The sequence below is a fragment of the Trachypithecus francoisi genome, unplaced genomic scaffold (genome assembly GCF_009764315.1).
Source record: "Trachypithecus francoisi isolate TF-2019V2 unplaced genomic scaffold, Tfra_2.0 Lachesis_group19, whole genome shotgun sequence".
NCBI lineage: Eukaryota > Metazoa > Chordata > Mammalia > Primates > Cercopithecidae > Trachypithecus > Trachypithecus francoisi.
Window position 1 is genome coordinate 13,667,950 of NW_022681464.1, and position 288,358 is coordinate 13,956,307.

Consider the following 288,358-nt stretch of genomic DNA (forward strand, 5'->3'; position numbering starts at 1 on the left):
GGAGTTTTGTTCTTTGTTTTTTTTAGACATAGTTTTGCTCTTGTCACCCAGGCTGGAATGCAGTGGCGTGATTTTGGCTCACTGCAACCTCTGCCTCCTAGGTTCAAGTGATTCTCCTGCCTCAGCCTCCTGAGTAGCCGGGATTACAACAACATGCTTCCACACCCATTTTTTTGTATTTTTATTAGAGACGGGGTTTCACCTTGTTAGCCAGGCTGGTTTCCAACCCCTGACCTCAGGTGATTCACCCATCTCAGCCTCCCAAAGTGCTGGGATTACAGGCATGAGATACCATGCCCAGCTGGTTGAGACTTTTGCCAGGCCTGAGGAACTTTGTAGGCAGAGTTCTATAAGTCTGTAAGAGCTACTGAAAAAGCCCTAAGAAAAGGGTGAGCTTGATTGTGGACAAGAACCTCGTACAGGGAGGAATATGTGGGAAAAGATTTCAAAGAAACAGGCAAGGACAGAAAAAATAGATTAGGATTTCAGGGAAATCATAACTATTTTTACAGAGATGGTATTAGGAAGGTTTGGTGGAGGAGATGGCACTGGGATCAGGTGATGATACAGGATTGGGGATGGGATACTTTCAGGCAAAGGGAAAAACGGGAAGCAAGCTCCAAAGTCAAGCTAACTCCAAACCCTAGAGGATACTCAAAGCCAACTAAAATTAAGAAAAAGCACTTTGAGGCTGGGCATGGTGGCTCACGCCTGTAATCCCAGCACTTTGGGAGGCTGAGGTGGGCGAATCACGACGTCAGGAGTTTGAGACCAGCCTGGTCAATATGGTGAAACCCCATCTCTATTAAAAATACAAAAAATCAGCCGGGTGTGGTGGCAGGTGCCAGTAATCCCAGCTCCTCAGGAGGCTGGGACAGGAGAATCTCTTGAGGTTCTCAATCACAGGAGGCAGAGGTTGCAGTGAGCTAAGATCGTGCCACTGCACTCCAGCCCAGACGACAGTGTGAGACGTCTCAAAAAAAAAAGTAATAATAATAATAATAATAATAATAATACTCTGAATACACTGATGGATCGTTCTTCTCTCCATGACTTGGTCTCTCATTTTCGGATTTCCAAGTCCAAAGTCTCTGTTTATTCCATGTGTACTTGTAAGTGTTAGCCTAACCCCAAATATCTTGATGTGAAGGGCAGAAAACATGCCTCATTTTTTTCCTTCCAAAACTAAATGTTAAGTATCATCTTCAAGGCTGACTTCCGCCACACTTCCTAGAACAGACTTCTTGAATACTCCAGAGTTTCTAATTGCCCTTAACTCTGCTTTCTCCAGCCTAACCAAGTCAGGTTCTATTTCATTGTTGGTGTGTCCGTAAATTTTGCTTTGTAGGACAGCAGAAGTCCTTTACACAAAATTATAAACATTTTAACATAGGATTAAATAGCGTCCAGTCCAAGGAAGAATGAAATCTCCGTTTCTGACATCAATATAAGTGGAGAATTAGAAAGATCCCCAATAATAACGTTCTTGTAGAGAATATCAGCTGTAAAAAAATCCTTGTCTGCTCATAATCTGTAGTCATCAAATAGAATCATACAATATTCAAGCTACAAGCAATCTTAGAAATAACCCAACTCAAGTTATTGTATTTACATATAAAATTGATGCTGAGAAAGGAAACTGTCTTCCTTTATCTTGAAGCAGAGCCTGACTTGAAATCCAGAGGTTTCTTACAAATGAAGAGGTCATAGGAAAAGATCTCTTCCTATGTCAAATGAGTCAAATGTTCCCATTAGCTTTAAAATAGGTCTTAAGAAACAAGTCCTTTAAAGATAATTAAAACACAAGCCATAGACTGGGAGAAAATATTTGCAAAGATGTATCTATTAAAGGACATGTACCCCAAATATACGAAGAACTCTTAAAACTCAACAATAAGAAAACAAATAACCCAGTTTAAAAATGGGCAGGGCCAGGTGCAGTGGCTCAAGCCTGTAATCCCAGCTCTTTGGGAGGCCAAGGTGGGCAGATCATGAGGTCAGGATATCGAGACCATCCTGGCTAACTGGGTGAAACCCCGTCTCTACTAAAAATACAAAAAAATGAGCCGGGTGTGGTGGCAGGTGCCTGTAGTCCCAGCTACTCGGGAAGCTGAGGCAAGAGAATGGCATGAACCCAGGAGGCGGAGCTTGCAGTGAGCTGAGATCAGGCCACTGCACTCCAACCTGGGAGACAGAGCTAGACTCTGTTTCAAAAAAAAAAAAAGGCAGAAGATCTGTACAGACACCTACCAAAGAAGACATGCAGATAGCAAATGAGCATTTGCAAAGATATTCAACATCTTATGTCATTAGGGAATTACAAATTAAAACTATGAGATACCTCTATGTACCTATTAGAATGACTAAAATCCAGAACACTCTCAATACCAAATGCTAGTAAGGATATAGAACAACAGGAACTCTCATTCATTGCTGTTAGGAATGCAAAAATTGTAGTCAGTTTGACAGTTTGGCTGTTTCTTATAAAGCTAAACATTCTCTGACCATACTATCCAGCAATCATGCTCCTAAATATTTATCAAAGTGAGTTGAAAACTTAGGTCCATATAATTGTTAGGGCAGCTTTTTTCATAGGTGCCAAAAAAGAGAAGCAACCTTTATAGCAATTCACTAAATGAATTGCTAAATTATAGTACATTCATGTAATGGAGCATTTTCCAGCAATTTTTAAATAAGAGCTAGCTGACATGAAAAGACATGAAGGAATCTTACACATATTCTGAATGAAAGAAACCAGTCTGACACATGCACATGTATGTTCATTGCGGCACTATTCACAATAGCTAAGACTTGGAATCAACCCAAATGTCCATCAGTGACAGACTGGATTAAGAAAATGTGGCACATATACACCATGGAATACTATGCAGTCATAAAAAAGGATGAGTTCATGTCCTTTGTAGGGACATGGATGCAGCTGGAAACCATCATTCTCAGCAAACTATCGCAAGAACAGAAAACCAAATACCGCATGTTCTCATAGGTGGGAATTGAGATCACTTGGACACAGGAAGGGGAGTATCACACACCGGGTCCTATTGTGGGGAGGGGGTAGGGGGGAGGGATAGCATTAGGAGAGATACCTAATATAAATGACGAGTTAATGGGTGCACCACACCAACATGGCACATGTATACATATGTAACAAACCTGCACGTTGTGCACATGTACCCTGGAACTTAAAGTATAATAAAAAAAAAAAAAAGAAAAAGAAAGAAACCTGTCTGAAAAGGATAGCTACTCTGTGATCACAATTATACAACATTCAGAAAAAGGTAAAACTATAGCGTGAGTGAAAAGGTCAGTGATTTCCAAGGGCTGGGGGCTGTGAGAAGGTGAAACGTGTTCCATTGATAGAGCACAGGGAACCTCTAGGACAGTGAAACTATTCTGTATGATGCTATAATGGTGGATATATGACACTACACATTTTCAAAAATATAGAACTGTATAACACAAAGAGTAAACCCTAATTAAACTATCAATTTTAGCTAACAACAATGTGCATCAATATGACTTCATCAGTTTTAACAAATATTGATATGGTTTGGCCGTGTCCCCACCCAAATCTCATCTTGAATTGTAGCTCCCATAATCCCCACATGTTGTGGGAGGGAACCAGTGGGATGTAACTGAATCCTGGGGGCAGTTTTTTCTGTGCTGTTCTTGTGAATAAGTCTCACAAGACCTGATGGTTTTATAAAGGTCAGTTCCCCTGCACACATTCTCTTGCTGCCGCCATGTAAGATGTGTCTTTGCTTCTCTTTTGCCTTCTGCGATGATTATGAGGTCTCCCCAGTCATGTGGAACTGTGAGTCCATTAAACCCCTTTTTCTTTATAAATTACCCAGTCTAGGGTATGTCTTTATTAGCAACGTGAGAACTGACTAATAAAAATGTACAACACAAATGTAAGATGGTAACAATGAAGAAACGTGGGGGAAAAGGATAAAAAGCTCTCTTTCTGTGTAATTTTTTTTTTTTTTTTGTAAACCTAAAACTACTCTAAAAAATAAGTCTATTAAATAGAAAACACAAGGTTATTTTGAAAAGCAAGTCTCAACAGTACCAGGACAGAAATACTTATTATGCACACTGTCAACAAAGAGGTAGCAGCAAAGTAACACATATTAAACCCAGCACATGGTTGATATTTTTTATATTATGAACTTAACAGGGTTGCTTTTAAAGAATATTTAGAATAGAATGAGCGTATTAACTGAACACAGAGAAACTAGAATTTTACATATTATTACATTGTTCCTTGTACAACTGCAAATCAGGGGGAATGAAGTTTCAAGACAATATTTTTCCTTGGAATTTATTCTGAGTGATTCTTGTTATCTAGACTGTATCCAAATGGCATGATTTTCTTTCAACAGTATTATTTTAAGTTCTTATCTTTGTTTCTGTAAGTCCATATTTTGTATGAGACGTAGGATTTCTTTTCTTGATGCCCATATCCATTTTAATCATGTAAATTAAAGTATAAAATACAATCCAATCTTCAGAAATTTACTTTATAAATACTGACTCCAAAACACCATCCTCTATAAAAAGAGCAGCTTATTCCAGAAACACCCTGTTCAGATATGCACTATGATACTAACCACATTAAATTATAGTGGAATGGAGAGAAGTTATAGAAAATCTTAGAACACATAATGTAGCTTTCTTCTTTTAGTTATTTAAGGGGGAAAAAAAATAAAAAACGTTTCAGGCTTCTGTGCTGAGAATCAAGCCCTAGACAGTTGGCCGGACCACCCAAGCCTCTAGCTTAGTGAGCACCACCATCTAGTGGAAGGACTTTGTTTCTAGTTTCAGTTTTACTGACAATTAGCCGAATGGCTTCCGGGAAGTCACTTAAACCGCCATCAGCGGCCTTGTGCATAAAATTGGAGATAATAGTGCCTATTCTGTCTACTTTCTTAGCTACAGGGGTGAAAAATATGAAGTACTGAAAACCCTCAGGGTCTTTATTATTAGTTCATAGCTGCACTTGAAAGATGAAAGCTAATTTTTACTCTAACAAAGCAGAATTCTCTAGGCCCTGAGAATTTAGATAAGTTTGGCTGAAAGTTATTGGTTTTCTCTCCTTCTAGGATTGTGGCACATATAAACCTAATTAGTACATCTGAAAGTTTATGAAGTGACTGGTTACAGTCCAATAACCTTTATTGCATGTGGCCCACACAAGCCAATTATAAAGGAAAATTATAGGAACCGTTCTGTGCAATCATGGGTAAATCACAGAAGAGGCCACAAACAGAACTTCATTTCTCAGTGAGAAAACACAGATAACCAAACTTGGACTTCCAGGCTTGGCAGCAAGGTCAGATCTGGGATTCTATGGCGATTGATGTGCCCTGTCTGAGGCTTTCTCTAGCCTCTGGGGCTCCTTTGTCTCCTCCTCCTTCATTCATATTCAAGGCCACGATTGGAAGCCTTGAACAGATATACAAAGTGTTTCTTAAATGTAGACAATTGAAATACAAATGTTCCTCCTATGCACTATTAATTATTTTACAGCTTTCCCCAAGCATACTCTGTATGTATAGCAGCTTAAATGGTGACTATAAAATGTGAAGAGAATTTTTTTTCTCAGTTTTTCTGTTCCTGCTTCTCACTTTCTCATTCCACTTGTACTCATTCCTCCCCTCTCCAAGTATTTCAAGAAGGCAAATATATTTCAAGAAGGTAAAATTGCATCAAAGACACACTTTGTTGTTTTTTTTTTTTTGTAGTTGAGACTGAAAACAGTCTACACCCAGGTAACCCTGGTTAAGCTGCCTTAACACTTGAGCAGAATTTTCTTTATCTGTAAAACAGAGATAGGCAGGCACTAAGTCATGAAAAGCTTCAGCTGTGCCTAGCACATAGTAAGTGCTCAATGGCAAATATTTTTAAAAGTTGGGGAGGGAGAAACCTTAAAAACATTAAGTCTGGCAAGTTTCCCAGGAAAAGAAAGTGAGCTCAATCTAGAAAAGTTAATCAGTATTCTCAAAGGAGAGAACTTCTAGAGGATGTTACCAAATAACTTTTGATTCTAGGCAATTGATGTGGTTTGGCTGTGTCCCCACCTAAATCTCATCTTGAACCATAGCTCTCATAACCCCACATGTCGTAGGAGGAAGCCGGTGGGAGGTAACTGAATCATGGGGGTGGGTTTCTCCCATGCTGTTCTCGTGATAGTGAATAAGTCTCATGAAATCCGATGGTTTCATAAAGGGCAGCTCCCCTGCACACGTGCTCTTGCCTGCCACTATATAAGACATGCCTTTGCTTCTTCTTGGCCTTCTGCCATGATTGTGAGGCCTCCCCAGCCATGTGGAACTGTGAGCCCATTAAATACCTTTTTCTTTATAAATTGCCCAGTCTCGGGTATTTCTTCATGGCAATATGACAATGGACTAATACAGCAATGTATTGACTTTTGTCACTGAGCCGTTGTAAAACGAACAGTGCTTAATATACAGTAGGCTTTTAGTGGATATTATTTCATCAGCAAAGAATGTGTATGACATTTGCAGTGAGACAATTCTCTATGGGTCTTTCTTGCTTCTGCATATCTTAGAAATAGAGGCCCAACTCCCTTTGTTCTTGACTATCTTCCTAAATATGTCTGTATAGTCAACAGCATTAGAAGATCACTCCCTCCAGAGCCAAAGGCAGGTTTGTTTGTAGTTTGGTAAAATAGATAATGATTCTCCCTGCAAAAAGGAAGAGCAAGTTTGCTTGCAGTCTATTAATAAACTATTGGGGTTTCCTAAATTCAAGGTTTCTCATCTGTGACACTCACTATGTGTGCAGAATCTACCTAGGCTACTCCATGTTGCCTCTGAACTTGAGGGCCAAGAGAAACTGACATGAACATGAAGCTCATGCTGCTAGCTTTGCTGTGAGCAATAAAATCCTTTGTCTCTGACTCAGGAGACTCATGTGTTCTGCTAGTGCCCATGAAATTGTGGTAGAACAATTTGCCACCTTGCAATTAGGGTAAAACTCTGATGGGACCTTTCACACTTCTTGACATCACACTTCTTGCTTCGTTTGTTTTCTAGTCCCCCAGATGAACCTTCCAGATGAGTGTATTAGACAGTCAGGTGTGAGAACTCAATGAAATGAGACTTTATCTTCATATAAACCCCTGTTTGGAAAACCCAAATTTGACTGAATCAATAAGCTGTTAACAGAAAAATTATTGCTTATCAGAATTATACCAGTTTTATTTTCTTAACCCCAAGCCAAACTGTGTGTAAACACTTATATGTATAGCCTGAATTATCTTATTTGAGCTTTCCTTGTCCCCAAAATGGAGACAGTGAGTGTGAGGTGTTAATAATCAGAATTACCATGTCTTGGTTATCCACCATAAACCAAGAAAATTATATGCTCATCTCAATTTGTCACAATTATTCAAAATTTTTCCATTTTATAGAAGGTGAAACTAGGAATCAGAGGCATTAAGTAACTTGCAAAGATCACACAACTAGCAAGTTGCAGAGCTGGATTAAGAACCAAATTCTGTCTGACTCCAAGTAGGTTCTAGTCTACCATGTTCATCTTTAAGACAGGTAGCGCAAAAGCCCATTCTCAAGACTAAGGCTAAACTTTTCTAGCCAAAAGTCTCACTTCCTTTTCCATTCTATTGCCTGACACTCCATCACAGTAGAAGACAGACACTGCAATATCACAGGGGGAGAAAGCACTTCGAGGGAGTTAAAATAAACCTTCATATGTTAGAGCTGGAGCTCACGGTGGCTTTAAATAATTTCTCTGAATATCAGCTTTATGATCTTTAAAATATGCACAATAAAATCTACCCTTCCTGTTGAATGGGACTTCTGTAATTTAGAGAGAAAAATCAGAATGAGATAATTTATGCAAAAGCACTTTGTTAGGGTATTGAGAAGAGGGAACAGAACACTCATACACTGTTGGAAGAAGTGTAAATTAGTACAGCCATCATAAAACAGTATGGAGTTTCCTCAAAAAACTAAACATAGAACTACCATATGATCTAGAAATTCCATTGCTGGGTATATATTCAAAAGAAAGGAAATCCACATATCAAAGAAATATCTGCATGCCCATGTTTATTGCAGCACTATTCATGGTAGCGAAGATGTGGAATCAACCTAAGTTTTCATACACTTAAGTATATACAAAATGTGGAATATATGCACAATGGAATACTATCCAGCCATAAAAAGAATGAAATTCTGTCATTTACAGCAACATAGATGAAACTAGAGGTCACTATGTTAAGTGAAGTAAGTGAAGCACAAAAAGACCCAAACTGCATGGTTTCACTCATATGTGGGAGCTAAGCAAGTGGAACTCCTGGAGGTAGGAGAGCTGATTCACGGTTACCAAAGGCTAGGAAGGATGAGGGGGATAAAGAGATGTTGGTTAATCTGCACAAAATTACAGTCAGGGCCGAGCGCGGTGGCTCACGCCTGTAATCCCAGCACTTTGGGAGGCCGATGCAGGAGTATCACAAGATCAGGAGTTCGAGACAAGCCAGGCCAACATAGTGAAACCTCATCTCTACTGAAAATACAAAAAATTATCTGGGCGTGGTGGCAGGTGCCTGTAATCCTAGCTACTCAGGAGGCTGAGGGAGGAGAATGACTTGAACTCAGGAGGCGGAGGTTGTAGTGAGCCAAGATCATGCCACTGCACTCCAGCCTGGGCGACAGAGTGAGACCCTGTCTCAAAAAAAAAAAAAAAAAAAGTAAATTCAGATAGTTTTCAATAGTATAGTAGAGTGACTATAATTAATAATAATGCAAAGCATAGCTCAAAAGACCTAGAAGAGAAAAACTGGAATGTTCTCAACATAAAGAAAAGACATGTGTTTGAAATGATAGCCATCCCAATTACCCTGATCTGATCATTAAGCATGGTATGCATGTATCAAAATATCACATGTACCCCCAAAATATGTAGAATTAATATGTATCGATTTTTGAAAAGCACTTTGTCAACCAGTTTTGCTTTTTTTTGTGGAAATTCTTAAAGCCACTACTCTTTTTAATTTTGTATACTTTAGGTCTTCAAGAATGTCTGTTTAAAACATAAGAGAAGGAAGGTTTCATCTTAAATGATGATTGGCAGACAGTAGAGACCAGAACAAACCTTTGAGGATTTGGATACAGGATAAGCCTGAAGGTGGGTGGTACAAAAGAGAAAAAGAATGGAGAAGGCGCCTATTTCACTAATTTGACTACATCCAGCATTAACTCCAGAAGGTCACACATGCCAGTGCAAGAGGACCCCTGGCACTGGCAGTGAGTCAAATTCCCTGAGCTTTTCATGTTCATTTTCCATATTAATTTATCTTCCAAATAGAAGCTGGAATACTAAATCAACTAAGAGCATCCATCTGATAAAAGATATGCAAATATCTTTATAAATATACAGCATCATCTATAATGTTGACAGGTTAGATAAAGAGACCAACTTTCCCTTAAAACTCTAAATTCCAAATAGAGGATGTAAACATAGAGTTTCTCTTTTTCCCCGACATACTCTCTCTCTCTCTCATACACACACCCACCCACACACACACACACACAGAGACATGCACATACAATGAATTTTATTTTCAGTTTCACAGATAGTTGTAAATTGCATATATTATTCACAGACTCCCCAACCCCAACCCACCTTCGCATACAAACCAGACTCAAATATTGTAGGAACCTCTAATACCAAGGCTTGAATGTAAAAAACTAATAGATTCTTAGAATTGTCAAAGGTGCTAGGAAATGCAATTAGGGCACATATCATCTTTGGATGTGTGAAATAACAACAGTCAAAAGCATCTAAACAAAATAAAAACAGCAGCAAGACAAACCTGGTCTAACATTTGCTAAGCAGGAGCCCAACCCTGCAGCAGCCCATGGTTACTTCCTGCTGTCCAGCCACGGCCTTTATCAACAATTCTTTTCTGTCTCCTTAATAAATAATTGGGGAGTGAAGGCCCCAAAGGCAGTGGAATGTCCCAACTGGGGAAGGCAGGATGAACGCACAGAGGCAGCCCTAGGAGAGACTGATGAGTGACTGGCTAGGCAGCTCTCACTTGGTACAAGCCAGCCTACAGCTGGAGTCCCTAAGAGATGACAGATGGTTCAGCATCGACTTTTCAAAGGGAAGAAGGGAAGGTGGCTGTGGAGATATCCCAATTTGCAGTCCTTTTGTTCTTGTGTATGTGTGAGCTCTGACCTCCTACTCCCTCCTTCTTGTTCCCTTCCTTTCCCCTTCCCCAGATCTCCTTTTCCATATCATTCTGTAAAGCCAAGAGAAAACCAGAATAAAAAGAAAGAATAATCAGGGTCAAAAAGTCAAAGGGCCCATCTCTGATCTGTCCTGTGTGGCTGATGAGGCCCCAGGCTTCAGGGTATCTGACAAGACATCAATGGAATCAATGTGGCTAAATTAAAGCGTGCAGAACATACCATGTTTTACACGTAGCTCTTGGGAGAGAGGAGACACGGCCAGCAGGATCTGAGAGAGCATGACAGGCTAAGCTGGTCAGCAAGCCTCCTGGAACTGGCAGACAAGGAGGCCAGCAGGAGCTCATAAGAACCCAGGCACACAAACATGTAGAAGGAAAAACCAACGCAGGTGAACGCTGATTACAGTGCTCACTCGTCCAAGTTCCAGGGGACTTATTTTCTGATTGTAAACAATGTACTAATTTTATAAAATTTGGAGAACATAGGACTCCTAAAACACGGTGGGACTTTTGTGGAATGGGCGAATGCAGTCAGGGAGGTGAATGTTCTATATCCAATGCATGCTTACTGAGCACTCACTACCAGGCACTACCTGTGTTGGGTATGCATACTCTGCGCCTTTTGTTAGCCTAAGAACACAGAACACAATAGCAACTCAATGCCTAAAATGAACAAGAACGCAATTGCTGACAGAGGTATTGACTGCTCCTGCGCTAATGATTTGGCATCTTACTTCCTACTGAGCTTCAGTGTCCCTTTGAAATATCAGCTAAATCATTTAGACACTGTCTGAAATATAAATAGGGATTTTTAATGTTTATCTAGTTTACTGAGTAAAGAATTAATTGCTGCATTTACTTAATGAGGTAGTATGTCCCATCAATTTTTTTTTCCTTTCAGCCAAATGCATAATTTTAATATTTCACTGTCAGTCTGCTCAACATTTCTTTTTCATGAAGCATAGCTCAAAGAAATTTCAATAATACTGTTTTAAATTAGCTACTTCCTGTCAAGTTAATAAACCTCAAATACTTAAGTTCCCCACTTATAGTCCCAAGTCTCCTGTTCAAGGCTAATTCTCTTTGCTTCTCCCATCTCCACGGCCACCTCTCTGCCTAAAGTCCATATAACTATAAGGATGAACTAGAGGGTTCATCTGCATGGCACTGCAATTATGATAATAGCTGATACTTACATGACAGTTACTGTGTGCCAAGATCTGTTGTAAGTGCTTTACTCACATTAACTCATTTAACCTTCACACAACCTTATAAGGTAGGAACTATTATTATCCTCTTTTTACATGTCTAGAAGGTCTCCAGAGTGGCCTCCTTAGGGAACTATATAAGGAAAAGAGGAAGAGAAGAGACACTTAGTTCAAAGATATTTTCTCAAGATTGAAAGGAAGAAGAGATTCTGACCCCAGCTTCTGCTTCTCATTTAGCTTCTCTTATGGTCCAGCTTCTTCTAGGTCCAACCCTGTAACCAAGTGTTAAAAAGAAGAAGCTTCATCATCTTGCATACTTTAAGTACACACAGTAAAATTTATTTTTTCAAAAGAGAAGAGCCCACAAGTAAAAAACTCTATGCAGTAAGGAGAGTGCTTGAGGAGAGACTCAAATCCAGGAAACCCAGAGAACAAAAGAGAACGCTCGTGTGTGGCTTTGGAAAGACAGTGAAGAAGAATCACTGCTCTGTTAGAGCAGAGAATACATACAAGTTTCTAATGTAGGACCAGACGCAGGCCACATGGGAGAGAGCTGTCCTGGGGCCATGTTAAATCCCATGCAAGAAAACTGCCAAAAAGAGAGGGCCTGTGAAGTAAATTGCCAAGAAGCAGGCCTAAGGGCAAGGCAGCAAATCAGAGGAGGTCATTGATAGCGCAGTCCCTCATGGAAGCCTCTGAAAGACCACTGAGGCATGGACAAGAGAAAGAGACCATCTTAAATGCCTATTGGACCCCCAATTCGCAAAGCGATCTCAGAACAGTACCATTTAAGTAATGAATTTCCAGATCCCGTTTCTCTCCTCTACCTTCTTACCTTTGAAGGGTCAAAAACCTACCTTAGCAAGATGGGATAGGAGAGGTGGGGAGAGAAGACGGATAATGACCTCTCCTCCCATCCCCTTCTCTGGCTATAAGGTTGTTGCCTACATGAGACCCCACCGAAGGAAGGGGAACAGCTATAACTCTGAGTAAAGTTGGAAGCTTTGGCTGTTACCTGGGACTAAGTATTAAACTGCAATCACGTTCTGTGATTTAAAGGGATTGTAGGAAATTTTATTACCTAAACATGAAAGCCCAAAGGATCTGTTAAATTTTCATCAAGGACAGCAGAGGAGTTTCCTAACAGAGCAAGTGTAAAGGGATTGAGGGAGGCAAATAAAGTTGCTTTTACGATTTCACCCCATGTGTGCAGCTTATTCAATGCCTGTCACTTAGACAATGAGCTGACAGGCTCCTAATTACACAGCAAAGAAGCAGAATTAAGACTAAAACTCTTCTCTAGTTCCATGTTTTTCGTTTTTGTGGTTTGGAGCAAGCAAAGCAGGGGACCAGACAGCTAACCACCTGGAGGTGCCTATGAAATATTCAGACCAACTTCATGTGCTGAACTAAAGAAAGCACGAAAAATAGATTCCATTTTTCTGCAAAAAACTAGATGAAGTTTATAGAATATAATCATCGCTTAGAGAAGGAATTAAATCAACTCAGCATTTACTGAAAGCTGTAATTCCTAGAATTCGTGCTAATACTATTTCATATGTGTATCTTAACTGGTAATATGTGTTTATCCTCTATTTTTAGAGTTGAATTTCTAATTTTCTGCAGTAGCACTGCAAGGTAATTGAATGCAAGAGAAGGCACAACAATACAAACAAGTAAAACTGACAGACACACATGTATGTACTGAACTGACAAGTGCTGTGAGACAAGACAAAGGAGTGCTGAGGTCGAGAATAATAAAGAAGACCTATTATTACAGGTTTGCCAGAAGAGGTGTCTCTGAGGGGGTGACATTGAACCAGATACATGAAAGATGAGAATACAGTTATGCAAAAAGCCAGGGAAGGGCACTCCAGACAGAAGATGCAGTATGTAGAAATGACACTGAGGCCAGGTGTGCGGCTCGTGCCTGTATTCCAGCTACTTAGGAGTCTGAGGTGGGCGGATTGCTTGGGCCCAGAGTTTGAGCCCAGCCTGGGCAACAGAGTGAGACCCTGTCTCTAAAGAAAGACAAGAAAAGAAACAGCACTGAGACGGATCAAGACTCAGAGAACAAACGGCCTGACAAGAAGCACTGTGCTCCGTGTGTGTGTGTGAGAGCAGGAAATGCTTCCAAGCACAGTGATCAATATGATGTACATCTTTTAAAACCACTAAAAGTGTTCTCTGGAGAATGAATTGGAGGAAGACAAGAAGTAAAGAAGGCAGATGAGGTAGAAGGCAATTGTAATTGTTCTGACAAGAAGTGAGAAAGTTTTGCTAGAGTGGCAGGAACAATTGTGTGGAGACAGCAGGCGGATGTGAAAAATGGGACTGTGGCTTGGTTTAGATGTAATGAATGAAGGAAAAGGAGAAATCAAATCTAGAATGATGATTTCTGACCTGAAAAATGATGGGTGATGGTGCCATTGACCATGATGGGAAAGACAATGCAGGAGTAGGTCTGGAATGTTTTAACTCTGAGATTCGTGGGAGTGGTGATAAGGAACATAAGCAGTTGGTTATGCATTTGAAGTTCAAAGGGAAGTTCTGAGCTGGAGATGCAATTGGGAAAGTCACCAGCAAAGAATGGCATTCAATAGCAGCAGAAGAGATAAAGTTATGCAAAGATGGAATGTACAGAAGGAAATAAAGGCTAAGTGGAGGAGGAGGATCTGAGAAGCTGTTAGAGATGTAAGAGGAAAACTAGGCAGGAGCAATGCCAAGGAAATCAAAATAGGAGACTGGGTGGGAAAAACAGACATCAGCCAACAGTCTTGAATGCTGCTGTGAAGCTCACTAAGGTGAGGACAAAAGGAGCCACACTCAATACCAGGGAAATTCTGCCCTCAGAAATAAATGTCCCATGGGGAATGTTACTGTGATGCATACTGTGAGGTCAACCTTATGTGAGCCTGTCTAGGCTCTAGTCCCCAGTTATTCCATCAAATACTCTCTAGGCATTGCCAAGAAGGCATTTTGTAGGTGTGATTAATGTTCATAATAAGTTTACTTTAAGTAAAGGAGTTTATCCTAGATAATCAGACAGTCCAAATGCATCCAGTTGAAAAGATTTAAGAGCAGAACTGAGATTTCCAGAAGAAATTCTGCCTATAGACTACAGAATCAACCCATGTCCAAGAGTTCCAGTCCGCCTTTCTTTTTTTTTTTTTGAGATGGAGTCTTGCTCTGTTGCCCAGGCTGGAGTGCAATGGCACGATCTTGGCTCAGTGCAACCTCTGCCTCCTGGGTACAAGTGATTCTCCTGCCTCAGCCTCCTGAGTAACTGGGATTACAGGCACCCACCACCATGCCCAGATAATTTTTTGTATTTTTAGTAGAGACAGGGTTTCACTATGTTGATCTGGCTGGTCTCGAACTCCTGATCTTGTGATCCTCCTGCCTCGGCCTCCCAAAGTGTTGGGATTACAGGTGTAAACCACTGTGCCTGGCTTCCAGTCTGCCCTTCTTGATGGCCTCTCTTACAGATTTTGTTCTTGCCTCGCCAGATTCCACAATGGTATAAGCCAATTTCCTGCAATAAATTGAATATATTTCCTACCTGTTCTGTTTTTCTGGTTATATCTTTACTAACACAAGAACAACTTCACTTTTTCTGGTATTAAAACAAGTGCTGAACCTTGATTCATTTAAGAAAATGAAAAGTTGGGAGAGTCTGTTTTTGTTGATTCAATGACGTTTAGAACAAGACGGACAACTGTACACCATTCATACTACTCCCTCATTTCAAAGATGAAGAAACTGAAGCCCCAAAAAGAAGAGCCCCTAGTTAAATGCAATGAGGTGGCAGAGCCAGTCCAGAGGCCACTCGTGGTGGTCTTCTAGGCTGATTCTGAGTCACCTTCCTTTCACTGGCCCTAGCAGGATGATGTCCAACTGTGCTTAGGAAACTGGAAACATGTCACCAACCATGGATTACTCAAAAAACTCTCACAGGATCTTATTTACTGCATGTGATATGAATGCCATCTACCTTTTTAAGCAACGTGACAATGCACACTTGAGCAAGAGCTTTCTTGCCAGAAACATGGAGGTCTTTGGCATAGGATGGAATAAAATTCGGAAGCCCAAGTTCCTGGGAAGACAGTCGAGAGTTTTACCTCCTGGACTGTTTTGAATGGGGCTGGACTACAGGCATTTTTTGATGAAAACAACTGAAAAGGGCACATGAATTGGGTGTACACTGGCTCCCAACCATGCACACAAGTGCAAGGGCCTGAACTTATTACTATGTCATGGAAAATGAGGGGCTGGAGCAGCAGCTGAAGGAAGGGAGGTCTGGGGTCTGTCCCATCAGAGTTACGTAGACCCCAGCTCTATTCATTCACTAACTTATCAAGGCTTCATCCTGACTATATTATGTACTGCTAACAAACATTACAATTTTTTCCAATTAGTATTATGATATCATAGACTCTTACCTTAAACATTTTTTTTGAGACAGAGTCTTGCTCTGTTGCCTAGGCTGGAGTGCAGTGGCACGATCTCAGCTCACTGCAACCTCTTCCTCTTGGGTTCAAGTGATTCTCCTGCCTCAGCCTCCCAAATAGCTGGGATTACAGGCGCCCGCCACCATGCCCAGCTAACTTCTGTATTTTTAGTAGAGATGGGGTTTCACCATGTTAGCTAGGTAGGTCTCGAACTTCTGACCTCGTGATCTGCCTGCTTCAGCCTCCCAAAGTGCTGGGATAACAGGTATCTGCCACTGAGCTCAGCCCTCACATTGTTTTCCCTACAACTAAGCTCTCCTGTGTTCTTCTTAAGATATGATCAGCAACCCAAAAGTACACTCTTTATGAGACTTTGCCATGGATTGATAATTATGGATTTTTACAAGGTTTACATACTTACCAGTTCCAAAGGACATTAATTGAAAGGCAGATCCAATATTTAAGCTTTTAGTTTTCATTTTTAAAAAACGTTTCATAGAAAACTTTATTGCTAGGACTTCAATTCTTCTGATGAGTTGCCTTGTTTGGATTCAGTCCACAGAAAGTTGTCACTACTCATTTGTCTTTTTTTTGTATTTGAACCTTCTAAGAAGCAAGCTTAAAACATTTATCTAGATTCTTTTTCTATTCAGCAACATTAAGCAGCTTATTTAGATTCACAAACCTCTGCTAACTCTTGCTTTTTGATCCTTTTCATCAGTCATATTCAAAAAGAAACGCTCCCTCACCAGCAGTTCAACTAATTTTTCAAGTACCTGGAGACGTGGCAATTGGTATCTGTTGTCCTAATGAGTCCTTGGCAGTTCCTTCTCCCCTTTCAATGTTGCTTCTGTTTTTCACACTCTCTCATTCTAGATGATTTGTTTCAGACTGTCAGTGTGTTTTGTGTTTTTCTCAAAGTCAAGAACAAGACGACAAAGTCAGTGGTCTCCACCCAAGAGATAACATCCATCTCAGCTTATGACCTTTTCCTGTGGACTAGACAGAGTCATTCTATCTTTCCCCATCACAGCATGCTAACCCCTCATCAACATATTCAAAGTCCAAGTCCAAGGAGTCTACGTGAGCAAGTGAAGACACAGTGAACGACACTATCTATGAGCCGGAGAATTCTCACCAGATACTGAATCTGCTAGTGCCTTCATCTTGGATTCCCAGTCACCAGAAGTGTTAGAAATAAATTTCTGTTGTTTATAAGTCACTCCAGTCTATATGGTATTTTGCTGTAGAAGCCAGAATGGATTAAGATAGGGTACATTGCATATGTAAAGTGCTCAGTAAATGAATGAATAAATGAAAATAACTCAGGATCATGTCTAATAATTGGGGGAATATTACCTACTATCCTTGGGATTGATTTTGAGGCCTTTTATTTTGAAAACTGCTTTCAATTTCCCTGTTGAGTAAAAGGTAATTGCGTTAGTCAAGAGTCTTGCAGATAAAGGTGATAGAAAACCAATTCAAATTAGCTTAAGCAGAAAAGGAGTAATTTATTGCCTCACATAATTGGAAGTCCAGGAAGACACTTCAGACATAGATAAATCAAGAATCTGGTGATTCTCCGTCTTTCTCTTTCTCATTTTCCTGTCTTCTCAGCCCCACACCACCCACCCACTGCACCTCCTCCTCTGCTCATTTTCCTCCTTGTTGAGGAGGTTAGAGGCTGCGGTGCAGGCATGGAGAGATGAGACTATAAATAGATACTTCCAGGCTTATGTCATCCCAGCTAGTAACCTCAAAGCAAAGAATTTTTAAGTTTCTCTCCCAGTGACTGCACACAAAATTCCATATGTATATAACGTGCCTGGGTACCATGATTAGGGCAAGTGTGAGTTATATAATTGCTATATATATATATATACTGTTGCTGAGGATGCTATGGACCAGAACTGCAAGGACCCCTAGAACTGTACGGAATGATACAAAAGTGCAAGGAATTTTTGTATTGTTATTTTGAAGAAAAAAAAGATGACTACAATTTGAGATCGTGATGAGTATCTGCATTTAGCACATTCTTTTCCAGCAACTTGCATTTCTTTTTGTCCAAATTCAGACACTACAATGATTTTGTTTTCTAGCCAGGCAGAACCTTAGACTTATGATTCAACCATTTTATTTTATAGATGAGAAAGTGGAATCACATCCTTCTTCAGTGAACCAACTAGCATAATAAGGAAGGTCTTGCTGTTTCCTGTCACGAGGAGGCATTGTAGGAGCTAAGAAGTCAGCACACGGTCTCAGCCCCACAAAAATCCCCTGTGACACAGAGCATTCATGCGACCTTTCTGGGTTTCAGTTTCTTCCATAAAATAAAGTGTTTAGAGTCCATAATTTCTAATCATTTCATGATTTCAAGTATTGCAATTATGGATCATAAAGATTCGTTTGTTCAAACCACTGCCCTTTTATAAAATCTTATGAAAAGAAAATAGTATCTTTAAAATATTTTCCCTAACAACAGACATGCCACCTGTATTCCATGGAAAATGATAGGAACTTCATTTTGAAACATTATTTTCAAGATCCCAGCTGTTTGTAATTTTAAAAATATTTTAAATCCTACTGATGAAGTGAAAATAAGTTTTATGTAATTTGTAAGAAACACTTTAGTAACATGATACATTTCAATGGCAACACTCATTTTTAATCATGAGTATTTTCAACTAAGCAGAAATACGTAGTAGTGTGAAATCAGTGATGTTAACTTTAGGAAAATAATGAGAGAAAGAGGAGGGTGTAGACGGTTGTCCTTTCCATCATAAAAGCTCTCATAAAGCATAATATGAACATATCTTTTTGAAGTACAAAGGAAAATTGGTATATAGGAACAAGAATAATGTGTGTGTGAATCCATTTACAACTTCTTTCCTCTTTATCAGAATGGGCACGAGTAGGGTTGCAAAATGAGGCCATTAGAGAAGTGGAATGAAGAACATGTCATTTCATTGCTGAGCTCAATTACATATGGGCCAAGAAACTGGATTGGCTGGGACCTTGAGCAGAGCTGCTATCTGATTGGCTGAAATACTAAAGAGGGCCAGCCACTCTGGTTGAACATTTGAACCTGGGAGATCTGAAGTAAGATTTAAAACTGTTGCCAAAAAAGGAAAGAAAATTCTTTTTTTTTTTTTTGAGACGGAGTCTCGCTCTGTCACCCGGGCTGGAGTGCAGTGGCCGGATCTCAGCTCACTGCAAGCTCCGCCTCCTGGGTTTACGCCATTCTCCTGCCTCAGCCTCCCGAGTAGCTGGGACTACAAGCGCCCGCCACCTCGCCCAGCTAGTTTTTTGTATTTTTTAGTAGAGACCGGGTTTCGCCGTGTTAGCCAGGATGGTCTCGATCTCTTGACCTCATGATCCGCCCATCTCGGCCTCCCAAAGTGCTGGGATTACAGGCTTGAGCCACCACGCCAAGAAAATTCTTTTTTTTTTTTTTTTTTTTTTGAGACGGAGTCTCGCTCTGTCGCCCAGGCTGGAGTGCAGTGTCCGGATCTCAGCTCACTGCAAGCTCCGCCTCCTGGGTTTACGCCATTCTCTCGCCTCAGCCTCCCGAGTAGCTGGGACTACAGGCGCCCGCCATCTCGCCCGGCTAATTTTTTTTTTGTATTTTTTTAGTAGAGACAGGGTTTCACCCTGTTAGCCAGGATGGTCTCGATCTCCTGACCTCGTGATCCGCCGTCTCGGCCTCCCAAAGTGCTGGGTAACAGGCTTGAGCCACCGCGCCCGGCCGAAAATTCTTTTTCTCATTAAAGGCAGCTTTCAGATGGTCCTGCATAACAAGCTGAAAAAACCTGTTATCTCCTTTTTCTAAGCCACTTGTACATCCCAGGAGGAGAGTTTGGAATCTTGCTCCATGCCCCTCCTATTACAATGGAAGATACACTCTCTTCCTATCTAAAGTACATTTCTCCACTAGTCTTTGGGATGACATGCCTTTTCACTTTCTTGGGGATTTCACTTCTTTACGTACAGCCCCCTTTGCATTTATTGAATCATATCATCATCTATGGTTCTAGTATCTTCTATGCATAACAAAGCTGCTCCCTTTATCCAGTGTCCTCTAGTAGCTATCCCATCACTTAACTGCTTCTTCAACAGGCAGAAAACTGTGGTCCACAATTATTATTGTCTCCAGTCCTTCAGGATGATTGATGAGTGCCCCCCACCCACTCTGCTCTGTCTCTGCTCCATTCCACATAAATTAATGCTCTTATCAACCTGCCTTCAAGGAACTTACAGTTTAATATATTGGAGATAAAGATAATGCTATGTCACCAAATCTAATGGTTTGTCTGTTACCTTTTTAAACTTTCTCTCTAGAGGACCTTACAAATTTTTATAACAATTTATTGAAATATTATTTACATATAATACAAAGTTGTGAAACTATCACTACTTACACTACTACTTAATTCCAAAATATTTTCATCACCCTCCCCCAAAAATCTCATACACACTAGCACCCATTCTCCATTCCCTATTGCCCCATCCCTTATCTATTCTCTTTATCTATAGATTTGGTTATCTTGGACATCTCATATAAATGGTATCATAGAACATATGGCCTTTTGTGGGTAGCTTCTTTCACTTAGCATGTTTTCAAGGTTCCCATTTCTAGCATGTATTAAAACTTCATTCATTTTTATTAACAAATAATTTTCATTGTATTATATATGACAATTCTTTAGCCATTCATCAGTTGGTAAACATTTGGGTTGTTTCTACTTTTTGGTTATCATGAATAATGCTGCTACAAATATTTGGGTTCACGTGTTTGTGTGGACATGTTTTCATTTCTCTTGGATATATCTAGGAGTAGAATTGCTAGACCACGTGATAACTCCAGGTTTAACATTTTGAGAAACTGTTAACCTGTTTTCCAAAGAAGCAGAACCATTTTTCAATCCCAGAAGCAGTGTATAAGGGTTCTGATTTTTCTACATCCTTACCAAAATGCTGTTTTTTTGATGGCCGCTATCCTAATGTGTATGAAGTGGTATCTCATAGTAGCCTTAATTTGCATCTTTTTAATGATTACTGACATTGAACAACCTTTATGTACTTATTGGGTATTTGTATATCCTCTTAGATAAATGTCTATTTAGATTTTCTACCTACCCATTTTTTCAATCGGATTTTTTAAATCGTTGAGTGGTAAGCTTTCTAGTATGTATTCTAGGAACAAGTCCATCACCAACATCAAATGTATTACTTGCAAATATTTTCTCCTATTCTGTGGGTTGTATGTCACCTCCTTGATGGTGTCTTTTCAAGCATAAATGTTTTTAACTTTGACAGAGTTGAACTTGTGTATTTTTGCTGCTGCTGCTGTTACTTGCACATTTGTTGTTATATATAAAAAACGTACCTAAAAATCCAAGGTCACAAAGATTTTGCCTATATTTTTCTCTAAATGTTTTAAGTAGGTTTACACCTCACAATAATTTCTATGATGCATTTTGCATCAATTTTTAAACCCATTTTAATTTTTTCTTGAAGTACAATTCCAACTTCATTGGTTTACATGTGACTATCCAGTTGTTCCAGTACCATTTGTTGAAAAGACTATTGTTTCCTTCTTTAAATTGTTTTAGCACCCTTGTCAAAAGTGTCAAAAGTCAATTGACCATAAGTTAATGGTTTATTTGTAGATTCTCAAATTTATTCTATTAATCTGTGTGTCTATCCTTAAGCCAGTGCCACACTGTCTTGTCTACTGTAGCTTTGTACTAAGTTTATCAGGGAGTTTGAATTCTCTAATTTTTTCTTTCAGTATTCTTTTGGGTATTCTTCATCACTTGCATCTGTCAATTTTTGTGTTCTGAATACCACCTACTAACAGATAACTCTCAAAATTATATCTCTCAAATTTCCTTTCTGAAATTGTGACTCTTATTGAAGGTATGTTTTTAATTGGAAGCCCAGGCTAAATATCTCAGAGCTATCTCAAATTGTATAAGCTAACTGAAAATTCATCTCTCTATCTCCCCCTATAATATTCCATCTTTCCTCTATCTTCTTAATCACTGCAAGTGCCCCCACAATTGACTCTATTGCTCACGCCGGGACCCTGGAAGTCAATCTTCATTCCTCCCTTTTCTTCACTCCCACAGTCAATCCATCAGTGAGTCCTATCCAGTTTTTCTCCAAATCATGCTTCAAATTCATTTTCTTTCTCCCTATATCTACTTTTACCACCCTAATCCAAACCACCAGAATTTTCTCCTAGATTACTAATTAGTCTTCCTGATATTTCCCTAAAGGTCCATTTTCTATAAAATAAACAAAGTGATAATTTAATAAGTTAAAGCTAATCATTTGGTTCACTGATTTCCTTTGCACTTAAAATAAAATGTCAACGTTTCCCATGGTTTATAAGCCCATGTATGATTTGATTCCACCTACCTCTTGACACTACTTTTCTAATCTTTCACCTTGATTACCAGGTTCCAGACATATTAGCTTTCTTTGAGGTTGTTGCACAAAGCAAGTTTTTTCATGGCTTAAGGCCTTTGTACATGCTGTTCCCTCTAATTAAAATGCCCCTCCTGCTGCCTTTACCCCTCAGCCTTTCATGCATGGTTCCTCTCATCATCAGCTCTTGGCTTAAAGTATTATCCCTTCAGATTACTTTTTTTGGTGATTATATCTAAGCTAGATTTTCCTCTTGTAACTTCTTTAACCACACACAGTTTTGCTTCTTTCAAAACACCTACTACATTTTATAACTGTTACTTAAATTGCTTGTATGATTGCTTCCTGTCTGTCTCTCCAACTGTTGCCTTACTAGGTTATAAAATCCATGCAGGTGGGAACCATGTCTGTTCCTTTCACTACCGTACCCCCAACACTAAGCATACAATGAAGATTCAATAAATTATTACTTGAATAAATAACTCTTTTTTACCCATCTTCAAAAAATTAATAACGCCGGGGGGCGTGCCCAAGATGGCCGAATAGGAACAGCTCCAGCCACCAGCTCCCAGTGTGAGCAACACAGAAGACGGGTGACTTCTGCATTTTCAACTGAGGTACTGGGTTCATCTCACTGGGGCGTGTCGGACAGTTGGCGCTGGTCCGTGGGTGCAGCCTGACCAGCAAGAGCTGAAGCAGGGCGAGGCATCGCCTCACCTGGGAAGCGCAAGAGGGAAGGGAATTCCTTTTCCTAGCCAAAGGAAATTGAGACACACAACATCTGGAAAATCGGGTCACTCCCACCCTAATACTGTGCTTTACCATGGCCCTAGCAAATGGCACACCAGGAGATTATATCCCACACTTGGCCCAGAGGGTCCCACGCCCACAGAGCCTCCCTCATTGCTAGCACAGCAGTCTGAGATCTAACTGCAAGGCGGCAGCGAGGCTGGGGGAGGGGCGCCCGTCATTGCTGAGGCTTAAGTAGGTAAACAAAGCTGCCAGGAAGTTCAAATTGGGTGGAGCTCACCACAGCTCAAGGAGGCCGGCCTGCCTCTGTAGACTCCTCCTCTGGGAACAGGGCATAGCTAAACAAAAAGGAGCAGAAACCTCAGCAGAGGTAAATGCCCCTGTCTGACAGCTTTGAAGAGACTACTGGATCTCCCAGCATGGAGGCTGAGATCTGAGAACGGACAGAATGCCTGCTCAAGTGGGTCCCTAATCCCTGAGTAGCCTAACTGGGTGACATCCCCTACTAGGGGCAGACCGACACCTCACACCTCACATGGCAGGGTACACCCCTGAGACGAAGCTTCCAGAGCAAGAATCAGCAACACTCACTGTGTAGCAATATTCTATCTTCTGCAGCCTCCACTGCTGATACCCAGGCAAACAGAGTCTGGAGTGGACCTCAAGCAAACTCCAACAGACTTACAACTGAGGGTCCTGACAGAAGGAAAACTAACAAATAGAAAGGACACCCACATCAAAACCCCATCAGTACGTCACCATCATCAAGGACCAAAGGCAGATAAAACCACAAAGATGGGGAAAAAGCAGTGCAGAAAAGCTGGAAATTCAAAAAATCAGAGTGCATCTCCCCCTCCAAAGGAACGCAGCTCATCGCCAGCAACGGAACAAAGCTGGAAGGAGAATGACTTTAACGAGTCGAGAGAAGAAGGCTTCAGTCAATCAAACTTCTCAGAGCTAAAGGAGGAACTACATAACCAGTGCAAAGAAACTAAAAACCTTGAAAAAAGATTTGACGAATGGCTAACTAGAATAACCAATGTAGAGAAGTCCTTAAAAGAACCGATAGAGAAGAAAACCATAACACGAGAACTACGCGACAAATGCACAAGCTTCAGTAACCGACTCGATCAACTGGAAGAAAGAGTATCAGCGATTGAAGATCAAATGAATGAAAGGAAGTGAGAAGAGAAGTCTAGAGAAAAAAAGAGTAAAAAGAAATGAACAAAACCTCCAAGAAATATGGGATTATGTGAAAAGACCAAATCTACATCTGATTGGTGTGCCTGAAAGTGACGGGGAAAATGGAACCGAGCTGGAAAACACTCTGCAAGATATCATCCAGGAGAACTTCCCCAACCTAGTAAGGCAGGCCAACATTCAAATTCAGGAAATACAGAGAATTCCACAAAGACATTCCTCGAGAAGAGCAACTCCAGACACATAATTGTCAGATTCACCAAAGTTGAAATGAAGGAAAAAATGTTAAGGGCAGCCAGAGAGAAAGGTCGGGTTACACACAAAGGGAAGCCCATCAGACTAACAGCAGATCTCTCGGCAGAAACTCTCCAAGCCAGAAGAGAGTGGGGGCCAATATTCAACATTCTTAAAGAAAATAATTTTAAACCCAGAATTTCATATTCAGCCAAATTAAGTTTCATTAGTGAAGGATAAATAAAATCCTTCACAGACAAGCAAATGCTGAGAGATTTTGTCACCACCAGGCCTGCCCTACAAGAGATCTTGAAGGAAGCACTAAACATGGAAAGGAACAACAGGTACCAGCCATTGCAAAAACATGCCAAAATGTAAAGTTCATTGATGCTAGGAAGAAACTGCATCAACTAGCGAGCAAAATAACCAGCTAATGTCATAATATCATAATGGCAATGATGATGAAGTTCACACATAACAATATTAACTTTAAATGTAAATGGACTAAATGGTCCAATTAAAAGACACAGACGGTTAAATTGGATAAAGAGTCAAGACCCAACAGTTTGCTGTATTCAGGAGACTCATCTCACATGCAGAGACACATATAGACTCAAAATAAAGGGATGGAGGAAGATCTACCAAGCAAATGGAAAACAAAAAAAGCAGGGGTTGCAATCCTAGTCTCTGATAAAACAGACTTTAAACCATCAAAGATCAAAAGAGACAAAAAAAGGCCATTACATAATGGTAAAGGGATCAATTCACCAGGAAGAGCTAACTATCCTAAATATATATGCACCCAATACAGGAGCACCCAGATTCATAAAGCAAGTCCTTAGAGACTTACAAAGAGACTTAGACTCCCATACAATAATAACGGGAGACTTTAACACCCCACTGTCAACATTAGACAGATCAACGAGACAGAAAGTTAACAAGGACATCCAGGAATTGAACTCAAGTCTGCACCAAGCAGACCTAATAGACATCTACAGAACTCTCCACCCCAAATCAACAGAATATACATTCTTCTCAGCACCACATCGCACTTATTCCAAAATTGACCACATAGTTGGAAGTAAAGCACTCCTCAGCAAATGTCAAAGAACAGAAATTATAACAAACTGTCTCTCAGACCACAGTGCAATTGAACTAGAACTCAGGACTAAGAAACTCAATCAAAACTGCTCAACTACATGGAAACTGAACAACCTGCTCCTGAATGACTACTGGGTACATAAGGAAATGAAGGCAGAAATAAAGATGTTCTTTGAAACCAATGAGAACAAAGATACAACATACTAGAATCTCTGGGACACATTTAAAGTAGTGTGTAAAGGGAAATTTATAGCACGAAATGCCCACAAGAAAAAGCAGGAAAGATCTAAAACTGACACCCTAACATCACAATTAAAAGAACTAGAGAAGCAAGAGCAAACACATTCAAAAGCTAGCAGAAGGCAAGAAATAACTAAGATCACAGCAGAACTAAAGGAGATAGAGACACAAAAAACTCTCCAAAAAATCAATGAATCCAGGAGCTGGTTTTTTTGAAAAGAATAACAAAATTGATCGACCACTAGCAAGACTAATGAAGAAGAAAAGAAGAATCAAATAGACATAATAAAAAAGATAAAGGGGATATAACAACTGACCGCACAGAAATACAAACTACCATCAGAGAATACTATAAACACCTCTATGCAAATAAACTAGAAAACCTAGAAGAAATGGATAATTTCCTGGACACTTACACTCTCCCAAGACTAAACCAGGAAGAAGTTGAATCCCTGAATAGACCAATAGCAGGCTCTGAAATTGAGGCAATAATTAATAGCCTACGAATCAAAAAAAGTCCAGGACCAGACGGATTCACAGCCGAATTCTACCAGAGGTACAAGGAGGAGTTGGTACCATTCCTTCTGAGACTATTCCAATCAATAGAAAAAGAGGGAATCCTCCCTAACGCATTTTACAAGGCTAACATCATCCCGATACCAAAGCCTGGCAGAGACACAACAAAAAAAGAGAATTTTAGACCAATATCCCTGATGAACATCGATGCAAAAATCCTCAATAAAATACCGGCAAACCGAAATCAGCAGCACATCAAAAAGCTTATCCACTATGATCAAGTGGGCTTCATGCCTGGGATGCAAGGCTGGTTCAACATACGCAAATCAATAAACGTAATCCAGCATATAAACAGAACCAAAGACAAAAATCACATGATTATCTCAATAGATGCAGAAAAGGCCTTTGACAAAATCAAACAGCCCTTCATGCTAAAAACTCTCAATAAATTTGGTACTGATGGAACCTATCTCAAAATAATAAGAGCTATTTATGACAAACCCACAGCCAATATCATACTGAATAGGCAAAAACTATAAGCATTCCCTTTGGAAACTGGCACAAGAGAGGGATGCCCTCTCTCACCACTCCTATTCAACGTACTGTTGAAAGTTCTGGCTAGGGCAATCAGGCAAGAGAAAGAAATCAAGGGTATTCAGTTAGGAAAAGAAGAAGTCAAACTGTCCCTGTTTGCAGACAACATGATTGTATATTTAGAAAACCCCATCGTCTCAGCCCAAAATCTCCTTAAGCTGATAAGAAACTTCAGCAAAGTCTCAGGATACAAAATCAATGTGCAAAAATCACAAGCCTTCTTATACACCAGTAACAAACAAACAGAGAGCCAAATCACGAATGAACTCCTATTCACAACAGCTTCAAAGAGAATAAAATACCTAGGAACCCAACTTACAAGGGATGTAAAGGACCTCTTCAAGGAGAACTACAAACCACTGCTCAGTGAAATAAAAGAGGACACAAACAAATGGAAGAACATACCATGCTCACGGATAGGAAGAATCAATATTGTGAAAATGGCCATACTGCCCAAGTTAATTTACAGATTCAATGCCATCCCCATTAAGCTACCAATGACTTTCTTCACAGAATTGGAAAAAACTGCTTTAAAGTTCATATGGAACCAAAAAAGACCCCGCATTGCCAAGACACTAAGCCAAAAGAACAAAGCTGGAGGCATCACGCTACCTGACTTCAAACTATACTACAAGGCTACAGTAACCAAAACAGCCTGGTACTAGTACCAAAACAGAGATATAGACCAATGGAACAGAACAGAGCCCTCAGAAATAATATCACACATCTACAATCATCTGATCTTTGACAAACCTGACAAAAACAAGAAATGGAGAAAGGATTCTCTATTTAATAAATGGTTCTGGGAAAATTGGCTAGCCATAAGTAGAAAGCTGAAACTGGATCCTTTCCTTACTCCTTATACAAAAATTAATTCAAGATGGATTAGAGACTTAAATGTTAGACCTAAAACCATAAAAACCATAGAAGAAAACCTAGGTAATACCATTCAGGACATAGGCATGCGCAAGGACTTCATGTCTAAAACACCAAAAGCAATGGCAACAAAAGCTAAAATTGACAAATGGGATCTAATCAAACTAAAGAGCTTCTGCACAGCAAAAGAAACTACCATCAGAGTGAACAGGCAACCTAGAGAATGGGAGAAAATTTTTGCAATCTACTCATCTGACAAAGGGCTAATATCCAGAACCTATAAAGAACTCAATCAAATTTACAAGAAAAAAACAAACCACCCCATCAAAAAGTGGGCAAAGGATATGAACAGACACTTCTCAAAAGAAGACATTCATATAGCCAACAGACACATGAAAAAATGCTCATCATCACTGGTCATCAGAGAAATGCAAATCAAAACCACAATGAGATATCATCTCACACCAGTTAGAATGGCAATCATTAAAAAATCAGGAAATAACAGGTGCTGGAGAAGATGTGGAGAAATAGGAACACTTTTACACTGTTGGTGGGATTGTAAACTAGTTCAACCATTGTGGAAAACAGTGTGGTGATTCCTCAAGGATCTAAAACTAGAAATACCATTTGACCCAGCCATCCTATCACTGGGGATACACCCAAAGGAGTATAAGTCATGCTGCTATAAAGACACATGCACATGTATGTTTATTGCAGCACTATTCACAATAGCAAAGACTTGGAATCAACCCAAATGTCCATCAGTGACAGACTGGATTAAGAAAATGTGGCATATATACACCATGGAATACTATGCAGCCACAGAAAGGATGAGTTTGTGTCCTTTGTAGGGACATGGATGCAGCTGGAAACCATCATTCTCAGCAAACTATCACAAGAACAGAAAACCAAATACCACATGTTCTCACTCATAGGTAGGAACTGAACGATGAGATCACTTGGACACAGGAAAGGGAACATCACACACTGGGTCTTATTGTGGGGAGGGGGAAAGGGGGAGGGATAGCATTAGGTGATATACCTAATGTAAATGACAAGTTAATGGGTGCAGCACACCAACATGGCACATGTATACATATGTAACAAACCTGCACGTTGTGCACATGTACCCTAGAACTTAAAAGTATTTAAAAAAATTAAAAATGCAGAACAGTTACATAATGCTGTGTAGGCCAGACACTGTTACAAGCCCTGTAAACTGAGTTTATTTAAAAGATATGACAACTTCATAAGGTAAATTCTATTATTATATGCTTTTTTGTGTATGAAGAAATTGAGGTATGGGGAAGATAAGCAACTTCCTCAGTATTACCCAGGTAAGATATGAGAAAACATAGATTTAGAACTGAGGTGCTCTGGGTTTGATGCCTATGTGCACAACCACTAGGCTACATCGATATATACCAGAAAGTCATGATTCCCATAGAAAAGGAGGGTGGGGACTTTTGATCTGACTTAGGGAAGCTGGCATTCTCTTCTAGGCCCTGTATCTGCATGCAGATCTTGGGAGGGAGGATGAAGCAAGTTGCATGAGGATACCAGAGAACTTTTTGTTATTTTATAAAGCCATTTATTGCAACTCTTCCTAAGATTCAGAGATAAAGGAGTCTTATGGTATAGCAGTAGGTGCCTCTCAAAAGCCCAGTGATGTGGAAGACATCAAGGATCCCCAAATAAAATATTGTTGAGTGAATCAGAAGTCTAGGCTGGTAATCTAGGGTCAGTATCAGGTAGGCAGTTGAAGTTGTCACCTCTTTCAGGTGTAGGTGCTGGTCTTAGGAGAAAATGACTAAGCCCAGGGGTATGTGAAATTAAAAGTGTGGCCAGATGGTAGCCTCATCGTGGGCATTGCTATGCACTGGATGGACCTTAACCTTCATACTATCACCTCTGCCCCCACAGCTCACACATAAGCACACTGAGCTCAGGGTGTGGATAGGGTTTCACACTGAGCTCAGGGTATGAATAGGGTTTCTTGGCTTTTTGGGTTCTATGTCCAAACACGTTCTTGTTCAAATGGAAAATGTGGCCTCTTGAGAACGTCAGCATCCCCACTTATTCCACTGTAGATGTAAACAGTACCTTTTCCTCTGAGTCTCACTGAACCACATGTATTGTAGGCCCACCAGAATTCCGTGTTCATGGGGCAAATGGATTGTCAAAGAGTGGTGGTAGACACATACATGGTGGCATATCCTCTGCTGTGCACGTGCTCCATTTCCCATCAGTCTTCACTTACACAATATAGATTCAAAGATCAAATGAATTATTAAAGCTTTTAAAAAAGATAGCAACATCATTGCATTAAACTAAACTCAGGGCCCTTCAGAATGTGAGGTCTTGTGCAACTTCACAGGCAGCATGCCCATGAAGCTACTCCTGGTCATTAGTGTGTGAATGGCATCTAATGCCAGAGGATTGGATGAGATCACTGTGAGAGTACAGATAGAGAAAACAAAGAGTCCCAGCAACAAGAACTCTGGTGGTCTAAAACTTAGAGGCTGAACAGTAGAAAGAGTTCAAGAAGGAGACTGAGAAAGAGCAGCCATGGAGGTAAGAGGGCATGATATGAAGAAATTCAGGTTGAATATCCTTATCTGAAATGGTTGGGACCAGAAATGTTTTAGAGTTCTGATTTTTTCTTTTCTTCTTTGGATTTTGAAATATTTGCATTATAATTACTGGTTGAGAATCCCAAATCCCAAAATCCGAAGTGCAAAATACTCCAGTAAGTTTTTCCTGTGAACATCACGTCGGCATTCAAAACATTTCGAATTCTGAGCATTTCAGATTTTGGATTTTCAGATTTGGGATGTTCAATGGGCATCTGGCCATGATGTTATTAATTGCATTTTCTGGGGCTCTCATTTTGTGACAGACTACGTAGGATGGCACCGGTTCGTGGAAGAGGCTCACTATTGAAATAGATTCTGGCCTAACTGCCACGACTATGGGTAGGTATGATAGAGGTAGGTCATTTAGTTGTAGTGGAATAGAATATTAATGCTCTCATAGGAAAGCGTGACAACAGTTAAAAACAAGTTCCGGGTCGATTTTGGATTCAGAGGGATGTTCATGGGAGCTGAGATTTGAGTTGTATATCTGTACACATGCCAACCAGATGTCTGAGGGCTGGGAAATGATGCTGGTTCTGTGGTAGCACACGTATGTGATTTTTTTCCTAAGGAAAGATAAGCAAAAACCTCCACCTGCCTGCTGATGGTAGCTGCTACAACAGTTCTATGAAATGGACTAGAACTCCTGCACATTCCTAGAGTATATTTTAAGATAACAGACTGATTCCTCATATAGAACCAAGAAATAGAGTTACAGTATCTCAGAATACCAATTTGGATTTTTCTCCTCATAATTTAAGAAGCAAAAAGTTATCAGAACTGGCACTATTACTACCCGCACCTAGCATATGAAAGCACTGAAAGAGAGAAGGTCACCTTTTTGAGGAGAGTGCAAGGTTCACAGAGAGGACCTTCTTTCCCTCCTCATGGTCAACAAGGTGGAACTTTCCCAAGCCAAGAGAGAAAGGCCCCAGGAGAACTACTTAAAAGTTTGGAGGTGTCTGCTTATATATTCGGTATGATGACAGGAAAAGAAAAGAGCATTTGGGAATGATGACCTGGAAGGATGAGCAGAGGAAAAAGGAATCATCTACTGGAGGTATCTTACACATACATCTTTTGCTTCAAGATGAGGTTGCATTTAGGGTTGAGAAAAGACTTTAAGTTAAACAGGAGATCAATAAAACAAACAAACAGACAAAAAAGCAAGTTTTGGTCTTTAAAGCCAAAATCAGACTAGAAAGTTCCAAAAAGTTATGAAATGAAACTGTCTGCTACCCAGTGAGGATGGAATATTTCCACACAGTTGAAGCAGCTATTTGGAAAACAGACATGTTACATTTTAATGATAACAGCTCTCACTTACCTAATACATTTGGCTTTCTATTATGTTGTCATGTGCTTATTGCACAGTTCTGAGGATTTTTTTCTGGATAAGGTACTTGGAGTACTGATAGATGAAAAATATGAGGGGCATGAATATGTGGGCTAAAATATTACACTCTTGAAGTTTATTTTAAAGTATACTATTTAGGCCCTTTTCAGAGTCCATGGGTTAAAATAGAGAACATAAGTAAGTATTTAAGGGCAAACACATTTCTGTTCTCTCCCAGTGCCAGAAAGCTGGTACCTCTTTCCATGGCCTTCCTAGTTTCCAACCCTAGGTAGAAGTTGCAACTCTGTTCAGTCAGCTTATTTGGTAGAATCACTTATTTGGTAGAAAGAGTCTTACACTGTATGAAGGGAGAATGGCGCTCCCCGCCCACACTAACCAACAAGATGTCCACATCCTTGTCCCTTGAACTTGCTAGGTTACAAGCCAAGAGGTAGTTAAGGTTGCTAATCAGCTAATCTTAAATAGATTACCTGTATTATCCAGGTAGTCACAATGTAAACACAAGGGTCCTTCAAGGGGAAAGAGAGAGGCAGAAGAATCAGGACATGACTAGCCAATGCTGGCTTTGAAGATGGCAGTATCTGCAGCCTCTAAAAGCTGAAAAAAAAAGCAAAAAAAAAAAAAACCAGATTTTTCCCTACAGCCTCAAATCTTATACTTGACCACTCTACAATTTATCCACGTAACCAAAAAAACACTTGTGCCCCAAGAGCTATTGGAAAAAAAAGAAAAAGAAGCCTGGTCTCCACACTTAACTGAGACACTCCTTTCTATCGATTCCAGGTCTTAAGATAATAACTCTTTCAACTGATTTCCAATCAGAAACTCTTTGAGTCCACCCATGGTCTGGAAGCATCTTGCCTTCGAGTTGTCCCACCTTTCTGGACTAAACCAATATACACCTAACATTTTTGATTAATGTCTGCCTGTAACTTCTGTCCCCCTAAAATGTATATCAAACTGTAACCCAACCACTTTGAGAACATGTTCTCAGGGCCTCTTGTGACTGTACCTCAGGCCTTGATCACTCATATTTGGCTCAGAATAAACCTCTAAATATTTTACAAAAAAAGAAAAGAAAGGAAAGGGCTGCAGCCTTGTTGACCTCTTGATTTTAGTCTAGTGAGATCCATTTTGCACTTCTGACCTCCAAACTGTAAGATAAGTTGGTGGTAAATTTACCACTAAATTGGGGGTACATTTTTACAGCAGTCATAGGAACCTAATGTACAGACAACACTCTTTCCCACTCCATCATCTCCAAGGATGAAATGGGTGGACAAACTAATCAAGGGCTGATACAGATTCTGCCTTCGTGTTTCTTTCCCCACCCACTCCAAGCAAACTCCCTTCTGGTTCTTATCTCCATATATCTAGCAAGAGGGGCAAGATGTAGTAGTTTAGAACTAAGAGGAACATGCTTTTAGTCCTCAAACCAGTGTTTTCAATTTAGCTTTTTCACCCTTTTTAAAACAGAGCTAAACACTGGCATATAGGGCACTACTGATATTTTCATTTCCATTATGCTAATGTCCCCTTTGTATATTGTACCTGAAAACAATGTAGGATTCAAATATTATTGGATCTCAGGCCTTTATGCAAATTTCTCTATCCATTCTGAATTCAATCATATAGTTTTCTGGCTTTAATAGTTCCCTACCCTCATTCATAGCAAAATTGGTTACTAATAAATTACTCATTTATTATTCACATATTACTAATTCATCTTTGAATTGTCTTTATGAAAACAATAATCTCTAATATTGTCCTAGCAGCAACTTCCTGTCAGAAAGTATAGTCTCTAAATGATGATAAAGAGACAGACTATGTTAACTTTCTCTTATTTCATATTAATTCCTTTCTGAAGTCAACAAACACATTTTCTCTTATTAGTATGTTCAGCTGTTTATTCAGTTTGTGTGTTCTTACCACTTTCTTATTTTTTTTTTTAATCATATCCCTCTTAGTTGGGTTTCTAAAAGAAAGCAAAATGTTATATCTACTCAAGCAAAATGTTTGTAGAACAGCAGTATAAAAAAAAAACTCTCAAATTTTAATTATACATGCTATTAAAAAATCCCTAGTTTGCCAAGCTAAAAGTTCTCTATTTACCTATTATAATGTATCTTCTCTCACAGAAATATTATTTCTTCTGTTCGCTTCTTATTTTTGACACTTCCAAGTAACAAAAGAACGTGAACAAAGCTTGCTGAATAGTACTTTTGAACATTTCAATGAAATATAACACGGACTCTGCCCCAAAGAAAATGTGCTTATTCATCTTACATACCATTATGCAAACATTTAAGAACATTATATTAATACTATAATGGTAAATACCTCACTATGACAGCTTAATTATAGATTACTGTCATTAAGAAAACCATAATAAAGCAGTAATTAACATTAATTGTCACTATAATATAAATTCTTAAATGTGGACTAGTAATTGATTTAAAACATTTAAAAAGCAAACTACTTTATAGTTTAATAAGTCACTGCATTGCTTCAGTAGAATAAAGAAAATACCTCTAGCTCTAGCAGAATAAACTTTCAACTGAGCCAAAACAAAATATATCTGTAAATATATATCTGCTAATAGTTCAAATAACGTTTGGAGTTGCAGTTCGAGAAGTACTTGTCAAAAGGAGTTCACACAAAGTAAATATGTCAGAACAAATTAATCTGCTTTATGGAATTTACTTCATTCTCCACATCTTGCAGAAACTGATACTAATACAAGCTAAGGATAATTAATACTTCAAAACTTCCTTGGCATATTCTCTAAAACTATCTCCACCAAGAAAATTATGTACAGTAAGACTGTAAATGCTGTTGGCTCTAAGTTGTTATAATAACCAAGGTTACACATTATAGCTTGCAGTTCACACAATTCTAGTCAGATATTCTTCATATTTTTAGTAATTTTTGCAAGTGTATCCTCCTCATCCTCATCAAGTGTCCTATCATATTTATTATCAGGATCCTCTTCAGAAACATGAGAAACACTTCCTGTAAGGTAAGATACTGATTTGGCGATTTCATCATCATGTATAATCTTATTTATTTTAAAGTCCTAAGCAAGCATAACTGCTTCTTTTTCATCCAGGTATTCTTGTTCAGAAACTATAGGAAGACTAAAAAAGAATGAATCACTGAAACTACTTAAGTAACTTGGTTTTTTCCCATTCACACTGCTTTTCTTCTTCTAAATGGTTTTATTTATTTATTTATTTATTTATTATTTTTTTTGAGATGGAGTCTTGCTCTGTCGCCCAGGCTGGAGTGCAGTGGCGCGATCTCTACTCACTGCAAGCTCCGCCTCCCAGGTTCATGTCATTCTCCTGCCTCAGCCTCCTGAGCTGGGACTAAAGGAGCCTGCCACCATGTCTGGCTAACTTTTTTTGTATTTTTAGTAGAGATGGGGTTTCACTGTATTAGCCAGGATGGTCTTGATCTCCTGACCTCGTGATCTGCCCGCCTCAGCGTCCCAAAGTGCTGGGATTACAGGTGTGAGCCACCACGCCCAGCCATCTAAATGGTTTTCATGGTGACAGATTTTTCCTTTCTTCCAATCTACTTGACATCTTATGCAGCTTTGAATTTCAACTCCACGACAAAGGTAAGGATTTGATATAAATTCTGGTCAAGACTTTATATGTCTTTGTTAGCGCTTTGTTTTTAAAATATTCACCGGGCTCAAAGTGAAATTCAAATGTGTAACTTTAGGGGCTTGCCAGGAACTAAGTTTTAGTTCAACATCTTTCAAATTTTTTACAACAAATTCATCAATGCTTCTTAATCACAGAATCAAAACAATATTCCTTAAAACAGTGAACTAAAATCCAGAAATTTTCTTTAGCCTCATCAGAAATTCCTTTAAACTCTTTTTCTTCAGCTTTGCCCCAGTTATTTCTTTGGAATCTTCCTTTACTCCAGCCTTTTTCTTCTTTAAGCTTTGCTTGTTTGATGTTTGCCTCATGCTTTATTTGAAAATTGAAACAATACCACAAAGAGTTAAAGAGACCAATGACTAACAGAAATTTTCGAGTTTGTAGAATGCCAGATAGAAAAAGAAACCACTTGCTGAAACACAGAAACCTCCTTGCTTAGGCGATGAAAAAACTGGTTGCAATCAGTTGGAACCAGGATGGCCAACTAAAGTTTGTACAGAACAAGCTTGCTAATGTCACAGCCTAAATTTCCACCACACGGTTTATACTCTTCCCAAATTTGCACATGGGACCCATGAGGAGACATGAAGAGACAACTGCATATGCCCTGGGACTTTGCAGGCCTCCTCTTTCCTACCACCAATCACCTGCTAATGTCAGTATTCATCCTCTAAACCTTTTGTAATACAATTACAACCTTAAAGCCAGCACAGGGAGACAGATTTGAGCTTGATTCCTGTCTCCTTGGGTGCTGACTTTCAAATAAAGTTTTCCTTTTTTCAAAAACCTGATGTCACAGTATAGGCTTTTAATGCATCAGGCAGCAAGCCCCCTTTGCTCGATAAGACTATCACAACAGTTTTCTGAATAGGTCATTTTCATCTCAAATCATTGCAGAGGCTTAAATAAGCCATCCTAGTTTCTTTCAAGATCACGAGTCTTTTTAGCAAACTTGATTTGTTCTGGTGCAGTCAGGCCAATTGTTGATGAACTCAGTGTCTATGGGTGTCTGCAGCCCAGCAAGCACGCAGGGCCTCAGGCTAGTCCACTGTTTCTTGGGCTACTTGTGTTCCCAGGCAGCAGCCTGGGCTCTACTGCTCCTTATGGTTATCATGGGCCATGCCTTAAAGCCTGGAGGTATGCACGGTGTAAGTGCAGACATCTATAGAGGAAGCTGTTTCTCTTTCCCGTCTCTTCTACCTATTAAACCTCCGCTTCCTAAACTCCTCGTGTGTCTGTCCTAAATTCTCCTGTGACAATGAACTCCAGGGTATGTACCCCAGACAATGTAGCCACTTCAAAAGGGCAGAAAGTTCTCTTAAAAACAGAGAAAAGGGGGGAAAAAGTGTACTTAGCACTTAGTCTTGCCCCACAGAAGGAAACTGGCACTCACAGATCCTGCTGAAGTTACTGGAAAGGTGTCCCGATTAAGACTCCAAGAGAGGGTTCTTGGATCTCCTGCAGAAGAATTCGGGGGAGTCCATAAAGTGAAAGCAGGTTTATGAAGAAAGAATGGCTACTCCATAGGCACAGCAGCAGCATGAGCTGCTGGTTGGCTAGTTTTATGGTTATTTCTTGATCATACGCTAAACAAGGGGTGGATTATTCATGAGTTTTCGAGGAAAAGGGTGGTTCTCAGAACTGAGGGTTCCTCCCCTTTTTAGACCATATAGGATAACTTCCTGATGTTGCCATGGCATGTGAAAACTGTCATGGTGCTGGTGGGAGTGTCTGTTAGCATGCCAATGCATTATAGCTAGCGTATAATGAGCAGTGAGGACGACCAGAGGTACTTTCATTCCCATCTTTGTTTTGGTGGGTTTGGGCTGGCTTCTTTACCACATGCTGTTTTACCAGCAAGGTCTTTGTGACCTTACCTTGAGCCAATCTCCTATCTCATCCTGTGACTAAGAATGCCTAACTTCCTGTCTCATCCTGTGACTAAGAATGCCTAACTTCCTGGGAATGCAGCACAGTGGCTCTCAGCTTCATTATACTCAGCCCCTATTCAAGATGGAGTTGCTCTGGTTCAAATGTCTCTGACAATGATGGCCCAAGGAGTTCTGAAGTTTGGGAAGATGCAGTTGTACTGAGACATATGTGGGTAAGACCAGGGCATAAGGTATGATTAGGGAGGTCTGGGTTTCCTGTGCTGATGGACATAAACTGAGGTAAAGGACATAAGATAAACGATGTAAGGATTAGTCCTGACAGTCACAAGGCAGATAGTGCTGGTGATGATCTAATGCAAACATTGAAGATATAAATTCTAGTGAAATTCTTTTTTTTGAGATAGAGTTGTCTCGCTCTGTTACCCGGGCTGGGGTGCAATGGTGCGATCTCAGCTCACTGCAACCTCCGCCTCCCAGGTAGCTGTGATTACAGGCATGCACCACCATGCTCAGGTAATTTTTGTGCGTGCGTGTGCGCGCGCGCACACACACACACACCCAAATATATGTATTTTTGAAGAGATGGGGTTTCACCATGTTGTCCAGGCTGGTCTTGAACTCCTGGGCTCAAGTGATTTGGCTGCCTTGGCCTCCCAAAATGCTGGGATTATAGGCATGAGCTGGCCAAATTCTAGTTAAATGCTATGGTTCATGAAGAAATGGGTTACTCTACCGAGTTTGAGCTTATTTCCATTTCTCCAACTTACATGCCAGAGTTTTAGAATGGCAATACTGGGATGCTACGTTAACTTCTATTTTAGATAAATCAGACTCCTTATTTAGGGGGCTATTTGGTAAAATCAGACCAACAGAAAATTGACTGTGACTTAAATATTCTTTTAAATTCATCCTAAAGTTACACTATGCAGTGGGTCTACTAGATTCATTTTCTTATGTTCTATTTTGACATTCCTAGTGTTTTATATGCAATTAGCATGTGATATCAGTATTAGCTTTTTCTGTATGAAATACTAGTCTCAAAATTAAGTGGTTTAAAATAACCATTGACTTAGCTCATGATTTCATGGCAATTTTTCCTTAAAAAAACAGTTTTTTCTAGACTATTCATATGAAAGTTGTTCATATTCCATATAAAGTATATGAAGTTCTTAAAATGTTACTAACAGCAAATGAAAATAATACTGCATTTTGGAATATGGGTTATCTACCCTCAGGGTAGACAAAAGTAAAAAGCTAGTGTTGAAATGCAACACACCAGCCCATAGCACTGAACAAAATGAACTTTTACTTACCAGTATTTACATAGTGCCCATTCTTAATATAAACTACTCATTATACAGAAAAGTGCTTTTTGTTAGGTTTTTTGACTACATAAAATTTATTTTTTGCCAATATAGACAATAAAGAGAAAATGAAGTTAGCATATAACAAGAGATACCTGGTTGGGTTGGATGACTAGCGTAACAGAGCCTCAAATGTATGTATCTTCTGTTCTAATGCCTTCCCAGCCCTGACCCCTGTTCCCTGACACTGGCCTATGGAATCTCTGGACTACAGGAAAACTTAACATCTAATCTACTGTTTAAATCTAGCAGGCATCGGAATCCCCTGGGAAAACTCACAAGGCCCACCTGCAGATTGATTTAGCTGCTCAGGAGTGGGGATTGGGAATGTGCACATTTAACAGAGATCCCAGGAGGTTTTGACATGTCCAGTCCCACCCTAGTTCTTATAGTGGAATGTGGTTCCTGTGGTCTAGTGCAAACTCTTATCAGATGCAGGGGTCCCACCTCAGCTTCTGTAAGTGGTCACCCAAGTGGGATGCTCACTATCTTCTAAGGCTTATTCTGTTTTTTTCTTTTTTGGGGGTTTGTTTTTAGCTACTCTATACTATATTCAGATTTCTTTCATTTTTACCTAATGCTCTTTTTCTGTTCCTTGCTCCCATCCTGGATCAGGTGGTATGCATTCTTATAAGTGAAATATTAATATATCAAAATTATTCATTTGGTAAATCAGTATATTTTCTGTATATAATTATAGAAAGTCCACATTGTTCCTCAAATTTACTTGTAAAAAATTATTTTCCATTTGGCACTAAGGTTTATTCTCAGGGTGTTCAATCTATATCAGTTTTTATTTGAAGTTGTGTGATCTATCTAAAATAAAGCAAACATTAGTAATTACTTACAACATGGTCCTAAGAATCTCAATTTGGTTTATTGTTTTAAATCGTAATGCTATATTTATGTGCAAGGATAAACTTAAGGTATATTAGGATTGTAGGTTAACAATTGCATTGGCAAGATTTATTTTACCTGTATGTTTTTACTGAATGATATATTTTCCAATCCAAGGCAAGTATGAATATGTGGCATGATGACACAACACCTTTCTTACAAATGTGTATACTAACTACTGAGTGTGCCTTTGGTAATCCTGTTAAAAGCAATGGAAAAATAAAACATGACCAAAAATAAGAAAAGGAATAAGTCATGTCTTCTGGGGATTAAAGCTGAATGGACCACACACCCACAAACGCACACATTAGAGGTCAGTACTATCATTACCATTATCTCAGTGAAAAATGAAGGCTGGAAGAATTTAACAGTCAAGACTGTGATCACTGGGGCCTAACTCGACTTAAATCCCAACTGTGCTCTCACCAGCAGCTTATTCTTGGGCAGATGATTCAATTGCTTTAAACTTCAGTTACTTCAACTAAAAAATGAGGAGAGAATTCTATCTCATAGAATAATGAGATAAGGCATATGAAGCAATTAATATAGTCCTGACATGTAATACCGAGTCCCTACATCATGTTGACTGCTATTATAACAATATATATACCCAGTTGAAAACTCAATAATACAAATGAACTGGGTAACATCTAAAACTAGCATATGGAGAATGATTTTTGCTAACCCCAGCAAAAAGCGAGGCTGTATCACCCTTTATTTGGGAATGTTAACCATACTTTTCTTCTTTTTTACCTATAGCCCCACTCTCAATAACTGCCATCTACATTCTCTCTCCCCGACTCAGAAATCTCACTCTGAATAACTTAATGACCATAGTATTCACACTTTTTAATTAAAGTGATGTGTCCTCACAAATACATTTCTCAAACTCAAAACAAACATCATGCTTGAAATATTACTGAACTTGTCACCAAAGAAGTCACGTGGCAATGACAATAAAGAAACATACAGACTACACTCAGGATAGAGCTCTAAAGAGTAAAAACAATGGAATTTGGAAAAAATAGGAGTGAAGAATTGCTTTGAGCAATAAAAACTGAGACTGATAAGTCACTTTTCTTTTTGATATAGGCTTGTCACTCACAGCCAAAATCTCTCAGCAAATCCACAGCTACTGTTTACACTCCTGAGAGATGCTCCTTCCTCACCCAGCACGCGTCTCCCTTCCTAGAAAGGTTTATCCTCTTTACAATTCTTGCTAAGGTGGCACTGAATACAAAGTTACTCATGATCAACCTTCCTTACTAGTTGTCAGTGTCTGCTCTTAGAGAATTTCATGTCTGTGTCAGAATTATTTATTGAGTTCCTTATAAATATGCTCCTATCTATGCAGAGTGCTGTGGAGTTTATGGATGAGTAAGATGATACACTTTTGCCTTCCAGTTAGCAGAGTTAAGTTGATGCTATTGAGACAATATGCCCTCCAAGGCTGAACATATTTACTTTCTTAGCCCATTAAAGAAAAAGTATGTCAAACCCTGAAATAGGAGATGCAAGTGTAGGAGTTCACAAGGAAGAAAGGTCACTTTCAACAAAGGGTAATTCAGAGAAAAATTTTGGAGGAAGTGCCAATAGAAAGAGAACTACAAGAATGAGCATGCAGAGGGCTAAAAATGTCTGAGCAACAACAACAAAAGACATAAACATGTGAAGAAAAGAAAAACAAAGGTAGAGGATGAAGCCTGCCCATTTAGTTTAGATATACGCTCTCTTAAGATGATGTATAAAGGTATTTTCATTCTTACCATTTTTCTAATCAGCAGGTATGTTTTATACAAATCACATTCCATATGCCTCTAGAGTGTCTCTTAATTACATGCTTGCCCTCTCGCTGGTAACACCACTCTAAAGAGGCAAGTTCAGGGCTAAGAATTTGAGACAAATACACATTATCATTAATGGCATTCTCTGAAACTGTGCCACAATTTTACCTTCATTTTCTCTGTCACTTGATTTTTAATATTTATTCAGCACCAAAACAATTCTTTGTTTTCCAAGACCAAGTCATATGACTATATAACATATTAAGTTGCAAAAGATTATTACTGTATTGTTCATATCATTTGTATATTTGTATTTGTTCTTTTCCCCCAAAGTTCCAGCAAAAAAGCTAGAGGGATTAGATCTAGTCTTAAAAAACAAAAAATTATTTTGCTTAACTCAGAAAGAATATATTACATTAACAGGTCTAGGTGAGCTATTTCAAAAAGCCTTTTGTTCCTCAATTCCTTTATACCATCAAAAAGTTTCTTAAATCTAAATTTGCATCAAACAATTTTATTGTAGAAAGACAATTTACATTGCCTTACATGAATCTATAAAAATATCTTATGCTCAATACTAAAATTGGTGGTCAGACGACCTTTTGGCTAGTTATCTAAATAGCCACATTTTCATATTCTACTATACATACTTACAAGCTAAAAGAACTATGAACTGTAGTTCACAAAAAATCAGTTATGTATAAGAGAAAATGAGTATCTTTTAAAAATAGAAGCAATTCTTGAACTGCAAAAGAATGAGCCATAACATGTAAAACTTGAAGAAAACTTTTAAGTAGAACTTTAGACATGTAAATTAGGAAAAAACAACAAACAAAAGTGAGTGGGAGAAGAGAGAGTAAGGAAGGAACCAACAAAAACCTGTAAACTTGTGACAATCTAAATTCAGGTTACTGCTGTCCTGATATGAAGATATAAGAGAAAAAAATAACATTTTAAACTCAAAAACTAAACTGTTTTGCTATTTCAACATATTACTTCCTCCAGAACTCTCATAACATGTAAATAAATAAGAATGTTTCTCATTTCTTAATTTATTAACAATGTATACATTTGAAAAAATATATACAATATTTCAAAACAAACCCTTCAGGACTATATCTAAGCAATGACATCCAAGGAAGTAGAATTCAGGTACCATGTAATATCTGGAAAATATGATAACTTGACGATTAAGTTTTCTCTTCCTTGCTGGTTACTCTGAAGTCTCCGATATACATAGGTTGCTCCTAACGTGGTTTTCTTATTGAGCCAAGCATCTTGATGCGTCAATCCCAGTTTCATTTTCTCCAGTACTATGAAAATTAAAAAGAAATAAACAAACAGAAAATAATTTACAAAGATAAACAATAGTCTAGTTTTAAAAAAGCCTACTAATCAAATAAAAAGTGTGTAAATTAGTTTGTTAAATGCTACCAAGAGGACTGCAATTAACTATACCGTATAGGATTCCTGAGGCTTCACTTAAAAAGCAGTTTATATGAGAAAATAATTCAGGTAGAGGGTGTTTGCTGACTGTAAGCTCAAGATGAGTGCAATTAACATGAGACAAGCAAAAGTCATCTCACCCAGCACTAGGAAGGCAAAAATTCCACTGAATTCTAAAGAGATTTAGATGAGTAATATTGTGAATAGTGTGCTCGGTTCTTGGTGCCACATTTTGAGAGAGGCTGTGAAAACCTGTAGCTTATTCCACAGAGTGCAACTACTTCATTTCAGAAATGGTCTGGAAATCAAATCAAAGGAAGTAGTCCTGAAAGAAGGAGAGAGGCCTAGTGAAGAGCTGTTTTGAGGCCAACACTATTAATGGTGTTCAATACTGAGATATCTCCAGTAGGAATAAAATCAATGAAGATTTCTTTGTTTGGCTGAATATACACTGAGTCATCCATAACTCCTGCCTTTTTGTTTGATACTAATATACTGGCATTCTCTTGGAGGAATTATGAATGCTGTTTACATGTAATAAAATTCTGTTTCTACGACCTTCACTTCATTATTACTCAGAGAAAAAGTGAAGGCAAACAATCTTGCTGATAAGTGTGTCTGTGTGTGTCTGCACATGCATGTATACATGTACAAATGTGAAAAACGCTGAGATGCTGATGGTTTTTAATCTGATACATTTTAAAGTGGCACTCTAGAAAAAATACGGCAAGATTTATTTTTCGTGTGAATAAAAACAATGTAATTTAGAATTTAAGAAGCAATTTAAATATTTTTACTAAAGGCAATTATCAGAGAAAATCAGCTTCCTAAAGAAATGGTACTTGGCACTCACATAAAACCACATTTATTTGGTGCCTACTATGTGCCAGGAAGTGTCTCAGATACTGTGGGAGATCTCAAATTAAGACAAAACGCCCCGAGGACCAAATTAATATAGACAGAATCATACACACACACACACACACACACACACACACACACACACACACTTACACTCAAAAGCTGGGCAAATAGGAGGGAACTCATTCTATGCAAAGAGAAGAGGTGTATTGCCTGGAGGTAGCGGGGGTGAATCATCAGAGCTACAAAGAAGGTTATTTTTGAAGGTTTTTGAAGATGATAAGGGTTGAAAGTGCAGGTAAAAGCCAAACTGCATAGGGTCTACACTGACATACGAGGGAGTCTAAATAACTTGGAAGTAATTTGGAAGCAATGAAAAACCGCATATGTACACATGCATGCGTCTATGTATGACAAAAATGTTACTATAGAACCAAAGGTTTCTAATATACCAGCATACTTTGTTTTACCGTGCTTAGCTTTACCGCACTTCACAGATCCTTTTTTTTTTTTAACAAATTGAAAGCCTGTGGCAACTCTGTTTGGACAAGTCTATCAGAGCCATTTTTTCCAACAGCTTGTGTTCACTTTGTGTCTCTGTGTCATAGTTTGGTAATTCTCATAATATTTCAAAAATTTTTGTTCCTATTCCACCTGCTATGGTGCTCTGTGATCAGCAATCTTCATTATCACTCTTGTAAATGTTTTGGAGCACCACGAACAGTGTCTGCATAAGACGGCGAACTTCATTGATAAATATTACATGTGTTCTGACTACTCCACCAACTGACCGTTCCCCCATCTCTCTTCCTCTCTTTAACCCTCCCTAATCCCTAAGACACAACAGTATGGAAATTATACCAATTAAGAACCCTAAAATGGCCTCTAGGTGATCAAGGGAAAGGGAAGAGTTGCATTATCTCTGGCTTTATATTAAAAGCTAGAAATGAGTAAGCCTAGTGAGAAAAGATTATCAAAAGCTCGGATAGGCCAAAAGTTAAGACTCTTGCATCAAAAAGCCAAGTTTTAAATGCAAAGCAATGTTCTTAAAGGAAATTAAAACGCTACTCCAGTGAATATACGAATAAGAGAGCAAAACAGCTTTATTGTGGATATGGAGAAAGATTTTGTGGTCTGGATAGAAGCCCAAACCAGCTACAACATCCCCATAAGCCAAAGCCTAATGCAGAGCAAGGCCTTAACTGTCTTCAATTCTATAAAGGCTGAGAAAGATGGAGGAACCTGCAGAAGAGAAGTCTGAAGCTAGCAGAGGTTGGTTGATGAGGTTTAAAGAAAGAAGCTATCTCCATAACATAGAAGTGCAAGGTAAAGCAGCCAGTGCTGATAAAGAAACTGCACACAAGTTATCTACCATTTAGCTAAGATCATTGATGAAGGTGACTAACAGGCTTTCAATGCAGACGAAACAGCCTTCTAATGAATAAGATGCCACATAGGACTTTCACGCTAAAGGAAGTCAGTGTCTGGGTTCAAAGCTTCAAAGGACAGGTTGACTTTCTCGGTATGGGCTAATGCAGCTGGTGACTTAGTTGATGTCAATGTTCATTTACCACTCTGAAAATCCTAGTGCCCCTAAGAATTATGCTAAATCTACTCTGCCTGTGATCTACAAATGAAACAGAAGCTTGATGACATCATATTTGTTCATAAAACGGTTTCCTGAAAATTTTAAGCCCACTGTTGAAGCCTACTGCTCAGAAAAAAAAGATTCCTTTCAAAATATTGTTCATTGACAATGTACCCAGTCATCCAAGAGCTCTGATGGAATATACAAAAAGATTAATGTTGCTTTAATGCCTGCTAATTCAACATCCATTCTACAGTCCATGGATCATGGAGTCACTCTACTTGCAAGTCCTATTATTTAAGAAATAGGTTTTGTAAGGCTATAGTTGCCAGAGATAGTAATTCCTCTGATGGATCTCAGCAAAACAAATTGAAAACCTACTGGAAAGGATTCACCATTCTAGATGCCACTGACAACATTTGAGATTCATAGGAGCAGGTGAAAATATCAACATCAATAGGAGTTTGGAAGAAGTTGATTCCAGTCTTCATGGATGACTTTGAGGGGTTCAAGAGTTCAGTAGAGGAAGTAATTGCAGATGTGGTGGAAACTACAAGAGAACAAGAATCAGAAGTGGAGCCTGAATATGTGACTGAATTGCTGCAGTCTCATGATAAAACTTGAGCAGATGAGGAGTTGCTTCTTCTGGATAAGCAAAGTGGTTTCTTGAGATGGAAACAGTTCGTGGTGAAGATGCTTTGAACATTGTTGAAATGACAGCAAAGGATTTAGAATATTCCATATATTTAGTTGATAAAGCAACAGCAAGTTTTGAAAGGGTTGACTCAAATTCTGAAAAAAGTTCTACTCTGGGCAAAATGCTTTCAAACAGCATCACATGCTACAGAGAGATCTTTTGTGAAAGGAAGAATCAAGTGATGTGGCAAACTTCACAGATTTACAACTACTCAACCTTTAGCAACCACCACCCTGATCAGTCAACAGCTAGCAACATCAAGGCAAGACCCTCTACCAGCAAAAAGATTACAACTCACTGAAAGCTCAGATGACTGTTAAGCATTTTTTAGCAATATTTTTAAGATAGGCACATAGTTTTTACGGACATAATGCTACTGCATAGTATCATGTAAACATAACTTTTATATGCACTGGGAAAACAAAGAAGTCATTCATTGCAGTGGTCTGGACTTGAGCTCAAAAAATCTTTAGGGTATGCCTTTTTTTCCCCAAATACTTTGAAATGTCTGTGTCTTTAGGGAAAAAAAATGAAAATAAAAAACATATAGCAGAGACAGTCCCAAAATATTCAACTACTGTACATTTGAAGAATTTTTATAAAAGGGTTTGACAGAACACAGAGGGAAAGAAAACAACAGTATAAAACTAACCTTACTAAAAGCAGTTAATGAAGCAAACATCAAGGTGAATCAAGGATTCACGCTATCAAGGATGACATTCAAGTGTTTAAAAATCTTCTTTGGAGAAGATAAGAAAATTAAATTTGTCTGAATGAGAAATAAACTGAAGGCATTTGGGCTGAAAATTATGGGGCATTCTGCTGACTCCTGCTATTACAATAATTAATCTTACAACTTGCAAACATTTGTCATATAGCAAGTGCCTGTATTCTTTGTTTTTTAAATATCATGGGTTTTAATGGGTAGTCATGCAGCAACGCTGACTGCAGTGAAACAAGAGAGCACAGGTGGGTCAATGAAATTCAAGACTAGTTTTGGCCAATGTGCAAAATAAATGTTATCCCACATTTATCCTATTTATCTTGGATTAACAGCTCCTGGCGACTCCTTTATATATCACACGTACTTGTCTGTTTGCACAGCTGACTTTTTCTTTCTTTGACGGGTAGGTGAAAGATTAAGAAAAGTTAAAAGATTAAAAATTTAACAACTCACTACTCATAACAAAAGCTACTCATGTCTATAAATTAAGGCTTTGATATATGTATGTGTGTGTGTGTGTGTGTCTATATATATATATATATGCAAGATAAAGCAGCCAGTGGTGATGGAGAAACCACATAGGTTATCTACAATCTAGCTAAGATCATTGATGAAGGTGACTACACTAGAGAACAGATTTTCAATGCAGATGAAACAGACTTCTGATGGAAAAAGATGCCACAGAGGACAGAGAAGTCAAAGTCTGGCTTCAAAGGACAGGCTGACTTTCTTGGTAAGGGCTAATGCAGCTGGTGACTGGAAATAGACACTAGTTACTAAATATTTTATATATAAACATTTATATAAAAATACATATATATAAATGCATGTTATGTATTTATATGTAATTACTTATAAATATAGGACTAGATCTGGGACTCAAAATATTTTGAGTTTGAATCTGGGTTTTGTCATCTATTAACCTTAGTTTTCTCATCTGTAAAACATACCTTGTGGTACACTTACTTCACAGGTGTGAGAATTAAGAGTTGATGCAGAGAAAGAACTTTACATAATTCCTGGCACATTTAAATGTTCTATACTTTGCTATTAATGATTTATTTTCCTGTTGTTATTTCTGCCAAGAAAAATTCAAATAAATTAGATCTGGGACACAAAATAAAAAGAAGCTGTGTGTGATATATTGGTGTTACATTATTTATTTAAGCCACTGGTAAGGGAATCATCTCATTCTTTAGAAAATTAATTACTAAATTAAAAATAATCTGTTTTAGATTAAAAGAATTTCTATTTGACCCCAAAATCAATACTTTTTGTTTTGTTCACTGAAATACATAACACTGCTATTCTTCATTCCTAATTATAAAATGAGGTCCCTATAAATGGAAACTCAGAAATGATGATTTTTCTTTTCTTTTTAGGATATAATTTTGCATCTATAAACTAGGATAAAACCTGGTGTTTCAAACAAATTTTAGTTATTATAAAATGAGTCACACTTGTTTAAAGCAGTAAAATAAGAAGAAGTAAATATAAAGGGAGACTATATGAATTACATATACTGCGTGACATGAACTTTTTACCTTGGCACATGGTTATTTGAGTACTCAAGGCTACGTGGCTTTCGCCCTCATGGGAAGTATGGGTAGGTACTTAAGTAAAACACAGTTTAAAACTAGAGAGCATTCATGTTCTCTAATCTGGCACGTAAAAGGGAACATGAAAGGGGAAAGAGCTTCCATTTGCAAAAAGGAATTCAGTGTTAGTGGTCAATTTACATAAAAAGGGAAGTTCAAAAAGTACAAAGAGAGAATATGAGGCAAAAGTGGGTCACCAAAAGAAAAAAAAAAATGGAAAGTTAGTATGAATAAAGTAACGCTATAAAAACAAAACACACATATAAAAAGATCTGTACTTATATTTATAACATACGAGTGCTAGTAATGCTTTAAACCTGCAGCAGTTTAGTCCTATTTTGTATCTACATACTTATGTATCGATGTCACAGCTAAATACTAAATGCCACTTAACACTTACAGCAGGAATAAATTCATGAATTAGGGTTTTATCAATATTTTTATTATTAAAGGCAACTATATGTTTGTTAAAGGACAGTATATTCTCATTAAATAATTAAGGTATAGTTTATTTTCTACTTATCTGTTCACCTGAAATCAAGACCCCAAATTATACTACAAGTCTGCGAGTCAGGACTTTAAATAAATTAAAGAAAAAAACATAAACAAAAATTCCTGTGTGTGATAGTTCTCCTTTTCCAAGAAGAGTATTAGCTATGTATGATCCTAAAACAGAACTAGCTTTGCTAATGTATCATGTAAGATCAAATTTCAAACAAAGTTCATCAAATGAAAATACATTATGGTATATTTAAGACTAACAGACTAGAATTGTAAGTATATCTAAACATTTACTATTGTTCCATTTACTATTCAAAGGCTTAAAAATGAAAACAAAAACAAAATTCCACTGACCTACGAAACAGCGACCTTCAAGTAACTAAAAAATGGAAGAGTTAACACCAGTTTCTTAACTGTCACAGGTGCTGTGAATATACACAAAAACCTAAGGTAAATGTTTTTATACATACACTGAACACAGAAAATGCTTGTACTTTACCTAGAGAAATACAAGGAGAAATGATCTTGAATGGTCTTAGTTCCCAATTCTGAAAACCAAGAGAGTCACTCACTGACCTAGAAAGTTGCCTTATTAAAGATGAAAGAGGACAGCAGATAAAGTGAAATCACTCTACACTGGGTTTAGGTGCTAAAGCCAACACAGAAAGGAAAAACAGGAATACAAGTTAAAAAAAAAAAAAATTACTCAAGAAAAGCCCTCCAGGAGGCAGCACATTAGAGACCTGTATCTCTTAAAAGTCCAAAATCGGAAGATTTTCCCTCATCAATGACACAAGAAAACCCTATTTCGTTGGTTAAGCAGCAAATGGTTTGCACTTAGAAACTATGATACAGATATCAAGCACTCAGAATTTTCAATTTTGGGATCACATTCAGCATAGTAAGATGCTATGCTATGCATGAGAGGCACTTGATATCTAAAACACTTTTGCGACAGCCACTGTCACATTCCTTAGAGGACATGTATTCTTTAGGGGAAATTCAAGCAGAATAACCAAACCATTTTCCTCCTTCCATTTTATTTTTTGTTTTGTTTTGTTTTGAAATCCCCCCTAATATATATAGTTGAATTCCCTTGAGCTAAAGGCAACTAGTGTCTAACTTAAGAATAAGTGACTATAGAATCAGGTGTCTCTCTGCCTAGATCTGTGCTTTTCCTCCTTGAACACCACAGATGCTAAGTAAGGATTCCCTTTAAATGGACAGCAGTGCTATGTTCCTAGTATCTTGAGCAGGAACTTTTGAACCTTCTGAACCCAATCTATTTGTTATTATTTTTTTTTTTTCCGTCATTCTGAAAAACAAAAACAAAAACCTCTGTCTCTAGTTAATCTGCCAAGATCTAATTAATTAATTCCAGTATTAACATTACTGGAAACCACACCCCTTCCTCAAGATTTTTACTATCAATAAATGAAAAGGAAGGATGACAGGGAAAAGCAGAAACAGGAAATGGACTGCAGTGTCAGAGATAACCACTGAAAGGCCTACTGGTGCAACTGTACATGACCCAAACTATATGACCTCTATCTTTCCCATGTATAAGAAGACTCGAAAGCACTGTAAAGATCAAGGCCAGATGTGCTCGCTCGCATCTGTAATCCCAGCACTCAAAAGGCCAAGACAGGAGGATTGGATTGCTTGAGGCCAGGAGTTCGAGACCAGCTTGGGCAACATAGTGGAACCTCATCTCCACAAAAAATACATTAAAAATTAGCTGGGTATGGTGGAGCATGCCTGTACTCCTAGCTACTAGGGAGGCCGACGCAGGAGGATCACTCAAGACCAGGAGGTCAAGGCTGCAGTGAACCATGACTGCACCACGGCACTCCAACGGGGGTAGGGCAACAGAGCAAGATGCCAAAAAAGATCATTTTGGCACAGAGATGGGTTACAATGATGCAATTTCAAAGACAATGACCAAAATAAAAGTGATTTCCAGTGGAAAAATTTTATCACTAATGTGTGGGTGTTGCTAGGCAACAAATATTGCAGTGTTTAATCCCCACCCTTCCTAAGGAATTGCATGATGAAAGAAAACAAGCTTTTGTAGCATTTAGATATAACAGTTGTGTCTAGTAATTCTTAAGTCTTCTTTTTGAATGTTGTTTCTTTTATGCTGAAATACCTGTAATTCTTGTAAGTATGTATCAATCTACTCCCATTTTTTAAAAAGTTGGTTCTACTATCCATAATGATTGTACTAAATTACCATAAATCGATTAACAACATTGCATCATTATAATAGATGGCTACGAGTGACAAAAAATTAGATGCTGGTCATCTGAATTTGAATGCCTATATGATTTATTAGTATCAATACTTAGACAATATATGTAGACACGTGAGTTTCAAAGAGAAAATAAACTCCAGAGATTAAGAAACAACTATGCTTTTATAATTGTTATTTGAAAAGATTTGTATGAAGCTAAGACCTTATTTAGTATCCCATGTATGCTTCAGTGCCTAAACAAGTTCCAGTAAAATTAAACATCCATAGGTAACTCTTATTTTGGAGCACACATTATATATTTAAGGAAATCTAAGAAATACCACGAACATTTTCAAGTTCTGGTAAAAAAGAACTGAATCTGATAAGTCAGAACAACTAACAACTTTTTTAAAAATTTCTTTTAATTTTTATTTATTTATTTATGTTTTTGAGACGGAATCTCACTCTGTTGTCTAGGCTGGAGGGCAGTGGAGTGATCTTGGCTCACCGCAACCTCTCCCTCCCGGATTCAAGTGATTCTCTTGCCTCAGCCTTCTGAGTAGCTGGGATTACAGGTGCCCACCACCACGTCTGGCTAATTTTTGTATTTTTAGTAGAGACAGGGTTTCCCCATGTTGGTCAGGCTGCTGTCAAACTCCTGACCTCATGTGATTCGCCTGCCTCGGCCTTGCAAAGTGCTGGGATTACAGGCATGAGCCACTGAGCCCGGCTGAAAACAACTTTTTATGTAGTTCAGTTTTCTCATCTATAAAATAGGGATAACGCTAAAACATACTTGTATTATCACAGTAACGGTTATTTAATTAAAAATGGGGAAGCACTGGATAAAATACATTCCAATAAACGGTGAAGCTGTTATTGTCCCAAACACTATGTCAATCATTACGAAGTGGAGAGCTAAGAAATGATCTTTAAAAAGTTCATCTACATAGATATTCATGCTGCAATAAACCTCCACTTTTACAAATCTAGGAAGATGGTAATCCTTAGACTGTTGGAATAATTCAAATATTTGTTCTTAACTCTTATTTTCATGTGGCAATAACCTTGATTATCAAGGTTATCCACAATCTATCCTAGTCCAAAAGAGCCTGTAACAACCAAGGCTAACGTGATGTTAATCACAGGATTTCTATATCATATCTATTATTTTAATGAAGAACTAGAAAACAGGAACCTAGGAAACAGACTTAATGTTTCTTCTCAAGAATTATAATAATCTGTTAATGTGTATAAAATGATCCCTCCAATGTCTAATGTAAGAGCATGCCCACTGCAATTTTACCAATTCGTTTTGCCATTCATATTACATTTTCTCTACAAATAGAAGAATAGGTACATGCCAATAACTCAGAGTTCTCAGCATCTTTCACAATGTAACCATCCCTAAGATGAGGAGAGGGGAGAGGCAGATTTCATTTACTAAACCTTGCAGTAGTCAACATTAGCTTTGTAAAGCAATTAACCTTTGACATTATATTAAATTTATATCAAAAATGGATGTTTTAACCTCAATGTCAATCATTTTATAGGTGTGAAAACTGAGGCCCAGAGCCTTTGGTACATCAAAGTCCTTCTATTAGCAGCTCCCCTAAATAATACTATGGTCCCCTAAAAACTACTACTTTATTATCAACCTCTTTTTCTCCTCCATCTTTAATAAAGATAATTAAGAAAAACAGTCCTTCTATTTTTGGATCCAGTTAGCAAAATGGGCATCTTATGCAAATTAACATTAGAATTTCAAAACTAGACCACTAAAATAAAGCATGCCACTAATTCATTTTACAGAACTTGAAGGCTCAACTTTAAGCTGGAGCACATTAGCAGAGTGGCAGTTAAATCTTCGAAGATGCTACACTTAATTCCTCTCTTTTCTGCATATGCAACCCTTTGCTCCCGTTAAGAGGCAGACTGTATCTTTTCCCTGTGTGAATCTGGGCTGCCCTTGGGACTTATTTTAAGAGGCCTGCCACTTCTGCCTTCATATCCTCTTGGGGAAATCAGTCACGCTGTAGAGCAGCAGTTTGGGCTGGAGTCTGAAATGATGAGAGAGGAAGTGGAGAGAGACAGTCCATGTAGAGAACACCTAATGTCCAGACTCGTTGAGTGAAGTGAGTGGACCTCCAAGGCAAACCCAACTACCAGTCGAATACAGCTGAAGGAGTGAAGCCAGTTAACGTTACAGGAAGCAAAAAAAACCTCATAGCTGGGCTCTAGCTAAGTTCCTGACTGAAGCATCCTAAGTAAGAAATAACAAACCATTATTGCTTTTTCAGCTGCTAAGTCTGGAGTTGCTTGTGTAGCTATAGATTACTGAAATGAGTGTTAGCCAGCAGCACTAATTTAAAGTTTGGAGTTTTAGCTCCATTATATAATCCCCCAGGAAAATAAAGGAGAAAAACCAGAATCTGTAAGTATGGAATAAGGAAAACCCATGAAGGAGAGATATTTCTACACTTGTAGATAGAGACAGAGTAAGATAAGATATAAATGACCAACTATGATGGGTAAATCCCCTGCTATAGAAATGCAAAGACACAGGAGTTAAGAGTTTCTGCAAGCATGTTGTAACCAGTTGAGCTTAAAAAAAGAAAAAAAATAAGGTGTACACACAGAGAGATGGGCCGTGGCCAGGAAAAGTTTCATTGACACTAACATAGTATAGTGATGAGCAAGACATTGAAAAGATCTGGTTTAAAAAATACTAAATATGGGAGTCAAAAGATTTGGGTTTAAGTCTTGGTTTTCTCCCTTGTCAAGTAGTCATGATATCTCTCTGGCCTTTTTTCCCCTATAGCTCTAAAATATTCTGTTCTGCTATATGTAGAGTAAGATCCACCGTCAGCTAAGCTGGTTGACTTTGACAAGTCACATACTATTTGAATCACAATTTATTCTCAACAAATGATTGGTTACAATTAATGACCCATGAAGCAGATCCTGAGGTGGCCCTTGTAATAGAAATATGATCAAGACTGGTGTTCAGGGAAAAACATCTTTTTATTGAGCTAGAAAAAGAGTACAAGTTAACATCTAGAGGCAATAATTCCTTTATGATCATTAAATATTTTTTAAGTATATAAGGCATTGTACTACAAGGTGACAGACAAAGCCCAGCCTTCAGGAAGTCTCTATCTGAGGAGTTATAAGGGAATCTAAATATCTATTTCTTTCTTTTTTTTTTTTTGAGATGAAGTCTCGCTCTGTTGCCCAGGCTGGGGTGCAGTGGCACAATCTCGGCTCACTGCAACCTCCGCCTCCTGGGTTCACACCATTCTCCTGCCTCAGCCTCCCAAGCAGCTGGGACTACAGGCGCCCACCACCACATCTGGCTAATTTTTTGTTTTTAGTAGAGATGGGGTTTCACCGTGTTAGCCAGGATGGTCTTGATCTCCTGATCTCATGAACCGCCCTCCTCGGCCTCCCAAAGTGCTGGTATTAAAGGTGTGAGCCACCGTGCCCAGCCCTAGGAATCTAAATACCTATAATAAAAAGCAAAACATCAGCTAACTTAGGAAAAGCGGGGGGTGGCAGGAAGGAAAAAAAGAAAGCAAAACATAAATGCAAGTCATAATAAAGGTAGAAAATATATGGAAATTTAGAGAAAGATGAATCAAACAGCATTAAGAGCTCTTGGAGGACAGATTGGATTTTGGCATGTAGAAGTTTACAGAAGATACATTATTAAGAAGGGTGATTTCTGGGCTGAAGAAATGACAGCAGCAAAGTTGTCACTATGATGAAACAGAAGAAAATATTTAGAGAAAGAGAGTATTAGGCAACAGCTTGGAAAGCAGAACAGAACACAATATTCTGGAAAGCCTCAAGTTGCCAGATATTGGACTTTGTTGTTAGGCAGTGAGGAAACTGCAAATACCTAGGTATCACAAAGTTTAAAAAAAAATGGGTTAAAAAGGTTAAAGACACAAACACGGCTTAGTGAGATACTGGTCAATGGCTGAGGAAAAATTCAAAGCAGATAAGCTCTGAGCTTGGATGATTAGGCAAATCATTAAGTGAAAGTGTAACACCAGGAAGGAGTTCACAGGAGAGAAGGTGAGGGCACAGAAGAAAAAAGCAGCCTCATTTTTCCATTTGCTAACCATTTTCATAGTCATCCTTATTATGCAATTCATAATTAAAATGGGTTTTAAATCTGAAGTTTACCATGAAGGGGTAATCCCTCACTTATCTGTGGATACTGCTAATAGTAAGTCTACGGATAGACCTTTCTGGTGTGTGATGTGGATTGCTTTTCTTAGCTTCTAAACTTTCCCAGCACTTCATCATTCACCAAAACCCAACAAGTGTCCAAGTTTCAATTGCCAAGGCCTCTCTGCTGGATCCAAAATCATTCTCAAGAGAACGTATAATCACCACTGACTACAAAGAAAAAAACACCTATGCTGGTGCTCCAAAAGTTAGTCATTACTAAGAAAAGCAGACGTTTTGGAATTAGTAACATGTGAAACACGATTCATTTCAGCTGGCTGGTGAAATGTCAAAAAGGCTTGACAGAAAAACAGAAAAGATGTCAACTGGCAGGAGAAATGTATGGTTCTCCAAGGACTCTGGGGCAGTACATGGAAGGTGACAAAAATGCACTGCACTCAGAGAACTTACCTGGGCAAACTTGTGAATCTGTTCCACCACTGCAGCAAAAAGAGCATGGACACTCTCATCGATCAGACTCTGCATGTAATGCACAGCCTCTTCATCCGACAGGTCTAAACGGAATTTATCCTGAACCTATAAGATAACACTCTTAGTCTTTACAATGCAGAAAAATAGGGCACATTTTGAACAGACAGAATCAAACCGATACAGACATTACAAAGTAACATGAGCTATTCCTATGGCAAATAAATGACCTGTAACTTATCAGAATGCTGAATGCAATTCTTTGGAGTGTGCAAGTTTGCTGTTTTTGTTATATGCTCTGCATATCACCCCGTTCTTGTTGGCTATAAACAGTTTTTAAGAAAAGAAAAAAGAAAAGAAGAAATTTTTCTTACGGTCCTACATTTTAAAAACAGATAAACTGCTCTTTTAACTAAAGGTGTGCCTTTTCTTTTTAAATCTAAAATCTAGAGTGACTATATATGATTTAACTTGTGGTATATTTATTAATAATCCACTTTATCCCTGTTATTCCTTGTGAAATAGATGAAGCAAGGTGAGATTATATTAATATTCTCCCATACCTTCAGTGTCTACATAAGAACAGGAACAATGTCAATCACTGACAAAATAAACTAAATGTGATTTTCTAAGGTTTCCTTTCCTATTGAATTTCCCTATATCCCAGCACAAAACTGTGTCAATAGGTCTATAATTTCCAAAGATAAAAGAAATTTTTTTAGTCCTATTTAAAGCACAGTTGATTTTCAGTAGCATTAAGTATTAGAAAAACTAGTATCTATATTTATGTGTGTATATTTTATATATACATAAAAGTCAATGTTACTGAAGAACTACTTTGTGCAAAACGCCATGCCAAGTATCATACATGCAACATTTCATCTGACTGATGACAAACATACAGTAGATAGTATCTCATCAATAAGATGCAGAAATTGAGGCACAGAGAATTCATGAAGCCAGCTCAGGGACCCTTAACTGGCACATGCTTCCAGACAATCCCACGCCACCATACAACCATTACACACTACTCCTTTCTCTTGTAAATAACCCACATATACTTCTCAAAGACAGGCTAGGAGAAAGTGGGGTTTCCAAGTGGATAAAGTGTGTAGGGTTTCAAGTATAAGGTCTCACTACTAGAAAGCTACAAAGAAGAAAGGACAGTATAAAAACCCATAGCCCCAGGTCAGTGCCCTTGTCTCTTCATGGTACTGGAGGTATACCAGGTGATCTGAGGGTGCTTGAGCCTCAAGATAGGGGGAGGTAAGAGAGAGGTAAATGTAAAAAGTGAAGACAAGAACAATTTGGTAGAGGAACATCTAAGGCTGTATCTTCAATGAACTAGCTCTCTCATTTCCTGGATCCCAGATAACAACAAACATAGTCCTTGAGTTTGATCTTTTGATTTCCTTAACTTCTACTTACAGAGAGAATATCTGACAATTTTGGAACTATTTTTAAGGACATAAAAAATCTACAGAGTAGGAGAATCAAAATAAATTTTAGCCCAATTTATCAAAGTTTACATACTTACATAAGTGCCTGAATTACAAAGAGAAGGTATACACTTGGCATAAAAATATGATGTTATTTACCAAATATGAAAATATTCTCTTTTATACCAAAAGGTTAACTGTATATAAATAGTTATTTGCTATCAGATTTACTGACTTATGTTAGGCTGTCCTCTAGGTTCTTAAGATTCTTAACACATACACTAATTAATTGTAATACTTAAGGCTATTGTAAATCAACCACAACTTTATAAACTAAAAAAAACATTCCCCATCTTTGGAAACTACAGACATATTCAGGTAGTCCTTTGCAAGGATACAGGGAAATTCTATAGGAATGGAGATATATGAGAAGATCTAGTTTAGTTTATTTTGCCAGTGATTGACATCATTCCTGCTCCACACATCATTACTTTAAAGGTGTGGAATTAAATAATTTCTATTGATTTATCTTTAAGTTCACTGACTTCTAATGCCATAATCCAATTTGCTGTTAAGCCTACCCAATTAATATTTCATTTTAGCTAGTGTACTTTCAGTTCCATAATTTTCATTTTGTTCTTTCTTCCTAGTTTTAATGTCTCTATTGATAGTCCTATCTGTTCCGTAATTATGCATTTATTTTCCCTTAGGTGCATGGATATTTATAACAGCTGCTTTAAAGTCCTTTTCTGTGGTCATGGGTCATCTCAGGGTGTTTCTACGGATTGTTTTATTTTTTCATTGGCTTAGTGTCACATTTTCTGTTAATTCGCACATCTAGCTATATATATATAAAAAAAGAGATAATAGACATTCCAAATGATATATTAGAGAGACTATGAATTCCGCTGTGTTCTTGTGAAGATTCATTGTGGCTGGGAATTAACTTGGCTAAATTCAGTTTTAAAATAAATCCTCCCTATGATGGACAATAGCTGAAAACTCTGCTCAGTTCTTTAAGCTTTGGGCTGCTGCTTCCCCCTCCGTGTGACTGCAGAGCTGGAGTAGCAAGCGGTCTCTCCAGATATGGGAACCTATTCATGTAACTGTGGGCATGAACAAATAAGGGGATAAAACTGGCTGCAGAGACTTGAGAATTTGTTGTATTCTGGAATATGGAAAAATTATACAGAAGAGCTCTTCATTTATGTTACTTAAAAATTACCTTTTTCACAGTTTTATCTGGTTCAAGTGCAATATCTGGAATGTTTGCATCAACCATCAAGGAAAACAAGTTCAAAATCAGATTAGAATACCTAAAGAAGAGCAGAAAAGGAAAAAAAGTAGCAACAACTAAGAATTCTGCATTTCTTTCTCATATTAAGAAATTTCTAGAAGTAGTGGTACTTGGATTTTTACAGTGATTACTATTATTCCAGCAGGAAATTCATCAGTTGGTATCAATGAAATGCAAGCCTTGACAAATATTTTATTTTGGGGTCTTCATATAACACCATTTCTAAATCCTATACCATGGGGCAGACCTTTGGAGTAATCATCCAATAATGACATTCTTTTCATTTTTTAGTAAGTATATATATTTTTAGAAGGGATCTGAGGAAGATCTACTTTATGTCTAATTCGTATTTTGTAACAATTAAGATCTATCTGCTTTTGCTAGATAAAGGTAACAATCTGCTACTTTAAGATGACCTCAGTGTGTCATGGCTAAATGAATGAAAGGGAAATAATATCATCCCATGAATCACTTGTATCTTCCAGATATACCAATCATCATTTCAGGAACTACAGTGACTGACCTGGATAAAAATAATTCTAGAATAAAAAATTGCTAGTACTCTACTGCATTAAAAATGGGCAAGATAGCTAAATAAATGATATCATCAGAGCATGCTGGCCTCCAACAGCAACTAACAGTTTCTCTTCACCAATCCTCAAACTCTTCCTCTGCCTCCAAAGAGAACAATGTTACTATTCTGAGTGGTCATTTCCAGAGGTGGGGCCTTGTGGGGAAAGGTTTAAATAGATCTCCACTGGGACCTCTCCACTTTGGCTCTTGGTGGCCCCTCTTTAGCACTGATAAAAAGAGATTCAGGTTTGATCTTCAGGATGGATGTAAGGAAAGCGTTGGTTTTCAGCAATGAAGGTTTTTAGCTGTTTCAGTAAAAACGTCAACCAAGTGTCTTGCATTGTCTTCTCTAGGGGATGGGGGCAGAATTTGGATCATGCAGGATCTTTATCCCAGCTACGTACCTATCTATAATGATAATAATAATAATAAAATACAAACTGTTAAAAACTGCTTAATATACTGTAATGTTAATGGAACTTGTATAGAAAAATGACTATCCATATGAGTTTCAAGTTATCTATTTTATCTTCATTTCTGAATTTTATATTCCTCATAAAAATCAAGTGGAACTATAATGAAAAACTTCTACCTTGATGTAGTCTAATCAAATCAGGCCCTAACCCACTTAAACTCTTAGGAAAAAAAAGTTATGACAATAGCTAAACAGCTTTAACCTAGCTTTAAGTTACTAATTTATTTGTGGGACTTGATAAATGCATACCACAGATGTTATTCCATTCCTACTCATATAATCATTTTATTCACTCAACCAAGAAAAATTTACTTAGTACTCACTATATCCACTGTTGGGGGCACTAGGGATACAGACAGTGGTGAACTGAACAAACAAGGTCCCCACACTCATGAAGTTTACATTCTGGAGGAGGGTGGAAACTAATATAATAAACTGATAAACATGATAATGTTATGTCTGCTTGATTAAAAGATTTAAAAGAGAAAAAACAACAACAGGAAAATGGGTCAGGGAGAAAGAGGCATCTTAGGGCGGTATGGTTTTATTTGAAATGCACTGAGAAGCAACTGAGTTTAAGGAGTGGAGTGACACATGTTGATACGCATTTTTAACAGTTCACACTGGCCATCTTGAAGGGAAAAATAATCGAAGTACAGAAACTATATCGCAGACTTCCAGGTGGACAAGAAACTACATGGGGGCTATCAGGCTATATTTTGGAGATGAAATAGATAATCCTTGCTGATGGTTTCAATGGAGGTCAGGGTGAGAGGATAGAGAAACTGAAAGACACAAAGGGTTTAGCCTAATGGGACACTAGTGTTATTCACCAAGACAGGAAAGGCTACATGGAAGAGGAACAGGATTTTAGACAGGGACTCAAGAATTTCATTTTACACATGTAGAGTTTGAGGTGCCTACTAGATTTTTAGTAGAGATGTCAGATATATCCCAGAGGAGATATGAAGGCTAGTGATATGAAAGTCATCAGTAATGGGATCATATGGAAAGTCACAGGATTGGATGAAAATGGTAAGGGGGGGCCAAAAATAAAGGTCCAGAATGAAACCCTTTATAATGATAATGAAGCTTCTACATAAGAGGTGTCCCATCTTTTGGTTTCCCTGGGCCACAATGAGAGAAGAATTGTCTTGGGCTATATAGATGAAATACACTAACACTAACGATAGCTGATGAGCTTAAAAAAAATCTCATAATGATTTAAGAAAGTTTATGAATTTGTGTTGGGCTATATTCGAAGCTTTCCTGGGCCGCATGTGGCCTGGGGGCCACGGGTTAGATAAGCCCTTCTCTATGGAAATACAGATGATCCACTTGAGAGGGCTGCAAGGCATGCGATGCTAGCAGCATGCAATCAGCTGTTACATATTATATATATATATATATAAAAAGATGCTCTTTCAACTAACTCTCCATCATTTATACTCCGCTTTGTTGATTATATAGGTACATGATTTTTTCCCATCTTGACATGGGGAAATCTACCAGAAGGTAACATAAGGAGAAGAATACAAAGTCAATTTTGATTGGCTGCCCATTGGATTCAGTTGGGTAGCTTTTCAAATGTATCAATGCCTGAGCCCAATCTCAGACCAGTTAAATATGAGGGAGCCCAGACCTTCCCCCTTGCCACCTCATCTACAAGCTCCCCAGGTGATTCTAATGGGCAGCCAGGATCAATGTTAAAAATCTGCCTTTAAGGATGTCGAATGTGATGTTCCTTTTAAAAAAGGTAAATACTAATGCTTTCTGGATTATCTCCTGATTTAAATTTAACCATCCATGCTTCTACTGTTATAGGAAAGGGAAACAGAAATAAACATAAAGGTTAGACATCCACATACTTCGTGTGAATCTGTCACTACCTTTGATAGTAATCTTTTACATCTGTTGTCATTAACCTGCATTTTCCATTTAAGACACAAGTGAACCAAAATAGCAAGTGTTTACTTAACAGAGCAGTCATTTAATGTCCTATTCAGAAACACAAATTTAAAGGCCACTTGACGTTTTTTTTTGAGATGGAGTCTTGTTCTGTCACCCAGACTAGAGTACGGTGGCACGATCTCGGGTCACTGCAACCTCTGCCTCCCAGGTTTAAGCGAGTCTTTTGCCTCAGCCTCCCAAGTAACTGGGACTACAGACACATTCCACTATGCCAGGCTAAGTTTTGTATTTTTAGTAGAGACAGGGTTTCACCATGTTGGCCAGGCTGGTCTCAAACTCCTGACCTCAAGTGATCTGCCTGCTTCGGCCTCACAAAGTGCTGGGATTACAGGCATGAGCCACCCCGCCTGGCCAACAAACCAGTATTAGACCACCTAAGATTAAAAAATAATAATAACAGGGTGGGAAAGTGTGCAAAATCTATTCTAGCAAAGATTGCAAGATGGAATGTGATATAATTAGGGTTTTTAGAAAGAAGCAAGTTGCATGTAACGTTCAAGGAAACTGAACTCTTTCTCTTACCCACGTTCATGTCAACTATCATGCTATACTCTAGTCATACAAAGATAATTTAAATTTTTCAGGAAAAACCTTCATTACTGAAAACAGAAATCCATTAACTATACTGAGGTTCTTATAGTATTTCAAAGGTCAATTTCCTCTACATTCTATTTTCCATGACACAAAAATCAGAGTTCCTGTGAAAATGTTATTTAATAAGTGTACTACTTCAAAGAGGGGAAGCAATGTCGTCAATGATGTACGTGACCAATAAAGTCACTGATACTTCGTGACTAGGCAAACATCTCTGAGACAATATGAGAACCTTACTTGATACAGTTAAATGCATTTCTTTTTTTTTTTTTTCCCCGAGACACAGTCTTGTTCTATCGTCCAGGCTGGAGTTCAGTGGTGTGATTTTGGCTCACTGCAACCTCTGTCTCTCGGGTTTAAGCAACTCTCATACCTCAGCCTCCCTACTAGCTGGGATTACAGGCGTGCACCACTACACCTGGTGGATTTCTGTATTTTCTTTTTTAGTAGAGACACAGTTTCACCATGTTGGCCAGGCTGGTCTCGAACTCCTGGCCTCAAGTGATCCACCCACCTCAGCCTCCCCAAGTGCTTGGATTACAGGAGTGAGTCACCATGCCCAGTGGGTTAAATGCATTCCTTATTTCACTATTGACAATCTTTACCAAAAAATGTAGAAAGAACATCTTTGTAACATCAGGGTCTAAAAATGGTGTTTGGCATAAGTGTGGGTTGGGAGAAAGACAATATGTACTGATTAATAAGAGTTGATAATATATTTTGTAACCATTTATAACTAAGTTCTAAATGGCCTACTCTGCTTATGTGGTACGATGTTATTCAGTGGTTTCTTTGTGAAGAAACTGATCCATTATCAAGAAAAACTATAAAATAACAGGGCTGGTCATACCTATAAAGCCTAATAAAAGTACTGATAACCTTAGCTCCAAACAACTATCAGGTTAATTCTTACATCCTTGAAGGCATTTTTTAAAACCAACTAAAACGTACTCTAAAATACAATATTAAAAAATAAATGTTGGCCAGGTGCGGTGGGTTTATTCCTATAATCCCAGCACTTTGAGAGGCCAAGTTGGGCAGATAGCTTGAATCCAGGAGTTTAAGACCAGCCTGGGCAACATAGCAAGACCCCACCCCGTCTCTACAAAAAAACACAAAAAATTAGCTGGGCATGGTGGCATACACCTGTAGTTCCAGCTACCTGCAAGGCTGAGGTGGAAGGATCTCCTGAACCCAGAAGTCAAGACTGCAGTGAACCATGGTCATGCCACTGCGCTCCAACCTGGGTGAGAGAGTGACAACCTGTCTCAAAAAAACAAAAAAAAAGTTGATCAAACAATTTGGGTCCAGATAATATAAAGTGAAGTACAGGGAAATTGTTAAAAGTTAAATAGTTTTCATTAAAACTTTGCATAAAATTATTTAATCTCTCTGTGGCTTTTCTTTGTAGCGAGGAAGTCAACCTTGGCTCTCCACTAATAACCTGCCTGTATTCTCATTCTATTGAATTGCTACTAATCCTCTACCAATGACAGTTTATAAAGCACATTGTTTTCCGTCTGCTTTCAATAAGAGCACCTTTAACATTTCTCTAGTTATCATTCCTTACCATCTTGTCTGCCACCTCCCTGAGATGTCCATGGTTCGACTTAAGTTTTCTACGGGCTTTGGCTATTTTAAATTAAAAATCCCAGATATTAAATGGCACTCTCATCTCTCTGAAAGTGCTTCTGCATCACCAAACAAATCTAAAGAGCACTGATTTTCTCATTATTCTTTTAGCATTTCTGGAGGGTAAAACTGAGCCATTCTGCCACCCAAAGGATAAATAACATGGCCATTTGTAAAACGCCTGTTACAGGGTTTGTGATACGTGGAAAAGACTGAGTTTACAACGAAGACCTAGTCATTGCATAAATGAAACCCGATTACTATAAGAAAACCAGTCTTTTAGGACCAGCACATCAACATCAACTGGGAACATGGCCTCACACTAGATCAGAAGCAGGACTTCTGAGGGTTCTCATACAAATACGAAGAGTTCTCAATGAATAAACATACAACGAGTGCCTACGTACTAAACACTGTATGAGTAATCAAGGTTACAAAGGTTATGAAGACAAAGGAGACAGAACCCACATGCACTGGCAACTTGCTATCTATTGGTTATATTTTCACCTGGAAGAGCATATATATATGTTTCCTGGACTGGGATTTTCTGCTGGACTAAGAAAAAGTCATTTTGCATAGTTGGGCTGAAAACAACATTAGAGTCAAATGATCCTGTCATTTTTGACTAATAATCATCAGAGCCATATCCTGAATTTATCAAACATGACTTTATTTTCCTCCCTGATGACATATGATAGTCAGTCCTAAGTAAATTAGGAAGAAGGAAGCACAGATTTAGTGGCGTTGACGAAAAAAGGATGGAGAAAAAACATTTTTTTTGTAGCAGAATGACTGATGATGTGTTAAAAAGAGATAAAAATCATATTTAACATTTACTTCAATCATTGAGCAAACTTTTCAATATTCCTAAAAAGTACCCAAAACTAAGGTTGTTAAAGAATAAAAATGATTGAACTAACATCACTCTAAAGAAGTTATATCCTACATTCTTTGATAAAGAAATAGGAAGTCAGCTAGGGAGAAGGAAGAGAACCCAGTAGGTGACTGTAATACTGCGGGACTGTCTTCAGGCAGATCTGAATGGTATGAAGTTTCTTAACCTTTTCTCTATCTCAGTACTGTCAAAGTACACTTTATTAAAGTGACATCAACCCACTGAGTTGGAAGTCTCCATGTTTGCTTCATCTTATGTGATGCCAGCTTCCTGCCTGGTGGGATATAGTGATGAGATAGTGGGAAAGCGAGAAAGTTTATGTCTTTTTCCTTTGATATTTGACAGTCTGTCAAAATTGGTATTAAATATAAGACAGGAAATACTGTTGCCTTTGTCATTTTGATAAAGTGATCAATGCTAAAGAATGCATACATTTAAACAACTCCTTCTCTTATTATATAAAATAAAATAAATGTACCCAAATTCTCTGTGCCAAGCATCAACTTACCTTCGCAGGTGGAGGAAAGCCGTGTAACACTGTTTACGGAACTCTTGGTACTGCTCACTCTGTGTGCCCCCCATTCCTTCTACCATTTCTTTATTCAGCTTCATTGGTGGAGGAAGAGGCTTCGGATCCCGACCCAAAATATATCCAAAGTCTATGTGGAAGAGTTTGCCTGGATGTTGACAAGAAACTCATTTGTTACCAGAATTATCTTAAAGAAATTGGTAGAGGGCCGGGCGCGGTGGCTCAAGCCTGTAATCCCAGCACTTTGGGAGGCCGAGATGGGCGGATCACGAGGTCAGGAGTTCGAGACCATCCTGGCTAACACGGTGAAACCCCGTCTCTACTAAAAAATACAAAAAGCTAGCCGGGCGAGGTGGCTGGCGCCTGTAGTCCCAGCTACTCGGGAGGCTGAGGCAGGAGAATGGCGTGAACCCAGGAGGCGGAGCTTGCAGTGAGCTGAGATCCGGCCACTGCACTCCAGTCCCGGTGACAGAGCGAGACTCCGTCTCAAAAAAAAAAAAAAAAAGAAATTGGTAGAGGATATGTCACACAGTTATCTCTTCATAAAGAATATTAGTTCAAGATGTCTCTTCACAAAGAATATTAGTTCAAGATGAAGCCTATTAAATTCTTCGATATTTCTAACTGCAGGTTTGAGAGTGGCCTTCGAAACATAATTAACTCATTTTAACTCATTCATTCAGACAAAATTATGCCTAAAATCGTGTCAAAGTAATGGTAACCTATGTTAAATTCTATTTATAAGTCTTCAGAATCAAAGACAGTTAGAGCCTGGATAACATTTTAAGGTATCAGCAGAAATTAGAAACTTGTAGCAAATTTTTTGTGCTAAAGTTTAAGCACAGTGCCCTTCATATAACGGAAAATCATTTCTTTATTCCTGAGATGAATCCTTCAGCTAATTTATCATTACTCAAAAAAAAAAAAATTTAGAAAGGAAAAATGTAAAAAACCATATTCTTAGCATAAATAGCAATTCAGTTGTAATAATATATCACCTATCATTTTAATGTTGTTAAATTTTACTAATCTGTAACACAGATTTATAAATCTGTTTTCATTGTACAGTATGTAAGAGTAAGCACAATTATGAGGTTCCATGTTGTACATATTTAAGATCATAAAGTGTCAACACGGGGGGGTTTCATTTCCATTAAAAGAAATCACTGAATGATTTATGACGGAAAAACTAGTCTTTCGGAATCCCAAAATGGGCTTTGATGGTCTCTAAGTACAATGAAACTGATTTTGCGGGGAGATCAATACACTTCACCAGATTCCCAAGTAAAGTCCATAATTCAACAAATATGAGGAACCAGTTCTACAAAAGTGAATTTGATAACTTCAGTACCCACTGGAAAAGCAACATCCCTATAGTCTCTTAAGGTTCAAGGGGAGTATCTTATGATTTCAGTTTTCCATAGCTGATGAAAAGTTCAGGATCAATTTCTGTTAACCATGTTACCACCTTCAACTAAGTATGTGTCCTCTGCTCAACTAAGCTAAGCAATTCTTTTGGTACTTTATTCTCATTTTGAAGTTTTCATTTATCTTTTACCTTGTTGGATACACACTATTCTGCCCCATAAGAGGTAAAGAAATAAGAAGTTCATAACATTACAGATGTAGACAAATTTTCCTTAGTTTTAATTATTTAAATAATACTTTGTTACCAATACACTTGAACAGATGACCAAGTTTGTATCAATGTTTGATACAAAACTGCCATCACACATGGTTTATTTAAAGGGCTCCATCCTTTTAATAGGAAACCTATCCCAGTTTTCTTCATTTCATTACAGGAAGTACTGGAATTCCAATATTGGCTATATATCACTGTTTAGAAATGAAGAGTGTATTTCTATCCTTCTTGTCAGAAGACTCTCAAAGAACAGGATTATTACTTAATTAAAAGATGTAGAAGATTCAGTATCTAACAATGAAACCATTATTATGCTTTGCAAGTTAAATAGCCATGTATTTTCAAAAAAAGCCTATTAATGTAATGTTTTAAGAAAACTCATCTTCATAAATACTGAAGGGAATGTTTTTTTTTTTAAAGTTAATATCTGAAAATGAAATTTGTAAAGGTTCAAAAAACACACATAATGAAATTTAAAAAAATGTTTAAGAAGTTCAGAGAGTATGATCTTATTCAAATCTACCACCTTAAACAGTCAAGAAATAAAGTATACATAAAACAAACTGGTTGTTAACCTCCTTTTGTCTCCAACTTGCAAAATACAGGGAGTAAGAGGTGCTAATTAAAATTTCCTGTTATTTGCATAAATAACGTGAACTTATTTCTAAAATCGTAGTTCAAGGCATTTGTAATTCTTGGATTAAAGAGAATATAAACTATTCTCTTTGACAGTATTTAATGGTAAAGTTTATTTTAAATTTCTATTTTGTTTAATAATTAAACGTGTCCAATGTCAAAATTGTATTCATTCTGTTTTTCATACCTCTTCTTACTCTTCCCCCTTATACTTGACTCTCTTCTGCTGTTCCTTATAATCCAAACTCTATTTTTTAAAGATTCCACATAATTCTCAACTTCAAAAAATCTTCCCTGACACCCTACTCCAGTGAGTTTCCTACTCTTCAATTTTTTATATATAACCTGACATTTATTTACCATTTTTTTCCATAAAATGCCTTTTGTCTTATGTGAATGTTGTATCTTTCCTACTGCCCTACTGCTACACCTAGAAATAAAGAAGGTAACAAACAGCAATTTATTCTTATAGCAAAACCTGTATTTTCAGAATTGAAAAGGTTTCCGATATCTATACTCCCACTCACTGTTCCCAATACTTATTACTTAAACCCTTACAATATACTAGGTTAGCAGTTTTCACTCAGTTAAAAACACAATGATGCAATATTTTTCAATAATAGTTTTCAGTATCAAAGATCAATAATCTATAAACGCAAAGAGGAGCTGGCATGTGCTGAGATCACATAGTAGCATGAGAGGGGAGGTGCCAAGCTCTTTTTTAACAACCAGCTCTCAACGGAACTAACAGAAGAGCTCACTCATTACCTCCAGCACAGTACCAGGTCATTCATGAAGAATCCACCGCCATGACCCAAACACTTCCCATTTGATCCCATCTCCAACACTGGGGATGAAGTTTGAACATGAGATTTGGAGAAGTCAAATACTCAAATTATAGAAAGTGGGAAAAAGAAATTTTTGAAATATATTAACTATTTTCTTCTAACAGCATGAGTCCAAATAACAACTACATAAGTTAAAAAAAAAAAAAAAAAGGCATTATTCATCTCACGGTTGTAAAAGAAACAAGCAAACAAAACCTAATAGCCCTTAAGGAATGTGTACTATGTGCTCAGTACCAAGCAAAAATCTACTTATCTCATTCAAACCTCACAGCACCACCAGGAGAGCGGTTCTGTTATTATTTACAGATTCAGAAGAAGAGAGTGAGTTACTGGTATATTATGTAACTTACCCAAAGTCACCCAATGTGTGAGGGGTGAAATAAATGCAAAATTTGTCTTTAGAGCTGAACAAATTACCCACTATGAAACACTGTTTCTTGGTCTAAAAAATAGTCAATTTCACATAAAATTAAAGAATAATACAGAAAATCAGGATAGAAGCTGTGATGTTAATACTGACTTGTCAACTTGACTGGATTGAAGGATACAAAGGATTGATCCTGGGTGTCTCTGTGAGGGTGTTACCAAAGGAGAGTAACATCTGAGTCAGTGGGCTGGGGAAAGGCAGACCTTTACTCTAGACGGGCACAAACTAATCAGCTGCCAGCACAGCTAGGATATAAGCGGACAGAAAAATGTGAAAAGAGAGACCGGCCTAGCCTCCCAGCCTACATCTTTCTCTCACGCTGTGTGCTTCCTGCCCTCGAACACCAGGCTCCAAGTTCTTCAGTTTTGGGACTCAGACTGGCTCTCCTTGCTCCTCAGCCTGCAGATGGCCTATAGTGAGACCTTGTGAATGTGTGAGTTAATATTTAATAAATTCCTCTGTGTGTATACACACACACAAACACACACACACACACATATTCCGTTAGTTCTGTCCCCCTAGAGAACGCTGTATTACAGGAGCTATACTGAAAGAAAATGTCCAATTAAGATAACAATAAGAATAACCATTTTTCTTTACTTTGAGCTTTCTGACAAAAAGTTCAAAGCGTATTACTTTAAAGTGGCAAGGCAGACAAAAAAGCTACTACCTCTCTCACAAATGGCAACTCAAGATCAGGAGAGCCATCCTTAGGACTCACAATGATCTTTCCATTAGCTTTCCAGATAGCAGTTCCCTGTTTACGTTTGTGAAGGTTTTTCAGTCATTTACAAATGAATTTCAAATACTGATTGTATTAAAAAGTATACCATAAGCAATGAACATATTTTTCAGTTGTACTGCGTCTCCCTCTTTCCTCAAACTCTCAAAAACAAAAACAATTAACCTTTCTCCAAAGAGCTGGGATAAACTCAAACTACATTTCATTTGAATCCTGCCACAACTGATTGCTCTAAGTAAGGTTTTTAAAGCTTCTCCTAAGGACAATAACTCTGGGGGGGAAAAATCTATTATTTTTCAACCCCACATCACAGTCTAGCTTTGTAATTTCCTGTCCAAAGAATTCTATAGTAATAAGAATTCGATAGTAATGCACTAATAAAATATCATTCACCCCATATTTGTTTCAAGAAAACAGCGTTATTATTAATCACATGACAATACACTGACGCTAAACTTTTACATTTATGGTGGATACACAGCGCCCTCTGCTGCACAAGCTGAGTAAACATCAACCAAGTTCAAAGTACTCAAAAACAAAGCATGGGCCAAAAAAAAAAAAAAGGCTGGGAAATCCATAATTGCGATGAATATTTTGCATTTCGGAACATTACTCTTGTATGGATTTTGACATTCTCTATATGCAGTGAATCATTTTCTTTCACACGCCCAGAGTTCTTAGCTGGATCATTTTCTATTTAATCTATATTTACAGGGTAGAATAGTTTGCCTGGGGTAAGTCCCCCAAAAATATCAGCAAAATGAAATCTGCATGTCTCCTTCTTCTGCTCCATCCCCCATATCAAAAAGCTAGACACAGATGATACAGTGGAAGTCTGATTACAATTCAAAACCACTTTAAAGCAGAACCTTAGACTCTAAACCTGCTTGTGCTGGCAAATGAGAACAGAAAACAAAGGTATTATGTCTTGCAGAAAGAGAAATGTGACTTGATTATCAAAAAATGCTCCATCAGCCATTGAAAGATTGGACAGTTACATAAGAGAACCCAAAGTTTTTTTTTTTTTTTTTTTTTTTTTTGAGACGGAGTCTCGCTCTGTCGCCCAGGCTGGAGTGCAGTGGCCGGATCTCAGCTCACCGCAAGCTTCGCCTCCCGGGTTCACTCCATTCTCCTGCCTCAGCCTCCCGAGTAGCTGGGACTACAGGCGCCCGCCACCTCGCCCGGCTAGTTTTTTGTATTTTTTAGTAGAGACGAGGTTTCACCGTGCTAGCCAGGATGGTCTCGATCTCCTGACCTCGTGATCCGCCCGTCTTGGCCTCCCAAAGTGCTGGGATTACAGGCTTGAGCCACCGCGCCCGGCCCAAAGTTTTCAATTTGAAGGCATAATAAAATATATAATGGACAAATCTTCATGATAGTTGAGGCATTTTTAAACTAACAACATTGGAAAATATTTCCTGCAATGAGACACATTCAAAATTAACTTTGAACTATACAAGGTCTATTTATAACATATATGAAATGTAACTTAAAACCGCTTTGAAATACAGACTCTCAGTAAAAATGACTAGAGACACAAAATTTTTAAAAAATATTTTAAATTGTTAGAAGTTGAGAAATGCATTATACTTCTATTTGTCTTGACATACTCAGTCTCTCCTTATAGAATCTAATTTCATCCAAACCAAAACTAAAAATTTGAAAACATGTATCCTAGTAAGAAAGATTTAAAATGCTAACTGCATAACGTGACTGGATGAAAGAATTACAGAGCAGTTAAGAAAAAATGAACTGCTGTTTTAACCGGAAAAAAAAGGTGCATCTTACTTATGCACATTTTAGGCTAAAGTTTTGGTTTCTAAAAAGCAAATTTGGAGCACCCTCTAGTGGAAAACTGTTAACAAAAGCTTAAAGCTTCTGTTTCTAAGATTTAATTCAATTTCCATTAAACAAGTAACTGAGACCTGGGCCAAAAAAGTATATTACGTAGACTCTTCCTTCTGGTTTTACTCTTAAATACCCCCATTAAAACACACACACGCACACACACAAATACACATACACGAGGGTACTTTTCAAAGTCCAACAGAGAAAGTTTTACACTGTTTATCAATTTCCAAAAAAAAATCAAGTAGAATTTTTGAATATAATATTACAGATGTAATACTACTTTTTATATTAAAGAATTCCATTGTAGTTGTAAATGATTACAATCTAGAAACAAATGGAATCATTTTTGTTGCTTAATTCTTGTGGTTAAAAGATTCCACCAATAAAAAGAGCTAGTGAAAATAACACATGAAACTTTCAAATTACAGCTCTCTCCAAACACACCATAATGTTTTTTTATAAATATCCTCTGCTAAATTAGCAAATCAGCCAAGAATATCCACGAAAATCGGATTATATTCTTTTGGTCTTGGTGATTAAGGAGACTGACTGGCTTTGACACAGACATGACATCACACATGCAAGTTCTATCAGATGATCTTCCGTATGTAATAATTAAAAACTGAATATATGACATTCTAAATTACATAATAGGGTCATTATATTAATAATTAGACTGTTCTTGATGTATTATGTTAAATTATTATCACAATTTGGAGAAATACAAACAAAACAGAAAATGTTTTGAGAGACCAATTTAAAGAGTAATGTAAACATCTGTTTTCTGCAGAAGGCTGAAGAAACTTGAATTATTTAGGCCAGAAAAGAAAAAGGATCATGGAAGAACAGAAGCATTTATTCATCATTAATTCAACACTGACTTATTGAACACCTTAGCTAGATGTTATTCAAGGTCTGGAGGCATGGGGTAACCCCAACCGACAACAGTTCCTGTTCTCATGGAACTTGCATCCTGAATGGGAGAAGACAATGATAAGAACTCAACAAGCTCTAGGAGAGCAAGGATTTCTGTCTGTTCTGTTAACACCCAGCATCTACTAGGTGTTCAATAAATAGTTGTTGAATTAAACAAAAAAGGTAACTTCAGCTAGTGATAAGTGCTATAAACAAAACAGTAATAAGTAGAGAGCACTGGAGGAAGAGGCAGATATGTTATTACAGATCAAAGAGTTAGAAAGGGCTTCTCTAAAGTTATGCCATTAGAATTTCAACTTAAGTCAGCCCTGCAAAGATCTGAATAAAGAACTTTCCAGAAAGAGAAAATAACAAAGGCTGTTGTCTGAGGCAGGAGTGGTTTGACATTCAGACAAAAGGCCTGCCTGGACAAGCCACAAGGCCCCAGTAAAGAGTTCAGATTTCATTCAAATTGTTTAGGCAACATGTATTGGTTGCTTCAAGTGGGGTGAAAGTAGTAAATATGAAGAGACAGTAGGTAACTTCATGATCTATTTTGGAGTTGAGGAGTAGACAAGATTTGCTAACAGGTTCAGTATATGAGATGAGGCCAAGAGACATATTAAGAATGACTTTGAGGTCTAGAGCTTGAACAACTGGGTAGGTGATCTTGCTATCTATTGAAATGGGAAAATGAGGTGAGAAGCAGGTTTTAGGTAGGTAGTAGAGGAAAGGATAAACTTTTACAACTGGCCATATATAATGAGAATTTCAAGTAAGCAGTTCAATATTTCAATTTGAAGTTAACGAAACAGACTGAGGTAAAAAGCTGTAAGTTTGGAAGCTGTCTGCATAAAGATAAATACATAGGGCTAAAGAGTTGTCAGGACAAAGGGTGCTGAGAATGATTACCCCACAGAACTCCAAGGGGAAAAGGAAATAATTAAAAGTAGATATTAAAGTGAATTAAGCACACTTTGTAAGAGAAAGGACATTTTAACAATCTAATTAGAGCTATACAGTAAGAGACTAAGCTGCTTGTATCCATTATGGGCTTTCCATAAAAAGAGGCATTTCTAGTACAGCAGTTGTGTGCAAAATGATCATCTGCAGGATTACTACTAAAGCAATTCTTACAAGGGAAAGGACTATCCCTAAATGTTCTTCCAAGGTAACATTTAAAGGAATTTTTAAGACTCTCTGGTTTATCTTCACTTATGGAACTCATCTTTTTTTTTTTTTTTTCCCAGACGGAGTTTTGCTCTTGTTGCCCAGGCTGGAGTGCAATGGTACGACCTCAGCTCACTGCAACCTCTGCCTTCCAGGTTCAAGCAATTCTCCTGTCTTAGCCTCCAGAGTAGCTGGGATTACAGGCATGTGCAGCACGCCCAGATAATTGTGTATGTTTAGTAGAGACGGGGTTTCTCAATGTTGGTCAGGCTGGTCTCGAACTCCCCACCTCAGGTGATCTGCCCACCTTGGCCTCCCAAAGTGCTGGGATTACAGGCGTGAGCCACCGTGCCCGGCCACAATTTATCTTACTAGTAAATAGATTCAGGGGTAAAAACCATGGGTAAATACAATGTATGTCTACAATGTAAATACATGTATGTATGCCATTAATTGTTACCTGTTTTTGTTAGCAAAAGGTTATCCAGGTGCCTGTCTCCAACTCCAAGTATATACGTGATCACGCAATATCCTGCTGCAATAACAGTTAAAAAAATGTGAAAACAAATGCAAACCAGGTTATACATTCTACTGAATATAAAAGCAGTTTGTGCAACTTTATTATCAATTGTTTTCTAATGTCTCTGGTTTCTCATCTAAATTCTCAAATATGCAATCTTTAACTCTATGTCTGTCACTTGAAACTCAAAGTACTATTTAAAACAGAAAATCTTGCAGAATTCTGTGAAATTACAAAAGTCACTTGCATCAAAACTTAAGTTAAGGAGACCTTAATTATAACACGGGCCTAGCAATTCTAATATCAAATTGGACACAGTTAAAGATGACATCAAAAAAGAAGTATCTACAGAAATACACATAATAAAGTCAACTGTCAATTATCTCATAACTCATAACCACGTTATCTATAAGATAACATAAGTAAATGCAGGGTTAAATTTTTTTTCAGTCTGTGGAAAAATAATCTTGACATGGAAGCAGATAGAAAACCAAATGCATTCATTTGAGTGGTAAAGACATTTATGAAGTTCACGCAATAATCTTCTAAAGCATTAAGAAAAATTATATGATCAAGACTAAAGCAGAGGCATTGGCTCTAGCTGTATTCTGTTTCCTTTTTCTTCTAAAAAAAAGTCTGAAAATTTAGCATTTATTGAAACTACTTACACAGAATGTAGCAAATAGCACCTTTTTGGAGGTTTTTTTTTTTTACTATGTTTATTTCTACCATTAATAACCTGACAATAAATACAACTTGCACACATATAAAACTATAGCAATATTTACCAAAACCTGTTTATTTCAGCCCATGTGTAAAAACAAGATGGGACGACCTGTTAATGAACTTATAACCTTGCTCAAATTCAATAAATAATATAGTTCATTTGACTCAGGTTCTGAAGGCCATTTCAGAAGTCCAAAAGCAACTTAAGCAATGTATCATTATTGGAAAAATAGTATTAATAATAATCACAGTTATACAATGCACTGAAGACTAGGCTCTTAGCTAGGCATATCATATTCATCATTTCTAACCCTTTTAATGATGCCAGTTAAGTATGATAACCATCCTTCAAATGAAAAACTTCAGGCTCCAAGAATTAATGGTATTGTCCAAAGTCACTGGGCTGGAATTTGTGTCCAATGAAATGTAAGCAAATGTAGATGCATGGAGAGCAGTTTTAAGCAAAGGGCTGACTCAGCTGGAGGTTAGCCCTTCAGGTCTTTTCTCCTTCCTGTCTAGATTGAGACATGATGACTGTAGTTGCAGCAGTTATTTGAGACCATAAGGAAAAGGGCAAGAGAATCACAGAGCCTTCACCTGGCCCTAACCACCTTAAATAGTTGGAACAACAGCAATCTCTTACAACTAGTTTTGTCACAAGAGAAATAAACTCTTATGATTAAGTCACTATAGGTACATTATGTTAACTGCAGCGGAATGCAATGATAACATTTAGTGGTCCACTGAGGAGGACTTAAAGGGTATCTAGATGAAGGGAGAAAAAACTACAGCTTGATGGCCAAATCTGGCTCCCTTCAGTTTTTGTAAAGTTTATTTGAACACAGTCATACCCATTCATTTACATACTGGCTTGAGCACTACAATGGCAGGGTTGAACGGTCATACAGATCATCTGACTTGAAAAGCCTAAAATACTACCTGCAAAGCTTTAGGGAAAAGTCTTACTGACCCTTGATCTAGAGCATTGTTACACAAAATGTGATCCCACAGACTGGCAGTATCACTATCACCTGAAAGCTTATTAAATATGTAAACTCTTCAACCTTACCTCAGTCCTACTGAATCAGAACTTCTAGTGGCAGCAGCCACAATTCCACTGTAACAAGCTTTCAAAAATTACTATGCACACCAAAGGCTGAGAAGTCTTCTCTAAACTCTAGTGTATTATGAACCTAAGAATCACCTGAAAATCCTGTTAGAATGCAGATTCTGATCACAGAATCGGGGCAAGGCCCAAGATTCTGTAATACAAACAAGTTCCCAGGTAAACCCAATACTGTGGGTCCACATATCACACTTTAAGTAGCACTGCTCTAAAACTGCCACAATACATGCAACTTCAAAACTGACTAAAGACTCCCCATTGAAAAATAACTAAGTGACTTACTGAGGGATATTAAATTTGATATCCCTAAAGAGAAACTCAGTAGAGTACCCTGAGAACACATGAGAACTTAGTACACTTAGGTTCTCTAATATGTGATTCTTAGAAATCTAGCTGCTACTCAAGGGTACTAAACTACTGATAACGTGCATATGAAGACAAGAGAAACTTCTGCAATTTTCAAAAATAACATCACTGTACATCAGTGCAGCTGAGTTGTTCAATTCAGACCTATTCACTATTCCCATTTTTTTAAAATTATAAAATACAATTGGTTTTTGTCACTATTTAAGTTGTTTAGCTATCTCTACAGAATACAGAATACTGATTCACCCGTGTTGCAACAGTTAATTCTGACCTAAAATTTTCATGTAACTAGATATACATGAATTATGCTTAATCCTAATTATAAAGCAAAATATTTATATAAACGACTCATCATCAAATTTGTTTGAGAGTGATTATTTCATTGTGACATGGAAATGGAAAATGAATAAGGGTCTTTTGCCCTGCCTCATTGGGTTATGGTCATAAATATGTTGGATGGTCATTCTGATAAATATATTTAGTCAAGTGAAATATATGTATTGACATATGGTCATATTTAATAGTAAAGATGAAAATTTAGAGTGCTTCAATAGTTTAAAGTGTCAATACTCAGCAGGGCACTTCAAACAAGGCTACATCCTGAAAAACAACAACAAAACATGTGAGGTAAGAATGGGATAATCCTCAGAAACGTTGAGGAGACAATTAACACTCAGAATGATTTGGGCTGGGCGTGGTGGCTCACGCCTGTAATCCCAGCACTTTGGGAGGCCGAGGAGGGCGGATCACGAAGTCAGATCGAGACCATCCTGGCTAACAGGGTGAAACACCGTCTCTACTAAAAAAAAATACAAAAAGTTAGCCAGGCGTGGTGGTGGGCGCCTGTAGTCCCAGCTCCTCGGGAGGCTGAGGCAGGAGAATGGCGTGAACTCAGGAGGTGGAGTGAGCCGAGATCGCGCCACTGCACTCCAGCCTGGGCGACAGAGACTCCATCTCAAAAAAAAAAGAAAATACTCAGAATGATTTAAGATGACCTGAAATAAATTTGCTAGAAAATTTTTAGCAAAAATTATTCTTCATACAATAATGGAAACACTATTTCTGTCCAAGAAAATCTTGTTAAAACAATGTTGTTAGTTTTTTTACTCCATGTGAGATGCAAAACATCTTGAAATTGTTTTTATAAAAAAAACTTTGACTTAAAGAAAATTATAAAGACAAATAAACCACTGATCCTATTTCCCTTTACTTAGTAAAGATATGTGTGTATGTGAGAATAAACAGTATTCCCACATTTAGCTGCATGATACAGACTTGAGACTTTAATCTGGAAAAGATGTCACCAAAACTATTATCAATTGTTTTTTCTTACACCCTGCAAAAACCTTAAAACATTATTTTCTAAACTGGAAGTTACACACAGATTATTTTGTCATACAGGAAGCCATATAGGAAACAGAAGGCTATTCTAGATGAAGAGAAAAGCTGCCATTAAATCAGTTATTGAAGGATGAACACATGTGAAATGTTGGGAAAAAAGGGAGAAACAAGAGGTAATGTGAATTTAACTGTCCAATAGGTAAGAAAATTTAAATTGCTATTCTTTCCCCATGAAAAAGTCAGTCATATTTTCATTAGCTCTTGGGGAAAAAAATGGACCATTATACAAAAGACACAATGGTATGACATTAAGCACGTATCTGTAACATACCATTCTAATAATTTTACTAAATGAGCAGAATTTTCAAATTTTAGTCAATACTGACAGGGCAAGTGTATGTGCATGTATTTTGTGTGGAAAAAGTATTTCTTTATTAAACAGATTTATGACTTTAAAAGGTTTACAGTAACTATGCTACAAGTAAAAATATAAAAGATAATTATTTGGGGGTATGTAAAACACCTCATGCAATAAGGTACTAAGGGAAATGGCCACAAATTCTGTGACATCCTTTTCATCCAGAGCTTGGATCTATATATATTCTGTCCCCTCACATCCAGGAAGGCTCTAGGACTGCTCTGAACAACAGAATATAACACAAGTGATACAGTACCAACTTCCCAGCCCTAGCCTTCAGAAACCAGTATTTTCCATTTCCTGTCTGTCTGAATATTTGCTCTTGGAACCCAGTTCTGAGAAGCCCAAGCCAGGGACAGGTCATGTGTAGGTGATTCACTATAAGCCTAGCTAAGACAGTATAATCTGCCAATCCTGTGAGTGATCCATCTTGGATGTTCAGCCTAGTTGAGCCTTTAGATGATATGTAATTTTTTAGATCACAGAAAACATAGACTTGAAGGTCTGAGAAAAACAGAACAGAAAAGGGGCATTCAAAAGAAAGAAGGAAAACAAGAAAGGAGGGAGGGAAGAGAGAGAGAAATACAGAGTAAGAGGACAAGGGGAAACATTTTCTCTCAAAACCTTCAGTGATTTTAAGTCTTTAAATACTGCATGCAATCATGTTTCTGAGCAAATTCAGTTACATGTAATATACATTTATATTCCTATAGTAAATACAAGAATTAAAACTATAAAGGATTGTAATATATACAAACACAATTTTATTTCCATATTCTCAAACTTCATTTTCTGTTTTTCAGACAAAAATGTATCATCAAGAATAAATTTGAGAATAAGGTACAAAATAATTTGGAAGGTGACTTCACAGGGGTGTTGTGAAAAGTACAAAAATAGAAAGCAACTTTTAAACTAGAAAACAATATGCAAGTTTAAATATAGTCTTAACAATTAACTAGAAAGCCCTCTTCTTGCTCTCCCAGCTTAAGCATAGGCAAAAATATGGACATAAGCATAAATATAGCACTTATATAAGTTATAACATATCATATACCCTATGCCATTCAGGGCTCAACTCTAGTGCCAATTCCTTTATCAATCCTCCCTTAAACAATCTAGTTATAAAAAAAAACTAAATAAAAAAATAAACACACTGGGGATGGTGGCTCATGCCTGCAATCTTTGCACTCTGGGAGGCCAAAACAGGTGATCGTTGAAGCCCAGGAGTTTGAGACCAGTCTGGGCAACATGCCAAAACCCCGTCTCTACAAAAATGCAAAAAAAAATCAGCCAGGTGTGGTGCTGCACACCTCCTACAGTCCCAGGTACTCGGCAGGCTGAGGTGGAAGAATCACCTGAGCCTGGGAGGTCCAGTCTGCTGTGAGCTGTGATTGCGCCACTGCACTTTAGTCAGCCTGGGTGACAGATTGTGACCCTGTATCCAGGAAAAAAAAACAAAAGAAAGAAAGAAAAAGAAAAGAAAAAACAAAAGAAAATGAAAAAAAAAAACTCCTCTAGAATATAAGCTTCATGAAGTCAGGCATAAACGCCTGGAGAATAAAAATTAATCCCTATGTCACGTACTATATATATCTAGGAAATACTACTACTGCTTACTTATTTCTAGGAATGGACCATAAGAACTGACTCTAAAATACCATGAGGGCACCCTCTTAATGAAGCACCATTATCTTAGCTCTTAAACTTTATCTAAAGCACAATTATTTCTGATTGAGACTTTTCCCATGGTCTACTTAGTTTCTGTTATTCAAAAATGGAGAAATCTAATGGAAAATTAACAGCTTCCAGGAAGAGATAAATTGCAATTATAAAACAGTTCAGTGATTGCAAAGATATATCCCTGAAGACTAAATCTAATTTACATCTTGTTACTACTCTTATGTCAAAGCATTAATGACTACTTTAATCAACATTTATCTTTTACTCTTCCTACAGAGCATTTTAATATTAACATGTTCTCAATGTTTATGATTATGGCAGTATCAGCATGGCCTGCTCTTCTTTATTTGATCAATGGAAAGGAACAGCCTGAAACACCTACCACAGCTTTTAACGTAAGTGTCCATGACCTCAGCACTAATCCCATTTGGCCCATTCTCACTTGGTGCATATTTTCTAAAAAAGTTCTGAAAAGACAAACAAACAAATTAGGTGTTTTGAAACTATAAATAATGAACAACAAGTGTCTAGTATAAAACTTAATCAAAATACAGTATGAGAAACGCTGACTGAACAAAAGAATTGTAAGAGCACAATAAATACACTAGAGTTTCCACTAGGGGAAACTGTGTATAATGCACCCCTCCGCCACTCAACCCCAGATTACCAATTGCACCTATTCTTTTACATTTAGAGGCAAAAAACCAACCAACCAACAAACAAAAAAACACCACAGAGCATATTATCTGAAAATACAATTAACATACTACTAGAAAATGAGTTTATCCTGGCCAGAGGCGGTGGCTCACGCCTATAATCCCAGCACTTTGGGAGGCCAAGGCGGGCAGATCATAAGGTCGAGAGATTGAGATCATCCTGGCCAACATGGTGAAACCCAGTCTCTACTAAAAATAAAAAAATCAGCCTGGTGGCGGGCACCTGTAGTCCCAGCTACTCGAGAGGCTGAGGCAGGAGAACTGCTTGAACCCAGGAGGTACAGGTTGCAGTGAGCCGAGATCACACCACTGCACTAAAGCAAGGCAACAGAGCGAGACTCAAAAAAAAAAAAAAAAAAAAAAAAGTTTATCCTATGTTTTCACCTATTTTGAATACCCTGTATTCTGACAAAGGATTTGCATCTGGAATATATTTTAAAAACTCCTATAAATCTATACAAAAAGTATAAACAACACAACAGGAACATGGGCCATAGGAAGATGCGAACATGCACTTCACAGAAGAAACAAATGGCCTATACATAAATTTTCATATGTTCAACCTTACACATAATCAGGAAAATGCAAACAAATCAAAATGAGATACAAAGAATTTGCAGTTTGGCAACACTATGATTTTGGTGAAGATGTGTAGCAAGGAGAAACACAAGAAGTGTGACAGTTTTGGAAAACAACTTCTAATTATTGAAAAACAACTTCTAATTATCAAGTAAAGCCGAATGTGATCTATTATCCAGGTACATGACTTACACAGATCAGATGTGCAGCCAAGAGTCAGTATACAAACTGTCACTGTTTTCATTTTATAAAATCATAATTACACAAAACAACATAAGTAATCAAAAACTTTATGAAACAATGATGACAATCAGGACCCATGCTAAAAACTTTAAGTACACTTCATGTCCTCTTCAGAACAATCCTAGAGTAATATGGGTTATTACGGAAATTTTACAGATGCAAAAACTGTGTCTTGAAGGGTATGTTAAAGGGGTCCCCAGGACCACTGATAGGTTTGACTTGCTAGAAGGTCTTACAGACTAAACACGTAGTTGTATCATGACTAAGATTTGTTACAGAGAAAGGATACACAGTAGAATCAACATGGAAAACACACACAGAAAAAATCTGGAGAAATTCATACACAGGCATCCTAGCCCTCTCTGTCCTGTGAAGAGACACAGTGAGCTTCTTTTCCAATAGCCAAAAATAAAAAATAAAAAGCAGTAACATGAGTGCAATGTTTCTGATAAGGGAAGCCCATTAGACTTAGAACCCAAGGTTTTAATGGGAACTGGTCTCCCAGGCAACCTCTGTCAAGCAACTATGAAGTTCCAGACTCCCAGAAGGAAAGCAGATTGTTTAGTATAAAGCATATTATTTGAACAATCTAGGCACAGTGAACCACCCTTATCGATTAGGAAGCAAAGGGAACATGCTGAAAGCCAGTGACCAATCTCCTGGCAAGCAGGCCTTTCCAAAGACAGCAACTTTAGGGCTACTATGTTAACTCTTCTCTGCAGAAAGAGTTAACCAGTTCACTCAAGGTTACAGAGCTGGAAAGTAACATGGGTGGAATTCAATCCCAGGCAGTTTGACGTCATAAGCCTGAGCTTTTAACCACTGCACATGACTGTACCCCAAATCAAAGAACAGAATAAGCACTTGCTTTGCAAAAGAATCAGAGCCATACTTTTCTACAAATCTGACTCCCATACTGAATAAATGGAACAATTAAATAGGGAAAGGCAAAAACACACTGTATCAAATATCTTCTACCAAGCTCTTCTATGTTGTTTCTTTCACCTTGGGTGTATCAATTTCTGTTTTAATTACATGCCTTTTTTTTACATAGGGAAGCAGGAAAATTATATTAAAAAACAAAATAAATAAAACATTAAGATGTTACAAGAACTAATCCATGTATTTAAAGGGTAAAAAAAAAAAAAAAAATCCAAACATATTCATTACTTTGTCACAGGAACCACTGACCTTTTCTCATATTTAAAGGGGAGCAACAGGTTGCAGGGAGAGGACGGGGGTCTTAAATAATTGTACAAAAGACAGATGAGCAACAATATCATTGTGGTAGTGTTCTGAGTAACAAAAACTGGAAATAAAGTGCTCATCAATTAATATCAAATAAATTATAACATTTCCATTCTTTGGAATATAATGCAAGTACAAACATTAACAAATTTTAATTTGTTAACCAATTAACTCTGGTGGTTTTTTTTTTTTTTTTTTTCTTGACACAGAGTCTCACTCTATCACCTAAGCTGGAGTGCAATGATGTGATCTCAGCTCACTGCAGCCTCCACCTCCCAGGTTCAAGCAATTCTCCTGGCTCAGCCTCCCAAGTAGCTGGGACTACAGGTGTGTGCCACCGTGCCCAGCTGATTTTTGTGAGTTTAGTAGAGATGGGGTTTCACCATGTTGGCCAGGCTGTGTTCACCAATTAATGCCTGATCCCTTGACACACAACGCATTGTTCAAGGAACTAAGTATCTGTAGGTAACAAATGGAAGAATCTTCAACTGCAAACATGCTTACTTCTGAATAAAGGAAGAAAAAAACTTGAAGAAAGAAAAATGATAAAAGGAGACTTTCATTTTTAACTCTATGTTATAAAGACTGAATTTTTTATGACAAGAATATATTCATGAATTGCATAATCTTTATTGATACCATACCTGAATGCTTCCCTCTGTATCAAGCACTTCAGCCACAGGAACTGACTGGATAAACTGCATGAATCCTACACAGAAATGTATGCACTGCATTAAGCATAGCTACTGGTTAAGAAAGAAAAATAAAGGTTCTGCTAAGAACAATCTTCATCTGTGAATAAATGCATTCCATATCTGAACAACGTAAAAATATCTATGTACACTATATTAAGTTTGTACTGGCATTTATGTCATACGACCTATAAGAAAACATTTTAAAAAATTAAGCTGATTTAGTCTGTATGTTTCTCTAGGCTGATTTCTATTATACAACATGAGGAACAAAAACTAATAGTAAGCTTCTTAAATCTAGCATCAAAAATGTCTTCTTTCTATAGATTTACAACATATACCAATTAAAATATTCCAAATTTAAAATCACCATAAGAAATCTAGAGTTGTGGATTACAATCACCTAACCCTAAAAGCTGCATGTAAAACTGTATGTAATGGTTCCTTTTGTCTAATATTCCATCTTCTGTCATTTCCTGGTAATGACAGATGTGTAAATCCCTTAAACTACCAAAAAAAACCAAAAGGGAAAGGGTACAGACAGTATGTGGGAGAAGGAGAAAAAGTCAGTCTGATAAATCTGAAGACAAAAGAAACATAAAACAATGGATATATTTAAAAAATAAAAGTTGGATAAAGAAAACAATATTTCAGGATCATAAACTATCATGATCTGGTTCTGGTAAGCCTACAGGACAATTTGCATGCAAATTAGGAGATTATATACCCCTGTAGAGTAAGAAATATCTCATTTATTCTTGCATCATAAATACAGAAGAGTTGGCACTAATTCACTTAACAGGTATTTCTTGTTTCTTGACCATGTCGGAAGAAATTTGCCAAGTAAGTAAAAATAGATGCTTGACGCTGCCTACATGGATCTTAAAGCTTACAAGCTTCACTGGGGTAAATACTATGAATAAAGGGTACTATGAAAGGGAGTAGTGTAAGGAGACCTAACTTACAGTAGGGATCGAAGGACATCTGACATTTGAGTCATGTTTTCAAGGATAATAAAGTTAGTAGGCCATGGAGACAAGAATGTTTGAGACAATGATCACAGTGTATGTGAAGGCCTTAGAGCACAATGCATTAGATAAAACAGAAGGTAGCCAGTATGGCTAAAGCCCAGGATGCAGGGGAAGAGTGGCAAAAAGAAGAGGCTTGAAAGATAGATATAGGGTGTGTCACACTATGCAAGCACTTAGAAGCTAGGTAAAGGTTTTTGGGGTCTTTGTCCCAAGAGAAAATGAAAGCTAACAAGTGATTTTTTGCAGGATCGTAAAGATGCACATTTGCACTTTTTAAAAGATCATTCTGAGAAGAAACTGAGAAGAGTAATTAAGGCATCAAAAAGATATGGGAGTGGCCAGTGGGAGGATAGGAAACCTAAAGCATATATTTTGTTTCTCAGTAACTACTAGTATAAAGTAGGAAGGGTAGCAAGACTATGGAATTTACAGTAAGCATTAGGCAAGCATTCCTAGGGAATCTTCAACCAAACTTCCCGAGATTATTCATCTCAAAAAGACTCAGATGGTTTGTGCGTGTGTGTGTGTGTGTGTGTGTGTGTGTGTGTGTGTCTACAGGATTGTTAGGAATGTCTGAAATTTCCTGTTTCCCAGTAACTACATTAACCAGTAGTTAAATTAACCAGTAGTTACTGAGAAACAGGAAAGAAGGAAAGACAGAAGGGAGGCAGGCAGGAAGGTCCAACTTGTCTTCAGTGCTACAAGTGGAAATTATTTGTATCTCTAACATACTTAAAAATTTTCAATTTGAAAAAGTACACACAATGTACACTAAAGTAAAATAATGATGTAAAATACACTTACCATGTTTTGTACTAGTGGCTAACACCTTATAAGGTGTCAATTTCAAGTCCAGATTTTCTTTCCGTAACAGCTTTTAATCAAAAGGTAAAATATATTAACCAAATGTACAGACTGTTAAAAGACAGTTTTGTGGGCAAATAGTATAGCAGTTTAATATAATACAGATTTAGGAAATTAACCTAAATTAAGTTTAAATTAGTTAATTTAGGCCCGGCACAGTAGCTCACGCCTGTAATCCCAGCACTTTGGGAGGCCAAAGCAGGTGGATCACCTGAGGTCAGGAGTTCAAGACCAGCCTGGTCAACATGGTAAAACTCCGTCTCTACTAAAAAATACAAAAAAAATAGCTGGGCGTGGTAGCGCATGCCTGTAGTCCCAGCTACTGGGGAGGCTGAGGCAGGAGAATTGCTTGAACCCAGGGGGCGGAGGTTGCAGTGAGCCAAGATCACACCACTTCATTCTAGCCTGGGCAAAAAGCGAAACTCCATCTCAAAAAAAAAATTAGTTAATTTAACTTTGATCATCAAAATTAAATTTATTACGGACTCAGATGATGGTATGCCAAATTTTTCATCTACTCTAAATCTCTGTTAGCAGTTTTCAATGAACAATAGGGTTGTTCCTATCACTTCATGCAGTCCTTTCTGGCCACAGAGTACTTCAGAGCTCAGTAAAAGGGAAATAGGGCAACCACGTACTTTTTAATGCCAGGGATTAAAAAGATTAAAAAAAAAAAAAAAAGATTTAATAGACTAAGAGGAAGGAAACTACTAAATCCCATATTTAGAGAACTTAATTTGGAAAAAAAAATAATGGAACACATGCGGTTCCACTTTACACTCAACACAAAAGCCATTCTGAAGTGTATAAAAGCAACTAAATTTTTTCAAGGTCGGGGGAGACTGTTGAGCTTTCTAGGATCGTACCTGAACGTTACAAATACTTCTGTTTCATGAACAGCAAACGTACTAAGCCACAGTCTTCCAAAATGAAAAAAATGTTCCCCACCAACATAAGGTCATGTTCACCTTGTCCATGAGTGAAATGATTTGAAGAATCAGTTGATCTTGACGTAAATCATCTCCATGCTTAAATATAACTGGATATTTGCCTCCATCTTCTGTCTTAAAAAACAACTGTGCAGGCATAAGGGCACTCTGGAAAATAAAAATATTGATTTCAAATTTGGCCATGAATTAATGCATATAGGTGTATTATACATACAAGAAAATGTTGATATATAAGATAAATACACAGGTAAACAGGACCTAAAAAACAAGTTGGGTTTTCAATGAGATACATTAGGGTATCTTGGAAAGAACAGTGAACTAGCTAATTGTCAGAAGACTACATGATAGAAGGCGCACAAGCTCTGCAATCAGTCATGTGGTTAGAACATTGCAAGCTCTGCCACGTACTCACTGGACAGTCCTGTGCATATTTTTTGTTTCCTCATTTGTAAAATAAAGATACCATCTCGTCTGCAGAGTTGCTAAGGCAATCAGAAACTGTACAGGTCTGGCATCATGCCTAATACAGAGATGACATTCTATATATACCTATCATCATTTTCTCTTTTTAGAGGTATACTGAAATAAATAAGGTGAAACAGTATAGCATAACAAAGTACCAGATGTAAAGTCAAGAGCCCTGGTTTTTAATGGCAAGTATACCACAGGTTGAGTATCCCATAACAGAAATGCTTGCAAAAGTTTGGGATTTTGGACTTCCCTGGATTTTGGAATATTTGCATATACATAAATAAAATATTTTACAGATATGACCCAAGTTTAAACTTGAAATTCAATTACATTTCACATATACCCTATACACATAGACTGAAAGTAATTTTACACAATACTTTTAGTAATTTTGTGCTTGAAACAAAGTTCTGACCGTGTTTTGACTGTAATGCATGACATAAAGTCAGCTGCAGGATTCTCCACTTGTGGCATCATGTCAGCACTCAAAAAGTTTCAGATTTTGGAGAATTTTAGATTTTGGATTTTCGGATTAGAGATGCTCAATCTGTCCTAGTTGTGCAGCTTTAAGACTCCAATTCTTCATTTATAAAATGAGAAGAGGTCTCAAATAGCTGTATCTTTTATTTTGGGATAATTGTATGTTTTCCCCAGAGTCCTTCCCTTAATTATATGTAGGTCTAAATTAGTGTAGGTATATGTTTACATCAACAACAACAACAACAAAAATAAAGAAATTAAATTCTCTTTAGAAAGGGAGACTCATACAAAACCTCACATAAAATGGCATGCTAAGATGGATAGTCTGGACATAAATGGTTAGAAAATTGTTCTGAGAGAGACAGACCCTATTGAGTTTGGTCATCGAGAAGAAATTATATAAGACAAAAATTTGGAGAAACATATTAATCCAGAGGGAAAAAAAATGAGTCAAACAAATTTAAAAACAACAACAAAAAAATGGTAATAACCAAGAGAAATAATGGCACAAAAAACATGCAGAAGGATGAACAGATGTGAAAAAACAAACGGCAAAATGTTAACGACAGAATTAAAGTGGTGGACACACAGTTGTCTATTGTAAAATTCCTTCAACTTTGCTGTATGCTTGAAAACTTTCTATAAAATGCTGGGGGAAAAAACACATGGAAAATAGTTCAGAGAATGTATGTTTAAAACTTACAAACTCTAGTTGGAATAAAATTCTGAACTTTAAATTACTTTAAATTTGGAATATCCTTTTATCACTCCTGGTGAAAATGTTATTTTATAAATTACCTTGAGCCCTAGTAATTGGAATTCCTAAAGATAAATGACAGGTAGGAGAATCTTTGTTGTGATTTCTTTTTTCAGATTCAATTAGATTTCATCTAATTTAGATTTTGTCTGAAATTTAAAGCAAGAAGACAACCACAGAATAACTAGCACTTATCCCAGTGCCGTAAGGGGTTCACTCCTCAGGAATATCCAGCTTTGGCTGTTACATTAAGGTGTACAAAATTACTTTTAAAACTACTAGAAATAAGGCTCCTTAGCCTTTTCAGCTCTAAGGAGCTCACACAAGGACGACAGGAGTCCACAGATCCTCTGCAAGTGTATGCAGACATTTCAGTGTATTTGTAAGCATATGGGCAATTTTCTAAAGTGCATAATCCATCACTTTCATCAGATTCTCAAAGGCATCCATGAGCCAAAGTAGCAACTCTCTCTACATAACTAATATTATATAGTAACTGCCTCAGAACCATTATTTCTAAACTCCAACTCAAAATTTTTAAGAATGCCCATATACTTAAGAGTTGAAAGAAAAATAATCAAGACTGAATATTCAGGTCAAAAAGATTTCCCACATTTTATGTCGTAAGACATAATTATAATATGTTATAATTAAAAAGAGTATGAGTCTAGAATCTACCTACCAATAGAGGGAGATACATCTTCTTCTACTCCACTCTTAAAACCCCTGCTATATGTCTTAGATACTCTTTTCTACCATGGTTGGAAAAAAATGGTAAAATTACTTTTTTGATTCACTGCTCTTGATGAGTCCTTAGTGTTCAAGAATATCAGAAGCTGGTCTTCTTTGGGAGTTCTAGCTCAAAGGAATGCCAGTTGTTATATGTATATTACCTTGTGTATAGCTTTTTACATTTCAGTCTCCAGTAGATTGCAAGCACAGACTAAAAAAATTTGCACTGTATCTCCTATATCAGTATTTTCAAATTGCATACAGTAATACCAGTATTTTTAACTTGCAGGTTGTAATCTGTTAGAGAGTTTTAAAACCAATAGGTTATAAGCAACATTTAAAATTAAAGCAACAGAATAATGTTCAAAATAATAGAAACTATCCGTCCATAACACCCAGTTATGGTTAGGTATTGTTTTATGAAACTTATGTTTTGGTTGTTATGAGCTGGGCTGCAACCCATGACCAAATACGAGGCTGCCTTGAAACATACCTTTTTTAAAAATATGAACTATTTCCTACTATAATTACACCCCTGTGTATATACATTAGTTGTTGTTCTATGAGTCCTTTCTTAACTCATGCGAAGTTAATATTCAATGCTACTACGCCTTTCTACCACTAGAACCACAAAACATAAAACAGCATGTCTCACAAAGATCTTTCAGTATGATGTTGACAGATAATGATACTCTGGCCTTTGGCCCTTTGAGCCTGATTAGAGAAGGCAGCTGCATCAGCTGTTTCTACCTGAACTGGTGGCCAGTCAATAGAAAAAACACCAAGCCTGGTATGCTATTAAGGACTAAAGAGAATTGCCACGTGAAAATATAAGGAAAAACTTAAGGTTCAATAGGAACAGATGTCAGACTGAGAAATGTTAAAAAGGTCAACTGGGACTCATATCTAACCATCTGAACTCATGAACTGAATGAATGCATGATATGTCTGCAATTTGCCCTGTAAAAAAAAAAAAAAGTGTTTACATAAAGAAAAGTAGTTATGGATCTGATTAACAATTAGCTCAAAAAATTAAATATTATGTTGGGTATGGTGGCATATGCCTATAAACCCAACACTTTGGGAGGCTGAGGTAGGAAGACTGTTTGAAGTCAGGAGTATGAGACCAGCCTGGATAACAAAGTGAGGACCCATCTCTACAAAAATAAAACAATAAAAAAATTAAATATTAAAAAACAACCCAGAGATATAAAAGTATTTCACATATCATATAAAAATGCCCATGTAGGCCGGGCGCGGTGGCTCAAGCCTGTAATCCCAGCACTTTGGGAGGACGAGACGGGCGGATCACGAGGTCAGGAGATCGAGACCATCCTGGCTAACACAGTGAAACCCCGTCTCTACTAAAAAATACAAAAAACTAGCTGGGCATGGTGGCGGGCGCCTGTAGTCCCAGCTACTCGGGAGGCTGAGGCAGGAGAATGGCGTAAACCCGGGAGCTTGCAGTGAGCTGAGGTCCGGCCACTGCACTCCAGCCTGAGCGACACAGCGAGACTCCGTCTCAAAAAAAAAAAAAAAAAAAAAAAAAATGCCCATGTACTGTAACAAAAGAAGATCTTAAATCAAAACACACTGATAAATAAAAGGTACCCTTTGGTCTAGCATTTACTAAATCAACTAGAATTATAGAGGTGATCTCTGCAATGTAGTAATTTTCCAAGGCAGTATCTCTGATCTAGTTTAAGATTTAGGTTCCAATCATACACATTAAATATCCACCACAATTACTTTAAACAGTGTAGCTGTTTCCGGAATTATTCCTCTAATTTTCACTTGGGGTTCTAAAGGCAACGGGATAAGTTCCACATCTGACAAATTCATCTTTTCATTATCTCCAAGCAACGCCTGTAGTCTCTCATTCTAGAACAAATCAGAAAGGATTAATTAGGTTAAAATAGAAGAGTAGTTTATAAAACATACAGTAAAGACATAAAAATTGATTCTATTAACTTAAAAATATTTGCAGAGCACCAAAGTAATATAAAGGACATAGTGTTGTATGTGAGAGAAAAGCACGTATAAATCATCCCTAACAACAGCAGCAGCGTGCTTTAAACCAAACAATCCCTAACTGTGAAAGGCTGGACTTGCACAAGAAGGACAGAGAATACATTTCACTTGCTAAAGCTGACAAAGAATCAGGAATTTATTCAAGTTGGACCTAAAGATTCAATTTCTGTCTCCAAGGACTTGTGAAGCCACAGAGAGAAACTGAAATTTTATTTGAAGTTTAATCTTGCATGACCAAATATTAAGCAAAAATGTCATTAGGCTGCCCCAGTGCATTTTTTGAGTTTAAAAAGGAAACTTAATTCACTTGGAGGAACTATAACCCTACTTTCTAACTTTCACTGAGTCTGTATGGTCAAACTTTTCCTAGGATATCATCATTCATTTTCTTCAGCTCATATACATAATGCATTAAGCTAATATTTCAGAAACTAAGAAATCCAAGTCATGATGAAACAGCTTCATCATTAAGCAACATCTATACTATGTAGAAGAACCCCTTCTATTCAATTTCAAAAGAACAATCGATTTCCTTTAAAAGCGGGGAAAGTCTTGCCATCTTGAGGAGCAGGGCTTGCTCACCTAAATAGGTGAGTTTGTTCTTCAAGAGGGAAAACTCGACATGACAATCCCAGCAGCACAAAACACTTCAACTATGATGCTACTGGGAAGCTGAAGTGCTTTGTGCTGCTGGGTATGCCTCAAAGGAGAGAACTCCGGAATCAGTGAAAGAAGTTCAGAAAAAATAATAGGTTTCAAGGACAAAGAAGATGTAAAATGAAATCATTTCCCTTCAGTAATAATCCCATCTCCTCCTGAATGATGAAAAGTTCAAGTTAAAATCAACTGAAAATCAACTGGTATGAATTTCTACATAAGTGTTACAAAAATCACTAAATCTACTCCTTAACTAAATGGATGGTCAGATCTACTAATGTGAAGTAATATCAACTAATTTGAGAGTAAAGTTATCCTAGCTTAGCAAATTTCTAGTTGATGTGCTGATTAAAATAAATAATCAGAAAGTAAAATAAGAATAGGGTGAGAAATCTAGCCACTTCTTACCACCTCTACCACTATAAGCCCTAAGAACCCAGCCACCATGATTTCTCATCTTGATTACTGCAATAGCCTCCTTTCTGATTGCTCCTCTTCTTCAAACTTTTCACCCTCCCAGTTTCTTATCAAAAGTAACCAGAGTGCAGCTGCTAAAATGAAAGCCAGTTCACGTTACCCATCTATTCAAAATCTCCAACAGCTTCTACTCTTACTCAGTGTTCCAGTCAAAATAATATTGACTATAATGATTTACAAGGATAAATTTCATCCATTTCCCAATTATCTCTAACCTCATCTCCTATTACTGTACCTATTCCCTCTGCTCCAAATACACTGAGTTTCTTCCTATTTCTCACAACTGCCACACACACATGCTCCCACCTCTGGGGCTGTGCACTGCTATTCCTCTGGCTGGAACAATTTTCTCCAGAAGACCAGCTTGCTTTCTCACATGTTTCAGGTCTTTGTTCAAATGTCAATTTCTCAGGGAGGCCTTAACCTGGCCACTCTGTTACGAAGTGAAACACTGCCTTACTACTGGACACAAGGACCGCCTATTCCCCCTTTCTGTTTTATTTTTCTCCATAACACAGAACACGATCTAGCACACTACACACATTTTACTTATTTATTGCATTTACTCTCTTCAGTGAGAATATGATCCCCATAGGCGAAGAGATTTTTATATTCACTGCTGTATCCCAAGAACCCAGAAAAGTGCTCTGCTCAGAGTAGGCATGCAATACATATTTCATATTGGTAGAACACATAAATGAGTAATATCCCTTAAAAAATCATAAAGTGAAGAGAGACTACTTATAATATTAACAGTGAAAGTGTTAATATATTTTAAACGTAGATAGAAAAGATGGCCAGGCGCAGTGACTCATGCCTGTAACCTCAGCACTTTGGAAGGCCGAGGCTGGCAGATCACTTGAGGTCAGTTCGAGATCAGCCTGGCCAACATGGTGAAACCCCGTCTTTCCTAAAACTTAGCCAGGCGTGGTGGTGCACACCCGTAGTCCCAGCTACCTGGGAGGCTGAGGCAGGTGAATTGCTTGAAAATGGGAGGCAGAGGCTGCAGTGAGCCGAGATCATGCCACGGTACCACGGTACTGCAGTCTGGGCAACAGAGCAAGACTCCGTCTCAAAAAAAAAAAGTAGATGAAAAAGGCATTTTATTAGAATTCAAATATGTAGACTTAGACCTCTTCTAACATAATTTTTTCTAAACTAGAGATCAATGAAGGAAAGAAGACAAACAACAATATTATCATTTTCTTCACTCATCTGACACTTAACTCAGGGATTACTCTGCCACAGATCTAACACTGCTATACCCACTGTGCTACAGCGCTCACAAATAAATTACGAGGGATGAAAAAGTGCTACATATGATTTTAGATGATTAGTGGCTATTTCAACATTACTAGTATTAATGCCAATAATGGTAGTAGAGAGCTCTCTCTGCATTTCTTCATGGTGCCAGGGCTTGTTTCTAATAAATGTATGTAAATAAAATTAAGTTTGTTTTTTACCATATCATGATAAAATGCCTATAAAGATTTTCAGCCAATACGGAAACTATATTTGGGATGGTCTGGCTTAAAATATAGGCTATGTGAGAAACACAAAATTTATTTGGGGAGACTCTGGGTGATGTCTCAAATAGGCAATCAGCCTCCAGAAGAGCAGAAACTGAGGTGTTGCCAAGGTTCCTGTATCTGCTCAATTGAAGAGCTCCTGGCACTAAAACAAACTGGTTTCAAATATAAGCCCCAAACTGCAGGTCAGAGCAGCAGACACTCCCTCTGCTGGTGGGCATTTGGGAATCACACCTCTGGGGAGAGGTGCTACAGGGGGAACAGCAGTAGAAATGTATTTATTTGACCAAGGTTTGTGATTCTTCTCAACAACAAAGAAAATATCAACTCAACAGAACTGTGTTTCCTCTCAGCCTGTTTTCCCCTCTCTAACCTGCTGAACATTACTCATTACTGCTTCTACATGCTCTGCTAGCATTTCTCTTTAGACCTGATTCTTTGCCTTTGAACCACTGACTCAAATCTTCATATTTTCCTCCTCTCTCTGCTTTCCTTTAAAAGTCTAAAGAACAGTAAAATGTGTTGTTTTACAAAGGTCACCAAGAAAGGCCTGCCAATTATCTAATGGAATTAGGAAAACATACCAAGTGAATCCTTCATATCATTTAGGCTACTGATCACAAAAAATGACAGGTGAAGAATGCATCTACTTCTACCCATCAAGTGGAAACCTCATAGCTGAGAGAAAGCCTGATGTACTAGCCAGGAGAGAAGAGATACAAAGCTAGTGTTGTTACTAACAACCAGTTCTGAAACCTTGGGCAAGTTACTCTGGACTTTTGTTTTCTCAGAAGAGTTCTAGTCTAAATGATCTCTACAGATTCTTTCCATATCAAATATATTGTATATTCTAATTTGCTAAGATTCTAAAATGAGAGGTGGTAAAGTACTGTGGATAACAATATGGACTAAGAATGTCTGAGTACAAATCCCCACTCCAATATTTACTAGCTGTATGATATTCAACAAATTAATTGACCTCTCTTTACTTTCTTCTCCTCACAATTGGGATAATAACAGGTCCTACCTTATAGGGTTGTTAAGAAGACTAAATATCGCATCAATATATATAAACTCATATACCATTCCTATTACTATAATTTCATGATAAAAAGTTCACATAATATGCTGGGCGCAGCGGCTCACGCCTGTAATCCCAGCACTTTGGGAGGCTGAAGCGGGTGGATCACCTGAGGTCAGGAGTTCGAGACCAGCCTGACCAACATGGGGAACCCTCATCTCCACTAAAAATAGAAAAATTAGCTGGGCATGGTGGCGGGTGCCTGTAATCCTGGCTACTCGGGAGACTAGGGCACAAGAATTGCTTGAACCCAGGAGGCAGGGATTGCAGTAAGCCGAGATCGTGCCACTGCACTCCAGCCTGGGCGATAGAGTGAGACATTGTCTTAAAAAAAAATAATAATAATAATAATAATAATGATAATAATTCACATAATTTATCAACCCAAAAAGACAACAGTGAAAATTCAGTATTTTCTGATGCCAAGACGCTATTAAATTATGAACAAAAGCATACCCCATAGGCTTACCTTTTTCTTACGATTTCCACTTTCACGTTGTACTGCCTTCATTAGATGCACCAACCGATCTACAAATGTCTGTTGTGCGGCCAGCAAAGAACGCATAACTCTGACAGACTTATCACCCTGAAGAGTTCAAAGTGAGAAAAAATTAGTTCTATGTGGCGTAATGATCAGGGCTTCTTTAATAGCATGGATAATCCTTATTTATATTTCTCATAGCTGTAAACTTAAATAGAAAGCAAAATTGAAAAAGATTATCTTGATTCAAAAACAACGAGAAACCCCATATCTTAGTTACTAACAACACTAATCCATCCACAACTGAAAATTATGTGTCTTCAGCAAATACTGGTCTATCTAAAACAGCATTTTTTTTTCCCACATAAACCATGTGACAAGATGGAATGCATTCGTCCTAAAATATATTCACTCATTATTTGATTCAATAAATATCCAATGGCTTATGATGCAGAAATGTGCTGGACATATATACATAAATATGGCAGAAACAAAGATACAGGTCTTCAAGGAACTAAAAATCAACTTTAAAAAAAAAGAAAATTTCAAATAGCACCACGATATGTGCTTAAAATATAAGTCATAAAAACTAAATGCTATACGGTCTTATGTAGTGATTCCTAGTTCATAAAATATTATAAAATACATTTCTAATTTAATCTTCCCAATTACCCTGGCAAGGGAAGCTGGGTAAATGTTATCATCCTCACTTCGAAGATGGGGAAATTTAAACTTGAAGAAACTGAAGTGTCTTCACAGGGTGACAAAGGCTGTAACAGAAACGTGATTAGAAGAGAGGACCAAGGGCTTATTTCCCAATCAGTTTGATGTTGAGAAGCTCTGGGAATGAATACAAAAGCTTAGTCTCAAAGTGTTTAATAAGATGTGATTTAAATTTTTTAAAGCATGAAACATGCAACAGATGAAAGATGCCATGAAATAGACTATTTCTGCGGCAAGTCCCAGATTAATGTGTGGCAGCTTTCTTTTCACTGCCCTGGCACCCTCTGCTGGCTGAACTGTGACACTGCTTTAAGAATCAAAAGAACACAGGAAAAATAAATCTCTTTTAAAAGCTGTTGAAAAGGCAAAAATACGTTATATAAAAAGTATCTGCAATATGACCATTGCCAGATTTCTGGAAATGTACACAGCTTTGATAAGAAAGATATAAAATAGAAAGGAAAATAAAAAAGCAAAGCTCTTTTTTTTTTTTTTAACTCCATGTACAGGTTTATTTCATTAAATTAGGGATCAAGAAAACTTCTGTAAAGGGTCAAAGATAACATATTTTAGGTCTTCTTGGCCACGCAGTTTTCATTCCAACTATTAAACTACTATTGAGTATAAAAGTAGCCACAGACAATATAAAATCAAATGAGTTCATGATTCTATTCCAATAATTTATTTATGAACACTAAAACTTGAATTCATATAATTTTCATGTATCATAAATTATTTTTCTTCTTTTGATTGGTTTTCAACCATTTAAAAATATAAAAACCAGGTCGGGTGCAGTGGCTCACATCTGTAATGCTGGTACTTTGGGAGGCCGAGGCAGGTGGATCACCTGAGGTCAGGAGTTGCAGAATAGCCTGGCCCAACATGGCGAAACCCTGTCTCTACTAAAAATACAAAAATTAGCTGGACATGGTAGTGGGCGCCTTTAACCCCAGCTACTCTGGAGGCTGAGGCAGGAGAATCTCTTGAACCCAGGAGGTGGAGGCTGCAGTGAGCCGAGATGGCATCACTGTACTCCAGCCTGGGTAACAGAGCAAGACTCCGTTTAAAAAAAATAAAAATAAAAAAAATATATAAAACCACTTTTAGCTCATGGGATGTTCCAAAACAGGCAACAGGCTAAATTTGGCCCGTGCACTGCAGTTTGCCAACCCCCACATTTAATGGTTACCTTCAACAACGCTTGGCTAAATCTTCTCATTACATTCAAGTACATCTCATGGGTCTTTGGATCTCTCTGCTGGGTATCTTGATCTTCACATTCCACGATCACATACCTTAAAAATATGTTTGAGCCATTCGTGTGATGTGAAACGAAACTTAGATTCAGTTTGTAAATACTCATTACCATTTCACTAAAACAGGTTAATTTACATATGCAAAAATAATCAAATTGGAGTAATAAAACACATTTTATCATCTCTTTTAAAAGTGAAAAGTTACAGAGGAACACATACAACCATCAATAAAAGGTAAACTAAGAGTGATAATGCCTTAATTTGTGTAATATCCCAAATTTTCTAAAACTTTTGCCACCAAAACAAGCATTTTCTCCTATTTATAAGGTAGAGTATTAACATCCTCAGAAATCATCTAAGCTCACATATTTACTGAGTAACTCGAGAACAAAAACTATTATTTTCATAATCTGCGTAATACTTTGGTATTACATAAGGCTCTCTTGAAAACCTCTCTGAAGCTACTCCTGTCACTTATATTTTTGAAAGATGAATAAAATCTTAAGTAATTTTTTCTTTCCCATCCAGTTTCCCATTTTTCAAAGATTCACACATAATCTTTAACTTCCCAATTAAAAAACTATGGTTTTAGAGAGCAAAAGACATTTTAAATGTTTTCTTAAACCTAATCTGCTTATACAATTATAAAAATCATATAAGCAATGATCTGAGCAAGATTTTATAGGTCTTCTAATCCAGTGTTTCTAAATGTTCCACTGGGAACAAACCAAAGCAAATAACAGGTTGGGCATGGTGGCTCACGCCTATAATCCCAGCGTTTTGGGGAGGCCTAGGAAGGAGGATCACTTGAGGTCAGGAGTTTGAGATCAGCCTCTACATTAAAAAAATAAATAAATATAAGCCAGGTGTGGTGACACTGCCTACAGTCCCAGCTACTAAGGAGGCTGAGGTGAGAAGACAGCTTGAGCCCATGTGAGGCTGCAGTAAGCTATGATTGTACCATTACACTCTAGCTTGGGCAACAAACGGAGATGGTATCTCTTAAAAAGAAAAAAAAAGTATCACAACTTGATACACACGGCCACATATGCACACAGATGCATAAAACTGAAAAGTTTCACAAAGCAACATTCTGTGAACAATATGTTAATATTTGCTATTCTGTTTATTTTTCTTTAAATAACAAATGCTAGACTGAAACTTTAAATTGCTTTCAGTGGATCATGATGATGTGTAGTCTGAAAACCACCAATCTCAATCAACTTGCTTGCTTTATCAACAGTGAAACTTAGAGGGGCTGTGTCTTGTCTATGGTGGTATGATTGATTATAAAACCGAGATAGAAACCCAGGACTTTGGGCTCCCAGGTCAGACTTTTTTGATTTTACTAAGTTGACTTTCACACTGTTTTATCCTTAAAACACATACGAAACTTTTCAACCTTCTTAACTGTCAATGTTTCCCAAATCTCAAGTCACGGATGCTTATTATCATCCTTTCTACTATTTCTGGGAGAGTATACTCTGTATTCAGCCATTCAGATGGTCAACTTCATGAGAGCAGAGGGCTTACCTGTCTTGTTCTCCACTATACCTTCAGCATGTCTGGCTCATAATAGATGCTCAACATATTATTAACATATTACTGTTGAACGAATAATTCCACTATTGTGGATTTAGGCTACTATCTCATTATTGATAATTTTCAAATATAAATACATATTCCTTTTTTATATCTAAGGTCTAATCTTGAATTCCATTACATGACCTGCTTTCACATTCATGCACCCTAATTTTCAAGGACCAGATCCCCTTTTCAAGACACTGTTTGTCATTTCTAACTGAACATGTGTAAAACCAAACATCACATTAAATGCATCTTTTTCTACCTCTGTTGAAGGTACTAACAATATCCTAGGTATTTGGGCTAGGAATTCTCATGTAGGAGGGTTCACAAACTCAAATTTTCTCAAAAGCCAGGCAGGAAACAAATGTTTGACTCACTTAAATAGAAGGAAAGAGAGAGAAGTGGGGCTGCAGCCAAACCAGACAACACAGCACTACCTAAAACTTTCCTTGGCCCTCTGTTCAATTTGTGGTCGATGAATCTAACACTGTACTTTAAAATAAAAAACAGCAGTTCTAAACGGTGAAACTGTCAATATGGTATTATTCAACTCCAATCCATCCCCTTCTACCCTTTATAGTTAAAGTCCTTGATTGTCTCCGTCACCTTAGGATATTATCTTTTCCCGTGTTTATACAGTAAACTTATTTCCAAATGAACATATAGCTGACCACAATGTAGGGGCCCACTGCTGTGTCCTGCTCTTTCTGATCATCAGGTAAACACTATGGCTGCAGCTATTTTCTGTTACTGAAAATATATGTTGATGCTCATAATAAGCATCAAGTATCAAACACCTCTCAAAAATCATTCAAGCCGGCCAGGTGCGGTGGTTCATGCCTGTAATCCCAGCACTTTGGGAGGCCGAGGCAGGGGAACTGATTGAACCTGGGAGGCAGAGGTCGCAGTGAGCTGAGATCGCACCCTTGCACTCCAGCCTGGGCAACAAGAACGAAACTTTATCTCAAAAAAAAAAAAAGACACTGTCATCTCCAAATACGAGAGATAAGGTTAGCGATCAAGACTAGAAGATCTAGATTTGAATCATTTCTGAGGTTTCTGTTCACATCAATAAACTAGATTCTATAAAACACTCCAAGGTATTTCTTTGAAAGCTGTCATCTTCAAGTAGGAATGCAAACAAAATTGTCCAGGTACCCACTGTAAGATGACATCAGTGGGCTACCTGTTTCCTGGCAATTTTATTTTGTGGAGTAAATAACCTTTATTACCTTGAAAGGTCTTAAAAGTTATAGAAAACACGTCAAAGCATCCAAAGTTTACTTTCAACTTCAACATCCTAGAATGGCTATAAAAATAAAAAACTGCAACGATTTATAGATTCTGATGCCCAACATTTTACAGACTGGAGACTGTAACTCCCCTCTGTGGCTTAAAAGGTTGACACTATTCATTTTAAAAGGATTGTCTGCACACCTATAGGCCCCTAAGGATTTAGCTACAGCAAGAATCCTGTTTAAATCACCAGAAAGGGAACAAATGAAAAAAGGAAATTCAAATGTTCAAAGGAAACAGCACAATCAATTAAAATTTCTATTTTAATACATTTGTTAGAATAGAATAGGCTTACAGAAGCATTTACATTCTCACATTTTGTTATTTTTATGTGTTCAAAGGAAGAGAAGAATGATCATTTTAAACCAACTGCTTGAAATTATTTCCCTTATTGTTACCTTACATTCACAAAAGCAGTGTCTATTAAAGGCAAGAGTCCACACATCAATAGCTTTTCTCCCCATGAGTATTTCTGAATATGTAACAGGCAGACTGTAAATACGGGAAAAACAATGACTCCTTAGGGAATGAATAGACACGGCATATGCTATTGATTCAATGAATCAGAGATACAGTGGGAAAGCACAAATCAAATCTAAGTCTGACTGAATGTTTATAAGACTGGGAACTGGGGCTGTACTTTGTTTATAGGAAAAAAAAAAAGTGTGCTCCTTATGAACAGAAACAGCTGCTATGTTGGAAACTTCATCTAATAGACTTCCTACTGTTTGGATGCTTTCAGAAAATTCTTCCTAGTTGAAATAAGAGATCAAAGATTCTATCAAAACTCATTTGAAATTTAATAATGAAATCTGGTCTACAATCAAACATAAAGAATACATAACTTGAAAGCACCACATAATCAGTATATATACATATAGCTCTTACCACAGTGAATACTCTAGACTATAATTTCTGAGCCAGAGAAAAGTTTCTGTGAATGTTGTAAGGAAACAAAAATACCTGTAAATGAATTCTTCGCAAATGATTTTAAAAATATATAAAATTTTAATTTAAAAATACCTAAGAAGCTTCGAAATATTTACTCAAAAATTCAAGAAACATACCCCACAAATATTTTTTTCTCTTTACTTCCTTTTAAACATTTAGATTTTCATAAGGAAATATTTTTCCATAAGACCAGTGAACAGGCATACCCTTAAGTATTCAGATTGGAACATAGAGAACATTAGAGGTAAAAGGTGACATTTAAAGGAAATAGGAGCAATTTGGCAATATGAGAATTTCTAAGTCAACCTTTCAAAGAAAAAATAGTGATTAACACTTAGTCAAAACCTCCTATATTTTCAAGGACATAATGAAATTTAATGTGAGGAAAATGTTGTTTTATGAATATTATATTAAACTGCTAAAGTAAAAGTAGGAAACTAGTTTTCTTCCCACTACAGAGGCCAACAGAAAAAAAACAACAACCAAAAAAAAATAAACACAGGTTCCAAAGGGGGGAAAATCACTGATTTACTTAAGATCGTTGACAGTGGTTTTTCTTTGTTGTAAAGAGAACCATAAAGGCTTAAACTAAACAAATATTTACTGTTTATGTAAATCGAAAACTGTATGTGTTAAAAGAGTGCTCCATAAAAAACGATGAGTTCATGTCCTTTGTAGGGACATGGATGAAGCTGGAAACCATCACTCTGAGCAAACTGTCGCAAGGACAGAAAACCAAACACTGCATGTTCTCACTCATAGGTGGGAACTGAACAGTGAGAACTTGGACTCAGGGCAGGGAACATCACACACTGATGTGACGGAGTGTGGGGAAGGAGGGAGGGATAGCATTGGGAGAAATACCTAATGTTAATGACGAGTTAATGGGTGCAGCACACCAACATGGCACATGTATACATATGTAACAAACCTGCACATTGTGCACATGTACCCTAGAACTTAAAGCATAATAAAAAAGAAAAAAAGAAAAAGAGTACTCCAATTTAGTTACCTACTTCTTAGGTACAGGGGCAGTATCCGGCAGAGTGTTACCTCTGGAGAGTGGGAGAATGAAGTTAAGGCTGGACTTGACCCACAAGGACAGCTTCCCAAATCCAGTCTTAAAACAAAATAGTATTTTGTATAATTTTCTCACAAAAAGCAAAATACTTCATCATTATTCAAAAGTACCGGTTCAGCATCTCTTAGTCAAAATGCTTGGAATCAGAAATGTTTTGGATTTCTAGGTTTTTTTTGGATTTTTGAATATTTGCATTATACTGAGCACCTTAAATCCAAAATCTGAAATGCTCCGAAGAGCATCTCTTTTGCACTTCATGTCAATGCTCATAGAGTTTTGGATTTTGGAGCATTTCAGATTTCAGATTTTTGGATTTGGTATGCTCAACCTATAGTGAGCTTTTACAATGGACACCTACTAATTTGTAATTTGTTTAAGGCTATAAATTGAGCAGTAAGATTAGATTAGAAATCATTTATACAATAAAAAGTCTCATGCCAAGAAGTTTAAAAAGTGATGTAAGTAGTTTCAAGGATTCTCCCAAAGGTAAAGAAGGCTTTAGACAGGTCTTACCCCCCTGGCTCTGCCCTTTGTTAGCTCTGTAAAGCTAGATGAAGCCCTCTTAGCTAGTGTTTAATCCCAGTACTTTCTTTTTTATTGAAGCAAAATATTTCTGATTGTGGCTTAAGCTACTTGTCTTTTTCTCTTCAGGATTGTGTGGAAAATAAAGGAAACCATGCTTCATATTAACTGTGCCTCAAGAAGTCAGTTAGTCACTCTGTGCCATAGTTTCTCTCTTTCCTTCAAGTGACTCAGGACATTGTTTAAATGCGAAATGGAGACATTTATACTTGCCCATTTAACTTCATAGAAACAAATGAGAAAAGGTCACTGAAAGTACCCTGAAAATGACAAAGCACTAGGTAAATGATTTAATCCTAGATCAAGGTCTACCAAGTTCAGCTACAGCAAGCCTCTGCCTTGGTTTTCTCATGTTTAAAATGCCATAACTTTTAATTGCAACTTTCTCTTTTTAAATGATTCCAATGTTTTAGTAAATAATGTAAAAATACATACTCCTGAAGAACTGTGAAATATCATACTCAACTACTTTACATGCCAAACAGATATCAAACTGAAAGCACCCATTACCCTCCCCAGGTATATCCCAGCTCTTGGAAAGTTATGTCCTTAGTGAAAGGGAGAGAAATAGTGGTGCCAAGAAGCATTTCCACGAACCCAACTGTCATGGAATACAGCTAGCTACAAAAATACTGTATCTAGACATTTGATGATTGCTTATATCTTATTTTAAATCGTCTTTTTGTGTTTACAGCATGAGAAAAATAATTCTTAAGGGTAATAAGAACATAAACAGAAAATTATTTTCACATACCAGTATAAATAATTAGCCAGTGTTGAGTTTTTGCAGGCTCTCGATATCAAGAAGGTACAGAGATCTTGCTGAAAGAATTAAAATAAATGTATTATACATTATCAGCTACTATTAATGGGGGAAAATAAGTCAGTCTACATTTGCCTATCAGTTTTCATCTGTATATCTTATGTAACAGATCAGATTTTCTGCCATTTATCTACCCTTACATACACACATACAAAAATATTTTAAATCAGACAATATGCAAGTGGTTAGAATACCGCAGTTCAGAGAACTCCTTGTCCTCCTGGAGCTTCATATTGGTAGAGGAGAGAGACATGAAAAGAAATGGTCATAGAAATAATTTAGGTTGGGAGGTTAGAAAAGGCAGCAATGAAGACATGACATTCAGGCAAGACCAAAATGACACTGGAGGACTCTAAGTTTGGCTTGTTCAAGGAATTTGAAGTCATGTAAATAAAATACAGTGAACACTGAAGCGACTGAAAAGGTAGGCAAAGGTCAAAGTATGTGAGACCTCTAAGGTCACGTTATTATTGAGTATGAATTTTATTTTAAAAGCAATGGATACACAACAAAGGATCTTAAGGGGAGAGTGAGATGATGTGATTTACATTTTAGGAAAATGACTGGTTGTCCTGTGAAGTAAAGACCTGAGATCAGTTAAGATGCTATTACAGTAGACTAGGAGAGTGCAGATGGTGAAAAGGAGACAAATAAAAGAAATATCTTGGAAGTATAATTAACAAGACCTGCTGGTGGAGAGGAATTAGGAAGGAAAGAAAGGAATTAATAGTAACTCCCAAATGTCTGGATTGATTTGTTATGGCACAAATGGAAATTTCAGACAAAAAGCTACCTATCTACAGAGTGAGAGGAAAGAGTTGTATTTTGAAATACTAAGTTCAAAATGCCTGTCAGATACACAATGGAGATCAAATACATGTTTGAATACATGAATCTGAAACTCAGGTGAAAGATCTGAGCTGGAAATATAAATTTGAATTTATTAATACAACCTAGGGCAAGAGTATTGAGTGAGACTAGAAGAGGAGCCTGAGGAACATTAAGATGTCAGGCAGAGAGGAAAGTGCTGACAAAAGAAACTAAGAAGAAATGGCAAGAGAGATGAAGAGAAAAACAAGAGATACACAGTATCACCTAAACCATGAGAAGGGTTAGTTTTTCAAGAAGAAAATTATTTACTTTGTTGAATACTCTGAAGAAGCTGAAAAGAATGTACAACCAAAAACATTAGGGTTATTTCGTAACTTAGCAAATTAAATTTTAAGCAAGGGCCAGAATGATATGGAGTAAAGACTGGAAAGAAGGAAGAAAAGAGTATGTATAAACAACTCCTTTGAGAAGAGAAGTAAGAAAACAAGGTGCTGTTTCAAAAGATGTGGTTTCAAGGGAGAGTTTTGTTTTTCTGAACTTTTAACATGGAAAATTCTAACACATACTTGAGTATTTCTATCAGGAAAAGAAAATACATCTTTGAAGAGAGTTATGTTTCTGAGACGGGCGGATCACGAGGTCAGGAGATCGAGACCATCCTGGCTAACATGGTGAAACCCCGTCTCTACTAAAAATACAAAAAACTAGCCGGGCGAGGTGGCGGGCGCCTGTAGTCCCAGCTACTCAGGAGGCTGAGGCAGGAGAATGGCGTGAACCCGGGAGGCGGAGCTTGCAGTGAGCTGAGATCCGGCCACTGCACTCCAGCCTGGGCGACAGAGCGAGAATCCGTCTCAAAAAAAAAAAAAAAGAGAGAGAGAGAGTTATGTTTCTTCTGTGTACGAAAACAGAAGGAAAGTATGGGGGAGAAATTCATGTCTATAAAACCACTGATGGGAAAGAGACCATTTCTACGTAGAGGTTTCTATTGTTTCCATTAAGTATAAGGCAGAATTGTCATCTGGAGATTGGGAGGCAGGGCACGAGAACAGAGTGGAAATGGTATGAAAAATCACCGCAGGGCAGGAAGATCAACACGTCTAGGACGTGGAAGATGGCAGAGAGCAGTGAGTGCTCATGTGAGGTCTGTGATCGTGAATTTATAGTGACACCAATATGCTATGCTGTGTGTTTTTCTTCAGCAATATTCAGGCATGGCGAAAGTAGGTAATTAATGAGGCTTATCAAGAGTTGAGATTTTTGCCAGGGGAACTGCAGGTACTACTAAAAGACTAACTAAAATGACAGCCATGGGATAAAAGATATGTTCAGAGAAAAGCAAACATTAAAGGGAGGTGACAAATAATGAAAAGGGTAGGGATCAACAGATTAGAACTTTTAACGCAGTAGGGGTCCTTTTGTAATTTCGAGTAATAAGAGGTTGTTATTACAAAATAGATGTGCCAATGCTTTCAGTAAGAATTTTATCTCCGGTTTTAAAGCTTAGGTGTACATTTTAAATATGCACCAAAAATCCAATTTAAAAAACTCCTTGATCCAAAAGCCATTATATAAAGCTGAGTCCATGAGTTTAATAGGCAGACTATAGGCCTAAAGTTCTCTTTTGACTATCTGGGAAGAACATTATACTTTTGTACAGTGATGTATATATTTTAATAGCAAACATATTTCATTTCATACTATGCCCTTTTGATAAAAAAATTACTTACAGAACATAAAGAAAAGTTGAATTTTAAAAATTGTGAAGCAGGAAGTATGTATTGTAAATGTTAAAACTCAATTTGAGTAAGCAAGACTTCAAGATTTTAAAACAATTTAAAGAAAAAAGTGCTTTATAAAAAAAGATCACATGTTGTAGGTCACAGACATAAGAAGAAATGGTGAGGAAGGTGCAGGTATCCTTTAAGAAAAGTATCTCTAAGTATTTACTGAGTATATACAATAATAATAATAATATTATCAAATCTGGAGGAAGTTAAATAACAAGACGGGGTGGGGTGGAGGGAGAAGGATTTAGCCAATGACAAGCAAGAATATATAATTTATATATACATAAGAAAGTATAGAAAGTACTACATAAGATGGTGAAATCAGTCAAAATATAGCTACAACCACAATACAAACAAATGGGGCAAAAGTTCCAGTTACAAAACAGAGTGTTAAAACTAGATTAAAAAACAAAATTTAGCTACATGATATTTACAAGGGACCTAAATATAATAAACCTAAAACATAAGGCTACAAAAAAATTCAAAGGAAAAGATAAACAAAGACAACAAAAATATTGAGAAGAAAAGATCAACATGAACACTAATCAAGACAAAGCTCTATTAACATCAGACAAAACAGGCTTTAAGATGAAAAGCTTTATTAGGTATCAAGAGGGTTACCGAACAGTGATAAAAGATGCAATTTATGTATTTAATTAGAGAGCTTCACAATATTTAAAGCAAACACTAACAGAAATACAAGAAGAAATTAATAATTCTACCATCATACAGGGGAATTTTGCCTTAATTCTTTCACAGATAAAGCAGAAAGAAATGTTAGGACACAGTACAGATTTCAATTACACAATTCATAAGCTTGCTTTAGTAAGTTATGTACAATGCTATACCCAACAGCTGGGAAATACACCTTCTTTTCAAGAACCCATGGAATTCATAAAATATGAGCAGATTTGGGGAATAATTGAGTTTCTGTCTCCTTTCAAACATGTGGCCAGACACGTACAATGTTCTCCTAAAACTCCAAGAATAAAACGAGGAAGGACATAAGACACTGCTCAGGTATCAAAAAGGAGACAGGAATGTTGGTATCTCAAGTTGTGATAAGAGAGGTAATTCGGCTCGGTTGTATATTAACCTAAAGGTGACCATGGCTTGTACAATACCCTCTATGGGAATAGGGGAAGTGATAGGGGAAAATAGACATATCACTCAAAATGATTGTCATTCTTTTTTGGATACCTGAATCCTTTAAAAAACAATTCAGCTGACAAAAAGTTAAATGGCTTAATCATTGAATAATAACAGATAGGTTCATCAGTCACAAGAGAAATATCAGAAATATATAAAAACTATCATTATTTCTAGTCTAAAATTTTTGAGCGATGGCTGAGTATAAATCAATATTCTGAACATAGTTTTCAGAATCTAATCGCTTTACAGAATCTAGAATGTAAATTATCTTTTGTTCAAGCTACCAACATGGAAAACTCATTCAGACTAATGGCCTACAAGCCCTACACAACTGATGGCCAGTTATCTCTTGGATCCAATCTTCTGCCAAGTTCTCTTTTGCTCACTTCCCGATAAACCAGGCACACTAGTTTCTAGTGTTCCTCAAACATACACACTTAAACTCTGGTCTTAGGACCTCCATACTTGCTACTCCTTCTATCTGAAATGCTGTTCCCCAGCTAGCCATATGGTCGTTCCCTCACCTGCTTCACTTTCAGTGGGATGTTACCTTTTTAGTAACAAGTAACTTGTAAGAGCTTTCTAGAACATAAGCTCTATGAAGGCAAACATTTAACTGTTTTGTTTTCTGCTGCATCAACCCCAGCATGCAGAACAGTTCCCTATATGTTAAGAGCTCAAAAAACACGCGTGAATGAATGAATGAATCAATCAATCAATGAATCAATATCTTAGCGTTGAAAGGGAAAACATAACTGTAGCAGACTGGCTTCTTAAAGGGCTTCTCTAAGGATTCTATGATTCTGTGATTTAAAAATTATTTCTTTCAGTTGAATATTTTGTTATACCGAGAGATATGCAAACATACAAATTTTAATCAATAGCTAATAGTTAAAATATTCATTCAGTCATTAACATTACCTCCTAAAATCTGACTAAAAGCAATATATATATATACACACTGAAAAATCACATGAACTTTTCTAATAAAGCATGTGTTACTTGTTTTCAACATCAGAGATATTAATGATTTCTTTTAAATTAGAAGTCTTATAGACAAATTCAAAAATATGTACTATATCAGCTTCTACAATGCAGTTTCCAAAGTGCATTGCAGATTAGCACTTTTCAGATTAGCACTAGTCTAACAGGCCTGTTTTATCTCAAAAATGTGTCTACTTATATGTATAGTTAAAAAGTTGCTTAGTGTATTATCTCTAATATCAAAGTCATACATTTCTACAATGTAATCACAAGCACTGACAACAATTACAGTGAGGTTCATAAATACATTGACAGTAAATATTCTGAGTTTCCCTAATAAAATATTTAAGCCTAGTTTATTTTCATATTGCATATGAATCCATTTATATGCCCAAAGCACCAATAAAATGACTTGAATTGAGGACTATCTGGCACTTTATGCTAAGGGGAAAAGTCATAAACATGCATCATAAAGTAAGTTATTTAATAAAGTTGTAATATTTAGTTATTTAACCAAAACTGAGATTTAAAGACAAGCATAAAATGTTTATGCGGTAGGATCTCTCCTATAGGAAGCTGGAAAAGCTTTGTACTCACTTCCAGATTTTCGCCATCTGGAACTTCTTTTGTTTTTGATGCAGGAGGAGGTGAAGAGACTGCTGGAAGGGGGCTGGTTATAATTTGGGAGCTGAAAAATAAAAGAGATCACCGAGATGTAAAATACTCCGTCCATAAGAGAAGACACACTTTTTTTTTTTTAAGCACAGTTCACTTCAATTGTGTCTGGTTAATGCAACACTCCTCAAGTGTGTTCTGTGCAACACTGGAGTCACATTGTACTCTGGGAAAAGCGCATGTTCAAAGATGATAGCTAATGCCTCTTGGGAGATTTATGTGCAAATCTGCATATTAAGGGTTTGGGTAAGTGCTGTTTGTTTGTTTAAGCTCATTTGGCTTTAAACCAGCATTTTCTAAACATATGTGGCCAAGATCTCCTCTTTTTTATCTTTTTTAAAACAAAATAAAGCTTAAAAAAAGAACTAAAAACATACACACACACAAATAAGTACACCATAAGTTGGAAAAGACTAGGTTACAGTTTTCACCCCATCATAAAACTCTGAATAGACTTTTATTTATAAAACATTCTACATGGCATAAGGAAGAAAGTAAATGAGCATGACTTAAGACTGAAGACCTCCAATATAGAGTGAGAGATAATATAAACAGCATCTTTATATTAACAAAAAAATACAAAGTAGTCACGGAAAGAAAAATTATTTGTCGTCTTTTTCGTTTCTTCTCCAAATAAAACACACAACATAAAGCATAGCATAACCATAATCATAAAGCAAAATTCAAAAATCCAATCTTGAGCTCATATAATAATTGAAATGCCTGGACTTACTCAGGAAGTCTAAAATCTAGACCTGGTTTTGTCAATAACAAACCTCATGATCTTCACAAAACCATTTTCCATCACTAAGCCTAAGAGTTTTCACCCAACAGTTACTACTTTTTTCAAATTTTAAGATTTTCTGAAAAGTAAAAAGTAGAAAAAAACGTGGGATTTGGAGTCAACTCTACCATTTGCAAGATACATAAGACTTTGGGCAATTTACTTCAAGTCCGTCATCTCTAAATTAGGGACATGAATACGTACCTGAGAAGACAGTTGTAACAAGATAATGTATGTGGACCACCTGGTACAGACTGGGAACTCCTCATTTTTATATTGTTAATAGCTAACTTTTAAGTCAAATAATAGCATATTATTTTCAGTATAACTACTAAAGAGGTGTAAACAGCTAATAAAAAATACAACTTTTTATTAAACAATTGGAGCTCACTAGCATGCTCCGCCCTGCCATTTCATCCTTTTTTTTTTGAGACAGAGTCTTGCTCTGTCGCCCAGGCTGGAGTGCAATGGCGCAATCTCAGCTTGCTGCACCCTTCACCTACCAGGTTTCACCATGTTGGCCAGGCTGTTTTTGAACTTCTAACCTCAAGTGATCTGCCCACCTCAGCCTCCCAAAGTACTAGGATTACTGGCATAAGCCACCGCAGCTGCCCCTTTCATTTCATTTTAACATAAATAAGTAATAGTAGCTAACACTGAGCACTATGTATTAGACAGTTTCCTCTGAGTGTTAATTCACTTAATGATTAAACAACCCTTAAAGATGAGTTACTATTGCTATCACCACTCTTACGAAACTGGAGACACATAAAGAATATGTAATTTATACAAGTTTACACAGCTAGGAAGTGGCAGAGTCAAGATTTTAAGTCAGGTATTCAGACTTGATAGCCTGCAAAACACTGTTTCCTGATATAGTAACTTGTGTGCTGTGAGTACACATGCAATATTCACTAGTAAAACTTCAAAATTAGTAACACTAGGGTTTGGTACATCTAAGGAAAGGAAAACAGAAAACAATTTGAAAAGGGAAAAATCAACAAATTGGAAAATATGTCCTCCCTGGATATCCATACCTATCTATTTCTGCAGAATTTATTCCAGAATTTGACAGATTTTCTGACACTGAACTCTGACTATCCTTCTTGGTAGGTTCCAATCCATTCTTTATATCATCAAAATTTTCATATTTGAGAGCCTGGACCAACTGTAATAGGTACATCAACAAATCCTAGAAAACAAACAAAAAGTAAAGTAATATTAGGAAAAGAATGCAAAATGATTATAGACATTATTTATTCCTAAATATCAACTAAACATTTCACTTTTATCTATTACTTTTCAGCTGTATTACTTTTGACATGTCACCAAGTTACTTAACTTCCCTGTACCCCACAGCCCCTTCATCTTTAAAATTGACATCATAATATAAACTGTAGAGAAGAGCACGAGGGTTAAATTAGTTAATAAAAGAAAGTCACAGAATAGTGTCCAGCACAGGCTAAGTGGCCAATAAATGATGTGTTTCAGGTAGTAGCTTCAAAACAAAAAAAGAAAAGTGGGAAGGATTCAAGATGCTTTGCGTAAAACTAAGAAATTATACCCGGTCACAGTGGCTCACACCTGTAATCCCAGCACTTTGGGAGGCCGAGGCAGGCGGATCGCGAAGTCAGCAGATCGAGACCATCCTGGCTAACACAGTGAAACCCCGTCTCTACTAAAAATACAAAAAATTAGCCAGGCGTAGTGGCGGGCGCCTGTAGTCCAAGTTACTAGGGAGGCTTAGGCAGGAGAATGGCATGAACCCAGCAGGCGGAGCTGGCCGTGAGCCAAGATTGCGCCACTGCACTCCAGCCTGGGCGACAGAGCAAGACTCTGTCTCAAAAAAAAGAAAAAAGAAAAAAAAAAAAGAAATTATAGAAGGATCCTTTTTTCAGTAATAGATCAGAAGAGTGCATTCTATGTTTAATATTATACAAGAAATTCCAAATTTTCAAGTTTTCAAAGAACTTCTGTTTAATGTCTTTTTCTGGTTAGAATCTTTAAAACTCATGTGTTTTCTTTTTTCCTGAAAGATCAGGTTTTAGAGAATCTGGACTGCTTCTTAAATGAAAGATGCTGTAAAACAGACATTTGATTAAGAGACATGTATTCCTGCCAACTCCCAAGAGATTTGAACAAAACAAATCGCTAAGCCCAAATTCTCCATAAGTGACAACCAATGAGATAACCTGGACTAAAAAGGTGTCAGTCAACAAAGTAGCTTTTACTTTACTGAGTTTTCCCTTAATAATAATGATAATAAAACTCTTTAATGTTTAGGATGGAAATGCTTCCAGTATTTCTCTATAAAGGTTGTCCTCTTCACATACTTGTCCTCCTCACAGGTACGTACTTTTTAAAATTTTACTTTTAAAAATAACTAAAAAGTAAAGAAAATCGCAAAACTCAAAAAATTTTTAAATGTATCTATTATCTTCCAATTCTAATTGTCATTCACCCTGTTACAGACACTTGAAACTCATCATTAGAAAATTTTGACTTTGGGACTACCAACTCAACTTCAGTCTCTTTAAGCTCACAAAACAGGTTAAGTCTCCTGTAAATATTTCATGGTCCACTTTTTCCTATTTGTAACCCCTACAGCACTTGTAATAACTTACTCTTGGTTTTCCACTATTTTATAAACCAGGAGGACAGAGACCACCTGCCAGCAACCCGTATTTACGTATTTAATACTACAGGCATAAGTCATTTTATTGTACCTTGCACACAGAGCATTTTTTTTTTTTACAGAATGAGTTTTGTGGCAACCCTGCACCCAAGCAAGTCTATTGGCATCATTTTTCCAACAGCATACTTTAACTCCATGTCTTTGTGTCACATTCTAGTTATTCACATAGTATTTCAAACTTTTTCATTATTATTTTATCTGTTACGGTGATCTGTGATCAGTGATCTTTGATGTTACCATTGTTAACATCAAAGGGGTGCCACACACCATACCCAAATGGGATGGCACAGTTAATTAATCTTGAATGTGTTCTGCCTAATCCACCAACCAGCTGTTTCCCTGTCTCTCTCCCTCTCCTAGGGCTTGCCTATTCCGAGACACAGTAATACTGCAATGAGGTCAATTAATAAACCTACAATGCACTCTAAGTGTTCAAGTAAAAGGAAAAGATGCAGTCTCTTACTTTAAATCAAAAGCTAGAAATGATAAGTTTAGTGAAGAAGGCACAGGAAAAGCCAAGATAGGTTGCCAGCTAAGTCTCTTGTACCAAACAGCCAAGGTATGAATGCAAAGGTAAAGTTCTTGAAGTATACTGAAAATGCTATTCCAGGGAACCACAAATGAAAAGAAAGCAAAACAGCCTTATTGCTGATAGAGAAGTTTTAGTGGCCTGGGTAGATGAGACTAGCCACGACATTCCCATAAACGAAAGCCCAATCCAGAGCAAGGCCCTAACTCTCTCCATTTCTATAAAAGCTGAGAAAGCAGAGGAAGCTACAAAAGAAAAATCTGAAGTTAGAAGAGGTTTGTTCATGAGATTTATGGAAAGAAGTCATTTCCATAACATGAAAGTACAAAGCGAAGCAGCAAGTACTGATGGATAAACTGCAACAAGTTATTGATACAGGTGACTATACTAAACAAAGTTTCAATGCAGATGTAACAGCCTTGTTTTAGAATAAGATGCCATCTAAGATTCTCACAGCCACAGGCTGAGTCTCTTGGTAAAGGTCTAATGTAGGTTGTGACTTTAAGTTGAAGCCACTGCTCATTCACCATTTCAGAAGTCCTAGGGCCCTTAGGAATTACGGTACATCTCCATTGCCTGTGCTCTATAAATGGAAGAACAAAGCCTGGATGACATCACATCTGTTCAGAGCATGGTTTATGAATATTTAAGCCCACTGTTAAGACCCATTGTTCAGAAAAGAAGATTCCTTTCAAAATATTACTGCTCATAGACAATGTACCTGGTCACCTAAGAGCTCCGATGGAGATGCAGAAGAAGCTGAATGTTGTTTACAATCCTGCTATCACAACATCCATTCTACTGCCCATAAAATCAAGGAGTCACTTCGACTTTCAAGTCATATTACTTAAGAAACACATTTTGTAAGGTCATATCTTCCATAGACAGTGATTCCTCTCATGGATCTGGGCAAAATAAACTGAAAATCTTCTGGAAAGGATTCGCCATTCTAGATGTCATTAAGAACATTCGAGCTTTATGGGGAAGGTCAAAATAGCAACATTAACAGGAGTTTGGAAGAAGTTGATTCTAACTTCCACAGATAACTTTGAGGGGCTGAAGACTTCAGTGCCTATAATCCTAGCACTTTGGAAGGCCGAGGTGGGTGGATCACCTGAAGTCGGGAGTTCAAGGCCAGCCTGGCTAACATGGTGAAACCCTGTCTCTTACTAAGAATTAGGCGGGTGCAGTGGTACACACCTGTAATCTCAGCTACTCGGGAGGCTGAGGCAGGAGAATCGCTTGAACCCTGGAGGCAGAGGTTGCAGTAAGCCAAGATCATGCCACTGCACTCCAGGCTGGGTGACAGAGGGAAGACTCCACCTCAACAACAACAAAAAAGACTTCAGTGGAGGAATTAAATGCAGAAGTAACAGAAACAGAAAAAAAAACAAAAAAAAAAAAAACTAGAATTAGAGGTGCAGCCTGAACGTGTGACTGAATTGCTGCAATCTCATGCTAAAACTTAAACAGATGAAGAGTTGCTTCTTATGGATGAGCAGCAAAGAGTAGTTTCTTGAGATGCGATCTATGCTTGGTGAAGATGCTGTGAACATTGTTGAAATAACAACAAAAGATTCAAAATACTCCATAAATGTAGTTGTTAAAGCAGTGGCAGTATTTGAGAGGACTGACTTCAATTTTGAAAGAAGTTCTACTGTGGATAAAATGATAGCAAGCAGCATTGCACGCTGCAGACAAATCTTTTGTGGAAAAAAAGAGTCAATGGGTGTGGCAAAGTTTACGCTTGTTTTATTTTAGGAAACTGCCATAGCTACCCCAACCTTCTGCAACCATCACCCTGATCATTCAGTGGTCATAAACATCAAGGCAAAACCCTTGACTACCAAAAAGACTACAACTTGCTAAAGGCTCAGATGATTGTTAAAATTTTTTAGCAACATTTTAAAATAAAATATGTACGTTGCTTTTCTAGACATAATGCTATTACATACTTAGACTATAGTATAATATAATTTACTATATAAACATACAGCAAAGTTATATGTATAAATTTTACATGTACTAGGAAACCAAAAAATTCATGCGACTCACTTTATTGTGATATTTGCTTTACTGCAGAGGTCTGGACCAAACCTGCAATATCTCTGAGGTATGACTGTATATTTCTCTTTTGTTCAGAATTTATATCACACACCAAATAATTTTTAAAAAGGTCATTAGGCAAACACTAACAAAGAGTAATACATATGACTTCATCATAAATATAAATTAAATGAAAGATTATGTGGCTTATTAATTCTTATTCAAATATGTTATTGTCCGGAGTCAGGGAAACCAAGTCTCTCTACAGTGTTGTTTCTAAAACCCACTTTTTAATTGGAGCAATAAACATCTGATTTTCTATTATCATAGTTGAGATTCACGGCATCCAATAACTATACATAGAATTATATGTTGTTTCCTCAGGAAAAAAGCATTATGTAACAAAATTAAGCACTATGTTTAATGACAGGTATCCTGCTTTGGAGGTACCAGTAATTGAGTTGCACTGCCGGCCTTCATTCGGAATGCTGTGGAATCCATTGCCTGTGTGCTTTCCTAATTACAGAAAGGAGTGAACCATATACAATAAAAAAGGCTGCGGTATTAAATTCCCCAGGAAGGGGAAATTCAGTAGAAAACTTTTCTAAGTCAGTTATCATCATCTGATTTTTTGGTCATTTCATATCCTATATTCAAACTATACTTTCCTTCATTTGTATGAAAATGAATTAACTTCAACAGCAAGTAGAGTCTGTTTTCTCATTATATAGTCACATTTTGAAAAATATAAAAGTCCTCTAAGCATGAAGGACATAAGCATTGGAGTAAAACAAAGCAAATAAATAAATAAATAAATAAATAATCAGGCTTCCATCTCAGGCAATTCTGTAAATATTTCCCAAGAGCTATGAAATTTTTTCTAGATAGTGATCACCATTTTTCTCCAGAGTAAGTTAATTCTAATGCTTCAAAGTGCAAATGTGAAGTCTCATATCAAAATCATTCAGTGATTTCCCATTTCTTACTGAATTAAGAATAACTCTCCATAGAGGCATTTTCAGTTAGACATGGGTTCTGATTTTGCCTCTCAATTGCTACATATATCCCACACTCCTGTCGAAGTGACATACTTTCCATTCTTCCTGTACTTTCAATTCCCTTGCTCTTGCTCGCATTGCTTTCTCTACCTGGAATATAAACTCCAAATGTAAAAATTCTACATTTCCTTCAACTCAAATGCCACTTCTTCATTACATTCTAATATGGAATCTCTCTCCTTTTGAACTACACAGCAGTAAGAAACATGATTTACAAATTTCAAAATAATGCAAGATAAAGAATAGTCATTAAAAAAATCCTAAATAAGATATTAACAAATCAAATTCAGACAGGCATTGAGATTTATTTTACAAGTGTATGGCTGATATAACATTAGAAAATGTATCAGCATACTTACAGTAGATTGATAAAAATGAAAAACTATATGATATGAACAAGCGTCAAGAGTGTTTGATAATATATAGAAGTCATTCTTGATTTAAACACACAGAAAAAGAAAAGAACAAACAGAGACAGGGAGAAACTTTAAACATAAATGAGAGCATTTGACTGAAACCAGTAAGTAACACACGTTAGAGTGAAATACTAAAAGCATGCCCATAATGAGTAACAAGACAAAGATGAATATTGAACTACTTTTATTCACCATTATTACTTGCAGCTTTCAGCTAATGTAATGAAAAAATATACTGCTTTTCAGCTAGCATAATGCTATGCCTAGAAAATATAAGAAGCAACCAAACATCTACATCTATTAGAATAAGAAAAATCAATAAAGTGACGAGATAAAACAAATATTGTAACAGAAACAGTTTCTTTTTAACTAAGAAATGTAAATAAAAGATAAATGGGGTGGGGTATTTTACAATAGTAACAATAATATAATTGCCAGGGAATAAATCAAAATTATAAGAATGTATATGATTTTCATAAAATTGATGTGCATGAATAAAAAATCATATGCCACTGTGATGGACGATATAATGTCATAAAGGTATCAATTTTTTTATAATACGCAAGCATAATGTAATTCTACTTAAGATTCTGGTGCAGTTTTAAGAAAATGATAAAATTATTCTAAAATTCATGGAGAGAACAAATGTAAAAAAATTATAAATAAAATTGTTTAAAAAGGAAAGAGGAAAAGATTTGTCTAGTCATATATCTAAAGTATTATAAAGGAACTCATTTTTTAAAAGAATAACACAAGGGTAAAAAGAGAAGACTTACGGGGATTGTCTGCAAAATGTAAAAAGCAGGTATCTTTTGGCTCAATATTTCTAATGCAAGCAATTTTTTGAAGAATATGATTTTTAAGGCCTGGCGTGGTGGCTCACGCCTGTAATCCCAGCACTTTGGGAGGCCAAGGGGGCTGGATCACACGAGGTCAGGAGATCGACGCAATCCTGGCTAACACGGTGAAAACCCGTCTCTACTAAAAAGAAAATACAAAAACGTAGCCAGGCATGGCAGCAGGTGCCTGTAGTCCCAGCTACTTGGGAGGCTGAGGCCACAGAATGGCGTGAACCTGGGAGGCGGAGCTTTCACTGAGCCAAGATCATGCCACTGAACTCCAGCCTGGGAGACACAGCGAAGACTCTGTCTCAAACAAACAAAAAAACAAACAAACAAACAAACAAACAATAAGACTTTTAAAACATACCCACCTACCCTCCCTCACACACCTGTTCACTAAACTATAGTTACAGGAAAAGAATGGGAAAAACAGACTATAAAAGAGGCCCAACGGTTAAGTAAATTAACACAAAAATTCATGGTAAAATATCATGCTGTTATTTAGAAAGAATAAGGCAGATCTACAGTGACAGAGTTCAGAACACGCTAAAATAAAAAGGACAAAATATAGCACGCTGGCATTTAAATTCTGTTATTCCTAACAAGCCCCTTTCAACCACACCTGCGTTTATGTTAATGAGGTAGCTACTGGAAATCCCCTAAAGATGGGGGCTGGTTGAGAGAAAAGCCAGCCATGTGATTAGAGGGTGGGACTTTAAGCTCCACCCCCTCAACCTCTGGGGAACAGAGACCTGAAGACTGACTTAATCACCAACAGCCAATGATTTAATCAATCGTGCCAATGTAATGGAGCTTTCACAAAAACTCAAAAGCACAGCATTCTGAGAGCTTTTGGGCTGGTGAAGAAGAATGCACCCACATGCAAGGAGGGTGCTATACTGCAAACTCCATGGGGACAGAAGCTCCTGTACTCAGGACCTCATCCAATGTGTCATTTCAACTAGCTGTTCATCTGTATCCTTTAGGATACCCTTCATAATAAATCAATACTAGTAAGTAATGTTTCCCTGAGTTTTGTGAGTCATTCTGGCCAATTATCACACCCAAGGAGAGGGTTGTGGAAGCCCTCTTATTTGCTAAAGCCAGTAGGCCAGAAGTCAGAAGGATGTAATCTAGTAGAGGTTATGGGTTTGGGTTGGAGAGAGTAAGCAGTGTTACAGATGAAACAAGATTGGTTATAAGTTGGCAACTGCTGAAGATAGATGAATTGTATGTCAGGGTTCATTATACTATTTACTTTAGTGTTTAAATTTCACCATAATTAAATACACGCATACAATTATCAACTTTAGTATTTCATTTGCTTCTTGAAATTCAGATGCCACTAATTCAAAATGATCTCACTGTCCCCTCCCTCTTAAAAAGGTATTTGATAATAGTTGTTCTATGCAATCAACATTGCTATATATATATATATACATAGAAGCTTGAGAAGTTACTCCACATCCCATAAAGTACTGCTGGCTAGCATAAACGTTAGGTTATGTTTAAGAACATATTCACCCTATAAAAATTAAGAAAAAAATGCTGGATTAGTCTATCTCATAAAGAATTATTAAAGCCCAAAATCCAGCAATGCTTTTGTCAAAAAAAGTGTTCCTCCTTCCCTGATGGCCTTACAAGTACAGCCACGTGCCACATCACAATGCTTCAGCCAAGAGAGAACCATATATATGATAGTAATCCCATAAGATTATAATACTGTGTTTTTACTGTACCTTTTCTATGTTTAGATACACAAATACTTAGCATTGCGTTACAACTGCCTAAGCTATTTAGTATGACAACATGCTGTACAGGTTTGTAACCTAGGAGTACATAGCCTCAGTGTGTAGTAGGCTTTACCATTTAGGTTTGGGTAAGTATACTCTATGATGTCTGCACAAAGATGAAATCCCCTCAGGACACATTTCTCAGAACACTTCCCTGTCATTAACTGATGTATAACTGTATATATAAACAGCCAGCATATAGTTGGCAATCTTTGCTTTCCAAGGATCCAAAACCACCATCAGAAAATCTACATATACATATCATTGTCATCAGCTGAAAATTTAAAAGGCGAGTTTGAAGGAGAGGAAGATGACCATGCATCTCTATGCTTTAAAGGCCCCAAGGGCTTTTCAAGGCTACAATTAAATGTGGCTTGTTGTATACTGACTGATAGAGGAGATCTGAATTATTCCCTAGCTGGTGCTGCATTAAACCATTTTTCACTAGAATTCCTTCTTCCAGACAGAGCAATACAAGCTCTGCTGCCAGGTAAATGTCCTGGGAGAGACTGTTCTATCACGTAACAGATCAGGAAGTAAATTTTCATTTCACAGAGGAGTCCTTTGAGGCATATTTTAATTTTCCTTCTGAAAACACACCTAGTATATCCTCTTCCCTTCTAAAAATCTCTCTTGCGTGTGCGCACTCTCTCTCTCACTCACACATAGTCTATAATTAGGCTCTAGTTTAAAATAACCCATTGAAGTGGAATAATAAATAATGCACCTCATCATCGGCCTGTCGCAACCGGGCAACAGCATAACGCCTCACTGTTGGGTTGGTGTAATGAGAGGATAACAGCTCCAAGGAGTCCTCTACATCCATCGGCTTCCATTTTCCCAGAAGTTCCAAGGCCTGTTTGGCCTCTTGAGGTAGATCCCAATTAACACATTTCAAGAATTTTGTCAAGGCCTAAAATCAGAAAATATTTAAAAATTAGAAATAGCCTATTTCCTAGGATAGAGAAGGTGACTAGGCAGAGTTCTACTTGGTCCTAATGACAGAGCCATGGAGTCAGTGATAGACTCCTTGTATAAACACTAAAAGAAGTTATACACACGATCTTACAGAAGCACTGCAGGACAGAAAAAAAGCATGCTCCCTGTATCTTTGTATTTTCCAGGCCAAATCATTTGCGAGCACTGTGAATTTTTAAATTTGTTTTGGTTTTTCTTCATTTTGCTATTGTTAAAATACTGCAGGTCTCAAGACATGGAAATAGCTGAGGCATTTCTCACAAACTCTAAGATGCCTTAGAGAAAACCTACATTTTACAACAGAAAATACTGCAACCGCCCATTCCAGGGCAAAAAGTCCCACCACTAGCTTCACTCTCGACCACCTCCCTAGAGTATGACCACCGGCTTTCACAGACACTTAAACATGAAGACTCAAACAATGTGGAGTATGTAGGTATCTCTGTGAAGTAACTACTTTAAAAGATAGGCAATCCAACAAAACCTCAAAGCACAAGCATAAAAATGGGTAAGTACAGAAACAGCAGCAAACAGTCTATGATTCGTCTGGTTGTACATCTTTCTGGAATCTCATTCCTTTGAATAGGCAGCACATGGAAGTTTTCACAAGACTGTCAGTTAAGCCAATAGTCTTGGAGTATATCACTCATTGCACAGTAAGTGCTCTTTTAAGAAAGGTACACACTTCTTGGCCAGGTGTGGTGGCTCATGCCTGTAATCCCAGCACTTTGAGATACCCAGGCAGGAGAACTGCTTGAGGCCAGGAATTCAAGACCAGCCTGGGCAACATAGCAAGACCCCATCTCTACAAAAATAAATGAAAATAAAGAAAAGCATATACTTGCTTTCCATAAAAAGCAATGCTTATTGCTGGGTCTCAAAGGCAACACTTTCCTGGCTGAATCCAGTATGTTTTCTTCTTCTTTGTCTTCCTCTGTTGCTATTTGTTGAAAAATAGGTAACTTGAAAATTTAAGACTCCTGCTCTGCCCAACCAAAATCTTTTTATCAGTAAACTAATCAATTCCTCAAGAAAATGTCTACTTGGACAACAAAACACAATGTCTGTTAGTATGACACTAAATGAACCTTCATAGCCATCCCCTAACTTATTCTTGATTTGACTAAATTAAGAAAAAAGGCCTATGGAGATTGTCTAGTTCCATGCTTAAATCGTATATAACCTCAGCAAAGATAAATGGCTTGTCCATCACCTCAAAATGGTGCATGAGCTAGATGTAGAACCCAGGTCCACCAATTCTCAGCCCCATACTTCTTCCACCAGATGGTGCTTTGTTACCATTAAGGCGCTCCATCCCCTAGTTAGCCCCATTCCCCTTGGAGCCATTACTCTGCCAACACTAATCTCCTGAATCTATTCCAGTCCCTTTCAATTATTTCCTAGCAATATCTCCTATATCTGTCCTCAGCCTGATTTCTCATTATATCACACATCTGGAGTTGGACAGAGCCTTCTAGCTAAGAACCTAAATACCGGTTTCTCTTCTAATCATTTCATACGTACTCTCAGAGAAGCTCAAGTTGGAAGTGATCTTAGCACAAATTTCCTATTGTTAGCAGAAATACCCCACAACATGAATGCCAAAAAGAGACCCAATATTTACTTAAGTGACTCGAGGAACTAATTTCCAAAATAGCCATTATATTCATCGAAAGCTAAGCCAATTTTGTTTTGTTTTGATTTTAACTATAACGAACGAAAAGACAAAAATGTCTTCATATTGCTTTTTCCAATTGGTTAGTTTCATTCTTTGAAGAGAATGAGAGTAAATTTAGCTCCATATGATGTGGACAACCTTTCCAATATTTGAAGATAATTGCCATACTGTTACAAAGTGGTTTTGACTAGATGACAGGACACTCTAGTTTGTAAATAAACAAACAAATAACCTTGGCTTCTTTCTCAAAACATTTCATTGCTACCACTTACCACAATCCAAACCTGTTTCATTAAACTCTCATTGCCCTTCCATGCTTCAGCCCAGTTAACTTATATGTACAATGTCTCTCTAACCCTGTAACTCTTCATCAAAATAGGGTATCATCTACTCTAAAGCCGTCCTGTCAAAAACCCAAGTTTTATAGGAAGTTTTCAGCAACTTTCAGCTATTCCTTTAGAAGCTGGCTCAATTTTACTACTGTCATTTAAATGATGTTCTTCTAACTGCCAAAGTTTTTGTGGGCATTTTTATCTCTACAGCTGGAGTCGGTATTCCCCCAAGGACAGCTGTCCATTTCCTCTACACCTCCTGCACACCATTTAGTATAATGCTCCCTTTCTGTATAGAACACACATTGCCCTACTAACTTATTCCATGAATTTATTTTCCACTTCTAAAATGTATTTCTAGGTTGAATGTGGAAACAAAGCAATAGTTCTTAAACAATGACAGTGAAAGCTTTTCCATTTCACAGTACATCAGCAGTCTTAATAGAAATGTGCGGGTATGTACTTATTATAAGCAAATCCTGTAGCATGCCAATGTACTCAATTCAATAACTGAAACAATCTAAAACCTAGATTCTCAGATTTATAGACTTATTAGCAAGATTTATGGAGTATGCTGCTGCCAAAGAACATAAGGCACTGTACAAAGAATTTCACAACTTTTTAATGTTAAACGTTACAAATGTAAACAGGGAGCCAATAGAATGAAGAAGAAAACAAGGGGTCAAAGAGTAATAAGAAAGACAAAAAGTAGGAATTTGAAGACAGCAATAATAATGGCCTTTTTAAATAACCCTAGGTCTTTTAAAAATGCTTTACTGATCCATGTAGGATTAAAGAGCAATTCTCTCTCTCTCTGGAACTTCCATAGATTACTGGAGAGAACAGACTGTAGAGCCAGGGTGTTTGGGTTCCAATTATAATTCCTGGCTCCATCAATTATTACCTGACTAAATTGAAGCACATTATTTAACTTTTAAGAGACCTTTCTCGAGGATTTTTGCATCGATTTTCATCAGGGATATTGGTCTAAAATTTTCTTTTTTTGTTGTGTCTCTGCCGGGTGCTGACGAGTTGATGGGTGCAGCACACCAACATGGCACAAGTATACATATGTAACAAACCTGCATGTTATGCACATGTATCCTAGAACTTAAAGTATAATTTAAAAAAAAAAGAGAGAGACCTTTCTCATAGGCTTGCGGTGAAGATTAAGTTAATTAATATAAAATGTTTGTGACAGTATCCTATATATATAGTAAATAATTAGTTTATTATCAGTCATTATTTTTATTCTATTTCTGATGTTGACATCAAATTTTAGCTTTACTATACGTATTACTATGTTTTACTCCCTTTGATCTGAAAACCACCTGTTATCTCCTATTCTTAGAATCACAATCACGTCAGAACTGAAAATACTGTATCTCGTATATATATTTCTAATTTAAACTTCTACCAATTAAATTCTTAGAAATTTCTATTTTGCTGCTTTTCCAATGCTTTTGATTTCAAATACTCAAACATGAAAACACCTCATTCTTTTCTTCCCACCTGCCATCTATCCTTACTGATATGGTGTGGCTGTGTCCCCACCCAAATCTCATCTTCAGTTCCCACGTGTTGTGAGAGAGACCTGAAGGGAGGTAACTGAATCATGGGGGCAGGTCTTTCTCATGCTGTTCTCATGATAGTGAATAAGTCTCATGAGATCTGATGGCTATATAAGGGGGAGTTTCCTTCCACAAGCTCTCTTTGCTTGCTGCCATCCACATAAGACACGACTTGCTCCTCTTTGCCTTCCATCACGATTGTGAGGCCTCCCCAATCACATGAAATTGCAAGTCCATTAAAACTCTTTTTCTTCCCAGGCTCAGGTATCTCTTTATCAGCAGTGTGAAAACGGACTAATACAGTAAATTGGTACCAGAAGTGGGGTATGAACGCACAACGATACAAATCCATCAGGTTCAGGCCTAACCCCTGGTCATTTTCTACGAGTCAACTTACTTGTATAGCTCCTTCTCCATCCCTTGCCCTCCAAAACTGTTCTCTCAGTCAGTATATGAGCCTCCTAATTATGTCACTTTTTTCATTTTCTGCTCTGCTCCAATCTACCCTAGTTTGTACTCCTTAAAATATCACTTGTTAGGCTAGTGTGCTGACTCACATGTGTAATCCCAGCACTTTGGGAGGCCGAGGCAGGTTGATCACCTGAGGTCAAGACCAGGCTGACCAACATGGTGAAACCCCATCTCTACTAAAAAGACAAAATTAGCCGGTGCGGTGGTACATTCCTGTAATCCCAGCTACCTGGGAGGCTGAGGCAAGAGAATCACCTGAACCTGGGAGCAGGAGGTTGCAGTGAGCCGAGATCGCATCATTGCACTCCAGCCTGGGAAATGAGAGTGAAACTCTGTCTCCAAAGAAAAAAAAAAAAAGAGAGAAATAAACTATCACTTATTAATACACATTTTCCTGCTTTAGTGGCTTCCTGTTGCCAGTAAAATTGAACTCCTAAGGGTATAATTTGAGGCTCATCACAATCTGATGCCATCTTTTCTATTTCATAACCATTCACGCAAAACTCTGTCTCCTGAACCTAACAGCCTACCTTACCCATGTTTTCCTTCCCCACAAAAAAATGATCACCAAGTAAAAAATGCTATCAAAGTCTGCTCACACTTTAAGGGCAATCTTTGTTCTGTGAAACCTTCCTCATATCATAGCACACTGATCTTGTCATCCTCCACATTTCTATTATATTAATAACCTATATGTTTATTAAGACAGTGACCCTTAATCAATTACGTTATACTTCCTAGTTTTAATTATGTGTAAATATTCTTACCCCAAAACAGTTTTAATTTATTTGAATACAAGGACATGATACCTGAAACCTCATAGTCTTATATAATGCTAGGCCAAGAGGTGATAATAAATACTTGCTGAACTGAATTCATTTATCCCATGGCTCACCATCAACTTCTTGTCAGGAGACACAAATATGATCACTGTCCTCATGTCACTGTCTCAGAAACAGCCTTATAAGAACACTCAGTGCATCACTATTACCTTCACTATATGTGACTCTTTCAACTGCATTTTTTCCCCCAAGCATAATCAAAAGGCACGGAATTAATTTAAATTAGTATTTTTATAAGAAGAAAGTCCATTGTAAAAGCTATTAGGTTGGTGCAAAAGTAATTGCAGTTTTTGTCAAATAGTTTTGAAAAATTACAATATTCACATTTCAGGTTCCACAGAAATGAGTCACTTCCTATATGCTATAAACTACGAATTGGAAAATACTTCATAAATTTAAATGGTAACAAATTTAATTGAACAAAGTTATTACTATGAACTTTCTGGGTACAACATCAAGTCCTGACTAGAAGGTTTTCATCTGAAATACTTAAGACAGGTCATAAAGACAAAAAAAAGGGTAGAAAGACAAAATTTAATTAAAAAATAAAAAGTAAAACATTGTAAGAACCAATTTCCACCAATGTGTTTTCTGAGCACTGCCTTCTCTCTAGGAAAGCTTTTCAGCCCCAGGGCGCAAATGTCAAGTAACCAAAATCACAATTTCGGAGAGTCTGATGCTAAAAGAATTTCTTTCTGTAAATAAATTAATGGGTGGAGTATGAAAGAATCCGTTTTTCACAAAACCCATTTGAAATTATTACAAGGTTACAAATGTGGCTGTGTGAATAATTCCTTTGGTCACTTCAAGGCCTATATATATTTGGTTTACTCCAAAGTGACTTCTGAACACTAAAACATATTGTTCACTACTCTAGTGGTCATAAGAATCCTATAATATGTCCTGAGAATTGAAGTTTCATCACTCACCTTTCGAAAACTTGAAATCAACTAGTTAAGTGAAACTTGTCACACACTTTATATCACTTGAACATTTTATTTCTTTTGCACATATATAGAAGTAATTGAATTTCGGTGGGAAGTGACTACTTGTTTAAACAAATAATTTTTCTTGCAAACCTTTCTATCTAAAAAAGTTCTGCTCTGTAAATCTACTCCTATATGCTTCTTAAACCTATACATTCTAACAGGTTCAATTCAATATCTAGCTGTGTATTTTAGACGACACTGAGCTGCATTCAAGATGCAATTTCTGTGACCAAGGTTATTCTTCATTTAACACAGTATCATGACACTAACTCAATCTTTTAATAAAACACAAATCACAAACCTGTGTTTCTGTTGGTGAATATTTCCTTTTGTTCAGTGATTAAGAGAATCATACTCAAAGCTACAGTAAATTAAAAATTATTCTCTCATTCTTATTATGGATATAAAGGTGAACAAATATGATTCATTTACAAAGAACTTCTGAAAGCATCAATAAATGACAAAGCAGAAAAGCTGAAGAGTTAAGATGAGCTGCAACTGCATTTTTATCTTTACTTTAGAAACTAAAGAAAGGACATTTGGTTCCGAAAAACAACTTAAAATAGTAAAGACCATATCACAAGATTATAAAACATATCAATTCATTCATTCTCATATAAATACGTAACAGCTTCCTGAACAGATATTAATTTTCCTAATGCTTCTCTGCTCTTCCCTTAATGCATTTCAGGGTTCCTGCTAAGGCATGTGCATGATGTTGAAAATGTTTTCTCTATAATTCTCTTTTCTATGTCTTCACTGACTTTCTTTTTTGTAGACGCAAAATTTCTAATTTGTAGATGCAAGCATATTAAGAGGCAGCATGTATAAGCTTTGTGAGTCTGCACAGGCCCCCTAATCTTTCTTAGGCTCAAGTTTCCTCATCCATAGAACAGTTACAATAATACATACATTGTGGGGTTGTTATGGGATTTACAGAATTCCTGGTACATAGTATCTGCTTTAAAAATGCTGGCTATTATTATGATACCTTAAGAGGTACCCCTTGGCTCTCTGTTTTAAGATTTTACAGACTATTTTTAAAACTAGGAGACAAAGTTCACAATCACATGATCGTCTCACATTAAGTATGAGGAAACTAAAGCTTATACAGGCAAAGTAATTTGCCTGTAGTCAAAAAGCTTCTTAGGGGCAATAGTAAAACTCAAAACTAAGTGTCCAAAGACTTCAGGTTAGTGATGACTACTTCACCACAATTCTCTACCCAGAAACCTTATCCACTCCATAGTTTTATTACGGGAAGCAAATGTCTAGCTTTGACCTACCCATTATCCCATATGCTTACCTCTATGCTACTTCACCAGCTGAATTCCCACAACTCAAATTATATTTCTCATACTCTCTCTCTAGCCACATCTCATCTAGAATTCTGTAGTTTCGTTATTATAATAGCATACATATTTTCCTAGTCACCCAGGTTCAAAGAGGTAAGAAGAAGAGAACCAGCATTTACTCTGCACCTATTATGCATCAGATACTTTACCAGGTTACTTACCTGTATTATCTTACTTGTGAAAGAGAACTGTGTCCATTAGAATAATAAGGACACTAAGCTACCAAAGTAAGTTGCCTCATCCTACCAAACAAGCGTTAAGATGTACTTCTGGAAAATGAACCCAAGTCTCTCTGACTTCAAAACCCATTCAGACATTGCCTATGAGTCAACAAACAGGTACATGTGTCTTTGTATGCAGATTTTTATAATTTTTTTAAAAAATGGAGTATCATATACACTGCTCTGTAACTTTAAAGTGACAATAATGATTTCCATGGCATTCTCCTCATCTTGATCATTAATAACAAAGTTGGTAGATAAATTTGATATATGAAAATATTTAAGACACTCACTTTTTCTTGATTTGTAAGATAATATCTAAACTTCCAAACAAGATCTTGTTCTTCATATGTAAGTTGTTTGGTTGGCGGATAACTCACAATAATCTAAAATAGAAAAAGAAAAAGAACTAATTTTGTCAACCATACATGTCCTATATATTTCCATTTCACTTAATATTTTTCATTTATTTAAATAATTCTATACTACAATTATTATACAAACAAGGAAAATGTAAACACAGTCAAGTAGGCCTTAAATTTGCTATAATTATGTGTCCAAAATGCAGTTTAAAGGAGAAGAACAGAAAGTCATATTCCACAGGTAAATATTTAACTGGAGAGTTCATTTGATTCAACCAAAAACAAGACATAGCAAAATAACAATGTCCCCTACCAGAAAAAGGAAAAATGTGCACACAATAAATTCTTTTAAAGTCAATGCATACAACAAGGCATGTGTACACACTAAGTCCTCTCTCAGGCAATGTCTTAGGGCCAGCTTCTAAGAATACTATCTATTGCCATGAAAGTATATAGTATTTGCAGTTCTGTCTCCAGAGATAATAAATTTATGGAAAGCCCCAAATGATAACAGAACTGCTGATCTGTGAAATTATGAACATGATGCAGGATTCATCAACCTGGAGAAAATGTGCATCTAAATAATTTTTAAGTGAGATGATAGCTATCAGCTTCAACCAAAACACCCATTTAACTATTTTTAAATTAACATTTCATAATTCTCTTACATTTAACTGATCTCTTGTGGCAGCATTGGGTTTGAGATCATGGTCAGAAGGTCCACTTCTTAAACTCCGGGCAAGCTTGTGGTGTTTGCTCTCAACTAAATTCTCCTATAAATTATTTTTAAATATTGACAATGTAAACTTCACCAAAAGGAAATTTCAACAGCTATTCATAAATAGAAAAGGTACTTAGAAGCATTTAATAATATTTAATGTTTTATTCTGATACAACTTTAGCAGTCTTCTACATATCTTAAAAATATGTATCCTTCTCAAGACTGGGAAACTAAGTATGCCTTAAACTCCACTAGTCCCATAATATACACATGTCATTAAAGCTTCTTAAAACATCTTCCCTTCACTCTCCACACAATTCAAGGTTTCCATATCCTCTAACCAGTCAAATATCACCATCACTGTAAACTCTTCCCTGACAACACAGACTCAAGCATTTCTTCCTCCTATCAGCTACTAATGACCCTGTGATGTCACTATATTATCACCGCAGCAGTTATTTAAGCTATCAGTCACTGAGGGCAAGGACAATAATCACAACGCTTGAATATACACATCTGGTGCTATTTTACCCATGGACAAAATTATTAGTTTTAACCATACAGTCATTGCCTAAAACAAAATATAAATTTATATTATTTATTTCTTATTGCATGTGTGAACTATTTATGTCATATTCCTAATTTTTTTATTGGCTTTACGGTCCTCTGTCCTTCATTTTTAAGAGTTCTTTATATATCAGCCTTAATATATCTGTAATGTATGTGGTTAAGTATTTTCTCCCAGTTTGTTAACTGTCCTTTGGCTTTGTTGGTCTCTTCAGCCACGTAATTTTTAAAATTTAGTTAAATTTATCAATCATTTATTTTATTGTCTCTGGATTCTGAGTCACAGTAAAAAAGTCTTTCCCTACACTGACAGTAAAATACTAGTATGGTTTCTTTTTTGAGGTAGGATCTTGCTCTGTTGACCAAACTGCAGTACACTGGCATGATTACAGCTCACTGCAGCCTTGACCTCCTGAGTTCATGCAATCCTCCTATTTCAACCTCCCAAGTAGCTAGGACTACAGGTACGTGCCACTACCTGGCTATTTTATTTTTTGTAGAGATGGGGTCTCCCTAAGTTGCCCCAACTGGTCTAGAATTCATGGGCTCAAGCGATCCTCCTGCCTCGGTCTCTCAAAAGTGTTAAGATTACAAGCATGAGCCACCATGCTTGGCCTAGTTTCATTTCTTAACATTTACATTACAGATCCCTTTGGAGTTTATTCCTATGTATGGTATGAGGTATGGATATAATTTTAGGGTTTTTTTCCAAATTAATTCCATTCCTCAGCCTTAAGACTTAGTGAAGAAATGCCACCTTTATCATATACTAGATTTCCATACATACTTGGATGTATTTCTGGGCTTTTAATTCTGTTCAACCAGTATATTGGTGTACATATATGTGTCAGTACCACATTATTGTAATTATAGTCTGTTTTATTGTCAGATACAGCTGTATATCATCTCAGTCCCACCCAAAGTTTACATTTAAAATGTGTTTCTCCGTTTAACAAATAACTATGACTACAGGCTGAACTGAATTTCTTCATACTTAGTGTGTGCTCTGAATATCAAAAATGTAAAATATAATTTGATTTTATACTGAAAATTCAGTGCCAATTGGAGATATATTAACTGGATTCTACTATACTATGCATAGGAACTGTCAAGGTCTTTAGAATGTTCCTACCAGATCCTCAAACGGCCTTTTTTTTTTAACGTTTTATACTCTACTTTCCCCACTGCCCATCTCTTCCTTTGATATTAGGCCATCAGCCAGCCATTCCTGCTTTCATGACCTATACTTATCTCAATCATCATGTTTTCATCATCCAATGTCCCAATTTTAATCCACTTTGGTCTGATGAGGAAGGTAACTAATCTAATTAGAATTGACTAAAATTAGAACAAAAAGAGTTGGAATGATGTAAATGAACTGTAACTGCGAAAATCATGGTATCTAGTGTGCTGCTAAAAGGAGTTTGTGCCTACAAGTTTGTAATTCTAAAGTCATCTAATTAAACTTCTTTTGCATTGTATGAATTATTATCCTCATATCCCTGAGAGAAAGCTATCATCTCAAAAATTCGTTAATAAAAGAAGACATTCATACAGCCAACAGACACAAGAAAAAATGCTCATCATCACTCGCCATCAGAGAAATGCAAATCAAAACCACAATGAGATACCATCTCACACCAGTTAGAATGGCAATCATTAAAAAGTCAGGAAACAACAGGTGTTGGAGAGGATGTGGAGAAATAGGAACACTTTTACACTGTTGGTGGGATTGTAAACTAGTTCAACCATTATGGAAAACAGTATGGCAATTCCTCAAGGATCTAGAACTAGATGTATCATATGACCCAGCCATCCCACTACTGGGTATATATCCAAAGGATTATAAATCATGCTGCTATAAAGACACATGCACACGTATGTTTATTGCGGCACTATTCACAATAGCAAAGACTTGGAATTAACCCAAATGTCCATCTGTGACAGACTGGATTAAGAAAATGTGGCACATACACACCATGGAATATTATGCAGCCATAAAAAAGGATGAGTTTGCGTCCTTTGCAGGGACATGGATGCAGCTGGAAACCATCATCCTTAGCAAACTATCACAAGAACAGAAAACCCAACACCGCATGTTCTCACTCATAGGTTGGAACTGAACAATGAGATCACTTGGACTCGGGAAGGGGAACATCACACACTGGGGCCTATCATGGGGAGGGGGGAGGGGGGAGGGATTGCATTGGGAGTTATACCTGATATAAATGACAAATTGATGGGTGCTGACGAGTTGATGGGTGCAGCACACCAACATGGCACAAGTATACATATGTAACAAATCTGCATGTTATGCACATGTACCCTAGAACTTAAAGTATAATAAAAAAATAAAAAATAAAAAAAAAAAAAGGTATCCCACCATCATCCAAGCTACCATGTTCCAAATTGAATAGTTCTAGGGATACAGCAATCTTCCCTACTTTCCAACAAATGGGTCTCCCTAAAATTTTGATGCATTCATTCTAGTTATAGAATCCTCCTGTAACATGCAAATTCTCCTTCCGTATGATGACAATCTTTCAAATACCAGTTCTGTCACGTCTTCACTTCAAGATTACATCCCCCAAACCCGAAGAAAGAAAAAAAAAGGACTATACTGCCTAGCTCTTTCAGCAAATCAAATAAAATGGATGCCCAACCCTACTCTACCCTTACCTTAGTTTTAGGATGTTGATATTCCTCATAAAATTCCATCAGAAACAGAGTCTAGATGCTAAAGTGAATTTATGAATCACTTTTAGGTAACAGAGGCAGTTACATATTACTTTATTTAAAGAAAGTATATGATGTGGCTAACTCACAATTACTCTGAAGAAAAGTACTTTCATAAAACAATTCGCACAATAACTTACCATAGACATCTGGGGGTCAGGAACTTTCACTAATTCAAAACTTGTTAAAATTGGAGATGATTCATCACCGTCCTAGATTACAGAGCAATAATTTTTTTAATAAAGAAATTTAATCCAATAGGAAACAGTATATGATGTACACACCAATGTATTTTAATTCTATTTGATGAACATCATTCTTACCTCTAAAGAAATCCTTATCTTCTTCTAACAATATTATAAAATGCATATCCACTTTGTACCTCTCTTTGGTTGATTACAAGATTATTTTGAGAAAAACTCTAACAAAACTGTTACTAAAGTTTCAGAGACATGAGGTCTGGAAATTAGATTGTTTTGAGTTGTTCCTTTTCTTTTAAACTTCGTTCATATAATAACAGTGGATTTTTAAAAACGTGTTAATTTTCAAACTCAGAACAAGAAACCACAGACTATATGTAAAATATGGCACAATGGATATGTTGCACCACTTGCAAAAACTAAATGGTAATTTTTCAAGGTATCACAACTGAGATCCATTCAAAGGAACAGAATTTTAGGTGTGGGGTTAATATTATTCAAATTTATACACAGCCAGAGAATCAACAACATTGTTTCTCAAAGGTACACCTGCTCAACATAATCTAAACTTGAATAATAAAATCAATCAATCATTTTTTCAGAAATAAAGCCATCCTATTTTGTTGGTATTATCACCTTTGAAGAATGTTGGCTTTTATTTTTATCCAATGCGACAAAGGCAATTCAACATAAAAATGTCACTGCCAAATATACTGGAAAAGGGCTAAACTAATTAAGGTCAAAATTCACTTTCTCATGATTGTATATCTAGCATCAAGCTTTTCTGCCAATTTCCAAATGCTAGTATGTTTTCAGTTTTAAATATGGGCAACAAATTCAGGAGAGACTGAAAGCAGGGAAGCACTGTGACTTTACTTCAGTTCAGTAATTGAGTCTTAGAGAAAACCACAAATTCCCACAGCCGTTGTTTAACAGGCTTGTTCTCAGTCACAACACCAGAAAACACATTTATCAGCCCAACTGTGACAAGTAATCTTCACTAAGGCTATCTGTCACAAAAGACAGGTGACAACAAAGTCTATTTCCATTAGATTCAATACACTGGCCCAGCAATCTTTACACTAAGTGGAAATACGACAGGGTGAGTAGACGGGCATTAATTTATGAGCAATTTTCAGGAAGTGGTAGAAAGGGGTCAAGAACCTTTTCAAAAATACTTGAAATTCTTCTAATTTCTATTCTGTTATTATTTCATCTGCTATCAAAGCTGTCTTTCAAAGGATCCTTCACATCTACAATGTTTCAAAGTACTTTCTCCATTAGCATGTTTTTCCAGTACAACTCTATGTGGGCAGAAAATACTGCTTTTAATGAAATGACATATAGTATAAAATATAAAATACGATTTTATTAAAATGCACTGGTGACAGAACAGTTTCACTCACATTTCCCTTTTTTGATCTATTTTTTTCTAATAAATTAATAAACAGTGTTAAATAATCTATCCAAGGAGTACCATTTATAAAATAAAAGGCAGAAACAAGTTAACACTTCCTAGTCTTTCACTAACATGGAAGGGGTATAAGTTAAAGACAAAAATATGAACAGTAACTTGAAAAAAGATCATAAATAAACGGTAAAAATGCAAAACTTCATTATGAAAACCTTTCCAACAGTAATTTATAAAAGTATATATATTTTAAAAATCACTTGTGACAGCTTTAATAAACAACAATAATATGTAAATTTAATTTAAAAGGACTGCTTCTAATGAACAAATACACTGCATATCAGCTTGGTCTTATGCTAGAAGAAATATTAATCTATTAATCTACTATTATGCCATGTATCAAAAGTCTGTCATCATTTACGCTGATTTAACATTTGTCGACTATTAACACAAGAACAGAAGACATTTGATGTGGTTTCAAACTATGTATACTTTTTAAAATTTTTTTATATTTATTTTAAATAAAGATGAAGTCTCGCCATGTTGCCCAGGCGGGTCTCAAACTCCTGGGCTCTAGTAATCTTCCCACACAGTCAACCACAGTGCTGGGATTACAGGCATGAGCCACCATACCTGGCCTGCATACAATTATTTTCTGTAGTACTTAAATATATATTATTTCTCAATTATATATTTTGAGTATATATTTCTGTAGTACTCAAATGAAGCACCTTCTACAAAAATATAAGGAAGAAACTTTCAAGTAGGTATATACTAAACACAGAACTACTTTCTGTAGCATAATGGGCAGAACAAAGCAAATCTATAACTGCATATTCGTTATTACCCAGCCTGATGGTAAAATTGTTGCCTTAATTTTGCATCTGCTGTACAAATAAATGAACATTTCTGAAGTATTTCATAAGTATACGTTAGTGAGGGCCACATACAGACATTACACATACACTCCAATAACAAACTGACTCTTAACTTTCAATAAATAGCCTACCTCTTAGAAATATAATTTCCCCCTTTCATTTTTTCAATAAATAATATTAGTAAATAAAGTCATTACTTAGTGTCCTACTTGCCAATTTGCAGAACAATTAATCACAAAGTTTTTAATCACTTGCATACTTATTGAATTCTGTAACCCAGAACTGCATTACATGAGTGATCGGCTTTTGTAATCTTGTTGTAGTTATATGATTTGATTTGTGTATACATAAACAGCTGCTGCTGACAGCTGTCTGATGCTACCCTGCAACCAAGTAATTCATCCCAGCAGGAACAACAGTAATACTTTTTAATATTTCCTCTCCCCTCTAGAGACCAAAAACAGTTCCAAGGCAAATACCTTTTCATAGTAAACAATACCATATTCCTTATCATCACACTTGACACATCGAAACTCAACCATCAGGTACATGAAATTAGAACTTCGTTTTTCACTCTGAAAAAGAAAAAAATGATTTTCATGAAAAATGATTATTTTCAACATTCTCTTAAAGGATCAGTATGCATCATTTTTCCCAATTCAGTAACACACATATCTATCAAATACAAGTCAAAACATAACACATTTTTATTGTATTATATACATGTAGTGTGTTTTACACAGCACTATTATTTTATTACAGACAGCACTACTGTTTATTCAGTGGTGTCTACCATGCACTAATAACTGCTTTCTCAAATTGAACATTTTTGGTGTATTCAGTAGTTTGCGTTTATAATCTTGAAGGTATTTTGCACACATGTTCATGACAACTATTTTATTTCAAAAATAAAAAGAATGGTTTGTCCTTCTAACAACTGTAAGCTAAGTTCACCCTTAACCTATATGACTAAAATACAGAAATCAATATATGTAACAAAAATCAAAAATAACAAAAGTGTGCAACCTAACAAAAGAGGCCATTTGAGTTTACCAAGTATAGCCTTTACAAGCTTCTCACAATTTATAAACGGTCTTAAAATGATTTGTCACTTGTAAATTTTTATCCACACTTTAAATATACTGCGAAATAATTACTTCTTGTTCCAATATAAAAAAAATATTTATATAATTGTGTCCCCTTTAAAATAAAAAAGCAAACATGGTCACATGTCACTTACCAACAGGTACACATTCTGAGAAATGTATCATTAGGCAGTTTAGTCGTGTGAACATCATGAAGTGTAAACACACAAATCTATATGGTATAGCCTACTGCACACCTAGGTTATATGGTATAGCCTATTACCCCTAGGCTACAAACTTGTCACTTCAGGTTAATTCAGGTTACTGTACTGAATACTGTGGGCAACTGTAACACAACAGTTAAGCACCTGTGTGTCTAAACATACCTAAAAGAGAAAAGGTACAGTAAAAATAAAGTACTATAATCTTATGGAACCACCACTGTACATGTGATCTGTGGTTGAACGAAATGACGTGATGAGGCACATGACTGTATTAGGGTGATGATGAAGTGAAAATACAATGAAGTCTAAAGGGGTAATTAGCCTTGACCCAAAACACCTGTATAAATGGTTTTAGATCTAATATGTAAAATCACCAGGCATGGTGGCTCACACCTGTAATCCTAGCACTTTGGGAGGCAGAGGTGGGAGGACTGCTTGAAGCCAGGAGTTTGAGACTATCCTGGGCAACAGAGCCAGACTCTACAAAAAATTCTGAGACTATCCTGGGCAATAGAGCTAGACTCTACAAAAAACTTTAAGAATATTCACTTTGGGAGGCCGAGTCGGGTGGATCACGAGGTCAGGAGATCGAGACCATCCTGGCTAACACGGTGAAACCCCGTCTCTACTAAAAAATACAAAAAACTAGCGGGCGAGGTGGTGGGCGCCTGTAGTCCCAGCTGCTCGGGAGCTGAGGCAGGAGAATGGCGTGAACCCGGGAGGCGGAGCTTGCAGTGAGCCGAGATCCGGCCACAGCACTCCAGCCTGGGCGACAGAGCGAGACTCCGTCTCAAAAAAAAAAAAAAAAAAAAAAAAAAAAAAAAAAAAAAAAAAAAAAAGAATATTAGCCAGGCCTGTAGTCCTAGCAACTTGTGAAGCTGAGGCAGGAGGACTGCCTGAGTCCAGAAGTTTGAGGCTGCACTGGGCATACCAGGGCAATCCAGTCTGGGTGACAGAGCAAGACCTTGTCTCTAAAGAGAAAAAAAAGACATGATAATAAATAATAAAGGTCCGAAGAGGTTCCTTACATTACTCAGCTTTAGGAAACATACTATAGTCTATTTTGGTAATGGTAATAGGGTGGCAATGGTAATTTCTTTTAAAGAAATTAAAATGTGAAAATATGAAAAAGGCTGGGCAAAGCAAACTCTAACATTACATTTTCCATACCCAGTGATATCTAAGAAGAGAAAAACGTAAGTTAGTATTATGAGTAAACTTTTTGAAATGTGACTATTATAATAATAAAAAAGTAAGCCTTTCTTCCAGTTTAAGTATATAAGAATGTATTATGAATAAATTTAGAAAAGGGACCAAATACGAGAATTGAATGTAAATGTTGTTCAACATCACTACCTTTATTTTAAAATAAAAGAATGCTAAAATCTAACTTTTACAATGGTTCACTGTAAAATTAAAAACTTCTCTCTTTCTACCTGCTGAAAATTATTTGGAGAATATAAATTAAGTAAGTTGTGGCTTATGGTTATTATAAATTAGACAAATCACAAATTGATGTCCTTCTCTCTTAATCTGATTAAAAATATAATTATTATTTCTGTTCTCTAGGTGTGGAACATTAGGCCTAACATCTGGTATTTTAGAGCAAATATACAAAAAAGGAAACTATTCTTGTTACAACTTCTGGCAGGACTCTCATTGAAGCCATCTTTATTTAAACATACACACTGGCTCATATACAAGGTCAAGAAAAAAAAATCACTTAAATCATGTAACCTTACAGAGGTGCAGACTCCTATACACACCCTCTATAGACAAGCGATAAATTAATTGAAGAGAGAACTTGTTGAAATGATTTATGTCAACTGAAAAGCTGGCACTGTGCTGATGGAAGATTTATCCAACACTGACTTGAACATGAGCTCATATGACAGAGAACCCACCACTGAGGCATTAAGCCTGCACAGGTTTCACTCATATGATATTTAGAACATCTTACAATATCCACTACCTACTTCATGGTTTGACATTACGTTAAAATATAGGGAAGGCTGATACCTCAAATTTTCCAGTTATTAGTATAGAATTCCCAGCTACAGGGGTTAACCCTAATAATCCTACATTTGTAAGATACCTAATAATAAATAATTCTTATCAAAAAATTGTTAATTTAAAAATTTACAGAAAATATTTTAAAATAAAAGAGGGATATAACCCACCTCATTTATCATTTCTATTTCTCTAAATGTCAATCTATCCAGCCAATCTACTTTCACCATGTGTCCTTGTCGATGAGCTTTGGTGAGCTGCAGAATAAATACAATGACGAGAATTTTAATATAGATCCAGTAGAAAGAAAGACCAAGAATGTCAGAATGGCAATGTCCGCTCCACATATGATACTTACCTATATACAAGAGAAACCATACGCAACTAGCAGGATAAGAAAGTTGGCAAGAGACAAATCACTATTTTTTTAAAGGAAAACTTTTTTTTAAAAAAAAGGTCCACAATTTGCCATATTTTGACATGATAAAGAATAATGAAGTTGTTCCTGAAATTATCTCCATGTTCTATATTTCTCATATTTTGACTATTACAAAAAGATGGAATTATAATAATAGTTTCATGAATGGGAAATAAACCAGTTTTTTCTTCCCAGCTTTCAATGTATCTAACCAACATGAATAAATGACAGTTACAGGTAATAAGGCATTTTTCTGGGTTTATACATTAATATTCTAAGGTTTAAGCTTACACATACGCATGTATGCTTTAATTTTAGGGAACGGTGATAAAAGACTTCAGTTTTCTAGAATAGCAGTTGGTAGAGTCCTGTGAGGTCTTACGTACCAATCTAACCTTAGTTATATAAATTAAATAATAATTCTTCGACTTTCAAATCCATAGAGAATTCCAGGTAAGTTCCAAGGTCCTCAAATTAGAACCAGGTTTTGAATTAGAATGTGTAATACTAAAAATCAACACCCCTCTCATTCCTTCTAAACAAATTGACAGTATAAAGCAAAACTGGACATGAAAGCTTTACATAGTAGCTTATCTGTATCAGTTTCTTCCACTTCATTGTCCATATCATGACAGCATTCCTACAAGAACAGTAAACACTGCCATCAATTTTCTCTCTCCTGCAGAACTAAAAATCTTCACTATCAATCTTTTTTCTCTTCCTCAACTCATCACAACTATGCGGTCACACTATTTCAGAAATAAAAATACTAACGTCACACAAAAAGTCTGAAGTTCATTTTAATTTTTAAAAAAAGTAATATCACTTTAGCTTTCTTCCAATAATTCCCTCTCGTGAGGTAATTTCTATATGAAATTGTATGAAAAGTTATTAATAAGCTTAGCATGATTACAAAAAGCAGCAACTAAATATTGTGTTGGCTCTGGTGGAATAATAGACAAATATGCTGGCAGCATGGAAAGAGACCTAGAAATAGTCACAAGGAAACCAAAAGAAGATCAGGCAATGTGACCTACAGAAAAGAGTGATAGAGTAGAAGCCGGAAGACCAGAGTTCCAACCTTAATACTCCATTTTCAAACTATGTCCTTTCTGAACCCACATAAATAAAATCAAAGTATTAACGTCTATTCTTACTCCCAAAACTCAAATAAAATAACAGATGCAAAATATAATAGGTGGTACTATTTCATGCAGTCATTGGAAGCTTCTATTCTCACTCACTTCGCAATATGCTGCAAATTGGTTTTCCAAATAAATGAAAATATAAAAGGTCATTTTACATCCTTTGCTTGTACAAACAAAATAACAATTAGTAATAAGAGTTTGTATACTTCCTAGAGGAATGGAGAAAAAAGTAACATTTATTTACATGCCAAATTATAGGCACTTTTTATAACCACACTATTTCATAGACAATTTTGACCCCCGTTTGCAGATGACTATCAACTACTACTATGAAGCGGCCAAGCTAGGGTTTAAATCCCGGTCTATATGATTCTAAAGTCTATACTCCTACCACCAGTCTCTGCTATCCTCTCTACTGATGTACGATTAATTTTAAGTGAAACTCATTTCTGTCATTTCTTGAATATTAGTTTTGTATTTATGATGCAATAGTTGATCCACTACTAATTTCCTATGAGCAAAGAATTGGCAATGGTAAGTTAAGTTTAGATGAGGGAGAATGTGGTGGGAACTTTTTCCTCCTTTACTAAAACTATTCAGACAAATTAGAAATGTTCTAAAGCCATTTTCACTAGCTCGCAAATTTATGTTTGCTGCTAATATATATTATCTCCCATATAGTATACGATTAGCTTTCTAATTTGAATACCAAATATGACCGATTGCACAAGAGCCACTAAAGAATGTATGGACAGCATGCCAGTACTAAAATTGGTACAGTCACTATGAAGTTTAAATTACAATAGAGAAATTCACATTTGTGCAACATTATTTGCAGTACAGAAAAATTAGACACAAAAGAATGAAAATGTCTATCAATAGTAGGAACTGTTAAGTAAACTACACACACACTATGAAATACTATAATCAGAAAAAATGAGAAAAATCTGTATGCCTTCATAGGAAAGATATTGTTGACTGCAAAACTGATTGCGAAATTAAAGGTACCATTTATGCTATGGAAATTGTTTGCATGTCAATCTCCTGTACCTGACTTTGAGATTGACAGCAAAAATTCTGTGTATCTGAGTTAATTTTATGATTTTCACAGATTCAAACAGTTACCACTCAAAATGTCTCCTAGCTGCCTGTCCTATTTACCTATTACTCCATAACAAATCACCCAAAAACTTAGTGGCTTAAAACAACATTCATTTTATTGTTTCTCCTTACTTGTTTGGCAAAATCATCTTCTTGAGAGACATTTAAGTAATTTTTTCTTGTAGTCTCACTCGTTGGTAGTTATAATATTGTATTCATTGGGTGGTTGGAGCTGGAACATCCAAGCTGGCTTGACTCACATTTGTAACACCTTGGTGATAAAAGGTGGGCTCAGCTGGGATACCAGGGTGGTAGGGCCTCTCGTTCCCCACATACTCTCAGTGCTGCTCCCTCTTCAAGTGGTTTTTCAACTTGGTCACTCCAACAGAATAGCTGGACTTCTTACATGATGGCTTTATGTTCCCAACGTGAAGAAACCAAAGCTGTCACACTGTCTTGCCTAGAACAGATGCAGCGTCACTTCTGCTGCATTTCATCAATTAAAATGAGTCACAGGGTAATACAGATATAATGTGGAAGAGTGTGACGATCAGAAGGCATATTTCATTGACTATCAGAAGGCACATTCATTTCATATTTCATTTCATTGAGCTAGTCTCCTAAGAGACTAGCTGCCACAGTGCTTACTTATCAGAGAGCCCAAGCACATAGCACAATTAATTGTTCCATTGCAATGGAGCAGGTGTGTACAGTTTAGAGATGGCAAAGTCAGCTCTTGGCTGCACTTTAGGCAGCAGAAAAAGTCTAGAACTAGCTATCACAATTGCTAAATGATCCATCGCTGCCTTCCTCTTCAGAATAATCTCCTTCAACTCTCCAATAAATTTACTAAACTCCAGCTAACACAGTCTCTTCTGTTTCTTCAAACCATAAAGCCGTTTACCTTTACTGCTTAATGCAGGTGAAATAGTTATTAATAATTAATTTTTATTAATTTTATAAAACTATCAAGCACTATGTAAGCTGTAACAGCTATTCTAATTACTCCATAACCTATGTCACTTCATCTCTTATGGGTGCTGATAACAATGTAGATATACTTGAGAGGTTTTCATCAGTCCAAAGCAACTTCTAGTTATCCCCAATCCAGGAACTTCTATAAAGACCAAAAATGGACAATAAACACAGGTGGCATAACAATTTGTATTTCATTTTGGGTCTGAAATGTCAGTGATTTAGATCTTTCCAAAGAGAAAACCTGCATTCTGTTAAGCGGCACGGTAAAAGTAGGGCCAATCTGTTTCTATTACCCGTGAAGAAATAATCCTCACTAGGATGCCCATTCTAGGATGGGGACAAGTCAAGAAATAGGAAAAAAAAAAAAAAAAAAAAAAAAAAAAATTCATTCTCTCTTTTTAAAGGAACACAGGTTTCTTACAGAATTCACAGGAAGTCACAAAGAGTTTGGAAGAAAAGTCCACTGTCACACACACACACAAACACACACACAAAAATGGCATAATTTAGCCCTAACTTCTCCAAGAATTAAAGAGCAAGGAGTTTTAAAAGGTATTTAAATAAAAGAATCCATGAGATCCAAATAACAACACGCCTGGAAAACTTCTTGGAGTACTAATTGTGTATTGTCAGATTTAATAGAAGAACAAAAAGATGTGCTTGAGGAAGATGTCTCAGATTAGCAGGTGTCTAATAAAAGTATAAAGGACAGAGCCAAAAGTAGGCCAACTTGCTGCATTGTGTAAGAATAAGACCAGCAGGGAGACAAATTTCGGAGCCGATAGTGATCCCTGGAAATAGACAGACTCCCATGATCATTAGGACTCACAGTTCATTGCTCCACATTCTTCTCTGCTTTACTAGACAAAAAAGGTTCCTGAGTGCAAGAGCTATGAACGGTCACTAGAAGCTAGCATTTATTCATTCAACGCCAATTTATACTTATTGAAAGGCTTTCTATGTGAAAGGATGATAGACACAATGAAAAACAAATGTAAGTATACTCTGATATTCCACCCAAAGAGCTTTGGGGCTTCAGGGGAAGAGGTGGCAGCTGGAGAGAGAGAGAAAAAAGAAAGATTCCTGCCCTTGGTCACTCTTCCCTAATCCTTATACATTCTCACTACAAATATATGTAACTTTGTGGCTATTAAGTAACAAACTTCCATCGTGTCCTCTGTCCTTGAGATGAGTATAGAATGTTGAACAAAAGAAGCAAGTTCTCTGCCCTCACAGAACATCAAGGTGGACATAAGTGAGTCATTCAATATAGTAAGCACTTAAAAGTGTAACTATAAATTGGAACAGTGATATGAAAGTAGTACCTTATGACTGATAACTTGGAAATACAGGATACGAGCAAATCAAGTAAGTTGTCTAAAAAAACTTAAAAATATAATCCTCACTTTTCAAATCAACAGAAAACGAACCACGAATTTCAAACATTTTTAATATCCAACCATAGAAGACTGCTAAAATCAATTATGACTTGTCCACACTATGCAAAACCCTCCAGCCTTTACAAATTATGTGGTAGAAGTATCTTAAATAACTTGGAACAATTTTGAGATACCATTAAATGTAAAAGCAAGGTTCAATTAAACACACAGATATGGTAGGATTCTAATTTTAAAATAAATGTACATATTCATCTACAACACACATACATTTATTAATTTACTGAAAGCATATAAACTAAAGTGCCAGTGATTATCTTCGAGTGGTAGGTAGATTGGGGTGACTTTCATAGTCTTCCTTGTGCTTTAACAATATTCTACCACTGTAGAAGATGTATATTATCTTTGTAGTAAGAAAAAATCAGTCATTCAAAAGCTAAAGTAATTTAAGAAACAATTAATTGTGGAGAAAGCTCTGTTGGGAAAACCACTAAAGATTAGCCTTTATAAAGATAATGTAAATAAAGCAATTTTACTTCATAATAAAATCTCAAAGAATAAAGCCCTATCTCATTAATTTAACTTAACCACCTGAAATAAAAACCAAGTATAAACATGATTGCTCTCTCACTTTCTTCCAAGGGCCTTTCACCTAGATCCAACTACAAAACCATACAAATTAGAAGATGTTACTATTTTTCAATAGGTGTTTAATAATGTCTGGTACTACTATATATAAGAAACTGTTTTTCCAGTAACTCTTTATATGATTACACAGGGTTGCATTTTGTCAATTACCTCCCATCTCGTTCCTCTAAACTCCCTCAAGTTAAAGGTCATAGCTTAACTCATTTGACTCTAATGCCTCTCTTGAGTCTAAAATAGAACTGAGCTAAATTAATAAATATTTGAACAGAGTACCATTATTTGTCTGCTAATATAGTCGCATGATGCACTAGAATTCTATTACTAAAAAAGTGTAATTATTTTAAAAAACAAGACAATAATCATCTCAAATTAAATATAAACTATGCAGTACTTTTTTTTTTTTTTGAGACAGGGTCTTACTCTGTTGCCCAGACTGGAGTGCAGTGGCGTGATCTTGGCTCATCGCAACCTCCGCCTTCCAGGCTCAAGAGATTTTCCTATTTTCCTGCCTCAGCCTCCTGAGTAGCTGGGATTACAGGCCTGCACCACCATGCCTGGCTAATTTTTTTTTTGTATGTCTAGTAGAGAAGGGGTTTCAACATGTTGGGCAGGCTGGTCTCAAACTCCTGACCTCAAATGATCCACCCTTCTCGGCCTCCAAAAGTGCTGGGATTACAGGTGTGAGCCACCAGGCCCGGCCAAGCTATGCAGTAATTTATAACTTCAGACCAAATGCAGTTGTATAAGATAATTTATTTGAACTACTGAGATTAGAAAAAGAATCGTGTACGTGTGCGTGTTAGAGAGTTTGCATATGTTTATGTATTTAATTCTTGGTAAGCAAAGAAGTTTCTTCTAGTTTCTTCTATCTTCCTGATTAATGAAGTCTTGGTCACAAATCTTCAATTTTACTTTCAAACTGTACATGTAAATCTTATTATTCAGGAAGAGTAGTATTTGTTTCATAAAAGTTTCCTTTAGTTAAACTTCTTGAAGATAAATCTAGCCTTAAAAGTGTCTTACTATTTTTCTGGTAGAAACTATAACTGTAAAGACAGAAAATAGATTTACAGAACATAAATCAATACTGTTTTAGGGCTCAATTTTACACTGGCAAAAACTAATTTAGTCTACTTGCTATCATTGGTTTCCAGACAAATCCAAAAGTTTTGACAGTCTTAGCAGTAAGCAAACCAAAGTGATTAATAAAAAAGATGCTACCCATGTAGCACTAAAAATAAATTTATGAGATATTCCTAAAACCTTGTTATAACACAATTCAATGGCAACAGAGAATCAAAGCAATAAGCTATGTTTATAAAAGCTATACCAGATATTTATACAAAATCCTGTATCTAAGAGGTATACTTGGTGATATCAATGACATCACTGAATAAATTCGATAGCCTTGAATAATTTCAGCATTTATCATAATGCTGTTGTTTGTTCTTGTCATTTATAAAACATTTGAGGAAGAAAAAAATGTAAGACACTTCTGCCCAACCTAAATGTTATATCTAGGATCCTATATTTTCATTTGTAAAGTAACAAATGTATTCTCCAACTCTTTAGGACACCAGTTTTCTTCCTCTAAAACACATACATTTAAAAGATGGAAGTTTTATTTTGTTCCTAGTGATAAAAGTACATTATTTCAGACATAATAAATAAATAAGGGTGTTCTTACTGTTTTTGAGAAAATGAAATTATTTTTACTATAGTCATTATTACAAATGGTCAAGTCTCAATTGTTTTTTGTTTTTTTTTATTTATAGAGACAAGGTTTTATCATGTTGCCCAGGCTGGCTTCAAACTCCTGAGCACAAGTTATCCTCCCCCATCAGCCTCCCAAAGTGAACTGTTTATATTGTGGATAAAAAGTAAATATAATATACATACATAGTAACAGAACACTGTATATATTTTGTATATTCATTTACCTACATGGGGTAATGGTTACATCATTAAGGATGATAGATTCACCCTCCTAAATTACTATACCTACTCTAATATTGCACTGCATGAACTGTTGACATCATAACTAAGGGCAGTTGATTAGAAAACAGAAAACTGAAGATTATCAAGCTACTTTAGCTATAACCTAAATCATTAAGTGATTCAGCTATGGAGAAAGGACACTTTCTTTATGTGATATACCTAACCAAGTGAAGACTTAACCAAGTATAGATATTTCTTACAAAGAATACCAACTTCCCAAGAAAAGTGCTAACATATACAATCAATTGAAAGCAATTTTAGGAACTTAAGTGTTAAAGTCTGAAAACAATAAATTATGTAACAATAATAAGGGGAAAAGATTACTAATAGGTCATCCTAAACAATTTATTCTGTTAAATTAATTTGATCCAGAATGTCAGTTTATTCATGAACATTACTTCACATAATTTATTCAAGGTGGAAGTGTATTCAGAATCCAGAAGAAGTACAGGTAATCAACTTGCTATAATTTATAAACAAAATAGTCTCTGAGGTTAATTTTCCTTTTCAGAATAGCTAAAAAGAATAATAATAATAATGGCATGATTCCTATAATCAGCAGAGACAATGGAGATCTGACCACATTTTAACAATGAAAAATATTCAGAAATACAGAAATAGCTATTTATTCAATAAGCTGTAACTTACAGTGAGAGCTGTAACTCAGGAATCTTGACGCCAGTCTTCATCCCCAGTTATAATGTATCTCATTATTATTTAAATCTTTCATCAGTTTTGATAGTTCTACTAATCTTAAAAGTGTAAAATAAAACATAATGCCTTCGTTTTTCAAAACACCTCCTCCCTAGTTTCATGTCTCTCATTTCTCCAAAATCTAACTACAAAATGTCATTACATGGGTACAGGTTTAGAAATCATCCAGTTGCTAACCCATTATAGAATTTGTAACAAGAACTGATGTCCAGTATATAATAAAAATCACTTCTTAAATCATATCTCTAAACCCAAAACCTTTACTGATCTTAGTTTTTCAGAGGTAACATGCAAGTATATTCACATCTCTGGCAGGAAACATGCAGCTCTAAAAAGCCCATTTCAGAATGAGAGTTTAGGGATTTTATTGGGAGTTGGTCACAACGGCAATCTCTGCCTTACAACTACCAAAATTTTAGACTTCCAGAAAGAAAGCAAGTGCTCATTGTAAATCACATGTGGAAATAGTCTGGACATAGTGAAACATCTGTATCAGTTAGGAACTGTTTCAGCAAATCAGTTCTCAGACATCAGCTGAGGGCCAACCATGCAAGGAGGCCCTTCTAAGGACAGCAGCCTTAGGCCTGCCATGTGAATTTTTTTTTTTTTAAGAGATGGGGTCTCTTATGTTACTCAGCCTGGTCTCAAACTCCTAGACTCAAGCAATCTTCCTGCCTCAGCCTTCCATGTAGCTGAGTGGCTGAAACTATAGGTGCACACCAACATGCCTAGCTATTAACTCTTCCACATGTCAAATTAAAAGGGAAAAAAGGTAAGATCAAAAGAATCCCAATTTTTTGTTTTTGGGGGGTAAGTTTCAATATTCATTCATCATGTAAACTTTTAAAAAATAACAGAAGACTTTTTTTTTTTTTTTTTAATATGGGGTCTCACTCCCTGGCCCAGGATCACTGCAGTTTCATACTCCTGGGTTCAAGCGATCCTCCCACCTCAGCCTCCAGAGTACGGAGGACTATGGGCATGTGCTACCTTTCCCAGCTTATTTTTTTTATCGTTATTTTTTGTAGAGACGGGGTCGTGCCATGTTGCACAAGTTGGTCTCAAACCCCTGGGCTCAAGCAATCCTCCATCCTCAGCCTCTCAAAAGTGCTGGGATTACAGGCAAGAGCCTCTGCACCTGGGCACAGAAGACTTTTTTTTAACCTGAAAGAAGAAATTTACCAAGAATAGCCAACATCTTACCAAAGAATTAAATGTAAGAAGCACTCTCATTAAACTCAGGAACAAAACAAGGATGATTCTACTACTGTTTCTATTAAAACACTGTTCCAGAATCACCAGTTTCTATTAAACATTATACCCACTAAAAACAGCAAAAAGTTGAAGTTGAGAGACTGATTTACTCATACATTGGAAAAATAAATAACAGTTTAAATGGAAGCACATGAGTCATACAGATTAACAAGGATAAATATAAAAAAACTAACTTTTTTCTTAAAAAAGTAAATTACAAACTAAACAAAAAGAGGGAACTTCTTATGTGATTCTTAAATCTTTTTTTTTTTAAATGTGAAACAAGGCAAAATGTTAACATATATTCAATCCTGATAGTGAATACATGGACATCTATTACATGCTTCTGTGTATTTTTCTATTTGAATTGTTCTATGATAAAAACATAAATTTTAAATACATAATATTAAAACCCCGACAGTTAACTTTCCAGGACTAGGAAAACTGAATAAATCAGTAAGTGTCTTTATGCTACCGCTTCTCAACAATCTTGGTTTTCAATTACTACTTAGCTAAATTATTTGGTTAACTCTTCTAGGCTGAAGGGCACTTTGATGAAGATTATGATTCAACTAAGTAAACTAAACCAATTCGGTGTCTAACACAGACCTACTTCTTCAATGTGCTTTTAATGCATTCAAAAGAAAGAAAAAATATTTAAAAATACTGTTATCTTTAGGGATTTTTCCTTTAGAATGTCAATCCAAGACCTTCTTAAGTCCATGCCAAACTGTCCCCTTGAGAATGGGACCAAGGGAACCAAGGAACCCCTTGGTCCTTTTGGGTTATCTTCCTTTTTAGGTTCTCAAATCAATGGAACATCTTGCCTTTCTCAAACTTTCTGAGAACTGACATATCCCTAACTTGGTCCATTATTGCACTCCTTGATTATAATTGCAATCCCAAAGTATAATGTAACATCTTTACTTCTTTGCAAAATTGCTGTTACTCCCTTTTCATTAATCATTTCTTTTATAGTGGTGTAAATTAGCCTAGAGGTCCAGCATGGTGGCTCATGCCTGTAATCCCAGCAGTTTAGGAGGCTGAGACAGGAGGACTGCTTGAGCCTAGGAGTTTGAGACCAGCCTGGGCAACCTAGTGAGACACCATCTCTATATAAAAGAAACTATTTGAACATGGTGGTGCACACCTGTAGTCCCAGCTCCTCCAGAGGATGTGGGAGGATCACTTGAGTCCAGGAGACTGAGGCTACAGTGAGCTGTGAATGCACCACTGCACTCCAGCCTGGGCAAAAGGGCGAGACCCTGTCTCCAAACAAACAAACAAACAAAAACAAAAACAAACAAAAAATTGGCCTAGAGAAGCAGTGTCCTTTTTTTCTCAAACTTCTGAAAAATAATCCTGTGATCAAGTCAATAATCTGACAAAAGCCTGAGCTGAATGAATGAGACGTCATTACCATCATTACTAACTTTCTAGCTGCATCATTTTTTGTGATCACACAAAGAAAATAGCCATTTCTAGCCCAGGCATGGTGGCTCACACCTGTAATTTCAATGCTTTGGGAGGCCAAGGTGGGTGGATCACTTGAGGTCAGGTGTTCGAGACCTGCCTGGCCAACATGGTGAAACCCTGTCTCTATTAAAATTACAAAAATTAGCCAGGTGTGGCGGCATGCACCTGTAATCCCAGCTACTCAGGAGGCTGAGGCAGATCTACTGTTTTTTTTTCATTGCTTTTAAAGTATGTATTAGTAACAACTAAAGCCATACATCATTCATAACTCCAATTGTTTCATAGCACAAATATGTAATGGGTGCTTACCATAGGCAGGTCACTGTTTACTGACTTAATGGGCATCACCTTTTATGCCATACTTGAGGACCTGCACTGTAGACATTGCTTCATATTCTAGTTACCTTTTCTCCTGTTTTCAATTTTAATCTTCTAAATAAGAACAATACACTCTTCATGCAAACACATTCTTCTCAATCCTTAAATCTTAAGCATATGTCACTGATACTTATTTTGGAAAGAGATTTCCACAAAGAATTTAAAGACGTGGTTTTAGGTGCTGATTCTGCAAGTTACCAAATATGTAACCACAAATAAACAGCTTAACTTCTCTATGCTTTCATCTTTTCATGAATTTAAAAACAATATAGTGTATAAGTCCTAATCCTACACTTCTCAGAATCAAATAAAAGCAAGTAAAAAAGTAATAACAACAGCTAACATTTATTAGTGCTCGGTATTTGCTGAGCAGTATGCTAAATCCTTTAAATATTTTATCATTTACACTTAGTCTTCACAATAATCTCCAAAAATAGATATAACTACTATTCCTACTTTACAGAAGAGGATTTCATGACTTGGTAAAGGTTAAGTAGCTAGTTCAAGATCACAGCTGGGATTTGAATAAAAAATGGTCTCTAAAGCCATGATCTTAATCCCTTCTCTATTTTAGTTTGCAATCTATGCTAAGAGGTTTTGTTGATATTAAAGCACTTTACATATGCAAAGTGATTATAAATGTAGTTACTATTATTAGTCACAATAACACTAACAACAATGACATCGGGAACTTAGTAACACAGTTTTTTTCTTTTTTTGGTCTTCAACATTTAGAAGTGTGCCTTTGACAACGGTGAAGATAAAAGACTTATACGTGTACAAAAAACTAAAATCTCAGGGCTCCTCTAACCAGTGCTTTAGGACAAGTACCCATCTGATGTAATGGATTAATGCAAAATACTTTCTTTCAAGGGTAAATATTATAGTGGGTCAAACTACTTTAATCCCACTTTAGAAAATTAATTACGTGACTAGAAAATTCCTTGCTAACTTAATCTTGATTTTCATGGATTATTTTGTGACTGTGATAATCTGTCAATGTTTATTCAAAAGATGCAGTACAACCAGCATATTCAAGTAAATTTAAATTAAAAGGATACTATAAAGAAAGTCCTTTTGGCCAGGGGGTGTGGCTCATGCCTGTAATCCCAGCACTTTGGGAGGCCGAGGCAGGCGGATCACGAGGTCAGGAGATAGAGACCATCCTGGCTAACACGGTGAAGCGCCGTCTCTACTAAAAATACAAAACAATCTAGATCCTTGAAGAATCGCCACACTGTCTTGCACAATGGTTGAACTAGTTTACAGTCCCACCAACAGTGTGAAAGTGTTCCTATTTCTCCACATCCTCTCCAGCACCTGTTGTTTCCTGACTTTTTAATGATCGCCTTTCTAACTGGTGTGAGATGGTATCTCATTGTGGTTTTGATTTGCATTTCTCTGATGGCCAGTGATGATGAGCATTTTTTCATGTATCTGTTGGCTGCATAAATGTCTTCTTTTGAGAACTGTCTGTTCATATCCTTCGCCCACTTTTTGATGGGGTTGAGTTTTTCTTGTAAACTTGTTTAAGTTCTTTGTAGATTCTGGATATTAGCCCTTTGTCAGATGGGTAGATTGTAAAAATTTTCTCCTATTTTGTAGGTTGCCTGTTCACTCTGACGGTAGTTTCTTTTGATATGCAGAAGCTCTTTAGTTTAATTAGATCCCATTTGTCAATTTTTGCTTTTGTTGCCATTGCTTTTGGTGTTTTAGACATGAAGCCCTTGCCCATGCCTATGTCCTGAATGGTATTGCCTAGGTTTTCTTCTAGAGTTTTTATGGTTTTAGGTCTAACATTTAAGTCTTTAATCCATCTTGAATTAATTTTTGTATAAGGTGTAAGGAAGGGATCCAGTTTCAGCTTTCTACATATGGCTAGCCAGTTTTCCCAGCACCATTTATTAAATAGGGAATCCTTTCCCCATTTCTTGTTTTTGTCAGGTTTGTCAAAGATCAGAGGGTGAAAGATGTATGCCATCCCATTACTGGGTATATACCCAAAGGATTATAAATCATGCTGCTATAAAGATACATGCACACGTATGTTTATTGTGGCACTATTCACAATAGCAAAGACTTGGAACCAACCCAAATGCCCATCAATGATAGAATGGATTAAGAAAATATGGCACATATACACCATGGAATACTATGTAGCCATAAAAAAGGATGAGTTCATGTCCTTTGTAGGGACATGGATGAAGCTGAAAACCATTCTCAGCAAACTATTCCAAGGACAGAAAACCAAACCCCATGTTCTCACTCATAGGTGGGAACTGAACAATGAGAACACTTGGACACCGGAAGGGGAATATCACACACCGGGGCCTGTTGTGGGGTGGGAGGAGGGGGGAGGGACAGCATTAGGAGATATACCTAATGTAAATGATGAGTTAATGAGTGCAGCACACCAACATGGCACATGTATACATATGCAACAAACCTGCACGTTGCGCACATGAACCCTAGAACTTAAAGTATAATAATAAAAATAAATACATAAATAAAATAAAATACAAAAAAATTAGCCGGGCATGGTGGTGGGTGCCTGTAGTTCCAGCTAATTGGGAGGCTGAGGCAGGAAAATGGAGTGAACTTGGGAGGCGGAGGTTGTAGTGAGCCAAGATCGCACACCACTGCACTCCAAGCTGGGTGACAGAGCGAGACTCCATCACAAAAAAAAAAAAAAAAAAAGGCTTTTTTAGATTTCCCAAAACTGAGAAAAATATCTCAGTAACCTTTCCAGCTGCTTCATGGTTAACTAAGAAATCAACAATATCATGAAGACTACTTACATTTCCAAAGTACCTTGAAATGTGATGTCCTAGATAGCAGGCACAAGTAATATGGTTACCAGAAAGACGTACTCACCCCCTACAAATTTGTAAATTGGCACTCTAGATCAGTGCTGTCAGTAGAACTTTTGTCAATAATGGAAACGTTCTACATGTGCACTATCCCACAGATGTCTTCTAGCCACAAGGGGCATCTGAGCATTTGAAATGTGGTTAAAGTGACAGAACAACTGGATTTTTAATGTTATTTAATTTTAATTAACCCAAATCTAAATTGCTACATGTGACTTGTGGCTGTCATATTAGACACTGCAACTCCAGATTATAAATGACTCTTAGAAGTGGTTGGCATGAACCTATTCTCAAGCAACAATTTCTAAATGAACTTAAAAAATCCAGCTCCTATTTAAACCTGAGGTCTGGACCCTGGACCCACAGTGACTCCACACAGGCACCCTGTGGTTCAGCCTGAACCACCACCACATCTTACCACATCTTCCCTGCAACAGTGTTCACCTCTATATTCTACTCAACAACATTCCCATACCTATCTGTGTCACACAGACCCAACGCATGTTTCATCTAATCGTTCCTTTCTCTTTGCCTCCTCTTAATCAAATTGACAGAAACTGAGGCTCATTCCAAAGGCATCAAGCAGAGCTGCTAAAATGAAAAGCAGACCGTGGAGAAGCATGTTTTTGCACTAACCTTTCATGTCTAAAGACATGGATTCAAATATAAATCAAACACTAAAGCTTGGTAGTCACATCCAAATCCCAGGTGGATATGCATTCTAGTCATAAAACTCTGACAACAGGACAGGCTGAGAAACAGAGCAGATGGGAAGGAACAATGGGTAAATTTGTTCCAGGCCCACAACCACTAAAAGCCTGGGTCATGGACAATGAAAGTTTAATAAATGCTCCAGAAGTCTGGTCTTTTATTATTTTTACAAATGAATTCAAACGGAAAGACACCGTATTACTAAAAATTAGTTGGGGAAACTCAGAAATGGGAAAAAGAAGAAAATGGGGCAGGTGGTGGGGGGGGTGATAGTTTATTTAAATATATTCATTTCTTTCTGTTTCCTAATAAAAGTCTAAGAAGTAAGAATTAAATTAAGGAAAGCGGTTTTGCTTCCTTTTTTCATACTCATTTTTCCTTAAAGCAAAATTAGGCATGTTCACAAGATCATGTAAAATCATGAGAAAGGTTAATTCCGCTAAACTCATTCTGAAAGGACTGGACTTTTAAAAATTGTCAAACTTGAAAAGCAGGTTTTTAAACTTCAGCTATTCATACTGTAGTCGGAATTCAACTGTAATAGGTGAGCAATAAATCAGAAGAGGGTTAAGTCTGGCTTGTAGTGGAAGTTCTTTGCTCAATAATTATCTAACACTGTCTTTTCACAGGCCATTAAATAGTTAATCTTCATTTCACAGTCCTGTTGTCCATTATCCCTAGATAACCAAGACTGAAGTAGTTCTGTAAGTGACTAAACTTTCTTATACTGCAGTTTGAAGACTGTTACTATGCTACTTATTTAGGCTCATGGATACCATGCACAGTAAAACTGTTTTGCTATTATTAAGATTTATGTATACCTTTTTAGTCTTAAGTCAACTGTCTTCTCAAAAATTAGAAACAATCATGGTAAATTCACTGGATGGAAAATAAAAGTGCAACAAGAAATAAACCATACTTAATCCTCATATATTTGAATACTAATTTCTTTTCTTAAAATGGTAGCGTGAGAAAAACAGACATTACATCTACCATCTCTGTTCCTTCTGTATGAAAATGGAAAAAGGGAGCGTACAAACACTTTCCCATGTTTAAAAGTTTATTATACCTAACACAATTTCAAAATGTTTTGAGAAAGAGAGTGACAATCTAACTGAACAATTTTTTAAAATGTGTAATCAGAAAAAGAAAGAGTGAAAGACAGCTGGCACTACTGTGGCACAACTCTAAGAACAATTTAAGTATCTAAGCATAATTTTAAGAATGTAAGTATAATAATAATACATTTAGTCAAAATAATTCTAAGTTAAGGATATAATTTTAAGAATGTAAGTACCAAAGTATACTCCCTCTGGTAAGTCAGTAAATTAACTAAATTAATTTACTTTACTTACTCTCCTACTCCCTAGTAAGAGAGTAAATTAAGACCATAGAAGTATCAAATATATTTTCTCAAGTATAAGGCAGGACCATGTTTTAGGTGAGGAAGAGTTGTTTTTCAGGAAGTCTGTCTAAAAATGTACGAAGCAAGCACTAATCAAACAACAAAATTAAGAGCAAAGCCCCATTATTCACATTAGGCAAGCCCTATGTAACACTTTACCCTAGGCATACACGTTGCAGAAAAAAAGGAATGACCTGAAAATAATACATTCAAAGTTGCAAATTAATAACCACGATTTTATTCTCTACTAAGATAATAACTATAAAACCCAGGTAGATAATCCCAATTATTTCCTATATCAGTACTTTTAGAATCAATTAAATATAAAGAGCTACATGAGACCATAAAAATCATTCATCCATTCTAAACATCTGATTTTGCAAACTTAAAAAATTATTTTCCTCAAGTTAGTAGAATGGCCAAAACTCTGACTCACAGTACACTGCTCTTCCCACTAAAATGTGTTTCCAAGTGCCCAACCTTCCAATTTTGTCAAATCTTAAGACATCATTTTTAAAACACATTTCTCTTCAATAGCAGCTGGGATAGATAACAGTTCTGAAACCTCAAAAACCACAAGCAACTATATTAAAAAGAAGGGACTATCGAGTTAGCCCAATACGTCAAGAAATAAAAAGAGCTTCCTTTAAAGAGGGAGTAATTCTTTAACAATGCTACAAACAGGATGCCTTTTTCCCCTTTAAAAAAGTAATTACTCATTTTGATAGTTTCTGTTTCGTCTTTGGGGAACATAAGTTAATACTAATGCAAGCTGTCACAGCACAGCAAGCTCAGATGTCTCTACTCCATTCAGAAGTTAAAAGTACAGTTCTATTAGGGATGAAAGGATGTGGAAATAGCTAGGCTCCAATTATTATCAGGAGGACTATAAGCTGCTCACTCTCATTAATTTTTATTCTCATTTTACAAACCAATAAAAACTTACCTGAAAACTGCTAACCATTCTGAACAATACAAACAGCACATAAATTTTAATAACTACCTCTTGAAAAAGCAGAATCCACTTGGAATACTCTAATATAAAGAATTTAGACTGGTGATGATTGTTACCAATTAACAAAAACATTAAGAAGACTTCTTTCCTACACCTCACTGAGCTCTGCACATGCTTAGTCATCATTTTTAGAGTTGCTAAGGTGCACAAGTAACTAAAAGAAAAATATGAACAAGTATTAAGAGTTACTGTTTCAATCATAAAAAAGGTGATCATTATTAAGTCACATTTTTTTCTATAAAATTCAAAAGATTAAAATGAGAAACATATACTATTAATGTTGTGCTACATTAAAAAACCAGAAGTCCAACTGGGACTAATTCCAATGATTATACTCCATATACGGAAGCCTGAAAAATGTCAGTTGTTACAAAAATTATTTTTTAAACCTTCCATCAAAAATAATTAGGGAAAAAAATTAGAAACCTGTGAACAGAAGCCTAAATAATGTGTTTAACAGAGAAACAATGTAGTTACGTTGTGCAACTATAAAGTTTTATATTTCTTGACTCTGGCCATTCCCCCTCAGACTTAAAATTTCACCTACAATATGAATCATAATGGCTACTCTTAAAGGACAATCTGAGAGCTTTTTTAAAATATTACTTTTTATTCTTTTTTAATTCAACCTTTTTCATATTATAGTGATCCACAAGCTATAAATGAATTGATTCTAATAAAACTTATATTAACTATTCAAGGATTGTAAAAGGGACAGAGAGTAGCTCAAATGAAAGATCACCACTAAGATAAAGTCTTCAAGGTACACATATGAAAAGCTTGAGACCTTTCCTACATCCCATGTTAGAATGCATACAAACTCTCAGAATGAGTAGAAGAAATGAATATTAAATTTTATTTAATTATGGATGGGAGAAGTAGACAATAGTATATTGGTCAATACAGTTATCAGGTTGCTACGACATCATTCTTCCTTAAAAGAGCAATACAAAAAGACAAATTGAACTTCACAAAAATTATTTGTTGAAGCACAAAGCCTAGCCAACTCAAGTACTTATTCTTGAAGATTTTTTCTATATGTGAGTAAAGGCAACAAGCTGTTAAAAGCTTAGCATCAAAACTTCCTCCAGACATTAAAGAGGCACTCCTACTAATAAGACTGCAAAAGAAAAGTACATCTAATAATTACAAGAAAGTGTCCTAACCAGGTAACTGCAAAAGGATCCTTAAACAGTAATCTAACACAGTGCTTTGTGAAAGGAGGTTCACAAAATAAATGACAGTGTTGCAATTTTTGCACAGAATAGAGTTTAGTTTTTATATTTCTAAGTGAAAACACTTGATTAAAACAACTTTGAAAGAAAAAGGTAATAATTTCATCCGCGTACAAAGAAACTTTATAGTTAATTGTATAAGTCATCTTCACTTCCAAATGGCATAAGCTTCTCTAGCATGTTACACTTACAACTTTAAGGCTATGTCACCAGAAAAAGTGGGTGGTCATCTTGAAAATGTCACCAACCCTCCACATTTTCAAACCTGACAGATTTCCGGACACAAGATCACGTATTGTATGATTCCATTTATATGAAATTTCCAGAACAGGCAAACCCATAGAGATAGTAAGTAGATTAGTAGTTGCCTGGAACTAACTGCAGGGAGGAGGAAATGGGAGTGACTGTTAATGGCGCATGGTTTCTTTGAGGGGTGATGAAAATATACTAAAATTATATAGTGGTGATGATTACACAAGTCTGTAAATTTACTAAACCATCAGACTGTATGCTTTCCAAGGGTGAATTTTATGGTATGTAAATTATATCTCAATAAAACAATTATTTAAACATTAGATTTAGATTTTTAAAAAATCTGACAGAATTCATAATGTCAAAGTATATATACTACAATAGACATCAGTTAGAGCTTTGCACCTGTTCCAAATGACTTTTTTTACCTTGGCAAGGCGGCTCATCTGATCTTCTGAGAGAGTGCTACTTGTTCTGCCAGGAGTTTTTGTGGGTTCTGATCCATCTGCTTCTACATTAGGCCAGACTTTCAAGTCATGCATCCCTTGGCGAAACATGCTAGGGAAAAAGACAATGTTCAGGGTAGAAGTAAATTAATACAGTTCATTACAGGAAATTTTAGATTCCTAAAAATAAAGAGAATTCTACACATGGAAATGTGTATCTCCACTGCCAAGCTTTAAGCCCCCAGTGGAATGTAAAGCAATTAACCAAGCAACTAAAATCCATGTCACACTGCTTTGTACATGCCATTCTCTTCTCCTCCAAGCAGTCAGAACTATGACAGAGAATTCTACACATAGAGTGGAAGGAGAGAAGGATGAGAAATGAGCACACACATTTCATCCCTTTGGTGAAGATCTGAGGAATAACAGAGATCAAACTTCTAACCAATTGAAGAATGTCACATTTACAATGACTAAAATCAAAATTTAAATAATTACATAACTGTTTTCTTTAAATGACATTACAGTAGACTATATAGTCAAACTGCCTGTACTTGAATCACAGCTGTGCTATTACCCACATAACCCTAGGGTAAACTACTTAAACCTCCCTGTACCTCAGTTTCCTCTTTTATAAAATAGGATAAAAGGACTTGTATCCCACAAGGTTACTGGAAAAATTAAATAAATCAGTACAAGTAAAAAGTCATTAGAACAGTGACTGGCCTATGGTAAGTAGTCAATAAATGTTAGCTATTACTAGTTTTTTTGCTGTACAAATTGTTTTTTCTCTTTTATTTTCCATAAAAGGCATGTTCTAAAAGTGAATACAATAGTAGATTCACACAAAAACATTTCCCATGTCTATAAATCAAAATTTAGCATATAGCCAGAATTCAGCCTAAGCTTGCTTATCCTGCTTCAAAGTGAAATAATATATAACCTTTGTACTGTTTTTGTCAAAAAGCTACCAAGAAGATATAAAGATTAAACAAACTCATAAGACCTTTAGACAACTATGCGCTTTAATTATGCTGCTGCCAAGTTTCCATGTTTCTTTCTGATGGGGAGGTCAAAGATGTTCTTCTATTAATGTGTTTTCTTTTTTAAAAAATATTTTTGAACAAGAATTTTCAAACATAAAGTCTACTCAAACAGCATCTACTCAAAGCTCAATAAGTTATTTCTTACTCTTAGAAATAAAAAGACTACAGAAATTGCAACAGAAAGAAAAAACCTCTAAGTGTGTGTAGATGAACAGGTAAACCTAAAGCATTTCATACACTTTCACATTTAATACTTTTTTAAAAAAACAAAGTACAGGCTGGGCACAGTGGCTCATACCTGTAATTTCAACACTTTAAGAGGCTGAGGCAGGTAGACCACTTGGGCTCAAGAGTTTGAGACCAGCCTGGGCAATATGGCGAAACCCCGTCTCTCCAAAAAAAAAAACTAAAATTAGCTGGGTGCAGTGGTACATGCCTGTAGTTTTTGGGGGGCTGAGGCAGGAGAATTGCTTGAGCCTGGGAGGACGAGGCTATAGTGAACCATGTTTGCACCACTGTACTCCTGCCTGGGTGAGAAAGTGACACCCTGTCTCAAAATTAAAAAAAAAATAAAATAAATTGTCTCCTTAACTGCTAATGGTTTACATAATTTTTTTCAAATCATTATTATAATGTTCTGGCTAATAAAAAATTTCTTCATAGATTTTCCTAAGGTAATAAAGATTTTCACTAAACATTATATAATGTGTATAAGTAATGATGCCATAAACATTTAGATTGGGAACTATAAAAGATAGTTACAAACTCATGAGCACAATAAGATCAAAGACCGTGTCTGTTAAAAGGTCTCTAAAGTTGGCAATAAACCAGGTAATTCTAGTAACTGTATTTGCAAAAGCTTACCTTATGGGCCCATACAAAATGCATCAACTGGCTGTGATGAATCAAAATTCTCAATATTTATTTATCATGTTAAACATCAAAAGTAAGTTATAGTACAAAAAACACACATATACATGCCTCTTTTAATTTTCCTTCTCTTTCAACTGAGATATAGATTCAACATTAAGCAGTCCTGCTTAGAGCGGTCTCTAAGGAACTATGTACAGTGAGATAATATCACTTTAAATAAATATCCTTAAATGTACCTTCAGAAATAGCAGAAGGCTTCCCTTCCTTCTCTCTACCTTCCCAACCCCCAGTGAATACTTTGGCTGGCTGAACTTAACTAAATCAAAAATAAGCACATTTGGCAAGAAGTCAGTTTACTAAATGATTTAGGTGCCTTGGGATGGAGCTAGAGACGAGATTTACGGATAGCGGACGTGGAGGGTATGGGTGATGCCAAGTGACTCAAATGAACAAGTGAACATATTACTTTCTTTTGACACTAATAGAACTTTGCAGAGAGTTACACAGCCTCCAGGTGGCAAGGCAGAAGATGCTCAGAGCATCGTGTCCACTTGGGAAATTAAGCCAAACAGGCAAGACAGAAGAAACAGCACAGCAGGATCTCCTTCTGACTCCAGCAGAGGCCCCAGCAACAGCTGCTGTTGATATTCCAGCTTGCAGCGCCAAGCTACTACAGCACCAACTGCCTTGACTTCCAGGATTCACATTTAGAAAAAACAACTGCAAGAGAAACCCGCAGCTTGCGTGTGGTTCTTTGCCAGTTCAACCTAACAATCAATCCATTCTTTAGCTACTTTGAAATTTCACAAGCTAGGCTTTCAAATTAATGATGATACATTATTCTAGCCTTATCCCTAACAAATCAGTCTTTCAATTTATTTATTAGACTATTCTCCAAGAAGCTCTGCCTCACACTGACTCACGTAAACAAAACAGATATTAGCAAACAGCAAGAGCTGATAGTCACAAGATTACCAATACTACAATACTAGATGTCTTGAGGATCAATTTAACAGTACTAAGTACACGTGAGAACCCTTTAAGGGAAAAGGCGAGGGACAGCTGGCGTTATTTCACTGCATAAGAAACATCTGAGGAAACTATGGTTTAAGGCAGCATTTCCCTAAGTTACAAGAATGGTAGCACATGGCATGGTTTTTGAGGACAGGTGGAAGAAAATCTGCACGTGCTTCCTGCTGAGACCACCCAGAATATTCATATTGCCCTGTCTCCCTGGATGGCAGCACCATGCAGGGAAGTAGCTGTGAGCCAGCAGCACAAGGAGATGTCTGCACTCTGCTGTAGCACCAGGAACATCCTGAACATCATCTTTCACAAATTAAAGCTGCACAAGAAGACCTGTAGCTGCTGAGGACTAGGGAATGCCTGGCTTTTCTTCAATGCAAGGCAGCTCACCCGCAGGGCAAGGCTGCAGGACAGAGAGGAAAAAAAAAGTTGTTTTAATTTCATAGAGTTTCTTAGAATTCCTTCTTCTGAGGTGAAGGTCAGTACAAGTGCCAGCACAGGGGGAATACAAGTTGGTGATTTAGTCTTTTTTCACTCCACCCCCTCAAAATACCTTAGACCTGTATTAAAATCTTACATTATGTTAGTTATGTTTGGATAACTGCCTACAACTATATACGAGTTGAACTGATTAAAAATGAAAATGATGTAAAGCCTGATCTTCACCTTAAGCTGAGAGTGAGCTGAATATCCTGTGTATATTTGACTATGGAAAACAGAACCATTCTAATTAAAGGACTTTTTTTGCAGATATTGTATGCATATTTTGCAAATCAAATGAATTTCATAGCATGTGTATTCACTAGGGATTCTTTTGCTTTAATTTCTAAAATTTAATAGCATAGACATTATATTTAGTCTTACTATTACCCACTAATGTTAAATAATACCTGTTTTCCATGTACAACAGGGATATCATGTTTTTCTTTTAAAATAAGTAGAAGTTTAAAAAAAGTAAGTTGGGTTAAATAAAAATATGAAGTCAAGAACAATAGGCCAGGTGCGGTGGCTCACGCTTGTAATTCCAGCACGTTGGGAGGGCGAGGCAGGCGGATCACCTGAGGTCAGGAGTTTAAGATCAGCCTGGCCAACATGGTGAAACCCTACCTCTACCAAAAATACAAAAATGAGCTGGGCGTGGTGGCAGGTGCCTGTAATCCCAGCTACTCAGGAGGCTGAGGAATGAGAATCGCTTGAACCCAGGAGGTGGAGATTGCAGTGAGCTGAGATCGTACCACAGCAGGGCAACAGAGTGAGAATCCATCTCAAAAAAAAAAAAAAAAAAAAGGATAATATACTTAGTAAAGAGATATGAATGGAATTCTAAAAGTGATAAGTAAATGACTCAAGTTGGAGAAATCAAGCTCTAAGTGAGATAATTTCACGCAATCAGTGCTTCTCTCTAACAGGTTTCATTCATATTGGGCATCTGATGTGTTCGGGACATGAAGGAGTAGGATGACCTATTTTCCAGTTAGAGTTAAGAGAAAACAGATGACTTTCCAAGATTCAAAGTCTTATTTTAGTTAATGGCAGAAAACAAATTTAACCACTCACTTATTGCTACTGCTCCCTTTATAGAAATCCTTGGGGTTTAATGACTTTTTAAAAGTAGAACAAGTGCTACTGATTTATCTTTCAAGCACGCTGGCAGCTTGGTTTGGATGGGAGGTAAAGGAATTTTCCTTTCACTGGGATATACACAGAATTACAAATAAAGTGGGCTCCAAGGGAAGGAGTAAAGAAGAGCAACACATGAATGTATGTATAAGTCATATTAATAAACTACTATCACAAAGGTCAGTTCAGTGCTTCTCAAAATGTGGTCCATAGGCTCCCTTTCACAGAATCACTCAGGAAGACTGTTTAAAATGCTGATTCTTGGGCCCTGCCACAGACACACTGAGTTAGTGAGAAACCAGGAAGATGCTTTTCTCATAGGCTTCCCGGATGATTCTTAAACACAGGTTGATTACTACTGATTTAATGTAGTACTTTAAAGTGCAAGAAGCCAAACAAAACAGTACCAAAAATCAATCTGAGAGTTTGTTTAGATGTAAGCAGGTCATTTCACTGCATCTGTGGACATTTCAATTGTCCCACAACTACATCCTCCTCAGAAAATCCCCTGAAACTAGATCCTAAAGTCCTCTAAAATGCACGAGTACTAACAGAGGTGTTTTTATGAGAGAATTTCCTATTGATATTCCAGAAGGTAAACCACTTGTGATGAATCTGGGAGGAAAAACTAAGAGGAACGTCTGGTTATTTCTCAAAAACATTTAGCCACTAAAAAGAGCTGTACATTTTTCTTTTTCTTCTCTGTTGCAAACAAGTCCCTCTCTAGTAACAAAAAATAAGGGGTAAATACTCTGTAAAAGAAACAATACTGATTTAGTAATATGTCCATTCTGCTGTAACATGCTATTTTATCAAGAAGTACATTTTAAAACTGAAAGTTACAATGTTTCAGACTATATCGAAATTATTTTTCCTGTGCGGATTTTAATAACAAATATCTCTTTAACAGCCACATTAAACTAAAATACCTAGGTATTAGTAAGCAACCAAGCTATTCCAAATGGGATTACATCTAGATTTCACTGATGAGCTCAGAAGCCTTTCCGACACACTCTATTCCTGGATAGAAAAGTTTTATATGATAAAGGCATCAATTCTCTCTTTAATTAACATATATAATTCAGTAAGATTTTCTAACAAAATAACAGTGAGTTTAATTGAGAAAATAATATTAAAATTTATCTGCCAAAACACACCTGGAAATATTTTAAAAGAAAGACTAATAAGAATTATCCCTATCTAATATTTAAACATTTTATAACACTATCCTAACTGACAGAATAGCCCAGAAATGATACCTAATATTTATTGAGGTCATTTTAATATTTATTCAATACATAAATATATGATATAATATTTATCAGGACCATTACATGTATTTAGTAATGTAACAATCATAAACTACTCAATGAGGGAGATACTATTGTTCTTTCATTTAACATATGAAGACATTGAGGCATAAGATTAAGTAATTTGCCCAAGGATACACAGATACTAAGCAAAGAAGCCAAGATTTGAAGCCAGATAATCTACAACTTGCTTTTCTAACCACTATAGCACTATACACTAAAATGCCTCTCTTGGACTTCAACACAAGATGAATTGAGTATATAACGATGCTATTTTAAAATAGCTGCATAAGATGGCTTATTTAATAAGCAGTGTAGGGACAAATATTCAAACCATTTGTTTTGGTTTTCTCTAAAAAGCTATTCTCACTATATCACTCCTTTCACAATAGTAATTTTAGATAAATCAAAGATTTTAATGTAAAGGAATAAAAGCATAACAGAAGAAAGCATTTTAAGGAATCTTAAATGGGAACTTTCTAAAACATTAAATTCACAACCCAAAAACTAAAAATTGATAGCTTCAAGATAACAATTTAAAATCCATGAAGAGCAAACAAATACATACTAAGTCAAAAGAACAAGCCAAACCAGAAAAGCAGTATTTGTAACATAACCCACAACGGGCTAATTTCATTCATCTACAAAGACTCCTTATATATCAATAAGAAAACAACAACTCAAAAAAAAAAAAAAAAAAAAAAGCAAAGAATTTTATGGTATGTGAATTATATCTCAATTTCTATAAAGGACAAAGTATATCGAAAAGCAATTCATGGAAACATAAACACAAATAGTCAATAAACACTCCAAAATACGATCCTCCTCATCCTTAATGATGTAAAAATTAAATAACATTTTTTAACTTTAAAGTAGACAAAAATTAAGACATTTGTAATATCCAGACAGATTAAGATCTATACCATTTCACACGGAAAGGAACCAGAGCTGCTTTCAGAGATTCCAGGTCTGGAGCAGAAAATTACCAAATGATCCTGGAAAAACTTGTCTACCACAAAGCAAAGAAGCTACCAATCACTACTAGTGTACTGTCCAAAGGACATGGGATCTACTTGAAGGAGCTCCTACTGACCAAAAATGGGATTTTTTGAGCATTATAAAGAGTAAAGACAGCAATGGACTGAAACATATAAAAAACAGAATGCACAAAAGCCATCAATCACCACCTTTACAAGTTACTAGGGCACAAACTCATTAGTCTTGAAATTGGTAAAGGGAAAAGAAAATTAAACATTTATCTGTCTTTCCTATATGAACTAACTAAATACTTGATGAAGGACCAAGTTCTTTAGTGAAAAATTCCAATTAGTAAATGCAGAATTAGAACAGAATGTCACAAATTCTCTAAAGATAGACTGAGTCTTCTGTCCCTGAAGAAAAAGGATATAGCGAAAATATCCTTTGGAACTGTGGGGTTTTTTTTCTTTTTTTTTTTACAATAAACATTTAGTATTTGTACATGTTTCAAAAACTGAATTATCTTTTCTATCACAATCATTACCATCATTAGCAAATGAATGCTTTTTAATCCTGTTTTTCATCCTTTCTGTCAATATTATAAAAAAGCAGATAAACCCTACAACAAAGCAGTTATAGTATACGTCAAAGTCACTTTTCCCTAAAAGCGAGGTTCTATTTCCCAATGACTTCTATTTTCTAGCAGAAATCACATTACCTATCACCAACAGTAGAGCAATATAAATTGTATTTCTTTATCTATCTGTATATCCTATAGGAAATACAGGCTAAATTCAGTATAAGGAATGATCAAATCGTATGTACCTAACTGGTTTACACTGGAGCCTGGGCATAAACTATTAAAGCCTTCCCTCATTCTGAAAAAGAAAAGGGTCAGAAAGCAGCTACACTCCTACAGATGAGACCAAGAGAATGCTTACCCGTATTTTCCAAAGAGCGAAACCGTTGTTCCTCCTACAGGCACTGCTTTTCCAGGTCCATACACATCCCATATGGTAAGGGCCACTTGGGCATTCCTGGGCAGGTCAGGGTATTTTACCGGTAGTTTCAGCCATTCGTTCCAGCTATGGAAATAAAGTTAACATAAATCAGAAATATATATATGCGTGTGTGTATATATATATATGTGTGTGTATATGTACCTAGATGAATAAACGTGTGTGTGTATGTATGTGTATATATAACCCTCTATATATTTACGTAAATTTTCTTATACATTTAAACTTCACACTGTATTCGATAAATTCAACCCTATTCAAGACAAGCTGGCTTTTAAATTCCAAAAGAATACTGTGCCAACATTATACAAACTATTCCCTAGCAGACACATAGAATTCTATTTCTGTTTCCTCAAAATTATTCTGTTCATTCAAAGTTATTATCTAAGGGACATATCCTAGTCTATGTTAAATACATCTGTATTGATAAAACATTTAACAAAATTTCCAAAAACTTAAACAACAAATCATTTATATACACCATATAAATTAGGGATGGCTATCAATTTCAAGAAAAAGAGTTATTAAATCCTTTTCTTCTACGAAACACTTTTTGTAAAAAAAATCACACGCTTAAGAAAGTATCTACTACAGATAGGCTCAAAACAACTATATGAAATTATTTAATTACTAGCCACACGGTAGGGCAGGCTAAAAAGAAAAACACTAAGCAGTGCCACCTTTTGCCAATGAATAAACCACACACCAGCTAAAGTTAAAGACAACAATAAGCAATTTCTTTTTGGAAAATATTGTGAAATTTCTTTTTCTGTATTCTGTCCTTTAATGACAACGAGACAATACCAATGACCAACTAATCATTTGTCTCAAACCTTCTGCTATCCAACACCAGGCAACAACACTTCTTTCAATCAAAGCAACTGCACTTAAATCTGTTTTATATACTAGGCTTCTGCAGAAGAGTTCTTTTGAAAAAAAAAAAAAAAAATGACGCTATTTTGGAAGGCCGAGGCGGGCAGATCACTTGAAGTCAGGAGTTCGAGACCAGCTTGGCCAACATGGTGAAACCCCGTCTCTACTAAAAATACAAAAAAAAAATTAGCTGGGCGTGTTGGCACGCCTGTAGTCCCAGCTACTTGGGAGGCTGAGGCAGGAGAATCGCTTGAACCCAAAGGGCAGAGATTGAAGTGAGCCAAGATCATGCCACTGCACTCCAGCCTGGCGACAGAGTGAGACTCCATGTCAAAAAAAAAAAAAAAAATCCTTCAGCTAAAAACTTTGAGAACTGCTCCAGATATTCTAGAAGTTATAGAAAAATCTAGTCAGACACCAAAAAGGTATATATTTTGGACACCACTTTGTTTTCTTCCTCTTCATGCATCATCCCTATCCCATCTGCTAACCCTCATTAACCTTAAGATTACATTCACCTGGCAACAATCAAAACATCACAAGATTGCAAAGTCTAAATCTGGATGGTCCAATCCCCACCAAGTACCCACATCACCACATACCAATGTGCTAGCACTCGAATCTGATTAAAATACTTCTGAATCCTAACTTTGTAATTTTTGAATTAGATTGTATTAATATGTCTTTCTAAAGCCATTTTCAAAACCTTTATGAGACAATGTGAAATATAAGTGTTCTTAAACATGTAAACTACTTCCCTGAAGAATAATATTCATATAAGAAAAAACTTAGAAATTTGCAGTACATACACCTAAAGATGAGAATTTACCTTAAGTGTAATTAAAGAAAGTACAAGTGTCCCTCATGGGATCTCTTAGTGTAGGACAAAACAGGACATGATATGATAGACTTGAATAAATTTTGAATGAGTTCCTGATTATTACAACTCTCACAACTCACTATCAGAAAGTCAGAAATCAAACAGATTTAAATAATTTGGAATCTCATACTGGCCCTAAAACACAATCTAAACTAAGGAATGCAAAAATTTGGACAGCAAGAGATCCCTTTATGATCTAATTTATTCTTTCCAAGGTTTATACAGTATCTCTTTTAAGCAAATACTTACAAAGAATAAGGACTATTTAAAGTTTTTATCTCCATTCATTTTAGGATGGCAATTTTTGTTTTGATGAACTACCAATAAATTCAACTTTTGAACACTAAAGAGCAGGATGTATAAAATGTGCAAATGTTTTCTCTTAGTCTCCTAAAGACTATTTTTTTTTTACTTTATTTTATTTTTTATTTTTGAGACAGAGCCTCGCTCCGTTGCCCAGGCTGGAGTACAGTTGCTCAATCTCGCCTCACTGCAACCTCTGCCTCCTGGGTTCCAGCAATTCTCCTGCCTCAGCCTCCCAAGTAGCTGGGATTACAGGTCACTACCACCATGCCCAGCTAATTTTTGTATTTTTAGTAGAGAGGGGGTTATACCATGTTGGCCAGGCTGGTCCTGAACACCTGACCTCAGGTGATCCACCCAGACAGTACTTTTTTAAGAAGTCTATTCTCATGGTATTTTACCCAAAATAAGGTGTTTTCTAAATCTATTGTCTACATAGCTTAGACATTTTAATTTCAAAGTAGTTTTAAATATAGAGTACTTTCCTTATTAAGTACTTTCACAATTTAAAAATTACAAATTTTAAAAATTTAAACTTTTAGAGATCAAACATGGGAGTTTTCACATTCTTGCAAATATACAATATAAAAACTAATGCAGAGAAGAGTTGGCAAATGGGAGGAGGAGGAGAAAACCTTTAATCTTTTAATTGAGAATTTGCTTTTGCTGTAATATCCTTTTTTGTCAAGTCATGCAACAAAACCCACCATACATTTTTCCTCACCAAAATGTTTTTGGCTTTCTAGACCTGAATTTGTTTCAACTCTTTTGTGAGTAACAGGTGACCTCAAAAATCTAATTAAAGCTTTGAGCTCTGTCCTTGAAAAAATACAAAAGACACAAAATTCTGCATACACCTTCAGGGGTTTGAAGACTTCCTGATTCCAGTTTAAGAATCTCTGATACAATTAAAGAATTCTGCTCCATTGTTTTAGATGTGATGATGGTGGTACTATAGTTATGCTTTAAAAACAGATATACAGAAATACTTATAGTTAAGTTGTTATAACGTTTGAGATTTGTTTCAAAATGGTGAGAATATAAGATTGGCCATGAGTTAACAGTAGGTATATAACAGAAACGCAGGCGTTCACTGTATTATTCTATGTTCATAGGTTTAAAATTTTCCAGAATAAGAAGTATTAAGTATATAGAGACATATTTTTTACGTGTGTGTGTATATCTACATACACACATATCTCTCTCTCTATATATATATATACACATATACACACAGATATATCAGATATATATAGAAATACAGATAGACTAGATAGACAGACAGACAGATCTCTCTCCACAAAAGACTACTGAAGAAATTACACCATTAAAATATTTGGTTTTGACATAGCCAGATCACCAGAGTTCAGGCTTCTGCTCTCTGAAAACCCTTTCCAGCCACACTTGGTGACACCTGGGACACACAGGGTTGAACCCTCTATGGCACAGTCTGGCTGTCCATGTGGTCACATCCTGTCTCCCAAGGAATATGCTTTCCTTAAAAGCATACAGCCTGTGTATCCTGCACTGAGCCTACCAGAGTGCTGAATAACACTCACTCATCAAACATCAGAACTGCACTATATAGTCCATCAAATAAGAAGTGTCAAGAAGTCATATTAAAGATCCACAATACTCTTCTGAAAAAACAGGAACTTCGTGTTCATCATATTTACCCTGCATCTTGACAATGTTTTGCTTATGTACCATGCTGAATAAACCATGAATCTAAATAAATTAGTTTCATATGTAAAATAATAATAAAAATTTTAACTGAACAGATGGCAACAGAGCTATCTCTAAAGATCTGAGCTCCAAACATCAGGTTGGACAATATTTCAGACTATCCAGAAGTATTTATGCGTTCAAGAGCACAAGATGGTAAAATGCCACAGATGTGTTTGGTCATGTAAATCAATCAAGTGCTTATCAAAATGTCAATATGCTAAATACAAACATAAATCTATTTCCATTTCAATTGCAGTTATAATACTGATATGCATAGTACTTTATCTGAGTATGTTTCTACTTCAGATGATTTGATCAATGCCTATAGGTATTAAGAAATTCTTCTATAATTCAACTAAATTATACTGGCAGCATCCATAAAGAAAGGTAAGAACAGTCTGGAACATACCATAAGCCAGAAAAAAACTTACTTCCATCTTGTACTAAATGCTTTGTAGGATGTTCTCACTGGCAAGGCCAAAGGCTTCCCTTCTGCAAAAACCTGACAAGTAACATAAAGATCCGAGCATGTCTCCTGGTATAGTCCTGAAAACTTCAACATTGGGTCTTCTAGGACAGCTTTATAACTCTTTTGTTCTCTCTTCCCTTCCAAGCTTCCTCTGAAAGCACAAGAGCAACAATGTTTTAGACTTGAATTTTTTAAGCATGTACATATATGCATAAGAACTAAGCATGTACATATATGCTTTAAGCATGTATATATATGCATAAGTATAAAAAGAGTTTACCTTTGTGTTAAGGTATGCTACTTAAACAACATTTTCCTGTATATGCAATTAATGTCATTTTTATATATGGTAAGGGTTTCTTAAAATCCTAACATACCTAACAACAATCCTATCTTCATCAACACATTTCTCTATTTTATACTTCTGAATTTTAAACCCTGCCACCAACCCTTGATCTACCCTCCAGAAGTCACCAGCTTTCTAGACCTTGGTTTCATTTTCTTCATTTCAAGTTGACCACATATTCATCTGTTCTTTCAGGAAACATTTACTATCGTGGGCACAGAAGTCCAGAAGAAAGAAAAGATAAACAATACAGTATTGCAATAAAATATTAAGTCATTGCTTCCGGGGAGAAAAATTTACTTTTAACCGCATGTTTTTATTCTACTCTTTCCATTATTTTTCTTTTTCCTATGCATATGTCTGATCATTTCTTTAAAAAATAGTGGTGTAAGTCATAAAAGATATGCACAGGATACTATCAGAGGGAGGAACATTTTTTAGACATCAAGATTACATCAGATACTGTGCCAGGAATTTTATATTTTCTTTCTCACATAATTTTCACCATATTCTCATTTTATAAATGAGGAAACAGAGACTTATAAACTAAACTCAGTATCCAAAGTCACAAAGTAACAGAGCTGAGAATAAACACTAGGGCAGGGAAGCCAAAGCCAATATTCTTCCCATTACAGGAAGATAAATCAGAGTCTCAAGAGTACTTAGGCTGGCGTAGGGAAGGGACTTAGTACCCCAGATAGATGTCTGAAATGATCCAGAACAATGCATGAGAGTTGGAGCAAAAGATGCAGAACGTCATCTCAAAGGGAAAGGCGACAGAGCGAGACCCTGTCTCAAAAAAAAAAAAAAAAAAGGACCGGCTTTTTGGTTTTTCTTTATTTTTAATGTTCAAACATTTCAAAAAATGCATTCGTATATCCAAGAAATACTGAACATCAAGCTGAAGGAAAGCCCTTTATCAATACTGATCCTGTATAAACTACTAGTGGTGTATGCTATGGAAAATACCTTAAATAGGTGTATAAAGTATCATACAAAGGTACAACGTGGTTGTTGACATACTACTTTTACCACCACCACCACAAACTAAAAAGTAAAGGATTTGTCAGCGAATAAGGGACTTCTGAAAATAAAATGAAACGATCATTCAAAGGTACACCTGACAACTGAGAAAATTTATTTATCACTTACTGCAGGCCTTTGACCAACACATATTTGTTGAATATTAACTGAACATACACAAGAAATGTTTATTAATTATGCATGATGCTGTGGTCAATAATTTGTGATAGCTTTGACAACACTTCTATATGACCACCTTAAAAGAGACATAATTTCCAACTCTGTCTTGTCCATCCCTCGTCATCATACCAGTTCCATTATCCTCATCTCAAGATATCACGCTCCTGACCTTTACTTCAGCTGTGGTGCCCCAAAGTTTTCCTGCAACGACTCTTTCCTCCTATCTTCTTGGTACTCTTGCAAGTGGCACCCTCATCTTTGACTTATTCCCAACTTCCCTGACTAAACACTGCCATACTACCCAAAGATTCACCCTAGGCCTCTATCACCTCCCGTGCTGCTAATACACCATGTGCTCATTTTATTCTAGACTATTGCATCTGATTGTGCCTACCTCTCCATAATTTCTGAAGCCTTCATTCCACCCTACAAGCCCCGTTCCAAAATAAAGATCGTCCTCTTACTTACGAAGAGACTCGATTTCTTAATTTACAATAAAATAGTAATAAACTCTCAAAAGGCTGAACAGCAAAAACTTTAAAGACTGTAAAATACAGTGGAACTTAAGGGCTATTCCTACTGCTATGCTTCTCACAGAAACCACGTATTAAATCCTTTTCCAACAGAGCCCCTCTCCACGATCCACTCTCTCGCGCCTCCCTGGCTACAGCCCTACCAGCCGCCCCCAGTCTGGGCCTTGAGACGAGTCACATACTTTCTCCCTCTCGCTCCCAACAAGCCCCTACCCCCACGCCCCTACGCCCCAGCAATCCCACTCCCTGTCCCGAGGGTTCTCTTACATCTTAAGCTGAACGTTGATATCCAGGTCACAACTGTAGATGTAGTGAAACTTTTCTGCTTCCCCCATCGCACCGTCGGCGAAGGTACGACCTATAGCTGAAACTTAACTACAGGAAAGACAACAGAAATCAACCAGCTGAGCCCCACAACACAGGAACTTCCGGTTCCGCCCTCGCCAGCACGCCTCCAATCCCAGCCTGGAACGAGTTCCGACGCGGCGGAACTCCCTGCCGAAACAACTCTTCTGCGCATGTGCACAAGGAGCCCACCATCTTGATTAAGGGTAAGTGTATACGGGAAACGGCTTCTCTAATTACATTCCAGTTTTCCTGCCTTGCCAGCACTTTTTTTTTAAAGAAAAAGAGACGCTATCATTTGCGCTTGAGCTGTACCTAAAACAATACAAAAGAAAATTTAATTCAAAAAGAATTACAAAAGCTTTCACTGGCTGCCGTCTAAACAGGTTACAAGCACAAAAATTGGAATTTTGCCAAGTTAAAATTCCAGTGGCCTTCCCCAAAATTATAGCACTAATTTGCTATCTTAAGCAAGGATTTTCTCTTTCTGCTCTAAACAATAGGGAAAGGACTAAATATAGAACAAATAAATCTGGGTTTCATGTTTGGTGTTGTCAATATTTATGCTACTTTGGACGTAATACTTGCGTGCATGTTTAAACTGGTAATATTCAAATTCAATGTAGTTTCAAGCCTTAACCCAAGTTAGAACCTAGAGGCTTCCTGTAATAACTCTAGAACACAGATCTCTAAACCCTGTGAGCTCTTAAAATGTTTATGTTTATAATTATTATAATTAAAATTGTAATATTCACTTCCAATTATATTGAAAACTCTTGGAAGATAAGACTAGTGTGCCATTTACTTCTGTGTCTTGCCCCCCTCACTGTCTAATACATTGCTGAGTTTAATACTTCCTACTTATTGGTTATTACTGATGATATTGAATGAAAGGCTCCATTTTCTATGCCTTTATTTCTTTTTTCTTTCTTTCTTTTTTTTTTTTTTTTTTTTTCTTTTTGAGATGGAGTTTTGCTATTGTCGCCCAGGCTGGCTCAATTTCGGCTCACTGCAACCTCCACCTCCCGGATTCAAGTGATTCTCCTGCATCAGCCTTCCGAGTAGCTGGAATTACAGGCACCCGCCAGCCAGTCCGGCTAATTTTTGTATTTTTAGTAGAGACGAGTTTTCACCTTGTTGGCCAGTCTAGTCTCAAACTCCTGATCTCCGGTGATCTGCCTGCCTCGACCTCCCAAATTGCTGTCTATGTCTTTATTTCTAAGTGCTGCATTTTAAGATGGACATCACTAGAGTATGTGCAAATTAGCGTAATTAGAATGTTGAGGGATTAGAAAAAAAAATATTTCAAAGAAAGGGTGAAAGGTGTGGAGCTGTTTAACCTGGAAACGGGAAAAAATACCTAATGCACAATGTTTTACACAAAACAAATTATCAAAAATATTTATGGAAGCAAGAAAAGGATTTGAGTAGAATAAAGAAAAACATGATAGTCATCCTCCTGTAACTTAAAGTTTAAACAAAAAGAGAGCACCTTTGATTTGTTCCTAAGAATAACTGCCACCAATGGTTGGAACTTACAGGAAATGTAATTTCAACAAACAATACAAATTGAACTTTCTAATTATCAGAGCCATTCAACAGTAACACTGTTGTCACAAGTGCTCTGTTTAAGGCATAACTCCAGCAATGAGTGTGAGATTTGATGTGAAACCTCAATCTTGAATAAAATATTGACTATGTGTAAAGGACTAAATTGTCTGATCCCAGTGGTGAATAAATTACTTTCACTATATAATGGTATTTAATGTATAAACCTAAGATAATATTATATACATATGCAACCAAACAAGTTTACAAATATAAAAACTTCAAATTAGCAATCTTAACATAATGGATAGTGGGCTTTTTACAGAAACTCTATTGCTTGCAAAATGATTATGGAATATAGTGTTGACTACTCTTATAGGACTGATTCTTTGAAATTCAGCACATCTATACTGCTGTATTCCACATGGCAATTCATTTTTCTAGCCCCTTTTTTCTATTCAAATAACTATGGACTCTTCTTTTGCATAAACACCATGATGTATTCTGGCTTTATCTGGGCTACAACACATCTTTTTAAGCCTGACTTTGTCCTTTTCTCATTATCTCATAACAATTAAAGTAATACTGATTGTTTCCAAAACAGTTGCAAACACAACACAGATAAAAGCATGAAAATCAAATGTCAGTACTTAGTTACAAGATATTCATTCACAGAACCCAAGACAGATTTAACTTTTTAAAGATTATCAAGAGAAAAAAATAACATTAAAAATGTATTATGGAAGGATCTCAGAAAACTTGACTGTAATTGTATTAAATATGTTAATACATCAGGGAAAACTAATGTGCCAATAAGGAACAAGATTTTGGTAAGTCATGGAAGCATGGAAAGAGGTATTATAAAAACCAAAACTGTCAATGCCTTTTGTACCATAAGTCAGAGAAGTGTTGGTTGGTAGATGTGAGTATCAGAATTCAATTAACAAGGCCATCTGTATAAGAGAAAAGGAAGCCTTAGGCATCTCATTTTGAAAGGACAGGAATGATTATTTTCCTTCCCATGTGATTTTCACAAATCATAAATATAACATATTTGCAAATATAACTTATAATTATGGGATACAATTTGCATTGCAAGAGTCCACTGAGGCCTGTCTGCAGAAAAATAACTTATAGAAATAGGTGTTTTCCTGGTGTGGTAGGCTATTCCAATGATTATTATATGATCCCATATTTAATTTTCCTTTGGAGTTGCAGTTTTGGCTTTGTGCTTCTTTTGCCATCTTGTTTCAATTTCTATTTTAATTATTCTAGTAACCAGTTTTAATGATGGCTTAGAAATGTGTTGATTGTGCTCCTTTTGTTAAATTTTGTCCTTCTTTCTCTCTTTCTTTCCCTCCCTTCCTTCCTTCCTTCCTTCCTTCCTTCCTTCCTTCCTTCCTTCCTTCCTCCCTTCCTTCCTTCCTTCCTTCCTTTCTTTTTCTTGAATCAAAGTTTTGCTCTGTTGCCCAGGCTGGAGTGCAGTGGTGCAATGACAGCTTACTGCAACCTCAACCTCCTGGGCTCAAGCAATCCTCCCACCTTAGCCTCCTGAACAGCTGGGATTACAGGCGTGCACCACCGTGCCTGGCCACTTTTTAAATTTTTTTGTAGAGATAGGGTCTAACTATGTTGCCCAGGCAGATCTCGAATTCCTGGGCCCAAGGAATCCTCCCTCCTCAACCTCCCAAAGTTTTAGTATTACAGACATGAGCCACCATGCCCAATCTCCATTTCTTCAGTTGCCCAGGACTGACATAATGATAATCAGGTTTATTTTTGCCAGTTTCTATGACCCAATTTATTCTCTTTGCTTGTAATTTTTTTTAATGCACTTACAGCTTTACAAAGCAATCGTCTATTACTGAGCTCCCATCAAGAATAAATTAGTATGATACTGTGAGATTAAATATATCTCATAATTCCTTTTTTTCTAATTAAAAAACGCCTTTGTAAGTTTTCTAATAACTATGTTTTAGAACTCAATCACGTGATAGAACAGACAACAGTGCTAAGGCACTTGAAAAATCCTAACTCATAATTCAAAAGTCTTGGCCATTTCTCAGCTGACAATGTGAAAAAAGACGGGCTTAATGAATATCCACGAATGATCCTAATGCAAGAACCCCCAAGGCCTAGGCGGGGGGTCCATTCAAAAAGGTAATTCATATAGCTGCAAAAGGGAAAGAATCACAGCATAAGTTATTCTGAAAAATAATAAAATTGTATTTGCATATGTTTTCCTTTGTAATACCTCTGTTATATAACAACAAAGCTCCCCAGTCTTGGGCATTTCTTTATAGCAGTGTGGAAATGGACTAATAATCTGAGTTTCTTACTGTGTAAGCAATAATTATGTTTACAAATTAAGCCACTTTCATTTTTAAAAAATCTTTCTGTTACATACAGCTGAAAGCATATAATTCCTAATACGATGTTAAAAGGCTTTTCATGTTCTGGCTCATGTGGCGTTGTTCAAGCTCTCTAGACTTAGTTTAATCTGAATAATATCCTCTCTCTTATGCTATATTCAGATTGTGTCTCTATATTCACCTATGGTGGTATAGTTGATTCTTATTCCGTGTGGTAGGTATCTTCTATAAAGTCACAGTAAACACTAAATTAGCAAATACTGAACTGCCGCTAGGGGGATATAGGATTATGTTCCTGCCAGTCTCTGCTAATAATATTTTCATTAAATAATAAATACATAAACTTATTTTCTTTGTCTTCATCTAAAGGCATTTTATTTAATATATACTGGTGATTTATTAACATTGAACTCATGCCCAACAGCACCATAACTCATGCGTGAATGAAGCCTGTGTAACACAGTTTTTCTCCATAAGGCACATCACAGCTTTCTTGCACTTAGGAACACCAAAGAACACTTCTATCACTGCATTTAGAGGATGTTTTAAACGAAATCACCCACGAAAAGTATAGCAATGCAATATATATGGCTGGGCACAGTGGCTCACACCTGTAATCACAACACTTTGGGAGGCCAAGGCGGGCGGATCATGAGGTCAGGAGATCGAGACCATCCTGGCTAATAACGTGAAACCCCGTCTCTACTAAAAATACAAAAAATTAGCCGGACGTGGTGGCGGGTGCCTGTAGTCCCAGCTACTCGGGAGGTTAAGGCAGGAGAATGGCGTGAACCCTGGAGGCAGAGCTTGCAGTGAGCTGAGATTACACAACTGCACTCCAGCCTGGGTGGCAGAGTGAGACTCCATCTCAAAAAAATAAAAAAAACAAAGAAAAAAGGAAATGCAAATATATGGCATTGAATAAACCTCCCGAAATATACTTATTTATAGTATGAGAGCTGAAACAAGAAGGCAGAATCTCACCTTGTTTGATCTCAGCTGGGAACATGCACATTAGACTTAAATTTTTTGCTCTGCCTCTGTGCACATGTCCACAAATGGCCGCAAGTATTGATTTTGGGGTTACAAATAGATTTTAGTGAGCAGTTGAATTCACAATTATGGAATCTGTGAATACTGAGAATCGACTATATTTATTCTTAGAGAGAAACGAAGAGCTCTCTAGACCAGTGTGCTTATGATTCACTAGGGAATCTGACTGAAATGAAGGTTCTGATTCAGTAGGTGTGGGCTTATTCAGGAGACCTGAGAGTTTGTTTCTAATGAGTGAGACGAAAACTGCCTTGAGTAGTGCTCATCTCTATTTCCCATTCCTTTTCATTTAGAGACACAGAAATTGAATCCTGTAGAGATTAAAGTAAATTGTCGGGGGTCATGCTGATAACAATAGAGTTGAAACTTGACTACAGTTTTCCAGAAGACTTCATAGAGGAGATGAACCTCTGTGATGCTAACAGGCACCAAGTTAAATTAATGGTTAGGGCATCTTAGGAAACTGTGACCTGCTTTGGCTGTTCTCCGCGTTTTCTTTCTCCATTCCTTTTCCAAATCTCTTTGAGTTTCTTGAAGGCTACCTCTAAGATATGGCGGGTCTTAAGACTTCTTTAAAAGAAGCAGAGTTCTTTTCAACAACTCGATGTGGCAAAGAAAAAAACATAAAAGAAGCAGTTTTCTGATAGGATTTCTAATAATCTCAGATAAGAGTTCATTTCATTCTTTCCATAATGCCTACATTCTACTACATAGACCAGTGAGTTTGACCACTCCCCTGTTCAAAGCCCTTCAGTGGCTAATCACACGGGTGGAATAGAAATTAAGTCTCCTTGCTGGGACCTCTTCATCTTCCACATTCTTTCTTTAGCCCCCTTTTGGGGTATTGTTTTCTGCAGCTTCTCAGCCTGGGCTCTCTGCTTGTGTTCTAACCCACTGCAGTTAGCTGTGCAACTCATATTTCACCACATATCTGTTGCTTATGTTCTATAGTCTCCCTAAAAAAAAAACACTTCTTTTCCTCTTAGTGCCACTTACGTCAAGAATCAGTCTCATTCCATTCAGCTCTGCTGGATCTTCAGTCACAAATTTTCAAAACTACTAGATATCTTTAAAAATCCTACATTTATTGGCATGGATATGTATGTACATTTGTTGTCTTGTATAAGTAGCCTGGAGACAAAATTAATTTGTCTTTGTGTTTTCCACAGCATAGTAACATGCACATGTATTATTGTACCTGCATTCATTAACTCTTTCAACAAACATTTATTTGTTCAAATCTGCCAAGGGCCAGGCATAGAACTGGAAAGAAAATATTTAATAGACACATGTAAAAACAGCCTCTGTTATTTCTGAATTACAGCCTCATAGGGAAGACAGAAAACTAAATAAGTATACTCTATCCTCATTATTCATGGTTTCTGTATTTGTGAATTTGCCTGCTCGCTAAAGTTTATCTGTAATCCCAAAACTAATACTCACAGTGCTTTCAGGGTCATTCACAAATATGTGCAGAGCAGCAAAAAGTTTGAGTAGTCCAACATGCATATTCTTAGCTGAGGTCAAACAGGGTGGTGCTCTACCTTCTTATTTCAGCCCTCATACTCTAAGCATCCTTTCACTTTAGGTGTACTTTCAGCAGTCAATTTAGTGCCACTTTTTTCTTTGCATTTTTGTACTTTGTGTTGGTGATTTCACTGTTTAAAATAACCTTCAAATGTACTACTTAAATGCTGTCTGGTGTACCTAAGGGTAAGAAGGCTGTGATGTGCCTTACAAAGTAAATACTTGTGTTTGATAACCCACATTCAGGCATGAGTTATATTACTGTTGGCCATGAGCTTGATGTTAATAAATCCAAAATATATATTAAGTAAGGTGCATGTAAACAGAAACACACATGAAATAAGGTCACATATTCATTGTTTAATGAAAATGTTGTGACCAGAGTCTTGCAGGAATTTGATTGTGTATTTCTCCTTGGAGCAATGGTTCAGTATTCACTAATTCAGTATTCACAACTACTTTTCAGAACATAACTACCTCAAATAACCAGAGCCATCTATAATTAGTTATGATAAGTGTGGAAGGTGATATAATATTCCATGGGAGCACATCAGAGTGGTACTTTACTTTTGTTGGGGGCAGGTGCAACAAGGAAGGTTTTTCAAATAAAGAAAGGATGAAGCAGTGATCTTAAGATTAGTAGAAGTTAACTAGATGACTGGAGAGAAACATAAATGAGGAGGAAGAAAGAAAAGCATTCAAGGCAGAATGAATAGCCTGGATACACCAACAGAGGATGACTCAAAAGAAATACAACACAGTGGAAAGAGAATGTATTAGTTAGCTAGGACTGCCACAACAAAGTACCATAAACTGAGTGCCATAAGCAACAGACATGTATTGCCACATTACTCTGGAGGCTAGAAGTCTAAGACCAAGGTATTATCATGGTCAATTCCTTCTGGAGACTATGAAGAGGAATCTGTTTCATGTCCCTCCCTTAGCTTCTGGTGGTTTGCTGGCAATCTTATGTGTTCCCAGGTTTATAAATGCATCATCCCGATCTCTGCCTTCATCTGCACATGGTGTTCTCTTTGTGTGTCCTTGGGTCCAAATTTTCCCTCTTTATAAGGAAACCAACCATATTGGATTAGGCATCCACCCAACTTCAGTATGACCTTATCCTAACTAATTACATCTGCAGTGATCCTATTTCTAAATAAGGTCACATTATGAGGTAACTGTGATTAGGACTTCACTAGAAAAATTTGAAAGGGGACATAATTCAAAGAGAGAGGAAACCACAAAAGAGGGTGGAAAGTTAAGAGGAGTGAGGGGTTAGGAAATAACTCTAAAAATTTTGGATTTCCCCCTGTAACTGAGTAACCCATTTTAAAAGAGAAAAAAAAATGGTTTGTTTGTTTATTTATTTATTTATTTATTTTTCTTTGGCTTTTTCAGAATTTTTTTTTTTTTTACTTTATTCCTTTTTTCCCACCTCGCACTTAGCTCTTTAGGAATGCAATTATTACCTTTACGTTCTCTCCACCTGGCACTCCCTCCATGACAAGCTTGTGTACGTGTTTACTTTGAAGTTCCAAAGACCAAGCCTTGAGACAAACCAGGTGCCCCTGGAACTCTCTCTCACCAGGAGATTGTCTCAGTTTATAACCTAGCTCTGCCTATGATAGGGCAAGACAGATCACTCCATAGATAAGGCATCCTAAGCAAGTCACATAGACCCTGCACCTCCTCACCCCTCCCCTGCATGCCATTCACAGCAAGCCCCCCTTTAAAAGCCTCTGCTTTCTGCCCCAGAAGTTGAAGTGGTGCCCTCAAAGCAGGAGCCTATACTACTTCTCCTTGGCTAGCTCTGGAATTAAAGTCACCTTCTTTCTACCAGACCTCACACTTGTTAATTGGACTCTGCAAGCAGCCAGTAACCAGACCTGTGTTAGGTTACAGCCCTAAAGGTAACGTAAATAAAAATGTGCTTTAGCAGGGAACTATACATTGCCTAGTGACTCTTTTAGCTTGTATGATTCTAGTCTTTCATAGTCTTTGAGCTATTTTGTCACTTTGTAAAATTGTAGACAACTAATAACAACATAAAATAATTCCTATAGACAATTCCAATTGATGTTTCCATTACCTTTGGAAAAACCAGTTTTGCCTTAATTTGTATATCATTTTAATATTCCTGATCTAAAAATATCAAGAATAGTCTTTGAATTTTCTTTTGGACTTTTATGACATCTGCCTGGTTCCAGTTCCCTTATTGATTAATGAGTAGAATAAAATTGTTAACACATATGCATGTTTATATATGTATGAAAGTCATCATTTTATCTTTTTGTGAGAATTATCTTTTGTAGCAACATGAAGTCTTCAATGAGTGGTATATCAATATAATGAACAACTGCATAAATAAGTCAGGTTGCATAGCAGGTGAACTCTCAAGAGGCATGACAGTTTAGTTATAGTTAACAACCAAACTAAGAATGATGATTCTGAACTGTATCTGAGCCATGTGTTCCTGGAAAACAGGGATGGTTAAGAAGACTTCCACTCTTTGTGATCTGGGAAAATGGCCGCCATTAACAACCCTTCCCCCATGGCTTACATAAAACTTGCTAATGAACCTCTTTTTAACTGTCACAAGACCAGACACAGACCCTTCACATTCCCATTGTTTGTCTCATAAATGATTAAACTGTTTGTCTTCCCCAAATCAGTGAGACACAGAGATAAATATTTTCTCTCTATGCTGATTGAGACTCTTCCTGATTATAAAATAATTCCAACTGTAAAATCACCCCATCTATAACCTGTTTAATCCTCCCTATGTGAGTCCAAGGTGAAACCGTTCTGCCAAGAAACTCTGGTCTTCAGATGCTGGGTGTTCTCCCTATTGCAGTAGCCTAAATAAAATCAGTTTTCTGGCCCCGCAAAGTGGTGTGTGCGTGTAATCTCAGTTATAAGGCAAGGGAATCCTTGGAGAACAGGAGTTCAAGAGCAGTCCGGGCAATATAGTGAGACCCCATCTCAAGAATGAATGAATAAATAAATAAACAAATAAGTAACAGTTCCAGGTGCACTTAAAAAAAATCCAGTTGAGGCCGGGCGCGGTGGCTCAAGCCTGTAATCCCAGCACTTTGGGAGGCCGAGATGGGCGGATCACGAGGTCAGGAGCTCAAGACCATCCTGGCTAACACGGTGAAACCCCGTCTCTACTAAAAATACAAAATCTAGCCGGGCGAGGTGGCAGGCGCCTGTAGTCCCAGCTACTCGGGAGGCTGAGGCAGGAGAATGGTGTGAACCCGGGAGGCGGAGCTTGCAGTGAGCTGAGATCCGGCCACTGCACTCCAGTCCCGGCGACAGAGCGAGACTCCGCCTCAAAAAAAAAAAAAAAAAAATCCAGTTGACAACAAAATGTAGCTAAAAAATAAATAAATAAAGTTTTTAGAAAAGATCAATTTTCTTGGTTGTTTGGGTCCCATATTCCAAGTTTCTTTAACAGATCTGAAGAGAAGTCTAGGATGCAGTTGACAATTTGTGGATACAGTGAAATTATTTCCTCTTCAACCTTTGTTTCAGTTTCAGCGTAGTCTATTTGCTTTCCCTTTTCCTTTTGGCTAGTTGTAGTTTCATTCTGGAGTTTTTACATCTATTGATTAAACATATTATCATTTGGGCCCTCTGCAAAGGGATTGACTTCTGTCTGCATTATAACCCTCTGATAAAAATAAAAAATTGTCTTAGTGGATTTAACTATTTATAAGTTAAACTAAAATAATTTAAAACTATATGAACAAAGAGAAATATTTTGAAGGTAAAGTTATACAGCATGCTATTTTTGTCTTTAATGGTTCTTGATGCATAGTTATTTAGTGTGGTAAGAATACATGTTGATTGTACTTTAGTATTTACAACCCCAGCCAACTTTAGTATCACTGTATTGGAAGTATTTTTCAGTGCAATGCATAGAAGCTGTGGATTCCCCCTTTTCTTTCTTTCTCTCTCTTTTTCTTTCTCTCTCTCTCTTTCTTTCTTTCTTTGTTTCTTTCCTTCTTTCTTTCTTTTTTTCTGCCTTTCTTTTATCTTTCCTTTTTTCTTTCTTTCCTTCTTCCTTCCTTTCCTTTCCTTTTTTTGAGATAGGGTCTCCCTCTGTCACCTAGGCTGGGGTGCAGTGAGTGGCACAGTCATGGCTCATTTAATCTCAACCTCCCAGACTCAAGCGATCCTCCCACCTCAGGCTCCCAAGTAGCTAGGAACACAGGCTACAGGAAAGTGCCACTATGCCCAGCTAACCCTTTAATTTTTTTTGTAGAAACAGGGGTCTGCATATGTTGCTCAGGCTGTTCTCAAACTCCTTTGCTCAAGCGATCCTCCCACCTTGGCCTCCCAAAGAACTGGGGTTGCAGGTGTGGGTCATTGCACCTGGACAGATTTCCCTTTTCTATAGAAGATGCCATTCTAAAATGCTAGTTTTTGTAATACTGATTTGAATAATCCTGTCATGACCTAGAATCTTTCTTTGATTTGTTGGTTATTTTTTTCAGCCTCACAAATGATCTTAGATCAAAAGGAAAAGGCCCTCACCGGGTTTTGTATCATTTGAACCTGGGACTTGCATGTTATATGGGAGAGATGACCAGAGCTACAAAACCATTGGTACTTTTTTATCTAGTATGCTGCCTTTTTTTTTCCTTTCACACATGTATTTGCTCTTTCAGCCCACATTGATCAGCATGAAATATGATTTATGTTTTTATATATTTACTGAAGTTTCCAGAACAGTGCCTGACAGATATTGATACTAAAAGCAAATGTTTGATGCTAAATTGTTTATCTTTTGATTAATTGCTTCAGGTGGGTGATAATATTTGCAAATTTCTGTTTTATTAATATGCTAACCTTTTAAATACCGAGACAAATAGTTAAATAAATAACCTTGGGTCATCCCATAGAAGCAACTTGGGTAAAAATTTCTTCAAGTGTCGGCCAATAAGTTATATTTTTTAGTATCCCAGGAGAGTGATGATTTAGGGAGAAAAAAAAAAAAAAGCAAGAATCTCCACTTCTGTTTTACCTTATGTAAGAAGGTTGGGCATGGACAGGTGGTGATGAAGCTTGATTTTGTAAGTCCAGTAGGTTGTTAGGGTATTAGACAGAGATTCAGAGTAAAGGTGGAAAAAGAGAAATATCAACGTATGTAATGTTGATCTCTGTGATGCCCAATTTTATGCTTAAGAAAGCTGGCAGGGTCATTGATGTGATTTGAATCTCAGAGTGAATCCATAAACTTTTTTTGTCTTTCTCCTTCCTTTCCTACACCCCATCAATCAGAGATTATATCTGCACAGAGGCAGTCTACATCATTATGAAGCTGGGCTGCTTCCTGATGTAAATCGTTATTTTCACAGAGAGAGAGAAAGAGAGAGAGGATTGGAAGGGGAGATAGATGCCTGGGGCAGGGTCATTCTCTGATCCCAGGCAATCATCCTTCACCGAGAGCAGACCCAGGACCAAGCGCCAGCTAAACAAACATGTCTGCCCCATCAGCTGCTAACTTGTCTCCTGCCTTATGAAGAAAAGGCTTTCTCCTATGCCTGTCTAATGAGTGCTGCCTGCCACTCTCTCGAGCTGGCTTTTACAGCATCAAGAACCCTCTGCACACACATTGAGCTCTTCTCTCTACTTTGCACTTCAAGAATGTAGGAAGCTTCAGGGGAAATAAGGATTCAGGATTTTTTTCTACATCCATTTTGATGAGCATTTGCTTTCCCTACAGGATGTGCTGAAATACTTTGAAAACTCGCAAGCTTCTTTCAGGGAATGGCACACTCAGGCAGAAGTCATGTGGTCTGCTAGGCCAAAGGTGGAATGCAAGGAGATTCTTAGCAATATTGAGCCATGAGCACACTGACCTGCATCCTGTCCTCTTCCTTCATCCAGCCCTACTAGATAAATGAGATTGACCAAGGCTACAGAGAGGGAGAGAATAAATGCTGAAAAACTCAAATGATTGTGCCTAGCCTCAGTTGCTATGCCTCTCTCTGCTTTCCCTAACCCTTTCCTCAGGCCTGCCAAGGCATTCTGCTCAGAGATTCAATTACTCCCCAATATCTGAGTTAATCCAGAATGAACAGGAAATTCAATGTTGCAGCCCTAGCAATGACCCTTTTCACACTCCCCACTCCTGCACCCACCCAAATCCACATACATACACCTTCTCCAATCCAGTGGAGGAGAAACTACTCTGATCTAGTGGTCTCTTGCATTCATGCTTCAGTATACAATTTGGCTGACTCCAGATATCATATCTGGATGGAGAGAAAAACAGTGGCCTGGAGTCCATTCCTTAATAAATAAGGGCAGATCCTGGTTCTTAGGTGGGTGAGTAGGGAGTAGAGGTATTGGACTCCGATGTCAGGAGCTTGGAAAGAGCTGATTTCCTTCCTTCCTTCCTTCCTTCCTTCCTTCCTCCTTCCTTCCCTCCATCCTTCCCTCCCTCCCTCCCTCCCTCCCTCCCTCCCCCTCCCTCCCTCCCTCCTTTCTTTCTTTCTTTCTTTCTTTCTTCTTTCTTTCTTTCTTTCTTTCTTTCTTTTCTGGTTTACTTCTACAAGAAAGAAAGAGCTAAGGGTTTGAAGCAGGGACACATTATGACTCCTGGGTTCTAAGCATATTAACCCCTTCTTTTATAGAAAAAAATACTAAAAAGTGTGTTTTATAACCACATTAGTAAAACATAAATATAATTCAAGTTAGATCATATATTTTCTTTCTTCTGATTTTAAAAGAAAAAAAAAACACTTTGCTGCTCTCCTGAAAGTATCATGGGCCTGGGCTCTGTGTCTTCCATGCCCAGTGGATAAACTGGCCCTCATTTGAAGGGGGGATGAAGGAGAAATAGTTAGAAGCAGGAGTGGGAGTCACATGTATGTCTAATCTAGCGCATGATCCTGAAGTAGGTAGTATATAAGAGGAAAAAAGAAACAGCTTCCATTTGGAAGGGAGAATGTGATCATCAGGGCATGGATATTTATAAGGCACACACAGGTAAGGAATTATTCAGAAATGAGGCTGAGATTACCATGCTGATCTCAGAATGCAGAAGGCTCAGTGAAAGGAATGGGAGTGAGTCAGGGAGGAAATTGAATCAGATTAGTGGCTGTATGGACAAATGGAAATGACAATTTAGGTAATTATGGATGACCTGGATTTCTGGTGGTAAAAGGTATAGGGGAGGAAAAATATCTTTTTCTCTGTCCATCTTAGCTTTGTATCTGAGGTCTCTATAACAAGACATATTAACAAGAGACAAGCATACAACTTTATTTAATGTAAGTTCTACATAAAATGGGAACCTTCATAAAGAAAGAAAGACCCAAATAAATGGTTCAGATTCTTTTCTGTGACCTTTGTCTTCAGAGATAAGGATGCTCCTTTCTTATAGGCATAAGGAGGGTACCTTTCATGTGAGGGTCTTATGACCTTCAATAGGAAGCCGGAAGATCCTTTCTATACATATATATATATATATATATATTTTTTTTTTCCTGAGTCAAGGCCTTGCTCTGTCACCACCCAGGCTGGAGTGCAGTGGTGTGCTCATGGCTCACTGCAATCTCTGCCTCTCAAGCTCAGGTGATCCTCTTACCTCAGCCTCCTGAGTAGTTGCAACTACAGGCATGCACCACCATGCCCAGCTAATTAAGAAAAAAGAAAAAAAGTCTGTAGAGACAGAGTTTTGCCATGTTGCCTAGGTTGGTCTCAAACTCCTGGGCTCAAGCAATCTGCCTGTCTTGACCTCCCAAAGTGCTGGGGTTACAGGCATGAGCCACCACACCCAGCCACTTCCTAGATTTTTATGACCTGCTTTAAGGGAGAAAAGCAGGGAAGATGAGGGAGAACTTCCTGCTCCTGCTGTTTTCTCAAATATCAAGGTGCCATATTTTGGCATAATGTGTCCTGAATCCCATCGGGGCAAACATGAATGTGAGGTTTGGTGTGATTGGCTTAGTCATGAGCATGATTTGGAAGTAGGCGGACAGTACCTGAAAGCTCTACTCTGAGAATTCAGCTTCCTGAAATGCTAAATTTAGCCTCAAAGGAATTGTTACCTCCTGCCGTGATGATCTATGTAATGACTAACAGGGTACAGAATGTATTCAAAACAATTTTGTTCTTTATCTTATTTAATTCTCACAACAACCTGCATTACAGATTTAAAACCAGAGAAATAAAGAGGTGGATTCCTCCCTAAGGACACTCATCAACAATGCCCCTGTTTCTCTCTCAATGTGTATACACACACATATACATTTACATACATGTATATATATGTATGCCTGTATGTATGTGGGTGTATTAGTTTTCAGTGCAACTTGAAAAGTAAGACTCTCTGAATATTAATCTATGGTTCATTAATATATTAGAGTAATGCTTCCATTCTTCAGGCAGTGTGTCCTTTATGTATTTGTGCCTCCTATAATGTAAGTGCCCTGGATTTTAGCTTCCTTAGAGGGCAGGAGCAAGGTCTAAGGCAATTTTTCAGAATCTAAGTCCTAACTTGTTCTGATAATAGTAACAGGAAAGATTATTTTAGCCTCCTCTATTAAAAGTATCAGTTATCTGTAGTCACAACTTGTTATCACAATGAGGAGAGAATCAAAAGACTTTCCCATATTTAGTCAACAAATGTGGGAGACATTATTGATTGTCAGGGGCCTGACTCCTGGAGCTAGATGTGCCGGAAATAGCTAGTGATCCTGGGCAAGTTACTTAGTTTTTTAAAATTCTGTTTATTATCCATGTAAAATTATTTAACATAAATTTTGAGAGTCAGTTGCTCAATAAGTATAGCAATTATAATTATAGTTGAATACTTGTCACATGCCAGGTACTCTTCAAGGTCTTAGGGATTGGAGGAAACTCTCGAGGAGCTCATAACCAAGTGGTGAGACAGTGAAACAAAGAATTACCACCACCACGAGCCCCTCCAAAAACAGCTGTACACACTGGGATACAGATATGCACAGTGGCCTTTTTAAACTACAGTTTAAATACCAAAAGGAGCCTACCTCTTGATTACATGGTGGCATTTCGTTTACCTTTGTGTATGTGTGTGGGGACAGCCATAATTGTTCTAAGGACATCTGCTTTTTTAACTTCAGCTGTGATTCCTTGCCCAGTCCCACACCGACTAGGAAGGCAAGTGGAATAAAACTGTTGCCTGGGGGCCGGGCCCGGAGGTTCACACCTGTAATCCCAGTGCTTTGGGAGGCCACAGCAGAGAGATCACAAGGTCAGGAATTTGAGACCAGCCTGGCCAAGATGGTGAAACCCTGTCTCTACTAAAAATACAAAAAATTAGCTGGACGTGATGGCAGACAGCTATAATCCTAGCTACTTGGGAGGCTGAGGCAGGAGAATCGCTTGAACTTGGGAGGCAGAAGTTGCAGTGAGCTGAGATCGTGCCACTGTATTACAGTCCGGGAGACAGTAAGAGACTGCATCTCAAAAAAAAAAAAAAAAAAAAAAAACCCCAAACCAAAACTGGTGTCTGCCTTTTGTAGTCCACTCTAGATGAACAAAGCTGCACAGAGGAGGAGGTGACACCTCAGAAACTGCAAGTTCGTACTCTGTTTCTCATGGTATCCACCCTCCCCTGTCCATTCTTCCCAATGTGAACTCTCCTCCTGTGAGAGTGTGATAGATTACTTGATCATGAGATATTGAGGTGAACAGTAACACAAGGAATTGTTTCCTATGTGGGTTTTTTGTGTATGTCTTCCTTCCTTCCCTCCCTCCCTCCCCCCCTCCCTCTCTCCCTCCCTCCTTCCTTCCTTCCTTCCTTCCCTCCTTTCCTTCCTGTTTTTTGTAAGTTTATTTTTGTTAAATGAGCAACAAGAACCCCAAACTTACTGTTTTCTCAGTAAAAGAGCCCTGTGCTGCTCATAATGTTTGGAGTTTTTCTCTCACTGGGATTATAGGCCTTTTCACAACGCTGATGCACTGTTTTTAGCTGTGTTAGTTCTGCAATGTTAGTTCTATATGTTTTCATAATATTCCCCTGGTAGTTAGAAGCAGGGAAAGATTCATTTTAAAGGAGTAAAAAAGATTATTATTTCAGCCCCAGAGTCACAAGTTAAGAAAGGAAACTTGGAAAGTGTAAATGCAATACTCACAGCTCAAACTCCAAACCACCTCCGGTTTTGCCCAGCTCTATTTATTTATCATTTCAATTACTGAAGAGATCTGTTGCTACAAAGGGCCATATTGTGTCTATTTTCTAAAGGAAGAAAAGGCAATTTAAGGCAATTTAATCTTTAAACTCTTTTATAGGAATAATTTTTCTACTATTGAACATTTTAGGAACTAGGAAACTTTACCTACAATCAGTTTCTTTTTATCTTCAAATCATCTGAATTCAAACAATTTGTTTTTCATCTTTTGTGATATTTCGTGTACCACTTTCTACTGAAGCTTAATTATTATTCTTTGCAATGATAAATAGGTTCACTTATTTTTTAAGCTCTATGGTTCTTATAAGTCAAGGATGTTCAAAGATTCCACTGATTTACATGCTACCTATGGCTGTTCTCAAACAAATTTTGTAATTGACAATGTTTTTCCTATAGACTATGAAAGAATTCACATGGCATATATTTTCTCATAATACTATAAAGATTTTAAACTGCAAAAACAATAAAAAAACAGCAATCATGTGTTTAGGTATATTTTAAATATGTTGTTGGTTATTTCAGAGTAAAATGCAATCTTCATATTACAGTGGGAAAATTAGATATGTCAGGTAAGAATCATTTATCACTCATTCAGAGTAATTATTGAGCCTAGTGAAAAAAATCACAAGCTCAGTTAGAACATCTAATAATAAAGATATAAATATGCTCTGGAAACACAGAGCTCTTTCAGTATAACTGAGTACATATTCACATGGTTTTGTAGTGTATTGCCAAGTTTAAAACTAGAAAGTTGGCTGTTTCTCCAAGTTTACTGAACAGACCAAAGTACTGGCATTAACGTTATGAGATAGGTTTACCTTAGAAATAAAGTTGGAACAAGAAAACTGTTCTAAGAAAATAATCACAATTATATAAACATTTGTTCCAAAAACTCTACTTTTTGCAGCACTATTTATAATAGTAAAAAATATGTTTAATAATAAGAGATTGTCCAAATGAATTAAGATTTGTCTTTAATCTGCCGCCAATAAAATTAATTTTCCTAATAAGTTTAATCTCATAAGAAAATGGTCAGGACAGTGTTAGATGACAAAAGCAAGATTTAAAACTGTACACGTTATATGATTAACGCATCTAGGTAGACCAAAAAAAAAAAAAAAAAGAAAATACTGAAAGGGAATATTCCAAAATATTGACAGTAATAAGATCAAAGATATTTTTATTTTCTTCTTTGAAATGTCCTACATTTTAAAGTTGTCCTTGATAAGCATGTATCACTTCTCTAATAAAAATTAAAATTGGCTCTTTAAAAGTTAAGGAAAAAAGATTTTAAAGTCAGATTTGAGGACAAGCCTAGCACTATATTAATGAATAAGTATTTATTCTTTAAAATCTTGAAATCCGCATATCATAATTAAATACAGAATGTTTTATGTGGATCTGTCTAGTTGTTTTAATAAAATGTCTTTTTTGTGTTCAAATGAAAATAAAGTGTGGTTATATGTAAATCAAATGGAAATGGATGACAGTGAGAGGAAAATTCTCTTTAAATCAAGTGGCAATGACCACTTTTTTTTTTAACTCCTTCATTTCTCCAAAGCATTTTTGCCTAGGAAGATTACTGGTTGGGCTGGCTCCTACCTGTGAATCTGGGGAGTGTCTCACTTGTTTGAATGAAAGAAACACATCCTAAACTTCTGGGCCAAATAGAGGTCAATTAAAAAAAAAGCCCATACATAACAGAACAAGCAAATATATGAATACTCTGAATGGTGGAAAGAAGGAGACGGATTGTGTAAGGACCTCAAGACTTGGATTTCCTTATTGCCTCCCATATATCCTGGATGGGGCTTTGCAGAAGCCCTCAATCTGGAATCACCAACAGGTACAAACAAAAAAGGCTCTAAGAAAAGCCTGTTTACACTAGCCAAAGCACTGAGAAAGGGTGGCTTAACAGAACAGAAAAACCAGTTATTGAGTAAACTGTTGACATTTTACTCTGAAATAGCCAACAACATCTTTAAAATATACTTAAGCACATGATTGTTGTTTTTTTATTGTTTTAGGTCTTTATGGTATCATGAGAAAATATATACCATGTGAATTCTTTAATAGTTTGTAGGAAAAACATTGTCAAATACAAAATTTGTTTGAGAACAGCCATAGGTCGCATGTAAATCATGGTTTCGGTGGGGCTTAGCAGGCAGCTGAACTTTCACCCTAGCCCCATCTCTCTCTTGTAGCTCACCTTATGGAAACAAATAGTAGTGCTCTCATTCTTCTACAGGACTGAGTAGGGAACTGATGTCCCATCCCCAACCCCAACCCTCCAGCAAAGCAGTCAGTGCTCCTGTTACTGCAGCAGGGTCCCATAAGAGACTGAGCCTTCAACTCCACTGGGCAGCAACAACTCTCAGAGTATATACAAGATAGCAGGGGAGGGGATACAGTCACCATCATGCTTGGCTCCTCCCTAGCCCGATAGTTGTCACTGGGGCCAAATAAGCCTGAATGAGGCAGTGCAAAGCAGGGTGAGTCTGTACTTGTCGCCCCCTGCATCCCCAAATCTTGCATCTAACAAGGCTGAATGAGTCAATAGGAAGCAGGAGTAGTTGACACTTCACCCCCTGTCCTCCCCTCTCCTGGTGTCAGGAGGAGGCCCAGTGTGGGGCCAGGTTTACACTTTCACTGGAGGCAATGCTGTGGTGCCAGTGTTGTCCCACTTTTGCAGGAAGATGTCAGCCTGACCAAAGTGGGAGATGAACTTCACTCTGCCAACCTGCAGAGGGAGCTGGAGTTAGCACTCCACTTTTGCAGTAGTGGTATTGGGGATGAGGAGATGAGAGGTGGGGCCCAGCAAAGCAGAATATGCACACCCACCTGGCACTGTCATTACACTTCAACAGTTGGACTGCTTTTAAAAAGGAAGATCAAGTAAAATCAAGACTCTCACAATATAATAGCTCAAGTATCCAGGATGCATTCAGACATCACTTGTCCTACCAAGAACTAGGAAAATCACAACCCCAATGAGAAATGACAATCTCCAGATGCCAACTAAGATGAATGCTGTGTTGAAATTATCTGACAAAGATTTAAAAGCAGCCATCATCAAATGTTTCAACAAACAATTGTGAATTCTCTTGAAGCAAGTGAAACAATAGAAAATCTCGGCAAATAAATAAAATTATTTTTTAAAAAACTGAATGAAGATTAATAGAACTGAAAAATGTAGTAACTGAAATTAAAAGCTTGCTGGATGCACTCAGAAGTAGAGTAGAGATGACAGAGAAGAGAATCAGTGAACCTGAGGACAGATCAATAAAGCTTATCCATCCCGAACAACAGAGAGAAAATAGGCTGAAAAAAGTAAAGTCTCAGAGATGTGAGCTAACATTTGTATCATTAGTCTCTAAAAGAGAGGATAGAATGGGACTGAAAAATTTTCAGAGAAATGACTGAAATGTTCCTGAATTTTCTGAAAGACATAAATGTTTTTGTGAAAGATTAGAGTTGAGTGAACCCTAAATAAGTTCACACACCCACTCTGATTACAGGTACTAGCTAAAAAGGGTAAAAGCATCTGGACTAGAGAGAAAGGGTACCTTGTATTGCTACTGTTCTTTTCATTAAAAAACACACCCTTGGCCAGGTGGAAAGCCATTTCTGAGCTACCTATTTGCATGCTTATTTTTCAAATATTTGCTTCCCTTCTTCCCTTTTTTTCTTGCTTTTGGATTTACAAGAAAGCATTTTGTGTTTTCTTCACCAATAAGCATTGACTGAACGTCTACTATATTCTGTTTTAGGCACCGCAGGAGGTTCAGGTGACACAGAAGGGAAAAAGATAAAGTACCTTCACTCTAGGATTTCAGAGTTCAGTGGGGAGACTAGCATCGATATGACCATGTGGTAAGAGATGTCAGTAGACATTGTGCCAAATGGAGTCATCATTTGGTTTGGTTTTTATGGGAGAACATATATTTATTTGAAAATGATGGTGCTAAACCTATGATTGGGTGATAGTAGCAAAGCAAAATAGTTCGTGTGTGGAAACGTTTCTATTTGCTGATGGGTAGTGACAGACATTACTCCGGAATAGGAAGATTATTCAGATTGGTAAATAATTAAGGATTGGCTCCATGAACAGACCAGCTTCCTTTAAGGTGGCTTTCTGCGGGGCTGATGGCATTCAGCAACCTCAGAATGACTGCACCCAAGTTCAAACTCGTTGGTGTCCACATTTAGATTATGTGACATCCTCAATGTGGAGCACCACAGAGGGAGCTCCAAAGGGAACATCACCACAGAGGCCAGGATCCTTCTCTTGGAACCCAGCTTCATGGTGAACCAGTGCTACTCAACTAAGTACATTGTTCTACAGAGTGGCATGAGAGCTGGGGAGACACACTTCTGCCAACCCTCTGCCTCAGGGCTCCAGCGTGAACCAAGTGATGCTTTTGGTGTTGCTCAAAAGCCTGTTTTGTTAAATATTTTTAAAATCAATATCTGTATGAGGAAACAAAGGTTCAGACAGGCTAAGTCCTTTGCTCAAGGACTCAAAACCAAGAGAGGTGGAATTACTATTTCACAGCAGTCTTCTCACCATCAGGCTGGGGGCCTCTCTGCCTCATCAAACTATCATTCCTTGAAGGATTGAATTCAAAGTGGATATAAATTCTGAATGAAAAAAATATGAGAAAATGTATTATTCATAGCTTGAAAAGTTAAACAGCAAACTCTTGTGGCTTAAATGTTTAAAGATAGGGGAAATTCCCATTATTGACCATATAGAAGGCATCAATGTTTCATTTACTAATGTTATGAGGTCTATGTGTATTTATCTTTAAAATTTGAGGAACTGACTTGATCAGCTCCATTACAAAATATTCTTTCTTCATGTGCCATATGCCTTAACCTGAATAAGAAATAGATACACCAAACAATTTTCAGGTCCTATAATACCAAACAAGAAACAATCATTCGTGTTGATATGATTTAACTGAATTTATCTTTTCTTTCTTTCCTTTTTTTTTTTTTTTGAGACAGAGTCTCACTCTATTGTCCAGGCTGGAGTGCAGTGGCGCAATCTCCACTCATTGTAGCCTCTCCCTCCTGGGTTCAAGTGATTCTCCTGCCTCAACCTCCTGAGTAGCTGGGACTACAGGTGCATGCCACCTTGACTGGCTAATTTTTGTATTTTTAGTACAGATGGGGTTTCACCATGTTGGCCAGGTTGGTCTCAATCTCCTGACCTCGTGATCCACCTGCCTCGGCCTCCCAAAGTACTGGGATTATAGGTATGGGCCACCACGCCCGGCCCTGAATTTTTCTTCATGTTTACCTTTGCTTACAAATGGTAATTAATTTTACTATGACACATGTTCACTTGTGTCTGTCTCTTTATCTGTCCCTGATCTATTTTGGTGTTGACCTGTTCTGCACAATACTATCAGGGTAATTTTCCTAAAATATGTTTTATCATATTATTTACCTTCTCCTTATTTGATCACATAAGGTATCATATTTTAACTCACCCACTATCCGTGGTGGATAATTACTGGTGACCAGTTCAGCCCACAAGGATGTCCCTTCTTTTGGGAGACCCTTGATTCACAGGGTGACCTCCCAGCAGCCCTGTGTGTACCATGTCATCCAGCCTCCTGCATATAGTTGATTGAGTTGGTGGGGGACATCTGACCTGAGCAGATCCCAGTTATTATCTCTCTGGGGATTTGATATTGGAACTAGAAATGACCATTCTGTGCCTGGAACCACATGTAAACAAAAGCTGTGAAAACCAGTCTGCGGAATGAGAGAGCAAGCGAGAAGAATGAAAAAGACAAGTCAAAGAAGTAAAGGTAATGCTCAGAGAAAGTGCTTCTACCAGCCTTTCCAGATCTGATTCTCAACATTTTCTGAGTCTTGAAAGTGTCTCTGCAATTGGATTCCTTTAAGTACTCCCATATCATTTAAATAATTTCTCTTCTTTGGCTGATGTTTACTCAATTGGTTTCTGTTACTTGCAATTAAGGTGTCTTACGCAATGTATTGGATTTCAAAGACTCTGTAAGATCTGAGCCTATACTACATGACAAGCCATTGTCTCCAATATTTTTGAATGTATTCTTTACATTTGTTATTCTCTTATTTTGCTCACATAAACCCACATCTCTCATTTTACTCAAGTTGCATATCCCAGTCCAGAATGTTTTTCTTTTTTTTCCAAATAATAGTTATTCTTGACATAGCTCAAGCTGAATAACCTTTGAGACAGATTTGCTCCATCTTTAGGCTCATAACTTGTATTAGTCAGGATTGGTAAGGTGTGTTAACAAATTACTTTGAAATATGAGTCATCAAACAAATCCTTATTTCTTGCTCATGCTACAATTCTGATAGGGTCATCTGGAGTCTTTTACAGTCATTTAGGGACCAATTCATGAATTTCAACTGGAAAAAAAAAAATCCATTCTTTGTGGAACACACAGTAACCTCAATTACTGAGATTAGATTGTTTCTTTCTAAATAATTTGTGGAATATACTATCCCAGTTATTTAGAAAAAAGACTTTAGGTATACCCAACATATGGCCTATCTGTGAACCAAGAAATAAGTGAATAGAAACCAGGGGATTCCAAAACATCTGTTATGACATTCTAGCACTTAACAAACAAATTATTTCCTGCCCAAGTAGATGTAAAGGCTATTACATTTTGTTTGTAATGTTCTAACACCGAAATGTTGGGAAGGCAAAACAAGGACAAGTGGGAGCCAATTTTAGTGAAAAGTTTCCTGCAGATATGTTTTTCCTTCCTTTAGAAAAAATAGAAGCCAACACTGTCAATATTCAGTATTCAAAGATGAAAACTGCTACGTGAATTAAAAATATTCCTATTTGGTCAACATGATGTAGTCAGAGAGATATGCTAATTTATTTAAGTTGTATCCTTAAGCAAGATTAAGAAGTTAATACTGTGATAATTTATCCCCTAGACATCTGCTTATGTTTTAGAAGGAAGTAAGTGAAGGTGAGAACCCTGCTCCTGTTTCCTTTTGCCGCTATACCACCTAAAATTTTCCTCTCTCCCACCTCACTGTCCTTAGTGAAATGACATTAGCGAGAAAGGAAATGAGATGGGCGAAGGGATTCTTATCACAGAATAAGGTTTCCGGGAGTGGCATTTTACGAAGATAAAGCCCTGGTACCCATCCCAACTCCTCTGGCTCTTCCTGGGACTGCAGTCAAGATGAGGACTATTTTCTTTCTTTAACCCTGAGTCCATCATAAGCCATCTATCCAAAGAGGAAGAATGATTCTATACAAGAACTCAAGAGCCTTCCACCTCTCAGTCAAGCTGAGATGAAGAAGAGTTATGGGATACTACAGTAACTGACCTTTATTTTCATTTTCTCTCTATAGAAGATCCCTTTATTCTTCCTTAAAAGCAATTGATGTTAAAGTATTTGTTTGGGGCCGGGCGCGGTGGCTCAAGCCTGTAATCCTAGCACTTTGGGAGGCCGAGACGGGTGGATCACGAGGTCAGGAGATCGAGACCATCCTGGCTAACCCGGTGAAACCCCGCCTCTACTAAAAAATACAAAAAACTAGCCGGGCGAGGTGGCGGGCGCCTGTAGTCCCAGCTACTCGGGAGGCTGAGGCAGGAGAATGGCGGGAACCCGGGAGGCGGAGCTTGCAGTGAGCTGAGATCCGGCCACTGCACTCCAGCCTGGGCGACAGAGTGAGACTTCGTCTCAAAAAAAAAAAAAAAAAAAGAATTTGTTTGGTTAAAACATGAGGGAGGGTTAGTGAGAAGTGAAACAATCTTTCTGTAAATCTATGAAAAGCCTTCACAGATGTCATTTTGTAATAACAGCAGAAGTGACTGTTGACAGACCAGGAAGAGATGACACCCAAAACCAATGCAGAGCATAGTTGTATGTTACAAGGAATGATTAGTTATAATGCTGACCCTGTTTCATGAAGAAAAGGTGAGTATTTTCACTGTTCTCCGCCTCAGAAGTCAGGGAAATACAGCTTTTTTTTTTTCTTCTTTTTTTTTTTTTTTAGACGGAGTTTCACTCTTGTCTCCCAGGCTAGAGTGCAATGGTGTGATCTCAGCTCACTACAACCTCCGCCTCCCAGGTTCAAGCAATTATCCTGCCTCAGCCTCCTGAGTAGCTGGGATTACAGGCACCTGCCACCATGCCTGGCTAATTTTTGTATTTTTAGTAGACATGGGGTTTCCCCATGTTGGTCAGGCTGGTCTCGAACTCCAGACCTCAGGTGTTCCACCCACCTCAGCCTCCCAAAGTGCTGGGATAACAGGTGTGAGTCATGGCGCCCTCTGGAAATATAGCTTTTTTTTAAGCATTTCTCATCAAGTAGGATTAAGAAGACTACAATGTGGGGCTTGGCTGCAGGTAAATTTCAGTTATTTTGTAATGTCTACCTATGTGGAGCAACACCTTCCTTAATAAGGACAGGTGAACATAACAACACTGAGTTTTAATTACTACAAAGGGGTTTCCACAAATCTGAGGAGAGGCAGAATATATTTTGTATTTAGAAATAAACTCTCAGAGGGAAACAGAAGAAAAATCGATATCTGGTAACAAAAGTCTTAGATTCATTGTAGAACAAACTAGGAAATATCTCAGAAAATTGTGTAAACCAACCGCATGACTTCAGATTTTAAAAAAAGCCTAAAGACATTATAACTGGTTTTAACACACTTTCTTCTGGAACCCTCCTACAATAATGATCTCACGTATCTTCTTGGAGCTTTCCAAGGAAATTCTAATAATTGTAATAATCAAATTATTCTTTAAAAAACCTAGCTCTAGACTTTCCCCATTAAATTTTTAAATAACAGCTCATTGAGATATAAATCGCATAGCATAACATTTACTCTTTTTAAAGTATATAATTCAGTGCATTTTAATATTCAGAGTTGTGCAACCATCACCACTATTTAATTTTAATACATTTCTATTAGCTGAAAAAGAAACCCCAACCCCATCAGCAGTCACTTTCTATTCTCTCCTTCCCCTATTCCCCAAAAATCACTACTTTCTTTTTTCAATGGTTTTGCCTATTCTGAACATTTCATATAAATGGAATCATACAATATGTGACTGTCTTAAGCCATTTGGGCTGCTGTAATAAAATGCCATAACCTGGGTGGCTTATAAACAACAGAAATTTATTTCTAACAGTTGTGATGCTGGAAAGTCCAAGATCCAGGCAATAGTAGATAAGGTGTCTGGTGAGGGCCTGATTTCTGGTTAATAAATGGCAACTTCTAGCTGTGTCCTCGCATGGTGGATGAGGCAAGGGGACTCTTTTGGGCCTCTTCTATAAGGACACTAATTCCATTTATTAGGGCTGTGTACTCTTGACCTAATCACCTCACAGAGGTTCCCACCTTCTAATACCATCACCTTGGTAGTTTTGGGGAACATAAACATTCAGACCATAGTGGTTGCCTTTTGTGTTTGGCTCCCCTCCCCTCCCCTCCCCTCTGGTCTCCTCCCCTCCCCTCTCCTCTCCTCCCCTCCCCTCCCCTCTCCTCTCCTCTCCTCTCTTTTTTTGACAAAGTCTTGCTCTGTTGCCCAGGCTGGAAGGCAACAGCACGATCTCAGCTCACTGCAACCTCCACCTCCTGGGTTCAAGTGATTCTCCCACATCAGCCTCCCAAGTAGCTGGGGCTACAGGTGTGCACCACCATGCCTGGCTAATTTTTGCATTTTTAGTAGAGGCAGAGTTTCATCATGTTGGTGAGGCTGGTCTTGAACTCCTGACCTCACATGATCCCCCTGCCTCGACCTCACAAAGTGCTGGGCTTGCAGGCTTGAGCCACCGTGCCCAACCAGCCTTCTTTCATTCAACATAATGTTTCCAAGTTTTATTCATGTTTATTCATGTATCAGTACTTTATTTCTCTTTGTGACTGACTGGATGATACTTCACTGTATGGATGAAATGCATTTACACATCCATTCAAAAGTTGATTGACATATGGGTTGTTCCTGCTATCTGGCTATTATGAATAATACTGCTATGAACATTTATGTACAAGTGTTTTTATGGAGACATGTTTTCCATTCTTTTAAGTATACACTTGGAAGTGAAATTGCTGGGTCATATGGTAATGCTATGGTTAACTTTTTGAGGAGCTGCCAAACTGTTTTTAATAGTGGGTGTACCAATTTACAATATGATTAGCAATGCGCGAGGTTTTAAATTTCTCCACATCCTTGACAATGCTTGCTATTGTCTTTTTTTAAAATTATAGACATGCTAATGGTATCTCATTGTGGTTTTAATTTGAATTTCCCTAATGACTAATGATGTTGAGCATTTTTTAATGCTCATTTGTATATTTGCATATGAAGGCATGTCCACTCAACTTCTTTCTCCATCTTTAAAATTGGGTATTTGTCTTTTTATTATTGAATTGTAAAAATTATTTGTGTATTTTTGATACAAGTCATTAGACATATGATTTGCAAATATTTTCTCCCATTCCAGAGATTATATTTTCACTTTCTTGATGCTGTGCATAAAATTCAAAGTTTTTATTTTAATGATCCATTTTTATTTTGTCTCTTTTGCTTTTATTTTGTCTCATATCTAAGAAAACATTGCCTAATCTAAGATCACAAATATTTACTTCTATTTTTTTTTTTCTGAGCATTTTATAGTTTTAGCACTGACATTTAGTCTATGATCTACTTTGAGTTGATTTTTGGGTGTAACTAAGGTATCAGTCCAACTTCATCCTTTTGCATATGGATATCCAGTTATCCCAGTATCATTTGTTGAAAATGATTCTTTCCCCACTGAACAGTCTTGGCAACCTTGTTGAAAATCAATTGACCATGAATGTAAGGATTTATTTCTGAACTCTCAATTCTACTACATTGATCTATATGTGTAGCCTTATGCCAGTACCACACTGTCTTGATTGTGGGAGCTTTGTAGTATTGCTACTTAAATTTAAATTGATTTCTTCTTTCTATGACAGAGAGAACAACTTTACTAGCCTGCCTCATCATTATAAGTCCTTCTTATCACAGAATTATGGAATCTCTCAGCTGGAAGGGAGCTTGCTGATTAGCTGGTCCAGTCACTTCATTTTACAGATGGTAACTCTAAGCCCCAGAGATTTGTCTACATGATGTGATTATATGGGCCTTTCTGCATACATAGTACCAAGTTTAAGAAATCTTATCCGTTTGTCCTATTTGCTTCAAATATTTTGAAAGACATCAAATATTATAGACTGTGTACTGCTGCCTGATTCTCTTCTTCTCATTCCGATCCCAGGAGAAACTACCATTCTGAATCAAATATGTATAATTTCATGTTTTTATACTTTTCCAGAGCCAACACAAAATAGCATAGTTTTTAAAAATCACTCAGCAACATGTTTCCTCATTTCAACATTGTTTTAAAGATTTATGTTGATACCTATAGCTTTGATTCATTTATTTTAAATGTTCTATCATATCTCATTTAATGAATGTATAACTTTTATATATCCATTCTCTTGTTAAGAGACATTTAGGTTTTTTCATTTTTTTTTCCATTGTAAGCAATGCTTGTACGTGTGTCCTTGTGTTCAGATGTGACCGCATCTCCAGTGGAGAAATGCCACTGCAGAGCAGCAGAGGACTTGCTTTTTTCTTTTTTACTGCATGTTGCAAATTGCTCTCCAAAGTGGTTATCATCGCTCCTGCTTTTCACATCCTCATTTGTATTTGATATTGTCACACTAAATTTTTTGCCAATCTGATAGGTGTGTAATGGCATCTTATTTAATTCACATTCCCCTGATCACTAGCAAAATTGAATTGTTTTTCTGTATGTTTATTGGGCATTGTCTCCCTTCCGTTACAGGCTTAAAAATGTATTTTGGAACAGTATGAGTTTCTTCTTTTCTATAGCATGAAATTATTGCTTTTTATTTAGCCTGTAGTTAAATATGATTTCCCAAAGACTAGTCTATTCCTACTGCCACTGTTGTTCTCCTGCTGCCACCACTGATAGCTCCTTTACTGCTTATTTTCTGAATGGTTCTTCTGTGAGGGAAATACTTACTACTCTGATTCTCATAAGAGACATGCAGAGATATATTATAATTTCCATTTTAAAGATAAGAAAACTGAGTTTGAGAGGGACTAAATGATTTATGTAAAGTTATACAACTAGAAAGTAGAAGAGTTTTATTCAAGTTTAAATTCATTTTTCTAAAAGCACTTTTTCTCCCTGTCTCCCTATTTTTCTTCTATCCAGTTTTTCTCCTTAGTTATTGTCTCTAAATATACTGCATTGTTTCCATTGATTTTGTACTTTTTAAAGCTACATTTCTAAAATAATAATTACTTTGTGATATATTGACATTTCTTAATTGCAGTATTGAGTTTTTTTTAATTGGTCATTGTTTTTATACAAATAGATTGATTAAATGGATAGCAACGATGAGCCATTTGAGTCACCATTTAAAATTGTCAAGTGAGGAGTGAGTCATTTTTAAATAACTCTAATTCAGATCATTCTAAGTAGCAGTGATGGAGACAATGGCTTGTTTCCTTGAGTGTTAACATTTGTGATAACTTTTAACACTTTATTAAAAGCATGTAATATAAACCATATTGATGCTTGCACAATATTTTATCCACAAAATAATTGCTACTTGATTAGTGGCTTCCTCTGTTATTTCAGGTACAGATGGCAATCTGGCCTAACCTGTCTTTGTGAATTAATCCTATTCAACAAGCATAGATTTAGTCCCAATTGTGTAACATGTACTGTGCTTGGCTCTGGGAATAATAATCCAATATCTCATACTAATTGAGTATCTACTATGTGCTAAGCACCGGGATAGGAACTTCACATGCATCTTCTCTAGACCCTTTATAGGGTTATCAGCTCATTTCTACAAATGAGGAAGCTGAAGTTCATGAAACTGGGCAATAATGCCAAGGTTACAGAACTTACAAGCACTGGACACTTCATCAGTCACACACATTACTTAGTTGATTTTTATAGCAAGCAGTTGTTAGGCAAAATTATTGTGTTTGATTACCTATGTTAGAGTCTTAAAAGAAAGGTAGAGGATAAAATAAGTACCAATGGGGAAGAAGAAGGAAAATGTTTAGGTCTAACTTGAGGCATCTGAGTGTGGGCTCCTGGGAAAGTAGTTATCCCAGCATCCTGAGGATGCTGGAACTTGGAATCTGGGGATGAGAAAGGTAAGTTTACTTAAAATTTTACATGTGACAAGGCCTGCTCTGACCTTTTGATGCTGTGGGTAGGTAAAGCAGAGAACAAAGCCCTGGCTCCTGAAATGAAAATGAATGACTTTATTTATTTATTAATGTATACTATTAATTCATAAGTGATTTTGTTTATAATAACTGATCTTCACAAAGAACTGTGTAGTGGTCCATAAACAATTACTTTCAGGCTTACTTGTTTAGAAGCTGACCTACATTGCTTTGCAATGGATTCTGAATATAGTACAAATGGATTTTATCATTACCAGCATCACTATTCTTATTTAATGTGAAATATGACAAAGAGGATTAATGCTTGTCAACAAGCCTACTTAGCACTTCATAGTCTTCCTTTTCAAATGTGCTTTTGCAAATATTAACCAGACAAACGATTCTACTGTGATGTGAATAGAAGCCACACAGCTGTAACTCTATACTCTCTGAATATGTTTCCTGCAATGTCAATTAATTTTGCTTCCTGAAGCATATTCTTTCATGTATAGTTTCATCCATGCTGTGTGTTCTGCCTGGAATGATTAGAGGCCTGCAAAAGTGGATAAAAATAACAAGTTAAAACAGAAAAAAAACAACAAAACATAATAGCTTTTTCAGGAGTTAGGCCTAAACTCAGAATCTGTTTTCTTTCCATTTTCTATGTTTTAATTTATAGTGTAAATTAATCGCCTTTCTCCCACCCCTTGATAAGAATGGTCTTTTGCACTCTATTAACCCCAGGTTCTAGAAAAAGGCAATTTCCTAACAGGTGAATTAACACTAGATAACATTACCTCAAATGCCAAGTCATTTAATGTGTAATTGAAAAAAAAATTTTGGAGGGAGTATTGCAATGTCTTATTTTTTTTTAACATTATAAAGTGTCTTTACAAACTAGCTATAGGCTCCCAACCTCCCGAGAGTGATTTGCCTATTAACAAAGCTCAAGAACAACTCCCACTACCAGCACACGAAGAAATAGCCCCCAATTTCCAATTACTTTTGCCGCTGACAGTTCACTGGACTGTTAAGATGCATTCCTCACCATTGTGTGGATGTGGTGAAGCCAGGCGGCCATGTGTGCTTCTCTTTTTGATGATGCAGTAATTAGACTGTTCCATTAATGGAAAAAGGGAAAAAAGTTTCTAGAGAAAATGACATCTGGTGGAGCTAGCTTTGAAAAACTCACTGGCACAAAAGAAGAAAGAGTAACCTCTTTGTCATGAACGCTGTGAAAGGTTTTATGTATTAACTAAGCAGCATTAAAAATGAAAAGTTGGAATCTCAAATTAGCTCAGGCATAATTGTGTGTTTGCTTGCAAATAATAAAGCAAATAGGTGTTTTAGACAAGCTCATTAGTCAATAATAAGGCCTTTCAGAGATGTACACAAGAGACTTTCTGGATGTGGACAAGCATCTCTAAGAATTCTGGATTCTGTGTCTCAGCTGCGTGAATTCATTAAAGATCCCTTGACAGTGTTCGGAGAGTGGGAGTTTGCCCTTTTGTCCTTGAACCGGCTTCACCTGAGAGCTCAGCTCTTTCTGTAGGTTATTAATGTATTAGTCACCCTATAAAATTCCCTTGATTTATTTTTCTGGTGGAGAATTTAATTCCTACGCCTCTTAAAATTAAAATCTCAATTCAGTCTCACCGCTTTGTCAGTCCTGCCCAAGCCCCCACACTCTTCTTTTCCCTTTTCTCCTTTTCTTCCTAATCACTTTTCTTTTTCCTCACTCAACTTTGTATTTTTAGTATTTTGTGTGAATGTGACATTTTCCTTTTTACCTATAGAATGTTCCCATTCTCTTTCCCCAGTGTGATTTGAAAGTGACAATTCTTTATTCAGTGCACTGTAAATGACTGGCAATCTATTGCAGGTATGAATATAACCAAATGTCTCCCTTTTTGGTCTTATAAATTCTTAGAAGCTTGGATGCCCTTTGCAGTTTCTCCTTGTTTTTTTTTTTTTTTTTTTTTTTCTTTTTCCTTTTGTTAACAGACACAGTGAAAAAGAGTTCGGAGAGGAAAAGTGCTAAAATCATCAGTTAAATGAATTGCTGTGATGAAACATAATTTTTACTTATCTGGGTTTTCATATTACTGGTTTGTAGCTGAGTTATACCTAAGTAAATATCTGGATGATGGTTCTCTGGTTCTGTTTCTCTTTTATTTGACAATTAAAAAACACTTTTTTAGCAGATTTCTATGTGACTATATTTTTCAAACAAAAATTCAGGATCCAGAATTCGACAAAAGATTTTTGTGCCAATTCTGCCGTTAAGAAGCATATTGTTAGATTTAGATTAGATTTAGAATAGATCCCAGACTTGAATTTTGGGCTCTTTCCTTGTTTATGAGGAGACAGAACACTGGAAGTGAGGATACATGAAGGTTTTCACCATGGGACTGTGGCATGAGCAAAATAGAAGGGTTTTATGTGCAATTTTTAACATACTAGTCATATCTTGATTTTTCCCCTTGTGAGAGAGCGTAATTCGAAAGCAAATGGGTGAAAATAATATAATTCATGGTAGAACCTCAAAAATACTGGTTTATTAAAAAATCACATTTTAAAGTACTTTCTCTATTAATATCTAATTGCATCCTACACTAAGACTGATCTTAAAGTACTTCACAGCTGTTATGGACAAATGAGTATGTCATGACACCTTGGTTCAGGACTGGTGATTTGAGATATAGTCTCCTGTGTCAAGGAACATAATGTTGTTTGAAATTATTTGTGATTCTCTACCTATTATTGCCAATGGAGAAAGGGGGAAAAAGGATGAAATGACAGTTTAAAAGGGCTCATTTCAAAAATAAGATTTTTCATTTTGCCAGTCTTGAATACCTCTGCTATCAACATTATTATATGACTATCATTAACATCATTAGCTTGATCACTGCCATCATCAGACCCTGAAAATCTGGGAATTACAAAAAAGGTCACTATGAATTTTGGCTCCCGAGGTCTTTACATTGCTGTTGTCAGTATTAAAACAAAGCACAAAAAGATCTTTTCAACAAATACTTGGAAAATATACTTTTAAATTGATTAATTTACTCTTAAATAAATGCTCTCAGATTTCTATTATGTATTTTTTACTGCATATTCCATTCATTATTAAGACATGTAACATGCAAATCAAGGTTGGAAAAAGCAGACATTCAATGACATACACAAAAATGGAGCTGCCCATCTTTATGCAATATTGGTGTGAGTTAAATTTTTGTAAATAAAAGAAAGTTTTAATTGAAACATGCTTTTACATGAACCTTGACTGCTCAATTTTAAATTAACCTTGCAGCAAGTTATCTGTTAAATAGAATACATTTTTTTCAACAATGGAAATAATTACTTTCCAACCTTTTAAAAATATGTTTTAGAATTTTTTTATTCATATTTTCTTATATTGGATTTTCTTAAAGTTTGATACCCATTCAATGTGTAATCCTTTTGCTCATCATACAAACAGCTTATATGTAACAAAACCTGTGCTTTAGCACAGTTCTTATTTCAATTCTCAACACTGTTGAGGAATCTTGTAACATTTGTGACCCAGTACATGAGCATATATTTACATATTTATTTAGAAACTCAGATGCAGCACTGACTTTTGAAAAATTGTCCTGTTTATAGAATATTGGCATCAATACTTCAAGCAAGATCCCTTTTATCTCTGTACCCCACTCCTATAATCCTGTTTTTCTTCCACAGCCGCTTTATTCTATCTAAGATATACCTTTTTGTTTGCATATGTTTTTATTAGATGTGTTTGTCTGTATTTTTAATGTCTATAAATGGTGTGAACATAACATTTTGGTTTACTATTATTATTATTACTTTTGTACTTAGCATTCTCTTTTAAAGATCCATTCACGTTGCACTGAAAATTCACTGGATATTTAGAAGCTAGGAAGCAAACAGCCTTGATTCCAATATAGAGTAAGAGAAGTCTTATTTACTGTTGGAATACAGAAGAAGGTATGGTTCCGAAATCCAGACTGATATTGAAACACCCCAAAGTATCATTATAGCGTATCGTTAAGTACTAAAATATGAGATGCATGGTAATATTTGGTAACACTCCAAATGAGAAGGAAATCAGTAAGGCATGGGGAGGTAAAAGAAAGCTGGAAATTAAAGGACCCAAGATTTGAAAATGAAGCAGGAAAAGAGATTTAGGAGTTGAAATTGGTGGGCAGAGGAGTGGCAATGTAGCAATGCAAGTAAGGGCGTGAACTTGGAGGCTCCGTGATACAAGATAGCAAGAAATAATTTAAATAATGTTTACAGACGTATAACAAGGTTGGAAAAGTGGTTTTACTGTGTTGTGTTTGCTATAGGCTTCCTCTGTCTTCTTCTTTTTCTTCGTATTTACTTCTTTCTACCTCAAATTTTATCCACTTCTCTGCTGTCATAGACAGCTTCTGTTACATGGTTGGAGAAGATGGTAGCAAAAGCTCCAGCCCATATTTTCCATACAAATAGTGATCCAAGAAGAGGAGGCTCTTTCTCACCCAGATTCTGTTCTTATGTATATTCATGGATATATTACTCCTGATTCTTCTTGGATGCCTGTCATTGGACCAATCATTGAGAACATGGGAATGGAGTATCACAATTAATCAGGCCTCTCCCAATATCCCAGTGACCAACAAATCCACTGGAGACATGCAGCTGGAGAAAGAGGGCAGTTCCTCCAAGGAAGGCAGGAGTTAGGCAGATAGGAGCAATAGATGTCCATTAGTTTCCCATGTGACCGGCACAACAATTTGAAGAGGCAGGTAGCACAGGAATTCCCATTCTCATTAATAGATGAGGACAGAATACATGAACCAAAGTCAAATAATTTGTAAGTAATTGAACACTAACTTGGTCAAAATCTACTGAAGGTTTTAGAGTAGTGAAACCTAACAGTTATGTTTTATCTTTGGACAAAATTTCCATTAGTTCTTTTGGTTTGTTTTTTCCCTCTGTATTCTTATAAACTGTGAATCATATGACAACTCTTTAAGAATAAAATTCAGAAAATCAGTGCCAAATGCTTTAAGCACACATGAATATACTCACACACTCTCATTTGCACTCACACAGTTGTGTTATGTTTATTGAGAGCTTATTGTGTTCAAGTCACCTTCTACATGCCTTACCTATATCATCTCATTTAACCCTAATACAATAACTTTATGGTCTAGGCTGTATTTTTATTTAGTTTGCAACATCACAGACAATAAATAATCCTTCAAGTCCATATGGATAGTAGGTGGTGCAGCCAAAATCTATATACAACCCAATAGCCCAAACAGATTTTCTTACCCACCAAGCCACATAGCTGAATAGTGCATGCACATATAGGAAAAATAAGTACACATACCTTTTATATGGGCATATTTTAAATAATTCATTTGTGATTGCTAATAACAAGACAATCTGTAAACAAATTAAACCACATGTTTATTCTATTGGAAGTTATAAAGTTCCTTAATTTGATATTCTACTGTTCATTAGAATAAATGGGCACCCATAGGTCTGAACCAAGGTAAATTTAACTGCCAATAGATAATCAACTTCATTCTTTCTGGGTACATAAAGCCTAAATTAGTCGTGAGGGATAATTTCAAATGTTAAATACAGTCTGATAATTCAGAAGCACATTGTCCTGTGTACCATTCTGTACTTTTATCGTAATCTAAACACCTCTGCCAGAACTGAAATCTTATTAATGTATTTTTTATGTTGCATTCTGAATATAATTGATCTCGAGTTATGATATAAAAGACCAGCACTCAGCAACTGGAAAATAACATTTTGATGGTAGCCCAGACTTGGGAAAAAACCCTCACCACAGAGTCTGTCAATATTCAGCTGACAAAGACTACTCATGCTTGTTTCAGGAGAAGATTTTCCATCTGTCTGCAACTAGCTGCCAAAACTTCTGGATGAATAGCGAAGAATGCAGTCAATCACCCAGATGTTCCTCCTGCAGGAGGCCACACACCCAGCTATTTGGAAACAACCAGGTGCCTGGAACATGAAGATGGCACATCTGGAATGAATGTGTATATGTGTGTGCATGTGTGTGTATGCATGTGTGTATGAACTTTTTAAGGAGATATTTTGATGTCACATTGAAACAATTATTACCCCTCTTGAAGTACCCAACTCTGAGATAAAAGTATGCTTGATTGTAGTTTAGAGGAACATTTAAGTGTAGTTTACATTATGTGTTGATCGTGTGACAAAGTGTTGATAATTCTATCTCAGGACATCCATGAATGCTGATTATCTAAAGCCCAACCCTATTTGGATATTGAATATTGAACACTTCATCTCTGTTTGGTTACTTTAACACTATACACACCTCGGTTTTTCTTAACTCCCGCTGTCTCCATCCCAACTTCTAAAACTTTATCAAGGTTATCTAGTTCTGAGTGAATTCAAATGACTGATAAAGATAAGAAAACACTTAGTTTCTCTCTAGTAACAGTAAATGTGAATTAAAATAACAAGATACATTGTAGAGATTTTAAACAGAAGGCAGATATGGTCAAGATGCTTTTTAAAGGCTTAGCTCAAGATGTAAAACAGATCTGAGATTTTTAAAAACATGAACAAAATATGGTAATTTAGTACAAGGAATTATTATAAAAATACTGTTCTAGTCAAATACTGAAAGCTGCTATTGCAGTCCTAATCTTAGACGCATTGGGGTATCAGAGTCCCGGTCTTGGATGCACAGAGGTAATGGCAGATTGTGAAGACAGAAAACAGGACCAGGGAATAAGAAAGGTGAACTGTTACCAAACTGTGGAATAAAGGGAGGTTGCTAGAGGGTGTTTATTCGGTGTGGGGAATAGGATGAAATGTGCTCACTCCATACTGTAGAGGCTGGTAATATGGCTGTGGTGAAGAAGACACTTGACTAGGAGTCAGGGAGACTGGGAGTCAGCTAATGTACTGTAGACCCTTGGAACATTTTCTATACAAAATGACTGAGATCTGTTAATAGATATCAGCCATCTTTCTCCCCTATCCCACACCTCTGACCTGTGTTTGTATCAGGGCTTAAAGTGTTTTGTCTTACAGCTGGCACTAGAATTCCACTTAAAAATGATGTGATTATTTAGGAAAGTACCTCAGTAAGATTCAAAGAGAAAGGTGAGATCTTACTGAATCTATAGAAACATCAGTCACAAGTGAGATAGTTGTATTACTCTGAGTTAGAAAGAAGCAGAAATTAGGACAGGAGAGGAGAGATAGGAGAAGAAAGGAGACAGGAGGCTGTAAGAAGATGCAGGGCTAAGGTATCACAGGTGAAGTGGACAATGAAAAAGAGTCCCTGTGGAGTGGGGTAAAACAGATTTAAGAGAAAGGCTACTTGAAAGGCCACCATTCATTTTGAACTTGTTTGCAATTTTGTAAGGTAAGATTCCCTTCTTTTGCCCCCCAAATATCAAGAATATCTGACAGGTGTTTAGAGGGAACTGTGAAAGGGGCTTAGTTTTATACTTGAGTTGATGTGGTATAGAACGCAGGGTGTGTGTACCTGAGAAGGTGAGAAGTAAGACCTCTAAGCAAGAGGTCATCAGGATTATATATCCCACTCACTGTCATATTCCCTAGAATTTGGAGAAAATCTGGTGAAGTGGATTTCCAAAGGACATAGAATAGAATATGGGTTATTTAGATAAGTTCTACATAAAGATTTTTAAGATCAGGGAGCCATGAGCTGACATCTAGGCTATCCCAGAGGTCTGGACCCCTACTCTCTTCCTGTTATAATAGAAATGTTTTTTCTCCTTTGAGGAATAGATTTAATGCAACAGCTGAGCACTATGATAAATCGTCTGAAACTAGAGTGGGCCATCTGGCTGTCATGAATAGTCTTAAATAAATGGAACCCAAAGTAAGAAATATAAAGAGACAGTAGGTTCCATCTTAGTTGAGCTTAAAAAATGAGCAAGGTTTAAAAATCATACTCTGGTTTTCAGAGGCTTCTATATTACCATGTGGAACATGGACTAGTTGTCAATGATTATGACATCATGACTAGTTCTGGACAATGAAAGCAAAAATAGGATTATAAAAGAACTCACTGAATTCAGAATGCCAGAGAGATCCTGCAGATAATCAATTTCTCTGTTCCTATCCGTTTGTAGTTAGAGACTCAGCCTTTATTTATCACTAATAGAAGTTTAGCGATGTTGCAACACTATCTCTTGATTTCTTTTTCTTATAGGTCTGAATCTAAAGGTATCTGTGTATTTATTCATTCCTTCTCAAGCATTTGTTGAGTATTCACTATATGTCAGACACTGATACAGCACTGAGAATGCATGGATAAATAAGATCTGGTCCCTATCCTCAGGAGCACATACTCTGATGAAAAGATAGCAGGCAAACATTGCTAATGGAATTACAAGTCATGACACTTGGCCATGGTTTTAGTGTGAGCATAGTTAAGAGAGGTTACCTTTAGCTTTGCCTGGGGAAGAGGGAGAGGATTTCAAAGAAGGAGTTACTTGTGAAAAAAAGCGTAATATGACCAGAACCAGAAACTTGGGGTACCTTCTCGGAAATAAAATAGGTTTATTGAGCTGAAATCAATCATAGAAATATGAAAGGCCTAATTTTATTGGTAGATATTATATTTCTCATCACTATTCTAACCACAGAACAAAAATAATCAATGTGGGTGAAGACATATCCACCTATAGATGAAGACATATATCTACATATTTATATCCACCATAAATATGTGGCATATTACATAAGTTAATGTAAGCTAAGCTGTTGTAAAAAATAGACCCCAAATTTATTGGCTTAAGGAACAGTTTATTTCTTGCTTATGTGATTCCAGAGTAGGTTTTCCAGGGCAGAAGGTAACTCTTCTCTGCACAGAGATTCTGGATTCACAAGAGTTTCTTGTCAACAAAATAGTTAAGACTGAGTCATCATATCCAGGTTTGGGATCAGGAGGAGAGGCAGAGGGTGAAGTAGACCTGCTTCTGCCTCACAGCTTCCTGCTTTGGTTTGAATGTGTCCCCGCCAAATTCAAATGCTAAAACTTAGTTGTCAATGTGATGGTATTAAGAAGTGGGGCCTTTGAAAAGTGGTTAAGTTATGGGGGTGGAGCGCTCATAAATGGGATTAGAACCCTTATGAAAGGGCTTGAGAGAGTGGGCTTGTTCCATTCTATCTTTTCTGCCATGTGAGGACACAGTGTTGTCCCCTCTGGAGGATGCAGCAACAAGGTGCCATCTTGGGAGCAGACAGCAGCCCTCGCCAGACACTAACCCTACAAGCACCTTGGTATTAGACTCCCCAGCCTCCAGAATTGTGAGAAATAGATTCTGTTGTTTATGAATTTGTTACAGCAGCACAAATGGACTAAGACTCCCCACTAAAGTAGTATACATCCTGTTTACTTATGTTGTATTCAATTGGCCAAATCAGCCTCATAGTTGCATTTAACTACAAAGGAAGTGGGAAAGATAATCTGGTCATGTGCCCAGGAAGGAAATAGTAGATTTTGATCTCCAGCATGCATTCTTTGTTACAAAAATAAAATTAAAATTGATGAAAATTAAACAGTCTAGATCATTCTAAATGGATCTAAACTAACATAAAATTTATCAGGATGATATATAAATTCTTTCATTTAGGCTAAAAAATTACTTGCAGATACAGAGAACAGTAAAGGCAGATTAACAATGTTCATGTGGGAAGAAGATGTGGAAGTTTTGCTTGAAGACTAATTCAACATGTGCCCACAGTTTAATGTGGTTCCTGAAAAACAAACCAACACACAAACAAAAAGTGAATATAATTATAGGCTGCATCAATACCAGTGTACAGGAAGAAAATGAATTCTGTTCTAGAAAGACTTAATTCGAGATCTTTTAATAGTGTTCTGGTTCTATTTTTAAGAGGCACACGAGTAAGCAGAAAGGGTTTAGGATGACAGGGTAACAGAGATACAGAAACTATGTCATGTGAGGACAAGTAGTGTAGAAACCATGTTCTGTCCTAGAGATGAGGTATCATGATGATGGAAGGGTATGTGTGTGTGTGTGTGTGTGTGTGTGTGCGCGCGCGCGTGTGTGCATGTGTCCGTGTGTGTGAATTGAAGTAGGAAAAGGTATGGATTAAAGTGGTCTTTAAAATTCAAAGAAATTTAAACTTTAAATGCTTGAAGGTTAGCCGTATGGAAGAGAGAGTAGATTCATTCTCTTCTGCATCACAGAACCAAGGAAGGAATATTTTGGCTTAATATGATGAAGATCTGCATAATTGAAGCTATCCAAGAATGGTGGAATGGGCTGCTTAGAGAATTATTGAGATTCACATTACTGGAAGTGCTTGATCAGGAGCTGAATGACCTCATGTCAAGACTGCTGTAGAGAAAATTTCCTCTTAGAGTGGACTAGATGATGTCTAAAATGTTTTCTAATTCTAGGGGAACTGTTTTTATTCCCAACACTTTTGACGCCAAATATGGGCTTTTTTCTTCGCACCAGCAATCAATTTTCCAACTCTCTGGACACCAACTGGATGTCCAATGACTAAATTCAATTATGACATTAGTGGAGTTAGTGTCAGACCCCACAGGTTAAGGGCTCTGTCTCGCAAAAGTGCCTCCACTTCAGAAGCCAATTGCAAGACCTGGACCTCCTGTACTTCTGACTGGTTGGCTATAATAGGAGCTCCCATGACTCCCACCTTGGGTTTGACAATTTCCTTGTGAGCTAAAATGGCTCACAAAACTTAGTCAATCAGTTTTCTTACTCTTACTGGTTTATTATAAAGGCTCCAAGTCAGGAGCAGCCAAATGGAGGAGATACATAGAGCAAGGTAGGTGGGAAGGGGCATGCCACCCACCCCTCCCACCACCCCCAGCAACCTGGAAGCTCTCAGGTAACCTAATACTCCCCATAGGTTAGGAGTATTAATGAAGGTTTTATTACATGGGCATGATTGACTAAAGCATTGGCTATTTATGATTAACTCAATCTCTAGTCTCTCTCCCCTCCATTGATGTTGTTGGGGTAGAACTGAAAGTTCCAACCCTCTAGTCATGCATTTGTCTTTTTGGCAATCAGGCCCATCCTGGAGCTATCTAGAGGCCCCCAGCTACAGTCATTTCATTAGTATACACAAAGATGCTCGTGACTCCAGACATTCCAAGGGTCTTAGACGCTATTGGCTCAGGAACTAGGAACTAGTGCCAGATATTAAAACAAAAGATGTTCCTGTCACCCCTATCATTCAGGAAAATAAAAAAGATTTTCAGAGCTCTGTGCCAGGAACCCAGGATGAAGACCAAATAACATATATTTTAGTATATAACATTGTCACACTAGGTTTCACTAAATTTGACACTATTTCTATGGCTCTTCTGGATGATTCAGGCCAAAATAAAATTTCTGTTGAAGTATATGAATAAAAGCTACCACTCTCAACTTGGCCAAGAGACATACACAATGTGGCCAACATCATGGACACTCCCTTCCCCACTGGAAAAGCACTTTTATAGTTGTTTAGCAATTATTTTCATGAACACCATTTTGCTTGAACTCAAATACTGAAAGACAAACTATGATTATTCAGACTTGAGTATTTGGCAGACATTTTGAAAATTAACAGTGTAAGTCTGTCACTTCAAGAGGACAATGAACAGTATTTATTGTTCATGAGAACATTTACACTTTTAAGCAAAAATTAGCAGTGTGGACCACTTGTACTTGCGACGTAACCATGACAGCTTCCCAGTACTTAAAAGAATTTTCTGATGAGGCCAGTAGTGATATTAACAAATGTGATTTTTTTTGATATTATATAATGAAATGTGTCAACATTTGAATGATCTGTATAACATAGTAAACCATTATTTTCCAAATGAGCAATTTCAAATGAGCATTGATATTATAAAAATTATGCATGAATAAGAGATCCAGTCAAAGTACACAATAAATCAGTAGATTTTTTACATAACGAAGTACAAAAGTTATTGATATGGTTTCAGATTTCACCCCTCAAATGACTTTAAAGAAATTTATACTTGCTGAGTTTTGGTGTAGCATCAAAGAAGACTATCCACAATTATCTGAAATTGCTACTAAAATTTAAGTCCCTTTTGACGACATATCTTTGAGGTCAGAGTTTCTTCATGTTCTGTACTCAAACCACACGTTGCAATAGATTGAATGCAGAAATAGATTTAAGAATCTAGTCATTTTCTTTCTTTATTTTAGTCAAATGAAAATTAGAAGTTTATAGAAAATGAGAAAAAAATTATTACAAGCAAGCAGATAAAAACATCAAAACAGGAATTAGACATGGGTCTTGGTTTGATATCTTGGGTATTAAATGAAAGCTGTCTGAAGTCATCAGTGAATCTTGCTGTTTTCTAATCAGGCAGATATTTTTTTAAAATTGTGAAAGAAAACCCCAAACGATGCCATTCAATTCCCTAAATTATTTTGTTTTGAAAAATAAAGTTACTTTTAAAATTAATAAATATTTGAAACTTTCATTTTATTTTGTAATATAGTAGATATCTTTTAAAAATCCTTTTGATTTATACTATGCAATTTAATATTTCAATAACTATGGATGTAAGCATTATCACATTTTACTTTTCATAAAATAAAAAAACAGAAAAGTTAGGGGACACACTTGAGATCATATAGTGAACTGTACAATTTTAACTCCAATTTAGATTCTTTAGCTCTAGATTAACCTCATGCTTTCTTGTAAGCAAAGGCCAAATCAATCCAGACAGAATAGTGGCTGGAGAGGCACCTGCGGCAGTTGCACTAAGGAGGAACTTAAGGAAATTATTGTCCTGAACTTGCAAAACTCATGTGGTGTCATTAGAAAACAACGTGATTTATTTTGTCACTGCCTATCCAAACATATGCTGCAGGACTAATATTTGCCTTCACCTTTAAGTTAAAACTGAGGCATGGTTCCAGCTCAGTAATGAGTATGTCTAGAATAACACTAAAAATGTAAAACTTCTCTTGAAATTACAGCATTCTCACCTCTCTACCTCAAGATTAAGCCTTGCAAATTGCAAGAGAGCTGTGTTTCTTTCCCCTCCACCACCTAGTGAGTGCCACTGCTTTTTGATCACCTTCCTTAATGTGAGTTGTAGCAGTGGAGCTGGAAATTGGGGAGGGGACAAAGGAGAGTCAGTGGCAGCAAGAAAGTTCTTACTTCACTGATGGTATCACTGTGATCTGAGTTTCCTGTGCCAAAGGCTGATTCTTTCTCTCATGGAGGTGCTTCTGTGGTTCTATGGAACTCCACCAGCTTCCCTTCCCCCAGTCTAAGTATTTCTGAACATTAGGCCTCTCAAAATGGGTACCTGTATTTATTTTTCAGCTGGTCACTTGACTTCCAGGTATCCCATGGTACACGTTTTACTTCCTTTTGCTTGAGTCCTTCTCTTGCTCAGGTTTTCCTTGCCCTCTTGATAAGGATCCAAGACAAACCCACACTATCTCTCTAAAGCTCTTGGTTCTCATCCACTCCACAGGCAGCCTTGAATTTGTGACCTGTCATTGGCGGGAGTACAGTGACTTCACAAACCGTAGGGCTTTATCCACCTGTTTATATCCACGATGAGTCAGACAACAGTTCATGGCATCCTTCAGATTTTAGGAAACACATATGCAGCTTGTTTTTTTTATTTTTATTTTTATTTATTTATTATTTATTTATTTATTTTGGGATGGAATCTGGCTCTGTCACCTGGGCTGGAGTGCAGTGGTGCAGTCTCAGTTCACTGCAACCTCTGCCTCACAGGTTCAAGTGATTCTCCTGCCTCAGCCTCCCAAGTAGCTGGGATTACAGGCACCCACCACCACGCCTGGCTAATTTCTTGTATTTTTAGTAGAGACGGGGTTTCACCATGTTAGCAAGGATGGTCTCAATCTCCTGACTTCGTGATCCAGCTGCCTCGGCCTCCCAAAGTGCTGGGATTACAGGCGTGAGTCACTGTGCCCTGCCTACATATGAAGCTCTTTAAGAGGTTTCACTGCATTACCTATTTCTAGATTTCAGTTTAAGGCATGCCTTACTCTTTTTGGTGTGTGTATTGGTGGGGGAGTGTTAGTTATATTCAAAGCACGGCACCTCATCTAATCTCCAGCTCCTAATGAAAGTGATGGTTTAATAACTACAAATCCAGTTTCAGTCAGCTCCTTTACAGTTCTGTGGAGGAACTCTCACCTCACCATGAAATGTAGCATTTATTCAGGCTTGAGGTAGATTGCTAAAATGGCCCTCCCCACTTTCTTTTAAAGCTTATCCTTTTATCCAAATGCTGTGCAATGAGACTTTTACTTCATCCTATCAGAAGGTGGATGGTTTGTTTTTAATTTTATTTATTTACTTGTTTATTTATTGAGACAGAGTTTCACTGTCACCCAGGCTGGAGTGCAGTGGTGTAATTTCAGCTCACTGCAACCTCCACCTACCAGGCTCAAGCAATCCTCTAGCCTCAGCCTCCCGAGTAGCTGGGACCACAGGCACACACCACCATGCCTGGTTAATTTTTTGTATTTTTGGTAGAGATGGGATTTCACCAAGTTGCCCAGGCTGGTCTCAAACTCCTAAGCTCAAGTGATCCACCCGCCTTGGCCTCCCAATATGCTGGAATTACAGGCATGAACCACCGCGCCCAACCTAGAAGGTGGAGTTTATTTCATCATAATCAGAACTGATCCTGTGATTTGCTTTGATCATCTGATTGCAGTGGAGTGCTAGTTCCAAGCTTAGTCCTCAAGAAGTCTTGTATGGTTTTGCTTTCTCTGGATACCTTGTACCACCAATGTAAACAACCCCAGTCTAGTCCACTGGAGGCCAAGAGACTACAAGAAGAGCACAGTTGTCCCAGCTGTGGCTATCTTAGACCAGTTCTACAACCAGCTTAACCAACATACGTATGGGAGAGCTGGACCTAGAATAGCAGAGCTGCCCATCTGATCCATAGGTAAGGCGTGAGTAAGCCTAGATAAGACTGGAGACTGAAACTACCCAGCTACAGTACAGGCTTGTGAGTTATAATAAAAGTGTGTAGTTTAAAGCTACTATGTTTTGGGGTGATTTATTATGTAGCAAAAACTAATTAATACAAGTCTCAATGAAAACCAAGACTGAAATAGTTCCATTTTGGCATCCTGTTATAGTAATATAGAATTTGAAGGATGAATAAGGTTGAATGTGTGAGGAGGGGAAGGAAGAATATCAGAGGAAGGAAGAAGGGACAATGATAAGAAAATGAAGAGAGGCTGATATTTAGGAGTCAGTGAATAGGCGAATGTGTAGATAATACTTTTTGAGACAGAGTCTCGCTCTGTAGCCCAGGCTGGAATGCAGTGGCGCGATCTCGGCTCACTGCAAGCTCCGCCTCCCAGATTCAGGCCATTCTCCTGCCTCAGCCTCCCAAGTAACTGGGACTACAGGCGCCCGCCACCACACCTGGCTAATTTTTTTGTATTTTTAGTAGAGACAGAGTTTCACCATGTTAGCCAGGATGGTCTTGATCACCTGACCTCGTGATCCGCCTGCCTCGGCCTCCCAATGTGCTGAGATTACAGGCATGATCCACTGCACCCGGCCAATAATACTTTATACTAGGGCACAGAAGAAGAAGGTGATGTTGGGTTTGGCTGGAGAGACTTTGATTTTGGGATGGGAGATTCTGCTATCATTCTGAGTAACTGAGAACCACTAGAAGTGATGACTGCGGTTTGCTCCATTCCCAATGTTCACATTTCTCTTTTTTTTCAGCCATCATGCAACCCTAGAGTGTTTGCTAAAATAGAATATAGAAGCAAGAGAACCAACTCAACTTTATTTCACAGAGTAGTGACTATCCATAAAGAAGGCTTTCTTTCTCAATGTGTTTCCTTGTGCATAAACCCCAGCCTACATTTTATGGTTTGAAGCACACTGACAGAAGATAAGCCAATATACTTCTATCCTGACCAAAGAGAAACAGATGGAAGAAATAATTTCCTCAGAAAAATGCGAATACACAAAAATCATCCTGTTTTAATAAAAAAGATAAAAACATGTTTGGTTATTTATGAAAAAGGCTTTAAAGTCTTTTCTTCTTCCTTAAAGTGACATGTTAATTTATTGCTAACCACTAGATGGCACTTGTGTACAGTATTTGAAATTGATTGCGGTGAAAATAAGAGTACCTGTGGTGGTGTGGTCAGAACAGAATCTGAGGTTTTGCTGTTATGCAGGCCACTTCCTCCCCCACGCGAAGTCAGGAAGGGTGTAGGAGAGAAGGCCTAAGTCTCTTCTGCGCCTTTTTGACTTATAAAGAAAAACGAAGATGGCAGAAGTGTTTCTGATTAGATCGAGAGAAAGGATGATGCATTCTTGCCGGATGAATCAGGAGAGATGATGTTCTGTCGTTCTTTAGATATAGACCTGAAATACTAACTTTAAATTTATGGCTGCTAGTATGAGCCATGGTTCTCTATTTACCCAGTTAGTGCATTTGGGGGAAGCATGAATTGTGTCTTCCAATTGGTTACTTTATCACACTGACAATTTTGGAAGATATAATAACTCTTACCCTTTTGGGTGAAAAAATGGATCTCACAAGTCTGCTTATCAGATCACCATAGTTTGATTCATCTTTATGAGAGTTGGTTGCCTGGTTGTTCATTGCTGCCTCCAACTCATCTGGACATTTTCAGATGATGCAAAGGTTGATAGCAACTGTGAACATCATCCACAACTGTAGTGTTGAGAATAATGTAGGAAAAATCTTAAGAAAAAAGAACAGCAAACAATCAGGCAAGCAGGCAAACAAACAAAAATTCCATAATTCAATACATTCCAGTGCAAGTCTAGAGGAACTGCAATCTTGCCTAATTGTGCCCCTCATTTCTCTGATCCTGGGACTGTTATCAATATATAGAACTACCCAGCAAACTGTAACTCTTTTTCTGGGAGGTAAGATGCTGGCAATCTGCCAGGTGCAGCTTTGTCAACCCTGTTAGCTTGTCACCACTGTGCTGATCCTGATTTCTTTCAGGGCTCATCTAATCTGGCCTTTCAGTAGCCTCAGCTTTCTCCTGTTTAGCCTAAGCTGCTGTAAGCGCACGTTTTGAAGTACCACTAGATCTGATATAAAAGGGACATCTGTCCTAAAGAAGATTAGGGTGGGGTCAGGAAATCTCACTAGGGCAACAAGAAAACAGCAGATTGGGTCATACGAGTAAAGAAAAATCAGAAACAGAAAGGCGAGTGCTGGGGAAGTACAAGACCAGACATAGGAGCCCTCTTTGATGCCTCTGGCCTTCAGGATGGCATCTCTTGGTCTTCTCCTTGGTCACTTGGAGCCCGTATGCTCTTTTCCAAATCTTTTTATGAAATCCTACCTCAGGAAGAGGACTGATAAATTAATTCCAACTGAAGATTGTCATTTCATAGGAAACAAAGCATGAGTTTGATAAAGCAATGGAATCAAATTCTGATGGTAAGAATGCAAGTTTTGACCAGCAAGGTATCGTCTCTGCGATACCTCCCTCTCATTTATGAAGCTACCATTTAGGCTATGTTTGTGTTTTTTTTAAAAATTAATCTTTGCCACATAAATTAATGTATGACCAGAAACCTAGTTAGCTTCCTGCATTCAACAGCACCAAATATGTTAAAGTTGTAGAGGAAATAAATGGTGGCAAATGATTGATAAAGTGCTGGAGGTGGAATTTGGGGAGGGCCACACATAAGAACAGAAAAAAGTAAACATGTCAGTAAGTGTGCATAAGAAGCTAGAGGATCCTTTGGGAGGCCGAGACGGGCGGATCACGAGGTCAGGAGATTGAGACCATCCTGGCGAACACCGTGAAACCCCGTCTCTACTAAAAAATACAAAAAACTAGCCGGGCGAGGTGGCGGGCGCCTGTGGTCCCAGCTACTCGGGAGGCTGAGGCGGGAGAATGGCGTGAACCCAGGAGGCGGAGCTTGCAGTGAGCTGAGATCCGGCCACTGCACTCCAGCCTGGGTGACAGAGCGAGACTCCGTCTCAGAAAAAAAAAAAAAAAAAATAGAAGCTAGAGGATCATTTGGAGGTAGGAGCAGCAAAATGGCTTAGAGTCCGGCTGAATTGAAGGAGCATGAAAGGTTCCTAAACACTGTGAAGGAAAGAGGTAACCCTTCATGGAAGGGTAAGGCAAAGAGCCACAAGTCCAAAAGGCAATCTGCTTCCAGAGCTGGCAAGATCAGAGTGAGACAGAGCTCCACTGATGGCAGGCACTGTCGAAGACGGCAGACACCATGTACTGACGTAAGAGTAACGGTTCAATTGCTCTCTGCTGTTAGTAGTCCTCCCTCATACAGTGGCCCTGAACTTGGAGGCAATAACCAATGCCAGAAAGAAATCTGAAGATTTGGATATTTTACTGTGTTTGTGCTGCTATAACAGAATACCACAGACTAAATAGCTTATAAACAACAGCAATTTATTTCTCATAGTTCTGAAGGCTAGGAAGTCTAAGATCAATGTGCTGGTAGATTTGATGTCTAGGGAGGGCCTGCCTCCTGTTTCACAGATGGCCTCTTCTCATCATATCCTCACATGGTAGAAGGAGCAAAGGATTTCTCTGGGGCCTCTTTTATAAAGGTGCTAATCTTATTTATGAGAGCTCAGTCTTTATGACCTAATCACCTCCCAAAGGCCCCCCCCCCTTCAAATACCCTCATATTGGGGATTAGATTTTAACATAAGAATTTTGGGGGACATGAACATTTGGATCATAACATTCCAACTTTGACCCTCCCAAATTCATGTCCTTCCTGCATATAAAATACATTATTTTCATCCAAAGAGCTGAAAAAGTCTTAAATTGTTCCAGCATCAACTCACATCCAAAGTCCAAAGTTTCATATAAATATCATCTAAATCAGATATGTGTGAGACTCAAGGTATGATTCATCCTGAGACAAATTGCTTTTTAGCTGTGAACCTGTGAAATCAGACATGTATGTGCTTCCAAAATACAGGGATGGGACAAACATAGATTAGACATTGCCATTTCCAAGGGAAGAAATAGGAAAGAAAAAAGAGTAACAGATCCTGAGCAAATCTGAAACCTAATGGAGCAAACAACATTGACCCTTAAGGTTGGAGAATAATCCTCTGGCTTGATGGTCTTCCCTCTAGGTATACGGGGGTGGGGGATCCGGCCTTCTGACCCACTGGGGTGGGGATTCCACCCAGGTGTCCCAGCCCTATGGTGGCTCTGTACCTGGGCTGTACCCTTGTGGTGGCTCTCTTCAATGGTCTCACCTCCATGGTTACTCCGTGCCTACGTCACATGCCCATAGCTGGCCTAGTCAGGAATCAAGTGTAGGTTGCTCTATGATTTCTCTGCATGCTTCCCCAAGGTGGGATTTCTGTGGTGGTCTTGTGCTTGCTGGGGCTTTTGCGCTCTGGGTCTGTGATGGGAGGGACAGTCCTGATTATTTCTTAGTTGCCTTTAGGATCATTTTTTCTGTTGTCTTTGACAAGAGCTGCTGACTTCTGTTTAGGTGGCTGGCTCACCCTATCAGACGATCTTTGGCTACACTCTTCATGTTTTCTCTGGAACAGCCTTTCTCATTCATTTCAATATGGATAAGCTGAGAATTTTCCATATCTTTAATTCCTGTTTCCTTTCCTTCAACAATTCCATCTTTAAATCAATTCTGCCTTCTCTCATTTTACTATAAATAGTGATGAGGAACCAGACAACTCCTTCAACACTTTGCTCAGATATTTCCTAAGCCAAAGATCCAGTTTCATCCCTTGCAAGTTTTACCTCTCACAAAACATTAGGACACAAACACAATTCACAAAGATGAACTTTCCCCTATTGTCTAAAAACATGCTACTTATTTTTATCTGAGACTTCATCAGAACGGCCTTTATATTTCGACCAACAGTCTGTTTAGAATCTCTAAACACTCTGTTTAGAGAATTCTTAGGTATTCTCTAAAAAGATTGAAGCTTCTCTACATCTCTCCTTTGTGTGTGTGTGTGTGTTAGTTCAGAATTGCTCTTAGCAGTTGCTTCATCAATATTGACTTTTTCTAGCATGCACCTCAAAACTCTCCAGCCTCTACTCAGTTCCAAAGCTGCTTCTACATTTTTAAGTATTTGTTATAGCAGTACCCTTACTTATTGGTTCCAATTGTCTGTCTTAGTTCACTGGGGCTGCTAAAACAGAATGCCATAGACTGGGTAGAACAAAAATTTACTTTTCAGCATACTGGAGGGTAGAAGGTCCAAGAGCAAGGTGCTGGAAGATTTGATGTGTGGTAAGAGCTCACCTCCTGTTTTATAGTCAGCCTCTTTGCATTGTGTTTTCCATATGGCAGAAGGGATGAGAGCTCTCTCGGACCTCCTTTATAATGGTACTAATCCCACCCATGAGGGTTTTGTCTTTATGTCCTAATCATGTCTCAGGACTTACTTCTGACTACCCTCACATTGGGGATGAGGTTTAACATATGCATTTTTAGGGACACAAATATTCAGATCATAGCATTGATCCATGCTACTATTGCTGGAAGCAAACCAAAGATGACCAGAAGATTCCTAAGTACATTTAAGTGGATTTTGATCATTAATGAGAAATGGTCGTCTTCAGGTCCAGTGGTTTCCTATATTGAGCCTTTTTTCCCTGCCCAGCTATTACTCTTTTTCCTTCTGCTGTGAATATGTTCCTTCCTTAAAGGAATTGACCTTTTTCTACTCCATGTGGTTCTTTTGGGTCTGCCAAAGATAACCTCTCAGTCTTCGAGTTATAGATTAAGCATGTTATCAGGTCTCATCAAACATAGTATCTGGCATATAATTCATTTATGATCTAAACCCAGCCAGAGTTCTTCCCTGGGTTTTATGTATGGAAAAATGCTGTCTTTTTGTCTGGAATAGCAAAACTGGGGTGACTCAAGCCTGGAACTTTTGGTAGCCTTGCTCCTTCCTCTCCTTACTACGTGGCGAAAGACTATCTGAAGTGATAGAAAATGAGGCCAACATGCAGAAAGAGGCAAATTTGTGAGCTGAGCAGAGAAAGAAATAATAAAATAACTCATCTGTTTTGAGCTGGGTCTCTGTCACTGGCAACCATGAGAATCTTGACTAGTATATTCCCCAAACAGTCCAAATGAGTTTCCTAATTTGGCACATGTGTTGCTTCTAGGAATTAACTAAATCATTTCCATCTCTAGTTTAGTTTGCCATCTGATTCTAATAGGGATAGTAGTATTTTTGGAAGAAAATATAACTATAATTCAAATTTTGATTATCCTAACTCGTGATCTTTTTACTACCTGAAGCACAAGTATTAGCTATCCCTGAAAGAGGTGTTATTTAGGACAGAATCAGATAATATTTACAACAATTTACCACATTTTTTAATAGGGGAAATTATAGTGAATGGAATTTTTACCAGCTCATGGCTTTTTTCTTAAATACTGCAATGACTGGTAGGGTACTGCTCTGGTCAAAATTCTTCTCTTATATTTTCTATTAACAGGGACAGAAAGTGAAATGGAAGAAAGATTTCTTGGAGTTCTAAGCTAGCTTAGGCCTGACAGCAATGAGATCAGAGGAAGGAAAAACAAACATCAGCATAAACTACACTGTAACTTATTGCTTTTAGGTCCCATAGACTATTCCTCTTGCCCTCCACACTCTCCTGCCAAAGAAGAAATGTCAGGAACCTTAGTCCAAGTCCCTTATTTTCTAGATAAGGAGCCCCAAGAGGTTAATTAAATGACCTAACCAATGTCACAAAGCAAATTCCTGAGGAACCCAGATTCCTAGTCCTCTTTTGATATGTTAAATTACATTACATGTAAATACTTGTTCTAAGAGAAATTACTTTACGCTATCACTTAAAATGGCTATTTTCTTCCATTAATGAGTCCCAGATAGCAGATGAAGAAAGGGGCTAGGCAACCTTTATAAAAACATAAAAGCAAATGCATGTATATTTGTAGTTTGTCTTTTTTTCTAAGCACCATCACACCATATCTTGATTTTTTCTGTCCCATGGGCCTGCCTTAGTTTATCAACTCTGTGTGGCTACTATTGTTGTTTGCATTTGTTGGAATAGCCTCCTTACTCCTCAGTCTGGTTGAAAACACATCTCTTGCTGGAAGGAACACAATTAGTAAATGATAAGCTCAGGTTACAAAGTAGGTCTGTCTAAGCTCTAATGAAATATTATTTCTCTCTCTTGTTACTTCCCTTGTGGCCTCAGGTAATAATGCAACTGCAAGATAAATGACCACTAATCTGGAGAAAAGTCTCTTGAAGCAAGTCTCAGGGCTCCTGTAAAGGACCTTGTCCAGCTACTTATTGAAGACTTGTGTGAGGACAGTGAAAGAATGCTGATCAAATTGTAAGTGGCACAAAGCTAGGCTGCATATCTAATATGTCAGAGGTCAGAATCAAGGCTCAAAAAGGTCTTTAGATGCTGGAGTAATGGCCCAAATCCAATAAAAACAAAATTTACAGGGAATAATGTGAGGTCTTGAACTTCAGACTGAAAACTCAATTTGGGGAGATGTAGCTTAATAGCAGATCTGTGAAGAAAAATCTCAGGCGGGGGGGGGTGCGGTTCTTAACTGACTATAAACTTGATATGAATCCATAGTAATAGGATTGTTCAAAAAGAGACATCAGTTTTGGGTTACATTCATGGATGTTTTGCATCCAGGATGAGAGTAGTGATCAGTCTGGTTCTTTGTGCTTCTTAGACAATACCTGAAATTTTAGATTCTGTTTTGGGGGCTACACTTAAAGACGGACAGAAATGCATGAGGACATGCTCATCATGGGACAAAAACATTGGGAATCATTCATTCACTTATTCACTTACTCATTCAGAAGATCTTTACAGGGTGCCCACCATGCTCCAGGTACTTCCCTTGCCACCTAAGACACAATTAGTGAACAAGGCAGACAAATAAGGGAACTCAGGGAATTTAGCCTGTAGAAGATAAAACTTGGTAAATATGTGCTTTCTATTTTCCAATATTTGAATGGCATAGCATCCTTCTGGGTGATCATAGAGCTAGTGCTAATGTATGTACATTAACATAGAGTAGTGTCTGAGCCATGACTTTCCACCAATTAAAAGTATCCAAGGATGGAATGGACTTTTGCAACTAGGGTGCACAGCATCAGTGGACTGACTTCTTACAGCCCATTGGAGGGAGTCAAATATAGTAAAATCCTGTGATAATAAGCCCCCTGATAATAGGGATTCTCATATAACATACTTGATAACTGGCTCCTTTATCCATTCCCTTCTTCAAAAGGAGCTGGCTAAATTTCTTATATTCTCAGGAGTGACGGGAATGGAGGAGCTCACTGGAATATGAACAGGGGAGTGAGGTTAAGTAGAGAAATAGTAGGCAGCCCCATCTGGGGAAGCAGGTCTGTATTCTCCTGGACCAATCTCTCCTGACCAGGCCTATGAAGCAGGTGCTGCCTAATTAAACAATTCTTGGAATTGCTACAGCAATCTTAGAAGTCCCAGCCAGCCCTGAAGCCCTGATAGACCCCATCAATATTAATCTGAAACAGATAACCACCATCAGGTGGCACTAAACCATAACTGGGATCTGGATAGATCCAGATTGAACCAGCAAATGAAATGCCACACTTGTCATTTCATCAATTTTACAATGATGCACCTAGGCATTTTATGTGATTGAAATTTTTGAAAGCACTTTTCAAATTACGGAAGGATTTTACTGTACCAAAAGGATTGCTGGACTACTTTACCACTGAGTTTCCAACCAGCTCTCTGCTTATCTAACTATAGCTATCCTAATTCTGTCCTGATGCACTCATCCATCATGGCCCTACTACAAATGTTATGTTGTCTAGTCTGACTTCTCTAGTCAGAAATAACTTTTCCTTTTGTGTATTTCTATGGATTTTTTTCATATTTATCCTCAAACAGTTATTAAATTGCATTATAATTCCCTAGCCCAAATACATTCATCAGTAAATATTTAGCAAGCACCTGCTCTCGGGTAAGCACAAGAAGAAGTCATTGCACCTGATCTTAAGGGATTTTTAGGACAATTGGGCAGATCAGTTCAGACCAGCACAGGTCCTCTCACCCAGCACTGATTGGGGGGATTCTGTTGAGTGCTGAATGGTGCAGCACTGAGAGGTGCATAACTTAGAGATGGGAGAGGTTTTTGGGAACCAAGAAGAAAGGAAGGCTCCCAGGGAAGCCAGGACGCCTCGCTCTTCAAGTTACTCTACTGAGGGCCTTCTGGGTTTTTCACAGCATTCTTTTATTACTTGATCTAATTTCTATCAGGTTAATGCTGTGCTGAACTGGTATTAGATGAGAATGTATGTATATATGTTTATATGTATATATATAATTTAAAAAATTTCAGGTTATGGGCTCATTTTTTTTTAGGGCTTATGTCATAAAATCATCAGGTGTTACATCTTAGCAACAATAGCGCCATTAAAAATCAAAACTCACCTACAGTCTAAAAGTATTATTATCTTGATAGCTAGAGAAAAGTGCCAGAAAATCATTGTCAATATAATTGCCTTTAAACAAAGAAATTTAAAACAGGATCATTTCCCCAAACGCTGTTTACTCTTTCTTTCTTTCTCTTTTAAATTCAGGGTGTTGGCTTTACCTTTGTGTGTTAACTCATTAACTGTGTGCTTGCAAGTCAGCCATTTTATCTATCTGAATCTGAGTTATCATAAATTAAAATACCTCCCTAAATTTCAGAGGTATCAAGAGGATCGTCTGTAACACTTAATATAAAATTAATGCTTAATGTAAAATTACAGAATAAATGTTTGTATGGATATTTTCTATGCCAGGCATATGCTGCCTCAGTTTCCCATATTCTCCGTGCTTATTTCCTTGGTTCCTGCCTGCCATTGACTTTGCTTGATGAAGTTTAATTGCTGTTTTCCAAGATCAATTGCTGTTGGCAAATCTCTCCAAATGCCTCATGTTTTTTCCATCAATAAATAAGGGATTAAAATTATTTTATTGAGTGCAGAGCAGTCTATTGGTCTTTAGGAAGGTTTTAGATGATCTAAAGGAGACTCAGTCCTCGCCCTCTGAAAGTCAATAGTCTTAAGGATGTATTCACCAAGACACAAATTTTCTATAAATACATATGTGTTCCATCCACATAGAATTTATTCTAGCAAGGCACAAAAGGAGAGGTTGTGGGAGCCTCTGGCTCTTCTTCTTGGAGTCAAGGAGTTAAGAGGATTCCCTAAATACCCTGACTCTTCTCAAGAACAGCTTTAGATTTGCTATCTATGCATTCATATCAATCGCTTTTGAGCTACTTTAAAATTTCTAGCTGGTATTCCAACTTGAAATTCAAGTATTTATTATATTTTACTATACTACATACTTCACATGTGTTATTTCATTTTATCCCTGGAACAACCTTGAAAGGAGTGATACTCTGATAACCTCCATTTTACAGATGATCACACTGAGGCTTTTTGAAAGGTTTATTATTGCCTTAGAGCTGAGATTTTAATTCAGGTATTCTGATTGCAGAATTTGTCTGTATGACAACTATGCTAAACTGCCTTAGTAACAACTTCATTCATTTTAAAATTGCTTCTTTCAATTTTTAAATGTCTTTCCACTCCCTCTCCCAATTCTGACATACTGCAATGTCATACATCCTTCCCCTCACACCATTGCAAACCTTTTGTGAAAAAAATTTGAGGTGCGATGGAAACACATTGTTTTAAGAATAAGAAAGCCCTCTAATTTTGGCTCCACCAACATATGTCTGGATAAACATGGGAATCTCACTTCTCTGATTCTGTTTTCACCTCTGAAAAATAGTGATAAATTATGTCTTCTGTGTGGGTTGAGAAAGTAATGACATACATGAAACTATATGGTAAACTGTAATGAGTAAAACTAATATTAGATATAATGAAAATATTATTGATTTCAATCATATCTTGTTAGTCTTTGCACTTCCTTTGGATCTTTATAGATAGAGAGAGAGGAACTACCATTTTCTTAAAAATCTTAATAATGTTTTCTAGATCTTTCCGAACAACATGAAGAATTTTGGAAGTAGGTATTCTAAGAGAATGGTATGCTCTACTTAGTTTTTCATTTCCTATCTTAGAAATGCTCTCTTTTTCACTTCTCCAGAAGATTCAGAGAAGGGGGAATCAATTCCTAGATACTGCACAGTCATATTTGTATAGCAAGGAAAGATGAGGTCATCTGGGTTGCCTTATAACTGGTAATTGAGTGCTGCACAAGCAGTGCTGGAAGCCAGCATTAATTGCCTCTTAAGAGATACAGTTCAGTTTTTGTCCAAAAAAACCATTTCTCCTTTCTGAACGTATGTTATGGTGCTAAGCAGCAATGAGAGTACGAATCTAGGGAGAGTTCCAAAGAGTGTTCTGCTTGAACAATGTAGACTCCTGTCACCATCCAGACCTTCAGGAGTACTTTGGTGTGGGGAATAACTGGATCTACTAGAAAAGGTAGAACTCACAGCTTAGCTCTCAGGCTGAAATTCTCAAGCAATCAATGGGTAAAATGGACATTCCTATAATGGGGAGTTGGGGATTCACCTGAGGGGAAATGATGAGGTGTGCTGTGCTGACTTTGCCTGGGCCAGAATGATGATTCGGTTTGGTGCTCAAGGATGATGATTTTTAACATTGCACAATTTGACACTTGCGTATCTTGCTCTCTTCAAGAATCTTGGTTCTGCAGCATGCTCTACTCACTGTGTGTAGCACCTGTGAGATAATCAGTGAAGAGTGAAGGAAGGATATGAAAATGAGAGAGGTAGGTATGGTTTTTCAATCTTTTACCTGACAAGGGTTCTAAATTAGACATTTTATGGATACATTTTCCTCAGGTTTATGAGGTCTAGAAAACTCGGGCTTAACATACTTGACTTCTCTGTTTTACAGGAAAGGCAGACCTAGATCATATGATGGTGTCAACCTAAATGGAAGAAGCTGAGGCAAAATTAGTGTACTCACAGTAATTTGAATCCATGCTCCCTCAGTCAGTTCTTAAGCTTGGCCCAGATAAATTCTCTGCTTACATAGATTTTGCCTCAGCTTCTCCTTTATAGGTCAGCTATGCATATAACAGTGTTTTTATAGTCCTTACTTGACACACCTCACCATCATGCATATATATTTTTACTGTCATCTCCCAATGGGTTCTTCTTGCCCCCTGCATAGAGAGGGCCAATTCACTGAGACCACGATATTGTTGTGAAGAAAGAGTTTAACTAACAAGAAGCTGGCCATGTGGAAGAAAAGGAGTTTATTACTCAAATTAGCCTTCCTGAAAATTTGAAGGCTGGGATTTCTAAGGATAATTTGGTGGACAATAAGGGGCTAGGGAATGGGTGCTGCTGATTGGATGAGGATGAAATCACAGGAGTATGAAAAGCAGTCCTTATGCACTGAGTCAGCCTCTGGGTAGGGGCCACAGGACTGGTTGAGTCATGGATCCCGGGTCCAGGTGGAGTCAGTTGGTCACCAGAAATGCAAAAGTCTGAAAAAGATTTCAAAAGACCAATCTTAGGCTTTTTATAATATTGATGTTATTGTAGAACTTAAGGAATAATTGAGGAAGTTACAATTTTGTGACCTCTGGAGCAATGCCTGGTTATTGTTTAATTATGCCTACATCTTAGCAGAATACTGGCCCCTTTCATACTCCTAATCCTGTGGCCTCTCATTAGTTTACAGGTGTGGTTTCAGTCTCCGAACAAGGAGGAGGTACATTTGTGAAGGGCTATCATCCTTGCTTTAAGGTTTAAACTACAAACTAAATTCCTCCCAAAGTAAGGTTGGTCTATGCCCTGGAATTAACAAGGACAATTTAGAGATTAGAAGCAAGATACAGATAGCTATGACAGATTTCTCCCACTGTCATAATTTTGCAATGGTGGTTTCATTACTACCAATAGAATAGTCTTGGGAAAGTATTAGAAGCATTGTTTATGAGAATGAATCACTGTGAGTGAAAATTATGAAGTGGAAAGTTATTTAGATTACTCAGACTATAATATCAATGTATCATAAAGTACAAATTTCCCTGTAAACTGCTGAATATGATGACAGCGGAGGACATCACCAAAAATGTTGAGTAAATTAAGGGCTGAGGTAGTGCCCAGAGATAACTCAACCATATTACTACTTAAGAATTATCAATCAAGGTAGAGGGTCACCTTATTAATATGACTAGAGAAGTCTCCCATAGACTGATAGGGAGAAAAAGCCCCCACTCTCCGTCACATTCAGATAGGTGAATTTGACTCAATATTCCATTTTTCTACAAACTACTTCTTATAATACACCCAATTGAAAGGAGGGGCATTTAGAAGAAACCTCTTGAAGATGGAGCAGCTTCCACCTCAAATTTTGAGAGAAGCACTTCTACTGTTTGATGAAATGCTCAAGAGCCCAGTGACCTTTCCTGTTACCCAGAGCAAGAAGAGAATGCCTTTCTTCATAAACAGAAGGGAGACAAGAGCTGATGAAAGGGCCTTACACAACTATACTACCCTTCTCCTTGACGACTTACTCTATTTTTCTTTTCTTTTTAACGTTTAACTTCTTTTGGAGGGTGGGATGGAGAACAAACTTTTATTATGTTTATAAAGCAAAACCTTATTTTAAGCTTTGAAATTCAAACCTAAGTTAAGGGGCATACTCTAAGTCCTGTGCTGTAGAAACACTGAGGTAGGCTGGGCACAGTGGCTCGTGCCTGTAATTCCAGCATTTTGGGAGGCTGAGGTGGGCGATCACTTGAGGTTAGGAGTTGGAGACCAGCCTGAACAACATGGTGAAAACTGTCTCTACTAAAAATACAAAAATTAGCCAGGTGTCACGACAGGCACCTATAATCTCAGCTGCTTGGGAGGGTGAGGCATGAGGCATGAGAATTACTTGAACCCAGGAGGCAGCGGTTGCAGAAAAAAAAAAAAAAAAAAAACACAGAGGTAGCTTGGAAAGTTGAGATGGGCATAAGCGATCAGAAAAGCCTTTTTAGAGTAGATGATACTAGAGTAGAATCCAGAAGGATGAGCTCCATGTGTACTGATATCACATTAGTGGTTTAAAATGAGTTATCATGGGTGTATTTACACCATGGAAATAAATGAACACTATAAACCAGGCCTTGATTTATTATTTTGTTGATTGTCGAGACTCCAAAATTGATAGAAAAATGCTAATAATGCAGAATAACCCAAAAATGTGTTTTCTCTGCAGCCATTACATTATGAAAATAACAAAATTTGAGGAAATTGTCCTCAAATATTAAAATCTATTATCTAATTGAGCAAAGAAGTCCCTCATGTTATTGACCAATGAGCAAAGGCCAGCATTTCCATTGTTTCATTTTCACCTTACTGATTAATATTTTATTAATTTTTTCCCCTAGAGAGCCAGTTGTTAAACATTTACCAGTACATCACTGCTCTAAGATTATCATTCACCAAGAAAGACACTATGGAGAACACAAAGATTGGGGACAGCGTGGGGAACGTTGATGAGTTGGTTATGTACATATGTTAGTAGGAAGTAACAAATGTGACTCTTGAAAAGGTGTGAGAAAAAGTTTAATAAGGAAGGTAGAAAGGGCTAGGAAGGTCAGTGTATAAAACAATCATAGTTAACTGACATAAGTGGGGCAAAGTGGATGGATTAGGGAATATTTTCCTTGAACTATACAGAAAAAAGGTAGCTTTTTTTTCTTTCATCTGTTTTTTGTGTGTTTTTCAGTGTTTTTATTTTTCATTTATTTTTATGTCATTAGTTTTGGGGAAACAGGTGGTGTTTGGTGGCGTAGAAAAGTTTTTAGTGGTAATTTCTGAGGTTTTGGTGCACCCATCACCTGAGTAGTGTACACTGTACTCAGTGTGTAGTCTTTTATCCCTCACCCTCTTTCTATCCTTCCCTGGTGAGTCCCCAGAGTCCATTATATCATTCTTATGCTGTTGCATCCTCATAGCTTAGCTCCCACTTATAAGCGAGAACATATGGTGTTTAGTTTTCCATTCCTGAGTTACTTCACTTGGAATAATGGTTTCCAACTCCATCCAGGTTGCAGTGATTGCCCTTATTTTGTTCCTTTTTATGGCTGAGAAAAGGTAGCCTTTTGATAAGTAGAGATTATAGGCACAGACACTTCAGGGCAAGAGAACAATGATACAAAGACATTTGGGTGGAAGAGTGTGGGTGATTTTAGGACATAGTTAGGAATCAAATTTGCCTAGGAATTAGGTTGTATATTTTAAGAAGTAAGTCATAGGAGATTTTATTAGAAAGACAGAATAGAATTACATTGGAGAGGATATTGGTAGCCAAAATGAGAAGCCTTTTGAAGAAATATGAGATGAGATAAATTGTAAGTAAAGGTTTTTTTTTTAAAATATAATGTTGATGGAACATGCCCAGTTTCAAAGAATCTTCAATAGATTTCTAAATTTATAATTTAAGGGCTGGAAAGAACATTACTCATTCAACCCTGTTCTCTAATTTTTCCATGAAAACATAAAAATATAGACAGATCTTTAAAGGCACATCCAAATTTAGAAACACAGTCCCCTGGATGAGAATACCAGGCTGCTCCTCCAACTGAAGTTTGTAAGTTTCTCAACTCAGTATTTTCTGGCCTTTATGTTGACTGTTTGTTTACATGGGATGCTGGCAATCTTATTGGAACCCAGCATAGTGGCTGGAACATAGCAGAAGCTCAATAAAAATACAAGCTGAAAAGATGCATGAATATTCTGGAAAAGAGTGATAACTCATTTCATATACATCAGAGGGGCAGGGAAACAAGAAACCAAACTCTTAGAGAAGTGACAAAAGTAAGTCAAAAGCTCGTTCCTCTAGCTTGATAACTGATTAAAAGTGAAATAAGCACAAGAAAAAACCCACAAACACACACACACACACACACACACACACACACATACACACACACACATACATGCATACCTGGCCTGGTACGAACTTAATGTTGGTTGAACAAGATTGCTATGTTGGACAGGTCTGTGAGGTGGCAAGAATGTTCAAATAAGCCTTGAGTTCTGTCACGTGGCAGGCCCTGACTCCTCACAGTAAGAGAGAGACTATTAAATAAGCCCAGTACACACAAGACTCAGAAGCTGGCTCAAGTAGCCACTAGAGGCCTCTTTGTGAATTTAGTTCAGAGTGAGCATAGAAATGGTGATTACTGAAATGCCCTGTAAAGGGTTTCCCAAATTGAGATTTGAATTTGCCCATAGATTACTAGGAAAGATTTGGTAGAATTACTTGGCTTGGAATTAGAATGTAGTAGGACTAGAAACAGGGATCCCACAGAGGTGATATTCTTTGTTATCAATGGGAGTTTTCCAGGTTGCTGGGACAAGCATACAAATAGAAGATGTATTAGGCCATTCTTGCATTGCTATAAAAAAATAGCCAAGACTGGGTAATTTACAGAGAAAAGAGGTTTGATTGGCTCATGGTTCTGTAGGCTGTACAGGAACCATGGCGCCAGCATCTGCTCAGCTTCTGGGGAGGTCTCAGGAAGCTTCCAATAATGGCAGATGGCAAAAGGGGAGCAGACGTCTCACATGGCAAAAGCAAGAGAGTGTTGGAGGGTGCTACACATTTAAAAACCAGATTTTGCAAGAAAACACTCACTATTGCAATGACAGCACCAAGCCATGAGGGATCTGCTTCCCATGAAGCAAACACCTCCTACCAGTCCCCACCTCCAACACTGGGGACTATAATTCAACATGAGGTTTGGGCAGGGACAAGTATTCAAACTACCTCAGCGGAACAGAGCTCTGTTTGAGGGATTTTTCCAGCAGTCATGCCCCATCTTCTTGTCTTTGTTCTCACTGTATTCCTCTCCTCATCACTTACCTCCACATACACAAATAATCTTTGTCCTGAAACGCAGCCCCATTGCTACTTATTATCATGAGCTCTTCATAGGCAGTGTATTTTTTCTTTTCCTTGAATTTCCATAACACAATACTTAACTCTCTTATAGTATTTAAATAGCACTTATATTTTATTTAAATATATTTTGATATTCCTTGTTGATATTTAAATAAAACGTTTCAGATTTACAGAGAATTGAAAATATAGTACAAATTATTCTCATATAACATTCAAACAGCTTTCCCAAATGTTAAATCTTGCGTGGCCATAGTACAATTAGCAAAACTACAAAGTTAACATCCTATTAGCTTTTAATGCCTATTGTTTTTAGTTTAGGCTTCCCCCAGGGTGGCTGGGTTTTCAAGTCTTTCAATACTTTCTGTTCAGGAACTGAAGATAGTTCCCTAGTTTCTTCCCTGCCCCTCTCTCCCCCTGCCCACTCACCCAAGGCCTCTTCCAGTGTTGTGTTCTTTTGTGCTCCTCCACATCTGCTGTGGTTACATGTGCCAGAACAAAGACCAGACACTGTAATACAGACTGTGATACTTTGACTGGGAGACCCATAGTATAGGTGCTATAATCTTGGTGTCCTGTCTTGAAGTCCAGTGTTTTGTTTACCGCACACTCAATTTTTTTTTTTTTTTTTTTGAGTCAAGGTTTCACTCTGTTGCACAGGCTGGAGTGCAGCAGCATGATCTCAGCTCACTACAACCTCGGACTCTAGGGCTCAAAAGATCATCCCGCCTAAGCTTTCACAGTAGCTGGGTCTACAGGCGTGCACCACCACATCCAGATAATTTTTTGTATTTTTTATTAGAGATGGATTTTTGCCATGTTGCCCAGGCTGGTCCAGAACCCCTGGCCTCAAGTGATCAGCTCGCCTTGGCCTCCCAAAGTGCTGGGATTATAGGCACGAGCCACTGCACTAGGCCCTTACTCAATTTTGATAAAATATTACATATAGAAGAAAATAATAACTGAGGATAAAAAAATGAATCTTAGTAGTTACTCTTGTACCATTTTATCCACTGCGGAAATGGACTGCAGTGGGTAAAATGAGGAAAAGTAAGCTAAAAAATAGGTTGGGTACTCTTCCTTCCCATTGCCTAGAATGCTATTATTTTATATCAGGTGCATCATGGGTAGGTATTGTGAGGTCAAGGGAGTCAGAAGCCAAGACCAAAAGTTAAGATTATGTTTCTTTTCTGTTTTCATAAATATTTATTGCATGTCTCCCGTGTCGGATACTGTGTGATGTTAGTGATACAATGGTTAGTAAAAAGAGAAGTGGTTTCTGTTTTCATGGAGCTTATCATCCACTAGAAAAGATGTGGGAAAAAGCCTTTACAATATGTACTATTCTAAATACTGTATATATATGTTAACTCATTTAATCTCATATATATATGTTAACTCATTTAACAGCCCTGTGAAGTAATAACCCCAATACTGTATATATATGTTAACTCATTTAATCTCATATATATATGTTAACTCATTTAACAGCCCAGTGAAGTAGTAACCCCATTTTAGGAAAGAGGTACAGAGTGGTTAAGTAACTCAGCCAGCAACAGAATTGGGATTTGAACTTGGCAGTTTGGTTCCAGGGTTTGTGCTGTTAACCTTTTTTCTATACTGCCTCTTGTGCAAATTTGACTTGAAGGAAAGGGTACAGCATGAAAGAAGAATGTACAATAAACTTGCTTTCCACGGGAAAATAGGTTTCAGACCAAATGATCTTAGGGCTGAGATGGTGTTAAGTAGGGAAGTGGGTGTTTGTGGGTGGGGCATGAGGGAACAGGACTGGAAGAGAAGATTTTCGTGAACCAAGAGAACAATGTGTAAAGGCCTTGAGTAAAGAATAAATGAGGTAAGTTAGGGTACATAAAAGAGGTCCTAGGAGTGCTAGAGATCACATTATGAGGAGAATAAGGTGAAGCTGGAGATGGCTACCATACAGGGATTTTTGAGTCATGATCAAGATTTTTTAATTTTATCCTGTGAACAATTAGAAACTATTCAAGGCAAACATTCCTAAACCTTCTTGGTTCATAGCACCCTTAGGCCAACAGAAATACTAAAAGTTCCATTAATTAAAAAGTTAGCTAAATATTTATGATCTAACAGTTTAAAAGTTCTTTGAAAAAATATTATACGTAAATTGATAGAAAACAGTATTTTTTATTTCATTCTTAAATAACTACAATTGCTTACTAATTATACATGTCTGCCTGTTAGGCACTGTACAGTTTCTCAAACCTTGGAATCAGATTGGATACCTCTACCTTTATTTTTTGTTCCACAATCATTATTATGTGGAATTGCCCGTCTTATTATAGCAGTCACTGAAAGCCGAAGCTTCACACAAAAAAATGATATTGAAAGAAATGTAGTGCAATCTAATGTTGAAACTGTGCAGTGTCTGACTGATGTGGAGTATTATTGTTTTCCTCAAAAATTAAAAATATTCCAGAGAACTCCTATGAGTCTAAATGGAGACTTGAGGCACCTTAGTGTCCATTTTGAGAACTGTTATTGAAGTTGAAGTAGGAGATTCATATGAACACACTGTGTTTTGTTTTCTGGGTTTTTTTGGTTTTGTTATTTATTTATTAATTTATTTATTTAGAGATGGAGTCTCCCTCTGTCTCCCAGTGTGGAGTGCAGTGGCACAATCTCGGCTCACTGCAACCTCTGCCTCCTGGGTTCAAGCGATTCTCCTGCCTCAGCCTCCCGAGTAGCTGGGATTACAGGCATGTGCCATGATGCCCAGTCAATTTTTGTATTTTTCAGTAGAGACAGGGTTTCACCACTTGGCTAGGCTGGTCTCGAACTCCTGATCCCAAGTGATCCACACGTCTCGGCCTCCCAAAGTGCTAGGATTATAGGTGTGAGCCACCATGCCCAGCCACACACTGGCTGTACTGTTTTCCAGAGGCTATACTGGCCTATGGATTGGACAGAAGCAAAAATGGAATTGGGGGAGACAAATTCAGAAGCTGCTGCAGTAGAGGAGGTAAAATGATTGTGGCTTATAGTGACTAGAAATGAAAATGGATGGGTGAAATTGAGTAATATTATGTAAGAGAAAAGCCATAAAAACACAAGGTTTGGAGCCAGAGTAAAGACAGGGAAAATAAAAAAAAAAAAAAATAGGGGCCTAAAATTATTTGTTTAGGATATACTACCTCTGAAGTATAGTATTATGTTGGTAATGGTCTTTTCTTGGTTCAGGTGCAGGGATTCATTCCTTAGCACTCTGATGTTTCACACAAATAATTTGCTAATCCTTTGTGTTTAAAATTGTCTGTAATTCTTGGTTTCCCCAGGCCCCTGCTATGGGGTAAATCAGGATTCATGTGATATACAGAGAGGACTCTGGGTCCTGTCCAATCCCATGGTGGCTGCATGTGTGATGCTCTGTGCTAGAGGAATGAGACACATTTTCTTCTTGTCTTTCTTTTTTTTTTTTTTTGTCTCCAGACTCACAAGCAACTCAGTTAAGGTTGTAGACAAGGCCAGAGAGTCTGAAGGTGCAGAGCCCCTACTCCCGACTGGCCCCATGTTGTTGAACCTCCATCTGAGTTGGTGCTCTCTTCCTGCTTCCTGGCTGAGCTGTTGCCAAAATATCTCAGCCTCAGTTCACAGGGGCCGCAGATGGCTATCTGGTCCACTGACGGTTGCCACTTTGTCTTTGAGTGCGGCAGTTTTTCAGCCAGCAGTGCTCAATTTGTGCTCTAATTCCAGCCCTTTTGATGCTTAAAAGTTGATTTTGGTCTTAAGGGTAACTGCGCCTTCTATCAAGTCTCCTCAGAAGGAAAGGAATCTCTTTTGTGTCCTTGGATAATGCAGAGGTGTCCCTTCAATAATTCTGACTGACCTAGGCCCCAGGCAGGATCATGCTCTGTGAGGGCTAGGGCCAGGTGGCAGCCTTTCTGGGCATCCATGCCTGTGGTCAAGAGCATTCTCTTCTCTGTTGTGAAAATCCCTTCTCTTTTGTGAAAATGCCATAGTCCTGAGGTCCAGTGACCTAATTATGAGCCCCAAATTCCCCTCATGCCTCTTAGGGCCTGCTGCAGTGTCTCATGAGTCCCACTGGGTTGATGGTGATTATGCTGTTCCATCCTGAAAGTTTAAGGAAAAGTACAAGTTCATTTTGCCTCTTCTAGAAGACAGATTTCCCAAGCCTTGTGCCAAATACACTCCCCAGTGTACCTATTTCTCTGTTTATTCATGCTTAGGGACTTATTTTCTTTGGAGATTTGAGGCTAGAAGTTGAAACATCACAAGCATAACTATCTTCTGGATAAGTTGAATGAAACATTTAGAGATTGATAGTGCTTATCCCCAAATGCCAAATCACCCTGAATGAGACAGGCTTCTAAATTTATCTTAAATCCACAGTGCTAACATTAACTGGATCTATGCCCTAATTTATGGGAGGATGTTAGCGTGAGGAAGTCTCACAAGAGACACACACACACATACGACAACTTTTCTGCAAATGTACAGCTGTGTGTGGATGATATCTTTTCTTTTCAACATCAGTGTAGGGACAGCAATCTGATTGTGTGGTTGGCTTTGCCAAAGTCCACTTGTGGTCAAACATTGCCTCTTTGAGAGAATATTGGCTCTGAAGCATAAGAAATTTGAAATGGTATTTGCAGGATGAAAGCAACCAACAGATCAGCATTTGTGAGGTGCAGGCAAGATGACTTCAAGCTGCAAAGCTGGGCCTTGACAGACGGATTTAGCACCATTAGCAGTGGCTTGTTGAAAAACAAAAATGACTTCAAAACTCTTTCCTCTGAACCAGAATGTTACATTCATCCCTTCGTTAAAACATCCGTTATTTGCTGACTTGTTTTCTGCTGCCCCCCACCCCCCAGCCTCTCACTCTTTTGTGTCGGAGCTAATGTTCCCAGCGTCTACACTGCGTAGGCCCTGATTATTTGTGAGACAGAGTGAGTTAATGCAGATTTGCAAGCTGTTCCCATTTGTTAAATGTCAGAAAAACACATGCAAGTCACTGGCTTTAGCACTTAGCTGCCAGCTGGCTCTTCTGGAGGCAGGGGACAAATGACAGTCTATCACACAGCATGCTTTCAAAGAAAGAGGGGACCTACTCCAGAACCACAGCATCAGAGCGGCTTTTAACAACATAAGCAAAATAAGAAGCCAACATCAGTTTTTTTCTTCCCTTATTTCTCCCCCTGTTGTTGAATGAATGGCAGCACAACATTTGGGAGCTTTTTAAAGCCTTGGGAATATCGATTCCACTGCCCACCATCTGAGAGAATGATGGGATAATGGGAGCTTGCCAGAATTGCTGCACACTCTCTGGTGAGTGACGACAGAGATACCCTTCAAGCCTTGGAGGAGAGGGTGCACCGCTCCCTACCTCTGTCCTTCAGGTAGTTTTAACACCTTCCCACTGCCAACCTCTCTGCAGGTGTCTGGATTAAGGTGGAATTTCTGCCACCCCTCTGTATTGGAATAATGATGCAGTCATTGTCTGGGGTCTAGAATCTCCCATTAGAATTTCCCATTCAAAGCCCTTCAGCACACCCCCTTAAGAAGGTAAAAACACAGAGGAAGAAAACGATACATGAACTTCCCTTTGATTCATTCATGCGTTCATCCATCAGTTATTTACTAAGTATCTAGTGTATGTCAGGTACTGTGGGGGCTGAAAAGAAGTAGGAGGTATAAATTGTTCTTGCATGCAAGGCTCTAACAGAGTGGGTGATAGAAAAATAATCACTATGAATATTAAGTGTGGGGTGGTGAGTGTGGAACTTGGAACCACTAAAGAGAAAGAACATGTAATCCAGGCTGATGGTTTCTGGAACTGCAGCTGACAACTAGAAATCAATCAGTCAAAAGGGGTTATGAGGACATTCATAAGAGGAGAAATATTATGGGCAGAAGATATGGCTCATGTGGTACCACTGGACTTATTGTAAATATCAGATTCCATTCTTAACTTTTTCTTCCTTCTCAGTCTTTGCAGGTTCTTCTTCATCTACATGCTTTTTAAACATCATGGTAATAAACACAGTAACATTGATGGAATACTTATTCTATGACTTGCATGCATTATTCAATTTAATCATCATAACATTAATCTGTTGAACAAATACTAAGCATCTACCACATATCTGCCATTGGTTTTGATTCTGTGATACAGAAAAGGAAAGCTGCAGTCCCTGTTCAGCAAGCTCATAGTCTAGAACTCAGGCACACAAAGACATGTGTCATTATGATTCAGATAATTTGATGCCTAGAACATAGTAGGTACCCAATGTTTGTCAATTAAATAATTAGCGTTCAACTATTTAGAAGTTATAAGACTGGCTTCCTTTCCTCATCTTAATCTCTACCCTCACTGAACACTCATTTCTCTCTGGCTATGATATATTTGTGTATAAACTCCAAATAAATAGATGAAAATGACATAACCTCTTTCTCTTAGACAGTCATGGTCGAATTTTTGCCCTTCCCTAACGAGCATTTAGAAGGTAGCTCAAATGATCGATTTTTGTGATATTTTCACCAATTGTTGCTAACATACAGAAAATGCTCTGCTTCCACGAGGTGTCTCACTCAATAAAAGCTACAGGTTATTTAGCAGTTCTTATAGAACTAAAAGGAGCATGGTTTGACCAGGAGTCACCGGAAAGGGAGACATCAGAACAAAACAGTATAAATGGCCTTGGTGATCTCAGATGATCGGCATTCTCTATCTCTACCTATACCTAGATATTTACACATCTAAATTCATACCCCTATCCAAATCCACAGTTAAATATATCTAAATATATTCATGATAATATTGCTTACAAAATTTGTCTTCATAAATTACTGAAAACTCCTTACCACTACTCCCCAAAAATCAGGGTTTTTAGATAATTCCCTTGACATTTGATATATGTTTCCCATACTGTACGAGTACAAAATAACTTTTCAGATACAGCTCAAGAAAGCATTGTGAGGGTTTTTCTTCTGTATCATGTATGCAAAAGCACATTTGGCCAAGACAAAGTTAGGGTATGGGATGTAAGAAGTAGACAAACAAAAGCTCAGGGCAGTGTTAGGGAGAAAAAAGAATATGTAATTCAATAATTTCCCATTGATAAGAGACCAGGAGAGGAGAAAAATGCAATCTATATATAGAGTCGATTCTGTTGGTCTTCCTAACAGGATTATGTCATCATGAAAAATGCTGGGTGGATGGCCCTGGATGCTGAGGTCTGTAGATGAGTCAGCGTGCATGTGCAATGCTGGTACCCCAGTGCCCTCTGACTTCTCTGCATAACAGGATTATGTCCTGTGCTTGTGTCCAGTCCGGGATCCTCTCTAGGTGAACAGAGAGTCCATAATGAAGCCTTTGTGAGTGAAACTGATTTGTAAGTGTGTGTAATGATGATGAAAATGATGTGTGTTCAGAGCTTTATTCTTATTAACAAACATTGTGTCTCTTTTAGATTATCAATTACATTCCACATTTATTAAGACTATTCTTATTATTCTGCCTAACCGCCTACTTCTTATCCTATATGTAGCCACCACTTCACCCAAAATTGATGGTCTCTGACCATTGAAACTGGCTTGTGCTTTTATATATCATCTTACCTGGAATGCCCTCATTTTCCTTTCTATCTTCCTAAATTCTTAAAAGTATAGATCAAAGTTCCATCTTTTCTGGAAAGTCTTCCCTTGAACTCCTATCCCGAATTCTCCTTTCATTATCTGTATATCTCACTTGGCAGGTGTCTCTATGTATTAATTCGTTCTCTTTTAGTTATAAGTGATAGAAACCCACCACAAACTATACATTTTGGGAGGGAAGTCCTAGACCAGAGAAATTTAAAATGTGGATGTAGCCTCAGGGGCAGCTGAACTTAGTTTTTCAGTGATATTGTCGGGGTTTGTCATTTCTCTACTTCTCTCACCCTGGTTTCTTTCTGAGACAGGCTCTCTCTGTGTGTTGGGCAAGTTGCCTCTGGCAGCCTCTGGCCCTCATTCTCCTAGTTTAGCACTTCATGATGAGAATGAGGAATCTTCTAAGAGACCTCTAGCATAAGAGTCCTGGGGAGAACCCTAATTTGCCAAACTTAGTTCATTGATCATTTTTACACCAATTATTGTGGCCAGGAATATGAGCTACTGGGGAGTCAGTGCCATTTGAATCACAGAGACTGTTCCCTGCAGGAACAAAAGAATGAGAAAGGTAGGCAAAAACAAATAACATTTATAATACCTAGTAGTATAAAGTTCTGATGTATTGAATGGTTTTCCCTCTATTCAAGAATGCAGACCTTTAAGGCTTGGGACTTAAATTCCTTTGTTGCTTTGTCTATCCCTTACATATGTTGGTGTTCAAAAATATACTGCAATGATTTTAGAGTAATCATGTATTGTATCTGCATGTGGTTATTTTGGTTGGTTAGGATATGATTTTTTTTTTTTTTAAGACAGAGTCTTACTCTGTTTTCCAGGCTGGAGTGCAGTGGTACAATAATAGCTCACTGCAACCTTGAACTCCTGGGTTGAAATGATCCTTCTGCCTCAGTCTTTAGAGTAGCTAGGATTGCATGTTTACACCACCACACTGGGCAACTGAAAAAAAAAATGTATAAAGACAGGATCTCATTATGTTGCCCAGGCTAGTCTCAATCTCCCGACCTCAAGCAATCCTCCCTCCTTGGCTTCTCAGAGTGTTGGGATTGCATACGTGAGTCACTGCACCTAATCAGGATATGGTTTAAAGAGACCAATCTGTTGAATGTTACCCTCACAAGGGCCACATACTTGCACATTCTTTCAGGGCCATGGGTTACTCCTCAGACCTCAGACAGCTGTCTTAGAAATACAGCCATTGGTCTGGGGGCAGAGGTCGGGGTGCTAATGAAAGCCTGGAAATGGATCACTACAAACTTAATCCTTTCGTTGGAAAAGAAATCCTGCGTGCACATTCTGATGGTGTATTATCTTCACCAAGAGAAGAACATGATTAATAGCAGAACATAATATATGACTCTAGGATGGCTGGGGAATAAAAGCCAATTTTCTCTTCAACATTTGGACCCCCTTGGAAGTGAGTTGCATTGTAAATTCAAGAGTCTTGTATAAATCTGGTAAAATTTCTATTGGAATAGATGACCTATTTAGTCTATTACATCTCTAGTTTCTACAATTCTGAGATTCCTTGGGGCGTGTGCAGAATGGAGCAATCGAAGAACAGCAAATTTCACAGTATGGTCCACCATCTGTATAGGAACAGCAAGAAAACCGATGGGATTTCTCTCCCTGGCAGATATTTATTTCTCAAGTGCCTTTAAAACAGGAAGTCTGCAAAATTCTTCACAAGTGGTTAAAACATGAAGATTGATTTACAAATGTATATTTAAGAGGAATAACTATTTTACAATGTGTCTAAAATTTCCATTGAAAACCTAACCAAATATTTCTAGCTTCCCCCCAGACTCCTTTGCTCTACAATTTTAATAAATCAAGGAACATTTGTAAGTGCTAAATGTTAAACAGTCATTCACAGTTAATTTTTAATCAACTAACAACAGTTATGTGTTAATTGAATGCCATTAACAAACCATAACTTGATGCATTAGCTCTTTTGTTATGCAAAGAAACTTTTCCCTAAAGCGTTTATATATTGTCTGACTTCCTTCTAAATAGAACATCAATATCTATAGACTAGGAATTTAACGAATGTGTTTCTTGACATTTAGGTGTGTGTATGTGTATGTGTGTCCCTGCACCCGTGTAAAACAAATCAGACTGTACTAAAGTACTGAAAATGAAAGAGAAATCCAAATACAGTCCTGATGCAGAGTCAGATATGCAAAAGCCAAAACAGAAGCCAACTGGACATTTTGGAATTTTAATCTTAACTCTTATTATTTTTACTTTGAATTTCTGAACGAGTTACTATTTCTTTGGCTTTTATTTTCAAGAAAACAGGGTTGGATTGATTTTGGTAGGGGATATTTCGTCATCCTAGACTGAAATAGAAAATTAACACCATTCCTACAACTCAAAAGACTAATAAAAATTAACATAATCAGCATTCTAATATATTATTTATTTATTTATGAGATAGGATCTTGCTGTGTTGCCCAGGGTGGAGTGCAGTGGCATGATCTTGGCTCACTGCAGCCTCGACCTCCCAGACTCAAGCAATCCTTCCACCTAAGCCTCCCAAGCAGGTGGGACTATAGGCACATGCCACCATGCCCAGCTAATTTTTGTATTTTTTTCTGGAGACAGGGTTTCGCCATTTGCTAAGGCTAGTCTCCAATTCCTGACCTCAAATGATATGCCCACCTCAGTCTCCCAAAGTGCTAGGATTCCAGGTGTGAGCTACTGTGCCCAGTTCTAATACATTTTTAAAATTGTAGCATAGCTTTGTGGTTAAAAGAATATGAAAGTTGGGTCACAGTGTGACAAACTGTCATTGCTTCAATAGAATAGGCTGGAGGCACACTAGAGCCTTAAGAACAAGATCCAATGGGAGTTGAAAAAAACAGCACCTGCAGTATCAGCCATATTGTCCATGTATTCTGTTAAGAGGGGTTCTGCAAATACAGTCATTGGCAAGTGCAGGCCCAAATGTACTGCTGACAGGTACTGAACTCTAAAGTCTTTTTCTTTCTTTCTTTAAAATTTGTTTGCTCACACACATATTCCGTTATCCCATCAGACTTACTTATAAAACACAAGTTCAAAGATAACATTATAAGAAGAGGAACATTAAACAAAGTATAGGGTCTTTCTTAGAGGAGGATCCTGTGCAGTTGCCTAGAAAAACTGTCTTGACTGTGGTGCTGGCTTCTCCTTGGTTCTAAAGATGTATGAGAAGCAGACAGCTAATAGTATTCATTAGGAAGAATTGAGATGGGGCTAATTAAGGCAACAGGAGAAATTTACATCAAAACTAAATACATTGTTAGCTTGATCCTATGGGATATCCTTATGATAAGCTTGAAATTGCCTCAGTTATTACCAATCTTTTTTTTTTTTTTTTTCTTACCCAAAGTGGTCATTCACTAGCCGTAAGGTCTTCTAAGACATTTCAGAGCCACAGGTAATGTCCTTGAGGCATGTGTAAAGGAAAATATGATGCATTGTACATTGTATTTACTCTATAATTAGAAGATATGATGGTTCTATCAAAAAATATGCAATCTTATTAGTATTATGACATATGAGGGGATTCTAACCAATCAGATGTATAGAAAAATATTCCATAGTTGTGTTTTCTGAAAGCAGTCACAGCATTTTGTGTATCTAAACATTGTTGAATTCTGACTTCTAGAAGGGTCAAGGTGAGCTCCCAACCTATTCCCTAACTTATCCACTACTTACGACGTAATATGCCAGGCGCAGTGGCTCACGCCTGTAATCGCAGCACTTTGGGAAGCCGGGACAGGCGGATCACCTGAGGTCAGGAGTTCGAGACCAGCCTGGCCAATGTGGTGAAACCCCATCTCTACTAAAAATACAAAAACAATTAGCCAGGTGTGGTGACACATGCCTGTAATCTCAGCTACTCGGGAGGCTGAGGCAGGAGAATCGCTTGAACCTGGGAGGTGGAGGCTGCAGTGAGCTAAGACCAGGCTATTGCACTCCAGTGGGGGCGATCGTCTCAAAAAAACAACCAACCAACCAACAAACAAAAAGAGGTAATAAATATACAGCGAGAGTTTCTATGCCAGGAGCCAGATGTGTGTCACATATATACTAGGTCTTAATTTTCAATTTTAGGTAATATCTTTACTTTCCCAGAATATAAGGTCTTTTCAGGACAGACAAATTTAATTCTATGTCATGCACTGACATTGGATGGCTTCCACCAGGCATGCTGGCCACATTTACATAATAACGATGATAATTAATATTTGTGAAGCTTTGTGTAGGATTTTTTTTTTTTAGCTTTATCTTATTTGGCTCTCATAACCTTAATAAGTCAGTAGTAAAAATTCTCCCAGTTTATGGGTGAGAAAACAAGCTAAGGGAAGTTACATGATTTTTCCAAGTTACTCTCATGTTAAATGATGAAGCCAGGCCTTGAATTTGTATCTAATTCACTCTGCCCCTTTAGAGAAATAGGTCAAGGGTTTAAGAGCACTTCAAGATTTTCTGAAATTTCTTGATGCCTAAAAGTAGAAAAAGGTCAAGATTGCCAAGACCTTTGGGCAGACATTGTACAAGAACTACCTCCTGAGTTTTTGTTTTCTTTACTCCAGTCTGTAGGACTGCTTATAGTCCCAGAAACATATATTATATATCTTCTCTGCATCCTTCTGTAATGCACCATCCCTGATCTTCAACTATTGAGGTCTACTTCAGGTTCAGGTTTAGAGACACATTCACAATGAAGACTTTCTACAATAAAAGTAATAACCTACTCTCTCCTCATCCCAAGCACATGTCCTTATGGTTTAGGGTTTGCTTATACTTCTAGGATGGACCTTATTTTCTATCCTAGTAGGGTTATTTCTGTACATAGGCCATTTTCCCTTTCAGGCTGTGAGGGCATCACGACTTCCTTCATACCTAATGCACACCATTGATCATATTAGGGTTTAGTGAATGTTGATTGGCCATAGTTCTAAACCATAGCCATTGTATTTCTTCTATTGCTAGGTTTCTGTTAATTTTATCTCTTTACTCCTTTGCCATCTTCTTAAGAAAAGAAATACATCAAATTATCTTCTGTATCCCTTACAGAATGTAACACAGAGTAGGTGTGTGTATTAGTCTGTTTTAATGCTGCTGAAAAAGACATACCCAAGACATGGCAGAAGGCAAGGAGGAGCAAGTCACATCTTGTGTGGATGGCAGCAGGCAAAGGGAGAGCTTGTGCAGGGAAACTACCGTTTTTAAAACCATCAGATCTCATGAGACCCATTCACTATGAAGAGAACAGCACAGGAAAGACCCACCTGCATGATTCAGTCATCTCCCACCTGGTCCCTCTCACGATATGTGGGAATTACGGGAGCTACAAGATGAGATTTGGGTGAAGACACAGAGCCAAACCACATCAGTGTGCAATACATTCTTGCTGGATGAGTCATTAGGCTTACGTTAGCCTGTGCTTTTCTTAGGAATCATTCAAAGTTAATCATAGCTCAAATTATGAAATAGGTCATTCTTTCTTTCTTTCATATATCTATTTATTTTTCTCAGAAATTCAGCTACTTGCTCTCTTCAAATTGTAATCTGGCTCCATTAGAATCCACCTTTAAGCAATCTTTATGCTTTCCCTCCCTGGTCAGCACCCATGGCTTCAGACTCTACTCTTCCATTCATGGGCTCTATGTCGCATTCAACCCCTCAGTGTCTTGCTATGTGAATGTATTAATGACTGCTGTTTGGTTCATGTGTTAACCTTCCTAGAGGTAGCCATTGTACTGGGATTTTCTGAAGATACAATGCTTTAAATTTTAGTGTTTTGGGAATAATTTTCTAATGCTGAGAACTTAAGGCACCATAATGGGCAAATGATAGGGAGAGTTCAAGGCACACGGGTGCTTTTTTAGTTCTCATAAATTGTACATCACAGGCATCTGCCAAAGTACAAATGTGGCACTGCATCCATTTCAGCCTTTTAAGGAAAAATAGGAAGGGGTATAGAAAAAGAGACTCCTTGTAGCTATATTTATCATGGAAAATGGGGTTTTTATATCCAATCTAAATTCTTTGTGTACATAGACTGCTTTTTTCCTAAGTTGTTTGACACTTGTGGAACGTCTCTTCTGGGAGGCAATAAGAGGATCGTAGGAAAAGACAGGGCTACAAGAGAAGGGATCTGGCTGTGTGATCCGGGATTATTGGGTGCTTCAGTGGTCTCAGCTGTAAACTATATAATGTGGCTAAGGTTTCTACGAGTCCCTGGCACTGAAATTTTAGCTAATTGGAGAAACACATCAAGTGGTAGTCAGGGAGGTTCCTCAGTTTTGGTCAATCTTGCCTCTTGGAACCTCAGCTTCGTCACAAGGTGGAGTGGTGGGGGTGGAGGTTGCAGGGAGTGTGGATTGCTTGATCTCTAAGGACTCTTCCAGCAATAGACATGTTTATGTGAAGGCAGTTTTAAATTGCACATTAGCTTTCCTTGGCTTTATAATTTGGGGAATAATTTTACAGAAATCCTAGCACTTTGGGAGACCGAGGAGGGCGGATTGCCTGAGCTCAGGAGTTTGAGACCAGCCTGGGCCACATGGTGAAACCCCGTCTCTACTAAAATACAAAAAATTAGCCTGGCGTGGTGGCGGGCACTTATAGTCCAAGCTACTCGGGAGGCTGAGGTAGGAGAACCACTTGAACCCAGGAGGCAGAGGTTGCAGTGAGCCGAGGTTGCACCACTGCACTCCAGCCTGGATGACAGAGCGAGACTCTGTCTCAAAAAAAAAAAAAAAAAAAAAAATCTTGAACTATTTGCTTAAGTTGTTTATGAAAATATTTCTAATTGGGTGCTTTTCAAGCCACTAATTACTAAACTAAAGATGAAATATCTATGCCTCTCAAATTTGACAATGTCTCTTTAAATTGCTTTTTTCTTCCTCACAGCTAGATCCGCATCTGTAAATGTCTAAGTCATGCTGCCAGCCAGTCTTGCCTATAGCTACTTGATTCTGGGAGAATCTTCTATAAAACTGATTATAGCATTTCCCTGCCACACAGTGAAAAAACAATGTAGTTTGATATGATAAAACATTGATTGAATACAGGGGATATGAAAGTGTCTGTCATCAGATTGGAGGGGGCAAAAATGAGTGGCTTTCTTCTTTCTCTGGGGTGAGGTAGGTAAGAGAATTGCATAGATATTCATTGAGATAAACTTGTTGGTCTTTCCTGTGAAATCACTTGTTATCAGAGCTTTGCCCCCTTTCAGCTCTCAGTGAATGTTTCCAGTCCCCTAGAAGTGTGCGTGTTTTGTGATAGGGGAGACTGAGAAAATGAAAGAGGATTAGTGTTTGCTAAATATTCACTCATTCATTCACTGATTATTTCCTTTTATGTTAATTGATAGACTGATAACTTTCTAAGTGTCTGGCACCTCACAGGTAATGAATTAAACTATTGAATAAATAAAAATATAGGTTTCCAATTCAATAAAGCAAAATACAAAACAAAGTGAGTATTTTCTTTTGGGGTGAAATGATGATGTATTGATGGAGATTGGGGTTCTGTGAATGGAAGAGGCAAGGAGCCTGGTCACTCTGCTCAGGGAGATTATAATCTCATTAATTAAACAGTTTTGTACAAGGATTAATAACAATGTGAGAAATAATTAAAATGGCGATTAGAAAGCTGTTTTAAGACAGCGTGTTGTGTGTGTTGATTGAGTGGGTTTCTAAGCTTTTCCTGAGAGAGGGAGCTGCCTGTATCACTTTAAAAGAAGGGCTAAGTGGGAGGAGGGAGGCCTTTAAGTGGGGAGGGAATAGGACATGCAAAAAGGGATATATTTAAATACAAATATTTATTGAGTAGCTACTACAGCCCAAACACTCTATTAGGTTCTGGGCGTACAACAAGAAGATTTAAATCATGGACACACTCAGAATTTAAATTAGGGGTTCTCAAACTTTTTTTTTTGAGACAGAGTCTCGCTCTGTCGCTCAGGCTGGAGTGCAAGTGGTATGATCTACGTTCACGGCAACCTCCACCTCCTGGGTTCAAGCAATTCTTCTGCCTCTGGCTCCCGAGTAGCTGGGATTACAGGGACATGCCACCACACCCAGCTAATTTTTTATATTTTTGGTAGAGATGGGGTTTCACCATGTTGGTCAGGCTGGTCTTGAACTCTTGACCTCAAGTGATCTGGCCGCCTAGGCCTCCCAAAGTGCTGGGATTGCAGGTGTGAGCCACCGAGCCTGGCCTACAATTCTCAAACTTTTATGGGCTTAACATTCACCTGGGATACTTGTGACAATACAGATTCCTAGGACCCATCCAAAGAATCATATTCAACAAGTCTGGAGTGGGACATTGAAAGCTGAATTTTGATAATCACCCAAAATGATTGAATATGGATTCTCTGGGGACTCTTTTGGGAGACACTGACCTATGATAGTACTCAAACCATGTTCTCCAGACCAGCAGGGTCATCTGGAAAACTGTTAGAAATGCAAATTATCAGGATCTACCTTAGACCTACTGAATCAGAACCTATGGAATGGGCCCAAGAATTTGTGATTCTGATGCTCAGTAAAGTTTGATGACTAAGTCTGGGGGATGTCTTGGGTCTGGAGATAAATTGTGCTTCCTTCACAATTCTTCTGGGCACATCAATGAATCAACATTTATTCTTTGAATATGTGTTTGTATTATTTACTTCAATCTGAAGGCACAGGGTGATGTCAAAAAGCCAACAATCAAACTTTGTGTGAAATTAAAATACAGATAACTGGCATAGATGAAAAAAAAAAAAGCTTAAATAGACAGCTTCCTAATGCCAAGTGTGTGTTCATCTGTTGGTAAAGTAGCAGATCAGATGTTCATTACAGCAGAGGAGTGCTCAGCTAGGAAGGACAGTCATATTTCCTTCAATCGTCTTCAATATTTGCACATTTCCCAACATTTGTGTGTTTTTTCCTCACTTATGCTGTTGGGGACTGTGCGATATGGGGCTGGCACCAGGCAAGTGAGAAAGCCTGGAGTTGATGGCCTTTACTAGCACTGTTACCCTTTGCAACCAACATAATTTCTCTTAGCCCAGATTTTCTCTTTAATGTACAAATAATGTGTGCCTTATTTACCTCAAAGGGTAGTTGTAAAGATGATGGAAATAGCTAACATTTATTGAGGGCTTTCTCTGTGCCAGATACTGTGTTAAGTGCTTTACATGAATTATCTCTTTCAATCTTCCCTAGAACCCTATTACCATTGTACAAATGAAGAAATTGAGGCTTGGTGAGATTAAGCAAATCGCCGGAGGTCACACAGCTGGAATATGATAAAGCCAGGAATTAAATTTAGAATGTCTGATTCAGAACTCAGGCATATAACTGCCATGCAGGACTATAAAGTTTGAAATGAGATAACATATAAACTCTAAAGTGCAATTTACATTGAGAAGAAGAAAGGTGTCCATGCACTTTCCTTTGTTTATTCACAGGATCATCTAATGTATTGGGCATATAATAAGGACTCACTGAACACCAGTTGATAAATGACAATGATGTGTTCTTTAACTTTTTTTCCCTAATCCAAAGGTCTTGTCTGATTGTGTTTTCACTGTTATATAACAAGCTCTACATAGGAATGAAACTGAGAAACTTAGAATAGTTCCTAGGATAATATAGGGACCGAGGATGTTTTCCGAAGCTGCTATCCAGCTCTTGGGTTCTAGTATCTGCTCCACATCTCTGGAGCAGATGGGATATTAGGGTGTTGGGTTCTGTCTCCTTATCATAAATGGAGCTCTGTGAGTTTTTCTTTTAACATCTAGGCTTTTATATCTGTAGAATAATCCGTAAATCGGTTAAGCAAGAAACAGTGGTTTTCTGCATTTATCCAGAACTATGTTAAGCCTTGTGGGATGTGCAGAAAGTTTATGTCTTAAAACTATAGAATTACTCAAGAACTTTATAACTGAGCAGGTGGGTTGAAGGATGAGGCACAGGAAATGAAACAACAATGAATCACATAGCCTATAACTGTAGCTTACATTGACAGAATAAAGACTTACGGAAACACAAGTACCCGATACACTGACAAGAATTATAGAAAAGAGTCTATGGAGAAGGAGTTTAATAAATGTTTGTTAAATGAACGAATGAATAGAATGGATGGACAGTTTAGAATGGGAAGATCTGAACTCTCGTCCTTACTACTGTGGATATGATTTAGAAGTTACTGAATGTTTTGGGGCCTCATTTTTTTTTTTTTTGTTTGCAAAATGGGTAAAATAATGCTGACCTTAGTACATTTTAGAGTGTATGATGATAATGAAATGAAATAAAATAATGGATGTAAGCATACTTTGTAACTGGAGAATAGTATATAATTTTAAACAGTTGTTTTCATTTTTGGATGTCTGCAGCATTCAAAAATATTTTTAAATTATTGTTTTGAAATATGCTGCTGGTGAATAAAGGTAAATATAAAACACAAAAATAAAAGGAAGTTGAGCCCTGGTGGATGGATACAGGCCAATGGGCTTCTTGGCCAAGGGTGGACTTGAAGAAAAAGCCATTGTTGCCTAAATAGAGCCAGATTCCTGCTGCCTCATTAGCAGAATTACGGAAGGCAGGCTCAAACCTGTCTCCACACTGAAACAGGATGCATTTAGATACAATCTCAGAATCAACAGCCTGTATGTTTTATCGAAGAACAGTTCTTGAATGTCATATACAGATAGGAAGTGAATTGAAAAAATAAGTACCTCCTGCCAACTCCTCTTTGTAATTTTGGAAAGGAAAAAATAAAAAAGAAAAAGAAAAGAAAAACAGAAGTATATACTGATGTCTATCTTTTTTAAAAAAATCATTATATAAGCGATTTGTGAATTTCAATTCATCTTTTTAAAAAGGAAAATTAGAATAATAAGAAAAAACTTACTTTCATCTTTGATTACCAGTTTCAATTCTAGTCCTTTGTCCTCAACAGAGGGAGTCACATCTGTGAGTTTGATGTGTGTGTATCCTCAGCTAGTTTTGAAAAATCATTCGTTTTATAAGTCTTTAGCATTCATATAAATAGTACACAATACATATTGTTCTATCATTTTGTTCACTCTGATTTGCTTTTGATTTCTAGTCTGCAGAGATAAACATTTAGCTAATTCTCCTTAACTAGACAATGACCTATTAAAAATATATTTTCAGACCGTATCAGACTTTGTCCTCCCAGCTGGCTCATTGCATTTAAGAAAAAAACACAGCACAGCTCCAGGACACACTGCCTCCTATTTCCAGCAGGACAAGCAGAGCCTGACCAAAAAGGCAAAAAACTGCTGAGGACGGTTCGTAATCAATATCATGAAACACAATTCAAACAATGGCCTGCTTCTGAAAGCCACTGTTCAGTTGACCTGAAAACAATCTCTTTTCCCTCTCCAAGACTGTGTTCTGTTCTCCACCCCATCGTCCCCCTCCCCAGAGTCTTTGTGTGCAGAATCCAAATGAGTTGAGTTTGAGCTCTCACAGCTCTCCCAAGAGTGTTATTATTTTTCCCCCTTTAAACTGAAGGGTGCTAATTAATGTAGGAAAAGTTATATGCCAAGTTTGCTTTGCCTGTGGTTTCCTTAGATTAAAGGCTACTGGCAACTCCAGCTCTGTCAGAAGGGCTGGTGCTGTATTCTTATCCCCTGAAGGAGGCTTCAGCTCTGCTGACTCAAGAAAACTTCAGCTTTTGATTTCGAGTTATTGGATATTGACCCATCACTCAGAGCAGAGTTATGCGCCTGTTGCCCTGGATCCAGGGAACTGGGCCCAGGTGTTGCTTATAGCACCACCCAGCTCTCCCTTTCAGTTTCTGTTGAACCTAAGCCTGTAAATGTCAATTTCATTTTGTAAAGGCCAGGCGGTTGTCAGTTCTTCCAGGGCATTCAGGGAGAAGGAGCTCAGGACGAAGCTTCCAGTGACACAAACGTTCTGCAGTATTTTACTGCAGCTCTTCAACTTCAACCTCTCCCTCTTTCCCTGTCCCAGTCTCATCTAATATACCATCTTCCCTTGCCTTAGAAAGGATCAGTGAACCAGCTTTTTATTGGGTCCAAACTGGAAATATAACCAGTTTCAAACTACTCCCATGTCTGGTAGATCTATTGTGAAGTATTAAAAAAAGTTGTTTCGGTACAACTTCCTCTTTGTCAGAGACTGCTTCCAAAAACAAAGTTGACCAGATCAGGCAATAAGATTGACAGAGAGTGATAATTTGGATAATCTTATGGTGAGGAAAATCCTTATTTAACCTTAAACTTTAGTTTCACCACTAGTCCAGTTACTTCTCTTTAATTCTGATGGTGGCAAGATCCCAGTTTAAGATGACATTCCTACATGTCCATGCCTACCCAACAGCTGGATTTGAGGACATGTCAGAAGACATTTGCATGAAAGCTAAATGGGCTCTTGGGAGAAAATTTATGTGAGGAGAAAAAGAAACTAGGCACAATGACTTTGACCCAGTGGCAAAGCTGCCGAGGGCCACAAATAAAAGACAGAAAAGGTGGTTCCCCTTAAATCTCTCTAACACAGAAAGCACAAGAAACCTGTATTTGAAACACGGCTGACTTTGACACAAGAAAAGAGTAGAAGCCTAGAAGACTTCCTTCTATTTCCATGCCAAGCACTTTGTCTCTTTAAATAGTCCATTGTAGCAGTAAAAGTATCTACTGAGAAACGCAGGAAATGGAAGCAACAGATACACTGACTCCTGAACAAAGGCAGTGCCTTGTTCATAGGCAAGATCCCCTTAGTAGAATCAAAGACATGGAGCAGAACCTTAACTAGGAGACTGGAAACTTACGCTCAAGGAAGTCTAGCAGCAAGGGTTGAGTGTGTAGCTGGAAATGCTTAGTTATTATCTTTCACGAGTCCAGATAAGCTGGAACTGAGGAGGGGTGGAATATACGGGAGGAGAGAGTGAAAAAGGGTCAAGAGGCTATCAGCTGATGGTGACAGGAAAAGTCAAGGCTGACAGGCACACCATAGATACTTAAAATCTCAAATCAAGAAAATGTGCAGAGATTTGCGACATTTAGTGAGCATCTGTTACATGTTTCACATGTTTACATGAAGGGCTTTGGCCTAATTACAATACAATAGTATTTTCAATCACTTACTCATTTTGTGTATAGACCAAGCCACTAGGAATGATTTTGTCCCAGCTCTGGGAGCAGATCTATTTTTCCTTTCTTTTTTTTTTTTTTTTTTTTGAGATGGAGTCTTGCTCTGTCGCCCAGGCTGGAATGCAGTGGCGCGATCTTGGCTCACTGCCAACTCCGCCTCCCAGGTTAAAGTGATTCTCCTGCCTCAGCCTCCTGAGTAGCTGGGACTACAGGTGTGTGCCACCACGCCTGGCTAATTTTTTGTATCTTTAGTAGAAACAGGGTTTCACCGTGTTAGCCAGGATGGTCTCAATCTCCTGACCTCGTGATCCGCCTGCCTCGACCTCCCGAAGTGCTGAGATTACAGGCATGAGCAACCGTGCCTGTCCAGAGCAGATCTATTTTTAAGACACAACACTGTGTCAGCTTTTCCACTATCAGAGCATTATGACTATCTATTATCTACCTGTGATTGAAAGGTACAGACATATTTTTAGATAGGCCTACTTAATTGTGGGTAATATTTTAACATAATATTTCTGGAATTTAAAGATAATAAGAGTAAGCATCAGCATGATAATAATACCATTTTTTTGGCAATATTTTTACTTTTTTTGGATTATAAAATTTCTGTTTTAAAAGAAGGCAGGATAGAGGGTTTTCTTTCGCTCATTTTGTAGATGAACTCACAGAAAGTTTGAATGACTTGCCAGAAGGTACTTAGCTAGTTAGTGTCACAACCAGACTCAATTTCTGCCCAAGAAAAGGAAGGTGTGATCCAGTTTCTCTTCTTTATGGACCACACACTTGACATGTGACTTCACTTGGCCTTCACAACAGTGCTGCAAGGTAAGCTTTATTATTATTATCCTTTACAGTTTAGGAAATTGAATATCAGTGAATAAGCAATTCATGATTAACCATCTATTTAGGGTTCAAGAATGAGTAGAACTTGGATCAATCTTTCTAGCTTGAAAGCTGTGTTCTTTCTACTATACCAAGCTTCTTCCATTCTGCTGTTCCCATTGTTGAGAGAGAAAACACTTACATATTACAACTCTGAAACTGTGGATAAGTCCCTTGAAGGGACTGGGATGCTGGTGAAGCATAACTGGAATTCAGTGGAGCCACATCTATAAGAAGTACTGCTAGGCTTAGTTGGTGGGAGAAGCTGGTGGGAGAAGGGGTATAAAACATGGTTTGTGGACAAATTCAAGAGCTGAGGGGATGCAGGGGGCACTCCTGAGATGGTGACCTCAGATCATGCCTGATAGGGACAGAATGGTCATTAGCACTAAGCACTTACCCAGTTGTGCAATTTGGAGACTGGAAAAGTTCCCTTCTGATCTCGGATAGGCTTAAGCCCCGAAGCATGAAATGTGAATACCTTTTGCTCAGCATCCATTAAATAAATGTTATTCTTCTCCCTGGCAGAAAACACAAATTTCTCTGTTCACAGCCATGGTTTAGCAGAAGGAACAGAATTTTACAATATCCCTCTTTACGATAATGACTCTCACCTTCCAAGAAAATGAGCTTGGAGGAAAGGAGCACCATTGAGTGCCTAATGACAAGTCAGCTAGGCTTGCCACTGCTGCTAATTATCTGACAGGGAGGAAAGGCTGTGTGTCCCTGGAATACGGAGAAGGGTTTGTGAACTTTGGAGAATGGGCAAGACACTTTAGTGTCTGTGTCATACAAACTGGAGAATGGCCCCCATCGGGTCATGTCTGACCTTTACCTCTTCTCCACTACTGGGCAGACATTTTTGCCAATTATGATCCAAAACACGCTGAAAAGTATCCTTGGCCATTGACAGTTTGCAAGGGAGAAGCAATGCCTCTGGAATAATACCATACCCAGGACAAAGAGGAAGGGTAAACAAAGCATTACTTTGTGTTGCAAATAGATGGCTTTGTTAAATACTGGAGAAATCCCCTCTGTGTCCACCTTACACAGCTCTGATAAAAATGCATTTGCAATACGCTCAGTGTCAAGAAATCACATCTTACTGGGCCAAGGAGGTTAAGAGCATCTCCCCAACTATAGAACAAAACTCATTAAAATAGTCTTTCCAGCAAGAGAAATCCCTGTTTGCTACCCTCCCCATACCCTTCTCTTTTTTTCATTTAAACTAATGTTTTGTAGAGCTAGACACATGATCAAAATAGCACAATCCACATTTGTATTAAAAATAATAAGCACAGCAAAAATGGGAGGAAAAATTAATGGTAAACAGCATCAGAAAACACAGCAGAGGCAGAAGTCAACTTTACAGAACATGCTTGACTGGCAGGTAACACATTAAAATGCTATTTTGGCAGACAGAATTGATAGCAGACTTGCTCAAAGAAAATCCGCTCCAAAAAGACGACAAATACAATCCGAATCCCCTTTTCCTGCCACATGCTGCAGATGAGTGAAATCCAGGGGGAAAATTCTTATTACAGCAAATAGGTGTGAGTCCAAAGGAAAAATTAAGTCAAGTTGACAATTTACAAATTTCCTTTCAAGCATGAAAGGGGATTGGAAACCAGGTTTTTTTTTTGTTTTTTTTTTGTTGTTTGGTATTTTTTTTTTAATCTCAAGTCCAGTGTTCGGTACCTTTTAATATGGCTGACTGAGAATAAAGGTCTAAGAAAATGGTCATTACCAGCCCAGGAATCATCTCTCAAAAATAAAGCCAGAAACAAACTAACTTTTCATCAGGCAAGCAACATTAGAAAATCTAATATTGGGATGAGACATTTTTCCTGCTGTCTGATGGTTATTGACAGATTGACAGCTTGGGTTTAGCTATGGGACCGCTGATAAAAGTCAAAGGGGAAAAGCACAGCATCTCTCCACAGTTCGCTACAGGACTGTCAGGGTCATTAGATAACCTCAGGAACATTCCTCTTCAGTTGAGGGGGTTTCTTTTTTTTTTTTTTTTTGAGGCGGAGTCTCGCTCTGTCGCCCGGACTGGAGTGCAGTGGCCAGATCTCAGCTCACTGCAAGCTCCGCCTCCCGGGTTTACGCCATTCTCCTGCCTCAGCCTCCCGAGTAGCTGGGACTACAGGCGCCCGCCACCTCGCCCGGCTAGTTTTTGTATTTTTAGTAGAGACGGGGTTTCACCGTGTTAGCCAGGATGGTCTCGATCTCCTGACCTCGTGATCCGCCCGTCTCGGCCTCCCAAAGTGCTGGGATTACAGGCTTGAGCCACCGCGCCCGGCCAGTTGAGGGGGTTTCTAAGGGTCCCCGTGTAGTCTCTGATATTCACATGAGCTTATGTTTTACCTGCATAGCAGCCATCTTTGCCCATTTAAAGGGAAGAAACCCCTGATGTGTCAGTGACTGAATCAATGGATTATTACCAGTGTGGTGGGGTCCAAGCCCCAAGGCTGGCCATCTAGAATATGGTGATGGGAAAGAAGTACAGAAAAAAGATAAACATTCTTAGGTTGATTCTGAGAAATAAGGGTAAACATGGACCGAAAGTGAAATGAATTTGAATCACACAGCGTATGACCTTTGGTTGATAAAGAATAAGCCTGGAGGCTGAAGTTCTAGTCCTATTCATTGATTTTTTTTTTAGTCCCATGCATTGATATTTTTAGGTCCCTCCCCTCTCCTCCCCTCCCCTCCTTCCCTCCCCTCCCCTCCCCTCCTCTTCTCTTCTCTTCTCCTCTCCTCTCCTCTCTTTGAGACAGAGTCTCATTCTGTCTCCCAGGCTAGAGTGTAGTGGCATGATCTCAGTTCACTGTCACTTCTGCCTTCCAGGTTCAAGCAATTCTCCTGCTTCAGCCTCCCAAGTAGCTGGGATTACAGGTGCTCACCACCATGCCTGGCTAATTTTTGTATTTTTCAGTACAGATGGAGTTTCACAATGTTGGCCAAGCTGGTCTTGAACTCCGGACCTCAGGTGATCCACCCTCCTCGGCCTCCCAAAGTGCTATGATTACAGGCATGAGCCACTGTGCCTGGCCAGACCCCAGCCCCCTCTTTTCAATATTAGCTTTCTTTGCAATGCAGGCAAGTCACTTTTAACTAGGATAAGGACTTATTCCTGTGTGCCCTGGAGAGTCCTTCTTTACATCTAAAGTAACCATCAATAATTTTCTTCTCACTTTCAAAAGTATCCTGTTTTGGTTAAATATTATATGGTCACTATACTTATAACTTATCTGGGGCCAATGTCCATATTTGAAAATAAAGAGAAGGTTGTAGAAAGTGCTACCTTCAACATACACAAGCATTTCTTGTGTTCTACTGTGTTAAGTATGCTTTTAATCAGTTAGTACAGTTACTGAGAATCAGCAAATAAACTGTGGTGAATTAGGATGTTGCCCCTATTAAGGATGTTTTCTTTTAATGGAGAACTTTTGAAAATGAGCTTTTAATAATTCAGAACCATATTTTTAATGGTAAAATTACAGGCAACCTCAGCTTATATCAGGGATTCTGTCTTCTTTGAGAACCACTAAACATTGGGTGGTAACCTTCAGTGGATAGTTTAGGAGTCCCTAAAAACCATTTCAGGGCAAGCTATACACAAAAAACTTGGGAAATTAAAACAAAAACATAATTGTGGGTCCTAACCCTCAAGGTTTTAGTGAGGCCCTTAATTTAGATTTTTCAGAAGCTCGTTAGGTGTTTCTGATACTGAGCTGGCTTTGGGAACATTGATCTATCTCAGTATTTTCATTTTTCAGGTGAAGAGATTGAGGTCCAGAAGGCGGCTGCAATAGCAATGACTATTCTTTGTTGTTTACCAAGTGTATCAACAAAAAGTATTTCCTTTGATTTTTATCAGTGTCCCATGGTGTTTGAAATATTAGGGACTAATATGAGGCAAAATAAAAGCATGTGCCTGAAATCTCATAGTTAGTTAGTTGCAGGATCAAAATTAATATTCATGTCTCCAGATTCCTATTCTGGATCCATTTCTGTTACCCGTAGCTGCTTAAGATATTTAGAAAAACCCTAAGTTTTTTTGACTAAAGTGCTCAGCTCACTTTCTTTCCGTATTTTCCAGAGATAACTATTTAGGAGGTTGTTGTTGTTTTCTTCTTGATTTTGATCTTTTTTTGGATGAACATTTAATTCTGCTCTCCCCCACTCCCTGTGTGTGTAGTGGGCTGCCTGGCAGAGATGGCAGGAGATGTTTTCATGTGCAATCAAGGACAGAGATGCATTGGCTGCCAGCCTCAGGCAGGGACACAGACTTGTCTCCCACCAGCAGAGCGATGATGCGTTTCCCCAAAATGTTCCAAGAATGGCCTGGAATGTGACTAGACAAGGTCCATGCGGCCCCATGAATGGCTTCACACTGCACCGGCTAGAAAACAAACACAACAGTAATTCTTGGATTAGCATGAAAACACTTCCAAAGGGGGCTCAAAGACAGCCTTGTGTCCCTTTCATAAAAGGGAAGAGATGAGGTGTGACAAATAGCCTGTTGGATGTCTTTCTGTGCCAGGCAGAGGTCATCTTGGAAGGGCACCACAGACACAATCAGTTTCATAGAAAAGAAACAGACTTGAAGCTAAAGGACAAAGAACATTTCAGAAGAGACAAGATGGTGTCTGAAGAAGGCAATTTCAGTTAAAATAGGAAAGAGAGTTAGCATGACACGCATATTTAAAAAAAAAAATACAGTGTCTTTTGCACTGAGACACGATGCATATAGCACAAACAACATGGAGTTTGTAGCCAGGAGGTACCGGCATTCCAACCCTAGCCAAGGTCCTCTAAAGTTCTGGGCTTCAGCTTTTGCATTTATAAAATAAGGCTAGTAATACCTACTTTTCCTGGTTGCTGTGAGGATTAAATGAAGTTAGATGTAGGAAGTCAAGAGGAGATGGATTAGTGAAGAGAACCTGTACTGGGGTATAGATGACTTGGCCCAGAATCCTTGTTTCTCAGTGACTGGATGATAAGGGCCAAGTGATGTTGCCTGAGTGGCCCTAAAATTTTTCAAACATTTTTGGATGTGTCTGTTGAACCAGAATTTGACAAATCAAATTTTCAGCAAAATTCCCATGTATGATACAAATAGATATGGAGCAGTCCTGTTTACAGCAGGCATGGGTTGAGCGGAGGTGTCCAGTATTCTCCGTATCTCTCTTCTGCTCCTGTCTCTTCTGCTCCCATCTCTTCTTCCTGCCATGACAGTGCCTGTGACCGATCTTCCATTTCTAGACTCTAGGACTCAGCTGCTGTCCACTCTGCTGACTTTTTTGATCTTTCCAGCATGAATTGGAAAATAATTCTTTCAAAATCTCCCACTCAATCTTCTGAAACTTCAATGGAGTGGCCGATCTTCTTCATCTTAGATGAAGATGTTTTATAAACAAACATAAGAAGAAGATCCATGTGAATGAATATCTGGATGACAGAGTTAAATGCCTCTGATGGACTTAGTGCTGCTTCCCAGAGCATGGGCCTTTAAAAAGTATCACCAGATTCATAGTGACAATATCATTATTATAGTCTACAATGCTTATTTACTTATTTATGTTTTCAGTAGAAGAGGAGAGTAAGAATCTTAGTATAAATTTCGTAGGTAAGGAGTCACTTTGAATTTCAGTTGACCTAAGTGGATACATAAACAATGAATCCCAGTCTAAAATTAATAGTGTCACACAAAAAATAAATGTGATCATCTGACTTTCATTTTCATAGCATGATCTATTACACATTACCCTCCTGTTATTTCACGTCAGTATCCCTGTGCATGTGCGCACACACACACACACATTACCATATAGAGTCCTCTATCCTCGTAATGTCTTATTACTTCAAAAGCATTTCCTTTGTGATCTGCTTTAGGATCTACCTATCTCTCTCTTTATGGAGATTAGATAAACCTTCAAAACTCTGAAGACAGAAAAGAATTATATATTTGGAGCCATTTCAAGAAAAATGAACAAAGGACCCTTATACTTTGCATTTTATAAAATATATATGTCTTAATGCTGTGCCATGTGTCCTGGCTTTATCATGCTCTCACTGTGTAATCCTGGATAATCCCCTTGGACCTGGAGTTTAGTTTCCCTTATCTATAAAATAGGGATACACAAGGCCTTGTGAGTATCAAATGGGACAGTATTTATTGTGTTTTGAAAAGCTAAAACTGATAGTCAAATATGGCCTTTATAATTAAAAAATTAAAAAGAATGATTACTGTTATTATTTGGCCAATATTTTAAAAAAACAAAGACATAAAAAGAGACCCATTCTTCTTTTCATTAACAGCCAGAGCCCCATAAACCTGTGACCACTAACAAAGAGAGTCATTGGCCTTCAGCACATATGGGTTTCATTTAAGCTTAGAGGGTTTACTTGTAGTGGTTTGGAATGTAATCACAATGTCCTATTTTTTATTAGAGTTCTGAGACCTTTTTTTTTGTCAATTCCTGGTAGAATCAGGAGGACACTGAGTAGTAAATTGGAGCTCTATTCTGCAGTTATTGTCAGGTGACCTCTGGTGAGTAGTCTTGGTCTTCCCACTCTTGGGCTATTCCAAGTCTCATGGGGGATATAAAAATGGAAACTATGCTTAGGGTCAGCTCCCCTCAAATAAGTATATATTTGGGGTTGCCAATTCCAGTCACGCCTTCAACTTGCCTACTGTTTTGTCAATCACGTTTTTCACTGGGAGAAAAGCTGATATGGTTTGGCTGTGTTCCCACCCACATCTCATCTTGAACTGTAGTTCCCACAATCCTCACTTGTCATGGGAGGGACCTAGTGGGAGGTAATTGAGTCATGGGGTTGGTTTCCCCTATGCTGTTCTCATGATAGTGAATGAGTTCTCATGAGATCTGATGGTTTTATAGGTGTTTGGCATTTCCCCTGCTGGCACGCATTCTCTCTCTTGCCTTCCACCAATGATTGTAAGTTTCCTGAGGCTTTCCCAGCCATGCAGAACTGTGAGTCAATTAAACATCTTTCCTTTACAAATTACACAGGCGCGGATATGTCCTTATAGCAACATGAGACTGGACTAAAACAAAAGCAATCTGATAAATTGATTTACCTTGAAGCGTTTACAACTAAATGCAGCTTCTCGTGAATCCTAAAGAAAGATGCATGAGCTCTTGGTGAAGCCAAATCCACCCAAAGCACGTAGTTGAGAATGAGGGTAGGGTAGTGTCTTAAAAGGAATTTGGGATGCTACTAGGAAGAGAAATGGCTGCCGGGTAGCCTCAAATAAATAAATAAATAAATAAAATAAAAACAAATACTCTTTCTGATATGTTTAATTATTAAAGCTCTTAAAGTTTTTTTTTTGTTTTTTGGTTTTCGGGTTTTTTTTTTTTTGTTTTTGCTTTTTGGCTTTCTTGTTTCTGGTGATAGTTTGAGCTGGATATTTTGTCATTGCTCCTGAGAAGCAGTACTAGGGGACACGTTCTTTTGTCACAGGTCGTGGATAAACTGAATGACCTTGAGCAGTGTCATTTTACCTCTCTGGTTTCAGCTTCCTTCTTTCCCCTTTATTTTAGTTTATAGATTTAAGGTGTACAACTTGATGTTTTGATACAGATACATTATGAACTAATCACAGCAATCAAGGTAACTAGCATATCCATCACCTCACATAGTTAGCTTTTTATTTTCTTTTTGGTGAATAAACTTAGGATATTCTTTTTTAGAAAATTTCAAGTACACAGCACAGTATTATTACCCATAGCCACCATGCTGTACATTTTATCTCCAGAGCTTATTCATACGGTTTTCTCCTTTTATAAAATGAGTTTGGATACAGAGGTTTTTCAAGGTGCCTTCCAGTTTTAAATAATGTAATCACTTTATTTTCTATCTATTCAGCTCTGTAGATGGTGAGAGGCTTAATTATGATATGTAGGTTACTACGGAAAATAACAGGGAGATAAGAACAACACAATGAAAGTTGACCACTGTGTGTGTCCTTCATCTTGTTTCTTTTCACCTCCAACATGGGAGGGCAGGAGTGATGTATTTTCTGTGTGCTGCACAGATGAATATCTGGCACCTGATTCTTGATCATTATAAGTGATGCTCAGATCAGGATAGCTGAGGTGAGCATAGATGATAACTGGGAGAGGAGCATTATTGCTCTAGCAGGACTCCTCACTCTTGCAATTATTGTAAAATGAAAAAAGAAAAAAAAAAACCCTACTTCATTCTGGAAATGTAAATGGAAAGAATTGACTTCTTTTCTTCTTGAATGGCATAGATTGCAGCCTCAACCAGAGGCAAGAGGAGGAAGACTTGACCTCTGAGAGTCCTGTCTCAGCCCCTCTGTTCTCCAAAACGCTGGCCCTGAAGGAAAAGTGTCACCCGTCTTCTCGAATGCCCTGTCGCACACTGAGTAATGTTGCCCCTCTGCCCCTAGTGGAGCATTTTAATGATAACGCTGTCTTCCGGGACAGATTGTGACTTGTCTTTTAAAGGAAGATGAAATCTATTAAGACAGTGAGGACAGAAAAGAAAAGCTATGTCCCTGGGAAGAGTGCTCTGGAGGAGAGCACTATTTGTGCCTTTCATGCCCCTCTCCTTCTACTTCTTCCTCTCCTTGCTGGAACAGCGTACCCTTCAACTGCTCTGCTTTGTGTCTGGATTATTAGGGTTGTTGGTGTATAAAATTGCTGCTTGGTGTATATAATTTATAAGCTCTAAAAAATGATAAATAGTCTCAAGTAAGAAGAGTGATTTGTGTTAAAGTCCTCAGGGTACTTTTGTACAGGAATTTAATTTCTTGGGGGAAATTGTCTATAACTTCCTGTGGAATATTAGTTAACTAGTTCAGAGCTGGGATTTATTTTGTGTTGTCTGTGTTTTGTTTTTGTTTTTGTTGCTAAATTTTTCTATTATGGGTCTGGATAGGTTTTACCTGAGCAAATGAGATTATATAGCAAAGTTTGATGTGCTGGGAAGCTTAGGGAAACCGACCAGAGCCTAATTAATTTATTTTTCTTAATTTTGTTTCAAACCAATTGTTAGGATTCTCTAAGTTGAGGTTATTTTTGTGCTGTAGCCCAGTGGTTCCAAATCAGGGGCAATTTTGCCAGCCAGGAGACACTTGGCAATTCCTGGAAATATTTTTGCTACTGGCATCTAGTGGGTAGAGGCCATGGATACTGCTATAAAGCCTCTGTTGCACAGAAGGGCCCCCCACAACAAAGAATTGCTAGGCCTAAACTTCTGCTTGTGTCAGGGTTGATAAGCATTTCTTCAATTCACTAGGCTCCAGGGAACATAATCCAATATATTTTTACCAAGGAATGTCTACAAAAAGGCGTTATTTTTTTCTCAACTTGAATTCTCATTACCAAGAATGGGAAATGGGGACCAAGAGGATGCTGGAGTTGAGCTAAATGTAAATAGATCCCACAGTATGTAGAGTTCAGTGTTTAAAAAAATGACCATAACATGTTTTACTATCTTTTTTTCTGTATTTCCCTAATATTTAAATTCTGTTTTAGATTGCAACAAAAAGAAGTCTGATTAATTGAAGGAACCAGTGAAATGGATTTTTACTTACTAGCAGTATTAATACTTCTTGAAAACATTTCTTAACAAAAGATGGTCAGGCATTGAAAATGTAACCCTCAACTTGCACTGTATGTGTATGACTATAAAGATTCAGATCAAAGGTTAGGCAAGAAGTGTTTAAGGGTGGGAGTGGAACCTCAGATGCAAAGATCTCGCTGTCAATACCCTTTGTACTTTGCTGAGCACTGAGTCTGGTAGTTATTGTTGAGATTACTGCATTGATGAAAAGTATAATAAGCTAAGTGAACACTAGTGTAGTATTCAGTTATGCAATATGAATAGCTTTGAACTCCCTATCCTTAGCTTAGTTTTCAAAACTCTCCAGCACCTGATCTCAGTTTGCTTCTTACTAATTCTCCTTTTCAGATCTTCTGCTCTAGTCAAACTTTTGTCCCTATTGCTTCATAAACTCAACTTGCATGTTCACAGGTAGTCATATACCTACAGTTTTGTTCATGCCAATTCCTTCTCCTACTAGTCACTGACATTTCAGTTGTCCTTCTAGAATGAGGTAAAATTTCATCTCCTGGCTGTGTGTGGTGGCTCATGCCTGTAATCCCAGCACTTTGGGAGGCTGAGGCTAGTGGATTACAAGGTCAGGAGATCGAGACCATCCTGGCTAACATGGTGAAACCCCCTCTCTACTAAAAATACAAAAAATTAGACAAGCATGGTGGGGGGTGCCTGTAGTCCCAGCTACTTGGGAGGCTGGGGCAGAAGAATGGTGGAGCTTGCAGTTAGCCGAGATAGTGCCACTGCACTCCAGTCTGGGCCACAGAATGAGACTCCATCTCAAAACAAACAAACAAACAAACAAACAAACAAAAAAATTCATCTCCTATGTGAACCAACCAGCCAGAAATACTGAAATACCTCTTCTCTTCCCTTCCCTTCTTCCTTTCTTCCTTCTTAACTTCCTTCGTTCCTTCCTTGTAAATGATAGCATTTATTAATTTTGGGTAGTTAGCACATAGTTTTAATTTTCTTTTCTGTATTTAAATAAAAAAACTGGGAACAGAACGAATTAGGGGATGCCAAGTTCCAACATCTCACTGACAAAACTTGTGTAACTCAAAGCAAGTAACTTAACCTCTCTGATCCTCAGTTTTTTCAAGTCTGTAAGATTGGCAGAATAATACTTATTCTACTCTCAAAAAGTAGTTTCTATTTTTTTTTTTTTTTTTTTTGAGTCTGGTCTCACTCTGTTGCCCAGGCTAGACTGAGGTTGCACTGTCATAGCTCACTGCAGCCTTGAACTCCTAGTCCCAAGTGATCCTCCCACCTTGGCCTCCTAAAGTTTTAGGATTATAGGTATGAGCCACCATACCCAGCCTCAAAAAAAAAAAAAAGGTTTTGGATTAAATAAGATAATGAACACAAAAAACTTTTTCAAAAATATAAAAGCTACATAAATGTAAGGCATTATTATTGTCATCAATTTACAAAACTACAGTGAATCCTAAAAGCGCTAATGCTGTATATATTCTATAAAGCACTTAGCATAGTCGGCACTTAATAAATGAGAGCTCACGCAAGAGAACTGTTTCCACAGTTAAGACAGACTGGCATGAACAGCAGTTAGAAACGGGAGGCTGAGTAAGAGGTTACCACCTGTATTGATAGAGAAGCTATTAAAAGCAAAATGTGATTTTTAACATCCCCAGAACCATGATAGAAATGAATAAAATTTTGTGTGTTTTATCATTTGTGACCCAGAAAAGAGAACCCTGAAGCCATGAAAAGTCTTAAAATAAATTATTTGTGTGCAAAAGGAGGCAACATATTCCACTGATTTGGCAATTTCAGTTTCTCCAATAAGGGTACAAATAGAAGATGGGGTCACCTAAGCAAACTGCTCCCTTATTTGTTAAAGCCTTTCCTGACTACAAATTAATAAGCCTGAATTTATTTTCATGGCTCATCAACTGGTTCAATATCCAAGCTTCCCTTTTTGATTGGTGGGGGAAGAGTAGTCTTGGGGGATGAGTCTGAGGGTGAGGTCTCAAAACTGGGCAGAGCTGGCTTTCAGAGACTGAGCATGCAGCTAAGTGAATACAAAACAAGTATTATGGTAGACAGAAATAGGAGAAACAAGAAAGGAATCAGTTGATGATAGCTAATACCTAGTGGGTGGTAGTGAGTTACCTAGAGAATGAACAATTTAGCTAGTAAATATCCTCCACGATAAAGTGCAGGTTGTTGGGGGCATCTTTGATAAATCACCTGTATCTCACTTTTCCCTGGTAGACAGAAGGAAGCTGTTCAGCATTTCCAGCCCGTAAGGACAATACACAAACAACAGATTAATCTATTACCTTAAAAGTAACGTAGTTATAGTTTGCAATGTAAATAGAGTATAAAAAGACATAATATAGTGAATGGGAAGAATTTAGACTCTATGCTACACTGCTTTTGTTCAGTTCCCATCTTGGCCATCGATTAATTAGTTTATGTGGCCTTGAACAAATTATTCAGTGTCTCCTGGGCTCAGTTTCCTTATCTTAAAATGGGAAGAACAGTCGCTACCTTACAGTGTTGTTGTAAGGATGAAATCAGATTTAAAAATGCAGTGCAGGGAGTGGGGAGGGATAGCATTAGGGGATATACCTAATGTAAATGACGAATTAATGGGTGCAGCACACCAACATGGCACATGTATACATATGTAACAAACCTGCACGTTGTGTACATGTACCCTAGAACTTAAAGTATAATAAAAAAATAAATAAAAATGCAGTGCACATTGAACAATGCTGGTCAAAAAGAGTTCTCAGTAATTGCTAACCTTTGTTACTAGATGGTCAACAAATTGAAGCAGGCAACGATTTTCCTTGCATCTTTCACCCTCTGCCTCCCCGGCTATGTCTATATGTTTAAGGAAATACTTAGAACCAAAGAACTGTAAAGGCTTTTGAGAACAACTAATGCCTTGCTACTCAAAGTGTTCTCTGTTGGCCAGTAACATAGTGCCTGGGATGTCTTTAGAAAGACAGAATTACAGCCTTATCTAGCCAGACCTATTGAATCAGAATTTGCATTTTAACAAAGTCTCTGGTGATTTTTGTGCATATTAAAATTTGCGAAGCACCACTCCAGAGCAATGACACAATCAAGGTTTTATGAAAGAAGAAAGAAAGAAAGAAGAAAGAGAAAGAAGAAAGGAAGAAGGAAGGAAGGAAGGAAGGAAGGAAGGAAAGAAGGAAGGAAGGAAAGAAGGAAGAAGGAAGGAAGGAAGGAAGAAAGAAAGAAAGAAAGAAAGAAGAAGGAAGGAAGGAAGGAAGGAAGGAAGGAAGAAAGAAAGAAGAAAGAAAGAAAGAAAGAAAGAAAGAAGAAAGAAAGAAAGAAAGAGAAAGAGAGAAAGAGTGAATGAGAAGCCATACACTATTGGAAAGTTTTGAAATTGTTTGGACTTAATATACTGAATCAAAACCCAAAAGTAAAATATTTTCAGAACTGAATGAACACACATTTGAAAGAAAGTAATGTTATGTGATAGTGGCTTATGACAAGAAAAAGAGTCTCAATTTATTGGGCATGTAACTGTGTGTCAGTCACTGTGTCAAGTGCTTTATTTTCAAGGACTCATGCAATTCTTAATAACTACAGTATGAAGTAGCTGCTCTCATTCCCCCTTTACAGATGGTAATATTGGGGCTCAGAGAGTCAAGTGACTTTTTCAGGGTTGCACTAGTTGTCAATATCAGAAGTGCTGCTTTTCCCAGATGAGAAGTGGGCAATACTAAAATTGTGTTCTTCATTCCCTATGTGGAGAATTCACAGGAAAGACCCTAACATTAGACCGCGGGTGAAAAGATCAAAGAAAACTATAGCTCTCCTGGGTGATGCTTTGAAAAAAACTTATTTACTCCAGGTTTTAGGTTTGGGGTTGCATGTAACCAGTGTCCATGGGCTTTGGGTGTCTTTATAAAGCCTTTGAGACCAGGACACAGCTTTCAAATAACATTGCATCAACATAAGGGCCATATTTTTTATTAGTTAGTGAGATCAAGATGAAGCTTGTACTCTGAACTCTACCTTCTCTAAATTCCTTTCTTGACCCTCTGTTCTGATTCGTCCTTTCTCTTGAGCATTTTTGGGTGTTTATTGCTTAGTTGACATATACATTGCATCATATGGTTAGGTACATGGAGAACCCAGATGTAAGTTTTGATCTTGTTTCTTCATAAGATCTAGGTTGGCCTAAACTTCTGTTTCATACCTTGTGTTAAAATCTAATGCCCTCCCTGAGATTTTCAAAATTTTTGACATTTCCAAGAATGAGTTATGTTATCACGGTCAGTATCTGGTTGCAACCTCCTTTGAATTCCAGATTTTCCATTCTGTGTTTTCTCTCTGTTTATTTCTACTAAATCATTTAGTCAGTAAATATGGATTTTAGTCCCTTTCTCTGATTTCCATAATAATACCAGGTTTTGGATTTTGAAGACATTCCTGGTAACTACTTTATCCTTGGGACTTGATCTTCTCATTTTCTTTAAAAAGTAACAAAAATTGTTGTTATTATTTTAACTATTCTTTCCAGCTTGCCAGATTTATGTTCTTTGGACGGGTAAGACGAAGATTCCAGCAATTAGATCTTTTGGTGATAGGGTTCCCTAGAACTGGGGACTAGAGGTGGAGGTTCTGGCCTGGGGATAATTAAGAGCTCTGAGAAAAACAAAAACAGTATGGAATAGTAGAAATACAAAGATCCAGACTGGGAGGGCAGAGAACCAAAACAGATCAGAGGCAAGTTTTGAATTAGGTTATGGAGCTGAGAATGCTGAAATGAGACAAATGAGGAAATGCAACTTAAATCATCTAGTTGGGAGGGAAAAGTGGATATTATGGATGTCAAGCAATTTTGAGGATACTTATTGTTTTTCACTATTTTTGTGTGTTTGCTTTTGTTTATTGTTATGAGCAGGACAAAAAAGATTTATGTCCTAGCTGAAAGAATACAGGATAGGATATATACTGGCCACTCTTCCTTTTGAAGAGTATATATTTTATAAATGTTTATTGAAAGCAAACTATGTATTAGAAGCTATATGAGGCTTTTGCCCTCTTTAAACACTTTAAAAAACACCAAATTATGCATACTTATTGTAACGAAAACCAAACAGCTATAAATAGATAAATTGTTTGTTTGTGAGAGGGAGGGAGGATGGGAGAAAAATGAGAGAAACACATAGAGTAAAAAGTTCTTCTTTATCTCGGTATCCTCCTACCCCAATCAAATTCTCTTATGCAGAGCTTCCACTGTTAAGAACAATGTCACTATTTTGAAGACTCAGAATATCCATTTATTTGGTACCAAGAGAGGACTTATTTCTTTTCTCTTTTCTGACCACTGGAGGGAACTTGTCTTTTGTTCTCTCATGAAATAGTTTCCTCAAAGGTCCCTTTATTCGTGACCTGTGTTTTCAGACCACAGATGTACTGAGATTCAAATCTATGAAGAGTTCTCAATATATGAAAAGTGAGCATGGTCGTCTACTGTGCTATTTTGCTTGTTGTGACATCGCAGCCTTCCATATGGGTGGAACTTGGCTATTTCATGCTGTATTGTTCACAAAGGGAAATATTGAGGTCGCGAGAAGTTGTTTTACAGGTCAGGCAAGCCATAGTGTATAAGCACTACTCTATTGATGCCTTATTATGAGATACTGACATAGAATACAAAGAAATGATTCTTTTAATGAAGAAAAAATGCATGGTTCATTGAAGGAAGCAGAAATGTCACTTGCTACTTTCAAAACCGGACCATTTGACTGAACATTTGTGTTGCTTTATTTGCTGCCTATTGAAAGATATTCCAAATTCATATGCTGAATTTGTGGGGATAACCATAGAAAAAGAAAGAAAGAAACATATATAAAGAAAAAATATATATATATGTAAATTTTAAGACGCAAATTTACTTCTAGAAGGCTTTGTAATTTTAAAAATTGTCAAGCAGGCCCCATTACTGGTGGGGGAACAAAGTCACAATTTGAGGTTAAGCTAGAGAAAAAAGAGGGACTAAGGCCAAATGCAAGGCCATAAGATCTCCACAGTCCTCAGGCACTACTTTCTGCTTTCTGTTTTTTTCTTTTTTTTTTTTTTGTTAAAGCTTAATCGGGAAGCTTTGGACTTCAGTATTCTTGTATGCAATACAGAAGCTATGGGTAAAAATAATTGTGCTTTCTCTTCTCATTGTTTCCTAGAGATAGAAGAAATGGACTTACATAAAGTGAGTGAATTAGGTTTACTAGGTGCTAAGCTTCTTGAGGATAAGTACTTGGGCTTTATTTGTTTTTTGAATCCCCCACGATGACTAGCACAATGATTGGCTAGCATAATGAGTAGCATAATGATTGGCACTAGACAGACATTCAATAATATATACTTTGTGTTTGTTTTCATTTGTTATTGTTAAATATAAATAGAATAGACTGACAGTCTGATTCTGATTGATATGGACTGAGAGCTGAAATTGTGTAGGTGGGTGCTGCTTGAAGGCTGAGGAACGAACCAAATGACCATTCAAACTCTCTTCTCATTTAAGAAATCCAGTATTCAATCTAAATGCTTACGATAAACTGTGTAATAGGAGGAAACAATAATAAAATGACCCTTTTGCAATTGCTTCTGAGACAGCCAAATTAATACTTTGACATAGACCCATTTATTTTAATTGTTCTCTCCTAAGTAATATCAAAAAGTCAACATGGATAGAGGAAAGAGAAGAAAAAAAACAATTTGTTCCTCGTTAAATGTTAGAAAAGTCCAAGATAAACCTATTTAAAATTGATCTGATAAGCCCGAGAACAGTGATGCACTGATGTGTCTTCCTCAGCTAATGGTCTTCAGCTAATATTTATCCATTGCTTTGAGTAACCATTAATCTCTTGTGTTGAGAAACTCCACAAATGCAATTTCTAAGGCATTTAACCTTTCCACGTTTGCTGTCTCTTGAGTTTGGGTGACTTGGTTGTGGTGTATACTCAATTTCATTTAGTTTTGTTGAGTCCCAATTGCCAAGATAATAGCACCAAGTCCTTTTAAAATTAGTCTTTCTCATTTCACAACACAGCAATATGTTCCTGTGGTGTCATGAAGTTAAATTCATTTTGCCTTCCCACACTTACATTCTTATCCATTACTACTTTCTCTTCTCTGCACTGCATTCTCTGCTATTTTTCTCCTGTGTAATTTGACATCAGGAATGGCCACGAAGGAAACAACCGAGCAGTGTAAATGCCTTTCTAATGATCTCAAAGCTTCACTTTGAGCCTAATAATATGAATGTCCTTGGATCAATCTTTAGTGGGGTTTTTGTTGTTGTTGTTGTTCTTGAAAAATTTTCATAAGCTTTCTTAAATATGCGGCCAACTTAAGTTCACTTTTTAACCTAAGGGCATAGAATTGGATCTTCCCCTCCTCCCTCTTTTTCTTCCCCCTCTTCTCTTTTTTCTCCATCTCTCTCCTTCCCCCCTCAAGTCCAGGTTTGACAAGTAAGGCTTTTGAAAAAATGACCATGGTTCTGAACAAAGCCTGTTGTTGCAGGTAATTGTTGAAATATCAAGGGTATTGCGTCCTCCATTACTTAAGCTCTCATTTGTGGTTTTCATGGTTTTGAGGAATGTTTATGGCTGACAGTCCTTTCTTTACAGCTCTATCCTTCAAGCTCCGACTGATACCGCTGAGAATGACCGCTTGAGTGACTGATAAAATGTCAAGATGCCATTATTTCCAAGAGAGTGTTTGGGAGCAATAAGATCTGTTTCAATTTATCTCATCCACCTGAATTTAAATCTTCAGATTTAACTTTGTTGGCTGCTACAACCAAATTGTCTCTGGGTTTTGAGAGAACAGCCATCATGGAATGCAGACAGGATTATAATAATGGTCACGCCATGACATTTGTGTTGTATTTCACTGTGCACATTGGTGCAATATTTTGGACTTAATTAATACTCTCCAGGAACCTCAGTTTATGGATGGCAATAACCATATTTTAGATCATGTGAAATATCGCAACAAAAATTCAATTCATAAGGCAGATGGCAAAGCCTAGTTTGAAGAACAACAAAACAGGAAGATTTACAATGAGTTTCAGAACTCTTCAACTGGAATCCAGCCGCTGCCAAAGCTCTGTTATTTCACTGGAGGGTAACAATCTGTGAGGGTCATTAGTGTCTTCATAAAAACTGAGATTAAAAAGTAGTCAAATGAAATGAATAAATAGTCAAGTCTTTGTGTAATGGAAGTGGAGTTATTTAAAATGCAACGTTTCCAAATGCTTAAAAAAATCATTCTATAGTCATTTGATTTTCAACCTGAAATATACTAAGTTAACAATTTTTAACATCATGGTAAGGATTTTGTTACAGTCTCAAGTATGTAACATACAGGAAGACATTCCAGAAGCAGGTGTAGTCTCTCTGTGTGTCTGTCTCTGCTTCTCTCTCTCGTCTTTTCCAATTTCAGAAAAGAATTCAATGTGGACACAGTTATGGCAGAAAAGGAAGGTTAATGAACAGAGTATTAGTAACACCAGTGCCCAGTTGCCTTGGAATTTTTAATTTTGCCACTACCATAGCACCATACAAAAGTAAAATATGGTTCATATAGGTTTTAATCTAGCGAGGCACAAAGTTTACCAATAATTCAGGTTTTTTGGGCTTGTCAGGTGTTTTGAGACTGGCTTAGAGAAGGTTACTAAGGCTGAGATCTGACCACCCGTGGACTTAGCAAGCACTTTGTCTTTGCATAAGTGTTCAAGAAAATGGTACAGTGAAATACATTTTTACAAATTAGAATAAATATGAGGCTTGCAACATCATAAGATGTTAACTTTTCAAGATGAACTTTTATGAATACTTGTGTACACATGTGTGTGTGTTTGTATGTATGGAATTTGTATCAGTTATTCACGTTAATTTATTTCTATTCTAAAAATTACCATTCTCTATAGTTATGAAAAAGAACTGAATGAAGCCAATTGTTGTTGTGAACTTTACCCTTAATATAATTTTGTACTTCAGTTGGAAATTCCTAAAACAGATTATTTGTGTAAACATCAGTACAAAGACTAATAGCTCATTGTAATGAATATGTTAGTTAATTGACTATGTTGCATTCAGGTATGATAAATTGAGGCAACACATCTGGGTCTCATCACAGAGACTGTGATATTAGTAGAAAAACAATATCCCAGTTCGTCTTCCTCTGCTATATGTATAAGAAATAAGGTTAGTGGATGCTTCAGGGAGAGTGGGATAGAGCAATGAATTTCAATTTGCCAGTTTCTAAGGTGCAAGATCTTAGAAGGCTCTGAAAAATGGTGACATTAAGCATCCCACAAACCCTCCTCTATTCTGGACCATCCTACTTGTAACCACTGCCCCTGACCACTTGGTCAAGATAATACAAGGACTTTGTGGAGAGTTCAAAATTTAGATGTTACTCCTGCTTCTTTTGTAAATCTGCCATTCTAATGTGGGCACTCTAGACTACAGGTTCCCCTTGATGTGTCCTTGATATGCTGAAGTATTGGGAATAGGTGTTTGTGCCAAGATATTGATCCCCCATAACCTCCTTGGTGGCCATACCTTTATAGATTGTCCCAGTGTGTCATTAAAATATGGTACTTTCTATGTTGTTATGACATGAACATGGTTGGGGAGTACTGCTTTAGATCTCAGTTTCCAATGAAACAAGAGGATTGGGTAAGTTGATTCCCAAGGTCCATTCCATCTCTGTAATTTTATGAGCATATATCAGCCTGCAGTTAAAACATCCAGAACTCTCTGTTCTTTTAGCCGTATTTCCCTCAGCCACAGAAACTCATAAAAATGGAATTAAAAAACATGGAAAAATGTAGTAGAGTATATTTCATATACTGGAAATCTACTACCTGATTTTTATTAGACTCTGTGCACAAGAGGCAATCCTTGTTTTTGTGGTAGAGAGGGGACTAAGGAACTAGAACACGATCTATTATTTTAAAATATTGTCATAATAAAAGCCCTGTGATGTATTTTTGTGATCCATCCAGTTCTCTGCTTCCTCTATCTGATTTGTTTTCTTTGGCCATCCCCAGTGGTTAGCTATATGAGCTCTCAAATTCCATGCAGAGAAGGTCCTAAGAGAAGAAAAATAATTATTTGCCCATTTCATTAGTCATCAAGAAAGTGTAAGGAGAAAGAGAAAAACAATGGAACTGAGTCTTACAAGTTCCATAATATTCTCTTTCTAATAAATCAAATTTAATTATTTGTGGAAAAGTATATACAATAATTTTCTTCTAGATTCAGGGCAGTGGTACTGAAGAAAACCTTTTGTGTCTTCATTTTGCCTTTTGTTGCCTTTCAGGATTCCATGCCAGGTTTGCAACAATTTTCTGAAATCTTCAAGATCCAACTTATTCTCTCAGAGAAGATATAATCCTTTATAGATCTCATAGACAAAGACAATAAAATGATATCACTTTAACTCTACAAAACTTCATTTTGGCACACAATTACTTCTGAAGCCTTCCTTGACTAATTAACATAAAGTTGGTAACTCATTGCTTGATATACAGCTCTAACAATTTTTTACTCTATGTTCCTTAGTGTAGCTTTTTCTAAGGTAAATAAGGTAATGTTTATGAGATGGCTTTGTATACTATATGACACCTTATAAACATTAATATTGCATAGACTTCGTTATTGTTTAGAGTATAAATACAATAAATCATATTAATTTGCTCACTATTCCCCTCCCATTGTGACATTATACCTTTTTCCTTTATTTTTAGTTTTTAAATTTCTTATAGAGACAGGGTTTTGCTATGTTGCACAGACTGATCATGAACTTGTGGTCTCGGGGATCTTCCCAACTCAGCCTCCCAAAATTCTGGGATTATGAGCATGAGCCACCATACCTGGCCACCTTTTTCATTTAATGACACTCTGTATTTGTTTCATGTGTCTTTGTTTGCAAATACCTCAAAAGAAAGGACAAGGTCACGACTCTTTTGCAAACCGCCTGGTCAAGTATTTCTAACTATGTTTTGTGATCTCACTGTGTGCAAGAGAAAGAAGTAAAAAAAAATGCTTGCTATCCTTATTACTCACAAAAAGCTTACAATTTCAATGAGAAAATAAGATCAACATACATGAAACCATCATAGAAAAATATGAGAAAGAATTAATAGAGTAATAAAGTACCCAAGATATTTGGTATTATAGGAGCTCAGGAAGTGAAAGGTGGCTGTGAACTTGGGTGGTAAAGTTGGTGCTGAACTGGTCCTTGGCAGATTTGTATTTATTGATAGAGAAAATATGCATTAATAAACACTTTCCTTTAAAATGCTGTGACAAAATAGTATTACATCAAACTAAAATGCTCCTATATAGCAAAGGAAACAATTAACATAGTAAAGAGACAAACAACAAAATGGAAGAAAATATTTGCAAATCATACACTTGATAAGGGGTTAATATCCAATGTATGTATGAAACTCTTATGACTCAATAGCAAGCAAACAAATAATCCAATTAAAAATGGGAAAGGACCGGAATCAGCATTTTTCAAAAGCAGACATATAAAAGGCCAACGAGTATATGAAAAGATGCTTAATATCACTAATCATCAGGGAAAACCACAATGAAATGTCAACTAATACCTATCAAAATAAAAAACAAGAATAACAAGTGTGGACAAAGATGGGGAGAAAAGAGAATCCTGTTTACTGCTGATGGGAATGTAAATTAGTGTAGTCATTGTGGAAAACAGTATAGAATTCCCTCAGAAATTTCAAAATTGAACTACCACATGATCCAGCAATCTCATTAGTGGGTAAATAAAGGAAATCAAATCAGTGTGTTGAAGAGATGTCTTCTCTCCCATGTTCATTGCAGCATTATTGTAAATTACAATATTGCAATTTACATTATTTAAATTACAATAATGTAATTTACATTACATTATTTACATTATTGTAAATTACAATAATGCTGCAATAACCAAAAGTCATAGGCTGGGCACAGTGGCTCACGCCTGTAGTCTCAGCACTTTGAGAGGCCAAGACAGGCAGATCACTTGAGGTCAGGAGTTCAAGACCAGCCTGGCTAACATGGTGAAACTCCATCTCTATAAAAAATACAAAAATTAGCCAGGCTTAAAGGTGCACACCTGTAATCCCAGCTTCTTGGGAAGCTGAGGCATGAGAATCACTTGAACCCGGGAGGCAAATGTTGCAGTGAGCCAAGGTTGCGTCACTCCACTCCAGCTTGTGCAACAGAGTAAGACTCTGTCTCAAAAATGAAAAAAAAGTTAAGTTCACAGAAGCAGAATACAATGGTGGATATCAGGGGCTAGCAGTGGGCATAGGTGGAGGAACACAACTGGAGAGATGTTGGCCAAAACCTCAATTTTCAATTAGATAAGAGGAATATGTCTAAGAGACCTATTTTGTAACATGGTGACCATAGTAACAACGTATTGTATTTTTGAAAATCACTAAGAGAGTAGTTTTCATGTGTTCTCACCACAAAAAATAAGTATGTGAGGCAATGTACATAGTGATTAGCTTGATTTGATCGTTTTATAATGTATAGATATGTCAAAACATCATGTTATACATTTTTATTTTTTAAATAAATAAATTAATTAGAAAACACCACGACACCGTTTTGTCACCAAAAATTTCACTCTTCACATCAGAATCATGTCTTTTGAAATTGATATGCATTCATAGTTTTTTTGTTTTAGGGAAGAATGTTATTATAGTACATATAATTATACTATGTGATAGTATATGTCATTCAGTTGTTATCACTGGAATGTAAAGTAAACATCAATTAACTTCAATAAACACTTTTAAACACCCACTGTTTATTTCACATGTTACGAGAAATATAAAGGTGAGTAGTACTTGGTCACTTAAACAGTAAATAATCTAGGAGGTGAGAAATATAATTTTCCCGCTATGTAATTCATCCATGTAACCAAAAGCCACTTGTATCACTAAAGATATTGAAATTAAAATTAAATATATATATAATTTAAAATTTTAATGTTAAAATTAAGTTTTTAAATTAAAATTTATTCACTTTATTTTTAAATTACATTCAAAAATATTATTTTTAAATTTAGAATATGATTATGGAAAAAGTGAGGAATCAGTTAACTTGAATTTTATTTCAAATTTTGCCTCACTGCCAGGCACAGTGGCTTATGCCTGTAATCCCAGCACTTGGGGAGGCTGAGGCGGGTGGAGAGCTTGAACCAGGAGTTTGAGACTAGCTTGGATAACACAGCAAGACGCTGTCTCTATAAAAAATTAGCGAGCTGTGGTGGTGGGTGCCTGTATTCCCAGCTAGTCGGGAGGCTGAGGTGAGAGGATTGCTTGAGTCTGAGAATTTGGGGCTGCAGTGAGCCCTGATTGCGCCACTGCACTCGAGCCTGGGTGACAGAGTGAGACTTCATCTCAAAAAAAAAAAGTCCAAATTGTTGCCAGAGTATGAGGAAATGTTCTCATTTTCCCAGAGTTTTAGTTTTTTCTCTTACAATGCATGAGATGGGTTTGATTAACTCTCTGATGCACCAGCATAGTCATTGCTCTAGAACAGGCTTGTGCCATCTCTGGAATGGCCTATGGCCATGGATGACTAATTTAACTCTCTCCTCTCATACTTGCCCTCTTCAACCTCACTCTTCATATACATTCTAAGAAATAAATTACAAAACTAATCTGACCATGGCACTAGCAACTCTTGAAGGTCTCCATAGGGTGTCTCTTTGGGGACAAAATCCCAGTTCTTTAACATGGTGTAGGAGGCTCTCTATCATTGTACGCCCTTCCTCTCTGGTCTTCCGACCTCTCTGATTCCTGTCTTGCACCTGAGTAGTGCTGAAATATTTGCAGTTTCCAGAAGCACCGCATTGCCCCTACCTCTAGGAAATTTCACTTGCACATGTGGTCTTTTTTATAGGGAATGCTCTGTCCCGTCTTGCTGGGCTTACTTATTCCCTGCAGGATTTCCCTACTTCTCTTCCTGCCCTCCCTTCTCAAAGTTTCTTAATGTAAGGCTGTCTGTATGTACCACAGTCACTGAACCTCCATCTTGTGTATCTGTGTCACTCCTTTGAGTCAGGAATTTCTTTGATGTCATGCACTGTATTGTATTCATTTTTGCTTAGCACTTGGGAGGCACTCTAAATACTTTGAAGTGAATGAATCCATGAATAAAGAGTTTTATATCCTGTCAGTGAAAACCCATAGAAGAGAAATATGAACAAACTATTATGGGCCTAGACAGGAGAGAGAGGTTACTACTGGCTAGGGGAATTGAATTAGTTAACTTTTGATGAGTGGGTGAGATTTCAAGAGACAGAAATAAGGAGGAATATAGTTCTAAGCAGTTGGAACCGGCATGAGAAGAAGCACAGAGCCAGAAAATTTGGCTGGTTTCAAATTATCTCCAAACTTAGTGGCTCAAAAACAATTTAGAATGATCTGTCATGGTTCTGTGAGTTGATGTGGCTCTGCTGGGGTGTCTTACACAGTTGTACTCAGAATAGCTGGGGCTACATCACCTGAAAGCTTAGTGGAGCGGGCTGTATGAGAGGGTGAACATTTAACTCATGTGTCGGGAGCCTCAGTATTCCTCCAAGTGCTTATCTGTCATAGGCTTCTTACAAGGGCTCCAAGAGGCAGGAGTTGGAAGATGCCTGGCCAGTTAAAGGTTATAGCAGGAAGGGGCACAGCATTACTTTGCCCTATTCTATAAAGCCAAGCCACAATAGAGCCCACCAGGTTTAGAGAGTAGAGGAATAGACCCTGCCTCTTGTTGGGGAGGGTCAAAATCAAACTGTGAAAGGACAAAAAGATGGGGGACATTGCTGCAGCTGTCTTGGAAAATACACCCTACCGTAGACTTTTTCTTGGGAAAAATAAGGAGTTTGTGTATGTTACAGAAAGGGCAATATGGGCTCTTCCACAGTATCGAAGGTTGACTTGAGCCCAGAGAGCTTTGAGTGCACAATCTCATTGGAGTTTTACTAAAAGGTGTAACATTCTGTCAGCAGGTGGTTCATGGGGTTTTTCATCCTGCTGAAATATTGCTGTCTTTGAATTCCATGAAACTTTTTGTTTTAGCATGAGTTTGTACTACATTGACCTATTCTGCTGAAATTGAGTCCTGTATGATGGGATGGATATCAAGATGTATTTTTATCAGTGTTATTCCTCTTAAGACAAAATGGAAACTGAGCAAACTTATCAAACAGGCATATCTTCTGTAATATTTGATAGATTTCACTGAAATTTAGTACACAGGTAGGGGTTATAGAAATAACAGATTGCACTGGATGATGGTTACAGTTTACTGAACTGCTAGGATAGCTGTCTCTGAATATCTTCCAAAAATGGCTTGCAGTAATTGATACCCTGGGAGAAGCTAATGCATTGGCAGAGGGGCTAGACATTTAAGAAAGCTATATAGTGATTTGGTCGATGACATAGCCAGACTATATAAATTTAGATGCAACTGCCATTTTAGTGAAAAGTTCCTCTTTTTTCTCCTGCCAAAGTTTCTGAATAATTATATCTCTACTTTAGGATACTTAGATAGGTACAGCCTCTGGGTCCAAGAAATCTTAGGAAGCTTTTCAAAAAGCCACAGCACAGTCAGTAACATCCCATCTGTCTCTTAATTTTAGAGTATTTTTTTAAAAAGAAAAATTGCTTTCGATTTTTATGCCTACCTCTAAGCTGTAATGAAAATTACACAGCAGGCTCCCCTGACAGGTGATAAACAAATGTCATCACTCACTAATTTCCTAATCAGATGCCTAATTTATCTATACAATTAACAGCAGAAAATGTTACTACTATATTTAACTTCATTGTCATGTCAGTGGCCACATAGACTTTCTAAGAAATAACCCTAGTAAAATCATTAATGCAGTCATACTCTGGATGCATTTTTAAAAAAGATTTTGTTCACTACATGAGACTGTTTTCCTTCTGCTCTTAGAATCAAAATATCACACTTCTCCTGTGCATCTGACTTGATTTTTATCTTTCAAACACTGAATGATGTGATTGCTAGCTTCTTTTTTGTTGTTGCAGTTCTGTGGTTAGGGCTCCTGGCTTCTCTGTGTGGGGACTTTTCTTCCAAATTGACTTCAGTTGGTAAATATTATAGAGAGCAGAATTCTGGCAGGAGCTGTGAATTACTTTTCTGTTCATTGACAGAATGTCTACACTAACCTCACATTTTTTATGGATAGTCTCACATATCTTCCCTGCTGAGGCTGTCAGGGAATCTGTGAGATGTGAGGCCAAGAGCAGTGTCCTCTACTAAATATGTGCCAAGAAAGGGGAGATCTTTTGATGGCACATATATTTAATTTTTGCACCATTGACTGATATAAGTGGGGAAAATGTTTAGATTAAAGAGAACAGTTAGTCTGAATGAAGCACCCAAACTCGGATAGCAAAGTAGTATTCATTCCAGAGCATTAGTGTCTTTATTTGTAAAATGTACAAAGTATTATTGTTGTTTAGCCTATGGGTTTATGCGCATTGTAAGAAACAACAAATAACAATTTATGGTGGAAATAAACCATGTTTGTGGTTCACCACCACCCAAACAGTGATGACACCGACTCTCCATCTCTTTGACTTTGGATTCAAAACACAGTGACAAATGCTACCCAGCTGTCTGTCAGAAATAAATTTCTGGATTAAATCAACAAGGCTTCCACTCAGTCCAGATAAAATTGTGGCAATGTTGGCAGCATAAAGGCATGCTCTGAGGAACTCACCAGAAATGCATCCTCACTAGAGATTCATCCAGAGGATCAAGACAATGAAAGTGGGTTTGGGTTAGTTTGCTGGGTGAACAGTTGCACACTTTGCCCCCTCACCACCTCATGCCTGTGTTCCATAATAAGAAACATGCATTACTTGTTGTGGAAATCCCTTGTGTGTGGGACATGAGTAAAGCTTTGAGTCAATCAATTACTGAAATGATGACTAAGCTGTAAATGCCAACCAAGGCAGAATAAATATCACGGGGGCAGATACAAATACATAAAAGACACTATTCTTCCTCTTGGCCAGTTGAACATCCACTTGGGAAGATGAGCTATGCGCATAAAACAGAAGCAAGTTACGGAGAAGTAGTATTAGGAGAAAGTTTCACGGAAGTTTATTTTTTATATTTATTTATGTATTTAATTTTAGTTTTTTGAGACAGAGTCTGGCTTTGTTGCCCAGGCTACAGTGCAGTGGCACGATCTCGGCTCACTGTAACCTCTGCCTTCCAAGTTCAAGCGATTCTCCTGCCTCAGCCTCCTGAGTAGCTGGGACTACAGGTGCGTGCCACCACGCCTGGCTAATTTTTTGTATTTTTGGTAGAGACAGGGTTTCGCTGTGTTAGTCAGGATGGTCTTGATCTCTTCACCTGGTGATCTGCCTGCCTCAGCCTCCCAAAGTGCTGAGATTACAGGTGTGAGGCATCACGCCCAGCCCATGGAAGTTTAAAAGGAGGAGACAAAAAGCTGGCAAGGCAATTTTGATTATGCTTCAGAGAAGAAATAGTTGACCTTTCTGTACCCTTGTCATCTCTTCTTTGGTTCACTGATGCCCAGGGACCATCTGCCTTTGAACATCTTGTTAAATAAGCAATATATAGCACCCTTAAAATTTGTGCCACTTTTAGTTGTATATTTTGTTATTTGCAGCTGAACATGTCCTGCCATCAAAACCAGCTGGTCTAGATTTAATCCCATGAGAGTTCTGATGTATTCTGGTTTGTGCAGCAGCATCTAAAACATTCCCTTGGGATATTGCCATTTTTCGAATTCTTTGTGTTTTGATTCAGTTCAAGAATATATTTACTAAATCATAAGATACACTTTTATTGAATTATATCCCATGGGATAGGCCTCAAGATGGGCTCTAGGAACTTAAAGATTAGTGAGATGTGTTTCGCTTCTCAGCTCACAATCTATTGGATGGGGTTTAGGGAGAGACAGAGAAACAACGCTCTATAATAAAATGTGCTAAGTTTTCATGGAAATATAAATAAGGTACTCTGAGGTAACAAAAAAAAGTGACATGGAAGGAAGATAGTAAGAATGACCTCCCTTCAGAAAATTTCTCCAGGATATTTTAGGAAGCCTCTTTAATGGTGAGAATTGTAGGCACCATGGCAGGATGGAGCCATTATTTGACAGCCACCTTTTTTCTCTCATCTAGAAATAATGCTTCATGCAGAGCACATGGAAGTATTCCCTTTTCAACAAAAAAGAAAAATCTCTTCCAGGAGCTAAGAAGAGCCCTAAATGCAAATTTCTGAGCTACTGGGATCTGGTCCTGTCTCTGACTGTATTAGTCTGTTCTCACATTGCTATAAAGAAATACCAGAGACTGGGTAATTTATAAAGAAAAGAAGTTCAATTGGCTTATGGTTCTGCAGGCTGTACAGGAAGCAAGATGCATCCGCTTGACTTCTAGGGAGGCCTCAGGAAACCTGCCATCATTGCACAAGGTGAAAGGGGAGCAGGCACATCCCATGGCCAGAGCAGAAAGAGAGGGTGAGAGGTGCTACACACTTTTAAACAACCAGTTCTCATGAGAACTCACTGTTGCCATAAGAGTACCAAGGGGAAAATCCACTTCCATGATCCAATTATCTCCCACCAGGCCCTGTCTGCAACATTGGGGCTGAAAATTAGACATGAGATTTGGGCGGGGACACAGACCCAAACAATATCACTGACATTTACTGACTCCTTCACTGTTAGGATCGCATCTGTGCCTCAACTCTTTGATTTCATTTCTAAAAGAAGATCATAAAACCTACTTTTGGGTACAAATGTGAGGCTGGCCTGGAGAGAAGAGGGGATGCCAGAATATGTGCTCATAGCGATAGAAGGAGGGCAATTTAGTTGTGGGCATGAGCAGTGGGCTCAGGAAAACTAGAGGGGAAGAGATAAGCCAATCAAAAAAGTTATAGAAAAGGCCAACAGATTTTGCTTGTGCCAGACATTTACCTAATTCCTTTACTTACTTGTATGGTGCTCATTTGTAACAAATTTTATCCTCCTAATAATCTTTTGAGATAGATGCTATTAATATCCTTATATTACTGATGGGTAAACTAGGCCAGGAGATGTTAAATGTTTTATCCTGAGTCATGCAGTAAATATTCTAGCTTAAGCATATACGTTCTAGAGCCTACACTTGTAATACTCTGTACTTCTGAGTCCTGGTTGATTAATACCATGTTGGAGCTGAAATTTTGATTGAGGCAGAAAGTGAATTCCAATTGCAAAGTTAAGGATAGCAGGGAGTAGAGAAAACTATTGCACTGTTGTGGCATTCGTGAGTATCTAGTCCATGTACTGCATACTTAAAGATGCAATGTTTTTCTAGGAAAGACCACATTTTAAAACTGTAACCAATGTGAAGATCAAGACAAAGTAACCACACGGAACTATGGTACACTTAGACTGATGGAAAAAATTTGGCTATAAGGAGAAAGTAATTATTGTATTATGGGTCTCATACTATATCTTTTAATCTTAGGGGTAAAATAAACAAAATTGTACAGATGAAAGGTGATGGTAACCTGAACTAAGTTTTCAGCAGTGGGAAAAAGAGAAGTGAATGGATTTGAGCTACTGAAGAAGGTAAAGTAACAAGATTTGGCGATTGGATGTAGGAGAGGAAAACGAGCAGGAAAAGACAGAATTGGAGAGCCTACTAGGTTCCTAGTTCAAGTAAGGGGGTAGATGGTCTGACCATTCACAGAGATAGGGAAGAATATAAAAGTGGTAAATGTCTGTGGAAGTAGAATAATGGGTTTGTTTTTGACGTGTTGAATTTGAGTTGCCTCTAGAATGTTCAAATGGAGGTGTTCACTATATTGTATGGTGGTTCTGGAGCTCAGGAAAAAGACCAGGCTGGAAATCTTCAGCACATAGGAAATTCTGAAGTCATGGGAATAGATGAACTTACCCAGGAAGACAAAGGCAAAGGAAAACAGAACTCAGATAGACTTTGACATTTAAGGTGTGGGTAAAAGAAAAGTCCCTGAAGAAATCACTAGAGAGGTAGAAGAAAAACCAAATGACTGGAGTTTCCCAGAAGCCAAGGAAAGAGAACACAAATGTTTCAGTGAGGGAGTGGGGACAGTGTCCATAGATGCAGAAGCCACATAATATGTGTGGAGTAAAAGGGTCACTGGATTTACTGGCAGAGATCATCACTGGCCTTTGGGAAAACAGTTTCAGTGGAGCAGGGAGTTAAAGAGGGAATGGAAGGTGAAAGCTGAGAGGAAATGAAGACAGTGATTGTGGACAACACTTTGAATGTGCTGAGTTGTGAAGTAAGAGAGAGACAAGGACATATCTAGAAAAAATAGATTTGGGAATATTTAATGCTGATTAGAAAAGCCATTAGCAAGGGGACTTTTATTATTTATTTATTTATGACTTCTAATTTAATTTAATTTATTTATTTTAGACACAGGGTCTCACTCTGTCACCCAGGCTGGAGTGCAGTGGTGTGATCATGTCTCACAGCAGCCTCAAATTCTCCTCAGCTCAAGCAATCCTCCCGCCTCAGCCTCCCATGTAACTGGGACTACAGGCATGTGCCACTGTGTCCGGCTTTTTATTTAATTAATTAGTTAATTAATTAATTTATTTATTTTTGTAGAAATGGGGTCCCATTATGTTTTCCAGGCTGGTCATGAACTCCTGGCCTCAAGCAATTCTCCTGTCTCAGCCTCCCAAAACACTGAAATTACAGGCATGAGCAACTCTTCCCAGCACAAGAAGAACTTTTAAAGATAAAGAATGGAGGGGGAGTATGCTGAGTAATAAAAAAAAGATTATGAAATAAAAACGCTAATAAGTTAAAAATCCAATTGTTTTTATATATGCTTCTATATCTAGAAACCCAATTGAACTCCTGTCTAGGACTACTTCTTTTGGTGCTCCAGAGGCACTGATAGAAATGCTATATTAATGTGCTTAAGGGAATATAGTTTCTCTCTCTGAAGAAGACCAAAGGACCAACACAGCCCCCAATATACTCATGCTCCTCTCTATGGGAGTGAAAGAGGTTGTTGGAGAACCTTCTAGCATACCCTGTACAGATGAACCCAGCTAGAGAATAAATCAATAGGAGCAAGGGTGGTTTATTAGCAATGCTGACTAAAACAATAAGCAAAGAAGGGGAACATGTAACACTCTCAGGTTTAATGAGTCTGGTCTGCCAAACCTTCAGCCTGTGAGGTGAAGTGTAAATCATGTTTCTCTGGCAATGAGAAGACACCCTAGTGGCCAATGTATATGAAAATGGCTTGAGGTGAAAACAAACAGAAAGAAAACCACTGGCCCTGGGACAGGACCCAAGTCCTTGAGCACCTGTGGTATATCTGTCCTGAAAGGAAGGATGCTAATCCACCTATATTCATTTCCTCCTATTCATTTATTCATTTCTTAAAGCTAACATTGAATTTGGCCCCATCAGTATGCCAAGCACTGTGCTGGGTTCTGGAGAGTCAAAATTGAACAAAGTCCTATCTTTACGTTCATGGGGGTCACAGTTTCCAAAGAAGGTCAGACATACAAACAGACAGTCCCTGTGCCATGTGTTAACTGATGCCTCTACTAAAGATACAAAGAAGGAACTATGTGTGCCTAATCCTTCCTGGATTCAGGAAAAACTTTGGAGAAGGGACATATGATCTTTCCCTTATTTTAAAACTATATGAAATAAACAAATCTATACAGTCTTGGCTTTTTCATAAAGACACTTTCTCCAGATCTTTTAAATGGATCTTTTATCTTGATGAGGAGCTTCTTATCTCATTTATACTTGTTGAACACATTAACATGAATGCGTTTATCAAAGGATCATGGAGTTCGGTAGCTGGATGAGACTGAAGCAATCATTCTAACCACTCCATTGTTTATTGGAAAGGCTGATTTTTCAAGCTGCTATCAGTCATATAAATAACCCATTATTAAACTACTCTAAAATAGTTATTCTCACCTTTTTTCTAGTGTATGCATTTTTATTTGTGTGGTTACTGAAGCAAAAATGCAATAAAATATTTTTCTACCACTATGTAACATTGACTTAGAATTTTTTTCCATGTTATTACAAGGTTTTTGTAATTTTTATTTTAATGGCTGCATGATAGTCTATTATCTTGATTCACCTTAAGTTACTAAATCATTTCTGTAATTTTGGACATGTGCAACCATTTCACTGTATAGATGAAGAAACAGTTCTTGCTTTGGGTCTTTGTGAATCCATGCATTATGTTACATCATCACTTTCTTTCTTTTTCTTCCTTTCTTTTTTTAAGACAGTCTCACTGTATTACTCAGGCTGCAGTGCAGTGGCACGATCTTGGCTCACTGCAACCTCTGCCTCCTGGGCTCAAGCGATCCTCCTGTCTCGGCCTCCTGAGTAGCTGGGACTACCAGCATGCCCATCTAAGTTTTTGTATTTTTTGTAGAGATGAAGTTTTGCCATGTTGGAAGGCTGTTCTCAAACTCCCAAGCTTTAGCAATCCACTTGCTTTGGCCTCCCAAAGTGTTGGAATTACAGGTGTGAACCACTGCACCTGTCCTATGTCATCACTTTCTTATGGAAGATGAGAATTTTAACTGATAGAAAATTATTGGCAAAATGTTTTGTGAGATGGGTTTCCTTAATTCTGGTACACCATTTGGTATTTTTAACATATCAGACTATAAGGCAAAACAGATACCTGGTGAAAACTGAGGAAGTTGGTCAACAGAGAGGGAACATGGGTGACTCCTTCCTGTGATCCAACAGTCACTTCTTTTTCCATGCTGGACAGATTTCATGGAGATCCTGTATTTTTGCATATGCATGTGAATGGACAGCATAAACTTACTTCATGTGTCAAGTATTTTACATCAGTGTTTTGAAGAGCTGAGGCATGTGCGTGTGACACTGATATAGATGGAATCTGTTAGAACAGGTTCATCCTTTAGAAGCTGTTTTAGGAGGGCATGATTTAGAGGAAGAGAACACTACCCAGGAGGAAAAGAGGGTCTTGGGAACTTAGGTTTGGAGTTATTTATTGGAGATAGAGGAGGCCCCATCAGACTCTCAAATGTTACAATGTCAGTGCTGGAAGGGAGATGAAAGACTATTTTCAATTTGCCAAATATCTGTTTAGATAGCAGAAGTTGAACCAAAAGTCAGATCTCATGATGTCAAATTGAATGCACATTGTCTATCATGAAATAACCAATGTCAGAGACAAACTTCTTCATTCAATGACTGAGGACTTTTATATGCAATTTCAATGTCTTTTAAAAAATCTCTGTTTGCCCTATTTTTATTTCCAGATTCTAGAAAAATGTATTTGGCTCTGCTCCTTCTCCATATACTGGAGACAGGGAGTAACATGTAACTGATGAGTCCATGTTTAGAGTCTTCAGCTTTGCTTCAGTATGTCTTGAAATATATGTTTTAAAATGTAGACAAGTTAAATACACTAGAAGTAGTCAATTTAGTAGTCATTCAGTAACACCTCTCTAAGCCCTTCTGGAAGTGGTGAGTTAGTTGGATTAGGGTTGAAGGAATATGTGGAATGTAGAAGGGCAAGAAATGGGAAAACATAAGAAAACTTCCCCTCCTTTGGGCACTTCCAAAGGGTATGTGCAAGCAGAACAATACAATCATAGAATTTTACTTTTAGGATCATTATTGGAAAGCATATCATTTAGCATTTTCATTTTATAGAATGGAAAATTGAAACTTAGACTTGTACAAAAGAGTGTATCAATGGCAATTCAAGTCCATGCTTTTTTTTTCTCCCACTTTTAATCTACTGCTTTTGGTTAATCAATGGAATAATTATTGAGCTACTACTGTTACCATAATGTAGGATGAGTATCATTGTAGACAATGAAAGAAATAGGGGATAT

General features: G+C 37.5%; 1 protein-coding gene and 1 long non-coding RNA gene across 4 annotated transcripts; one reads left to right on the top strand and one right to left on the bottom strand.

Annotated features, from left to right (window-relative positions):
* Positions 1-37,555: 37,555 nt before the first annotated feature.
* Positions 37,556-59,096, top strand: LOC117063960. The gene is made up of 4 exons (XR_004429182.1): positions 37,556-37,637; positions 38,844-38,923; positions 49,204-49,335; positions 59,005-59,096. It is a non-coding gene; the product is annotated as an uncharacterized LOC117063960 (long non-coding RNA).
* On the bottom strand, positions 39,314-171,221 carry PIK3C3 (phosphatidylinositol 3-kinase catalytic subunit type 3). 3 transcript variants are annotated; one of them, XM_033177880.1, is made up of 25 exons: positions 171,056-171,221; positions 168,669-168,857; positions 164,376-164,519; positions 156,564-156,693; positions 137,308-137,394; positions 134,298-134,393; positions 131,470-131,541; positions 127,974-128,078; positions 127,237-127,329; positions 119,234-119,419; positions 110,165-110,319; positions 108,266-108,356; positions 102,846-102,913; positions 96,528-96,633; positions 94,604-94,720; positions 90,109-90,240; positions 85,938-86,066; positions 84,910-84,979; positions 83,027-83,091; positions 79,979-80,063; positions 73,880-73,954; positions 65,168-65,336; positions 58,448-58,538; positions 55,766-55,891; positions 40,521-42,783 (listed from the first exon to the last, which is right to left on the bottom strand). In XM_033177880.1, the coding sequence occupies exons 1-25, from the start codon at positions 171,121-171,123 to the stop codon at positions 42,769-42,771; spliced, it is 2,664 nt and encodes an 887-aa protein (XP_033033771.1). In that variant the 5' UTR covers positions 171,124-171,221; the 3' UTR covers positions 40,521-42,768. The 3 variants fall into 3 exon arrangements, 2 of the variants coding, with proteins under 2 accessions (XP_033033771.1, XP_033033772.1); XR_004429181.1 differs by lacking the exon at positions 58,448-58,538 and having other exon boundaries at positions 39,314-42,783; XM_033177881.1 differs by lacking the exon at positions 168,669-168,857 and having other exon boundaries at positions 42,503-42,783.
* Positions 171,222-288,358: the final 117,137 nt, after the last annotated feature.

Excerpts from the sequence above, each read along its gene's own strand:
- PIK3C3 (XM_033177880.1), bottom strand. The coding sequence starts at position 171,123 with ATGGGGGAAGCAGAAAAGTTTCACTACATCTACAGTTGTGACCTGGAT. Across the intron at positions 164,520-168,668 it reads GCATTTAGTACAAGATGGAA|CTGGAACGAATGGCTGAAAC; the intron begins GTAAGTTTTTTT and ends TTATTTCCATAG. Across the intron at positions 131,542-134,297 it reads GTATTGTTTACTATGAAAAG|GACGGTGATGAATCATCTCC; the intron begins GTATTTGCCTTG and ends TCTGTAATCTAG.